The sequence below is a fragment of the Miniopterus schreibersii genome, assembly GCF_964146895.1.
Source record: "Miniopterus schreibersii genome assembly, chromosome: 19".
Classification (NCBI taxonomy): domain Eukaryota; kingdom Metazoa; phylum Chordata; class Mammalia; order Chiroptera; family Miniopteridae; genus Miniopterus; species Miniopterus schreibersii.
Window position 1 is genome coordinate 29,211,462 of NC_138119.1, and position 208,087 is coordinate 29,419,548.

Below are 208,087 nucleotides of genomic sequence, written 5' to 3' on the forward strand. Positions count from 1 at the left end.
GCATGGTGACTATATTTAGTAATACTGTATTGTATATTGGCAAGTTGCTAAGCGAACAGATCTTAAAAATTCTGATCACGGGGAAGAAAAAATATTTTTTGTTACTATGTGAAGTGATGAATGTTAATTAAATTTATTGTGGTAGTTATTTCACAATATACACATTATCAAATCATTAGGCTGTATATATTAAATTTATACAATGATATGTAGCAATCATATCTCAATAAAAATTAGAAGAAAAATTCACAAAGGTAAGCTCTAGTTTACTATCATGAATGCAAGTGTAAAGACATAATGCTACCATTTCAATGTTGCTTGAATGTAGTCACCATCCTATGATCCTTCTTTGAAATGGGTATGAGTTTGGGTGTGAACATCTTGCCTGTTTTTCTTTAAATAACATTTGCAGTTATAGGGCAAGTCAACACAATATTACTGGTAATATTAAGGTGGGTAAGTGATTTTTAAGCAAAATTTCCCAATTTAAAGAAATGTAGTACAAAATGAAAGTACATTTTATTTGTACAGAAAGTGATTTTGAAATCTTTTTTGTTCAAAGATGAATGCCAACTCTTAAGGTTAATTCTTTCAACAACTCTAAAATGTGTTTTAAATATTGTTTACTGTAAAAAATTTTTACGCATATGTGTATAGTACTTCAGCCATCAAACTAAAAGAAGAACATTGAAAATTGGGAATCTACACAAATTTGATTCCTTAACTAAAATATTATTGAAACATAGTCATACAGTAAATAGGGTAAAATTCCATTTTAAAAAATTACTTGTAACTTCTTGGTGATTTAGAGAAGCCGTCAAGTTAGTGTCTAAGAGTCCATGGCTATTTGGAGTGGGTTGCATACTTCTGTAAAAGGTTAGAAGGCGCTAACACGCCTAACAGCGCCGGCTCGGTGCAGAGTGAACACTGTGGCTTGTAGTTTTCTTAGGGAGAATCCCCCTCTTTGGGAGACAGAATCCACTGTGAACTCTGGCCTGGGGGTTCCCTCCCTGCTGGAACAGAAAGCTCTCACTCAAACAAGTCACCTGACGGTAGGCGGTTTTGTAGGAAGTCAATTCATCAGGTAGCTCCAAGTGGTATCAGAATTAGTCTGCGGGGGTCTCCCCTCACCTGCTAAAAGGCAAGGTAACCGCTAAGCCACGTATTTCAGAAAAGGCAGCTTAACTTTGTGTGGGTGGGTGGCCCCGTGAAGGGAGGAAAAATCAGCTCAGGGAGCACTGCATGCTCAGGTGGAGCAGGTCCCTCCCGCTCGGAGTCCCTGCAGCTGGCAGGGCCTCTTCCAAATGAGCAAGCGGGCACAAGAGGGGCTGCCGCTCTCATTTATTCTTAAAGGTTTGGGGTTTTTACACTTTTATTTTTAGTAGCACAAATTGGGCTGAAGAAATGTTGCCCTGAGAAGGACGTTTGGAAGATCAGAGTGAACCAGAGTAAATACTGTTTTACTCTGGAAAGCGTTCCTTCCCTTTGCAATCTCTGGCGAGGGGCATTAGGAGGATGAGTTTGAATAAACTGGAATTCTGAGTTAAATATAGAGTTGAAGTTATAATCACTTATTTTCACATATTTATTTTCAAGAATGTAGCACTGGCTTAGAAGTAAGGACTGCCATACTCTTTATTTTCTTAAAGCCTAACAGGTATTTTCAACCAAAGTTTGTTATGCTAACCACATTTTTCACACTAACTCTGAAATCTAGTGTGTATTTTACACTTACAGCATATCTTATATTGGACTAGCCATTTTGAAGTCCTCAGTAGGATTATTAACTATTAAATTGGAACTATTAACTACCAATAACTAACTATTAAGTTGGAAAATGCAGTTGTAGTTCCTGTCTGGGCGAACTGACCACAGCATACAGACTAAAGCGGAACTTGCCCAGCCGGCTTTCCAGAATGCTCGGCACTGCCATCCCTTCAGGGGCTCCTACCCAGTGAGTGCCAGAGCTACAGGTTAGATCTGCAACTTGAGTAGTTCTCTTGGTGGGAGCCCACCACCGCGAGCCACCACTGTTACCGGACGGCTTGTGACAGAGCAACTTCCTGCGGACTATTGTGGGTAGTGAGGCAATGCTTAGGCCTGTCGCTGAATTTCCCAACACAGCTTTAGTTTTCTGTTTCAAAATCAACTCATTTTATTTTCTGCAGTAGTAGAATCAATTTATTCAAATACATTTAAAAATAGAAATCCAATATATAAAGAGAGATAAATAAGCATTAATATAAATTTAAAGAAACATTTATTTGATAAAATAGCGAAGGTATTTGCAGGCAATGAAAATCTAAACTTGAATTTCTACTTATAGTTATTTTATATTAACTTCAACATTAAGTTAACTGAGCATTTCAGACACCTTGAAGCCTACAACAATCTGAAAACTAATTGGTTTTAGCCTCAAGCAATCCTAAGAGACCAAGAAGAGAGAGGGGGCTGGGAGGCCCTGGCTGCCCTTCTAGTAGGAATGTTTGTCTTCCCCTTGGCCCGGGGATCAAAGACACCACTTTCCTTTTATCAAGAAATTGACCCTTTCCATCGGCCTTTCTTGAATCTACTCCCAAACTCTTGATTGTAACTTAGAGTAAGTAGCTCCCCACATTATAAGTGGTGGAATATATATCTCTTACCTTATGGCCATTTTTAATCAAGTAACTTAAATATGTTTAATAATTTTAAAAATGAGCACTTGTGCTATTTTTCTATTTTAGTATGAAGATTATAGAAGGGTAATTGTATTCTAAATCTTCATAAGTACAAGTTTACATCAATACATTTGGTACCGAGTTTTAACAGCAACGTTTGATTATCTGTGCCTGGTACCCTGCTTCCAGAGTTACCCCTAGAAATAGAGAAGTACCTGCATACATTTTAGTCTCGTAAATTAGTTTCTAAGGCAATGGCAGCCAATTTTTTTTTGGAAGGGAGATTATAGACATCAAACAGTGCAAAGAATGTAATAAAAATCTTTACTTTCCCTAAAAGAAAGCAGGTAAAGCGAAGTGTTACCCCACATCCTTTCTAGAGCATATACATAAGATGAGGAGGAGTCTTTAAAAAAATCCAAATAGCTAGCCTGGCCTGTGTGGCTCAGTGGTTGAGCATCAACCCATGAACCAAGAGATGGCTGGTTCCATTCCCAGTCAGGGCACATGCCCAGGTTGTGGGCTCGATGCCCAGTAGGGGGCGTGCAGGAGGCAGCGGATAGATGATGTTTCTCTCTCATCCATGTTTCTCTCTCTATCCTTTCTCTTCCTCTCTTTCTAAAATCAATAAAAACATATTTTTTGAAAATCTAATGATCTAAAACAGGAGAAAAATTTGCCCATAAACGTGGTGTTTGTTTATTGAAATTTCAAGAATATAGGCACATCAATCAATAATCGTCTCCACCCTGGCCCCTCACAGTGCAGCCCGGGCCCAGCATCGTGGTCACGTGGAGCCTCAGGTCAGCGGAGGGACTGAACCTTTATTCCAGGGCTACAAGGGAAGACACCTCTTCACTTTTAAAAGACCCACTAAGTGACAGCTAGAGTGTTTGATTCAGACTTGTTTAAGAACCTTTAAGTATTTTGATGTGGCGATGTTTTAAAGAAAGAAAGTGAAGAAACAAAGGTATTTTTGCTTTCTTTAGAAATTATTTCTACGTGAACCATTTGGAATTGTAAAAATATTCCACTGAGAGCATTTCCTACTCAGACTGCTGTGTATTTGTGACTTTATTTTATCTTTAAAAAAATATATTTTGATTGCTTTTTAGACAGAGGAAGGGAGAGGGTATAAAGAGACAGAAACTTCGATGAGAGAAGCATCATCTATCGGCCGCCTCCGCAGGCCCCCGACTGGGGATGGAGCCCAGAGCCCGGCATGTGCCCTGATGGGCACCGAGCCACCACCGCCTGCTTCAAGGTCGACGCCCAGCCGCTGGCCGGGCTGTGTATGTCATTTAAAAATTATACTACAAATAGAGAAATCAAATATGCACATCATGAGTTCTACAATATGATTTAAGGTTCAAATGAAGGCACTGTGGATATTTTTTAAAAGATAACCAATAATATAAAAAAAGTTTGAGCTCTTTATGAGTGAAGGATGTACTCTTAGTACATAGCCCAAACCCAGTAATTAAAATAAAAGGAAAACATATTATGAAACCACAAATACAAAAGATCTTAAAATATTAGTTTGATTTCAAAACTTTCTCTCTCCAAAATGACAGGGGAAAACAAATCACTAAAAATCAAATATTTTAATCTTGGTCTATGCTCAAGGATTTATTCTAAAACTTTCATTACATTGTAAATCATTTCAGTAAAATTTAAATGTGATGTTTACATATAAACCACATTGTCCTTAGAAGATATAATTCCCCCCTTTTCCATTTTTATAGATAAAAAGGCAGATTAAGTTGATGAGGTGCCTTGGTAATTTACCCCTCTCAGCAACTATAGTTTAACCCTAGAGATTTACTGCTACCTAGTAAATTAAGACAATATAAGAAAAGAGTCAGATGATGTTGCTTTTAATTCCCCAGCTTAATATGTATAAATAACAACTCTAATGAAAGGCAAGCAGATTGGGTATTTGAATAAGACATGTGCATAACTTCTTACAACTATTTAAATTATACAGACAGATGGAAACTTTCATCTTAAAAATTACAGTGAACAGAATTGTCAAAGTCTCCACAGTGAACTATCTTAAATTTAGTCCTGGCTACCAATCCACTGTAGGAAACAGGGTGCACCTAGGGTAGGGAAGGCCCTATAATGATCCATGATTTTCTGCAGAACTTAAACCTTATACCACACAGAAATTTTTCTTACATTCATAACAGCTAAAACAAATCTGCAGATTAGTCTGGTTACAATGATATTAAAAGTTCGTGAAAATATTTTTAGTAAGGAAATGCAAGTCTGACAGCACACTCACAAAAAGCACATTTTTTAAAACAAGGCAGCATGCAATACAGAGTGCAAACAAAAGCTGCACAAAATATGTAGAGAGTGAGGAGCACCAATACGTTCAAGCACCATGTTTATTTATTCTCTCTTCCTGATGTGAAGACATTTGTACACACAGGTGTCAACTATTGCAACGCCAAGAACTATAAAAAAGCAGAAAACAAATTACATGTAACTCTGAAAACTATTACCAAGGTTCAAAATCTAGCACAAGAAATTACTATTGGTAACATTTCAGTAGGCAGCAATATTATTTTATTTAAGCATATGTACATTCATATTCCATCTGGACTCTTCACTCTCTAAATGCAATTCCATGGAATCACTTAAAGAGTCCACAGTAAGCCAAACAGTCCTTGCTTAATTTAGAATATTACTCAAAGCATATTGGGGATGTTTAGGGTTTGTTACTAAGTGGACATATAGAGTACAAAAGAATATACAATCACGAACACAGGGTAGAATATCATATAAAAGGTCAGGTATTTCTAGACTGGTTTACTTAATTTTAAGCTATAAAAACTGGAGAAACTAGAAAAATCACTTAAAAGTGCCTTCATTCACATTAATATTTTGATTTAAGTGGTATCCAAGTTTGGTACACTCACGTACAATAAGAACAACCACAGCAATAAGACTTCCATCTGAGAAAAAAATAAAACCAGTTCGAAGATAACTGAGCACACGTGGGTCTCCAGGTGGCAATTACATTTTAATTCTGATCAGATCATCTATAAACTACAGCAAAGAAACAGTTTATCAATCCAGTTTAGTGTGACTGCTAGTGAGTCCAGCGCATTTTGATCACAGAACCCTTCTAATTGGATTTCAGGCTTAGGTACTAACTTGTGAAATTTTTAATAACAACCTCACTTATCATTGTTCTGTGCTGTAGTAACCCCGCCAGGTTATAAAAATAGGAATTATTATAAAAATTAGGAGAGGTTATGATAAAACTTAGAATTTACTAGATTAGAGGAGAATTATTTTAAGACATACTGTCCCATGAGAGCTGGTTTAGTTCAGTACTCAGTCTCTCGTTCTTATGATTTTGTTAGGAATTTCATTTCAGTTGTTCCCCAAAAGTGCATCTGTGGAATGTCTTTAATGAAGTTCTTTCAATTGAATAGACATACCTATCTTGCAGTCTAGACAAATAATGAGTTCTCTTATCTATCCTTCCTTATGCACCCCCACCCTCACCCCCAAATTAAGACAATCTCAATTACCTAGAACATTCTAAAAAGGCAAATGAAACACCAGGGCATATGGACAAATTATGCATAGAAACTTAAACATGCATTTTGGGCTGTCCAGAGAGCAAGAAATAATACTACAAAATCTTAAATCTTAGAAACGTTGCTCAGTAGTACCTCTGCTTCCAAACTGCCATTATTTTTATTAAATTTGTATAGGTCAAAATAACCAATGTCATGTTTATCTCAGCTCTTTTTACCTCATAAAAAATTATCAAGTGTTTAATGAGTTAAATGGCTTTGGATTTACTGGTACAGTGACAGTTTGACCACAGTGTTCAGAGGGAAACCATAACAGGCCTAAGGTGCATTTTATAAAAAGACTAACCTTACTAAACTACTCTAACAAAAAGAAAAGGAATACACATTTTTCTTCATTTAGTCAACAAAAATCCTGATATTTCATTTAACTGTCACAACTATACTTGACCCTTTCCTTTAACATGTATCGTGTGAACTATGTGAGCCTACAGAAAGTGTGACGCACAACCTGTTTCAGGAAAAAACAGCCCAACTTAGAGTACATTAAGGCTTGTGTACACAAGGTTTGAATAGAAAGGAAATTTATTTACAAAGTGCCATTACAAAATAATACCATCACATGGAAAGCAAGTTAGGTTTTATATGTTTTAACCTACAAATAAACACATCAAGTTGAGAAAGTTACCTCACCCTACTAGGAATTCAATTTGAGGGACCTCTTAAAAACTGTATTATCTACATGTGTCTCCATATTACTGCTTACATGTGTCATGGTATCTGCACTATTAAAATAAATACAAATGTCAATTATTCCATGACAGGTTGTTTCTCCTCTCACTACAGATAATTGAAATATAGTATTTCCATGTAGAATTCTAAGTTCTCATAATGGAGTGTAATTAATAACCAAAATAATACCTAAATCATTGGCACTATTTGGTGATTCCTTACTGGGAGCAGAACTTCCTACAGGAAAAAATAAGAAAATAATTTTAAAAAGAAATGAAAAATAGTAAAGCTTACAGACTCCTAAATTCATAGGTTTTGATTTTTTCCCTTTATACAATATCTCTTATAATTTTATTTTCCTCATATAAATTATATTAAAGTTTCTCATTTAAAGTAGTATCATTAAACATTATGAATTTATATTCATTGTCATCAGCATTCTTCCTCCTCTCCAGTAACATTTCCTGTGACAATATTCTGTGGTACAGAATGCAAATTTATCATTAGTGTAGCCTCAATATTAGCCTATGGATTCACTGTGATTCTACTTATGATTAAAAGATACAGAAGGGCTTAATAAATGATTTAGAGATTATTCTCTAATGCAGAGATTTTTCAACATAATAAGGCCCATTTATGAAATACCCATAGCTAACGTCATACTCAGTGGTGAAAGACTGAAAGTTTTCCCCTAAGATCAGGAACAAGACAGGATGACCGAGCTTGACTAAAAGTTCTAATTAGAGCAATTAGGCAAGAAAAAAAAGCATTCAAATTGGGAAGGAAGAAAGAAAATTACCTCTGTTTTAGACGACATAATTTTTTAAGTAGAAAACTATAAAAGTTACATAAACATGCATGCACACACACTCACTTGTTTGAACTAATAAATAAATTAGGCAAAGTTGCAGTCTACAAAATCAACAAGTAAAAACGAGTTGCATTTCTATACACTAACAATGGGCAAACCAAAAGGGAAATTAAGAAAACAATTCTACTTATAATAGCATGAAAAAAGAATAAAATACTATCCTGAGCGAGTGTCAGTTGGTTGGAGTGTCGTCCTGTACACCAGAAGTCTGCAGGTTTGATTCCTGGTCAGGGCATAAACCTAGGTTCTGGGTTTGATCCCTGGCAGGCCATGTACAGGAGGCAGCCAATCCATGCTTCTCCCTCGCATCCATGTTTCTCTGCCCCACCCCCTTTCCTATCTCTCTCAAATTATTAAACACATCCTTGGTTGAGAATAAAAAAAAAAGAGCAAAATACTTAAAAAGAATCTTAATCAAGGAGGTGAAAGACTCCTCCACTGGAAACTACAGAACGTTGCTGAAAGAAATAGAAGATGATATAAATAAATGAAAAGACATCCTGTGTTCATGCACTGGAAGACTTGGTATGGTTAAGATGTTGATACTACACAAAGCAACCTACAGGTTGTATGCAGGCCCATCACCATCTTGAATATGCATTTTGCAGAAAGAGAAAAATCCATCATATAACTCATGTGGAACCTCATGGGACTAGGCATAGCCAAGACAATCTTGAAACAGAAGAGCGAAGTTGGGAGAACTCACCTCTATTGTAGCTTCTCGAAAGCTACAGTAATCAAAACACAGTGGTGCAGGCAGAAATTCAGACAGGCCCATGGAACACAGTACGGAGCCTACAAATAAACCTTTGCTTATATGGTCAAATGATTGCATGGAAGGGTGCTAACAACATTTAATTGGGAAAGGGCAATCTTTTCAACAACTGGTTCTTGGAAAACGGAGTTTCTACACACAAAGGAAGAAATTTCACCCTTATCTTACATCATATGCAAAAGTGACTTCAAAGGGGACCAAAAATCTATACATGAGAGCTAAAACCATAAGAGTTATAGACACAAACACAGAGGAAGCTGCATGACGTTGGATATGGCAACGGTTTTTTGGATGTGACACCAAAAGCATAGGCAACAAAAAAGTAGACAAATTTGACTTCAGCAAAATTAAAAATTTTATCAATGGTCATTATCAATAGAGTGAAAAGACAATGCATGGAATAGGAGGAAATATCTGCAAAGAATACATCTGATAAAGGATTAACATCCAAAATATATAATGAACGCCTAAAACTTAGTGACAAAAAAAACACCCCAAGTCAAAATTGTGCAAGGACTTGAAAAGACATTTCCCCAAAAAAGATATATAAAACACCACCAATAAGCACATGAAAATAGGATCACGAATCATTAGGAAATGAAAATAAAAATGACAATGAGATACTACTTCATACACATTAGGATGACTAGTACAAGAACAACAACACAAATAACAAGTATTGGTAAAGAGGTGGAGAAATGGGAACTGTCATGCACCACTGGTGGAAATAAAAAATATGGCATGCACTGTGGAAGATAGTATGGCTGCTCCTCAAAAAGTAAACGCAGAATTACTACATAACAGCAATTCTACTCCAGGGTGTATACCCCCAAATTTGAAAAGAGGCCTCAAACAGTTACTCAAATGCCATTTTTCAGAGAAGCATATTCAGAATACCCAGAAGTTTGAAACAACCCGTGTCTATCATCAGGTGAATGGATAAAATATGTGGTATGTACAAACAGTGGAATGTTATGCAGCCAGGAAAAGGAACAAAGTTCTGGAACATGCTACAGGAGAGATGAACCTTGTAAACGTTATGCTACGTGAGGTAAGCCAGAACACATTTTTCTAAGTGAAATAAGGCAGAAGTGATTCCACTTCTATGAGGTCCCTAAAATAGTCAAATTCAGAGAAAACTGAATAGCAATTGGCAAGGATGGGATGAGGGGGAAGTGGAGAGTTGTTGTTTAATGGGTATAATGTTTCATTTTGAGAGTTAAAAGTTTTAGGTACGAAGAAGCGATTGTTGCACAACAATGTGAATGTACTTAACGCCACTGAAATGTACACTTAAAATGGTTAAAATGGTAAAAATAACATAAAAGTTGATCTACAAAAATTAGCATAGAGAGTGGCTTGAACATTTCTGAAAAGGAAGAGTTCTGCCAGATATTAAAACATATCATTGTACTAGAGTGAAAAGTCAAAGATTTGGTGTTGGGACAGGCATGGACAGAGTTCAAGGGAACAGAGATACAACTATAAAACCCATGAATTTCATGTAAGATAAAAACTGGCACTTCAAAACTTGAAGAGAAGGCTAGATGTATATACCACTATACATTTCAGATGTACCAATCACTTAAGTGCAAAGAATGCAATCAGAATATGGTTGAAATTTTTATGTAATTTCAGCATGGGCAGATCTATAGCTTTTATAATGAAGACACAGCACACATAGACATTGGTGAAAAAAATAATACATCTAGCTACCTACTAATGTAAAACTTCTGCACATATAAATGACCACTGATAAAAAAAATAGTTAAATAAATATGGTATATATTAAAGTCATTAAAAGGGTAGGGCTAAATCTAAATACAACCCCAATCTAAGACAGTAGAATTAACATTATTAAAATGTCCATACTACCCAAAGCAATCTATAGAGTCAATGAACTACCTATTAAAATACCAACAGAAGGTTGTACAGATCTAGAAGAAATACTCCAAAAATTTATATGGAGCCAAAAGAGACCCGGAGCAGCTGTGGCAATCTTGAGAAAGAACAACAAAGTTGGAGGGATCACAATACCAGATATCAAGTTATACTACAAAGCCACTGTAATTAAAACAGCCTGGTACTGGCACAAGAACGGGCATATAGATCAATGGAACAGAACAGAGAACCCAGAAACTGACCCAACCCATTACACTCAGGTAATATTTGACAAAGGAGGCAAGAGCATACAATGGAGTAAAGACAGTCTCTTCAATAAATGGTGTTGTGATAATTGGAAAGGTACATGCAAAAAAATAAAACTAGACCACCAACTTACACCATACACAAGAATAAACTCAAAATGGGTGAAAGACTTTAATGTAAGTTGTGAAACCATGAAAATCGTAGAAGAAACCATAGTCAGCAAAATCTCAGACATCTCTTGTAGCAATATGTTTGCAGATACATCTCCTAGGGCAAGGGAAACAAAGGAGAAAATAAACAAATGGGACTGCATCAAAATAAAGAGCTTTTGCACAGCAAAAGGAACCATCAACAAAACGCAAAGGGAGCCCACTGTATGGGAGAACATATTTGCCAAGGATATGTCTGATAAGGGTTAATTACCAAAATATATCGGGAACTCATACTACTGAACAAAAGGAAGACAAACAATCCAATTAAAAAATGGGCAAAGGACCTAAATAGACACTTCTCCAAGGTGGACATACAGATGGCCAACAGATATGAAAAAAGTGCTGAAAGTGACTAATCATCAGGTGCAAATTAAAACGACAACGAGATATCACCTCACACCTGTCTGAGTGGCTGCCAACAAGAAGTCAATAAATGCCAAGTGCTGGCGAGGGTGTGGAGAAAGGGGAGCCCTTGTACACTGCTGGTGGGAATGCAGACTGGTGCGGCCACTATGGGAAACAGTATGGAGTTTCCTCAAAAGATTAAAGATGGAGCTGCCTTTTGACCCAGTGACCCCACTTCTAGGAATATATCCCAAGAATCCGAAAACACCAATCACAAAGAACTTATGCGCCCCTATGTTCATAGCAGCTCAATTTACAATAGCTAAGACCTGCAAACAGCCCAAGTGCCCACTAGTAGATGACTAGACAAAAAAACTGTGGGACATTTACACCAGGGACTACTACGCAGCTGTAAAGAAGAAGGATTCCTTACCCTTTGGGACAGTATGGAGGGGCCTAGAGAATATTTTGCTAAGCGAAATAAGCCAGGCAGAGAAAGACAGGTATCACATGATCTTACTCATATGTGGAATCTAATGAACAAAATAAACTGATGAACAGAATAAATCCAGAAACATAGATGCATGGAACAGACTGACAAATCTCTGAGTAAAGGTGGGGTAGTGGGTGGGGTATGGAGAGATTAACCAAACACTTACATGCATATATGCATAACGCATGGACACAGACAATAAAGTGCTGCAAGCCTTTGGTGAGGATGTAGGGGCCAGTGGAGGGGACGGGTCAATAGGAAAAAAAGGCAGCATCTGTAATTCTTTCAACAATAAAGATAAAAAAATAAAAAAATATCTAAACAGCATGATTCCAATTCTGGTTAATTACAACAAGAACAAAAACACCCATAAAATATTTATATCTATACATATAAGGATGTTAATGTACAAAAACAGATACAAAGACAGTTAAACTATTAAGTGATTAACTCAGGAAACAAAGTACAGAAACAGGAGACTAATATTCAGTATACTTTTGTAATATTTGAAATTTTACAGCTTTTCATTTGTATACTATTGATATAATTAAAAATTATAAATAGTAATCTCTATCCAACCATTTATCAAATCTTAAAAGAAAACTAGTAAAAATAAGGTGATGAAAAAAATCATAGAAAAAAAAATGTTGACTTCATGTTAAAAGGGCTTTAATTTATAATGAGTTCTGACAAATCAACAAAAAAATTTTTAGAAACCTAATAGAAAAATGAACTAAGAACATGCATGAATAAATAAATGTGGGCCAAAAGGAGTTCAGCTTTGTTTATAATTAAAGAAATGCAAATTAACACATAACAGTATTTTTTACTCATCACTTTATGAAGTTCTTAACAATATGAGTAGGGTAAAGAGTTACCGAACCTGGTTTACTTGTAATTGTAGGTGTGGTTGTAACAGTAGGCTTGACACCTGGAAAAATAAATTTGATTCCATGCACCAGCTCTATCTATACAAAATTAGGGATTTAACTGGATTTATTATTTATTTTTTGTGTGTGTGTGGTTTAATTTATTTTTTAATTTAATTTGCATTCTTTCGTGAAAGTATTATTGAGGAAATCTAGCTACTCTGTTCATCTGGATCATAACATTTTCTCAATAATCGATGCTGTTTTAATCCTCAGACCTTGGTGCGTTTGTTCTTGTGCAAATACAAACTTATTCTTTTGTTGTTGTTTAAAATATTACAGATGTGCCTTTTTCTCCCCAATGACACATTCCACCCCATCCCATCCTCCTCCCCAGTCCCTCTCCCCACCATTGTCCATGTCCTTGGGTTGTGCGTATATGCATATAAATTCTTTGGTTACTCTCTCCCCCTCCACCCACCCACCCGCTTTCCTCCATCCCTCTGACATTCATCAGTCTGATCCATGCTTCCATGTCATTGAATCTGTTCTGTTACCAGTTTATTAAGTCCTTTAGAAAAAATCATAGAAAAAATGTTTGCTTCATATTAAAAGGGCTTTAATTTATAATGAGTCCTCACAAATCAACAAAAAAATTTTTAGAAACCTAACAGAAAAATGAACTAAGAACATGCATGAATAAATAAATGTGGGCCAAAAGGAGATTTGTTTACAATTAAAGAAATGCAAATTAACACATGACATTATTTTTTCCCCATCACTTTATGAAGTTCTTAATAATGTAAGTAGGGTAAAGAGTTATCGAACCTGGTTTACTTGTAATTGTATGTGTGGTTGTAACAGTAGGCTTGACACCTGGAAAAATAAATGATTTCACGTACCAGCTTTATCTATACAAAATTAGGGATTTAATTTAATTTTTGATTTTTTAAAAAAGATTATTTCTCTAAATGAAAAATACACATGCTTTCCTAACTTTTCAATTTTACTTCTGGGAAGTTACCTAAATGTATCTCTATACAAGTACATATGAATTTTGTATAAGAATGTTCACTATAGCTTTGTATTTTAGAATGGATATCGTAGAAATTAACTAATAAAAAATCATAAAAATAATGTATTCCAAATAAGCATATGTATCTTTAAAATATTACCATCCAATTACTATCATACCACATATCTTATCCTTCTGCTTCTCACTTAGTAGCTCACAGATAGTTTTTCAAATTAGAACAATATCTCCCTTATCATCATCATATGTTGCTACTGATTGTTTTTGTATAGTTTTCTGACAGTCCCATGAGGAATTTTGATTTTTGATATTTAAGAAGAGATCCCTGTAGTTTACCTTCTTTCTAAACATTTCTCCACAATCCTCTCTTCTTTGAAACACTGAACAGTATCAGTGTTTAATAAATCCTCGATGAATTCTCATGGTCAGCACTTTTAAAAGAGCATATCAAAAAACATAGTATCCCACAGTCGCTTACCCACCGGGGCCATGTAAGTAAACGTGGGTGGGCTCATGAGCATAAACTTCACACCCAACCTTAACGTATCAGTCCACCAAAAACCATCTCATTCCCTCAAAACCTCATAGCACTCAACCAAGGTACTCAAGGAAGCTACCAGGTTCCAGATAGAAGAATTATAAAAAGGTGTTCTAATTATGTCAACATACATAATTCCCCACAATCCTTTAAACTATTAGGACAACAGGAAATATAGACATTAGAAGCCAGTAACTGAAATTTGCTTGAGTTCAACACTCTTACCTTTAACAGGAAACCACGCCCACAGAAACGATGTTATTGGAATAAGTAGAGCCAAGTTAGTACCTTGTGTGAGGTGGGCCCAGGCTGAAGGTCTTCGCACTATAGCAGTCCCCTCTGGCCTACATGGGATACATTCCAAGACCCCCCAACGCCTGGAAACCTGGGGAGTGCTGAACTCTATTTATACCATGTTGTTAGTGTACATATATAGCTATAATAAATTTAATTTCTAAATAGGCAAGGTAAGAGATGAACAACTACTAACAAAATGGAACAGTTATAACGATATCCTGTAACAAAAGCAATGTGCATGTGGCCCCTCCCTCTCAGAACATCCGATTGCGCTGCGCTACCCCTTCTCCTGGGGCTGGTGTGAGCGGCTGCGGTGCCCGCGTGGAGAAGTGTGGGGAACGCGCCCACCAGGGATGAGTCTCAGCCTGTGGACAGTGGCGGGACAGGGTGCCATTTCAGCTGCTAGTCAGAATGGCAGGGGACTAAAGCTTATTAATTACTTGTTCCTGAAATTTCTACCTAGTATTTTCAGGCCATGGTTGTGGGTCACTGAGACCTCGGAAGGTGAAACCGCTGATAAGTGGTGACTACTGTATTGCTCTTGTCTCCTGTTTATGCTGAAAACAAAGAGAAGCCAGAGATAAAAGCACTAAAATCAGAAAGACAATTTCTTCCATCATATCAAAATAATCTCCCAAGTCTTAAGCCAAGCAGTTATCAGCAGTCCGTGCAAGAAGTCCTCCATTTCATTTCAATAATTAAGGACTTTTCCTGACTTTCAGTTGCTATGAAATTTACCTCTATTGCCAAGTAAAAATGCCCAGTAAAGAGAAAAAGAATGATTATATGAGGCAGGGAGAGGTGGGGGTCTTGTTCTAGAGACAGCAGCAATTTGCCAGTTTAAATGGTACCACACGAAAAGCACAAAACCGGTTGCAGTCTAGGAAATAAAGCATCAACCTGGATCACAAAGATACCCTGTAAAGGCGTCAACAGATCGTTTAAAAAAATAACAAAATAGCAAAGTTGATGACATAGAAAACATACGTATTAAGAAAAAAGCCATGGACCTTCCTTTTCACTAACACTAATTGGAGTGATGCTGTAAGTCAAAAATAAGCTTCCTTTAAGAGCTCCCTATATGCCGGGCATTGTGCTGCTTTAAATACATCCCACTTTAACCTTCCTGTCAACCAGTGAGGAAGGCATTCAATCTTTTTATGTATTAGTAAACACTTTTGAGGCTTACATAACACGCCCACATTTGTTCCAATGTCTGCAGACTGTGGCAAATGGCTTTAGAATCACTAGGTGTAATAACTAGGATGGCGGTAAATATGTTCTTCCTCCTTTCTTTACTGAAAAGGATGGATGAGTGTAAGTGACCAGATATTTAAAGGACTTTTAAAAAATCACCACGCATTTAAAGAATTTTGAAAAACAAAAGCAGAAAGTTACCAAACCTGAGACACTGGAAATTGTAGATTTAGTACTGAGAGGTGTTGACCCTGAAAAAATATAACAAAGACAGGATAAACCACCTGGTAATTATTACTTTTTATCATTCATATGAATTATGCCTTTGGATCTTGAATTTTTTAGGTAAAAATTCCCATGCTTCAATTTTCTCTGAAAAATGATGGCTATACGTTTTTACACATAAGAAATGCCCCAAACCAGAAATTTAGACACCTGTGTGATGTACATAATGTGTTAGGACCCTATGAAAACATAAATTTTATGTCATACATTCGTCATGGAAAGGAATAGAACACCGAGTTAATTACAAAAACTGTTTCTTTTCAATTACTCCATATCATCGATATTTAATGTCAAAGCAATAAAATCTAAACAAAAAAGACACCCTTTGTACCTTTAATACATTTTGGCATCTTAGGCTCCCAAGCACTGTTAGCTCCACAGACAATAGTGCTGTTGCCTTCAAGGTAAAATCCCTTGTTGCATTCAAATGTAACCGCTGCTTTGTACAGAAATTTTTTTTGGATTCCTGACACAATTTGCCCATTCTGGACTACTGGATATTCACATTTGACCACTGAAAAGTGAAAAAGTTCAAGAATTAATGGAAAGCTGTTTTAATATAGGAAAGAAAAACTAGTACAAATTAGCAATTTCCCTTGGGAACAAAGAGGCAAGGAATGGAAGGTAGAATGATAATTTTTAAAAAATATTTTGTGCATTTTAATTCCAGTAAACAGATATAGAGACATCTAATAACCTTTTCCCACCTAGAACAGACTGTCATTATAGATGATTGGTTTCCTGTATGTTTTCCCATTACTGACAGGTTTTGAAAAAGGTCTGACTACCACATACAATTTTCAGGTAAGTTCAAAAGCAACTTTTGATGCTCTTTAGCTCTAGGAATTTTTAAAAATTTCATGCTGACACTGATTAGTATCCTGATCTTTTAGAAAGACAGGAAAGCCTCTTGTATTAAGGTAATACTTGAGCTCAAATGTAAAAAGTTGAAAAGAAGCTAGCCATGTAAACATATGCAGAGAGAAAGTCAGCAGGTATCAGCAACATACGAGAACTGGGATGTGCGAGACATAGAAAGGCCAGGGGAGGCAGGGCTGTGTTTTCCAAATATTTTGGATTAGAACTCAGAGATCAAAACCCACATTTTGTATTGTAATCTCACAGGCCTGAGATAAAGTTAAAACTTAATAATTAGCCTTTGTACCCATGTACTCAGGTATTTCCCATTCTCTTCTGCTTCTTAGAAAGTAAAGTGCTGGGCACGACCCTCTAGCCTGATTTCAGGATCCAGCAGTGGGTTTGGCAGAATTTGGAAAAAATCACAAACAAGCAAACAAAACACTGGGCTGCGCAGTATTTACAAGGGAACATTTTATAAGATTAAATCTGAACACTACATAGGGTTCATAATGCACAGCCTTTTAAATGCATATGACCTGGCTTTCCATCAGGTATCTTTTCCCTTCAGCCTGAAGAACTTTCTTTAGCAATTCTTGTGTTGCACGTAGAGCAGTGACAATTCTTAGCTTTTATGTCAAAATATATATATTTTTAATTCTCACCTGAGGACTTGTTTTTATTGATTTCAGAGAAAGTGGAAGGGAGAGAGAGAGAGAGAGAGAAAGAAACATCAATGTGATAGAAAAACAGTGATAGGTTGCCTCTCCTATCCGCCTCAATAGGGGACTGAACCCACAATCTGGGTATGCTCCCTGACCAGGAATCCAACCAGCCACCATCTGGTGTGTGGGACAACATTCAAACCAACTGAGCAACACCAGCCAGGGCTTAAACTCTTTTTCTTTTTTAAAAATTTTACCTTCAGTTTTAAAAGATTTCTCCTTGACAGATTTCTGTAGCCTGTTTGTTTTTCTTTCAGTACATTACCAGATATTATTGTCTTCTTGTCTCTACAGTTCCTTAAAAGAAGTCAGCTGTCATTTCTACTTAGAGGGGTGGGGCAATGTAACATGTTTGTTTTTTTTTAATTTATTGTCTAAAATACTACAGGTATCACATTTTCCCCCGCAATTGACCCCCTTCATTTCACTCCCACCCCCTCCCCAGGTCTTTACCCCATTATTTACTGTGTCCATGGGTTAACCAAATGTCCATTTGCTTAATCTCTTCCCACCCTCCACCCCCCTTCCCTCTTTCCTCTGAAATATGATTGTCTGTTGAATGCGTCAGTCTCTGGATCTATTTACTTTGTCAGATTCTTTTGTTCATTAGCTTCTTCTTAAAGAAGACCCTTCAACTTTTCCTGTAGTGCTGGTCTGGTGGTGATGAACTCCTTTAGCTTTTGAGAACATTTAGGTATCACATTTGTTGACATGAAGGTGTACATGCTATTCCTTATTGTCCTTGAAATGTCTGTAGGATATTTAGCGATGTTCTCTTTTTCATTCTTGAATCTGGTAATTTGTATCTTCTACTTTTTTTGTCAGACTGGCCATACGTTTATCCATTTTATTGATCTTCTCCAAGAACCAGGTGTTGGTTTCAATGATTCCTTCTACATTTTTTCCAATTTTATTGTTTTCTGTCTTTATTATTTCTTTCTCTTTCTTTGTTCTGTAGTCAACTTGCTCTTCCTTTCTAGTTCCTTAAAATGAAAGCTTAGATTCTTGATCGGAAACTTTTCTCTTGTCCTAATATACGTATTTCATGCTATGAATATCATTCTAAGCAAAGCTTTTACTGTATTCCACAAATTTTGATATTTCAATATGTTGTGGTTTCTTTAAAATTAAATTCAAAACACGTTGCAAATTCCCTTGTGACTCCTCCTTCTATTTATGGGTTAGTTAGAAGTGTCTTCATAGCGTTTAAGTATTTGAGAATTTTCTAGATACCTTTGTTTTGATTTCTACATACATTGCATTGTTAATGTACTGTAAATAATTTCACTTTTGAAAACAAAAAAATGTTAAACATATTGCCTAAAGATTGTTACATATGCACCTGAAAAGAGGAAATATTTTGATGTTTTTCAGTAGTTCTTTTTGTTCAACAGTCAAATACCTTCCATTGTCTCCCCACTTTTGGTCATGCTCAGATGCCTTAGGTATTGTTTTTTAAGCATAGGTAAACCTCTGAGCTATTGCAGGTTTGTTTCAGGCTACAGCAATAAATGAGTATAGAAGTAAAGCAAGTTATAGTTGCTTTGCTGGTTAAGGTATAGACTTCAATTGGCAAAAAATGCAGTATGTGTGAAGTGCAGTAAAGCGAAGCACAATTAAATAAGACATGCCCATATGCTATGTCCACAGTTTATCAATCTTATTCGTGAGATGGTAAGTCTTTTACAATTTATTCTACCATTTCCTCTAGCGAGACAGAACTGTCATACTTCTTGTATTATAAGGTGAAACTTTCTTAAAGCCAGTGTGTATTTTTTAATGATTTCAACTAAAAAAAATTTAATTCATGCACATACATAGTAATTAACACGGCATAAACAGGAATGCCAAGAAAACTAAAGTGAAATTATTTTTTATTCTATTTGACACATATAAAATTAGAAACAAATTTACCAGGGGGAAGATGCACATATGGCTGTTGTTATTGTTTTTTACTTCTTGACCAAAGTATTCAAAAGTTGGTAAAAGTTTCCATGCTATTTACAAATGAAAGGGAAAGAAATGGAAATATTATTACCTTTACACTCAGGAGGGTCACTACTCCATTTGTCATGCCCAGTACAAACAAGCTTGGGCTCCCCAACCAGTGAAAATTCATCTTTTCCACTGGAAGGATTACAAGTATAAGTAACTACTTCATTGTATTCAAATGTATCCTGATGGCTATTGGAGTATTGTCCATTTGGTATTTTTTTAGGTGGTTTACACAAAATCCCTTAAAAAGAGAAAAAAGAGGGCAGGGAAGACAAGAGGAAAAGTAAAAGATTAAGAGAGCATTAGTAACATCCTATGAACTGCCTTCAGTAAATTCATTAACATAGGATATCTACAATCTAGTTGTAAATCCAATATCCCTTTGAAACAAAGTTTCTAAGAAGAACTGTATTATCCCAATTCAAAACATGATTAGAGAAATGAAATTTTAGAATAAAACTCATTTTATTCTAAAAACCCATAGAAGATACCTATATGAAATACTTGTATTTATCTGTAAGGCCATGCTAAGTTTTTTCTAATCACAGGAGATGCTGACAATTTAATGAAAAAATATACTTATGATTTAGGAAAACTCAGTGCTAGCTGAGAAATGCTACATCCATTCCTGAATCAAAGTTCACAGGCATATCAAGATTTTATTCTTTTTTCATTGTCATCCTTAAGAGTGTACAGTGAAACCTTCCAATTGCTTTAGACTGTTTGACAATGCAGCAGAATGGATCTGGAGGTCTTCCTGTAGGCCAGATACTGAAGAGGTGAGAAAAAATGTAAAGATATGACACTTCTCACAGTTTTGGAAGTTTTTGATCTTGCAAAAAAAAAAAGTTGCATTTGTTAACCTGTATTGAGTTTATTATTTTATAAACGAGTTAATAAATAATTTTTTAAAAACTTCTCTGTTTTAATCCCAATATAAAAAATATCAATACCACTAGCCTACCTGCAGAAAATCTCTGTGGGGTCTTTGTTAATTATAAAGCATAAACGGGACCCCAGGCCAAAAGTTTGCAAACTGCTGCTCTAAATTCTAAACAGAATATTCTTACGTTCACAATTTGGGGGGTCATCATTCCATTGCACATTATCTTCAAAAAGTTCACAGTATAGAGTTTTTGGTCCAAGTAAGTAAAAACTAAATGAGAAAAGAAATGACTGTTGTTTTCTTTACCAGTTAAGAAGAATATATAATAATGAAATTTCTATATGGTTGATTTTCTGCATTACAATAGCTTCAGGGAGAAGTTTCTTAAGTGGCATGTATTCAATGTGTTAACTAAATCTGCAATTTAATGAAATAAAGAGATTCTTCATGTGAAGACACATTGGCCTAGGGCAAAGTACCTAAATAAACCTGTCATGCCTGACAGTCTGGGGGTCACTACCTCTGCCAGTCAGATAACACATTCACTTCGATGTCCGTCTCACGCCATTCTGCTCAGTCAGGACAACGACTCAGTAGAGAGACCTGGCCCAAGAGCTTACCTGACTGGATTCGAGTCCCAGCTCCAAGACAGACTTGTTTTTTGAGCTTGGGCAAGGCCCTTAATGTTTCTCTTTCTTAAATTCCTCACCTGCGGAAAGGGTCTATATGTCCTGGGGTTCTTCTGAGTACTAGGTGAATTCGCATCTGGAACACCGTGAGTGCTAGGCAAGTTTTTGGTGTTATGAATATTCTTCAGGTGGCAGTGTCTTCCTGGTGTAGGACAGACCCCTACTCGATGAAATCTCTGATGACTGAAATTCACAGAACTCTCTCCTCCTTCTGGCCTCTCCTTATAATGATCACGAATAAGTCTATTTCTGTGGTACTTCCCATTTACTGTTTTCCTTGTGCTTCTCAATAAGGCTAAAACTTCTTTGAGAATAGTCTGTGCCAGCGACCTTCAACCTTTTTCATCTCATGGCACACAAGCTAATTACTAACACTGCCGCACACCAAAAAATATATTTTTTGCCCATCTAAAAAAAAGGTATAATTTTGATTCACTCACACTGGCTATTATAGTGTTGACTTTTGTCATTTTCTTACTTGACAACCTAAGGGAAAATAGGTCAGTGCCCCTGACTAAATGGTCAGATATTGGATGTTTTAAATATTCTTGCAGGACACCTGTATGCCATGGCACACCAGTTCCCCAGGAATACACCTGCCAGAATATGATGTGCTATAAGTGCTGTGCTTGCCTGCACCTCTCTGCTGTCAACGACCACAAGAAGTTCAGCCATACCAATAACCTGTGACCGAGAAGAAGTTGAAAACAGGTCTCTCCACAGCCTACTCCATTGTATTCAGAGGGGCCCCTGCCAGAGACCCATGTCCCTGGGGCCTCATTAAAATATGAAAAAAAAATCTGCCTTAGGGATACTCAAAGAATTAAAGGAAGAAATGTAAAAAGTAAAGAAAACAGTGTGTGGACAAAATAGAAATATAAATTAGGAGGTAGAAACCCTAAAAATAAAGCAAGAAGAAAACCTGGAGTCCAAAGATAACTAAAATGCAAAATTCACTAGAGGAGTTAAAGGCAGTTTTGAGCAGGAAGAAGGCAGAATCAGTGAATTTGAAGTTAGACAATGGAAATTATTTAGTCTGAAGAACAGAAATAAAAATGACTGAAGTGAACAGAGCCTAAGGGACATGGGACCTGTGGGACACCAATGAGCAAACCAATATATACACACTGTGGATATCCCAGAAGGAAAAGATAAGGGAAAGGGGCCAAGAGAATCTCTGAAGAAATAATGGCTGATAACTTCCCAAGTTTGATAAAAGACATGAATATAAATATCCAAAGAGCTCAACAAACTCCAAGTAAAATGAACTCACAATAAACTCATAATAGTCAAACTTTCAAAAGCCAGCAACAACAAAAAAAAGAGAATTTTGAAAGCTGCAAGAAAGAAATGAATCATCATGTACAAGGGATCCTAAATATGACTATCAGCAGATTTCTCATCAGAAACTTGGGGGCCAGAAGACATTGAACTAAGAGAATCAAAATGATGGCGGGGGGGGGGGGAAGGTCAACCTGAAATCCTCTATACAGCAAAACTGTGCTTCAAAAGTAAGGGAAATAGTAAGCTTTTCCCAGAAATAAGTTAAGAGAATTTGTTAGCACTATACTTCACCTGGAAAAAATGCTCAAGGGTCTCCTAAAAGGTGAAGCTAAAGGACACTAGAGAGTGTTACCTAGACAGGCAGTCTGAGCTCTGCAGAGTCTGCCCCATTAGCCAAGATGGTATTGGGGGAGATTCTTAAACTAAGCAAGCCCACAGCTATACAGATGAATGGACAGGCCCCAGGGGCAAAAGCTAGCAAGATAATTGGATAGAAGTTTTTAAAAAGCTCTCCCCTCCCTATCCATTTAAGAACCTAGGGCTTGAGCAGGAAGGGCTGATGGTGTTTTTTTTATTTTTAAATATATCTTTATTGATTTCAGATAGAGGAAGGGAGAGGGAGAGAGAGAGAAAGAAACATCAATGATGAGATACTTATTGATCAGCTGCCTCCTGCACACCCCGACTAGGGATTGAACCCATAACCCGGACATGTGCCCTGACCGGGAATCAAGCTGAGATCTCCTGGATCCTAGGTCTATGCTCAATTGCTGAGCAACACCTGGCCAGGCAGGGCTGATGGCTTTTGAGCTGGGAGTTCCAGGTCCAGTGACACCTGCACAAAACCTATTTCCTTTTGCACCAGCACCCGACTCACAAGTTTGGCTTTCATTTCAGCAGGCAGCCAAACCCATGTTTTTCAGTTATAGTCAGTCAGTCATGCCATATGGATCAACATCTCACTGAAGGTATATATATGGGCAATTATTAAAGCTAGTATTATTGTAACAATGATTTGTAAGTGCACTTTTATTTTCTATGTGATTTAAGAAACTAATGTTACAATGCAAATAAATAGTGTAGAAGCCAGTATTACAGTTATTATTGTAGGTGGTGGTATGACATTAACAACCCAAAGGGTCGAGGATGGAGCTGATAAGGATCTGTTATTGTAATTTATGTAACTTAAGTTGGTATAAATTCAAATTTTATTTTTATAACTCTAGGATGTTAAATGTAATCCCCATGGGAACCACAGACAAAAAATCACTATAGAATATACACAAGAGAAAATGAGGAAGGAATTCCAACATTTCATTACAAAAATCAACTAACAAAGGAAAACAGGAATGCATGAAAAGAGGGGCAAATAAGCTCTAAGAAAACAAATAGCTCCTTCCTTGTCAGAAAATTCTTTAAATTTGAATGAATTAAATTCTACAATCAAAAGGCAGATATGGGCAGAATGGATAAAAACAAAAGATCCAACTATATGCTGTCTAACGAAGACTCAGTGGAGATGAAAAGAGATGTACAAGTTGAAAGTGAAAGGATGGAAAACATATTCCATGCAAATTGTAACCAAAAGAGGTGGCTATAGTAATTCAGACAAAATAGACTTTGAATCTATTCAAAGGTTATAAGAGACAAGAAGCACATTATATTTTAATAAGTTTTGCATACTGCAAGAAGATATAATAATTATAAACATTTATGCAGCAAATGACAGAGCCTCAAACTAACTGAAGCAAAAGCTGACCAACTGTAGAAACAGACATTTCTATGTAACAGGCATTTCTCCAGTAATAGTCGGACGCTTCAATATCCCGCTCACAATAATGGAGAGCGCACGTAGACTGAAAAGAAGTAAGGCAATAGAGGACTTCAAGAACACAATGAATCAACTAGATCTCACAGACACAGAGCACCGTAGAACAGAATACACATTCTCCTCAAGTGCGCATGGGACATCTTCTAGGATAGACCATACACTGAGCCACAAATTAATATTAACTAATCAATAGGTTTTAAAAAGATAGATAACCTACAAAGTATCTTCTCTGACCACAACGGGGTAAAGTTGTGAAGTTTTTCTGAAGGAACCGGTTTATTGACTAGCCATATGCCAGCCAGAAAAAAAGAAGCAGGTCCTGGGGCATGCAGTCTAAACCAGCAGCAGGGATAGAGGAAGGCAAACATTTCTGCCATCCTGGGTTTCATGGGGTTCTTCTATAGTTTTGAGGAGAAAGATGTAAGTTATTTTGAAGGAATTTACATTGGCTATAGATAACGGGGCAGAAGAAGAAGTGGGGCTAGGGGCATTGCCCGTAGGAAGAAGGGTTTGCTGCTTTCTGATTCTTTGCTGGCAACAGTCTCAAAAGTTCATGTGTAAGCAGGATGCGGTGAAACCTGGTGGTCAGCTACCTCTTATTAACACTATTCTGAAATAGCTCTGGAAGTTGATTCAGAGGTTCAACACACATTTGAGTAGTCTCTGCCCTTTGCTTCTGTTAGCTGATTAACTCCTTGTCTCTCCTTCCCACCCTCTGTCCTATAATAAATTAATTTAGGCCCATGCCACTATGATTACTACATTTTTAATGACTACAATAGGCTTATTATTACTTACAGTACAGTTTTTATACAATTTTTCTTTCCTTCAATTTAAATTTCTTTCCATTCATTACACAAATTTTCAGTCTCCATAAAAAGCCCAGAATTGATTGGCTATAAGTACAACTTGTTACACAGAAAGGAAGATAAAATCAACATTATGGAAATGCTTCAGAAGACAATCAAAGAAAAAAAGGACCTAGTAACATTTACCTTAGTCCTCAAAGGACCAACTTACTTACCCCTCATTACAAGTAAAGTGAGCTTCTGAACCAAACACAGTAGTTCCAGTACTGTATTGTACTTGGCCATTTATGGGTTCTCCTAGCTGTACACATTCTTTTTCTAAAAGAAAATTTTCAAATTTGTTGTTTTATACAATGTCAAAACAGATTTGAATCAAAATAAAAATTATACATTGCTCTACTAAATTCATGAAAAGATTTTTTAAAATTTGTTTTTATTAAATTTATTGGGTTGACATTGGTTAATAAATTTATATATGTTTCAAGTGTACAATTCTATGATACATGATCTGTATATTGCATTGTATGCCCACCACCCAAAGTCAAATCATTTTCTGTCACATATATTTGGTCCCCTTTTCCCTTTACCCCACCCCGACTTCCCTCTGGTAACCACCAAACTTGTCTGTGTCTGTGAGTTTCAGTTTTACATCTCACATATGAGTGAAATCATATGGTTCTTAGCTTTTTCTGACTTATTTTGCTTAGCATAATATACTCAAGGTCTATCCACGTTGTCACTAATGGCCAAACTTAAGATTCACATTGCCCCAGAGAATCAATAACCAAATAAAAAATTTCCTGGAGATTTTCAAAGCCTAAAAAAATATGTTACTATCTAAAATCTACATCCACCCTTATAACAGTGGAATGTGCAGTTAAAATGTATGAAAATCTTTAGAGCAATAAAAATAAAGTTTAGTGTACTTACTTGTACAAGCCTCCTTGAGAGCTGTCCATGAGTTATTAGGATGACAAACAGCAGTTACGGGAAGAAAAGGAATAATACGCCTGTATCCTAGGCGACACTCATATTGTACTTTGTACCCAGTATTATAAGGGCGTGCAGGAATACCCTTGGTTTTCATAGAATTGTATCTCGGCAAGTCACCACAGTCACCTGGGCATAACAGAATAAGAACATGAAAGTAAATTATTTTCTATTTCACCAGCCCCAGAATAACGCCTGAGAGCAGGCAGGGAGTACAGAATGAATGGAAAGGTCCTTGGCAAGATTTGCAGTGATTGTGCCAGGCTTCTACTGGACAATGTGCTGTGTCTGCTTCAAGTAACATTCTATTAGCTTTTGCTTTCTTTGGGAATAAGCTGAATATTCTTTCAACAGTAAACTGGAGAGACAGCAGCAATACATTTGGCTTTAAAATATATTTATAGGTATGCATCCTTCCCATTTTTTCTGAGTTCATTTCCCACTCCCCTTTCCCCTAAGACTTTCTAGCCCTCGACCAGATTGCTCTTCCACAGTTTGAAAGGCAAACTGATGATGACTTGTCACTTCAGACTCAGTCTCTTCTCAGAAGGGAAGTTCCTAGAGATCGAGGATCATGTGCCTCCTTTGTCCACTACACTCTGTACCCAGTGGTGCTCAAGGAATGCTATGGTAAGCGCTGACTATTACACAAGCATCGTTGATTTCATAGATCAAAATAAATATGGACTAAACTATTTCAAAATATAAGATTACATGTCATATGTTTCATATCAGTGAACGGAGCATTTTCTAAGTGAATAGATGTCAAATATCAAAGTTTATAAATTTAACATCATTTAAAATATAATTTATTCTTCCTTCACCAATGAATGGATCATGCTTGGCCTCAAAAATTCTCTGACGTAGCTGTTTTGAGCTGAATTACTATATTGCTATGCTATTAGAATTTTTTATTTCTGGATATTTTTGTAAATTTATTTCTTCTTAGAATAGTGTAATTTCTACTTCATCCACTCCTCTTCTTTGAAATTATCTATGGGCTTGAAAAGCTAACAAATCTGAAAGAATTATTATGTAAAATAATGTGAAAGAGAAACCTCTCTTTTCTTATTTCCTGGATTGGTCTTATACCAGATTGATGTTAAACTTTAAAAATATATATATTTGTACTTCTATCAAATAACAAAAATTATGTGAGTCTTTAAATTTATTGGGGTAACATTGGTTAATAACATTATGTAAATTTCAAGTGTACAATGTTATAATAGGACATCTGCGTGATCTGTTGTGAAGTTTAGTCTCCTTCCCTCAACTCTCTTTAATGTGTTCATCTTCTCCCCACCACCCTTCCCTTCTGACAACCACCATTTGGTTGTCTGAAACCAGGAGGTTTTTTGTTTGTTTGCCTTTGTACATATGTTGCTTTTTTTATATCCCACATGAGTGAAATCATGGTTTTAGTCCTTTCATGACTGACTTCCTTCCTTAGCATAATCATCTCAAGATCTGTCCATATTGTTGGAAATGGCAATACTTAATCTTTTTTATGTCGGAGTAGACTTCCATTGTATATATGTACCACATCTTCTTTTCTTAAAAATTGATTCATTGCATTTTATTTTATTTTAATTTTTTCCTTTTTTTTAAAAAAATTTGTTCAAAATATTACAGATGTCCCTTTTTCTCCCCATTGACCACTTCCACCCAGGCCCATCCGCCTCCCCAGTCCGTCACCACATCATTGTCTCTGTCCTTGGATTATGAATATATGTATATAAATTCTTTGGTTAATCTCTCCCCTACACCCACCCCCTTCCATTCCTCTGAGATTCCTCAGTCTGATCCATGCTTCCATGTCATTGAATCATTTCTGTCCATCAGTTTATTAAGTTCTTTAGATTCCACATATAAATGAGATGTGATGTTTGTCTTTCTCTGCCGGGCTTATTTCACTTAGCATAATATTCTCCAGGTCCCTCCATGCTGTCCCAAATGGTACTGGATCCTTCTTCTTTACAGCTGCATAGTATTCCATGGTGTAAATGTACCACAGCTTTTTTATTCACTCATCTACTGATGGGCACTTGGGCTGTTTCCAGATCTTAGCTATTGTAAACTGCACTGCTATGAACATAGGGGTGAATATATTCTTTCTGATTAGTGTTTCAGGATTCTTAGGGTATATTCCTAGAAGTAGGATCACTGGGTCAAAAGGCAGTTCCATTTTTAATTTTTTGAGAAAACTCCATACTGTTTTCCATAGTGGCTGCATCAGTCTGCATTCCCATCAGCAGTGTACTAGGGCTCCCTTTTCTCCACACCCTCGCCAGCAGGAGTTGTTTGTTGATTTGTTGATGGGAGCCATTCTTACAGGTGTGAAGTGATACCTCATTGTGGTTTTAATTTGCATCTCTCTGATGATTAGTGATGTTGAGCATTTTCTCATGTGTCTCTTGGCCATCTGTATGTCATCTTTGGAGAAATGTCGATTCAGGTTCTTTCCCCATTTTTTAATTGGATTGTTTCTCTTCCTCTTGCTGAGTAGTATGAGTTCTTTGTACAGTTTGGAAATTAGCCCCTTATCAGATACATCCTTGACAAATATGTTTTCCCAGACCGTGGGGTTCCTTTGTATTTTGAGGCTGTTTTCTTTTGTTGTGCAGAAGCTTTTTAGTTGGATGGAGTCCCATATGTTTATTTTTTCTTTTGTTTCTCTTGCCCTAGGAGATGTATCAGTGAAAATTCCATTATTTGAGATGTCTGTAACTATACTGCCTGTTTTCTTCCAGGATTTTTATAGTTTTGTCACTTACATTTAAGTCTTTTATCCATTTTGAGTTTATTTTTGTGTATGGTGTTGGTGGTCGTTTCATTTTTTTGCACATACCTGTCCAATTTTCCCAGCACCACTTATTGAAGAGACTGTCTTTACACCATTGTATGCCTTTGCCCCTCTTCTCAAATATTAATTCACCATAATAGCATGCGCCGATTTCTGGGTTCTCTGTTCTGTTCCATTGATCTATATGTATGTCTGTTGTTGTACCAATACCATGCTGTTTTGATTAAAATGGCTTTGTAGTATAGATTGATATCTAGTATAGTGATACCTCCAACTCAGTTCTTCTTTCTCAAAATTGCTGTGGCTATTGAGCATCTTTTTTAGTTCCATAAAAACATCTGGAATATTTGTTCTAATTATGTGAAATATGCTGTTGGTATTTTAATAGCAATTGCATTGAACCTATAGATTGCTTTGGGTAATATGGACATTTTAATGATGTTAATTCTTCCAACCCATGAACATAGTATATTCTTTCACTCGTTTGTGTCTTTCTCTATTTCTTTTTTCAGTTTCCTGTAGTTTTTCAAGTACAGGTATTCATATCCTTGATTAAATTTATTCTTTGGTGTCTTATATTTTTAAGTTGCAATGGTAAATGGTACTGTTTTTTTAGTTTCTCTTTCAGAGAGTTCATTTTTGGTGTATAAGAATGCCATCAATTTCCAGATGTTAATTTTGTATCCACCTATCTTGCGGAATTGATTTATCAAATCTAGTAGTACTTTGACTGAGTCTTTAGGGTTTTCTATGTACAATATCATGTCATCTGTGAATAATAAGAGTTTTATTTCCTCCTTTCCAATTTGGATACCTTTTATGTTTTTTCCTGTCTGATGGCTCTGGTAAGGACTTCCAATACTATGTTGAATAAAAGTGGTGAAAATGATCATCCCTGTCTTGTTCCTGTTTTTAAGGGAAATGGTTTCAGTTTTTGACCATTGAATATGATGTTGGCTGTAGACTGGTCATATATGGCCTTTATTATGTTGAAGCATGATACCTCTATTCCTACTTTGCTGTTTTTATCAGAAATGGGTGCTGGATTTTGTTGAATGCTCTTTCTGCATCTATTGATATGATCATATGATTTTTGTCCTTCATTTTATGTTATGTATCACATTTATTGATTTGCAGATGTTACACCAGTCTTGCATCCCTGGAACAAATCCCACCTGGTCATGGTGTATGATCTTTTTAATGTACTGCTGGATCTGGTTTGCTAGTATTTTAATGAGGATTTTAGCATCTGTGTTCATCAGGGATATTGGCCTGTAATTTTCTTTCTTTGTAGTGTCTTTATCTGGTTTTGGGATTAGGATGATGCAGGCCTCATAAAACGAGTTTGGGAGTTTTCCCTCCTCTTATAGTTTGAGTATAATAGCTGTTCATTCTTCTTTGAATGTTTGGTAAAAGTCACCTGTAAATCCATCTGGTCCAGGACTTTTGTTTGTTGGGAATTTTTTGATTACTGCTTCAATTTCATTAGTTGTTATCGGCCTATTCAGGTTTTCTGACTCTTCCCGATTCAGCTTTGGAAGATTTTATGCTTCTAGGGATTTGTCCATTTCACCCATGTTTGGTATGTAGTTTTTTGGCATATAGTTGCTCGTATTCTTTTCTTACAATCCTTTGTATTTCTGTTGGGTTGGTTGTTATATTGCCTCTTTCATTTCTGATTTTATTTATTTCAGTCCTCTCTCTTTGTTTCTTAGTGAGTCTGGCTAAAGGTGCATCAATCTTATTAATCTTTTCAAAGAACTCTTCAAAGAATCTTCGAAGGAGGGAAATAATAAAGATCAGAGCATAGTCTCTATGTCATTAATTTCTGCTCTGATCTTTATTATTTCCCTCCTTCTACTTCCTCGGGGCTTTTCTTGCTGTTCTTGTTGTAGTTCTTTTAGTTGTTGTGTTAGATGGTTCATTAGAGCTTTTTCTTGTTTCTTGAGATAGGCCTCTACTGCTATGAACTTTCCTCTCAGGACTGCTTTTGCTGTGTCTGATAGATTTTGGGTTGTTTTCTGTTCATTTTTGTTTTTTCCCAAAAAGTGTTTGATTTCTTCCTTGATCTCATTGGTAACCCAGTCATTGTTTAATAACATGCTATTTAGCCTCCATGTGCTTGAATATTTTTAAGTTTTTTTATAGTGGTTGGTTTCTAGTTTCATGGCATTTTGATCTGAGAAGATGCTTGATATGATTTCAATCCTCTTGAATTTGTAGAGACTTGTCTTGTGCCCTAACATATGGTCTATTTTTGAGAATGTTCCATGTGCACTTGAGAAGAATGTGTATCCTGTTGCTTTGGGATGAAATGTTCTGTAAATGTCAATTAAATCCATTAGATCTAGTGTGTCATATAAGGTCTGTGTTTCCCTCTTGACTTTTTGTCTTGATGACCTGTCCAGTGCACAGTGGGGTCTTAAAATCCCCCACTATGATTGTGTTGCTGTCAATCTCCCCCTTAAAATCCACCCAGAAATTTTTTATATATTTAGGGGCTCCTATATTGGGCGCATATATATTTATAAGGGTTATGTCCTCCTGTTGGATTGATCCCTTTAGTATAATGTAGTGACCATTTTTGTGTCTTGTTATGGTCTTTACTTTGAAGTATGTTTTGTCAGAAATAAGTATTGCTACTCCAGCTTTTTTTTCCTTCCCATTTGCATGGAATATTTTATTCTATCCCTTCATCTTTAGCCTGTGTGAATCTTTTGTTCTCAGGTGGGTCTCTTGTAGACAGCATATATTTGGGTCCTCTTTTCTTATTCATTCAGCTACCCTATGTCTTTTGATTGGACCACTTATTCTGTTTACATTTAAGGTTACTATTGATATATACTTATTTAATGCCACTTTCCCCCTTTATGTATCTTTCTCTCACTACTTCTTCGTTTTCTTAGAGCAGTACTTTTAGCATTTCATGCACTGCTAGTTTGGTGGTGCTGAACTTCTTTAGCCTTTTTTTGTCTGGGAAGCTCTTTATTTCACCTTCAACTTTAAATGATAGCCTTGCTGTATAGAGCAGTCTTGGTTGCAGGTTCTTGCTTTTCATTACTTTGAGAACTTCATGGCACTCCCTTCTGGCCTAAAGAGTTTCTGTTGACAGATCTGATGTCAGCCTTATGGTGGTTCCCTTGTAGGTCACTGCTTGTCTCTCTCTTGCAGCCCTTAATATTCTCTTTGTCCTTGACGTTTGCCATTTTAATTATGATGTGTCTTGGAGTGGGTCTCTTTGGGTTCCTCTTGTTGGGACCTCTCTGTGCTTCCTGAACTTGTGTGGCTTTCTCCCTCACCAGTGCAGGGGAGTTTTCTGTCATTATTTCTTCCATCAAGTTCTCTATCCTTTGCTCTCTTTCCTCCCCCTCTGGCTCTGCTATGATGCGAATGTTGTTTCACTTCATGTTGTCCCAAAGCTCCCTTAGACTGTCCTCATGCTTTTTAAGTGTTTTTTCTTTTTGCTGCTCTAATTGTTGTTTTCTACCTTATCTTCTAAGTTACTTATTCTATCCCCTGCTTCAGTGAGCATGCTTTTAATTTCTTCCAGTGTATTCTTGATATCAGATATAGTATTCTTCATTTCTGCCTGGTTCTCATTTACGATATTTATCTCTTTTTTCATGTTTTCACTAAGTTCCTTGACCTTACCATTAAGTATCTTGTGGTTCTCATTAATTTCCTTTAGCATCTTTGTAACCATTACCCTGAACTCTGTTTCTGATAACTTGCTTAACTCCATCTCATCAAGATCTTTTTCTGGCGATTTTTCCTATTCTTTAATTGGGTGTTTGTTTCTTTGTCCCCTCATTTTGGTGGCTCTTAGTGTTTGTATGTATATATCAGACATATTTGCTGTCTTCTAGTCTTGTGGGGTGGGATTTTGTAGTGTATGTTCAGTGGAGCCCAGAGATGTGTTTTCTTTATACTTCTGAGCTCTTTGCTCTAAGCATGTCCCTTTTGTGGGTGTTCCTTTTGTGGGTCCTTTGGGCTCTCCTGTTGTGATTGGGTCTAGATTGTTGTTGACCCATCCTTGGGAGGACTCTCCTCTCAGGTTGGCTAAATGTGTGTCTCAGCCCCAACCACATCATGTGAGCTGTTGTACAGGTGCTGGCAACGCAGTACAATACACAACTAAACTGCCAGGAAACAAAGGGTATCTTATAAAATATCTTGATAATCACAGTGAAAACAACCCAAGTGAAAATAGAACTGGAAGAGTGAATTGAGAACACAAATGTTAAAGCAAAAAAGAAAAAAAAGGGAAAAAAAGAGAAAGAAAATAAATGAAGATAGAGAAAAGGACATTATTCCTAATAGTAATGAAAAAATTTTTAAAAATTAATAAACTAAAATCAAATGTAAAAAATAGACAAGCTACTGGGAGATAAAAGGGGCAAAGAAAATATTCTGAAAGAAGGGAGAGCATAAAATTAAGGGTAGATCATAGGAAGAGGATAATAGTTGAAAATGAAAAAATAAAAATACAATAAAGATACAAACAAACTAACGGTCAAACAAAAAGACAGGAAGACAGAAGGGAGAAAAAGAAAAGAAAGAGAAAAAAAGTTATGTCAATGGATTGAGAAGAGAAAGAGAGAGATAAGTCAAGGGTAGGGAGGGAGTCCAATAAGACGTATAGGAGAAACTACACAAAAAAGCAGTAAGCTTATTGGTTATAACGATAATGTCCCAGCAGTTAAGCAGAGAATATCAAGAAAATCTTTATAGTAGAACAAAAGATAAAACAAAACAAAGCACAAAAACACAACAAAAAACAAGCAAAGCAAAACAAAAGTCTTTTTTAAAAAATTAAAAAAAAATTTTTTTTCCTTTCTCTTTTTCCCAAAGAAAAAATAAGTCAATCAGGTGAGTTGCATCTGGGCACCTTATGTTGTCTGGGGCTTACTGTTTTGTATGCTGATTTCAGTTCTCCTTGGAGGTATTTGTGTATCAGACAATGTCAGGAGCTGCCTAGGTTTGGCTCTGGTGTCCTCAGGCAGTTGGTTGATCTGAGGGTTTCTGTGGACCACCTCCACTTGTCAGCTATTTTGCCTCCCCATTGTGGTTGCCTGGTCTTACTCAAGTCTTCTGTAGAGTCTTTAGGGTGCAGGATGGCCAGTGTAGCTCAGGATATTGCTCCCCTTACATAGAGGTTTTGCTGACAAGCACTCACTGAGAGGAAGTTAGTCCCTGCTGCACAGCCAGCTCCTCAGTCTCTACCCTATCCTCCGATTCTAGTTCCCTATACACTGGCCTGCTGCAGTTTCAGATTGACTTCAGTGCCCATTGCCTTTTTTGGACAGGCGGTTTCAGCATCCTGGGCTTAGTGGGTTGGATTAAAAAACATTCTGGGGAGCATTTTGCCTGCCTATCAGGGGATTTAAAGTTTGTCCTACAGTTCCCAAATAATAGTCCCTGAGAGTCTTATTTTTGTAATGTGGTCCTGTAAGATGTTCCTCAGGACTGCTCCCTTCCCCCTCAGGACTGTGCCCTGCAGGGGATGTCTGGGGCTTCAGTGAGCTGAACCAGCCCCTTTCCTGTTGGGGGTGGTGCTCCTAGCCTGCAGGAACAGTTGGTGTGCTCCACCTCTCCTTTCCCAGATCTGGTTGCTGGTTGAGTGCAAATTTCAAACTCTCCACAGTGCAGACATAAATCCCAGTTTTCGCTGGTCTGTCTGCTCAATGCATGCGAGGAAGCTGGAAGCCAGTTCAGCAATCAAATCCTCAAAATCACACAAAGCAATACACAAGCAGAGAATCTATCCTGTAAGGTCCCACCACCCCCATGCCAAGGCACCCAGCAGGAGGGGACACAAAGTCAACCCCATGCAGGTCCCCCGCACCGCTGATCTCAGTAAAGCTGGGGCAGCTCCTTGTGCACTATCCCAGCACCCCTCAGGGCAGGTAAAAAATCCCAGAATCAGCCCACTGGGAGCTCAGGCAGCTGGAGGAAAACTCCGTCCCACAGGTAGCTCCAGTCCCTCTCTCTCCACAGACGGGCTCTCTTCCCCTTCCCCATGCCACACAGATTAAATGCTTTCTGGAATTCTACACAATGCCTTACAGGAAGACAGAGGGTTCTTGTATGCGGCTGCTCAGTGCAGACCTCTGGCCTCTTTTGATTCGGGGGACACACACTGCTGGACTGCCTTTCCTATGGTTCGCACCTGGTGTGGAAGATGCCTGTCACACATACCATTAGAAGCTTCGTTTCTCTAGGAAGGCATGGTCCCCTCCTCACAGGCCCACTGATCCCCTGGGTCCCTCTGCCTTCCACATGGGACACACCTTCCTCTCTCCTCGGCTCCAGGTTTGAGATGCCCGCTTTTGGATGCCAGTCCACACTCCCAAGGGAAGGAAACATTGCAGCCTCTAAGCCTCAGGGTTCAGAGCCCAGCACAGGCTTCAGGGAGGACTCCCCCTTTCTACAATCCCCTCTCTGTTACCAGATTCTATGATGTTTCTTCAGTGCTACCTACTTGAAATATGTCCACTCAGGTATATTTCTCTCGTTTTACCAAGCTGGTTACACAGTATTTTAGCAGTAAATCAAGTCCGTGGCTGGGAGCAGGGGTGCTCTGCTTCTTCTCACAGTGCTGCCGTCTTCCCCCTCCCACGTCTTCTTTATCGAATCATCTATTGAAGGACATTTAGGTTGTCTTAGCTATTGTGAATAATGCTGCAATGAATATAGGGTTCCATATATCTTGATAAGTATTCTCATTTTTTTTCTGGTAGATACCCAGAAGGATTGCTGGTTCATGTGTTAGCACTATTCTTAATTTTTCTGATGAACCTCCATACTGTTTTCCATAGTGGCTGCATTAATTTACATTCCCACCAGCAGAGCATGAGGGTTCCCTTTTCTCCACATTCTCTTCCACATTGGTTATTTCTTGTCTTATTGATAATAGACATTTTAACAGGTGTGAGGTCGTATCTCATTGTGGTTTTGATTTGCATTTCCATTATAGCTAGTGACGTTGAGCATCTTTTAATATATTGGAAGGCCGTCTGTATGTCTCCCTAGGGTAATTGTCTCTTCAGGTCCTATGCCCATTTTCCAATGAGACGTTTTTTGTTGTTGTTCAGCTATATGAGTTCTTTATATATTTTGGAAATTAGCCCCTTATCAAAGAAGTCCTTTTTCATGCATCCCCCATCCACACACCTGGGCATTCAAGAGCAAGCCCTCACCTCAGCACCCAGCCAGTGCTTCCCATCTTGTTTTTCTAATTGTTGACAGTACTACAGTTGTCCCCCATCCCTCCACCCCTTTGCTCTCACCCACCCAGCCCTCACCACACCCCAGGCCTTCCCCACACTCCTGTCTGTGTCCACGGGTTATGCACATATGCATATATGTTCTCTGGTCAATCTCTAATCATCTTGATTAGCTCAGTCCCCAAACTCCTGCAAGCTTTTGCTAGGGACACAGCTTGGCCCTAGGCAAACACTGACTGCATCCAGAGCTCAGCAAGGCTCAGAGCTGACCTCCAACAACCCTCACCGCGGCACCTGTGGGGCCCCACCGTCCTGCATCCATCACAGCTCAACCCAGAGTATCTGTGGCCACCTCCTCAACCTGCTCTAGTTCGCTCCCAGGGCTGACACCCTTGCCGGTCCCCTACCTGAGCAAATTGGCAGTAGGAGCGCTAGGGCCGCAGAAAGGATCCCAAGGAAGCCCCAAGGAAAGGGCCTCTCGAGGCGGCGGGGAGATGCCCTGAGCGGCTCGTAAGACGCCTTCATTTCTCAGGGTACCAGCGGGAAACCTGAGGGCCCGTGAGCACTTACCTTTTTGAGAGCGGGCGCCAGACGCAACAATCCGCTGACTCAAAGTGTCAGGTGCGTGGCCGCCGGTGGGCGTGGTCCGGGCCCGGCCATCCGGGTCTCGCGGGGCCCAGGACCGGATGCAAGGCGGGGCCTGGGCGCGGGGCGGAGCTTCGGGGCCGGAGGGGCGTGGCGTGGGCCGGGCCGGGCCGGGTCCCACCCGCCGGGGTCAGAGGGCAGCTCGGCTCCGCCCGCGCCCGCCCCGGGGACCCTTCGGCCACCTGCGGGGCGGGGTGGCCTAGGTTTGCGGGCCGGGATGGCCCCCGCCGCATCCCTAAGCGGGCAGCTGCCCCCGACTCGGGAAGGGCGGAGAGGGAACGAGGGCTGCCGCGGTCACCGTCGCGCCTCCCCGGATCCCTGGCCGGAAGAGGAAAGCGCACCGACCCGGAAAGAGACGCCCGAGCCCGACACTGGGTCGCCTGGGGCCAGCGCCCCTCAGGGCTCCCTTTTGTCCTGGGGCCTCCAGACGGTCGGTGGTGCCAGGGCCCTCGCCCAACACTTGGCAGCAGGCAGGCATCACTAGGGACAGGGCCTGAGGGTCCCGCGGCTGCAGGCCTGCTAGGCTTCAGAAGCGCCAGGGCGGTTTGGCCACTGCGCCGGACCCCAGAGTACAGGACTCTGCCCCGAGGGGACCCCTGGGGAGGTAAGCTCGTGAAACACTGCCGTTAAGCATCTGGGGCGCAACCTATGGGCCCCTTGCCCCTTTAGGAACGAAGTGTGTTGAAGATGAAATACACATGCTGGAAGAGGTCAGGAGGGGGTGTATCAGGTGCCGAGCTCTGGGTGCGATTCATGCCGCGCTGGGGGGTGAGAGCTGACGAGAGGGGGAACTTCTGTGGTGGAACAAGCTCCATTCCGGGACCCTGAGCGTGAGCAACAGTCATTTGTAGAGTTGTGAGGTTGTAAGTAAATTTTAAAAAGGAACGTGAGGGCTATTAAAGAGCATACGAAAGGAGCTGGCGTTTTGTTGCTTAGTTGGCAAAGAATCAGAATGTCAAAATTGCGAGGAAACATTTTGTGAGTAGCAGCATCCTCAAATTTTTAGTTTGTAATGTAAATTTTTTGTAGGTTAAAAGTTTTTAAGTGGACGTGACTTTTAAACCACCATTTCCCATTAGAGTGTATCCCAAAGAAATCATCAGAGATGTGAGCAAAGATGTAGAATTTTGGCAAAATACAAACCCTAAGGGTCTGGTAATAGTATCAAGGAGTTTATGGGAATTCTATGCAGCATGCATGTAAAAATGTCACTGTGAGGAAGTATAATATAATTGTAAGTGGACAAAGCAGACTCTAAATCAGCCCCTAACTTTTGGCATTTCTTTGTGAAACAGAGTGTACATTGATATATGTAAAAGAGATATTTGGAAATACACCAAAGTTAACTGATACTTGATAGGATTATGCATATTTAATTCTCTTTGTGCCTTTTCAGTTTTCTATGTAGACACAAGTTACATCTGGAATCAGGTAAAGAATAAAAGTGTATTAATCCAATTTCTGTTTCCTCGTCTATGTTGTGTATAGAATGATAGAACCTATATCACACATGAATGAGGAATGAGAGTTTGGTGAGGAAATGGAAGCTCTCAGCACAAAACTCAAATGCATCATTCGGGAATGACAAAACTTTATATATATTTCAATAATTCTGCACCTAAGAGGTGCTAACGACTTTCAGGGTTCAGCATGTCATAGAGTTTCCTCTTCCTCTCAGACCTACACAATGTTTTTATTCTTAGCTAAGCAAGTAAGACACTTAGTGTGGATGCGATGTGTAAAATTGTTGACCATGAGAAAAATATACCTGTCAAAAAGGCCCCCTCCCGGTTAACTGGGGTCAAATCATAACCTGAATCAAGTAGCCATTGTTTACAGAGGCCCTTCTTTCACTCTGCATTGCAGGGAAACCTCACAAACTGGGCTGCCAAGTCTTGTGCACAGTGTTGCTGTCATATGGGTTGATTCTAAGAGAACTCCAATAGGACTGAGGCGTTTTCAGTCTAATTGGATCTGTGCAGCTGGACCCTTATTGCACCTTCACCTGTCAGTCAGAGTGCCCAAATGCTGGCCAATCAAGATACTGTGTTTTGGACCAATCAAACTGTGTGGATTTGGAGACCTCTTTTGCTTGGGAAAATACAAATCAGGGTCCCAGTGAGACATCCTTCTACATAAACCAGCTTCACCTCTATTTTTTTTCTTAACGTATCTCTATTTCACAGAGAGGGAGAGAGCGAGATACAAACATCAATGATGAGAGAGTCACCATTGATTGGACGCCTCCTCCACACCCCCAACTGGGGATCGAGCCCTCAACCCGGGTGTGCGCCCTGACCAGGAATCCATTTACGATCTCCTGGATCTTAGGTCCATGCTCAACCACTGAGCCACGCCCGGCTGGGCTTCACCTGTTTTGATGGAGATCATTTGCAGTTTCCACCCAAGACTTTATTCAGTGAAAACAGCTCAATCCTGGCTGAAGTTGCAACCCCTGATGGCCTTGCCAGGGCCGCCTTTTAGGGCCATCTCACAGTGCTGCTGTTCCACAGTTGTGTTGTTAATAGTCCTGCTGTTTCATGGTTGAACTGTCCCACAGCTGGGCTGTTCCACAGCCATGCTGTTTCAGAATTGAGCTGTTTTCGCTGAATAAAGTCTTTCCCCTCATGACACCCCAAATTGGGAATTCTGTTGGCATTGAATCAGCAATGATGACCTTCTGTCAACAAAACAACACCAAAGTGTCTTTGATAATAAAATTCAAACACTCCATATAACAATTAAAGAAGGTATAATTAAGCAGACTTCAGAAACTCAATGAGGGGGAGTTATTTCTCCTCATTTTTAGTTATAAAGTGATGTAACATAAATGTCTGTGGCTCAGTGTTGGCACTTGTAAAAACAGAATGTAGTGTTCTCTGCAACCATCCTGCACAATGTTACAGATCAATTATATCCCAATAAAGCTGAAAAACTTTCCCATCTATTTCTAGGCTTCAAAGTGAGTTTTGTGTGTTTTCTTCTTGTGAGAAATTTAAAATATAGGGAAAAGATGTGGCTGGTGTTTGGTATCCTAGTTACAGGTACTAGATTAGATTCAACAATTGAGGTTTTGTTGTCTCTTTCAATCAGTGAACTTTCTGCACCCGAGGTTCATTAAGCCATACTTAATATAATTGAAGATTTTCACATTGGTTTTTTTAACTTTGTTTGTTTTGACCCACCTTAGGCTCATTTGATATATACTCAACCTGAGTCTCTATTTTTCTGGACATGCTCACTGGAGAGGGATAGTTTTCTTGCTGTGCCCAGTGCTCAGACAGTTCTAGGTGTGCAGTAGGTACATAATAAAGACATTAAATACTGAATGAAATAAGTGGATGTCACTGTCAACTGCATTTAACATGTCTTTCCCATTCTACCCTAGCTTGGATTTACTAATCCTGGGAAAGTTCTGAGGGATTTTGATTATAATAATAATTAGACACTAGGAACAAAGCTGGATTTGTCTCTGAAAGGAATGATCTACAACTGTCTGCACAGAAAACCCTCCTAAATTAGACAAGCTAGCTGACCTTTGATGTGGCGCAAGCGCCTGTCCCTTAGCTTTGAGATTGCTTTAGCGACTGAGTTCAGAGGAAAATACTGACGGTGAACTTCCGAAGGTCCTCACAGAATAGAACTTAAAAGACTCAAGGCTCTGGGTGAGGCAGGGGAGTAAACACTTGTGGTTCCTCTAACCCCCCTAAGGGTTTTGTCAAACTGCCAAAGAGATTAGAGAATATGTATATTTGTGGACCAGATTTTGCACTGTGTGGTGGATGTCTCTTAAGGCTTTATGAATGGCAGTAGGGTGGAATTAGGCATGTGGGGATGTCACTAAACTAAGTGCAACTTTTTTAAAGTAAAACTTAATGTTAGCTGATTCTTTGCCTCCTAAATTAGTACATTTACATGATGCTTTTCAGAGGGGGGGGTAGCAGCATGAATGGACCTGTGAATACTCTCAGGAAAGGCCTTCCACTGTCCTGGTGAATTCCACACTAGGATTTGTGAAAACCTGAAAGAAAATGGTTAAACAGAGGATAGTGAAGCCATCTTTCTGATGTTAGCCCTGGAAGCTGTGCCTCTCTCTTTGCACCTGGTAAGCACCTGCCAGCCAGCTGACTTTTAGATTTAGCTTTTACCAACAAAAGCAAGACTGGTATGCCGTAACAAACACAGGGATTCTGAAACCAATCAAAGGCATAAAGGAGAACATTTCCCAGCAGTTTTCTTTTCTCTTGGCTCTTCTTGGCTTTAAAAAGAAAATGTGTTACAAACCAGATTCCATAAGTAGATTTGAAAGATTAAAAAAAAGTCTTTTATTTATTATAATGGTGGAGACAGAATTTCATTTAAACGTCGTAGACTTAAAATCACTTACGTTTGATTCTTGTGTACAAAAAGGCAAACAAAACAAAACAAAGTTGGAAGGTTAATATTAACCAATGTCACCCCAATAAATTTAATTTTTTTAAAAAAGGAATAGCTTTGAACAGCAATTGGTTCAGCCCTTAATTTTCAAATGAAAAATGTAAAGCCCCAGGTTAAGAGAATTTCATAATAAAACAAGCTAATGTAGACAACTGGTATTTTACCATAGTTAACATATGTGTATACTATATTCCATTATCGTAGATAACATTATATACAAAAAAAATCTCATGGATTTCTTGCAATAAAAAAATCACAGGGATCACATATTTGTTAATCATATTGCTCACTGATGTACTTAATTCTAGAAGAAAAAGGACTTTTTTTCTTGTGATGGAGAATTTTAGTTCTAAAAAAGGTCAATTACCAAGCCTTTAATTTATAGCCCCTCTTTAAAGTTACTTCTTTAGACCCCCCCCCAAATGCTAGAGATTTGCTAAAGTTTGAACTAGGGACAAGTATTGAACATCTTTTCATACATTTGTGGGCTACTTGCCTTTACTTTTCCTGACCTGGCGCTATGTCATCTGCCCATTTTTGGGAGGAAGTAAGGCAAGATTGGCCTCTGAATTTTTAACTCTTTCAGTAAGCCAATTACCCTTTTCTGTAATATAAGATGCATTTTTTGCCCCTCCCAGTTTGTCAGTTGACTTTGCTCACGCAGGGCCTTTATGTTTTTTCTATCTTACATGAATTAAATTGAAATTAAGTTGATATCCAGCTCACTGTTTTATATTTATCCAGGTAAATGTGGCAGAATATACTCTAAAAACTCTTAGACCTAGAATTACACAGAAGTTTACATTGTGCACATTACATACCTTTGAGTTGGCTCCAAATCTTGTAGACACTATGAATGAGTAACAATGTCCACAATGTCCAGTCCTCAGCAGCCCTGCTCACCTCCTGGGGAGTCCTACCTATGGCTTCTTTTATGGAGTCAATCCCTCTGTGTTTGGTCTTTCTCTTTTCCTGCTGCCTTCTACTTTTCCCAGCATTATTGTCTTTTCTAAAGAACCCTGCCTTCTTATGTGAACAGATTCTATAGTTATTTGCCACCAGGCTAAAAAATCCCCCCACTTTTAGAATTACAGCCGCTAGAAGGTAGAGGGCAAGGGAACATTACTCTGCTGAGCCGCCCTGAGCCAAAGCCCGTCAGTCCACATTAGTTTACATTGAAACTGGAATGGTATAAAATTCGGTAACTTAGCCAAGGAAACTGGAATCTAAGTGTCCTCTTTGATGTTTGCTGTCATACCTTAGTTGAGGTTACTAACATCTACATATTCACTGAACATTTCTAAAAGAAAGGACAGCTGAAAAGAAACCCAGGAAGCAGATACCTTTTAGTGATAAAAGGAAACCTTTCTCTCATCTCTTCTTCTCATAGAGAAAGGAACTTTACTTCTTTGTGGCTCTCACCAGTTAGGTAGGTGCTGAACAGAGGAAGGGAAAGGGGCTGAATAAAATAGTGACAACAAACCAAAAGGAAGTGTGTGTGGCGTAATCCCTGGGATGAAATCAATGACAGGGCAGGATGGGAGGAAAGCTGTCAGCTGGGCTCAGACATTATGACTTTTCTGATTCTAGGAACTGGAAAGAGGAATGTTGTGCAAGAGGCGACTTTAAGTTCGAATCTTATAGATCATCCAGCAGGTAGATGAGTGGATTCTGAATTCCTGTGCAATCTGTTCATCTCGGAAACATTTAGCCTCAAGTCAATCATGCAAAGTCTTTCACAGAATAACAGATCGGGGGGGAGAAATGGCCCTGGTCTCCAGCACCTAAGACTGAGGGGAGACACAGAGCGTGTATATTTAATGCATGTAATGCTGCCTTAGAAATCCGCTGTATGACAAGTCGCACATTTGCAGATGCATCCTGACGTCTGCACTGAGGGAAGATCTCTGTAAAACTGGTTATAAGACCTCCCGTTTTCCTGGGATGGGTCTAAATCTTGTCAGGTGTGCTCTCTCCACTAACTACAAAATCTTTGTTTCTTTGTAGATTTCTATTTAAAACATTTGAAGAGTTTGTTGAATGCTCCAGAATTTGAGAACCAACTAGAAAAATGTTCAAGTTTCTTTGATCCTGCTGTTTTTTCAGTCCCATGTCACTATACTGCCAACCACCTGACATGGCCATTACAGACAGTAAATCCAAAAAGCTTTGTGACATTCATTTAAGTAGGCAACTTAAAATTACAAAGTTATTATTATTATTTAATATTTAATGTAATATTAAAAGTAGGTTTATATTAAATATAAATTTAATATTTATAATTATTGTATGTGTTTTGATGTAATTGTAAATGCAATTATTTTCTTAATTTCTTCTGAAATTAAGAAAATGAATTAAATATGCATTAAATATATTAATTTGTTAGTGTTGTATAGAAAAGCAACAGATATCTGTACATTGGTTTTGTATCCTGCAATTTTACTCAATTTATTTATTTATTTATTAATTAAAATATACCTTTATTGATTTCAGAGAGAGGAAAGAAGAGGGAGAGAGAGAGACAGAAAGATCTATGATGAGAGAGTCATTGGGGATGGAGCCCACAGCCCCGGCATGTGCCCTGACCGGGAATCGAACCTCGATCCCCTGGATCCTAGGTCGATGCTCAATCGCTGAGCCACGCCTGGCCAGGCTGAATTCATTTATTAGTAATGATATTTTTTTGTTGGAATGTGTAGGGTTTTCCATACATATAGCATCATATGATGTGTAAATAGAATTTTACTTCTCCGTTTCCAATTTGGATGCTTTCTATTTCTTCTTCTTGTCTGATTGCTGTGGCCAGGACTTCCAATAATATGCTGAATAGAAGTGCTGATAGGGGGCATTCTTATTCTGATCTTAGAGAAAAAGCTTCCAAGTTTTCACCATTAAGTATGATATTTTTGTTATACATAGCCTTTATTATGTTGAGATATGTTCCTTCTATACTAACTTTTGTTGAGAGTTTTTATCACAGAAGGATGTTGAATTTTGTGGATTACTTTTTAGTTTTCTATTGAGATGATAATATGATTTTTATTTTTATGTATTATGTTGATTGATTTACAGAAGTTGAACCATCCTTGCAACCCTGGGATAAATCCCACTTGATCATGGTGAACAATCCTTGAAATTTATTGTTGATTCTGGTTTGCTGATAACTTTTTGACAATTTTTGAATCTATGTTAATCAACATTATTGGCCTGTAATTTCCTTTTCTTGTATATCTTAGTCTAGGTTTGGTATCAGGGTAATGATGGCCTTGTAGAATGAGTTTGGCAACATTTCTTACATTTCTTCCTCTTTGATGATTTTTTTTTTTTTAAAGAGTTTAAGAAGGATGGGTATTAATTCATCCTTAAATGGAAGAATTCACCCATGAAGTGGTCTCATCCTGGACTTCTATTAGTTGAGAGTTTTTTTTACTACTGCTTCAATTTTATTGCTAGTAATTGGTCCATTTAGATTTCCTGGTTTAGGCTTTGAAGGTTATATGCATGTAGAAATGTACTTATTTCTTTTAGATTGTGGAATTTGTTGGCAAATAATTGTTCGTAGAATTTTTTAATGATTCTTTGTATTTCTGTGGTGTCGATTGTAACTTCTTTTTTATTTATAATTTTTTTATTTGAGTTCTCTCTTTTTCCTTGATGACTTTGGGTAAAGATTTGTCTGTTTTCTTTATCTTTTCATGAATCAACTTTTAGTTTCACTGATCTTTTCTATTGTCTTTTAAAAAATTTCTATTTCATTTATTTCATTCTGATCTTTACTATTTCCTTTCTTTTGTTTACATTGGGTTTTGTCTGTTCCTTTTTTATAGCTCCTTTAGGTGTAAAGTTAGATTGTTTATTTGATAATTTTCTTGGTTCTTGAGGTAGGCCTCTATGGCTATGAATTTTCCCTCTTAGAACTGCTTTTGCTCCACCCCATACATTTTGAAAAGTTGTATTTCCATTTTATTTTTTTCAAGGTACTTTTTTCTTTTTGATCCATTGGTGGTTTAGTAGAATGTTGCTTGGTCATATATTTATGTTCATTTTGAGTTTTCTTTCTGTAGTTGATTTCTAGTTTTAGGCTATTGTAGTCAGAAAAAGTGCTTTATATGAGTTCAATCTTGTTGGATTTATTGAGGCTTGTGTGTTGGCCTAATATGTGGTATATCATGGAGAATGTTCCATAAGTACTTTAAAAAGTATATATTCTTTTTGTTAAGTTGTATGAGTTCCTTATATATTTTGGATATTAACCCCTTATTAGATGTATCATTTGCAAATATGTTGTCCCATACAGTGGGCTCCCTCTGCACTTTGTTGATGGTTTCTTTTGCTGTGCAGAAGCTTTTTAATTTGATGCAGTCCCATTTGTTTATTTTCTCCTTTGATTCTCTTGCCCTAGGAGATTTATAAGCAAACATATTGCTTCGAGAGATGTCCGAGATTTTTCTGCCTATGGTTTCTTCTAGGATTTTTATGGTTTGATGACTTATATTTAAGTCTTTTGTCCAGTTTGAGTTTATTCTTGTGTATGGTGTAAGTTGGTGGTCTGGTTTCATTTTTTTGCATGTACCTGTCCAATTTTCCCAACACCATTCATTGAAGAGACTGTCTTTACTCCATTGCATGCTCTTGCCTCCTTTGTCAAATATATATTTTTAATTTATCTTTATTGTTGAAAGTATTATAAAGCGCCCCCCCCCCCCCATTGATTCCCTCCACCCTGTACCCCTCCGCCCAGGCCTTCACCACGCTATTGTCGGTGTCCATGGGTCAGGCATATATACATATAGGTTTTTAGGTTAATTTCTCCTCACCCACCCACCCCTGCCTTCCCTCTGAGATCAGCAGTGTGTTTCATGCTTCTATGTCTAGAACTATTTTTTTGATCAGTTTATATTGTTCATTAGATTCTACATATGAGTAAGATTATGTGACACTTGTCTTTGTCTGACTGACTTATTTCACTTAGCATAATACTCTCCAGGTCCCACCATGTTGTATCAAAGGGTAAAGGATCCTTCATTTTTACAGCTGCATAGTATTACATGGTGTAAATGTCCAAGAAGATGCTTGATATGATTTCAATCTTCTTGAACTTGTAGAGGCTTGTTTTGTGTCCTAACATGTGGTCTATCTTTGAGAATGTCCCATGTGCACTTGGGGAGAATGCCTATTCTGCAGCTTTGGGGTAAAATGTTCCGTAAATGTCAATTAAATCCATCTGATCTATTGTGTCATTTTGATCAACTATTTCCCTGTTGATTTTTTGTCTGGAAGATCTATCCAGTAAAGTCAGTGGGATGTTAAAGTCCCCAACTGTGACTCTGTTGCTGCTGATCTCTCCTTAAAAGTCCTCCAGAAGTTTGTGTGTGTGTGTGTGTCTATGTTTTCATCCTCTGTGAGTCTTTTGTTTTGAGGTGGGTCTATCCTAGACAGCATATATTTGGGTCTTGTTTTCTTATCCATTCAGCTACCCTATATCCTGTGATTGGAGCATTTAACTTATTTATAGTTAAGGTTATTATTTAGGTACTTATCTATTGCCATTTTATTTCTTTATGCTTATGTTTCTCATTCTCTCTATTTCAACTTCTTATTATAGCAGTCCCTTTAACATTTTTTGCAATGCTGGTTTGGTGGTGATAAACTACTTTAGCCTTTTTTTTTTTTTTTTTGCCTGGGACACTCTTTATTTCACCATCTGTTATGAATGATAGCCTTGCTGGATAGAGTGTTCTTGGTTTCAGATTCTTGTTTTGCATTACCTTGATGGGAGGGGAGATTCCAAGATGGCTGTGGATTCAGTGGAAACTACACTGACACTCTCCCAGGACCAAACTGGAATTACAACTAAAATATAGAAAAACCACCCTGAATAATCAACTGCAACTGAAAACTAGCTGGAGACCCTCATAACTAAGGATGAAAAGTGGAGACCACATAGAGACTGGTAGGAAGTGTGGAGGTGCAAGAGGGCTGGCTGGACTCCCACAGGCAACAGCTGAAGGTCTGGAGGGATACCTCAGCTGTGGGGGTTTCCACCTGAGAACTCTGGGGTGTAAACCCCAACCTGAGCTTTCCAGCCCAGAGCACCAGAACTGAGAAAGGTACCCACATAACATGTGGTGAAAAGCAACAGGGTTTCTTTCTGCAAGGGAGTGGTGGCTGGAAATGCAGGCACCCTCAAAGGGCCAATACACAAAGTTTCATGTGCAGCCACTCACCTGGACTCTGGGAAAGGAAGTGAAGAGTACATTAGATCTGTGTGAGGAAAGTCTGGCATTGCTGGCTCAGGAGAGTAGAGCTCCAAGGGCACCCTTGTGGATTCCTGTGCTGAGTCATTCCTCCATATGGCAGAGGACAACTTTCTCAGGCAGACATTTACCTTCCGAGCAGCTTTTAACTGGAGGTTGGATGGGGGGAAGCAATTGCCCCATCCTGCTGGAAAAACCTCTCCCCCCACCCTGTGGAGTTTCTACAGCCTGAGGCTCCTTAAGAGGCTGAGAACAATCAGCTGCCCCACCCTGTGTAGTTTCTACAGCCTGACGCTCATTAAGAGACTGAATAACAGCCTCTGGGTGCTTTGAGTCTTTGCCTGACTTGGTTCTGGACCCAGGGCTTGGAAAAGTAGACTTTGGTGCATATCTTGATCCTGTCCAAACACACCCAGCCCCAGTAAAGGAAGCCATCAGCTGTGGAATTCAGAAAACTTCAAAAAGAGTACTCAAGGCTAGTCACAAACAGCATTTGACATTGACCTGCACCAGAGGCCATCCAAAAGACTGGGAGTCCTAGAAGATCTACCTAATACATAGAAACAAATCCAAACAGGCAGCCAAAATGGGAAGACCAAAAAAAAAGCCCCAAATGAAAGAACAAAAGAATTCTCCAGAAGAAGAGCCAAATGAAATGGAGATAAGCAATTTATCAGATATAGAGTTCAGAACACTGATCATAAGGGATCATAAGGATGCTCAATAGCATGAGAAAAGAAATGGAAACTATGAAGGAAATTAAGAATAACATAGTAGAAATTAAAAAGAAAAAAAATTTGGAAGGAATAAACAGCAGATTAGAGGGAGCTGAGGATCAGATTAGCAAATTAGAAGACAGGGTAGAACAAAATCACTCAATCGGAGAACCAAAAAGAAAAAACAATTAAAAAACGGGAGGACAATTAAAGGGAGCTATGGGACAACATGAAATGTAACAATATTCACATCATAGAAGTGGCAGAAGATGTAGAAAGTAAGCAAGGGTTAGAGAACCTGTTTGAAGAAATAATGGTAGAAAACTTCCCTACCTAGTGAAGGAAAAAGTCACACAAGTTCAGGAGGCACAGAGAGTCCCAAGCAAGAAGAACCAAAAGAGGCCCACACCCAGACACCTCATAATTAAAATGCCCCAAATTCAAGACAGACAGAGAATCTTAAAGGCAGCAAGAAAAAAGCAATCTGTTACCTACAAAGGAGCTCCCATAAGGCTGTCAGCTGATTTCTCATATCAGAAACTTTACAGGACAGAATAGAATAGTATGAAGTGTCCTTTGTCAAATACTAATTGAGCATAATGGCTCGGGTGGACTTCTGGGTTCTCTGTTCTGTTCCATTGATCTATAAGCCTGTTCTTGTGCGAGTACCAGGCTGTTTTGATTACAGGTATCAAGTATAACTTAATACAGGTATACTTGATTATCAAGTATAACTTGATATCTGGTATTAAGATCGCTCCAACTTTGTTTTTCTTTCTCTAAGATTCTGTGCATATTTGTAGTCTTTTTTTGGTTCCATATAAATTTTTGGAGTATTTGTTCTAGATCTGTGAAATAGGCCATTGGTAATTTAATAGGAATTGCACTGAATCTATAGATTGCTTTGGGTAGTATGGGCATTTTAATGATATTACTCCTACCAATTCATGAACATGGTATATTCTTCCACTTATTTATATCTTCCTCTACCTTTTTTTTCAACGTCCTGTAGTTTCTGGAATATAGGTTTTTTTTACCTCCTTAATTAAGTTTATTCTTAAGTATCTAAATTTTTTTGTTGCAATGGTAAATGGAATTATTTTTTTGGTTCCTCTTTCTGCAAATTCATTATTGGTGTATAAAAATACCATAGATTTATGGGTATTAATTTTGTATCCTGCTTCATTTTCCAAATTCATTTATTAAATCTAATAGTTTTTGGTGGGGTCTTTAGGGTCTTCTATGTACAATATCCTATCATCTGTAAATAATGACAGTTTTACTTCCTCTTTTCTAATTTGAATGCCTTAGGCAAAGGACCTAAATAGATACTTCTCCAAAGAGGACATACAAATGGCCAAGAGACATATGAAAAAATGCTCAGTCACTAATCATCAGAGAGATGCAAATTAAAATGACAATATTACCTCACAGCTGTCAGACTGGCTACCATCAACAAATCAACAAATGACATGTGCTGGTGAGGATGTGGAGAAAAGGGAACCCTAGCACACTGCTGATGGGAATGCAGACTGGTGCAGCCACTATGGAAAACAGTATGTAGTTTCCTCAAAAAATTAAAAATGGAACTGCCATTTAGCCCAGTGATTCCACTTCTACGAATATATCCTAAGAATCCCCAAACACCAACCAGAAAGAATTTATGCATCCCTGTGTTCATAGCAGTGCAATTTACAATAGATAATATCTGGAAATGGTCCAAGTGCCCATCAGTAGATGAGTGGATAAAAAAATCTGTGGTAAACACACACCATGGAATACTATGCAGCTGTAAAAAAGAAAGATCTCTTACCCTTTGGGACAGTATGGGTGGACCTGGAGAATATTATGCCAAGCAAAATAAGCCAGGCAGAGAGAGATAAGTATAACTGTGATCTCACTCATATGAAGAATCTAATGAACAAAATAAACTGATGAACAAAATAGATCTAGAGACATAGAAGAATGGAATAGACAAAGCTCAGAGGGAAGGTGGGGGTTTTGGGTGGGTGGGCAGAGATTAACTAAAGAACTTATTATGCATATATGTATGACCCATAGCCACAGACAATAATGTGCTGATGCCCTACAGCAGGTGGAGTGGGAGGAAGAAGGGTTGAATGGGAGAAAAAGAGGACATCTGTAATACTTTCAACAATAAAGATAGATTTTTTTCAAAGAGAATTCAAGATTAAGTAAATAAATATAAATAAATAAATAAACTATCTATTCTGCAGTTTATGGATGAAATGTTCTATGAATATCTATTAAATTAATATGGTCTAATGTGATATTTAAGGGCATTTCCTTACTAATTCTCTGGATGATGTATCCGTTGATGTGAATGGGGTATTAAGATCCTGATACTATGAATATATTGCTGTGAGTTTCTCCCTTTATGTCCATTAATATTTGCTTTATATGTTTAGAGGTTTCTATGTTGGGTGCATAAGTATTTACAATTGTTATATCCTCTTCAGCATTAAAATTGTGTATTTATGCAATATCCTTTTTTGTATCTCTTTACATTCTTTGTTTTAAATTATTTTTTGTCTGAGTATTACTGTGTCAGCTTTATTTTGTTTCTATTTTAATGCAATGTTTTCCAATCCCTTTACTTTCAATCTGTATCAGTCTTTCATGTGAAGTGGGTGTTTTGTAAGCAGCATATATATTTGGGTAATGTTTTTAAATCAATTCAACCACTCTATAATGCTTTATTGGAGCATTTAATCCATTTACATTTAAAGTTATCAATAAGGGTGTACTAATTTTAATTTTGTTAATTTTTTTGGTTTTTGTAGTTCTCTGTTTTTTCATTCTTTTATTCGCTTCCCTTGTAGTTTGCTGGTTTTCTTTATTGTTTTATTTGGGTTATTTTCTCTTTATACTTTGTGTATCTTTTATAGGTTTTTTTGGTTTGTGACTGTTATGAGGTTCATGTATATCACTATAGATCTACAATGGTTTTCTTTATGTGTATGTATATATATATGTGTATACACACACACACACACACACACACACACACACACACATACACACATATATAATGTTTTTATTGATTTCAGAGAGAGGAGCAGAGAGGGAGAGAAACATCAATGATGAGTGAGAGTCATTGATCAGCTGCCTTCTGCACACCCCCTACTGGGGATTGAACACACAACCTGGGCATGTGCCCTGACTGGGAATGGAACTGTGAACTCCTGGTTCATAGCCTGTCATCGCTCAACCACTGAGCCATGCTCGCCTGGCTATAGCAGCAATTTTCAACCTTTTTCACCTCATGGCACATATAAACTAATTACTGAAATTCTGGAGCACAACCGAAATATATGTTATATTTTTTGGTGACCTGACAAAATATTAGGTAGAATTTTGATTCATTTACTCCAAATGGTTATTGTTCTGTTGGGTGTTGTCATTTATTTATTTGACAATCTAAGGGAAACAGGTCAATGCTTGACCAAATAGTCAGGTATTGCATGTTGAAAAAATTCTTGTGGTACAGTAGTTGAAAATCACCGATCTATACCAATCTATTTTAAACTGCTAAGCATTTACATTTCAATATATGCTAAAAAAGACTACACTTTTACTACTATGTCTGTGCTTTATGTTTTTTGTTTGTTTGCTTATTTTTGTTTAAAATATTACAGCTGTCCCCTTTTCTCCCCAGTGACCCACTCCACCCTGTCCCATCCCCTTGCCCAGTCCATCTCCACACCATTGTCCATGTCCTTGGGTTGTGCATATATGCATATAAATTCTTTGGTCAATATCTCCCCCTCCACCCACCCACCCTCCTCCATCCCTCTGACATTCATCAGTCTGATCCATGCTTCCATGTCATTGAATCTATTCTGTTCATCAGTTTATTGAGGTCTTTAGATTCAACATATAAGTGAGATCATGTGATGTTTGTCATTCTCTGCCTGGCTTATTTCTCTTAGCATAATATTCTCCACGTCCATCCACACTGTCCCAAAAGGTATGAGGCCCTTCTTCTTTACAGCTGCATAGTATTCCATGGTGTATATGTTCCACAGCTTTTTTATCCACTCATCTACAGATGGGCACTTGGGCTGTTTCCAGATCTTAGCTATTGTAAACTGCGCTGCTATGAACATAGGGGTGCATATATTCTTTCTGATTAGTGTTTCAGTGTTCTTAGGGTATATTCCTAGAAGTGGGATCACTGGGTCAAATGGCAGTTCCATTTTTAATTTTTTGAGGATCCTCCATACTGTTTTCCATAGTGGCTGCACCAGTCTGCATTCCCACCAGCAGTGTACTAGGGCTCCCCTTTCTCCATATCCTCTCCAGCAGGAGTCGTTAGTTGATTTGTTGATGGGAGCCATTCTTACAGGTGTGAAGTGATACCTCATTATGGACTTAATTTGCATCTTTCTCATGATTAGTGACGTTGAGCATTTTCTCATGTGTCTCTTGGCCATCTGTATGTCCTCTTTGGAGAAGTGTCTATTCAGGTCCTTTGCCCATTTCTTAATTGGGTTGTTTCTCTTCCTCTTGCTGAGTCGTATGAGTTCTTGGTACACTTTGGAAATTAGCCCCTTATCAGATACATCCTTGGCAAATATGTTTTCCCAGACCGTGGAGTTCCTTTGTATTTTGAATCTGTTTTCTTTTGCTGTGCAAAAGCTTTTTAGTTGGATGGAGTCCCATATGTTTATTTTTTCTTTTGTTTCTCTTGCCCTAGGAGATGTATCAGTGAAAATTCCACTATGTGGGATGCCTGTGACTTTACTGCCTATGTTTTCTTCCAGGAGTTTTATGGTTTTGCGACTTACATTTGAGTCTTTTATCCATCTTGAGTTTATTTTTGTATATGGTGAAAGTTGATGGTCTAGTTTAATTTTTTTTGCATGTATCTGTCCAATTTTCCCAGCACCACATATTGAAGAGACTGCTTTTACTCCATTGTATGCTCTTGCCTCCTTTGTCAAATATTAACTGACCATAATGGCATTGGTCTATTTCTGGGGTCCCTGTTCTATTCCATTGATCTATATGTCTGTTGTTGTAGAAATACCAGGCCGTTTTGATTACAATGGCTTTGTAGTACAGTTTGATATCTGGTAAAGTGATCCCTCCCATTCTGTTCTTTTTTCTCAAGATGGCTGCAGTTATTCGGGGTCTTTTTATGTTCAATATAAATTTTTGAAATGTTTATTCTATATCTGTGAAATATGTTGTTGGTATTTTAATAGGAATTGCATTGAATTTATAAATTGCTTTGGGTAGTATGGACATTTTAATGACATTAATTCTTCCAATTCATGAGCATGGTATATTCTTCCACTGTTTATATTGTCCTCTATTTCTTTTTTCAGTGTCCTCTAGTTTTCCAAATACAGGTCTTTTACATCCTTGGTTAAGTTTATTCCTAGGTATCTTATATTTTTAGTTGCAATGATAAATGGTATTGTTTTTTTAGTTCCTCTCTCTGAGAGTTCATTGTTGGTGTATAAGAATGCCATTGATTTCGATATTGATTTTGTATCCAGCTTTCTTGCCAAATTTGTTTATCAAATCTAGTAGTTCTTTGATGGAGTCTTTAGGGTTTTCTATGTACAGTATCATGTCATCTGCAAATAATGACAGTTTTACTTCCTCCTTTCCAATTTGGATACCTTTTATGTTTTCTTCCTGTCTGATGGCTGTGGCAAGGACTTCCAGTACTATGTTGAATAAGAGTGATGAAAGTGGACATCCCTGTCTTGTTCCTATTTTTAAGGGAAGTGGTTTTAGTTTTTGACCATTAGTATGATGTTGGCTGTAGACTGGTCATATATGGCCTTTATTATGTTGAAGTATGATACCTCTATTCCTACTTTGCTGTTTTGATCAGAAATGGGTGCTGGATTTTGTTGAATGCTCTTTCTGCATCTATTGATATGATCATATGATTTTTGTCTTTCATTTTGTTTATGTGATGTATCACATTTATTGATTTCCGTATGTTATACCAGCCTTGCATCCCCGGAATAAATCCCACGAGGTCGTGGTGTATGATCTTTTTAATGTATTGCTGGATCCAGTTTGCTAGTATTTTACTGAGGATTTTAGCATCTATGTTCATCAGGAATATTGGCCTGTAATTTTCTTTCTTTGTAGTGTCTTTATCTAGTTTTGGGATTAGGATGATGCAGGCTTCATAAAAAGAGTTTGGGAGTTTTCCCTCCTCTTATAGCTTGAGTATAATAGGTGTTAATCCTTCTTTGAATGTTTGGTAAAAGTCACCTGTAAATCCATCTGGTCCAGGACATTTGTTTGTTGGGAGTTTTTTGATCACTGCTTCAATTTCATTAGTTGTTATCTGCCTATTCAGGTTTTCTGACTCTTCTTGATTCAGCTTTGGAAGGTTCTATGCTTTTAAAAATTTGTCCATTTCATCTGTGTTGTCCAGTTTGTTGGCGTATAGTTGCTCGTAGTATTTTCTTACAATCCTTTGTATTTCTATTGGGTTGGTTGTTATATTGCCTCTTTCATTTCTGATTTTATTTATTTCAGTCCTCTCTCTCTGTTTCTTAGTGAGTCTGGCTAAAGATTCATCAATCTTATTTATCTTTTCAAAGAACCAGCTCTTGGTTTCATTGATTTTTTTGTATATATATTTTTTAGTTTCTATGTCATGAATTTCTGCTCTGATCTTTATTATTTCCCTCCTTCTACTCCCTCAGAGCTTTTCTTGCTGTTCTTGTTGTAGTTCTTTAGGTTGTTGTGTTAGATGGTTCATTAGAGCTATTTCTTGTTTCTTGAGATAGGCCTCCACTGCTAAGAACTTTCCTCTCAGGACTGCTAAGAACTTTCCTTTCAGGACTGCTTTTGCTGTGTCCCATAGATTCTGGGTTGTTGTCTGTTCATTTTTGTATTTTCCCAAAAAGTGTCTGATTTCTTCCTTGATCTCATTGGTAACCCAGTTATTGTTTAATAACATGCTATTTAGCCTCCATGTGCTTGAATATTTTTAAGTTTTTTTATAGTGGTTGATTTCTAGTTTCATGGCATTGTGACCTGAGAAGATGCTTGATATGATTTCAATCCTCTTGAATTTGTCTTGTGCCCTAACACGTGGTCTATTTTTGAGAATGTTCCATGTGCACTTGAGAAGAATGTGTATTCTGCTGCTTTGGGATAAAATGTTCTGTAAATGTCAATTAAATCCATTAGATCTAGTGTCATATAAGGTCTGTGTTTCCCTCTTGACTTTTTGTCTTGATGACCTGTCCAATGCTGACAGTGGGGTGTTAAAATCCCCCACTATGATTGTGTTGCTGTCAGTCTCCCCCTTAAAATCCACCTAGAAATTTTTTATATATTTAGGGGTTCCTATATTGGGTGCATATATATTTTAAGGGTTATGTCCGTCTGTTGGATTGATCCCTTTAGTATAATGTAGTGACCATCTTTGTCTCTTGTTATGGTCTTTACTTTGAAGTATGTTTTGTCAGAAATAAGTATTGCTACTCCAGCTTTTTTTCCCTTCCCATTTGCACAGAATATTTTATTCTATCCCTTCACTTTTAGCCTGTGTGAATCTTTTGCTCTCAGGTGGGTCTCTTGTAGACAGCATATATTTGGGTCCCGTTTTTATTCATTCAGCTACCCTATGTCTTTTGATTGGACCATTCTGTTTATATTTAAGGTTACTGTTGATATATACTTATTTAATGCTATTTTCCCCCTTTATGCTGATGTACCTTTCTCGCACTATTCCTTCTTTTTCTTAGAGCAGTCCTTTTTGCATTTCTTGCAATGCGGGTTTAGTGGTACTGAACTCTTTCAGCCTTTGTCTGAGAAGCTCTTTATTTCACCTTCAATTTTAAATGACAGCCGTGCTGTATAGAGCAGTCTTATTTGCAGGTTTTTGCTTTTCATTACTTTGGGAACTTCATGGCACTCCCTTCTGGCCTAGAGTTTCTGTTGACAGATCTGATGTCAGCCTTATGGTGGTTCCCTTGTAGGTCACTGCTTGTCTCTCTCTTGCAGCCCTTAATATTCTCTCTGTCCTTGACATTTGCCATTTTAATTGTGATGTGTCTTGGAGTGGGTCTCTTTGGGTCCCTCTTGTTTGGAACCCTCTGCGCTTCCTGAACTTGTGTGGCTTTCTCCCTCACCAGCATAGGAAAGTTTTCTGTCAGTATTTCCTCCACCAAGTTCTCTATCCCTTGCTGTCTTTCCTCCCCCCGTTACTCCTATAATGCGAATGTTGTTTCACTTCATGTTGTCCCAAAGGTCCCGTAGACTGTCCCCATGCTTTTTAAATGTTTTTTCTTTTTCCTGCTCTGATTGATTTTTTTGTATCTTGTCTTCTAAGTCACTTATTCTATCCTCTGCCTCATTGGGCCTCCTTTTTATACCTTTCAGTGTATTCTTGATATCAGATACAGCATTCTTTATTTCTGTCTGATTTTTATGTTATGTTTCTGTTTTTCATGTTTTCACCAAGTTCCTCGATCTTACCATCTAGTGCCTTGTTTTTCTCATTAATTTCCTTGAACATCTTTATAATCAATACTCTGAACTCTGTTTCTGATAACTTGTTTAACTCCATCTTATCAAAGTCTTTTTCTGGCGACTTTTCCTTTTCTTTAATTTGGTTTTTTTGTCTCCCCATTTTTGTAAGTCTTAGTATTTGTATCTATATATTAAGATATATTTGTTGTCCCCCAGTCTTGTGCAGTGGGATTTTGTATTGTGAGTCCAGTGAAGCCCAGAGGTGTGTTTTCCTTATACTTCTGAGCTCTTTGCTCTAGGCGTGTTCCTTTTGTGGGTGTCTCTTTTGTGGGTTCTTTGGGTTTTCCTGTTGTGGTTGAGTCTAGATTGTTGTTGACCAGTCCTTGGGTGGATTCTCCTCTCAGGTTGGCTAACTGTGTCTCAGCCCCAACTTCATCGTGTAAGCTGCTGTACGTGTGCTGGCAAGGCAGGACAATATACAACTAAACTTCCAGGAAACAAGGGGTATCTTACAAAATATCTTGACAGTCACAGTGTAAACAACCCAAGTTAAAACAGAACTGGGAGAGTGAACAGAGAACACAAATTCTAGAGAAAAAAACCCCAACAAATCCAAAAGGTTAACAAAAGAGAAAGAAAAATAATGCTTAGAGAGAGAAAAGTATATTGTTGTTAATAGTGATGAAAATCTAGAAAATAATAATAAAGTAAAATATAAAAAATAGAGAAACTACTGGGAAATAATACAGGCAGAGAAAAGATTTTGAAGGAAGGGCCAGCAAAAAATTAAGGGAGAGAATAGGAATAGGATAGTAGTTTAAAATGAAAAAATAAAAATACAATAAAGAGAATAAGAGAAACTAACATTTGAACAATAAGACAGGAAGACAGAAGGGAGGAGAAAATAAATAAATAAATAAGTAAGTAAGTAAATAAATAAATAAGTGAATGAGTGAATGAAGGAAGGAAGGAAGGAAAGAAGGAAAGAAAAAGTTACGCCAATGGATCGAGAGGAGAGAGAGAGAGAGAGAGAAAGCCGAGGCAGGGAGGGAGCCCAGTAAGAGATTTGGGGGAAACTATGGAGGAGAGCAGTAAACTTGGTTATACTGATAAAGTCCCAGCAATTACGCAAGAAATGTCAAGAATGTCTTGATAGTAGGAAAAAGGATAAAACAAAAGAAAACAAATAAACTAAACAAAACAGGTTAACAATAGAAAAAACAAGCTAAGCAAAACAAAATTTTTTTTAAAAAAAGAAAAATTAAACACGTTTTAAAAATTTTAAAAATTATAAAATTTAAAAAGAAAAAAATATTTTTTCCCCTTTTTCTTATTCCTAAGGGAAAAAGAGAAAAAACAAACAAATGAAAAAACAGAAAGAAAAAAAGTTAATCAGGTGAGTTTCATCTGGGCAGCTTATGTTGTCTGAGGGTCACTGTTTTGTATGCTGATTTCCATCCTCCTGGGAGGTGCTTGTGTATCAGCCAACGTGAGGAGAAGTCTAGGTTTGGCTCTGGTGTCCTTAGGTAGATGGTTGATCTGAGGCTCTCCGTGGGCCACCTCCTCTTGTCAGCTATTTTGCAACCTTGTAGTGGCCTTGTCTTACTCCAGAGTCTTCTGTAGAGTTAGCAGGGTACAGGGTGGCTAGTGTAGCCCAGGGTATCACTCCCCTTAGAGGTGTCGCTGTCAGGCACTCACTCTGTGGGACTTAGTCTCTGCTCCACAGCCAGCTCCTCAGTCCCTACCCTGTCCTCTGGTTCTAGTTCCCCAGGCTCTGTCCTGCTGCAGCTTCAGACTGATTTCAGCCTGTTGCCTTTTTTGTCTGGGCCGTTTCAGCAGCCTGGGCTCAGTGGGTTCAATTAAAGAACATTCTGGTGAGCCCTTTGCCTGCCCAGTCCCAGCAGGGGTTTTTAGCGTTTCCTCCAGTTCCCAAACAAGAGCCCCTGAGAGTCTTATTCTGGTAATGTCCTCCTGTCAGCTGCTCTCCCTTCCCCCTCAGGACTGTGCCCTGCGGGGGTGTCTGGGGCCTCAGTGAGTGGGACCCCCGCCTTTCCTGTTGGGGGCGGTGCTCCTGGATGCAGGAGAGGCCGGCGGGCTCCGCCCCTCCCTGCTCAGCTCTGGTTGGCTGGTCACACCCGGCCCGCCCCTCAATCCCTCTACTGCCCAGGCCCCAATCCCAGCCTCCGCTGGTCTGTCTGCGCAGTGCGAGCCAGGAAGGTGGGAGCCAGTTCCGGGGTCAAACTTGCAAAGGCACAAAGCAACACACAGGCAGTCAGCCCTGCAAGGTCCCACTGCCCTCCTCCAAGGCCCCCAGCGGGAGGGGACCCAAAGTCAGCTCCCCGCAACTCCCAGCACCGCTGCTCTCAGCAAAGCTGGGGCAGCTTCACGGGCCACCACGGCACCCCTCAGGACTGGTCACACATCCCAGCCTCTCAGCACCGGGAGCTCAGGGCAGGAGGGCTCCTCCCCTCCCCTATGCCACGAAGATTCAGTGCTTTCTGGGGCTCAACACAGTGCCCCACAGGGAGGCAGAGGGTCCCTGTGTGTGGCTGCTCAGTGCAGACCTCTCGTCTCTCACTACTCGGGTGCCACACACTGTGGGACAGCCTTTCCTATGGTTGGCACCCTGAGCATTAGATGAGGGTTGCAGCCGCCATTAGAAGCCTTGTCTCGCTAGGAAGGCGCCATCCCCTTATGGTGAGCACCCCACTCCCCTGGGTCCCCCTGCCCTTCATGCGGGGCACTACTTCCCCTCTCCTCCGCTCTGGGTGTAAGATCCCCGCTTTTGGAGGTCAGTCCGCACTCCCAAGGGGAGGGAGCCCTGCAGCCTCCAAGCCTCGGGGCTCGGCGCCCAGCACAGGCTTCAGGGGGGCCTCCCTCTTTCTACGCCCCCCTCTCTTACCGGACTCTGATGTTTCTTCAGTGCTCCCTCCTCGCACCCCGTCCACTCAGGTATATTTCTCTGTTTTTTCCAAGCTGCTACATAGGATTTTGGGAGGAAATCGAGTCCATGGCTGGGAGCAAGGTGCTCTGCTGCTGCTCACAGTGCTGCCATCTTCCTTCCTCTATGCTTTATGTTTTTAATGTCTTATTTTAGATCTTCATTTTGTGTATCTCCTAACTACTCTTTGAAATTTGAGGTGAGTTTGGTACTTTTGTCCTTGGACCTTTTGAACTCTAAATGTCTGATTTGCTGCTTTTATTAAATATTTTTCATTACCTGTGATTTTTTATTTGTCCTATTTTCTTACTTCTGGTTATGGCCTTTCCTTTCCTGCTTAAAGAACACCCTTTAACATTTCTCGTAAAGCTGCTTTAATGGTGATGAACTCCTTTAGTTTTTGCTTGTCCAGGAAACTCTTTATCTTTCTTTCAATTCTGAATGGTAACCTTGGCTGTTAAATCATTCTAGGTTGTCGGTTCCATAATGATCCATGATTCTCTGCAGAACTTAAACCTCCAACCCCACAGGAATTTTTCTCACAGTCCCAACAGCTAAAGCAGTTCTGCTCAGATTACTCTTGTTACAATGATATTAGAAGAAGCTGAAAATATTTTTAGCAAAAAATGCAATTCTGATAGCACACTAATGTAGACACATTTTTAAAAAAGGCAGCATGCAATACAGAGTGCAAATAAAAGCTGTACAAAGTACGTAAAGAGTGAGGAGCACCAATATGTTCAAGGAGCATGTTTATTTACGCTTTCTTCGTAGACTGAAGAGCTGCGTACACACTAACGCCACCTAGTGCAATGCTAAGAACTAAAAGAAAGCAGAAAACAAATGATATGTAACTCTAAAAACTATTACCAAAGTTCAAAATCTAGCACAAGAAATTAATGTTGGCTACATTTCAGTGGGCAGCAATATTATTTTATTTAAGCACATGTACATTCATATTCCATCTGGACTCTTCACTGTCTAAATGCAATTCCATGGACTCACTTAAACAGTCCACGGTAAGTCAGAGAAGAGTCCTTTCCTAATTTAGAAAAATATCCAAAGCATATTTGGGATGAAAACTCATATGACTAGACATATTGAAAACATATGTGTTACTTAGGGTTTGTTATTAAATGAAAATATGGAATATAGAAGAATACACAATCATGAACATAAGTAATATGTCATACAAAAGGAGGCTTTTTGTAGACTGTTTACTTAATTTAAGCTATAAAAACTGTACAAGCTGAGAAATCATTAAAAAATCATGCACTTTTCCACAGTAATATTTTAAGTGGTATCTAAGTTTGAGACACTTACTAACTATAAGAATAATCAGAAACATGAGAAGTCCGACACCTGAGAAAAAAATAAAACCAGTTTGAAGATAACTGAGCGCATGTGGGTCTCCAGGTGGCAATTACATTTTAATTCTGATCAGATCATCTATAAACTACTTGTCAATCTAGTTTAGTGTGACTGCTAGTGCGTCCAGCGCATTTTGATCACAGAACCCTTCTAATCGAATTCCAGGCTTAGGGTCTAACTTGTGAAACTCCTAATAGGAACCTCACTTGTGATTGTTCTGTGCTGTAGCAACCCTGCCAGGTTATAGAAATAGGAATTATTATAAAAATTAGGAGAGATTATGATAAGAATTAGAATTTACTAGATCAGAGGAGAATTATTTTAAGACGTACTGTCCCATGAGAGCTGGTTTAGTTCAGTATTCAGTCTCTTGTTCTTATGATTTTGTTAGGAATTTCATTTCGGTTGTTCCCCAAAAGTGTATCTGTGGAATGTCTTTAATGAAGTTCTATCAATTGAATAGACAGACCTATCTTGCAGTCTAGACAAATAATGTGTTCTCTATCCTTCCTCATGTACCTCCACCCACACCCCCAAATTAAGACACAATCTTAATTGCCAAGAACATTCTAAGAATGCAAATGAAACACCAGGACATATGGACAAATTATGCATAGAAACTTAAACATGCGTTTTGGGCTGCCCAGAGAGCAAGAAATAATACTACAAAATCTTAAATCTTAGAAACCTTGTTCAGAAGTATCTCTGCTTCCAAACTGCCATTATTTTTATTAAATTTGTATAGATCAAAATAACCAATGTCATGTTTATCTCAGCTCTTTTTATCTCATAAAAAATTATCAAGTGTTTAATGAATTAAATGGCTTTGGATTTACTGGTACAGTGACAGTTTGACCACAGTGTTCAGAGGGAAACCATAACAGGCCTAAGGTGCATTTTATAAAAAGACTAACCTTACTAAACTACTCTAACAAAAAGAAAAGGAATACACATTTTTCTTCATTTAGTCAACAAAAATCCTGATATTTCATTTAACTGTCACCACTATACTTGACCCTTTCCTTTAACATGTATTGTGTGAACTATGTGAGCCTACATAAAGTGTGATGCACAGCCTGTTTTAGGAAAAAATAGCCCAACTTAGAGTACATTAAGGCTTGTGTACACAAGGTTTGAATAGAAAGGAAATTTATTTACAAAGTGCCATTACAAAATAATACCATCACATGGAAAGCAAGTTAGGTTTTATATGTTTTAACCTACAAATAAACACATCAAGTTGAGAAAGTTACCTCACCCTACTAGGAATTCAATTTGAGGGACCTCTTAAAAACTGTATTATCTACATGTGTCTCCATATTACTGCTTACATGTGTCATGGTATCTGCACTATTAAAATAAATACAAATGTCAATTATTCCATGACAGGTTGTTTCTCCTCTCACTACAGATAATTGAAATATAGTATTTCCATGTAGAACTCTAAGTTCTCATAATGGAGTGTTATTAATAACCAAAATAATACCTGCTTCACTGCCCTTAGATTGTACTTTTTCCTTGCTTACGGGACATGCTAGAAGAAGAAAAGGGGAAATAATTTTAAAAAGAAGTGAAAAATATTAAAGCTTACAGACTCCTAAATTCATAGGTTTTGATTTTTTGCCTTTATACATCTCTTATAATTTTATTTTCCTCATATGAAAAATATTAATATTTCTCATTTAAAGTAGTATCATTAAACATTATGAATTTATATTCATTGTCACCAGCATTCTTCCTCCTCTCCAGTAACATTTCCTGTGACAATATTCTGTGGTACAGAATGCAAATTTATTATTAGTGTAGCCTCAATATTAGCCTATGGATTCAATGTGATTCTACTTACAATTAAAACATACAGAAGGGCTTAATAAATGATTTAGAGGTTATTCTCTAATGCAGAGATTTTTCAACATAATAAGGCCCATTTATGAAATACCCATAGCTAACATCATACTCAGTGGTGAAAGACTGAAAGTTTTCCCCTAAGATCAGGAACAAGACAGGATGACCGAGCTTGACTAAAAGTTCTAATCAGAGCAATTAGGCAAGAAAAAAAAGCATTCAAATTGGGAAGGAAGAAAGAAAATTACCTCTGTTTTAGACGACATAATTTTTTAAGTAGAAAACTATAAAAGTTACATAAACATGCATGCACACACACTCACTTGTTTGAACTAATAAATAAATTAGGCAAAGTTGCAGTCTACAAAATCAACAAGTAAAAACGAGTTGCATTTCTATACACTAACAATGGGCAAACCAAAAGGGAAATTAAGAAAACAATTCTACTTATAATAGCATGAAAAAAGAATAAAATACTATCCTGAGCGAGTGTCAGTTGGTTGGAGTGTCGTCCTGTACACCAGAAGTCTGCAGGTTTGATTCCTGGTCAGGGCATAAACCTAGGTTCTGGGTTTGATCCCTGGCAGGCCATGTACAGGAGGCAGCCAATCCATGCTTCTCCCTCGCATCCATGTTTCTCTGCCCCACCCCCTTTCCTATCTCTCTCAAATTATTAAACACATCCTTGGTTGAGAATAAAAAAAAAAGAGCAAAATACTTAAAAAGAATCTTAATCAAGGAGGTGAAAGACTCCTCCACTGGAAACTACAGAACGTTGCTGAAAGAAATAGAAGATGATATAAATAAATGAAAAGACATCCTGTGTTCATGCACTGGAAGACTTGGTATGGTTAAGATGTTGATACTACACAAAGCAACCTACAGGTTGTATGCAGGCCCATCACCATCTTGAATATGCATTTTGCAGAAAGAGAAAAATCCATCATATAACTCATGTGGAACCTCATGGGACTAGGCATAGCCAAGACAATCTTGAAACAGAAGAGCGAAGTTGGGAGAACTCACCTCTATTGTAGCTTCTCGAAAGCTACAGTAATCAAAACACAGTGGTGCAGGCAGAAATTCAGACAGGCCCATGGAACACAGTACGGAGCCTACAAATAAACCTTTGCTTATATGGTCAAATGATTGCATGGAAGGGTGCTAACAACATTTAATTGGGAAAGGGCAATCTTTTCAACAACTGGTTCTTGGAAAACGGAGTTTCTACACACAAAGGAAGAAATTTCACCCTTATCTTACATCATATGCAAAAGTGACTTCAAAGGGGACCAAAAATCTATACATGAGAGCTAAAACCATAAGAGTTATAGACACAAACACAGAGGAAGCTGCATGACGTTGGATATGGCAACGGTTTTTTGGATGTGACACCAAAAGCATAGGCAACAAAAAAGTAGACAAATTTGACTTCAGCAAAATTAAAAATTTTATCAATGGTCATTATCAATAGAGTGAAAAGACAATGCATGGAATAGGAGGAAATATCTGCAAAGAATACATCTGATAAAGGATTAACATCCAAAATATATAATGAACGCCTAAAACTTAGTGACAAAAAAAACACCCCAAGTCAAAATTGTGCAAGGACTTGAAAAGACATTTCCCCAAAAAAGATATATAAAACACCACCAATAAGCACATGAAAATAGGATCACGAATCATTAGGAAATGAAAATAAAAATGACAATGAGATACTACTTCATACACATTAGGATGACTAGTACAAGAACAACAACACAAATAACAAGTATTGGTAAAGAGGTGGAGAAATGGGAACTGTCATGCACCACTGGTGGAAATAAAAAATATGGCATGCACTGTGGAAGATAGTATGGCTGCTCCTCAAAAAGTAAACGCAGAATTACTACATAACAGCAATTCTACTCCAGGGTGTATACCCCCAAATTTGAAAAGAGGCCTCAAACAGTTACTCAAATGCCATTTTTCAGAGAAGCATATTCAGAATACCCAGAAGTTTGAAACAACCCGTGTCTATCATCAGGTGAATGGATAAAATATGTGGTATGTACAAACAGTGGAATGTTATGCAGCCAGGAAAAGGAACAAAGTTCTGGAACATGCTACAGGAGAGATGAACCTTGTAAACGTTATGCTACGTGAGGTAAGCCAGAACACATTTTTCTAAGTGAAATAAGGCAGAAGTGATTCCACTTCTATGAGGTCCCTAAAATAGTCAAATTCAGAGAAAACTGAATAGCAATTGGCAAGGATGGGATGAGGGGGAAGTGGAGAGTTGTTGTTTAATGGGTATAATGTTTCATTTTGAGAGTTAAAAGTTTTAGGTACGAAGAAGCGATTGTTGCACAACAATGTGAATGTACTTAACGCCACTGAAATGTACACTTAAAATGGTTAAAATGGTAAAAATAACATAAAAGTTGATCTACAAAAATTAGCATAGAGAGTGGCTTGAACATTTCTGAAAAGGAAGAGTTCTGCCAGATATTAAAACATATCATTGTACTAGAGTGAAAAGTCAAAGATTTGGTGTTGGGACAGGCATGGACAGAGTTCAAGGGAACAGAGATACAACTATAAAACCCATGAATTTCATGTAAGATAAAAACTGGCACTTCAAAACTTGAAGAGAAGGCTAGATGTATATACCACTATACATTTCAGATGTACCAATCACTTAAGTGCAAAGAATGCAATCAGAATATGGTTGAAATTTTTATGTAATTTCAGCATGGGCAGATCTATAGCTTTTATAATGAAGACACAGCACACATAGACATTGGTGAAAAAAATAATACATCTAGCTACCTACTAATGTAAAACTTCTGCACATATAAATGACCACTGATAAAAAAAATAGTTAAATAAATATGGTATATATTAAAGTCATTAAAAGGGTAGGGCTAAATCTAAATACAACCCCAATCTAAGACAGTAGAATTAACATTATTAAAATGTCCATACTACCCAAAGCAATCTATAGAGTCAATGAACTACCTATTAAAATACCAACAGAAGGTTGTACAGATCTAGAAGAAATACTCCAAAAATTTATATGGAGCCAAAAGAGACCCGGAGCAGCTGTGGCAATCTTGAGAAAGAACAACAAAGTTGGAGGGATCACAATACCAGATATCAAGTTATACTACAAAGCCACTGTAATTAAAACAGCCTGGTACTGGCACAAGAACGGGCATATAGATCAATGGAACAGAACAGAGAACCCAGAAACTGACCCAACCCATTACACTCAGGTAATATTTGACAAAGGAGGCAAGAGCATACAATGGAGTAAAGACAGTCTCTTCAATAAATGGTGTTGTGATAATTGGAAAGGTACATGCAAAAAAATAAAACTAGACCACCAACTTACACCATACACAAGAATAAACTCAAAATGGGTGAAAGACTTTAATGTAAGTTGTGAAACCATGAAAATCGTAGAAGAAACCATAGTCAGCAAAATCTCAGACATCTCTTGTAGCAATATGTTTGCAGATACATCTCCTAGGGCAAGGGAAACAAAGGAGAAAATAAACAAATGGGACTGCATCAAAATAAAGAGCTTTTGCACAGCAAAAGGAACCATCAACAAAACGCAAAGGGAGCCCACTGTATGGGAGAACATATTTGCCAAGGATATGTCTGATAAGGGTTAATTACCAAAATATATCGGGAACTCATACTACTGAACAAAAGGAAGACAAACAATCCAATTAAAAAATGGGCAAAGGACCTAAATAGACACTTCTCCAAGGTGGACATACAGATGGCCAACAGATATGAAAAAAGTGCTGAAAGTGACTAATCATCAGGTGCAAATTAAAACGACAACGAGATATCACCTCACACCTGTCTGAGTGGCTGCCAACAAGAAGTCAATAAATGCCAAGTGCTGGCGAGGGTGTGGAGAAAGGGGAGCCCTTGTACACTGCTGGTGGGAATGCAGACTGGTGCGGCCACTATGGGAAACAGTATGGAGGTTCCTCAAAAGATTAAAGATGGAGCTGCCTTTTGACCCAGTGACCCCACTTCTAGGAATATATCCCAAGAATCCGAAAACACCAATCACAAAGAACTTATGCGCCCCTATGTTCATAGCAGCTCAATTTACAATAGCTAAGACCTGCAAACAGCCCAAGTGCCCACTAGTAGATGACTAGACAAAAAAACTGTGGGACATTTACACCAGGGACTACTACGCAGCTGTAAAGAAGAAGGATTCCTTACCCTTTGGGACAGTATGGAGGGGCCTAGAGAATATTTTGCTAAGCGAAATAAGCCAGGCAGAGAAAGACAGGTATCACATGATCTTACTCATATGTGGAATCTAATGAACAAAATAAACTGATGAACAGAATAAATCCAGAAACATAGATGCATGGAACAGACTGACAAATCTCTGAGTAAAGGTGGGGTAGTGGGTGGGGTATGGAGAGATTAACCAAACACTTACATGCATATATGCATAACGCATGGACACAGACAATAAAGTGCTGCAAGCCTTTGGTGAGGATGTAGGGGCCAGTGGAGGGGACGGGTCAATAGGAAAAAAAGGCAGCATCTGTAATTCTTTCAACAATAAAGATAAAAAAATAAAAAAATATCTAAACAGCATGATTCCAATTCTGGTTAATTACAACAAGAACAAAAACACCCATAAAATATTTATATCTATACATATAAGGATGTTAATGTACAAAAACATACAAAGACAGTTAAACTATTAAGTGATTAACTCAGGAAACAAAGTACAGAAACAGGAGACTAATATTCAGTATACTTTTGTAATATTTGAAATTTTACAGCTTTTCATTTGTATACTACTGATATAATTAAAAATTATAAATAGTAATCTCTATCCAACCATTTATCAAATCTTAAAAGAAAACTAGTAAAAATAAGGTGATGAAAAAAATCATAGAAAAAAAAATGTTGACTTCATGTTAAAAGGGCTTTAATTTATAATGAGTTCTGACAAATCAACAAAAAAATTTTTAGCAACCTAACAGAAATATGAGCAAAGAATATAAATATATAAATGAGGCCCAAAAGAAGCTCAGCTTTGTTTATAATCAAAGAAATGCAAATTAACACATAACATTATTTTTTATGCATCACCTTATGAAGTTCTTATTTATGTAAGTAGGGAAAAGAGTTACCGAACCTTGTGTTACTTGTGAACGTGTGGTTTGAACCTGAGTAGTCACAATAGTAGTAGTAGTAGTAGTAGTAGTAGTAGTATTTCCAGGTGTAGTCACAGTAGTAGGCGCAGGAGTAGTAGTCGTGACTTCTGGAAAAATAAATTTGATTCCATTCACCAGCTTTATCTATATAAAATTAGGGATTTAATTTGATTCTAGATTTTTTTTTTTTAATTTTTTTTTTTTTTTTAAATATATCTTAGAGGAAAGGAGAGGGAGAGAGAGATAGAAACATCAATGATGAGAGAGTCATTGATCGGCTGCAGCCCGCAACCCGGGCACGTGCCCTGACCGGGAATCGAACCCTGATCACCTGGATCCTAGGTCGACGCTTAACCGCTGAGCCACGCCTGGCCGGGCTTGATTTTTTTTTTTTAAAAAGATGATTTCTCTAAATGAAAACTACGCATACTTTCCTAACTTTTCAATTTTACTTCTGGGAAGTTACCTAAATGTATCTCTACGCAAGTACATATGAATTTTGTATAAGAATGTTCACTATAGCTTTGTATTTTAGAATGGATATCCTAGAAATTAACTAATAAAAAATCATAAAAATAATGTATTCCAAATAAGCATATGTATCTTTAAAATATTACCCTCCAATTACTATCATACCACACAATTCTTATCCTTTTGCTTCTCACTTAGTAGCTCACAGATATTTTTTCAAATTAGAACAATATCTCCCTTATCATCATCATATGTTGCTACTGATTGTTTTTGTATAGTTTTCTGACAGTCCCATGAGGAATTTTGATTTTTGATATTTAAGAAGAGATCCCTGTAGTTTACCTTCTTTCTAAACATTTCTCCACAATCCTCTCTTCTTTGAAACACTGAACAGTATCAGTGTTTAATAAATCCTCGATGAATTCTCATGGTCAGCACTTTTAAAAGAGCATATCAAAAAACATAGTATCCCACAGTCGCTTACCCACCGGGGCCATGTAAGTAAACGTGGGTGGGCTCATGAGCATAAACTTCACACCCAACCTTAACGTATCAGTCCACCAAAAACCATCTCATTCCCTCAAAACCTCATAGCACTCAACCAAGGTACTCAAGGAAGCTACCAGGTTCCAGATAGAAGAATTATAAAAAGGTGTTCTAATTATGTCAACATACATAATTCCCCACAATCCTTTAAACTATTAGGACAACAGGAAATATAGACATTAGAAGCCAGTAACTGAAATTTGCTTGAGTTCAACACTCTTACCTTTAACAGGAAACCACGCCCACAGAAATGATGTTATTGGAATAAGTAGAGCCAAGTTAGTACCTTGTGTGAGGTGGGCCCAGGCTGAAGGTCTTCGCACTATAGCAGTCCCCTCTGGCCTACATGGGATACATTCCAAGACCCCCCAACGCCTGGAAACCTGGGGAGTGCTGAACTCTATTTATACCATGTTGTTAGTGTACATATATAGCTATAATAAATTTAATTTCTAAATAGGCAAGGTAAGAGATGAACAACTACTAACAAAATGGAACAGTTATAACGATATCCTGTAACAAAAGCAATGTGCATGTGGCCCCTCCCTCTCAGAACATCCGATTGCGCTGCGCTACCCCTTCTCCTGGGGCTGGTGTGAGCGGCTGCGGTGCCCGCGTGGAGAAGTGTGGGGAACGCGCCCACCAGGGATGAGTCTCAGCCTGTGGACAGTGGCGGGACAGGGTGCCATTTCAGCTGCTAGTCAGAATGGCAGGGGACTAAAGCTTATTAATTACTTGTTCCTGAAATTTCTACCTAGTATTTTCAGGCCATGGTTGTGGGTCACTGAGACCTCGGAAGGTGAAACCGCTGATAAGTGGTGACTACTGTATTGCTCTTGTCTCCTGTTTATGCTGAAAACAAAGAGAAGCCAGAGATAAAAGCACTAAAATCAGAAAGACAATTTCTTCCATCATATCAAAATAATCTCCCAAGTCTTAAGCCAAGCAGTTATCAGCAGTCCGTGCAAGAAGTCCTCCATTTCATTTCAATAATTAAGGACTTTTCCTGACTTTCAGTTGCTATGAAATTTACCTCTATTGCCAAGTAAAAATGCCCAGTAAAGAGAAAAAGAATGATTATATGAGGCAGGGAGAGGTGGGGGTCTTGTTCTAGAGACAGCAGCAATTTGCCAGTTTAAATGGTACCACACGAAAAGCACAAAACCGGTTGCAGTCTAGGAAATAAAGCATCAACCTGGATCACAAAGATACCCTGTAAAGGCGTCAACAGATCGTTTAAAAAAATAACAAAATAGCAAAGTTGATGACATAGAAAACATACGTATTAAGAAAAAAGCCATGGACCTTCCTTTTCACTAACACTAATTGGAGTGATGCTGTAAGTCAAAAATAAGCTTCCTTTAAGAGCTCCCTATATGCCGGGCATTGTGCTGCTTTAAATACATCCCACTTTAACCTTCCTGTCAACCAGTGAGGAAGGCATTCAATCTTTTTATGTATTAGTAAACACTTTTGAGGCTTACATAACACGCCCACATTTGTTCCAATGTCTGCAGACTGTGGCAAATGGCTTTAGAATCACTAGGTGTAATAACTAGGATGGCGGTAAATATGTTCTTCCTCCTTTCTTTACTGAAAAGGATGGATGAGTGTAAGTGACCAGATATTTAAAGGACTTTTAAAAAATCACCACGCATTTAAAGAATTTTGAAAAACGAAAGCAGAAAGTTTCTAAATCTGAGACATTGGAAAGTGTAGATTTAAAAATGAGAGGTGTTGACCCTGAAAAAATACAACAAAGACAGGATCAACCACCTGGTAATTATTACTTTTTTATCATTCATATGAATTATGCCTTTGGATCTTGAATTTTTTAGGTAAAAACTCCCATGCTTCAATTTACTCCAAAAAATGATGGCTATACGTTTTTACACATAAGAAATGCCCCAAACCAGAAATTTAGACACCTGTGTGATGTACATAATGTGTTAGGACCCTATGAAAACATAAATTTTATGTCGTACATTCGTCATGGAAAGGAATACAACACCGAGTTAATTACAAAAACTGTTTCAATTACTCCGTATCATCGATATTTAATGTCAAAGCAATAAAATCTAAACATAAAAGAAAAAAGATATCCTTTGTACCTTCAACACATTTTGGCAATGCAGGCTCCCAAGTACTGTTAGCTTCACAGAAAACAGTGCTGTTGCCTTCAAGGTTAAATCCCTTGTTGCATTCAATTTTAACCTCATCTTTGTACTTGTATGTTTTTTTACCAGCTCCCGAGACAAGTACCCCATTCTGGACTTCTGGAGGGTTGCATTTGACCACTGAAAAGTGAAAAAGTTCAAGAATTAATGAAAAGCTGCTTTAACGTGGGAAAGAAAAACTAGTGCAAATTAGCAATTTCCCGTGGGAACAAAGAGGCAAGGAATGCAAGGCAGAATGATAATTTTTAAATAATACTTTGTATGTGCATATTAATTCCAGGTAAACAGATATAGAGACATCTAATAACCTTTTCCTACCTAGAAAAGTGTCATTATTTTTAAAAAAAATTTTTTTTATTTTTTAATTTTTTTAAATTTTTATTTTTGTTTAAAGTACTACAGCTGTCCCCTTTTCTCCCCAATGACCCATTCCACCCTGTCCCATCCCCCTCCCCAGTCCCTCTCCCCACCATTGTCCATGTCCTTGGGTTGTGCATATATATGCATATAAATTCTTTGGTCAATATCTCCCCCTCACCCACTCACCCTCCTCCATCCCTCTGACATTCGTCAGTCTGATCCATGCTTCCATGTCATTGAATCTATTCTGTTCATCAGTTTATTAAGTTCTTTAGATTCCACACATAAGCGAGATCATGTGATGTTTGTCTTTCTCTGCCTGGCTTATTTCACTTAGCATAATACTCTCCAGGTCCATCCATGATGTCCCAAAGGGTACGAGATCCTTCTTCTTTACAGCTGCATAGTATTCCCTGGTGTAAATGTCCCACAGCTTTTTTATCCACTCATCTACTGATGGGCACTTGGGCTGTTTCCAGATCTTAGCTATTGTAAACTGCACTGCTATGAACATAGGGGTGCATATATTCTTTCTGATTAGTGTTTCAGGATTCTAAGGATATATTCCTAGAAATGGGATCACTGAGTCAAATGGCAGCTCCATTTTTAATTTTTTGAGAATCCTCTATACTGTTTTCCATAGTGGCTGTACCAGTCTGCATTCCCACCAGCAGTGTACTAGGGCTCCCCTTTCTCCACACCCTCGCCAGCAGGAGTTGTTTGTTGATTTGTTGATGGAGCCATTCTTACAGGTGTGAAGTGAAACCTCACTGTGGATTTAATTTGCATCTCTGATGATTAGTGACGTTGAGCATTTTCTCATGTGTCTCTTGGCCATCTGTATGTTGTCTTTGGAGAAGTGTCTATTCGGGTCCTTTGCCCATTTCTTAATTGGGTTGTTTCTCTTCCTCTTGCTGAGTCGTATGAGTTCTTGGTACACTTTGGAAATTAGCCCCTTATCAGATACATCCTTGGCAAATATGTTTTCCCAGACCGTGGGGTTCTTTTGTATTTTGAGGCTGTTTTCTTTTGCTGTGCAAAAGCTTTTTAGTTGGATGGAGTCCCATATGTTTATTTTTTCTTTTGTTTCTCTTGCCCTAGGAGATGTATCAGTGAAAATTCCACTATGTGGGATGTCTGTGACTTTACTGCCTATGTTTTCTTCCAGGAGTTTTATGGTTTTGCGACTTACATTTGAGTCTTTTATCCATTTTGAGTTTATTTTTGTGTACGGTAAAAGTTGATGGTCTAGTTTCATTTTTTTTGCATGTATCTGTCCAGTTTTCCCAGCACCGCTTATTGAAGAGACTGCTTTTACTCCATTGTATGCTCTTGCCTCCTCTGTAAAATATTAACTGACCATAATGGCATTGGTCTATTTCTGGGGTCTCAAACAGAGTGTCATTCTGATTACTGGTTTCCTATATGTTTTCCCATTACTGACAGGTTTTGAAAAAGGTCTGACTACCACATACAATTTTCAGGTAAGTTCAAAAGCAACTTTTGATGCTCTTTAGCTCTAGGAATTTTTAAAAATTTCATGCTGACACTGATTAGTACCCTGATCTTTTAGAAAGACAGGAAAGCCTCTTGTATTAAGGTAATACTTGAGCTCAAATGTAAAAAGTTGAAAAGAAGCTAGCCATGTAAACATATGCAGAGAGAAAGTCAGCAGGTATCAGCAACATACGAGAACTGGGATGTGCGAGAAATAGAAAGGCCAGGGGAGGTAGGGCTGTGTTTTCCAAATATTTTGGATTAGAACTCAGAGATCAAAACCCACATTTTATATTGTAATCTCACAGGCCTGAGATAAAGTTAAAACTTAATAATTAGCCTTTGTACCCATGTACTCAGGCATTTCCCATTCTCTTCTACTTCTTTGAAAGTAAAGTGCTGGGCACGACCCTCTAGCCTGATTTCAGGATCCAGCAGTGGGTTTGGCAGAATTTGGAAAAAATCACAAACAAGCAAACAAAACACTGGGCTGGGCAGTATTTGCAAGGGAACATCTTATAAGATTAAATCTGAACACTACATAGGGTTCATAATGCACAGCCTTTTAAAGCAGAAGAGTACTCTTCCTCTTTGCATATGACCTGACTTTCCATCAGGTATCTTTTCCCTTCAGCCTGAAGAACTTTCTTTAGCAATTCTTGTGTTGCATGTAGAGCAGTGACAATTCTTAGCTTTTATGTCAATATATATATTTTTTTAATTCTCACCTGAGGACTTGTTTTTATTGATTTCAGAGAAAGTGGGAGAGAGAGAGAAAGAAACATCAATGTGATAGAGAAACAGTGATAGGTTGCCTCTCCTACCAGCCTCAACAGGGGATTAAACCCACAACCTGGGTATGTTCCCTGACCAGGAATCCAACCAGCCACCATCTGGTGTGTGGGACAACATTCAAACCAACTGAGCAACACCAGCCAGGGCTTAAACTCTTTTTCTTTTTAAAAAATTTTACCTTCAGTTTTAAAAGATTTCTCCTTGACAGATTTCTGCAGCCTGTTTTATTTTTCTTTCAGTACATTATCTGATATTATTGTCTTCTTGTCTCTACAGTTCCTTAAAAGAAGTCAGCTGTCATTCCTACTTATAGTGGTGGGGCAATGTAACATGTTCCTTTTGTCTCACTGGCTGCTTTTCTTTTTATCTTTTGTCTTGAGAAATTTAACCATGATGTATTTGGTTTAATGGGGGTTTCCTGGTAAATTTTTAACAATTTATTTATCCTACTATGGTCACTGAATTTCCTGGACTTGTGGGTTGTCGTTTTGGGTCAAATGTGGATACTTTTTGGACATTATTTGTTCATATCAATCTATATTGTTGTTTCTGCTCGCTTTCTGAAACTGTTAACATGCATATTTGACTGCTTGCTGCTCTTCCCCAGGTTGTACATTTTTCTCTCTTAAAATTTTTTTTTCTTATTTCAAATCATGTTGGGTTTCTATTGTTTTGACTTCAGGTTTAGTGATCTATGTTGTGCAAAACTGCTGTTACAGTCATGATTTTAAGTTAGGTCTACTGGATATAATTTACATAGAGTAAAACTCACCATTTTAAGTGTAGATCTTGTATGTGGTTCAATAAATGTAAACACTAATCATGTAATTACCACCACTGTAGACATAGAAGAGTTGCAGTATTCTCCAACATTTCCTCATGCCACTTTGTAATCAACTTTCCCCACAACACCTCCAACCGCCTTCCCCAACTAGCCAACCATTGATCTGTTCTGAATCACTGCAGTGTTTCTTTCCCAGAGAGTGATAATGGGATCACAGCCTCTGAGTATGGCTTATTTCACTTAGCACAATGCATTTGATATTCATTTCTGTCATCGTGTGGATTAGAAGCTTATTCCTTTTACTGAGGTGAGTTATCCCATTATATGGATGTACCATGGTTGTTCAGTCCTTCAACATCTTAAAAATAAGTGGATATTTCTAATGTGGGTGATTATAACTAAGGCTGTTATGAATATTCTCAAATAGGTTTCTATATGAAGATGTTCTAATTTCCTTGGATTGCTGATTTGTATGGAAGGTATATGTTTAACGTTATAAGAAATTGCCAAACAGTGCTCAAAAATGGACATACCACTTTGCATTCTTAATGGCTATATATGAGAGTTTCCATTGCTCCATATCCTCGCCAGTATATATGATACTGTTAAGTTTTTTTCTTGTTTTCATTCTCCGCCATTTTAGTAGGTGTTTAGTGGCATCTTACTGTGGTTTTTCTTTCTTTTTTTTTTTAATCCTCACCTGAGGACATGCTTAGAGAGAGGGAGGAAGAAAGGGGGAGAGGGAAGAGAAACATCAATGTGAGAGAGAAACATTGATCAGTTGCCTTCCATATGTGCTCCAAATGGGAATCAAACCCAAAACCCAGGTATGTGTCCTGACCAGGAATCAAACCAGCAACATTTTGGAGCACACGATGATGCTCAAACAAGTGAGCCATTCTGGCTGGGCATGTCATTGTAGTTTTAAATTATATTTCTGAATTTATTAACCACATAGAGCAACTTTTCATGTACATTTTGCCATCCATATATTTACTTGGATGAAATAGATCTATTCAAATCTTTTGCCCATTTTTCTAAAATTGGGTTATTTTCTAATTATTATGTTTTGAGAGTTCTTTATATATCTTAGATGCAAGTCCATTATCAGATATGTGCTTTGGAAATATTTTCTCCTAGTCTTTGACTCACTTAAAATATCTTTACCTGAGCATATGTTTTTATTGATTTTAGAGAGGGAGGGAGGGAGGGAGGGAAGGGGAGCAGAGAGAGAGAGAGAGACAAACATCTATTGGTTGCCTCCCATATTCACCATGACAGGGTATCAAACCAGCAACCTAGGCATGTGCCCTGACTGGGAAGAGAACCCTCGACCCTTCAGTGCATGAGATGATGCTCCAAACAGCAGAGCCACACTGGCCAAGGCTTTGGCTCATTTTTTAAAATTCCTATAACCATGTCTTTTGAAAGCAGAAGCTCTGAGTTTTTAAGAAGTCAAAATTATTAAATTTTTTCTTTAAAGGACCATGCTTTTGTATTTAAGAAATCTTTGGCCAAGCCATGAGTATGTTCTATATTTTTAAGTAAAGGTGTTATAATTTTGAATTTAAGTCTAAGATATGACTTTAGTAAATGTTTGAATATGGTACTAACATGGGTTGTGGTTCCCTTTTATGGCATATGGATGTTCACTTGTGCCTGTACTTTTACCATTTCCCACTGAATTGTTTGTACATGTGTGATAAAATCAATTGGACACATTTGAAAGGCTGTATCCTAGACCCTTTATTTTTTTCCATTGTTTTCTTTGGCCGTCCTTTTACCAATATCACTGTCTTGGTTATACATTTTATAGTATGTTTTCTATTAAGTCCTGACACAGGATTGAATGAGTCCTCTAATTTTTTTCAAAATTATTTTGACTATTGTTATTCTTTTGTCTTCCCATATACACTTTAGATTCAACCTGTCAATTTCTGTAAAAGTTCTGGAGAATTTTTATTGGCATTATACTCAATTTATATATCAGTTATAGAGAGTTGAAATCTTTATTATATTGAGTCTTGAAATCCATGAACAATGAATTTCTCCCTACTTATTACTGCCTTTAATTTCTTAAAAGTGTTTAGTTACTTTAACCATGCAATTATTGCACATGTTGTTAGATTCATTTTCAAATATTTGCGTAGTTTGGAATTGTAAACAGTACTTTGAAAATTTAAATTTCTAATTGTTTATTGCTAGTATATAGACATAACATTGATTCCTGTACATTGAGCTTGTGTCTTGCAACCTTGGTAAGACTTCAGTCTTTCATATTTTCTACACAGACAATCATGTCTTAATTGAACAAAGTCCATTTTATTTCTTCCTTTCCTGTATGCCTACTTCTATATTTTGCCTTATTGTACTGAATAGGACCTTCAATATGATGAAGAATAGAGTGGGAGGAACAGACATCCTTGTCTCATTGCTACCTCAATGGAAATAAATATTTTATCATTAAGTATAATGTTAGCTATGTGATTCTTGTAGGTACCTTTTATCAGGTGGAAATAGGTTCCGTCTATTCCTTGTTTGCTAAGTTTTCAGTCAAATGCATTGTTTTTGGCATCTATTGAGATGATCATGTGTTTTTTCTTCTTTATAGTCTGTTCATATGGTAAATTACATTGATTAATTTTTTAACAAAATAGATTCAGTGACATAGAAGTATGGAACAGACTGATGAATCTCAGAGGAAAGGTGGGGGGTTGTGGGTGGGTAGGTGGGGAGAGATGAATCAAAGAATTTATATGCATATATACATAACCCATGGACACAGACAATAGTGGGGTAAAGGCCTGGGGTGGGGAGTCGGTGGGGGTAGAAGGGGTTAATGGGTAAAAAGGGGACATCTGAAATATTTTCCACAATAAAGATAAAATAAATAAAATAAAATAAAATGAAATGAAACAACCTTGCATTGTGAAAAATATCCTACTTGATTAAGATATAGTATTCGCCCGGCTGGGTGTGGCTCAGCGGTTGAGCGTCTACCTAGGATCCAGGCGATTGGGGTTCGATTCCCGGTCAGGGCACCTGCCCGGTTGCAGGCTTATCAATAACTCTCTCATCATTGATGTTTCTATCTCTCTCTCTCCCTCTCCTGTCCTCTCTCTGAAATCAATAAAGATATATTTTTTAAAAAAGGACAGTATTCTTATTTTTATAGTATGACAGGATTTTATTTGTTAATGTTTTGCTTAATAGTTTTGTTAGAGTGGGCAGCTAGAATGAGATAAGCTGGGAAAGGCAGTTGGGGCTTGGAGGGGATCCACCCAAGATATGACAAACCAAAAATAGACAATGGAAGCAGCAGACCTGTGTGAGGAGAGAAAATTTAGAGCCTCTCAAGATGTAGTCTAACCAGTGGCATAACACCTGGTTGAAGAAGCCTTATAGTTTGAAGATACACTTTTTTGAATCATGAGGGAGGAGATGACTTGCTCCTTGTCTAGGGGGTGTCCCAGGCAAGGGACATACATGTGTTGAACCCTGAAATATCCAGTCACATGGTTTGATTTAGGCTGGCTAAGTTGCCTGCTTAGGTTCCTAGTTTATTCCTTTTTCTGCAAATAAATTCTCTCCTGCTTTTGCTACTATTCGTTGTCTCCTGTTTGAATTCATCCCTACAAGCAAGACAAGAACTGGGGGCACAGAGCACTGTCTCTGGCCACAGGCTATCTCCTGCCAGAGACAACCTAGACCATCGCTGACAGTTTTGGTTTTATGTTTATAGTGGATATTGTTTTTAATTTCCCTGCAGTGTTTTGTCTGATTTTGGTGTCAGGGTAATGCTGTCCTCATGAGATGAGGGGAGAAGTATTCCCTCCTACTGTATTGAAGTTTGTCCAGAGCTGCTATTGTTTATTCCTTTAACATCAGGGACAATTCCTGGTGATGACATGGGGCCTGCAGTTCCCTTTGTGAGAACATTTAGGTATCACATTTGTTGACATGAAGGTGTACATGCTATTCCTTATTGTCCTTGAAATGTCTGTAGGATATTTAGCGATGTTCTCTTTTTCATTCTTGAATCTGGTAATTTGTATCTTCTACTTTTTTTGTCAGACTGGCCATACGTTTATCCATTTTATTGATCTTCTCCAAGAACCAGGTGTTGGTTTCAATGATTCCTTCTACATTTTTTCCAATTTTATTGTTTTCTGTCTTTATTATTTCTTTCTCTTTCTTTGTTCTGTAGTCAACTTGCTCTTCCTTTCTAGTTCCTTAAAATGAAAGCTTAGATTCTTGATCGGAAACTTTTCTCTTGTCCTAATATACGTATTTCATGCTATGAATATCCTTCTAAGCAAAACTTTTACTGTATTCCACAAATTTTGATATTTCAATATATTGTGGTTTTTAAAAAATTCAATTCAAAACACGTTCCAAATTCCCTTGTGACTCCTCCTTTTATTTATGGTTTAGTTAGAAGTATATTCATAACTTTTAAATATTTGAGGATTTTACAGATATCTTTGTTTTGATTTCTAAATACATTGCATTGTTAATGTACTGTAAATAATTTCACTTTTGAAAACAAAAAAATGTTAAACATATTGCCTAAAGATTGTTACATATGCACCTGAAAAGAAGAAATATTCTGATGTTTTTCAGTAGTTCTTTTTGTTCAACAGTCAAATACCTTCCATTGTCTCCCCACTTTTGGTCATGCTCAGATGCCTTAGGTATTGTTTTTTAAGCATAGGTAAACCTCTGAGCTATTGCAGGTTTGTTTCAGGCTACAGCAATAAATGAGTATAGAAGTAAAGCAAGTTATAGTTGCTTTGCTGGTTAAGGTATAGACTTCAATTGGCAAAAAATGCAGTATGTGTGAAGTGCAGTAAAGCGAAGCACAATTAAACAAGACATGCCCGTATGCTATGTCCACAGTTTATCAATCTTATTTGTGAGATGGTAAGTCTTTTACAATTTATTCTACCATTTCCTCTAGCGAGACAGAACTGTCATACTTCTTGTATTATAAGGTGAAACTTTCTTAAAGCCAGTGTGTGTTTTTTGATGCTTTCAAGCCAAGAAAATTTAATTCATGCACATACGTAGTAATTAACATGGCATAAACAGGAATGCCAAGAACATGTGTAGTAAAGAGTGGAAAACTAAAGTGGAATTACTTTTTATTCTATTTGACACATATAAAATTAGAAACAAATTTACCTGGGGGAAGATGCACACATGGCTGTTGTTACTGTTTTTTACTTCTTGGCCAAAGTATTTAAAAGTTGGTAAAAGTTTCCATGCTATTTACAAATGAGAGGGAAAGAAATGGAAATATTATTACCTTTACACTCAGGAGGGTCACTACTCCATTTGTTATGCCCAGTACAAACAAGCTTGGGCTCCCCAACCAGTGAAAATTCATCTGTATTATTCGTAGTATCACAAGTATAAGTAACTTCTTCCTTATACTCAAATGAATCCTTGTCACTTTTGGTGTATTTTCCATTTTCTATTTTTTTAGGTGGTTTACACGTAATCTCTTAAAAAGAGAAAAAAGAGGGCAAGGAAGGCAAGAGGAAAAGTAAAAGATTAAGAGAGCATTAGTAACATCCTATGAACTGCCTTCAGTAAATTCATTAACATAGGATATCTACAATCTAGTTGTAAATCCAATATCCCTTTGAAACAAAGTTTCTAAGAAGAACTGTATTTTCTCAATTCAAACCATGATTAGAGAAATGAAATTTTAGAATAAAACTCATTTTATTCTAAAAACCCATAGAAGATACCTATATGAAATACTTGTATTTATCTGTAAGGCTATGCTAAGTTTTTTCTAATCACAGGAGATGCTGACAATTTAATGAAAAAATATACTTATGATTTAGGAAAACTCAGTGCTAGCTGAGAAATGCTATATCCATTCCTGAATCAAAGTTCACAGGCATATCAAGATTTTATTATTTTTTCACTGTCATCCTTAAGAGTGTACAGTGAAACCTTCCGATTGCTTTAGACTGTTTGACAATGCAGCAGAATGGATCTGGAGGTCTTCCTGTAGGCCAGATACTGAAGAGGTGAGAAAAAAATGTAAAGATATGACACTTCTCACAGTTTTGGAAGTTTTTGATCTTGCAAAAAAAAAAGTCACATTTTTTAACATGTATTGAGCTTATTGTTTTAAAAAATGAGTTAACAAATAATTATTTTAAAGCTTCTCTGTTTTAATGCCAATATAAAGGATATCAATAGCACTAGCCTACCTGCAGAAAATCTCTGTGGGGTCTTTGTTAATTATAAAGCATAAATGGGACCCCAGGCCAAAAGTTTGAGAACTGCTGCTCTGAATTCTAAACAGAGAATATACTTACTTAAACAACGTGGGGGTTGATCACTCCATTGTACATCATCTCCATAAAGTAGACAACATAAAACTTTTGGTCCAAGTAAGTAAAAACTAAATGAGAAAAGAAATGACTATTGTTTTCTTTACCAGTTAAGAAGAATATATAATAATGAAATTTCTATATGGTTGATTTTCTGCATTACAATAGCTTCAGGGAGAAGTTTCTTAAGTGGCATGTATTCAATGTGTTAACTAAATCTGCAATTTAATGAAATAAAGAGATTCTTCATGTGAAGACACATTGGCCTAGGGCAAAGTGCCTAAATAAACCTGTCATGCCTGACAGTCTGGGGGTCACTACCTCTGCCAGTCAGATAACACATTCACTTCGATGTCCGTCTCACGCCATTCTGCTCAGTCAGGACAACGACTCAGTAGAGAGACCTGGCCCAAGAGCTTACCTGACTGGATTCAAGTCCCAGCTCCAAGATGGACTTGTTTTTTGAGCTTGGGCAAGGCCCTTAATGTTTCTCTTTCTTAAATTCCTCACCTGCGGAAAGGGTCTATATGTCCTGGGGTTCTTCTGAGTACTAGGTGAATTCGCATCTGGAACACAGTGAGTGCTAGGCAAGTTTTTGGTGTTATGAATATTCTTCAGGTGGCAGTGTCTTCCTGGTGTAGGACAGACCCCTACTCGATGAAATCTCTGATGACTGAAATTCACAGAACTCTCTCCTCCTTCTGGCCTCTCCTTATAATGATCACGAATAAGTCTATTTCTGTGGTACTTCCCATTTACTGTTTTCCTTGGGCATCTCTCGGTATATATTGTGCTTCTCAATAAGGCTAAAACTTCTTTGAGAATAGTCTGTGCCAGCGACCTTCAACCTTTTTCATCTCATGGCACACACAAGCTAATTACTAACACTGCCGCACACCAAAAAATATATTTTTTGCCCATCTAAAAAAAATAGGTATAATTTTGATTCACTCACACTGGCTATTGTAGTGTTGACTGTTGTCATTTTCTTACTTGACAACCTAAGGGAAAATAGGTCAGTGTCCCTCACTAACTGGTCAGATATTGGATGTTTTAAAAATTCTTGTGGCACACCTGTATGCCATGGCACACCAGTTGAAAATCGCTGGTCTGTGTCTTAACCTTTTGGTATTCCACAAGGTGCCTAGCAGACTATAATTATTTACTGGAAATTCATACATGATCAAATTAAAAAGTAGTCAGTAAAACTGCCTGTACATGATTCCAGCTAACTTTTCCCCCAAGGCTCATGCGTTGATTCTGTATTATAATGTATTAGGAGAGAATTCTGGAATGATGGCAGGGTAGGAAGCACTAAAAATTTGTCTCCCCAACTAGACAATTTCACTGCTAGAATCAGCCTGCTGTAACTGTTTGGGAACTCTGGATTCTGCTGTACGCTTGCAGCTCTCAGGAAAGACCTGGACAGGTAAACTGCACTCATATTGGTCAATTTCAGCTGTCAGCACAGCGGCAGTTACTCATCACACTCCCACAGCAGACAGCTGTGTATGAATTCTTGGGGCAGTTTACAAGCAGCCTGGGGGATCCAGGGTGTGCAAAAAAGACCAATGCCTTGGGAATGTGTGTTCTTATAACTGACTGTTGTTTCTGATCACAGAGAAGTAGACAGAGAAGTTGGCAGCCATTGTTGTCACACCTCCCCCAAACTTGCAAGACGCATCCTTCCAGGGGATTGACAGATCTAGCCATCATTGATCCATCCTTCATTTTTCACTTGTCCTCTTTCAGGACACAGACATTAAAAACTGCGACATTTAAAAACAACTGCATATATGGGGACAATTAGAGTAAGTGTGCATGCCAGGAAAAAGGCTCAGTCAGGCTGATCCTCAGCATACAGACACTCTTCACTCATGAAAAACAAAAACAATAACATAAAAAAACAAACCCTAGGAAATGGTGAGAATTTGATATTCAGAGTTACCTTATTATTAGATTCAAATGTCCAGTTCAACGAAACACTACCAGGCATTCAAAGAAACAGGAAGTATGGTCCATTCAAAGGAAAAAACAAATCCACAAAAATTATTCCTGAAAAAGACCTAAGGAGATACATACTAGACAAAAGACTTTAAAATAGTCAGTGAAACTGCATGTACATCTTTTGCAGGCCTGCTTGGTGACAAATCTGCAGTTTCCGGTTCCATAGGTCTCCTTTGCTTCAAGAGGCAGCTGAGTGGCAGTTGCAGAGATGTAGGTATTTGTACCCACATGGGCAAGACCATCACTCTCCAGGTTAAGCCTAGTGATACCACTGACAGTGCCAAAGCCAATCTCCAAGACAAGGAGTGCATCCCTCCTGACCAACAGGATCTGATGTTTGCATACAAACATATGTAGGAGCGAAACACTCTGTCAGACTACACTATCCAGAAATAGTCCGCCCTGCACATGGAGCCTCACCTATGGGGTAGCATAAGTGAGCTTTTCCTTTGCCAGCTCCCCAGGAATACACCTATCAGAAGATGATGTGCTACAAGTGCTGTGCTTGCCTGCACCTCTCTGCTGTCAACGACCACAAGAAGTTCGGCCATACCAATAATTTGTGACTGAGAAGAACTTGAAAACAGGCCTCTCCACAGCCTACTCCATTATATTCAGAGGGGCCCCCTGCCAGAGACCCATGTCCCTGGGGCCTCATTAAAATATGAAAAAAAAATCTGCCTTAGGGATACTCAAAGAATTAAAGGAAGAAATGTAAAAAGTGAAGAAAACAGTGTGTGGACAAAATATAAATATAAGTTAGGAGGTAGAAAGCCTAAAAATAAAGCAAGAAGAAAACGAAACCCTGGAGTCCAAAGACAACTAAAATGCAAAATTCACTAGAGGAGTTAAAGGCAGTTTTGAGCAGGAAGAAGGCAGAATCAGTGAATCTGAAGTTAGACAATGGAAATTATTTAGTCTGAAGAACAGAAATAAAAATGACTGAAGTGAACAGAGCCTAAGGGACATGGGACCTGTGGGACACCAATGAGCAAACCAATATATACACACTGTGGATATCCCAGAAGGAAAAGATAAGGGAAAGGGGCCAAGAGAATCTCTGAAGAAATAGTGGCTGATAACTTCCCAAGTTTGATAAAAGACATGAATATAAATATCCAAAGAGCTCAACAAACTCCAAGTAAAATGAACTCACAATAAGACTCATAATAATCAAACTTTCAAAAGCCAGCAACAAAAAAAAAAAAGAGAATTTTGAAAGCTGCAAGAAAGAAGTGAATCATCATGTACAAGGGATCCTAAATATGACTATCAGCAGATTTCTTATCAGAAACTTGGGGGCCAGAAGACAATGAACTAAGAGAATCAAAGTGATCGGGGGAAAATGGTCAACTTCAAATCCTCTATAGAGTAAAACTGTGCTTCAAAAGTAAGGGAAACAGTAAGCCTTTCCTAGAAATAAGAGAATTTGTTAGCACTGTAACTGACCTGGAAAAAATGCTCAAGGATCTCCTAAAAGGTGAAGCTAAAGGACACTAGAGAGTGTTACCTAGACAGGCAGTCTGAGCTCTGCAGAGTCTGCCCCATTAGCCAAGATGGTATTGGGGGAGATTCTTAAACTAAGCAAGCCCACAGCTATACAGATGAATGGACAGGCCCCAGGGGCAAAAGCTAGCAAGATAATTGGATAGAAGTTTTTAAAAAGCTCTCCTCTCCCTATCCATTTAAGAACCTAGGGCTTGAGCAGGAAGGGCTGATGGTTTTTTTGTTGTTGTTTTTTAAATATATCTTTATTGATTTCAGAGGAAGGGAGAGGGAGAGAGAGAGAAACATCAATGATGAGAGACTCATTGATCGGCTGCCTCCTGCACGCCCTGACTGGGGATCGAGCCCATAACCCGGACATGTGCCCTGACCGGGAATCCAGCTGAGATCTCCTGGATCCTAGGTCTATGCTCAACTGTTTAGCAACGCCCGGCCGGGCAGGGCTGATGGCTTTTGAGCTGGGAGTTCCAGGTCCAGTGACACCTGCACAAAACCTATTTCCTTTTGCACCAGCACCCGACTCACAAGTTTGGCTTTCATTTCAGCAGGCAGCCAAACCCATGTTTTTCAGTTATAGTCAGTCAGTCATGCCATATGGATCAACATCTCACTGAAGGTATATATATGGGCAATTATTAAAGCTAGTATTATTGTAACAATGATTTGTAAGTGCATTTTTATTTTCTATGTGATTTAAGAAACTAATGTTACAATGCAAATAAATAGTGTAGAAGCCAGTATTACAGTTATTATTGTAGGTGGTGGTATGACATTAACAACCCAAAGGGTCGAGGATGGAGCTGATAAGGATCTGTTATTGTAATTTATGTAACTTAAGTTGGTATAAATTCAAATTTTATAACTCTAGGATGTTAAATGTAATCCCCATGGGAACCACAGACAAAAAATCACTATAGAATATACACAAGAGAAAATGAGGAAGGAATTCCAACATTTCATTACAAAAATCAACTAACAAAGGAAAACAGGAATGCATGAAAAGAGGGGCAAATAAGCTCTAAGAAAACAAATAGCTCCTTCCTTGTCAGAAAATTCTTTAAATTTGAATGAATTAAATTCTACAATCAAAAGGCAGATATGGGCAGAATGGATAAAAACAAAAGATCCAACTATATGCTGTCTAACGAAGACTCAGTGGAGATGAAAAGAGATGTACCAGTGAAAGTGAAAGGATGGAAAACATATTCCATGCAAATTGTAACCAAAAGAGGTGGCTATAGTAATTCAGACAAAATAGACTTTGAATCTATTCAAAGGTTATAAGAGACAAGAAGCACATTATATTTTAATAAGTTTTGCATACTGCAAGAAGATATAATAATTATAAACATTTATGCAGCAAATGACAGAGCTTCAAACTAACTGAAGCAAAAGCTGACCAACTGTAGAAACAGACATTTCTATGTAACAGGCATTTCTCCAGTAATAGTCGGACGCTTCAATATCCCGCTCACAATAATGGAGAGCGCACGTAGACTGAAAAGAAGTAAGGCAATAGAGGACTTCAAGAACACAATGAATCAGCTAGATCTGACAGACACAGAGCACCGTAGAACAGAATACACATTCTCCTCAAGTGCGCATGGGACATCTTCTAGGATAGACCATACATTGAGCCACAAATTAATATTAACTAATCAATAGGTTTTAAAAAGATAGATAACCTACAAAGTATCTTCTCTGACCACAACGGGGTAAAGTTGTGAAGTTTTTCTGAAGGAACCGGTTTATTGACTAGCCATATGCCAGCCAGAAAAAAAGAAGCAGGTCCTGGGGCATGCAGTCTAAACCAGCAGCAGGGATAGAGGAAGGCAAACATTTCTGCCATCCTGGGTTTCATGGGGTTCTTCTATAGTTTTGAGGAGAAAGATGTAAGTTATTTTGAAGGAATTTACATTGGCTATAGATAACGGGGCAGAAGAAGTGGGGCTAGGGGCATTGCCCGTAGGAAGAAGGGTTTGCTGTTTTCTGATTCTTTGCTGGCAACAGTCTGAAAAGTTCATGTGTAAGCAGGATGCGGTGAAACCTGGTGGTCAGCTACCTCTTATTAACACTATTCTGAAATAGCTCTGGAAGTTGATTCAGAGGTTCAACACACATTTGAGTAGTATCTGCCCTTTGCTTCTGTTAACTGATTAACTCCTTGTCTCTCCTTCCCACCCTCTGTCCTATAATAAATTAATTTAGGACCATGCCACTATGAGTACTACATTTTTAATGACTATAATAGGCTTATTATTACTTACAGTACAGTTTTTATACAATTTTTCTTTCCTTCAATTTAAATTTCTTTCTATTTATTACATAAGTTTTCAGTCTCCATATAAAGCCCAAGAGTTGATTGCCTATAAGTACAACTTGTTACACAGAAAGGAAGATAAAATCAACATTATGGAAATACTTCAGAAGAGAATCAAAGAAAAAAAGGACCTAGTAACATTTACCTTAGTTCTCAAAGGACCAACTTACTTACCCGTCAAAACAAACATACTGAGCTCGTGTACCATACTCGTTAGTTCCATCAGAGAAGATTATTTGGCCATTTACGAGTATACCTAGTTTTTGACATGTTTTTTCTAAAAGAAAATTTTCAAATTTGTCGTTTTATACAATGTCAAAACAGATTTGAATCAAAATAAAAATTATACATTGCTCTATTAAATTCATGGAAATATTTTCTTATTTATTTTTATTAAGTTTATTGGATTCACACTGGTTAATAAATATATATATGTTTCAAGTGTACAAGTCTATGATATAAGATCTGTAATTTGCATTGTGTCCCCACAACCCAATGTCAGATCATTTTTTGTCACATATATTTGGTTCCTTTTACTCTTTTCCCCAAGCCCACTTTCCTCTGGTAACCAGCAAACTTGTCTAATAGTTTCAGTTTTATATCTCACATATGAGTGAAATCATATGGTTCTTAGCTTTTTCTGACTTATTTTGCTCAGCATAATATTCTCTAAGTCCATCCATGTTGTCACTAATGGCCAAACTTAAGATTCACATTGCCCCAGAGAATCAATAGTCAAATAAAAAATTTCCTGGAGAATTTCAAAGCCTGAAAAAATACATTGCTATCTAAAAATCTACATCCACCTGAGAAAACCCATCATTGTAACAATGCAACATGCACTGTAAAATGTGTGAAAATCTTTAGAGTAATAAAAATAAAAAGTTTTGGGTACTTACTTTTACAAGCCTCCATGATCTCTGTCCAGGTAGCATTCCTCTGACAAACAATACGGGTCGGAAGATGAACATCCTTAGGCTCGTGTCCTGGGCGACACTCATAGTCTATTTCAACCCCAAAATTATAAGGGGGTGTAACATTACCCTTGGGTCTCATAAAATGGAAGTTCGGTGGGTCGTCACATACATCTGGGCATAACAGAATAAGAACATGAAAGTAAATTATTTTCTCTTTTTCAACAGCCCCAGAATAAGGCCTGAGAGCAGGCAGGGAGTAGAGAATGAATGGAAAGGTCCTTGGTAAGATTGGAAGTGACTGTGGCGGGGTTTTACTGAACAATGTGCTGTGCTTGCCTCTAGCAACTATTAGCTTTTGCTTTCTTCGGGAATAAGCAGAATATTCCTTCAACAGTAATTTGAAGAGACAGCAGAAATACTTTTGGCTTTAAACTATATTTATAGGTATGCATCCTTCCCATTTTTTCTGAATTCATTTCCCATGCACCTCTCCCCTAAGAACACTTGACAACCCTTCATCAGATTACTCTTCCACAGTTTGAAATGCAAACTGATGATGACTTCTCACTTCAGGCTCAGTCTCCTCTCAGGAGGCAAGTTCCTAGATATCGGGGATCATTTGCCTCCTTTGTCCACTACACTCTGTACCCAGTGGTGCTCAAGGAATGCTATGGTAAGCGCTGACTATTACAAAAGCGTCAGGATTTGACAGATCAGAAAAAATATGGACTAAACTGTTTCAAAATATAAGATTGGGGTAGTTTAAAAGTAGTGGCCTTCTAAGAAGAGGCTGAGTGCCCCTGCTCTCAGCCGTGGACTAGATTTATAGCTAAACTATTGCATAGGCAACTTGTAAAAACAATGGAAATATAACTGATTGGATATACTTTGAATACAAAGCCCTGAAGAAATATTGTAGAGACTGGTAAGAGAGGGGCAGGTGTGGAATGAGGCAGCGTCCCCCCTCACCCCCCCCCGAAGTTCATGTTTGGCTGGGAGGCCTGAGGGTTAGAGGCTGCAAAGCTCCCTCCCCTTGGTAGTGTGGACTTGTTGGGGGCATAGATCTTGCTCATGCTCTGTTGACAGTGGTTGTGAAAGAAGGGAAGGCACCTAACAGGAATAGGACCATAGTTGTTTAATGAGTATTCACCGTACTAACTATGGATCAGAAGTTTTCCTTCAGAACCTGGGAAACTGGAGGATGTGCCGCAAGAAGAAAAACAGAGCTGTAAGAAGATAAGAGAAACGATGGGACCTGGGTGGGTCCATTGCTCACAACAGAAAATGTATTTTGAGAACAGACAAAGGACACGACGCACTTTGATTTGGTTGCTGTGCCTGAAGACTGACCCTTCTAGGAATTTGCCTCTGGAATACTGACCATTCCAAGGTCCCAGGAACTGGCAGAGCTAATTTTTAACCCCACTGAAAATTAATTACTTTTTTTTTTTTTTTTACTTCAACATCCTGGAAGGAAAAACAACAATCTAGACCCAATCACAATAGGAGAGCCCCAAGAACTCACAAAGGGACACGCCTAGAGCATATAGCTGAGAAGTATAAGAGAAACACACCTCTGGGTCCCATTGGATATTCACTACAAAAGCCCACACCACAAGACCCGGGGAGACAGCAAATATATGTAAATCACCGATACAACCTCAAAGAGACAACTGAAACAGAGAGACAAAGAAACATCGCCCAAACGAAAGAAAACCAAACACTGCCAGAAAAAGACCTTGATGAGATGGAGGTAAGCAAGTTATCAGAAATAAGAGTTCAGAGAAATGGTTATAAACATGTTCAAGGAAATTAGTGAGAGCCACAAGACACTTAATGGAAACGTCCAGGAACTTAGTGGGAAATACAAAGAACTTAGGGAAAGCTACATCAGCATGAAAAAACATATAGATATTAGGAGTAAGAACCAGGCAGAAATGAAGAATACTATATCTAACATCAAGAATGCCCAGGAAGGAATTAAAACCAGGCTCAATGAAGCAGAGGATTGAATAAATGAATTAGAAGATAAGGTAGGAAAACAACTCAACCAGAGCAGCAAGCAGGAAAATACTTAAAAAACATGAGGACAGTTTAAGGGAACTGAGGGACAACATGAAACAAAACAAAATGTGCACAATAGGGGTGCCAGAGGGGGAGGGAAGGAGGCAAGGGAGAGAGAACCTGTTGGAAGAAATAACGGCAGAAAACTTTTCTAAGCTGGCGAAGGAGAAAGCCTACCAAGTTCAGAAAGCACAGAGGGCACCAAACAAGAGGAACCCAAAGAGACCCACTCCAAGACACACCACAATCAAAATGGCAAATGTTAAGGACAAAGAGAGAATATTAAGGGCTCCAGGAGAGACAATCAGTGACCAACAAGAGATGCCTATAAGGTTGTCAGAAGATTTCTCAACAGAAACACCTCAGGCCAGAAGGGATTAGCATGAAGTTTTCAAAGTAATGAAAAGCAAGAACCTGCAACCAAGACTGCCCTATACAGCAAGGCTCTCATTTAAAATTGAAGGTTAGCCCGGCCGGGCGTGGCTCAGCGGTTGAGCGTGGACCTAGGATCCAGGTGATAGGGGTTCGATTCCTGGTCAGGGCACATGCCCAGGTTGCGGGCTCAAGGCAGCCAATCAATGACACTCTCATCATTGATGTTTCTATCTCTCTCTCCCTCTCCTTTCCTCTCTCTGGAATCAATAAAGATATATTTAAAAAAATTTTTAAATAAAAAAGTAAAAAATAAAAACAATAAAATTGAAGACGAAATAAAGAGCTTCCCAGACTAAAGAAGGATAAAGGAGCTCAGTACCACCAACCCAGCACACAAGAAATGCTAAAAGGACTGCTCTAAGAAAAAAAATATATTGATAGAAAGGTACATAAGCATAAAGGGGAAAAATGGAGTAAAATAAATATATATCAATAAAAACCTTAAATATAAATGGAATAAATACACCACTCAAAAGTCACAGGGTGGCTGAGTGGATAAGAAATATGACTCATATATATATATACTGTCTACCAGAGACCCATCTCAGAGCAAAGGATTCACACAGGCTGAAAATGAAGGGATGGAAACAAATATTCCACGAGAAATTGAAATAAAACAAACAAACCAAAAAGATGGGGTAGCAATACTTGTTTCTAACAAAACAGACTTCAAAATAAAGAACATAACAAGAGACAAAGAAGGTCACTACATAATACCAAAGGCATTGATCCAGCAGAAGGATATAACCCATATAAACATATTAGCCAGTAATATAGGAGCACCTAAATATATAAAAGTCTTGGTGGACTGTAAGGGGGATATTAACAACAATACAACCATAGAAGGGGACTTAAACACCCCACTATTCCCACTGGATACATCATTTAGACAAAAATCAACAAGGAAACAAAGACCTTAAAAGACACAATAGATCTAATGCATTTAATTGATATTTCAGAACATTTCATCCCAAAGCAGCAGAATATACATTCTTCTCAAGTGCACATGGAACGTTCTCAAAAATACACCACATAATAGGGCACAAAAAAAGTCTCTACAAGTTTATGAAGAATGAAATCATAGTGAGCATATTCTTAAATCACAATGGCAGAGAATAAGAAATCAATCACTTTGTAAAAAACTCAAAAATATTCAAACACATGGAGTCTAAATAGCATGTTACTAAACAATGAATGGGTTGCCAAAGAGATCAAGAAAGAAATAAAAAAATTCCTAGTTAAAAACGAAAATGAACAGACAACAACCCCAAGTCTATGGGACACAGCAAAAGCAATCCTGAGAAGAAAATTCATAGCATCACAGGCATACCTCAAGAAACAAGAAAAAGCTGAAATAAACTATCTATAATACTACAACTAAAAGAATTAGAAAGAGAACACCAAGAAAAGTCCAGAGGAAGTAGAAGAGGTAAATAACATTGATCAGAGCAGAAATAAATGCCACAGAAACTAAACAAAAAAAATACAAAAAAATTACAAATAATCAATGAAACCAAGAGTTGTTGCTTTTGGGGGGGGGGGGGGAAGATCAATGAACCTTTAGCCAGGCTCACCGAGAAAAAAAAAGAGAAAGGACCCAAATAAATAAAATCAAAAATGAAAGGCTGAAGTAACAACAGACATCACAGGAATAGAAAGGATTGTAAGAAAACACCAGAAGAATCTATATGCCAACAAACTGGACAACGTGGGTGAAATAGATAAATTCTTAGAAAAAGACAATCTTCAAAACTCAATCAGTAAGGATCAGAAAACCTGAATACGCCAATAACAACTGAGGAAATCAAAGCAGGAATCAAAAAACTCCCAGCAAACAGAAGTCTGGAAACAGACAGATTTACAGGTGAGTTTTACCAAACATTGAAACATGAATTAACACCTAATCTTCTTAAACTATTCCTAAAATTCAAGAGGAGGGAAGACTTCCAACCTCGTTTTATGAGGCCAGTATTATCCTAATTCCAAAACCAGATCAAGAAACTACCAAAAAGAGAATTAAGACCAATATATCCGATAAATATACACGCTAAATTCCTCAACCAAATATTAGCAAATCAGATCCAGCAATACATTACAAAGTTCATACAACATGACCAAGTGAGATTTATCCCAGGGATGCAAGGCTGATATAATATTCCCAAATTAATACATGTAATATTTCACATTAACAAAATGAAGGACAAAAATCATGATCATATCAATAGATGCAGAAAAAGCATTTGACAAAAATCTAGTGTCAATTTATGGTAAAAACTCTCAGCAAAGTAGGAATAGAGAGAGCATACATTAACATAATAAAGGCCACATATGACAAGCCTACAGCCAACATTGTACTCAATGGCCAAAAATGAAAACCATTTCCCTTAAACACAAGAACATGACAGGGTTGTCTGCTTTCACCACTGTTATTCAACATAGTACTGGAAGTCTTTGCCACAGTGATCAGACAGGAAGAAAACATAAAAGGCATCCAAATTGGAAAGGAGGAAGGAAAACTGTCATTATATGCAGATGACATGATATTGTAAAAAGAAAACACTAGACTCCACCAAAAACTTCCAAGGTTTAATAAATGAATTAGGCAATGGAGCAGGATATGAAATTAATATCCAAAAAGCAAAAACATTTTTATACATCAATAATGAAGTCTCAGAAAGAGAAACTAAACAATACCACTCACCACTGCAACTAAAAAAATAAGACCAAAGAATAAGCTTAATCAAGGACATAAAGACCTGTACTTGAAAAAAGATATAGAGAAAGATACAAAGAGGTGAAAGAATATACTATGTTCATGGATTGGAAGAATTAAAATCATTAAAATGTCCATATTACCCAAGGCAATCAATAGATTCATTGCAATTCCTACTGAAATACCAACAGCCTATTTCACATAATAAGAACAAATATTCCGAATGTGTTTACGGAACAAAAAGACCCTCAATAACCACAAGAATTTTGAGAAAAAAGAACTAAGTTGGATGGATCACTATACAAGATATCAATCTATATTACAAAGCCATTTTAATTAAAACAGCATGGTATTAGTACACAACAGATATACATATAGATCAATGGAACAGAACAGAGAACCCAGAAATTAACCCATTATGGTCAATTAATAATTGATAAGAGAGGAAAAGGCATAGAATGGGGTAAAGACATTCTCTTCAATAAATGGTGTTGAGAAAATTGGACAGGTACATGAAAAAAATTGAAACTAGACCACCAACTTATGCCATACACAAGAATAAATTCAAAATGGATAAAAAATTGAATGTAAGTCATGAAACCATAAAAATCCCGGAAAAAAACAGGCACTAAAATCAGACATATGTCACATAGCAGAATTTTCACCAATACATCTAATAGGACAAGAGTGACAAAATAAAAATAAACCAATGGGACTACATCAAACTGAAAAACTTCTGTACAGAAAAAGAAATCATCCTCAAAATACAAAGGGAATCACACAGTATGGAAAAATATACTTGCAAAGGATACATCTGATAAAGGGTTAATTTCCAAAATATACAAAGAACTCATACACTCAACAAGAGAGAGACAAACCACCTGATTAAAAAATGGGCAAAGGACCTGAAAGATACTTCTACAAAGAGGACATACAGATCGCCCAGAGATACATGAAAAAATGCCCAAAGTTACTAATCATCAGAGAGATGCAAATTAAAACCACAATGAAGTATCACTTCACACATGTCAGAATGGCTCTCATCAACAAACCATCAAATGAGAAGTACTGACGAACAGGTAAAGTAAGGAGAACCCTAGTACACTGCTGGTGAGAATGAAGACTGGTGCAGACACTATGGAAAACAGTATGGAGGTTCCTCAAAAAATAAAAAATTAAAAATGGAACTGCCACTTCTAGGAATATAGCCTAAGAATCTTGAAACACCAATCAGAAAGAATATATGCACCCCTAAGTTCATAGCAGCACTACTGACAGTAGCTAGGACCTGGAAACAGCAGAAGTCCCCATCAGTAGATGAGTGGATAAAAAAACTGTGGGACATTTACACCACAGAATACTATGCAGCTTTATAAAAGAAGGATCTCTTACCCTTTGAGACAGCTCGGATCGACCTGGAGAATATTATGCTAAGCAAAATAAGCCAGTCAGAAAAAGACAAATATCACATGATGCCACTCATAGGTAGAATCAAAGGAACAAAATAAATTGACAAACAAGATTGGACCACAAGACACGGAAGCATGAAACAGTACGACAGAAATCAGAGGGAAGGCGGGAAGGAGGGAAGGAAGAAATTAACCAAAGAATTTATAAGCATATATGCACAGTCCATGGACACAGACAAAAGACAGGTTAAGGCCGGGGGTGGGTGGCATTTGGGTGGAAAGGGAGAAAGGGGGGAAAATGAGGGACATCTGTAATACTGTCAACAATAAAATAAACTTTAAAAATATATAAGACTTCATGTCATATATTTTATATCAGTGAACTGAGCATTTAATAAGTTAATAGATGTCAATTATATATCAAAATTTATAACTTTAACATTATTTAAAATAGAATTTATTACTGCTTCACTAATCAATGAATCATGCTTAGCAAAAAAATATCTCTGACCTAGCTGTTTCAGCTAAATTTCTATATTGCTATGCTATTAGAATTTTTATTTCTGGATTTTCTTTTGGTTAGCTTTTATTCTTCCTAGAATAGTGTAATTTCTACTTCATCCACTCCTCTTCCTTGAAATTATCTGTGGGCTTGAAAGCCTAACGAATATGAAAGAACTGTTATGTAAAATAATATCATGGAGACACATCAGGTAAAGCACTAAAGGCTAAAAGAATGCAGAGGCCTCTCCTATAAGGTTAAGGATGGAAGAAAGGAGATAGATCTACTTTATCCCCAAAAACCTCTCTTTTCTTACTCCCTGGATTGGTCTTATATCAGATTGATGTTAAATTTTAAATATACATATTTTTATAATTCTATCAAATAATAAAAATTATATGACTCTTTTGAAATTAAAATTATTGGGGTAAGTGGTTAATAACACTATGTAAATTTCAAGTGCACAACGTTATAATAGGACATCTGCCTGCTCTACTGTGAAGTTTAGTCTCCTTCCCTCGCCTGCCTTTAACCTCTTCATCTTCTCCCCACCACCTTTCCCTTCTGGTAACCACCATTTGGTTGTCTGGAACTGGGAGGTGGGGTTTTTTGCTGGTTTCCTTCTGTCCATGTGTTGCTTTTTGCTTTATATCCCACATGAGTGAAATCATAGTTTTAGTCCTTTCCTGGCTGACTTACTTCCTTAGCATAATCCTCTCAAGATCCGTCCATACTGTTGCAAGTGGCAATAATTAATCTTTTTATGTCTGAGTACTATTCCACTGTATATACATACCAAGTCTTTATCCAATCATCTGTTGAAGGACACTTAGGTTGTCTCCATGTCTTTAGCTAGTGTAAATAATGCTGCAGTGAATACAGAGTGTCATATATCTTGGAAAGTGTTTTCAATTTTTTCTGGTAGATACCCAGAAGAAGGGTTGCTGGTTCATGTGTTACCTCTATTCTTAATTTTTCTGATGACCCGTCATACTGTTTTCCATAGTGGCTGGCTGCACCAATTTACATTCCCACCAGCAGAGCATGAGGGTTCCCTCTTCTCCATATTCTCTTCAATACTTGTTATTTCTTGTCTTTTTGATAATAGACATTTTATCAGGTGTGAGGTCGTATCTCATTGTGGTTTTGATTTGCATTTCCCTAATAACTAGTGATGTTGAGAATCTTTTAATACATTGGAAGGCCATCTGTATGTCTTCTTTGGGTGACTGTCTATTCAGGTCTTCTGCCCATATTCTAATCACATTTTATTGCTGTTGTTGAGCTGTAAGAGTTCTCTATATATTTTGGAAATTAGGCCCTTATCAGAGGTATCCTCTGCAAATACTTATTCCCATTCAGTTGATTGCCTTTTTTGTTGTCTTGTTAATCCGTTTTGGAGGATATTTTGCCCATTCATTTTTAGAGAGAGTGGGAAGGATGGAAGGTGGGAGGGAGGGAGAGAGAGAAACATCAACGTCAGAGAGACACATCTATTGGTTGCCTCCTGCATATGTCTGAACTGGGGCCAGAGACTGAAACTGCAACACAGGTACCTGCCCTTGACTGGGAATCAAATCCACAACCCTACAGTGTGAGGGATGATGCTCTAACCATTGAGCAATGTTGGCCAGGGCAGTTGCCTTTTTGTTCTTTTGACAGTTTCTTTTGCTGTGCAGAAGCTTTTAAATTTGATGTAGTGCCATTTATTTATTTCTTTTTTCAGTTCCTGTGCCTTGGGGGTCAAGTTCACAGAAACCCCGCTGAGACCACGGTGTATAAGTTTAATAATTATATATTCTCCTATGTATTTTATTGTTACAGGTTTTATATTCAAGTCTTTAATCCATTTTGAGTTAATTTTTGTTTATGGTATCACATAGAAGTCTAAGTTTTTTCTTTTGCATGCGGCTTTCCAGTTCTCCCAGTACCATTTATTGAGGAGACTTTTCTTTTGTCATTGTCTCTTTTTGGCTCTGTTGTCAAAAATTAGTTGTTCATTATGTGTGTGATTATTTCTGTGCTCTCAGTTCTGTCCAATTAGCTGTGAGACTGTTTTCCTGCCAATGCCACACTTTTATTGTAGCTTTGTAGCATAGTTTGAAGTCAGGAGGTGTAATACTGAAACTGGAACCAAGTTTCCACAGAAACCAAACTCATGAGACAGACGCCTGCTGCCACAGACACCAAACTCATGAGACAGATGCTGGTAAAAAGAAAACAAGTTTATTTAAGTGCCTGTAACCTGAGAAGATGGGGGATTCATCTCAAAGCCATCTTGACATCTCAGTGCAGGCATCGGTTCTTAAAGGGAGGGAGAGGGACATAATTGATGTTCATTGAGGGAAAGCAGAACAAAGAGATCAGGAGGAGGGGCTGTGAACCTGCCTCCAAGCAGTCCTTGCTGTTCCCAGAAGGGATCATTTCAAAAAAAGGTTTTTTTCTTGAATTTTAGAGAGAGAGGAAGGGAGAGGGAAAGAGAGAAACATGGATGGGAGAGTGAAACATTCTGCACGCCCCCTACCTGGGATCAAGCCTGCAACCCTTGCATGTGCCATCTTCAGAATAGAACAGTCAACCTTTTGGTACATGGGATAGTACCCAACCAACTGAGTCACACCTGACAGGGCCATATGAATCTTTGTTGTCAGCATACTGGATCTGGTCAGTGCTAGCTAAATTCCTGCTGTTAGGGGACCCTGCATCCACTGAAGTCCTGGCCAAGGCCGGATCTTGTACAAGCAGAAATTGGAACTGCTAATGCGTGTAATATGCTCATAAGGAAACTGTTAATATGTGAATTCCTTTTATCAGTTTGTCTGTACATTTTATTCTAATTCCATTTCATGGTTAGTCAGTGTACTATAAAGTTTTTATTCACTGTTACAATATCTTTAGCTTTTTCTTTTTTCTCAGGATTGCTTTGGCTATTCAGAGTCTTTTGTAGGCCCATAAAATTACATAAAATTTTGTTTTATTTCTTTGAAAAATGCCATTCGGATTCTGATGAGCATTGCATTAAATTTGTATATTGCTTCACACATATGGTCATTTTAACACTGTTAAATCTTCTGATCCATTAACATGAAATATCTTTCCATTTATTGGTCTTCTTAAATTTCTTTCAGCAATGGACTTTTCAGTATAAAGTTCCTTCACATCCTTTGTTGATTCCTTTGTATTTTATCCTGATTGTTCCAATGTAAATAGGATTGTTTTCTTTATTTCTCTTTCTGATATTTTGTTGTTAATATGTAAGAACAGCCCAGCAGGGTGTGGCTCAGCAGCTGAGCACTGACCTAGGATCCAGGAGATTGCTGTAGGGCATATGCCTGGGTTGAGGGGTTGATCCCCAGTTGGGGGTGTGCAGGAGGTAGCTGATCAACGACTCTCTCATCACTGATGTTTATCTCTCTCTCTCTCTCTCTCTCTCTCCCTTCCTCTCTCTGAAATCAATGAAGACATATTTTAAAAAAACATATTAAATTTAAAAATATACGTAAGAATATAATGGACTTTTGTACACTAATATTGTATCCTGCAACTTACAGTATTTGTTCATTTTCTCTAAAAGTCTTTTGGTGGCGTCTTTAGGATTTATTATATAGAGAATTTTGTCATATGCAAATAATGACAGCCTCACTTCTTCCATCCCAATTTAGATGCCGTTTAGTTCATTTTCTTGCCTATTTTCTCTGACTAGGAATTCCAGTACTCTGATGAATAACAGTGGTGAGAGTGAGCATCCTTGTCTTGTTCCTGATTTTACAGGAAAAGCTTTCAGTTTTTCACCACTGACTATGACATTAGCTGAGTGTCACAGCATGCCTTTATTATGTTGAGATATTTGGCTTCTCTACCCATTTTACTGTGTTTTAGTCATAAGTAGCTGTTGTATGTTGTCAAATGCCTTTCTTGAACTGATCACATGATTTTTTATCTCTTTTTTTCTTAATGTGGTGCATCACACTGATTGATTTGTGAGTGTTTAATCATCCTTCCACCCCTGGAATGAACCTCACTTGATCATGATATGTGATACTTTTAATGTATAGTTGTATTTGATTTACCAGTCTTTTGTTTATAATTTTTGCATTGATGCTCACCAAAGATACTGGCCTGTACATTTCTTTTGTGTGTATATCCTTCACTGGTTTTGTTATAAGGAAAAGGTTGGCATCATGAAATGAGTTTGAAAGTATTCCCTCTGCTTGAATTTTTGGAACAGTTTGAGAAGGATTGGTATTTAATCTTCTTTGAATGCTTTGCAGAATTAAACAATGAATCCATCTGGGCCTGGACTTGTGTTTAAGGGGAAGTATTTGATTACTGCTTAAATTTCCTTACTAGTGATCCTCTACTTAGGTTTTCCAATTCTTTTTTTTTTTAATTTCAGTATGGTTGGTATATAATATTTTATCATTTGTATTAGTTTTAAGTATACAATATAGTGATTTGAAAATGTTATACCTTACCATGAGATCATCCAACTAATTCTACCATCAACTGCGATGGTGAAAATTAATCATAAAAATATTTCCCTTCACCTTTTTCATGAATCACCCCATCCACCTCCCATCTGACAACCATTCCTTTACTCACTGTTTCTTTAAGTCTGTTCTTGTTTTGTTTCTTTGTTTTCTCTGTTTATTTAGATTCCACATATCAGTGAAATCATATGTATTTGTTTTTCTCTTTTATACTTATTTAACGTAGCATAATACCTAGATCCATCTATGTTTTTGCATATGGCAAGATTTCATTCTTTGTTTATATTAGTGCAATATTCCTGTGTGTGTGTGTGTGTGTGTGTGTATATAAATTCTTTATCTATTCATGTAATTATGAACACTCACTTTGCTTTCATATCCTGGGTATTATAAGTAATGCAGCAAGGAACATATGTGTCCATGTATGTTTCTTAATTAATTGGATAAATACACAGAATTAGAGTTGTTAGGTTGTATTATAGATCTATTTTTAGTTTTTTAAGGAATATCCAGAGAGTACCCTATAGTGGTTGCACCAATTTGCAATCCCACCAACAGTGCACAAGGCTTCTATTGTCTCCACATCCTTGCCAACACATGGTGTTTGTTTGTTGGACTTTTGAATACAGCCATCCTGACTGGGGTGATGTGGGATCTCAAAATTGTTCTGATTTTCACTGTCCTGGTGATTAATTATATTGAACATCTTTTCATATGTCTGTTGCCATAAGTATGTCTTCTTTGAGATACATCTTTTCATGTCCTTTGACCATTTTCTAATCAGTTGATTAATATTTTTACTGTTGACATAATTAAAGGTGTCCCCCATTTCCCCCATTTTTGACCCCATTCACCAAGTCCCAGCCCTACCCACTACCGCTCTAGCCCTAACCACATTGTTGTCTGTGTCCATGGGATATGCATATATGCTCTTTGGCTATTCTCCTAACCTCCTTTCATCCTGTCTGCTCCACCCACCTCCCAATTTGTTGTTTTATACAAAGTCAAAAGAGATTTGAATGAAAATAAAAATTATATATTGCTCTACTATATTCATGGAAATATTTTTTTCTCATTTATTTTCACTTAATTTATTGGATTCACATTGGTTAATAAATTTATATATATTTCAAATATACATGTCTATGATACATGATCTGTATATTGCATTGTGTACCCACCACCCAAAGTCAGTTCATTTTCTGTCACATATATTTGGTTCCCTTTACTCATTTCCCCACCCCCACTTCCCTCTGGTAACCAACAAACTTGTCTCTGTCTACAAGTTTCAGTTTTATATCTCACATATGAGTGAAATCATATTGTTCTTAGCTTTTTCTGACTTATTTTGCTCAGCATAATATTCTCTAAGTCCATCCATGTTGTCTCTAATGGCCAAAGTTAAGATTCACATTGCTCCAGAAAATCAACAGTCAAGTAAAAAATTACCTGGAGAATTTCAAAGCCTGAAAAAATACATTGCTATCTAAAAACCTACATCCACCTGAGAAAACTATCATTGAAATAGTGCAATGTAGACTCTAAAATGTGTGAAAATCTTTAGAGATATAAAAAGAAGAAGTTTTCTGTACTTACTTGTACAAGCCTCTGTGATATTTGTCCAGGTAGCAGTGTTCTCACAAACAATTTTGGTGGGACGAGGAGGATACCTAGGCACATATCCTAGGATACACTGGTAGTCTATTTCAACCCCAATATTATAAGGGGGTGAATGATTAGTCTTGGATACCATAGTACGGAACTTCGGTGGGTCACCACAGTAACCATCTGGAAATAACAAAATAAGAACATGAAAGTAAATTATTTTCTTTTTTACAACAGCCCCAGAATAAGGCTTGGCAGCAGGCAGGGAGTACAGAATGAATGGAAAGGTCCTTGACAACATCTGAAGTGATTGTGCCAGGGTTTTACCCGGCGATGTTCTGTGTCTGCTTCAAATAACATTCTATTAGCTTTTGCTTACTTTGGGAATAAGCTGAATATTCTTGCAACAGTAAGTTAAAGAGACAGCAGAAATACTTTTGGCTTTAAAATATATTTATAGGTATGCAACCTTCCCATTTTTTCTGAGTTCATTTCCCATGCACCTCTCCTCTAAGAAGACTTGATAGCCCTTCATCAGATTACTCTTCCACAGTTTGAAAGGCAAACTAATGACGACTTCTCACTTCAGGCTCAGTCTCCTATCAGGAGGCAAGTTCCTAAGATCAAGGATCATATGCCTCCTTTATACACTACACTCTGTACCCAATGGTGCTCAAGGAATGCTATGGAAAGAGGTGACTATTAAACAAGCGCCATGGATTTCATAGATCAAAATAAATATGGACTAAACTATTTTACAATATAGGACTGGAGTAGTTAAAAAATTGTGGCACTCTAACAAGAGGCTGAGTGCCCCTGCTCCCAGCCATGGACTAGATTTACAGCTAAAATACTGCATAGGCAGCTTCTAAAAACAAGGGAAATATAGCTGATTGGGTATATTTTGACTAAGAAGCACTGAAGAAACATTGTAGAGACTGGTAAGAGAGGGGGAGGTGTGGAAGGGGCAGTGCCCCCGTCCCCCCCGAAGCCCATGCTTGACTGGGAGGCCTGAGGGTTAGAGGATGCAAAGCTTCCTCCCCTTGGTAGTGTGGACTTGTTGGGGGCATAGATGTTGATCATGCTCTGTTGACAGTGGTTGTGAAAGGGGGAAAGGGACCTAATAGGAATAGGACCATAGTTGTTTAATGAGTATTCACCATACTAACTATGGATCAGAAGTTTTCCTTCAGAACCTGGGAAACTGGAGGATGTGCTGCAAGAAGAAAAACAGGGCTGTAAGAAGATAAGACACGATGGGACCTGGGTGGGTCCATTGCTCACAACAGAAAATGCATTTTGAGAACAGACAAAGGACAATAAGCACGTTGACTTGGTTGCTGTGCCTGGAGACTGAACCTCCTCTGGGAATTTGCCTCTGTAATGCTGATCATTCTCAGGTCCTAAGGAAGTGGTGAAGCTGGGTTCTAAACACATTGAAAATTAATTACTTTTTTATCTGACTTCAAGATCATGGAGGGGACTCCAGGACTACAGACTCTGTAGCCATCCTCCCCCCCTCCGCCCTTGCATGCAGCCTTTCTTCTTTATCTCTAGATAATCAGCTATCTAGTAAGGAGAGAGCAGGGCAGATGTGGGGTAGACAAATCCTGTTGCTCTCTCCCATGCTGCCAGCAGTATTGGAATAAACACTCATATATGATTCAACCCTGTCTCTGCTTAATTGGCCCAAGTGGTGACAGGCAGCCCAGACGCACTGTGTCCAGTTTCAGACTGGCATCCAAAAGCAGGGATCTCAAATCCTCAGCAGTGGAGAAGGGAAGGAGAGCCCATGCACATCGGGCAGAGAGAGCCAGGAGAGCTGTCTGCCTTTGAGGTGGGGTCCGAAACTTCCCAGTGAAAGAACACGCCTAATGGCAGCAGCTTTGGCAGGACATATTCACTCCCGGTACTGACTGCAGGAAAGCCTGTCCTGCAGTGTGTGGCTTCAGAATAGAAAGGGGCCTGTGGGTTGCCCCCAGCAGTGAACCAAAGGGACCCTCTGCTTTCCTGTAAAGCACTGTATGAGCTCCAGAAAGCATTTTAACTGTGTGGCACAGGGAAGGGGATGCGAGACTTCTCGCCACCAGACTCTGGAGCTGCCTATGAGGCAGAGTGGGGATTTTTGACCTGTTCTGAAGAAAGCCCGATAGGGAACAGAGCTGGGAATCATGGCCCCAGCTTTACTGAGATCACCTCTGTGGGAGACCTGCATGGGGCTAAATATGTAATCCCTTCTGCTTGGACCTGTGGTGCAATGGTGCCAGATCCTCAAAAAGCAGGTTTTCTGCCTGTTTGTTACTTTATATGTATTTTATTACTGCTTGGCACCCCATGGCATCCACCTTCCTGGCTTATATTGGGGAGGCAGGCCAGCCAAAGCTGGGTTTTGTGTTTGCATTGTTCAGCCAGCAAGAACGGGGGAAAGGAGGAACGGAGCATGGCTGCCTCTCCTGCAGGATAGGAGTACCACCTCCACCAGAAAAGGGGCTGGTCTAGCTCACTGAAGCCTGTGATACCCCTGCAGGGCACAGGTTGATGGGGGAAGGGACAACAGCTCACAGAAGGACCTTTCAAGACTACGACTCTCAGGGAGTTTTGTTTGGGAACCAGAAGAAATGCTTAAAACCCTGTCTGGGGGCTGGGCAGGTAACGTGCTCACCAGAGTCTCTTTTGATCAATCCCACGGAGCCAAGGCCACCTAAAACTGCCCATACAGAAAAGGCAAACAGGCTCAATTCAATCTGAACATTCACCAGGTTACTTTAGGGGTAACTAGAGCTGGAGAATATGGTAGAGACTGAGGAGTTGGCTTTGAAGCAGAGATTAATTTCCCCACAGAGAATGCCTGACGCAGAAATCTGTAAGAGGCCCAAGAGCGATAGGTACACAAATTGGCCTGCACCGTAAAGACTCTCTTCAGAAGATGCTGGAGTAAGACTAGTCAACCAGAAGAAGAAGGAAAAGTAAATGACAGGTAGCGGTGGTCTGTAGAGAGCTTCAGATCAACCAGCTATATAAATAAACCAAGGGACAAACCCACACAGGTCCTGACATTGCCTGACCCTAAAGTACCACCTAAGAGGCCCCAAATAAGCATATAAAACAGTGAACTTCAGATAAAATAAGCTGCCCACAAAAATTCACTTGGTTGGCTTTTAAAAAAATTACTACTATTATCATCATCATTACGATTATTATTGGATGTGATGTCTTGCTTTGTTTTTTTTGTTGTTTTTGTTTTGTTCTTCTTTTTAAGATTTCCTTCATATTCTCTGCTTTATTGTTTGGATATTCTTATTGTAATTATTAAGTTTATTGCTTTTCTCTACTATTTTTTCCATATCTCTTATTAACCTCCTCCTGTGCCCTTGCTTGACCTTTCTCTCTCCTTGTTCCCTTTGCATAACTTCTTTTCCCTTTTCTTTCTCCATCTTCCTGTCTTTTTAAAACCATTTTCCTATCCCTACTGTCTGCCTTTATTTTTTCCTTTCTTCTTTCATTTCACAATCTTTTTCTCTGACTCCTTTAACTCCTAGTAGCTTCTTTATTTTTTATTTTTTTACTATTAGCAATAGTATCCATTTCTCTTTCCTTTTTTGCTTTAGCATTTGTGTTTTCTCGTTGCTTTCCTAAATCTACTTTCTCTTGGGTTGTTTTCATACTGATTGTCGGCTATGTTGTAAGTTCCTGTGTGTTTTACTTTCCCCTGTCAGCACCTGTAGAACAGCTCACATGACATGGTAGAGGCTGAGCTTCACAGTTAGGCAGCCTGACAGGAGAGTCCTCACACCAACAGGTCAACAACGATCTAGACCCAACCACAACAGGAGACCCCAAAGAACTTACAAAGGGACACGCCCAAAATATACTGCTCAGAAGTATAAGAGAAATACACCTCTGGGTCCTACCGGATATTCACTACAAAAGCCCACACCACAAACACGGACACAGAAAATATATCTAAATCACAGATACAAACTGAAAGAGACAACTAAAATGGCGAGACAAAGAAAAAAACTGCAAACTAAAGAAAAGGAAAAACTGCCAGAAAAAGACCTTGATGAGATGGAGGTAAGCAAGTTATCAGAAATAAGAGATGAGAATAATGGTTATCAAGATGTTCAAAAAAATTAGTGAGAATCACAAGACACTTAATGGGAACTTCCAGGAATTTAGAGGGAAATACAAAGAACTTAGTGAAAGCTACATCAGCATGAAAAAATATAGATATTAGGAGTAAGAACCAGGCAGAAATGAAGAGGAATTAAAAGCAGGCTCAATGAAGCAGAGGACTGAATAAGTGAATTTGAAGATAAGGTAGGAAAACAACTCAACCAGAGCAGCAAGCAGGAAAATACTTAAAAAGCATGAGGACAGTTTAAGGGAACTGAGGGACAACATGAAACAAAACAAAATGTGCACAATAGGGGTGCCAGAGGGGGAGGGAAGGAGGCAAGGGAGAGAGAACCTGTTGGAAGAAATAACGGCAGAAAACTTCTCTAAGCTGGCGAAGGAGAAAGCCTACCAAGTTCAGAAAGCACAGAGGGCACCAAACAAGAGGAACCCAAAGAGACCCACTCCAAGACACACCACAATTAAAATGACAAATGTTAAGGACAAAGAGAATATTAAGGGCTCCAGGAGAGACAATCAGTGACCAACAAGAGATGCCCCATAAGGTTGTCAGTAGATTTCTCAACAGAAACACCTCAGGCCAGAAGGGATTAGCATGAAGTTTTCAAAGTAATGAAAAGCAAGAACCTGCAACCAAGACTGCCCTATACAGCAAGGCTCTCATTTAAAATGGAAGGGGAAATAAAGAGCTTCCCAGACAGAAGAAGGATAAAGGAGCTCAGTACCACCAACCCAGCACTGCAAGAAATGCTAAAAGGACTGCTCTAAGAAGAAAAATATATTCACAGAAAAGTACATAGGCATAAAGGGGAAAATTGGAGTAAACTAATATGTATCAATAAAAATCTTAAATATAAATGGAATAAATACACCAATCAAAAGTCATAGGGTAGCTGAGTGGATAAGAAATATGACCCATGTATATACTGTCTACCAGAGACCCACCTCAGAGCAAAGGATTCACACAGGCTGAAAATGAAGGGATGGAAACAAATATTCCATGAAAAAATGCAACAAACCAAACAAACTAAAAAGATGGGGTAGCAATACTTATTTCTAACAAAACAGACTTCAAAATAAAGACCTAACAAGAGACAAAAAAGGTCACTATATAATACTAAAGGCATTGATCCAGCAGAAGGTTATAACCCACATAAACATATATGCCTATAATATAGGAGCACCGAAATATACAAAAATCTTGGTTGACTGTAAGGGGGATATTAACAGCAATACAACCATAGAGGGGAACTTTAACACCCCATTGTCTTCACTGGATACATCATTCAGACAAAAATCAACAAGGAAACAAAGACCTTAAAAGACACAATAGATCTAATGAATTTAATTGATATTTACAGAACATTTCATCCCAAAGCAGCAGAACATACATTCTTCTAAAGTGCACTTAGAACATTCTCAAAAATAGACCACATATTAGGGCACAAAAGAAGTCTCTACAAGTTCATGAAGAATGAAATGATATTAAGCATATTTTTAAATCACAATGGCATGGAACTAGAAATCAATCACTTTAAAAAAAACTCAAAGCCCTGCCGGGCGTGGCTCAGTGGTTGAGGGTCAACCTAGCATCCAGGCGATCGGGGTTCGATTCCCCGTCAGGGCACAATGCCCGGGTTGTGGGCTCGATCAATGACTCTCATGTCGTTGATGTTTCTGTCTCTCTCTCTCCTTCTCCTTTCCTCTCTCTGAAATCAATAAAGATATTTAAAAAAACCCTCAAAAATATTCAAACACATGGAGTCTAAATAGCATGTTATTAAGTAAGGAATGGGTTGTCAAAGAGACCAAGAAATAAATAAAATACTTCCTGGACAAAAATGAAAACGAACAGACAACAACCCCAAGTCTATGGGACACAGCAAAAGCAATCTTGAGAGGAAAGTTCATAGCATTATAGGCATACCTCAAGAAACAAGAGAAAGCTGAAATAAACTATCAAATACTACAACTAAAAGAATTAGAAAGAGAACACCAAGAAAAGTCCAGAGGAAGTAGAAGAGGTAAATAACATAGATCAGAGCAGAAATAAATGCCATAGAAACTAAAAATAAAAATACCAAAAAAACAAAACAAATGATCAATGAAACCAAGAGTTGTTCCTTTCGGGGGGGGGGGGGGAGGAGAAAGATTAATGAACCTTTAGCCAGGCTCACCGAGAAAAAAAAGAGAAAGGACCCAAATAAATAAAATCAAAAATGAAAGGCTGAAGTAACAACAGACACCACAGGAATAGAAAGGATTGTAAGAAACGACCAGAAGAATCTATATGCCAACAAACTGGACAACGTGGATGAAATAGATAAATTCATAGAAAAAGACAATCTTCAAAACTCAATCAGGAAGAATCAGAAAACCTGAATACGCCAATAACAACTGAGGAAATCAAAAAACTCCCAGCAAACAGAAGTCTGGAAACAGACAGATTTACAGGTGAGTTTTACCAAACATTGAAACATGAATTAACACCTAATCTTCTTAAACTATTCCTAAAATTCAAGAGGAGGGAAGACTTCCAACCTCGTTTTATGAGGCCAGTATTATCCTAATTCCAAAACCAGATCAAGAAACTACCAAAAAGAGAATTAAGACCAATATACCCTATAAATATACACGCTAAATTCCTCAACCAAATATTAGCAAATCAGATCCAGCAATACATTACAAAGTTCATACAACATGACCAAGTGAGATTTATCCCAGGGATGCAAGGCTGATATAATATTCCCAAATTAATACATGTAATATTTCACATTAACAAAATGAAGGACAAAAATCATGATCATATCAATAGATGCAGAAAAAGCATTTGACAAAATCTAGTGTCAATTTATGATAAAAACTCTCAGCAAAGTAGGAATAGAGAGAGCATACATTAACATAATAAAGGCCACATATGACAAGCCTACAGCCAACATTGTACTCAATGGCCAAAAATGAAAACCATTTCCCTTAAACACAAGAACATGACAGGGTTGTCTGCTTTCACCAGTATTATTCAACATAGTACTGGAAGTCTTTGCCACAGTGATCAGACAGGAAGAAAACAAAAGGCATCCAAATTGGAAAGGAGGAAGGAAAACTGTCATTATATGCAGATGACATGATATTGTAGAAAGAAAATACTAGACTCCACCAAAAACTTCTAAGGTTTAATAAATGAATTAGGCAATGGAGCAGGATATGAAATTAACATGCAAAAAGCAAAAATATTTTTATACATCAATAATGAAGTCTCAGAAAGAGAAACTAAACAATACCACTCACCACTGCAACTAAAAAAATAAGACCAAAGAATAAGCTTAATCAAGGACATAAAGACCTGTACTTGAAAAAAGATATAGAGAAAGATACAAAGAGGTGAAAGAATATACTATGTTCACGGATTAGAAGAATTAAAATCATTAAAATGTCCATATTACTCAAGGCAATCAATAGATTCATTGCAATTCCTATTGAAATACCAACAGCCTATTTCACATAATTAGAACAAATATTCCGAATGTATTTATGGAACTAAAAAAGACGCTCAATAACCACAAGAATTTTGAGAAAAAAGATCTGAGTTGGAGGGATCACTACAACAGATATCAATCTATATTACAAAGCCATTTTAATTAAAACAGCATGGTATTGGTACACAACAGATATACATATAGATCAGTGGAACAGAACAGAGAACCCAGAAATTAACCCATTATGGTCAATTAATATTTGACAAGAGAGGCAAAGGCATACAATGGGGTAAAGACATTCTCTTCAATAAATGGTGTTGAGAAAATTGGACAGGTACATGAAAAAAAATGATACTAGACCACCAACTTATTACATACACAAGAATAAATTCAAAATGGATAAAAAATTGAATGTAAGTCATGAAACCATAAAAATCCCGGAAAAAAACATAGGCACTAAAATCACACATATGTCACATAGCAGAATGTTCACCAATACATTTAATAGGACAAGAGGGACAAAATAAAAATAAACCAATGGGACTACATCAAACTGAAAAACTTCTGTACAGAAAAAGAAATCATCCTCAAAATACAAAGGGAATCACACAGTATGGAAAAATATACTTGCAAAGGATACATCTGATAAAGGGTTAATTTCCAAAATATACAAAGAACTCATACACTCAACAAGAGAGAGACAAACCACCTGATTAAAAAATGGGCAAAGGACCTGAAAGATACTTCTACAAAGAGGACATACAGATCGCCCAGAGATACATGAAAAAATGCCCAAAGTTACTAATCATCAGAGAGATGCAAATTAAAACCACAATGAAGTATCACTTCACACATGTCAGAATGGCTCTCATCAACAAACCATCAAATGAGAAGTACTGGCGAACAGGTAAAGAAAGGAGAACCCTAGTACACTGCTGGTGAGAATGCAGACCGGTGCAGATACTATGGAAAACAGTATCGAGGTTTCTCAAAAAATAAAAAATTAGAAATGGAACTGCCAGTTCTAAGAATATATCCTAAGAATCCTGAAACGCCAATCAGAAAGAATATATGCACCCCTAAGTTCATAGCAGCACTACTGACAGTAGCTAGGACCTGGAAACAGCAGAAGTCCCCATCAGTAGATGAGTGGATAAAAAATCTGTAGGACATTTATACCACGGAATACTATGCAGCTTTATAAAAGAAGGATCTCTTACCCTTTGAGACAGCTCGGATTGACCTGGAGAATATTATGCTAAGCAAAATAAGCCAGTCAGAAAAAAGACAAATATCACATGATGCCACTCATAGGTAGAATCAAAGGAACAAAATAAATTGACAAACAAGATTGGACCACAAGACACGGAAGCATGAAACAGTACGACAGAAATCAGAGGGAAGGCGGGAAGGAGGGAAGGAAGAAATTAACCAAAGAATTTATAAGCATATATGCACAGTCCATGGACACAGACAAAAGACAGGTTAAGGCCGGGGGTGGGTGGCATTTGGGTGGAAAGGGAGAAAGGGGGGAAAATGAGGGACATCTGTAATACTGTCAACAATAAAATAAACTTTAAAAATATATAAGACTTCATGTCATATATTTTATATCAGTGAACTGAGCATTTAATAAGTTAATAGATGTCAATTATATATCAAAATTTATAACTTTAACATTATTTAAAATAGAATTTATTACTGCTTCACTAATCAATGAATCATGCTTAGCAAAAAAATATCTCTGACCTAGCTGTTTCAGCTAAATTTCTATATTGCTATGCTATTAGAATTTTTATTTCTGGATTTTCTTTTGGTTAGCTTTTATTCTTCCTAGAATAGTGTAATTTCTACTTCATCCACTCCTCTTCCTTGAAATTATCTGTGGGCTTGAAAGCCTAACGAATATGAAAGAACTGTTATGTAAAATAATATCATGGAGACACATCAGGTAAAGCACTAAAGGCTAAAAGAATGCAGAGGCCTCTCCTATAAGGTTAAGGATGGAAGAAAGGAGATAGATCTACTTTATCCCCAAAAACCTCTCTTTTCTTACTCCCTGGATTGGTCTTATATCAGATTGATGTTAAATTTTAAATATACATATTTTTATAATTCTATCAAATAATAAAAATTATATGACTCTTTTGAAATTAAAATTATTGGGGTAAGTGGTTAATAACACTATGTAAATTTCAAGTGCACAACGTTATAATAGGACATCTGCCTGCTCTACTGTGAAGTTTAGTCTCCTTCCCTCGCCTGCCTTTAACCTCTTCATCTTCTCCCCACCACCTTTCCCTTCTGGTAACCACCATTTGGTTGTCTGGAACTGGGAGGTGGGGTTTTTTGCTGGTTTCCTTCTGTCCATGTGTTGCTTTTTGCTTTATATCCCACATGAGTGAAATCATAGTTTTAGTCCTTTCCTGGCTGACTTACTTCCTTAGCATAATCCTCTCAAGATCCGTCCATACTGTTGCAAGTGGCAATAATTAATCTTTTTATGTCTGAGTACTATTCCACTGTATATACATACCAAGTCTTTATCCAATCATCTGTTGAAGGACACTTAGGTTGTCTCCATGTCTTTAGCTAGTGTAAATAATGCTGCAGTGAATACAGAGTGTCATATATCTTGGAAAGTGTTTTCAATTTTTTCTGGTAGATACCCAGAAGAAGGGTTGCTGGTTCATGTGTTACCTCTATTCTTAATTTTTCTGATGACCCGTCATACTGTTTTCCATAGTGGCTGGCTGCACCAATTTACATTCCCACCAGCAGAGCATGAGGGTTCCCTCTTCTCCATATTCTCTTCAATACTTGTTATTTCTTGTCTTTTTGATAATAGACATTTTATCAGGTGTGAGGTCGTATCTCATTGTGGTTTTGATTTGCATTTCCCTAATAACTAGTGATGTTGAGAATCTTTTAATACATTGGAAGGCCATCTGTATGTCTTCTTTGGGTGACTGTCTATTCAGGTCTTCTGCCCATATTCTAATCACATTTTATTGCTGTTGTTGAGCTGTAAGAGTTCTCTATATATTTTGGAAATTAGGCCCTTATCAGAGGTATCCTCTGCAAATACTTATTCCCATTCAGTTGATTGCCTTTTTTGTTGTCTTGTTAATCCGTTTTGGAGGATATTTTGCCCATTCATTTTTAGAGAGAGTGGGAAGGATGGAAGGTGGGAGGGAGGGAGAGAGAGAAACATCAACGTCAGAGAGACACATCTATTGGTTGCCTCCTGCATATGTCTGAACTGGGGCCAGAGACTGAAACTGCAACACAGGTACCTGCCCTTGACTGGGAATCAAATCCACAACCCTACAGTGTGAGGGATGATGCTCTAACCATTGAGCAATGTTGGCCAGGGCAGTTGCCTTTTTGTTCTTTTGACAGTTTCTTTTGCTGTGCAGAAGCTTTTAAATTTGATGTAGTGCCATTTATTTATTTCTTTTTTCAGTTCCTGTGCCTTGGGGGTCAAGTTCACAGAAACCCCGCTGAGACCACGGTGTATAAGTTTAATAATTATATATTCTCCTATGTATTTTATTGTTACAGGTTTTATATTCAAGTCTTTAATCCATTTTGAGTTAATTTTTGTTTATGGTATCACATAGAAGTCTAAGTTTTTTCTTTTGCATGCGGCTTTCCAGTTCTCCCAGTACCATTTATTGAGGAGACTTTTCTTTTGTCATTGTCTCTTTTTGGCTCTGTTGTCAAAAATTAGTTGTTCATTATGTGTGTGATTATTTCTGTGCTCTCAGTTCTGTCCAATTAGCTGTGAGACTGTTTTCCTGCCAATGCCACACTTTTATTGTAGCTTTGTAGCATAGTTTGAAGTCAGGAGGTGTAATACTGAAACTGGAACCAAGTTTCCACAGAAACCAAACTCATGAGACAGACGCCTGCTGCCACAGACACCAAACTCATGAGACAGATGCTGGTAAAAAGAAAACAAGTTTATTTAAGTGCCTGTAACCTGAGAAGATGGGGGATTCATCTCAAAGCCATCTTGACATCTCAGTGCAGGCATCGGTTCTTAAAGGGAGGGAGAGGGACATAATTGATGTTCATTGAGGGAAAGCAGAACAAAGAGATCAGGAGGAGGGGCTGTGAACCTGCCTCCAAGCAGTCCTTGCTGTTCCCAGAAGGGATCATTTAAAAAAAACTTTTTTTCTTGAATTTTAGAGAGAGAGGAAGGGAGAGGGAAAGAGAGAAACATGGATGGGAGAGTGAAACATTGAACGGCTGCCTGCAGCATTTCCCCTTCCAGGCATCAAGCTTGCAACCCTGGCATGTGCCATCTCCAGAATAGAACAGGCAACCCTTTGGTACATGGGAGAGTGCCCAACGAACTGAGCCACACCCGACAGGGTCATATGGATCTTTGATGTCAGCATACTGGATCTGGTCAGTGCTAGCTAAATTCCTGCAGTTGGGCAACCTTGCATCAGCCATGAAGTCTTGGCCAAGGCCGAATCTTCTACAAGCAGAAATTGGGACTGCTAATGCCTGTAATACTCATAAGGAAACTGATATTATGTGAATTCCTTTTATCAGTTTATCAGTACATTTTATTCTAATTCCATTTCATGGTTAGTCAGTGTACTATAAAGTTTTTATTCACTGTTATAATATCTTTAGCTTTGTTCTTTTTTCTCAGGATTGCTTTGGCCATTCAGAGACTTTTGTAGGTCCATAAAATTATATAAAATTTGTTTTATTTCTTTGAAAAATGCCATTCGGATTTTGATGGGGATTGCATTAAATTTGTATATTGTTTCACATATATGCCCATTTTAAAAATGCTAAATCATCTAATCCATTAACATGAAATATCTTTCCATTTATTGGTCTTCTTAAATTTCTTTCAGCAATGTACTTTTCAGTATAAAGTTCCTTCACATCCTTTGTTGATTCCTTTGTATTTTATTCTGATTGTTCCAATGTAAATAGGATACTTTTCTTTATTTCTCTTTCTGATATTTTGTTGTTAATATGTAAGAACAGCCCAACAGGGTGTGGCTCAGCAGTTGAGCATTAACCTAGGATCCAGGAGATTGCAGTTTGATTCCTGGTCAGGGCACATGCCTGGGTTGAGGGGTTGATCCCCAGTTGGGGGTGTGCAGAAGGCAGCCGATCAATGACTCTCTCATCATTTATGTTTCTCTCTCTCTCTCTCTCTTCCTCTCTCTGAAATCAGTGAAGACATATTTTTAAAAAACAACAACATATTAAATTTAAAACTATATTTAAGAACACAATGGATTTTTGTACACTGATATTGTATCCTGCAACTTACTGTATTTGTTCATTTTCTTTAAAATTCTTTTGGTGGAGTCTTTAGGGTTTACTATATAGAGAATTTTGTCATATGCAAATAGTGACAGCTTCACTTCTTCCATCTAATTTAGATGCCTTTTAGTTCATTTTCTTGCCTATTTTCTCTGGCTAGGAATTCCAGGAATCTGTTGAATAATAGTAGTGAGAGCGGGCATCCTTGTCTTGTTCCTGATTTTACAGGAAAAGCTTTCAGTATACTGCTTTACATATATGGCCATTTTAACAATGCTAAATCTTCTAATCCATTAACTAGCTAATGAAATATCTTTCCATTGATTATGACATTAGCTAAGTGTCACAGCATGTCTTTATTATGTTGAGATACTTTCTTCTCTACTTAATTTATTGTGTTTTAGTCATAAGTAGCTGTTGTATCTTGTCAAATGCCTTTTGTGCATCTTAAAGTGGTCATGTGATTTTCATCTCTTGTTTTGTTAATGTGGTGCATCACATTGATTGATTTGTGAATGTTTAATCATCCTTCCATCCCAGGAATGAACCTCACTTGATCATGATATGTGATACTTTTAATGTATAGTTGTATTTGATTTACCAGTATTTTGTTTACAATTTTTGCATTGATGCTCATCAAAGATATTGGCCTGTGTATTTCTTTTGTGTGTGTGTCTGTGACTGGTTTTGTTATCAGGGAAAAGTTGGCCTCATGAAATGAGTTTGGAAGTATTCCCTCCGCTTGAATTTTTGGAACAGTTTGAGAAGGATTGGTATTTAATCTTCTTTGAATGCGTTGCAGTATTAAACAATGAGCCATCTGGGTCTGAACTTTCGTTTAAGGGGAAGTATTTGATTACTGCTTAAATTTCCTTACTAGTGATCCTTTACTTAGGTTTTTCAATTCTTTCGTTAAAAATTTCAGTATAGTTGGTATATAATATTTTATCAATTGTATTAGTTTTAGGTATACAATATAGATTTGAAAATGTTATACCTTACCATGAGATCATCCAACTAATTCTACCATCAACTGTCATGGTGAACATTTATCACCATAATATTTCCCTTCAGCTTTTTCATGCATCCCCCATCCACCTCCCCTCTGGAAACCATCCCTTTATTCACTGCTTCTATGAGTCTGTTCTTGTGTTGTTTGTTTCTTTGTTTTATGTGTTTATTTAGATTCCACATATAAGTGAAATTATATGGTATTTGTTTTTCCCTTTTATACTTATTTAACATAGCACAATACACCCTAAGGCCATGTATGTTTCTGCAAATGGCAAGATTTCATTCTTTTTTATATTAGTGCAATATTCCAGTGCGTGTGTGTGCCTGTGTGTGTATAAATTTTTTAACCATTCATGTAATTATGAACACTCACTTTGCTTTCATATCCTGGGTATTATAAGTAATGCAGCAAGGAACATATGTGTCCATGTATTTTTTTAATTAATTGGATAAATACCCAGAATTGTAGTTTGGGGGTTGTACTCTAGACCTATTTTTTGTTTTTTAAGGAATATCCACTCTGTTCTTAATTTACTACTAAATCCGCCTTCAGTACTTATTTTCATTAGTACGTTCGTTTGGGAAAGTGTGCCCTGAGATAGGGAATGTAGCCCATTTCTTTCCAACCCATAAGCTACACCTTGACCTAACGTCTTTATATATTTATGATTGTGCTTACTGTCTAGCCTTTTTAGGGTTTGCTGGAGATGGCGGTATATAGGCTGATTTAGCAAGAGTTGGTGAGGTTTAACGGGGTTTATCGATTATAGAACAGGCTCCTCTAGAGGGGTGTGAAGCACCGCCAAGTCCTTTGAGTTTTAAGCTTTTGCTAGTAGTTCTCTGGCAAATAGTTTTGTTGCATAAAATTTTTAAGGTTTATAGCTAAGCATAGTGGGGTATCTAATCCCAGTTTGGGTCTTAGCTGTCGTGTAGTCAGAATTTTAAAAGTCACTTTCGTTGTTTATTTTACAATGGCTGGGGCTTTTTACAGCTTAGCCAAAGTTTAACTTTATTTTCTACTTTTTCTTTAACACACTTTACGCCGAAGGTCTATTAATTTGGGTTAATCGTATGACCGCGGTAGCTGGCACGAGATTTACCAACCCTATGATAATTAGCATAACTTAGTCAAACTTTCGTTCATAGCTTAATTTTTATTACTGCTGTTTCCCGTGGGGGTGTGGTTGAGCAAGGTGTAGTGGGCTACTGTAGAGTGTGCCTGATACCCGCTCCTTTTTATCGGCAGATCGATTTAGAGGGCATTCTCACTGGTATGGGGATACTTGCATGTATAAATTTACTAAAAACTAATAGAAGGGCCAGGACCAAACCTTTATGTTTATGGAGCCCGGTAGGCTCATCTAGGCATTTTCAGTGCCTTGCTTTAAATTGTTAAGCTACATTAACTGAGACTTGGAGTAGAGGCCATTAAAATGCGCCACGGATCTAGAGGCATAGCTGTCTAAGGAAAGTTGTCTCATTAAAGTGATACGATTCTATCACGAAGACAGTATTACATTTTAATGGGGTAGAGAGTTAAGCATACAGACCTATCGGGGATAGTCTTGTTTTTGGGGTTTGGCAGGACTCAAACTGTATAAGTTCGGCTTAACGGGGGGTGGGGGGGGTTTGTTAAGCAAGGGTAGTCTGGGTAACGTGAGCGGGTGCGTGCACAGGTGCATGATCCCATATGTCCTGAAACCATGAAAACTATGTCCTCTGTTTAGGCTGCCGCGAGTATACCACCCCACATGTAGAAACTAACCATCTTATGTACCTGCATCATTAATCAAATGTCAAATTCACATTCAATTTCCCGATCCATTGAACTCCTGTCCCGGTTCCTCATTATGTGTACTATGAAGGTACATGCTGGGTCCGTCTAGACTTACAGTCCTGTGACGGGGCCAGGCGGCCATAGTTGAGTCCAAGCATCCCCAAAATAAAAAGATACCAAGGGCACTTCAAACCACCCGTTGCCGAGATAAGAGGGTGATAGACCCGTCATCCATCGTGATGTCTTATTTAAGAGGAACGTATGGGCGATCTTCTCCTAAATGGTCCTGAAGTAAGAACCAGATGCCGTTTACGACCCATTGTAGCTACCCCCACAGTCAATGGGCCCAGGGCGAGAAGAGGGACACGTTTGTGGGTGGGTTGCTGGTTTCACGGAGGATGGTAGATCAATAAACCAACAATACCTGCGGGATAGCCATGTTGACTGGGATTTATCACACTAAATGGTTTATGTACGATAAATAATATAATGTGCTCATGTAATATAAGATCATAAATGTACATGCTACATATTCATGGGGAAATAAAGTTAATGCACGATGTACACAGTATCACCATGGGGTATGTGTTTGACATATATAGCCTGCAAGGAGTAGTTTAAGTAGAATTTCAGCTTTGGGTGCTGACGGTAGGGCTTATGCTCTTTCCTTGAGTCTTTGGAGGAACTATTATTCCTCGTCTCTGGTTTACAAGACCAGTGTAATGGGTATACTACATAGACTCTTCACTTGAGTAGATGATTTTCTATAATGCTGATAAGTGGTATGAGAACGAGAATGATCATAAAGTAAAGAATAGATGCTAGTTGGCCAATAATAATATAGGGATGTTCTACTGGTTGGCCTCCAATTCAAGTTAGGGTCAGTAGATTGGCTACCAGCAATCAGAACAGGCATTGACTGATTGGGCGGAAAGTCATGCTTCGTTGTTTGGACGTGTGAAGAAGTGGAACAATAGCTAAGACCAAGACAGAAAGAACTAGGGCTAAGACTCCGCCTAGTTTGTTAGGGATTGAACGTAGGATTGCATAGGCAAATAGGAAATATCATTCTGGCTTAATATGTGGTGGAGTGTTTAGTGGGTTAGCTGGGGTGTAGTTGTCGGGATCTCCTAGAAGGTCTGGAGAAAATAGTACTAAGGTTAGTAGTGCCATGATTATGATTAGGAATCCTAAGGCATCTTTGATTGTATAGTAAGGGTGGAATGGGATAGCGTCTATATCTGATGGGATGCCAGTGGGATTATTAGATCCTGTCTCATGTAGAAATAGCAGGTGGACTATTACTATAGCTGCAATAATGAATGGAAGGAGAAAATGGAAGGCAAAGAATCGGGTAAGGGTTGCCTTGTCGACCGAGAAGCCCCCTCAGATTCATTCTACTAGGTCTGTGCCGATATAGGGGATTGCTGATAAAAGATTTGTAATGACTGTTGCTCCTCAGAAAGATATTTGTCCTCAGGGTAGTACGTAGCCTATAAATGCTGTTGCTATTACAGCGAAGAGCAGGAGAATGCCAATATTTCAGGTTTCAGTGAGGGTGTAAGATCCGTAGTAAAGTCCTCGGCCTACGTGGAGATATAGGCAAATAAAGAACATAGAGGCTCCATTGGCGTGGAGGTAGCGGAGGATTCAACCATAGTTGACGTCTCGGCAGATATGGGTGACTGAGTTGAAGGCTGTTGCTGTGTCTGCTGTGTAGTGTATGGCTAGGAATAGTCCGGTTAAGATTTGAATGGCTAGGCATACTCCTAGCAGGGAGCCAAAGTTTCATCAGGATGAAATATTTGAAGGGGCCGGAAGGTCTACTAGAGAGCTGTTGACAATTTTGATAAGAGGGTGGGATTTTCGGATGTTGGTCATTATCATTCTTGTAGTTAAAATACAACAGTGGTTTTTCATGTCACAGGTCATGGTTTGAATCCATGCGAGAATAATGTTTACTTACATTGTGTTTATTTTGAGTATCATCTTTGTGATTGGTTTTGTAGGGTTTTCCTCAAAGCCTTCGCCAATTTATGGGGGTCTTGGTCTTATTGTAAGTGGGGGAGTAGGGTGTGGGATTGTAATTAGTTTTGGCGGGTCCTTTTTAGGTTTAATAGTGTTTTTGATTTATTTAGGAGGGATACTTGTCGTTTTTGGTTATACTACTGCTATAGCCACGGAGCAATATCCTGAGGTGTGAGTTTCTAATGTAGTGGTATTAGGGTCACCAATTTGCAATCCCACCAACAGCTCACAAGGCTTCCATTGTTTCCACATTCTTGCCAACACATGCTGTTTGTTTGTTGGACTTTTGAACATAGCCATCCTGACTGGTGTGATGTGCGATCTCATAGTGGTTCTGATTTTCACTGTCTTGGTCATTAGTGATATTGAGCATCTTTTCAAATGTCTGTTGGCCATAAATATGTCTTCTTGGAGATATGTCTTTTCATATCCTCTGTCCATTTTCTGTTTAATTTTATTGTTGTTAACATTATTACAGATGTCCCCCATTTTATCCATTTTTACCCCGTCCAGCCAGATGCAGCCCTACCCCCCTACCATCCTGGTCCTAACCACATTGCTGTCTGTGTCCATGGGATATGCACATATGCTCTTTGGCTATTTTCTTCACTTTCTTTTATCCTTTTTGCCATAGCCACCTCACAATTTGTTTTTTTATAAAATGCCAAAAGAGATTTGAATCAAAGTAAAAGTTATAGATTGCTCTACTAAATTCATGGAAATGTGTTTTTTTTTCTTATTTATTTTCACTAAGTTTATTGGATTCACATTGGCTAATAAGTTTATATATGTTTCAAGTGTACAATTCTATGATACGTGATCTGTATATTGCATTGTGTACCCACAACCCAAAGTCAGTTCATTTTCTGTCACATATATTTGGATCCATTTATCATTTCCCCACCCACACTTCCCTCTGGTAACCACCAAACTTGTCTATGTCTACGAGTTTCAATGTTATATCTCACATATGAGTGAAATCAAATGGTTCTTAGCTCTTTCTCACTTATTTTGCTCAGCATAATAAGGTCCATCCATGTTGTCACTAATGGCCAAACTTAAGATTAAAATTACCCCAGAGAATCAATAGCCAAACAAAAAATTACCTGGAGAATTTCAAAGCCTGAAAAAATACATGGCTATCTAAAAATCTACATCGTCCTGAGAAAACCATCATTGTAACAGTGCAATATGCACTGTAAAATGTGTGAAAAACTTTAGAGCAATAAAAATAAAGTTTTGGGCACTTACGTTTACAGGCCTCCATGATCTTTGTCCAGGTAGCATTCTTGCCACAAACAATACGGATCGGAAGAAGAGGATCCTTAGGCACATATCCTGGGATACACTCATAGTCTATTTCAACCCCAATATTATAAGGGGGTGTAATATTACCCTTGGGTACCATAGAATGGAATTTCGGTGGGTCTTCACATTCATCTGGGAATAACAGAATAAGAACATGAAAGTAAATTATTTTCTCTTTTTCACAAGCCCCAGAATAAGGCCTGAGAGCAGGCAGGGAGTACAGAATGAATGGAAAGGTTGTTGGTAAGATTGGAAGTGATTGTGCCAGGATTTTACCAAACTATGTGTTGTGCTTGCTTCAAATAATATTCTATTAGATTTTGCTTACTTTGGGAATAAGCTGAATATTCATTCAACAGTAAATTGAACAGGCAGCAGAAATACTTTTGGCTTTAAAATATATTTATGGGTATGTATCCTTCCCATTTTTTCTGAGTTCATTTCACAATTCCCTTTCCCCTAAGAATACTTGATAACCCTTGATAAGATTACTCTTCCACAGTTTGAAAGGCAAACTGATGACTTCTCACTTAAGGTTCAGTCTCCTCACAGAAGGCAAGTTCCTAGAGATCAAGGATCATGTGCCTCCTTTTCCACTACACTCTGTGCCCAGTGGTGCTCAAGGAATGCTATGGTAAGCGCTATTATACAACCATCATGAATTTCATAGATCAAAATAAATTTGGACTAAACTAGTTCACAATAATAAGATTAGAATAGTTCAAAAATTGTGGCACTCTAACAAGAGGCTGAGTGCCCCTGCTCCCAGCCATGCCTGGATTTACAGCTAAAATACTGCATAGGGAGCTTCTAAAAACAAGGGAAATATAGCTGATTGGATATATTTTGACTAGAGTACCGAAGAAACATTGTAGAGACTGGTAAGAGAGGGGGAGGTGTGGAACGGGGCAGTGCCCCCTTCCACCCAGAGACCATGCTTGGCTGGGAGGCCTGAGGGTTAAAGGATACAAAGCTCCCTCCCCTTGGTAGAGTGGACTTGTTGGGGGCATAGATCTTGATCATGCTCTGTTGACAGTGGTTGTGAAAGGAGGGAAGGCACCTAATAGGAATAGGACCATAGTTGTTTAATGATTATTCACCATACTAACTATAGATCAGAAGTTTTAATTCAAAACCTGGGAAAATGGAGGATGTGCTGCATGAAGAAAAACAGAGGTGTAAGAAGATAAGAGACACAATGGAACCTGGGTGGGTCCATTGCTCACAAAAGAAAATGTACTTTGAGAACAAAGGACACGATGCACTTTGATTTGGTTGCTGTGCCTGGAGCCTGATACCTCTGGGAATCTGCCTCTGTAATGCTGACCATTCTCAGGTTCTAGGAAATGGTGGAGCTGGTTTTGAACCCCATTGAAAATGAATTACTTTTTTTTTTTTTTTTACTTCAAGATCCTGACAGGAGAAACAAACTACAGACTATGTAGCCATCCACCCACCCCTTCCCCCCTTGCATGCAGTCTTTCTTCTTTATCCCAATATAATCAGCCAGCTAGTAAGGGAGAGTAGAACAGATTTTATGTGGACAAATCCTGCTGCTCTCTCCCATACTGCCAACAGTATTGGAATAAACACTTTATATGATTCAACCCTGTCTCTGCTTAATTGGCCCAAGTGGTGACAGGCAGCTCAGACCCATTGTGTCCAGTTTCAGACTGGCATCAAAAGCAGGGATCTCAAACCCTCAGCAGTCAAGCGAAGCAGTGTACATCGGGCAGGGAGAGCCAGGAGAGCTGTCTGCCTTTGAGGTGCGGTCTGACCCTTCCCAGTGAAAGAACACGCCTAATGGCAGCAGCTTTGGAAGGACATATTCACTCCTGGTGCTGACTCCAGCAAAGGCTGTCCTGCAGTGTGTGGCTTCAGAATAGAATGGGGCCTGTGGGCTGCCCCCAGCAGTGAACCAAAGGGACCCTCTTCTTTCCTGTAAAGCATTGTATAGAGCTCCAGAAATCATTTTAACTGTGTGGCGCAGGGAAAAGGAAGTGAGACTTCTCGTCACCAGAGAGAGACTGGAGATCCCTGCGAGGCAGAGTGGGGATTTTTGACCTGCTCTGAAAGAGCCTGGATAGTGAGCAGATCTGGGAATCATGGTCCCAGCTTTACTGAGATCAGATGTGGGAGACCTGCATGGAGCTAACTTTGTAACCCCTCCTGCTTGGACATGAGGTGCAAGGGTGCCACATCCTTAAAAAGCAGGTTTTCTGCCTGTTTGTTAGTTTATATATTTTTATTATTGGTGGCACCCCAAGGCATCCACCTTCCTGTCTAATATTGCTGAGGCAAACCAGCAAAAGCCTGGTTTTGTGTTTGCATTGTTCAGCCAACCAGATCTGGGAAAGGAGGAGTGGAACATGCCTACCTATACTGTAAGCTAGGAGCACCACCTCCACCAGAAGAGGGGCTGGTCCACCTCACTGAAGCCCCTGATACCCCCCGCTGGGCACAGTTTGATGGGGGCAGGGACAACAGCTCACAGAAAGACATTTCAAGACTACGACTCTCAGGGAGTTTTGTTTGGGAACCAGAAGAAATGCTTAAAACCCTGTCTGGGGGCTGGGCAGGTAACGTGCTCATGAGAGTCTCTTTTGATCAATCCCACGGAGCCAAGGCCACCTAAAACTGTCCATACAGAAAAGGCAACAGGCTTAATTCAATCTGAACATTCACCAGGTTACTTTAGGGGTAACTAGAGCTGGAGAATATGGTAGAGACTGAGGAGTTGGCTTTGAAGCACAGATTCATTTCCTCGTAGTGAGTGTTAGACACTGAAATCTCTTAGTAAGAGACCCAATAGCGAAAGGTACACAAACTGGCCTGCACCCTAAAGACTGTCTTCAGAAGATGCTAGAGTAAGACCAGGCAACCAGAAGGGGGAGGCAAAGTACATGACAGGTAGAGGTGGTCCATAGAAAGCCTTAGACCAACCAGCTACATAAAGAAACCAGGAGACAAACCTACACAGCTCCTGACATTGGCTGCACTAAAGTACCTCCCAGGAGGCCCCAAATCAGATTACAATAGTGAGCCTCAGACAAAATAAGCTGCCCAGACAAAATTCACTTGGCTGGCTTTTAAAAAACAATTAACATTATTATCATCATCACTACTGTTATTATTGGATGTATTTTGTATTGCTTTGATTTTTTGTTTTTGTTATGTTCTTTTCAAGATTTCCTTGATATACTTGCTTTATTGCTTGGATATTGTTACTGTAATTATTAAGTTTATTGCTTTTCTCTATTTTTTCTTCCATATCTCTTATTAGCCTCCTTCTGTGCTCTTGCTTGACCTTTCTCTCTCTCCTTGTTCCCTTTGCATAACATTTTCCCCCTTTATTTCTACGTCTTCCTGTCTTTTCAAAACCATTTATCTATTCCTGCTATCTACCCTTATTTTTTGCTATCCCTTCTTTCATTTCACAATATTTTTCCCTTCCCCCTTTATCTCCCAGTAGCTTCTTTATTTTTTATTCTTTTACTGTTAGCAATAGTATCCATTTCTCTCTTTCTTTTTTCCTTTAGCATTTGTGTTTTCTCTTTGCTTTCCTAAATCTACTTTCTCTTGGGTTGTTTTCATTGTGATTGTGGGTTATGTTATAAGTTCTTGTGTGTTGTGTGTCAGTTTGGTTGTGTTTTATTAACCCGTCAGCACCTATAGAACAGGTGACATGACATGGTAGTGGCTGAGCCTCACAGTGAGGAAGCCTGACAGGAGAGTCCTCCTACGAACAGGTCAACAACAATCTAGACCCGACCACAAGAGGACAGCCCAAAGAACAAACAAAGGAGCACACCTAGAGTATACTGCTCAGAAATATAAGAGAAACACACCTCTGGGTCCCATTGGATATTCACTACAAAAGCCCATACCACAAGACGGGGAGACAGCAAATATATGTAAATCACCGATACAACCTCAAAGAGACAACTAAAATAAGGAGACAAAGAAACATCACCCAAACGAAAGAAAACCAAACACTGCCAGAAAAAGACCTTGATGAGATGGAGGTAAGCAAGTTATCAGAAATAAGAGTTCAGAGAAATGGTTATAAACATGTTCAAGGAAATTAGTGAGAGCCACAAGACACTTAATGGAAACGTCCAGGAACTTAGTGGGAAATACAAAGAACTTAGGGAAAGCTACATCAGCATGAAAAAACATAGATATTAGGAGTAAGAACCAGGCAGAAATGAAGAATACTATATCTAACATCAAGAATACCCTGGAAGGAATTAAAAGCAGGCTCAATGAAGCAGAGGACTGAATAAGTGAATTAGAAGATAAGGTAGGAAAACAACTCAACCAGAGCAGCAAGCAGGAAAATACTAAAAAAGCATGAGGACAGTTTAAGGGAACTGAGGGACAACATGAAACAAAACAAAATGTGCACAATAGGGATGCCAGAGGGGGAGGGAAGGAGGCAAGGGAGAGAGAACCTGTTGGAAGAAATAACGGCAGAAAACTTTTTTAAGCTGGCGAAGGAGAAAGCCTACCAAGTTCAGAAAGCACAGAGGGCACCAAACAAGAGGAACCCAAAGAGACCCACTCCAAGACACCACAATCAAAATGGCAAATGTTAAGGACAAAGAGAATATTAAGGGCTCTTAGAAGGACAAAAGTGACCAACAAGAGATGCCTATAAGGTTGTCAGAAGATTTCTCAACAGAAACACCTCAGGCCAGAAGGGATTAGCATGAAGTTTTCAAAGTAATGAAAAGCAAGAACCTGAAACCAAGACTGCTCTATACAGCAAGGCTCTCATTTAAAATGGAAGGGGAAATGAGCTTCCCAGACAAAAGAAGGATAAAGGAGCTCAGTACCACCAACCCAGCACTGCAAAAAATGCTAAAAGGACTGCTCTAAGAAGAAAAATATATTGACAGAAAGGTACATAGGCATAAAGGGGAAAAATGGAGTAAAATAAATATATATCAATAAAAACCTTAAATATAAATGGAATAAATACACCACTCAAAAGTCATAGGGTAGCTGAGTGGATAAGAAATATGACTCATATATATACTGTCTACCAGAGACCCATCTCAGAGCAAAGGATTCACACAGGCTGAAAATGAAGGGATGGAAACAAATATTCCATGAGAAATTGAAACAAAACAAACAAACCAAAAAGATGGGGTAGCAATACTTATTTCTAACAAAACAGACTTCAAAATAAAGAACATAACAAGAAACAAAGAAGGTCACTATATAATACCAAAGGCATTGATCCAGCAGAAGGATATAACCCATATAAACATATATGCCTATAATATAGGAGCACCTAAATATATAAAAATCTTGGCGGGCTATAAGACAGATATTGACAGCAATACAACCATAGAGGGGGACTTTAACATCCACTGACATCACTGGATAGATCATTCACACACAAAATCAACAAGGAAACAAAGACCTTAAAAGACACAATAGATCTAATGCATTTAATTGATATTTACAGAACATTTCAACCCAAAGCAGCAGAATATACATTCTTCTCAGGTGCACATAGAACATCCTCAAAAATAAACCACATATTAGGCCACAAAAGAAGTCTCTACAAGTCCATGAAGACTGAAATCATATCAAGCATCTTCTCAGATCACAATGGCATGGAACTAGAAATCAATCACTATTAAAAACCTAAAAAATATTCAAACACATGGAGGCTAAGTAGCATGCTATGAAACAATGAATGGTTTGCCAAAGAGATCAAGAAAGAAATAAGAAACTTCCTGAAAACAAACGAAAATAAACGGACAACAACCCAAAATCTATGGGACACAGCAAAAGCAATCCTGAGAGGAAAGTTCATAGCGTTACAAGCATATCTCAAGGAACAAGAAAAAGCTCAAACTATCTAGCACTACAACTAAAAGAATTAGAAAGAGAACAGCAAGAAAAGCCAATTGAAACTAGAATGAAGGAAATAATATAGATTAGAGCAGAAATTAATGACACAGAAACTAAAAAAAAAAAATACAAAAGATCAATGAAATCAAGGGCTTTTCCTTTGAAAAGAAAAATAAGACTGATGAACCTTTAGCCAGACTCACTCAGAAACAAAAAGAGAGGAACGAAATAAATAAAATAAAAAATGAAAATAGTGAAGCAACAAAGGACACAACAGAAATAGAAAAAAAATCCTAAGAAAACACCATGAGAAACTACATGCCAACACACTGGACAACCTGAGTGAAATGGATAAATTCCTAGAAAAATAGAACCTTCCAAAACTCAATCAGGACGAATCAGAAAATGTGAATATGCGAATAACAACTAAGGAAATTGAAGCAGTAATCAAAAAACTCCCAGCAAAAAAAATCTGGGACCAGATGGATTTACAGGAGAGTTTTACCAACCATTGAAAGAATTAACACCTAATCTACTTAAACTATTCCCTAAAATTGAAGAGGAGGGAAGACTTCCAACCTCTTTTTATGAGGCCAGTATTATCATAATTCCAAAACCAAATCAAGAAACTAAAAAAAAAAAAAAAAAAAAAATTACCAACCAATATACCTGATAAACATACATGCTAAATTCCTCAACAAAATATTAACAAATCAGATCCAGCAATACATTACAAAGTTCATACAACATGACTAAGTGAAATTTATCCCAGGGATGCAAGACTGATATAATATTCTCAAATTAACACATGTAATACTTCACATTAACAAAATGAAGGACAAAAATCATGATCACATCGATAGATGCAGAAAAAGCATTTGACAAAATCTAGTATCAATTTATGGTAAAAAATCTCAGCAAAGTGGGAATAGAGAGATCATACATCAACACAGTAAAGGTCATATAAGAAAAGCCTACAACCAACATCGTACTCAATGGACAAAAATGAAAAACATTTCCCTTTAACACAAGAATACGACAGGGTTGTCTGCTTTCACCAGTATTATTCAACACAGTACTGGAAGTCTTTGCCACAGTGATCAGACAGGAAGAAAACATAAAAGGCATCCAAATTCGAAAGGAGGAAGGAAAACTGTCATTATATGCAGATGACATGATTTTGTATATAGAAAACAATAGGATCTACCAGAAACCTACACGGTTTAATAAATGAATTTGGAAATGTAGTAGGATATGAAATTAACATCCAAAAAGCAAAAACATTATTATACATCAATAATGAAGTCTCAGAAAGAGAAACTAAAAAAAAATACCATTCGCCATTGCAACTCAAAAAAATAAGAACCAAAAAATAAACTTAATCAAGGACATGAAGACCTGGACTTCAAAAACTACAGGACATTGAAAAAATTAATAGAAAAAGATACAAAGGGGTGAAAGAATATACTATGTTCATGGATTGGAAGAATGAATATCATTAAAATGTCAACATTACCCAAAGCAATCTATAGATTCAATGCAATTCCTATTAAAATACCAATAGCATATGTCACATAATTAGAATAAATATTCCAAAGCTTTTTATGGAACTAAAACGCACACTCAGTAGCCAAAGCAATTATGAGAAAAATGAACAGAGTTGGAGGAATCACTATACCAGATATCAATCTATATTACAAAGCCATTTTAATCAAAACAGCATGGTATTGGTACAACAATAGACATATATATAGATGGAAAAGAACAGAGAACCCAGATATCAACCCATGCCATTATAGTCAGTTAATATTTCACAAGAGAGGCAAAGGCATACAATGGTGTAAAGTCAGTCTCTTCAATAAATGATGCTGGGAAAATTGGGCAGGTACATGCAAAAAAATGAAACCAGACCACCAACTTACTCCATACACAAGAATAAATTCAAAATGGATAAAAAACTAAATGTAAGTCATGAAACCATAAAAATTCTGCAAAAAATCATAGGAAGTAAAATCACAGACATGTCACATAGCGGAATTTTCATAGGATTATAGGCACAAAATAAAAATGAAAAGCTTCTGCACAGAAAAAGAAATCATTGTCAAAAGACAAAGAAACCCCAAGGTATAGAAGAACATATTTGCAAAGGATACAGATGATAAAGGGTTAATTTCCAAAATATACAAAGAACTCATACACTCAACAAGAGAGAGACAAACCACCTGATTAAAAAATGGGCAAAGGACCTGAAAGATACTTCTACAAAGAGGACATACAGATCGCCCAGAGATACATGAAAAAATGCCCAAAGTTACTAATCATCAGAGAGATGCAAATTAAAACCACAATGAAGTATCACTTCACACATGTCAGAATGGCTCTCATCAACAAACCATCAAATGAGAGAGTACTGGCAAACAGGTAAAGAAAGAAGAACCCTAGTACACTGCTGGTGAGAATGCAGACCGGTGCAGACACAATGGAAAACAGTATGGAGGTTCCTCAGAAAATTTAAAATGGAACTGCCATTTCTAGGAATATATCCAAAGAATCTTGAAACACCAATCAGAAAGAATATATGCACCCCTAAGTTCATCGCAGCACTATTTACAATAGCTAGGACCTGGAAACAGCAGAAGTCCCCATCAGTAGATGAGTGGATAAAAAAAATGTGGGACATTTATACCATGGAAAACTATGCATCTTTAAAAATGAAGGATCTCTTACCCTTTGGGACAGCACGGATCGACCTGGAGAATATTATGCTAAGCAAAATAAGCCAGTCAGAAAAAGACAAATATCACATGATGCCACTCATAGGTAGAATCAAAAGAACAGAATAAATTGACAAACAAGATTGGACCACAAGACATGGAAGCATGAAACAGTATGACAGAAACCAGAGGGAAGGCGGGAAGGAGGGAAGGAAGAAATTAACCAAAGAATTTATAAGTATATATGCACAGTCCATGGACACAGACAAAAGACAGGTTAAGGACTGGGGTGGGTGGCATTTGGGTGGAAAGGGAGAAAGGGGGGAAAATGAGGGACATCTGTAATACTGTCAACAATAAAATAAACTTTAAAAATATATAAGACTTCATGTCATATATTTTATATCAGTGAACTGAGCATTTAATAAGTTAATAGATGTCAATTATATATCAAAATTTATAACTTTAACATTATTTAAAATAGAATTTATTCTTGTTTCACTAATCAATGAATCATGCTTGGCAACAAAAGTTCTCTGACCTAGCTGTTTCAGCTGAATTACTATATTGCTATGCTATTAGAATTTCTGGATTTTTTTGGGTTAGCTTTTATTCTTCCTAGAATAGTGTAATTTCTACTTCATCCACTCCTCTTCCTTGAAATTATCTGTGGGCTTGAAAGCCTAACGAATATGAAAGAACTATTATGTAAAATAATATCATGGAGACACATCAGGTAAAGCACTAAAGGCTAAAAGAATGCAGAGGCCTCTCCTATAAGGTTAAGGATGGAAGAAAGGAGATAGATCTACTTTATCCCCAAAAACCTCTCTTTACTTACTCCCTGGATTGGTCTTATATCAGATTGATGTTAAATTTTAAATATATATATTTTTATAATTCTATCAAATAATAAAAATTATATGACTCTTTTGAAATTAAAATTATTGGGGTAAGTGGTTAATAACACTATGTAAATTTCAAGTGCACAACGTTATAATAGGACATCTGCCTGCTCTACTGTGAAGTTTAGTCTCCTTCCCTCGCCTGCCTTTAACCTCTTCATCTTCTCCCCACCACCCTTCCCTTCTGGTAACCACCATTTGGTTGTCTGGAACTGGGAGGTGGGGTTTTTTGCTGGTTTCCTTGTGTCCATGTGTTGCTTTTTGCTTTATATCCCACATGAGTGAAATCATAGCTTTAGTCCTTTCCTGGCTGACTTACTTCCTTAGCATAATCCTCTCAAGATCCGTCCATACTGTTGCAAGTGGCAATAATTAATCTTTTTAGGTCTGAGTACTATTCCACTGTATATACATACCAAGTCTTCTTTATCCAATCATCTGTTGAAGGACACTTAGGTTGTTTCCATGTCTTAGCTATTGTGAATAATGCTGCAATGAACATAGGGTTCCCTATATCTTGATAAGTGTTTTCAATTTTTTCTGGTAGATACCCAGAAGAAGGGTTGCTGGTTCATGTGTTACCTCTGTTCTTAATTTTTTCTGATGACCCTCCATACTGTTTTCCATAGTGGCTGCACCAATCTACATTCCCACCAACAGAGCATGAGGGTTCTCTCTTCTCCATATTCTCAACACTTGTTATTTCTTGTCTTTTTGATAACAGACATTTTATCAGGTGTGAAGTCGTATCTCATTGTGGTTTTGATTTGCATTTCCCTAATAACTAGTGATGTTGAGAATCTTTTAATATATTGGAAGGCCATCTGTATGTCTCCCTTGGGTAATTGTCTATTCAGGTCTTCTGCCCCTATTCTAATCAGATTTTGTTGTTGTTGAACTGTAAGAGTTCTTTATATATTTTGGAAATTAGCCCCTATCAGAGGTATCCTCTGCAAATACTTATTCCCATTCAGTTGATTGCCTGTTTTGTTGTTCTTCTTAATCCATTTTCAAGGATATTTTTTCCATTAATTTTTAGTGGGAGTGGGAAGGAGGGAGGGAGGAAGGAAGGAAGGGAGAGAGAGAAACATCAATGTGAGAGAGACACAACCACTGGTTGCCTCCTGCACACACCTGAACTGGGACCAGAGATTGAAGCTGCCACACAGGTACCTGCCCTTGACCTGGAATCAAACTCACAACCCTTCAGTGTGAGGACTGATGCTCTAACCATTGAGCCATGCTGGCCAGGGCAGTTGCCTTTTTGTCTTTTGACAGTTTCTTTTGCTGTGCAGAAGGGAGAGGGAAAGGGAGAAACATGGATGGGAGAGTGAAACATTGAACAACCGGTTGCTTGCAGCACTCCCCCTACCAGAGATCAAGCCAGCAACCCTGTCATGTGCCATCTCCAGAATAGAATAGGCAACCCTTTGGTACATGGGAGAGTGCCCAACGAACTGAGCCACACCTGACAGGGCCATATGGATCTTTGATATCAGCATACTGGATCTGGTCAGTGCTAGCTAAATTCCTGCAGTTGGGCAACCTTGCATCAGCCATGAAGTCTTGGCCAAGGCCGAATCTTCTACAAGCAGAAACTGGGACTGCTAATGCCTGTAATATGCTCATAAGGAAACTGTTAGTGTGTGAATTCCTTTTATCAGTTTGTCTGTACATTTTATTCTAATTCCATTTCATGGTTAGTCAGTGTACTATAAAGTTTTTATTCACTCTTACAATATCTTTAGCTTTTTCTTTCTTCTCAGGATTGCTTTGGCTATTCAGAGTCTTTTGTAGGCCCATAAAATTAGATAAAATTTTGTTTTATTTCTCTGAAAAATGCCATTGGAATTTTGATGGGGATTGCATTAAGTTTGTATAGTGCTTCACATATATGGCCATTTTAACAATGCTAAATCTCCTAATCCATTAACATGAAAGATAAATGAAATATCTTTCCATTTATTGGTTTTCTTCAATTTCTTTCAACAATGTACTTTTCAGTATAAAGTTCCTTCACATCCTTTGTTGACTCCTATGTATTTTATTTTGATTGTTCCAATGTAAATAGGATACTTTGCTTTATTTCTCTTTGTGATATTTTGTTGTTAATATGTAAGAATAGCCCAGGCGGGTGTGGCTCAGCAGTTGAGCATTGACCTCGGATCCAGGAGATTGCAGTTTGATTCCTGGTCAGGGCACATGCCTGGGTTGAGGGGTTGATCCCCAGTTGGGGGTGTGCAGGAAGCAGCCGATCAATGACTCTCTCATCATTGATGTCTCTCTCTCTCTCTCCATCTCTCTCCCTCTCTCTGAAATCAATGAAGACATATTTTAAAAAACCCAACATATTAAATTTTAAAAAATATATAAGAATATGATGGATTTTTGTTCACTGATATTGTATCCTGCAACTAACTGTATTTTTTCATTTTCTCTAAAAGTCTTTTGGTGGAGTCTTTAGGGTTTCCTATATAGAGAATTTTGTCATACGCAAATAGTGACAGCTTCCCTTCTTCCATCTAATTTAGATGCCTTTTAGTTCATTTTCTTGCCTATTTTCTCTGGCTAGGTATTCGAGGAATCTTTTGAATAACAGTGGTGAGAGCGGGCATCCTTGTCTTGTTCCTGATTTTACAGGAAAAGCTTTCAGTATACTGTTTCACATATACGGCCATTTTAACAATGCTAAATCTTCTAATCCATTAACATGAAATATCTTTCCATTGACTATGACATTAGCTGAGTGTCACAGCATGCCTTTATTATGTTGTGATATTTGGCTTCTCTACCCATTTTATTGTGTTTTAGTCATAAGTAGCTGTTGTATGTTGTCAAATGCCTTTTCTGCATCTTGAAGTGATCATGTGATTTTCATCTCTTGTTTTGTTAATGTGGTGCATCACATTGATTGATTTTTGAGTGTTTAATCATCCTTCCATCCTTGAAATGAACTTCACTTCATCATGATACGTGATACTTTTAATGTATAGTTGTATTTGATTTACCAGTATTTTGTTTACAATTTTTGTATTGATTCTCATTAAGGATATTGGCCTGTATATTTCTTTTTTGTGTGTTGTCCTTGACTGGTTTTGTTATGAGGAAAAAGTTGGCCTCATGAAATAAGTTTGAAAGTATTCTCTCCTCTTGAATTTTTTTTCTTTTTTTTATATTTTATTGAAATGCAAACCGAGACATTTATTTATGTCTAACATTAGGAATGGAAAGGAGGAGGGAGTGGAAAATAAAAGTACAAGTATGTATAAGCACAAGTTTAGCATTTAAGTCTCCCTGCATCTCATTTCAGAGACATTTCCCAGCAGCGGAAACAAGCCGCAGATCAGAAGATGCTGCCGGTAGTAAATTCTCTCCCTCTTTGTGGTCAAATCCAGGCGATGAAATTTTGCTTTGCCTTTTCCAAAGCAATGACCAATTAAGATGATCATTTTTCAGCATTACCCCCATCATTATTTAAAAAAACACAAAACCACAACACTCATTGATGTCCTCTGTATGGGCCTCTGGAGTTCCTGCGATGAGAAAATAATAAAATATCTTTTTCATGTCCTTGGCCTGTAGTCTCAGTTCACCGTGGTCATAGTAAACTTCCAGGCACTCGTCGTTTCCTTGCCGTGGGATCTGTAGGCTTCATGTATGGTGTGCCCTGATTATCTGCAATTCTGTGTTGTGAGCTGCACAGGGGACTCTGGTCCCCATTTGCACATTCAATTGGAACCCCTGGTGTGTTGACAAAGGAGAAGCAGGACACGGTGTGGGTGGCAGCCTTCTTTGTCTTTCTCAGGAGAGAAGGGAGCTGAGGAGTCAGAGACTCTTTCTTCTGCCTGATGCTCATGTATTGCTGTTCAGTTGCCTCTGGAATCAAGGATCGCATTCTGTCAAAGGTCGCTTCCAATCCAGTGTCCTGGATCAATCCCACCATTCAAAACCAAAATGGGATTCCCATGGTAGCAAGATGACAGTCATAACCGGAAATACGGTGCCTGGCAGGCTAGGATGGCTTGTTATCAACAGAGCTGTTCTATAGATTGCTCATTGTTTCATCAGCACAGGTACAACGATGGAACGGATTCTTTTGTTCTACACTTTTGTGTCTCCCAGAGCCTTGAATTCACTGGTGGAAGAGGTCATCCCAAACATTTATTATCCTTGTGCACGGGGCGCCCCTTCACCCAACTGCTGTTTGTTCTTGGCTGGTCCATGGTGTGGTTCAGAGTGACCTCTTCTCATTGAAAATAGCCTGTATTTGCACAGACCTGACACTGCAATCCTAAGATTTTTGGCCAGTGTCCAGTCAAGTCAATGTCAAATTATGTTTTTCTTGCAAGAGTGATCGTTGAAAAGACAGTTTTCCACTTCAAGCATTCAAATGTTTTCAAATAATAAAGTGCCTTTTCACTTATTTAGTTAGGGCCAAATGGTGACCTTTCAAAGTAACAAACATGAATATTAAAAACTGAGGTCAGCTTATGCTTAGTTATTAGTTTTGGGTGATTATGCCATTTGGAGCACATCCATCTTCTGTTTTTGTTAATGTCATAGTGGGCTTGTAGTGCCAGGCTTCATAAAAATGTCACTGGTGAGCTGTTTCTATTATAGAGGTCTTCTTGTGGTTTCAGAATCCACTTCTTGATGTCCAGGATGTTTTCCTCCAAATCAGGCCGAGGTACCAATGAGGCTCTTTGGATACATCAGCACAGCATGGTCCTCTCGATCTCTGCAGAGCTCTTTTGCACCCCACTCGGGCAAAACAGCATAATTTGAATTACTGCATTGGACTCTTCTCTAATCTTTCTGCACATGCTTTTGCCTCTAACCCATTCACCACCACGCTGTCTGTCCAGTTGCCTTGGTGAAAGGTATGCCACTGTCTTCTTAAGCATTGGTCTCGTCTCCAGACCAACCCAACCAACTTGGCACTATCTTTCTTCTGCCTGGAAATCCCTTTCTTTGGTTCTCTGTTAGGCTTGTTGTAGGCATCGGGAACAGGACCCAGGACTGGGTGTTTGACCTGTGGGGTCAGACCGGACCAGGTTCAGCAACCTTGGTACTTGGAGGTCTGGCCAGGAAAGAATTCAGAGCCAAGGCTCGAACCGTAAGAGACCATTTATTTCGTTTATCACAGAGGTAGAAAAGGTAATGCCTAGAAGAAATGAGCTTAGGAAACAAGTTATAGAAGCAAAGGAAGGGCACGTGGAAGCCAATGGCTAACAGGCCTGGGGCGGGGGGAGGAGAAGGGACAGGCATGAGAGTGCTCCCAGGAGGGACAGCTCTGGGTCCTACGTCCTGATGGTTTCACCTTAGGCCCTCTTGAATATTTTGGAAGAGTTTGAGGAGGATTGGTATTTAATCTTCTTTGAATGTGTTGCAGAATTAAACAATGAAGCCATCTGGGCCTGGACTTGTGTTTAAGGGGAAGTATTTCATTACTGCTTAAATTTCCTTACTAGTGATCCTCTACTTAGGTTTTTCAATTCTTTTATTTTTAGTTTCAGTATAGTTGGTATATAATATTTTATCGATTGTATTAGTTTTAGGTATACAATATAGATTTGAAAATGTTATACCTTACCATGAGATCATCCAACTAATTCTACCATCAACTGTCAAGGTGAAAATTTATCACAATAATATTTCCCTTCACCTTTTTCATGCATCCCCCATCCACCTCCCCTCTGGAAACCATCCCTTTATTCACTGCTTCTATGAGTCTGTTCTTGTGTTGTTTGTTTCTTTGTTTTATGTGTTTATTTAGATTCCAGATATAAGTGAAATCATGTGGTATTTGTTTTTCTCTTTTATACTTATTGAACATAACACAATACACCCTAAGTCCCTGTATGTTGTTGCAAATGGCAAGATTTCATTCTTTTTTATATTACCACAATATTCCAGTGTGTGTGTGTGTGTGTCTATATAAATTTTTTAATCATTCACGTAATTATAAACACTTACTTTGCTTTCTTATCCTGGGTATTATAAGTAATGCAGCAAGGAACATATGTGTCCATGTATTTTTTCAATTAATTGGATAAATACCCAGAATTGTAGTTTTTGGGTTGTATTGTAGACTTATTTTTACTTTTAAAGCAATATCCACAGAGTAGCCTATAATGGTGGCACCAATTTGCAATCCCACCAACAGTTCCATTGTTTCCACATCCTTGCCAACACATGCTGTTTGTTTGTTGGACTTTTGAACACAGCCATCCTTACTGGTATAATGTGGGATCTCATAGAGGTTCTGATTTTCACTGTCTTGGTCATTAGTGATATTGAGCATCTTTTCAAATGTCTGTTGGCCATAAGTATGTCTTCTTGGAGATATGTCTTTTCATGCCCTCTGCCCATTTTCTCATGAGTTGTTTAATTTTTTATTGTTAGCATTATTACACATGTTTCCCATTTTCCCCATTTAGAACCCATCTATCCAGACCCAGCCCTAAACCCCTACCACTCTGGCCCTAACCACACTGATGTCTGTGTCCATGGGATAAGCATATATGCTCTTTGGCTATTCTCTTCACCTTCTTTCATCCTGTCTGCCCCACCCACTTCCGAATTTGTTATTGTATACAATGTCAAAAGAGATTTGAATAAAATAAAAGTTATACATTGCTCTACTAAATTCATGGAAATATTTTTTTTCTTCATTTTTATTTAGTTTATTGGATTCACATTGGTTAATAAATGTATACATGTTTCAAGTGTACAAATCTATGATACATGATCTGTTTATTGCATTGTATACCCACCACCCAAAGTCAGTTCATTTTCTGTCACATATATTAGGTCCCCTTTTCCCTTTACCCCACCCCCACATCCCTCTGATAACCACCAAACTTGTCTATGTCTACGAGTTTCAGTTTTGTATCTCACATATGAGTGAAATCATATGGTTCTTAGCTTTTTCTGACTTATTTTGCTCAGCATACTATTCTAACGGTCCATCCATGTTGTCACTAATGGCCAAACTTAAGATTCACATTGCACAGAATATCAATAGTCTTAATAAAAAATTTCCTGGAGAATTTCAAAGCCTGAAAAAATACACTGGTATATAAAAATCTATATCCACCTGAGAAAATCATCACTGTAACAGTGCAATGTTCACTGTAAAATGTGTGAAAATCTTTAGAACAATAAAAATAAAAGTTTTGGGTACTTACGTGTACAGGCCTCCATGATCTTTGTCCAGGTAGCATTCTTCTGACACACAATATTGGTCGGAAGAGGAGGATCCTTAGGCACATATCCTGGGAGACACTCATGGTCTATTTCAACCCCAATATTATAAGGGGGTGTAGCATTACGCTTGGGTACCATAGAATGAAATTTCGGTGGGTCTTCACATTCATCTGGGCATAACAGAATAAGAACATGAAAGTAAATTATTTTCTTGTTTTCAACAGCCCCAGAATAAGGCCTGAGAGCAGGCAGGGAGTAGAGAATGAATGGAAAAGTCCTTGGTAAGATTGGAAGTGATTGTGCCAGGATTTTACCAAACTGTGTGCTATGCTTGTTTTAAACATCATCTCTTAGCTTTTGCTTATTTTGGGAATAAACTGAATATTCATTCAACAGTAAATTGAAGAGACAGCAGAAATACTTTTGGCTTTAAAATATATTTATAGGTATGCATCCTTTCCATTTTTTCTGAGTTCATTTCTCACTGCCCTCTCCCCTAAAAAGACTATATAGCTCTCGATCAGATTGCTCTTCCACAGTCTGAAAGGCAAACTGATGATGATTTGTCACTTCAGGCTCAGTCTCCTCTCAGGAGACAAGATCCTAAAGATCAAGGATCACGTACGTGCCTCTTTTTTCACTACACTCTGGCCAGTGGTGCTCAAGGAATGCTATGGTAAGTGCTGACTATTACACAAGCATCGTGAATTTAAGAGATCAAAATAAACATGGACTAAACTAGCTTACAATATAAAATTGGAGTAGTTAAAAAATGGTGTCACTCTAACAAGAAGCTGAGTGCCCCTGCTCCCAAGCATGGACTGCATTTTCAGCTAAAATACTGCATAGGCAGCTAGTAAAAACAAGGGAAATATAGCTGATTGGATATATTTTGACGAAGGAGCACTGAAGAAACATTGTAGAGACCGGTAGGACAGGGGAAGGTTTGGAACGAGAGAGTCCCCCCACAAAGCCCACGCTTGGTTCCAAGGCCTGACGGTTAGAGGCTGCAAAGGTCCCTCCCCTTGGTAGGGGGGACTTGTTGGGGGCATAGATATTGATCATGCTCTGTTGACAGTGGTTGTGAAAGGGGGGGAAGTCACCTAATAGGAATAGGACCATAGTTGTTTAATGATTATTCACAGTACTAACTATAGATCAGAAGTTTTACTTCCGAACCTGGGAAACTGGAGGATGTGCTGCAAGAAGAAAAACAGGGCTATAAAAAGATAAAACAAGATGAAACATGGGTGGGTCCATTGCTCACAAAAGAAAATGCAATTTGAGAACAGACAAAAAACAGAATGCACTTCGATTTTGTTGCTGTGCCTGGAGACTAACCCCTCTAGGAATTTTCCTCTGGAATACTGGCCATTCTCAGGTCCCAGGAACTGGCAGAGCTGGGTTTTAACCCCATTGAAAGTTAACTTCTTTTTTATCTGACTTTAAGATCCTGGAAAGAAACACAAGAACCACAGGCTCTGTAGCCATCCTCTCACCCCTTCTCCCCTTGAATGCAGACTTTCTTCTTTATCCCTATATAATCAGCCAGCTAGTAAGGAGAGAGCAGAGCAGATTTCATGTGCTCAAATCCTGCTGCTCTCTCCCATACTGCCAGCATTATTGGAATAAACACACATCTATGATTCAACTCTGTCTCTGCTTAATTGGCCCAAGTGGAGACAGGCAGCCCAGACCCATTGTGTCCAGTATCAGACTGGCATCAAAAGCATGGATCTCAAACCCTCAGGAGTGGAGAAGGGAAGGAGAGCCCATGCACATCGAGCAGAGGGAGCCAGGAGAGCTGTCTGCCTTTGAGGTGGGGTCCAAACCTTCCCAGTGGAAGAACACACCTAATGGCAGCAGCTTGAGCAGGAGATATTCAATCCTGGTGCTGACTGCAAGAAAGGCTGTCCCACAGTGTGTGCTTTGGAATAAAAAGGGGTCTGTGAGCTTCCCTCAGCAGTGCACTATAGGGACCACCTGCTTTCCTGTACAGCATTGTATAGAGCCCCAGAAAGCATTTTAACTGTGTGGCGCAAGGAAAGGGAAGAGAGACTTCTCACCACCAGAGAGAGACTGAAGCTGCCTGCGAGGAACAGCAGGGGTTTTGATCTGCTCTCAAGAGAGTCCGGATATTGAACAGAGATGGGAATCATGGCCCCATCTTTACTGAGATCAGCTGTGTGAGAGATCTGCATGGGGTTAACTTTGTAATCCCTTCTGCTAGGACCTGTGGTGCAAGGGTGCCACATCCTAAAGAAGCTGGTTTTCTGCCTGTTTGTTACTTTATATGTTTTATTATTGGTTGGCACCCCATGGCATCTACCTTCCTGGCTTATATTGGGGGGGCAGACCAGCAAAAGACCGGTTTTGTGTCTGCATTGTTCAGACAACAAAAACTGGGAAAGAACAGGTAGAACACGCCTACCTATACTGCAGGATAGAGCACCACCTCCACCAGAAAAAGGGTGGCCCAGCTCACTGAAGCCCCTAATACCCACTGCTGGGCACAGTTTGATGGGGAAAGGGAGAACAGCTCAAAGGGGAATATTTCAAGAGTAAGATTCTCAAGGACTATAGTCTGGGAACCAGAAGAAGTACTTAAAACCCTTTCTGGGGCCTGGGCAAGTAACGTGCTCATGAGAGTCTCTTTTGATCCATTGCACAGAGCCAAGGACACCTAAAACTGCCCATACAGAAAAGACAACAGTCTCAATTCAATCTGAACCTGCACCAGGTCATTTTAGAGGAAACTAAAACTGGAGAATATGGTAGGGACTGAGGAGTTGGCTTTGAAGCAGAGATTAATTTCCCCACAGTGAGTGCCTGACACTGAAGTCTCTTAGTAAGAGGTCCAATAGCAATAGCTATACAAGCTGACCTGCACCGTAAAAACTCTCTTCAGAAGATGCTGGAGTAAGACCAGGCAACCAGAAGGGGGAGGCAAAGTAGATGACAGGTAGAAGTGGTCCACAGAGAGCCTCAGACCAACCAGCTACATAAAGAAACCAGGAGACAAACCTACATAACTCCTGATATTGGCTCCACAAAAGTACCTCCCAGGAGGCCCCAAATCAGCATACAAAATCGTAAGCCAGAGACAAAATAATCTGCCCAGACAAAATTCACTTGGCTGGCTTTTAAAAAACAATTACCATTATTATCATCATCATTATCATTATTACTGGATGTGTTCAAGGAAATTAGTGAGAGCCACAAGACACTTAATGGAAACGTCCAGGAACTTAGTGGGAAATACAAAGAACTTAGCGAAAGCTACATCAGCATGAAAAAGCATATAGAAATAAGGAGTATGAACCAGACAGAAATGAAGAATACTATATCTAACATCAAGAATACCCTGGAAGGAATTAAAAGCAGGCTCAATGAAGCAGAGGACTGAATAAGTGAATTAGAAGATAAGGTAGGAAAACAACTCAACCAGAGCAGCAAGCAGGAAAATACTTAAAAAGCATGAGGACAGTTTAAGGCAACTGTGGGACAACATGAAACAGAACAAAATGTGCACAATAGGGATGCCAGAGGGGGAGGGAAGGAGGCAAGGGAGAGAGAACCTGTTGGAAGAAATAATGGCAGAAAACTTTTCTAAGCTGGCGAAGGAGAAAGCCTACCAAGTTCAGAAAGCACAGAGGGCACCAAACAAGAGGAACCCAAAGAGACCCACTCCAAGACACACCACAATCAAAATGGCAAATGTTAAGGACAAAGAGAGAATATTAAGGGCTCCAGGAGAGACAATCAGTGACCAATGAGATACCCCATAAGGTTGTCAGAAGATTCCTCAACATAAACACTTCAGGCCAGAAGGGATTAGCATGAAGTTTTCAAAGTAATGAAAAGCAAGAACCTGAAACCAAGACTGCTCTATACAGCAAGGCTCTCATTTAAAATGGAAGGGGAAATAAAGAGCTTCCCAGACAAAAGAAGGATAAAGGAGCTCAGTACTACTAACCCAGGACTGCAAGAAATGCTAAAAGGACTGCTCTAAGAAGAAAAATATATTGACAGAAAGGTACATAGGCATAAAGGGGGAAAATGGAGTAACATAAATAGATATCAATAAAAACCTTAAATATAAATGGAATAAATACACCAATCAAAAGTCATAGGGTAGCTGAGTGGATAAGAAAATATGACCCATATATATGCTGTCTACGAGAGACCCACCTCAGAGCAAAGGATTCACACAGGCTGAAAATGAAGGGATAGATACAAATATTCCATGAGAAATTGAAACAAAACAAACAAACAAACAAACAAAAAAGCTGGGGTAGCAATACTGATTTCTAACAAAACAGACTTCAAAATAAAGAACATAACAAGAGACAAAGAAGGTCACTATATAATACTAAAGGCATTGATCCAGCAGAAGGATATAACCCATATAAACATATATGCCTATAATATAGGAGCACCTAAATATAAAAATCTTGGTGGACTGTAAGGGGGATATTGACAGCAATACAACCATAGAGGGGGACTTTAACACCCACTGACATCACTGATGTTGTCACACACAAAATCAAGAAGGAAACAAAGACCTTAAAAGACACAATAGATCTAATGTATTTAATTGATGTTTACAGAACATTTCAACCCAAAGCAGCAGAATATGATTTCTTCTCAAGTGCACACAGAATATTCTCAAAAATAAACCACATATTAGGGCACAAACACAAGTCTCTACAAGTTCATGAAGATTGAAATCATATCAAACATCTTCTCAGATACAACAGCATGGAACTAGAAATCAATCGCTTTAAAAAAGCCTAAAAAATATTCAAACACATGGAGGCTATGTAGCATGCTATTAAACAATGAATGGTTTGCCAAAGAGATCAAGAAAGAAATAAAAAACTTCCTGTAAACAAACAAAAATAAACAGACAACAACCCCAAATCTATGGGACACAGCAAAAGCAATCCTGAGAGGAATGTTCATAACATTACAGGCATACCTCAAGAAACAAGGAAAAGCTCCCATAAATTATCTAGCACTACAACTAAAAGAATTAGAAAGAGAAAAACAAAAAAAGCCAATTCGAAGTAGAAGGAAGGAAATAATATAGATCACAGCAGAAATAAATGACACAGAAACAAAAAACAAAATACAAAAGATCAATGAAACCAAGAGCTTTTTCTTTGAACAGAAAAATAAGATTGATGTAACGTTAGCCAGACTCACTGATAAAGAAAAAGAGGGAGGACCCAAGTAAATAAGATCAGAAATGAAAGAGGCCCAGCCGGGCTTGGCTGAGCTGTTGAGCGTCGACCTAGGATCCAGGCGATCGGGTTCGATTTCAGGTCAGGGCACATACCCGGGTTGCGGGCTCAATCAATGACTCTCTTATAATTGATGTTTCTATCTATCTTTCCCCCTATCCTTTTCCCTCTCTGAAATCAATAAATATATTAAAAAAAAAAAAAGAAATGAAAGAGGCGAACTAACAATGGACACCACAGAAATAGAAAGAATCCAAAGAAAACACCATGAGAATGACAGGAGAAACTATATGCTAACAAACTGGATGACCTGAGTAAAACGGATAATTTCCTATAAAAAGACAATCTTCCAAAACTCAATTACGAAGAATCAGAAAACCTGAATATATCAATAATAACTGAGGAAATTGAAGCAGTAATCAAAAAACTCCCAGTAAAAAAAATCTGGGACCAGATGGATTTACAGGCGAGTTTTACCAAACATTGAAAGGAGAATTAACACCTAATGAACTTAAACTATTCCCGAAAATTCAATAGGAGGGAAGACTTCCAACCTCCTTTTATGATGCCAGTATTATCCTAATTCCAAAACCAGATCAAGAAACTAAAAAAAAAAAAAAAAAAATTACAGACCAATATATCCGATAAACATACTTGCTAAATTCCTGAACAAAGTATAACAAATCAGATCCAGCAATACATTACAAAGTTCATACAATATGACCAAGTGGGATTTATCCCGAGGATGCAAGGCTGATATAATATACCCAAATTAATAATGTGATACATCACACAAACAAAATGAAGGACAAAAATCATGATCATATCAATAGATGAAGAAAAAGCATTTGACAAACTCTAGTGTCAATTTATGGTAAAACTCCCAGCAAAGTGGGAATAGAGAGATCATACATCAACATAATAAAGGTCATAAATGACAAGCCTACAGCCAACATCATACTCAATGGCCAAAGATGAAAACCATTTCCATTAAACACTAGAACATGACAGGGTTGTCAGCTTTCACCAGTATTATTCAACATAGTACTGGAAGTCTTTGCCACAGTGATCAGACAGGAAGAAAACATAAAAGGCATCCAAATTGGAAAGGAGGAAGGAAAACTGTCATTATATGCAGATGACATGATATTGTAGAAAGAAAACACTAGACTCCACCAAAAACTTCCAAGGTTTAATAAATGAATTTGGCAATGGAGCAGGATATGAAATTAACATCCAAAAAGCAAAAACATTTTTATACATCAATAATGAAGTCTCAGAAAGAGAAACTAAAAAAAAAACACCATTTACCATTGCAACTAAAAAAATAAGACCTAAGAATAAACTTAATCAAGGACATAAAGACCTATACTTGAAAAAAGAAATAGAAAGATACAAAGAGGTGAACGAATATACTATGTTCATGGATTGGAAGAATTAACATTATTAAAATGTCCATATTACCCAAAGCAATCTATAGATTCAATGCAATTCCCATTAAAATACCAACAGCATATTTCACATAATTAGAACAAATATTCCAAATGCGTTTATGGAACTAAATAAGACGCTTAATAGCCACAGCAATTTTGAGAAAGAAAAATGGAGTTGGAGGAATCACTATAACAGATATCAATCTGCATTACAAAGCCATTTTAATCAAAACAGCATGGTATTGGTACAACAGACATACACATATATCAATGGAAAAGAACAGAAAACCCAGAAATTAACCCATGACATTATGGTCAATTAATATTTCACAAGAGAGGCAAAGGCATACAATGGTGTAAAGTCAGTCTCTTCATTGGGCAGGTACACGCAAAAAAATGAAACCAGACCACCAACTTACTCCATACACAAGAATAAATTCAAAATGGATAAAAAACTAAATGTAAGTCATGAAATCATAAAAATCCTGCAAAAAAAAACATAGGCAGTAAAATCAGAGATATGTCACACAGCGGAATTTTCAAAGATACATCCAATTAGAGAAGAGGGGGAAAATAAAAATAAACCAATGGGACTACATCAAAATGAAAAGCTTCTGCACAGAAAAAGAAATCATCCTCAAAATACAAAGGGACTCCACGGTATGGAAAAACATACTTGCAAAGGCTACATCTGATACAGGGTTAATTTCCAAAATATACAAAGAACTCATACACTCAACAAGAGAGAGACAAACCACCTGAATAAAAAATGGGCAAAGGACCTGAAAGATACTTCTCCAAAGAGGACATACAGATCGCCCAGAGATACTTGAAAAAATGCCCAAAGTTACTAATCATCAGAGAGATGCAAATTAAAACCACAATGAAGTATCACTTCACACATGTCAGAATGGCTCTCATCAACAAACCATCAAATGAGAGAGTACTGGCAAACAGGTAAAGAAAGAAGAACCCTAGTACACTGCTGGTGAGAATGCAGACCGGTGCAGACACAATGGAAAACAGTATGGAGGTTCCTCAGAAAATTTAAAATGGAACTGCCATTTCTAGGAATATATCCAAAGAATCTTGAAACACCAATCAGAAAGAATATATGCACCCCTAAGTTCATCGCAGCACTATTTACAATAGCTAGGACCTGGAAACAGCAGAAGTCCCCATCAGTAGATGAGTGGATAAAAAAAATGTGGGACATTTATACCATGGAAAACTATGCATCTTTAAAAATGAAGGATCTCTTACCCTTTGGGACAGCACGGATCGACCTGGAGAATATTATGCTAAGCAAAATAAGCCAGTCAGAAAAAGACAAATATCACATGATGCCACTCATAGGTAGAATCAAAAGAACAGAATAAATTGACAAACAAGATTGGACCACAAGACATGGAAGCATGAAACAGTATGACAGAAACCAGAGGGAAGGCGGGAAGGAGGGAAGGAAGAAATTAACCAAAGAATTTATAAGTATATATGCACAGTCCATGGACACAGACAAAAGACAGGTTAAGGACTGGGGTGGGTGGCATTTGGGTGGAAAGGGAGAAATGGGGGAAAATGAGGGACATCTGTAATACTGTCAACAATAAAATAAACTTTAAAAATATATAAGACTTCATGTCATATATTTTGTATCAGTGAACTGAGCATTTAATAAGTTAATAGATGTCAATTATATATCAAAATTTATAACTTTAACATTATTTAAAATAGAATTTATTCTTGTTTCACTAATCAATGAATCATGCTTGGCAACAAAAGTTCTCTGACCTAGCTGTTTCAGCTGAATTACTATATTGCTATGCTATTAGAATTTCTGGATTTTTTTGGGTTAGCTTTTATTCTTCCTAGAATAGTGTAATTTCTACTTCATCCACTCCTCTTCCTTGAAATTATCTGTGGGCTTGAAAGCCTAACGAATATGAAAGAACTATTATGTAAAATAATATCATGGAGACACATCAGGTAAAGCACTAAAGGCTAAAAGAATGCAGAGGCCTCTCCTATAAGGTTAAGGATGGAAGAAAGGAGATAGATCTACTTTATCCCCAAAAACCTCTCTTTACTTACTCCCTGGATTGGTCTTATATCAGATTGATGTTAAATTTTAAATATATATATTTTTATAATTCTATCAAATAATAAAAATTATATGACTCTTTTGAAATTAAAATTATTGGGGTAAGTGGTTAATAACACTATGTAAATTTCAAGTGCACAACGTTATAATAGGACATCTGCCTGCTCTACTGTGAAGTTTAGTCTCCTTCCCTCGCCTGCCTTTAACCTCTTCATCTTCTCCCCACCACCTTTCCCTTCTGGTAACCACCATTTGGTTGTCTGGAACTGGGAGGTGGGGTTTTTTGCTGGTTTCCTTGTGTCCATGTGTTGCTTTTTGCTTTATATCCCACATGAGTGAAATCATAGCTTTAGTCCTTTCCTGGCTGACTTACTTCCTTAGCATAATCCTCTCAAGATCCGTCCATACTGTTGCAAGTGGCAATAATTAATCTTTTTAGGTCTGAGTACTATTCCACTGTATATACATACCAAGTCTTCTTTATCCAATCATCTGTTGAAGGACACTTAGGTTGTTTCCATGTCTTAGCTATTGTGAATAATGCTGCAATGAACATAGGGTTCCCTATATCTTGATAAGTGTTTTCAATTTTTTCTGGTAGATACCCAGAAGAAGGGTTGCTGGTTCATGTGTTACCTCTGTTCTTAATTTTTTCTGATGACCCTCCATACTGTTTTCCATAGTGGCTGCACCAATCTACATTCCCACCAACAGAGCATGAGGGTTCTCTCTTCTCCATATTCTCAACACTTGTTATTTCTTGTCTTTTTGATAACAGACATTTTATCAGGTGTGAAGTCGTATCTCATTGTGGTTTTGATTTGCATTTCCCTAATAACTAGTGATGTTGAGAATCTTTTAATATATTGGAAGGCCATCTGTATGTCTCCCTTGGGTAATTGTCTATTCAGGTCTTCTGCCCCTATTCTAATCAGATTTTGTTGTTGTTGAACTGTAAGAGTTCTTTATATATTTTGGAAATTAGCCCCTATCAGAGGTATCCTCTGCAAATACTTATTCCCATTCAGTTGATTGCCTGTTTTGTTGTTCTTCTTAATCCATTTTCAAGGATATTTTTTCCATTAATTTTTAGTGGGAGTGGGAAGGAGGGAGGGAGGAAGGAAGGAAGGGAGAGAGAGAAACATCAATGTGAGAGAGACACAACCACTGGTTGCCTCCTGCACACACCTGAACTGGGACCAGAGATTGAAGCTGCCACACAGGTACCTGCCCTTGACCTGGAATCAAACTCACAACCCTTCAGTGTGAGGACTGATGCTCTAACCATTGAGCCATGCTGGCCAGGGCAGTTGCCTTTTTGTCTTTTGACAGTTTCTTTTGCTGTGCAGAAGGGAGAGGGAAAGGGAGAAACATGGATGGGAGAGTGAAACATTGAACAACCGGTTGCTTGCAGCACTCCCCCTACCAGAGATCAAGCCAGCAACCCTGTCATGTGCCATCTCCAGAATAGAATAGGCAACCCTTTGGTACATGGGAGAGTGCCCAACGAACTGAGCCACACCTGACAGGGCCATATGGATCTTTGATATCAGCATACTGGATCTGGTCAGTGCTAGCTAAATTCCTGCAGTTGGGCAACCTTGCATCAGCCATGAAGTCTTGGCCAAGGCCGAATCTTCTACAAGCAGAAACTGGGACTGCTAATGCCTGTAATATGCTCATAAGGAAACTGTTAGTGTGTGAATTCCTTTTATCAGTTTGTCTGTACATTTTATTCTAATTCCATTTCATGGTTAGTCAGTGTACTATAAAGTTTTTATTCACTCTTACAATATCTTTAGCTTTTTCTTTCTTCTCAGGATTGCTTTGGCTATTCAGAGTCTTTTGTAGGCCCATAAAATTAGATAAAATTTTGTTTTATTTCTCTGAAAAATGCCATTGGAATTTTGATGGGGATTGCATTAAGTTTGTATAGTGCTTCACATATATGGCCATTTTAACAATGCTAAATCTCCTAATCCATTAACATGAAAGATAAATGAAATATCTTTCCATTTATTGGTTTTCTTCAATTTCTTTCAACAATGTACTTTTCAGTATAAAGTTCCTTCACATCCTTTGTTGACTCCTATGTATTTTATTTTGATTGTTCCAATGTAAATAGGATACTTTGCTTTATTTCTCTTTGTGATATTTTGTTGTTAATATGTAAGAATAGCCCAGGCGGGTGTGGCTCAGCAGTTGAGCATTGACCTCGGATCCAGGAGATTGCAGTTTGATTCCTGGTCAGGGCACATGCCTGGGTTGAGGGGTTGATCCCCAGTTGGGGGTGTGCAGGAAGCAGCCGATCAATGACTCTCTCATCATTGATGTCTCTCTTTCTCTCTCCATCTCTCTCCCTCTCTCTATCTCTCTCTGAAAGCAATGAAGACATATTTTTAAAAACCCAATATAGGAAATTTTTCAAAATATGTAACAACACGATGAATTCTTGTACACTGATATTGTATCCTGCAACTAACTTTATTTGTGTATTTTCTTTAAAAGTTTTTTGGTGGAGTCTTTAGGGTTTCCTATATAGAGAATTTTGTCATATGCAAATAGTGACAGCTTCCCTTCTTCCATCTAATTTAGATGCCTTTTAGTTCATTTTCTTGCCTATTTTCTCTGGCTAGGAATTCCAGTACTCTGTCGAATAACAGTGGTGCGAATGGGCATCCTTGTCTTGTTCCTGATTTTACAGGAAAAGATTTCAGTATACTGTTTCACATATATGGCCATTTTAACAATGCTAAATCTTCTAATCCATTAACATGAAATATCTTTCCATTGACTATGACATTAGCTGAGTGTCACAGCATGCGTTTATTATGTTGAGATACTTTCTTCTCTACCTAATTTATTGTGTTTTAGTCATAAGTAGCTGTTGTATGTTGTCAAATGTCTTTTTTGCATCTTGAAGTGATCATGTGATTTTCATCTCTTATTTGTTAATGTGGTGCATCACACCGATTGATTTGTGAGTGTTTAATCATCCTTCCATCCTTGAAATGAACTTCACTTCATCATGATATGTGATACTTTTAATGTATAGTTGTATTTGATTTACCAGTATTTTGTTTACAATTTTTGTATTGATACTCATTAAGGATATTGGCCTGTATATTTCTTTTGTGTGTGTTGTCCTTGACTGGCTTTGTTATCAGGGAAAAGTTGGCCTCATGAAATGAGTTTGGAAGTATTCCCTCCTTTTGAATTTTTGGAAGAGTTTGAGAAGGATTGGTATTTAATCCTCTTTGAATGTGTTGCAGTATTAAACAATGAAGCCATCTGGGCCTGGACTTGTGTTTAAGGGGAAGTATTTGATTACTGCTTAAATTTCCTTACTAGTGATCCTTTACTTAGGTTTTTCAATTCTTATATTTTTAATTTCAGTATAGTTGGTATATAATATTTTATCAATTGTATTAGTTTTATGTATATAATATAGATTTGAAAATGTTATACCTTACCATGAGATCATCCAACTAATTCTACCATCAACTGTCATGGTGAAAATTTATAACAATAGTATTTCCCTTCACCTTTTTCATGCATCCCCGCATCCACCTCCCCTCTGGAAACCATCCCTTTATTCACTGCTTCTATGAGTTTGTTCTTGTGTTGTTTAGTTTTGTGTGTTTATTTAGATTTCACATATAAGTGAAATTATATCGTATTTGTTTTTCTCTTTTATACTTATTTAACATAGCACAATACACCCTAAGGCCATGTATGTTTTTGCAAATGGCAAGATTTCATTCTTTTTTATATTAGCGCAATATTCCAGTACGTGTGTGTGTGTGTGTGTGTGTGTGTGTATATACATAAATTCTTTAACCATTCATGTAATTATGAACTCCAAGTTTGCTTTCACATCCTGGGTATTATAAGTAATGCAGCAAGGAACATATGTGTCCATGTATTTTTTTAATTAATTGGATAAATACCCAGAATTGCAGTTTTTGGGTTGTATTGTAGACCTATTTTTACTTCTTTAAGCAATATCAATAGAGTACCCTACAGTGGTAGCACCAATTTGCAGTCCCACCAACAGCTCACAAGGCTTCCATTGTTTCCACATCCTTGCCAACCCATGCTGTTTGTTTGTTGGACTTTTGAACACAGCCATCTTTATTGGTATAATGTGGGATCTCATAGTGGTTCTGATTTTCACTGTCTTGGTCATTAGTGATATTGAGCATCTTTTCAAATGTCTGTTAGCCATAAGTATGTCTTCTTGGAGATATGTCTTTTCATTTCTTCTGCCCATTTTCTGATGAGTTGTTTAATTTTTTTACTGTTAGCATTATTACACATGTTCCCCATTTTTCACATTTAGAACCCATCTACCTAGACCCAGCCCTACCCCCCTACCACTCTGGCCCTAACCACATTGATGTCTGTGTCCATGGGATAAGCATATATGCTCTTTGGCTATTCTCTTCACCTTCTTTCATCCTGTCTGCCCCACCCACTTCCGAATTTGTTATTGTATACAATATCAAAAGAGATTTGAATAAAATAAAAGCTATACATTGCTCTACTAAATTCATGGAAATACTTTTTTCTTCTTTATTTTTATTTAGTTTATTGGATTCACATTGGTTAATAAATGTATACATGTTTCAAATGTACAAATCTATGATACACGATCTGTTTATTGCATTGTACCCACCACCCAAAGTCAGTTCATTTTCTGTCACATATATTAGGTCCCCTTTTCCCTTTACCCCACCCCCACATCCCTCTGATAACCACCAAACCTGTCTATGTCTACGAGTTTCAGTTTTGTATCTCACATATGAGTCACATCATATGGTTCTTAGCTTTTTCTGACTTATTTTGCTGAGCATGCTACTCTCAAGGGCCATCCATGTTGTCACTAATGGCCAAACTTAAGATTCACATTGCCCCAGAATAACAATAGTCTAATAAAAAATTTCCTGGAGAATTTCAAAGCCTGAAAAAATACATGGCTATTAAAAATCTACATGCACCTGAGGAAACCATCACTGTAACAGTGCAATCTACATTGTACAATGTGTGAAAAACTTTAGAGTAATAAAAATAAAAGTTTTGGGTACTTACTTGTGCATGCCTCCATGATCTTTGTCCAGGCAGCATTCTTGTCACAAACAATACGGGTCGGAAGAGGAGGATCCTTAGGCACATATCCTGGGAGACACTCATAGTCTATTTCAACCCCAATATTATAAGGGGGTGTAATATTACCCTTGGGTAGCATAGAATGGAATTTCGGTGGGTCTTCACATACATCTGGGCATAACAGAATAAGAACATGAAAGTAAATTATTTTCTCTTTTTCACAAACCCCAGATTAAGGCCTGAGAGCAGGCAAGGAGTACAGAATGAATGGAAAGGTCCTTGGGAAAACTGGAAGTGATTGTGCCAGGATTTTACCAAACTGTAAGCGATGCTTGTTTTAAATAAGATCTATTAGCTTTTGCTTACTTTGGGAATAAACTGAATATTCATTCAACAGTAAACTGAAGAGACAGGAGAAATAATTTTGGCTTTAAAATATATTTATAGGTATGCACCCTTCCCATTTTTTCTGAGTTCATTTCTCACTCCCTTCTCCCCTAGGAAGACTTTATAGCCCTCGATCAGATTGCTCTTCCACAGTCTGAAAGGCAAACTGATGATGACTTGTCACTTCAGGCTCAGTCTCCTCTCAGGAGACAAGATCCTAAAGATCAAGGATCACGTGCCTCCTTTTTCACTGCACTCTGGCCAGTGGTACTCAAGGAATGCTATGGTAAGCGCTGACTATTACACAAGAGTCGTGAATTAATCGATCAAAATAAATATGGACTAAACTAGTTGACAATATAAAATTGGAGTAGTTCAAAAATGGTGGCACTCTAACAAGAGGCTGAGTGTCCCTGCTCCCAAGCATGGACTGGATTTACAGCTAAAATACTGCATAGGCAGCTAGTAAAAACAAGGGAAATATAGCTGATTGGATATATTTTGATGAAGGAGCACTGAAGAAACATTGTAGAGACTGGTAGGACAGGGGAAGGGGTGGAACAGGAGAGTCCCCCCACAAAGGCCATGCTTGGCTCAAAGACCTGAGGGTTAGAGGCTGCAAAGGTCCCTCCCCTTGGTAGGCGGGACTTGTTGGGGGCATAGATGTTGATCATGCTCTACTGACAGTGATTGTGAAAGGGGGGAAGGCACCTAAAAGGAATAGGACCATAGTTGTTTAATGATTATTCACCGTACTAACTATAGATCAGGAGGTTTTCTTCAGAACCTGGGAAACTGGAGGATGTGCTGCAAGAAGAAAAACAGGGCTGTAAAAAGATAAGACACGATGGGACCTGGAGGAGTCCTTTGCTCACGAAAGAAAATGTATTTTGATACGAGACAAAGCACAGAATGCACTTTGATTTGGTTGCTGTGCCTGGAGACAGACCCCTCTAGAAATTTGCCTCTGGAATACTGACCATTCTCAGGTCCCAGGAACTGGCAGAGCTGGGTTTTAACCCCATTGAAAGTTAACTTCTTTTTTATCTGACTTTAAGATCCTTGAAAGAGACACAGGAATGATAGGCTCTGTAGCCATCCTCTCACCCCTTCCCCCCTTGCATGCAGTCTTTCTTCTTTATCCCTATATAATCAGCCAGCTAGTAAGGAGAGAGCAGAGCAGATTTTATGTGCTCAAATCCTGCTGCTCTCTCCCATACTGCCAGCATTATTGGAATAAACACACATCTATGATTCAACTCTGTCTCTGCTTAATTGGCCCAAGTGGAGACAGGCAGCCCAGACCCATTGTGTCCAGTTTCAGACTGGCATCCAGAAGCAGAGATCTCAAAGCCTCAGCAATGGAGAAGGGAAGGAGAGCCCATGCACATCGAGCAGAGGGAGCCAGGAGAGCTATCTGCCTTTGAGGTGGGGTCTGAACCTTCCCAGTGGAAGAACACGCCTAATGGCAGCAGCTTCAGCAGGAGATATTCAATCCTGGTGCTGACTGCAAGAAAGGCTGTCGCACAGTGTGTGGCCTCAGAATAGAAAGGGGCCTGTGGGCTGCCCTAGCAGTAAACTAAAGGGACCACCTGCTTTCCTGTACAGCATTGTATAGAGCCCCAGAAAGCATTTGAACTGTATGGTGCAAGAAAGTGGAAGTGAGACTTCTCACCACCAGAGAGAGACTGAAGCTGCCTGCAAGGCACAGTAGGGATTTTGATCTGCTCTGAAGACAGCCGGGATGCTGAGCAGAGCAGGAAATCATGGCCACATCTTTACTGAGATCACCTGTGTGAGCGAACCTGCATGGGGCTAACTTTGTAATCCCTTCTGCTAGGACCTGTGGTGCAAGGATGCCACATCCTAAAGAAGCTGGTTTTCTGCCTGTTTGTTACTTTATGTTTTTATTATTGGTTGGCACCCCATGGCATCTACCTTCCTGGCTTATATTGGGGAGGCAGATCAGCAAAAGCCCGGTTTTGTGTTTGCTTTGTTCAGCCAACAAGAGCTGGGAAAGTGCCGGTAGAACACGCCTACCTATACTGCAGGTTAGAGCACCACCTCCACCAGAAAAGGGGTGGTCCAGCTCACTGAAGCCCCTGATACCCACTGCTGGGCACAGTTTGATGGGGGAAGAGAGAACAGCTCAAAGGGGAATATTTCTTTTTTTTTATCTTCAAATTTAAATTTATTAAGACATTCAGCTATGTCTGTCACTCTACATCCAAATTTGCTACTAAAAATAAAATAAAGTCACATCCTACATTAGGAATACCGAGTCTGAAAAACACTTCTGGAGCCAAAACTATTGTATAAATAAATGACTAGTTTCTTTTCATATCAAAATTCGATAAAAAATTACATTCCCCCCTCCCCAGTTCTACCTGTAGCCATAACAAATGTAAAAATTTAAATATGACACATCCTTGCCAAAGAAAAGGTGCAAAGTCTATTAACAGCTTTAAAAGTGGCATTTGCAGAGAGTGATCATACAGTTATGTACTCATTCACCAGTGCAAATATTGCCATAATTTAACACTGTAGATTCGGTTGCCAGAACTAAACATTACACAGGACTGAAAAGTACACGAGTGCTTTTATCAGTGCCCTAAAGCCCTTCCCACTTTGGTCTCCCACCCACACTAACATGGACTCCAAAGTGTTCATTAGAGTTTTAGTTTACTTCACACAGCCAACACAGTGTACAATATATTAACAAAGTTTCATATACACAAAATATCGAAGACTCCATCAGAAAGTTCAAGAGTCTTGGATTACATGAATGTAACCCCAAGGCCCAAGTGCCCCACCCCCCTCGAAGCACATACCAAATATGAGCGTGTTTTGATCTCTGGATACAATCAATGCTCTTATATCTTTGAATTCAATCAGTGCTGTACAAAACTCAATATTATCACCAGACTGAGTTCCAATTAGCTGAGGGGAAAGGGGGTGGAGAAAGGGGCTGGTAACTACTCATATTCTGCTGCAAGAATGATCCTGTCCCATAGAAGGTGAAATGTCAGTTCCACTTCTGCCTGCCTCTTCCCAGACTGTCCTTATGTTCTTTGTCTTCCTTTCAGACACACAAATCTGATTTTTTTTTATCCCTTACAAATCAGGGGCAGCTTCTGAAGTTGTTGAGGTTGAATTTCCTTGGCAAACCTCTACAAAACATCAGCATATGATATATAAATATATTTTGATTAGCATACATTGCAAAATTTATCTCAAAGGGGAATATTTCAAGAGTAAGATTCTCAAGGACTATAGTTTGGGAACCAGAAGAAGTACTTAAAACCCCTTCTGGGGCCTGGGCAGGTAACGTGCTCATGAGAGTCTCTTTTGATCCATTGCACAGAGCCAAGGACACCTAAAACTGCCCATACAGAAAAGAAAACAGTCTCAATTCAATCTGAACCTGTACCAGGTCATTTTAGAGGAAACTAGAGCTGGAGAATATGGTAGGGACTGAGGAGTTCGCTTTGAAGCAGAGATTAATTTCCCCACAGTGAGTGCCTGACACTGAAGTCTCTCAGTAAGAGGTCCAATGGAAATAGCTATACAGTTGGCCTGCACCCTAAAGACTGTCTTCAGAAGATGCTGGAGTAAGACCAGGCAACCAGAAGGGGGAGGCAAAGTAGATGACAGGTAGAAGTGGTCCACAAAGAGCCTCAGACCAACCAGCTACATAAAGAATCCAGGAGACAAACCTACATAACTCCTGATATTGGCTGCACTAAAGTGCCTCCCGGGAGGCCCCAAATCAGCATACAAAATCGTAAGTCTGAGAAAAAATAATCTGCCCAGACAAAATTCACTTGGCTGGCTTTTAAAAAACAATTACCATTATTATCATCATCCTTACTATTATTACTGGATGTGTTCTAGGAAATTAGTGAGAGCCACAAGATACTTAAAGGGAACTTCCAGGAACTTAGTGGGAAATACAAAGAACTTAGCGAAAGCTACATCAGCATGAAAAAGCATATAGATATTAGGAGTAAGAACCAGGCAGAAATGAAGAATACTATATCTAACATCAAGAATACCCTGGAAGGAATTAAAAGCAGGCTCAATGAAGCAGAGGACTGAATAAGTGAATTAGAAGATAAGGTAGGAAAACAACTCAACCAGAGCAGCAAGCAGGAAAGTACTTAAAAAGCATGAGGAGAGTTTAAGGGAACTGAGGGACAACATGAAACAGAACAAAATGTGCACAATGGGGGTGCCAGAGAGGGAGGGAAGGAGGCAAGGGAGAGAGAACCTGTTGGAAGAAATAACGGCAGAAAACTTTTCTAAGCTGGCGAAGGAGAAAGCCTACCAAGTTCAGAAAGCACAGAGGGCACCAAACAAGAGGAACCCAAAGAGACCCACTCCAAGACACACCACAATCAAAATGACAAATGTTAAGGACAAAGAGAGAATATTAAGGGCTCCTAGAAGGACAAACAGTGACCAACAAGAGATGCCTATAAGGTTGTCAGAAGATTTCTCAACAGAAACACCTCAGGCCAGAAGGGATTAGCATGAAGTTTTCAAAGTAATGAAAAGCAAGAACCTGAAACCAAGACTGCTCTATACAGCAAGGCTCTCATTTAAAATGGAAGGGGAAATAAAGAGCTTCCCAGACAAAAGAAGGATAAAGGAGCTCAGTACTACCAACCCAGGACTGCAAGAAATGCTAAAAGGACTGCTCTAAGAAGAAAAATATATTGACGGAAAGGTACATAGGCATAAAGGGGGAAAATGGAGTAAAATAAATATTTATCATTAAAAATCTTAAATATAAATGGAATAAATACACCACTCAAAAGTCATAGGGTAGCTGAGTGGATAAGAAAATATGACCCATATATATGCTGTCTACGAGAGACCCACCTCAGAGCAAAGGATTCACACAGGCTGAAAATGAAGGGATGGAATCAAATATTCCATGAGAAATTGAAACAAAACAAAGAAACAAACAAAAAAGCTGGGGTAGCAATACTGATTTCTAACAAAACAGACTTCAAAATAAAGAACATAACAAGAGACAAAGAAGGTCACTATATAATACTAAAGGCATTGATCCAGCAGAAGGATATAACCCATATAAACATATATGTCTATAATATAGGAGCACCTAAATATATAAAAATCTTGGCGGGCTATAAGACAGATATTGACAGCAATACAACCATAGAGGGGGACTTTAACACCCACTGACATCACTGGATAGATCATTCACACACAAAATCAACAAGGAAACAAAGACCTTAAAAGACACAATAGATCTAATGCATTTAATTGATATTTACAGAACATTTCAACCCAAAGCAGCAGAATATACATTCTCCTCAAGTGCAGGTAGAACATTCTCAAAAATAAACCACATATTAGGGCACAAACACAAGTGTTTACAAGTTCATGAAGACTAAAATCATATCAAGCATCTTCTCAGATCACAACGGCATGGAACTAGAAATCAATTGCTTTAAAGAAAACCTAAAAAATATTCAAACACATGGAGGCTATGTAGCATGCTATTAAACAATGAATGGTTTGCCAAAGAGATCCTGAAAGAAATAAAAAACTTCCTGTAAACAAACAAAAATAAATAGACAACAACCCCAAATCTATGGGACACAGCAAAAGCAATCCTGAGAGGAAAGTTCATAGCATTACAGGCATACCTCAAGAAACAAGGAAAAGCTCCCATAAATTATCTAGCACTACAACTAAAAGAATTAGAAAGAGAACAGCAAAAAAAGCCAACTGGAAGTAGAACTAAGGAAATAATATAGATCAGAGCCGAAATAAATGACACAGAAACTAAAAACGAAATACAAAAGATCAATGAAACCAAGAGCTTTTTCTTTGAACAGGAAAGTAAGATTGATGTAACGGTCCGGCCAGGCGTGGCTCAGCAGTTGAGCGTTGACCTGGGATCCAGGCGATCAGGGTTCGATTCCTGGTCAGGGCACATGTCCAGGTTGAGGGCTTGATCAATGATTCTCTCATCATTGATGTTTCTATCTCTCTCTCTCCCTCTCCTTTCCTCTCTCTGAAATCAATAAAGATATATTAAAATACAAAACAAAAAGATTGATGTAACGTTAGCCAGACTCACTGATAAAGAAAAAGAGGGAGGACCCAAATAAATAAGATCAGAAATGAAAGAGGTGAAGTAACAACAGACACCACAGAAATAGAAAGAATCCAAAGAAAACACCACGAGAATGCCAGGAGAAACTATATGCCAACAAACTGGACAACCTGGGTGAAATGGATAAATTCCTAGGAAAAGACAATCGTCCAAAACTCAATCAGGAAGAATCAGAAAACCTGAATATGTCAATAACAACTGAGGAAATTGAAGCAGCAATCAAAAAACTCCCAGTAAAGAAAATCTGGGACCAGATGGATTTACAGAAGAGTTTTACCAAACACTGAAAGAATTAACCCCTAATCTACTTAAACTATTCCCGAAAATTCAAGAGGAGGGAAGACTTCCAACCTCCTTTTATGAGGCCAGTATTACCCTAATTCCAAAACCAAATCAAGAAACTAAAAAATAAAAATAAAAAAATTACAGACCAATATACCCGATAAACATACTTGCTAAATTCCTCAACAAAATATTAACAAATCAGATCCAGCAATACATTACAAAGTTCATACAACATGACCAAGTGGAATTTATCCCAGGGATGCAAGGCTGAGATAATATTCCCAAATTAATAAATGTGATACATCATATAAACAAAATGAAGGACAAAAATCATGATCATATCAATAGATGCAGAAAAAGCATTTGACAAAATCTAGTGTCAATTTATGGTAAAAACTCTCAGCAAAGTGGGAATAGAGAGATCATACATCAACATAATAAAGGTCATAAATGACAAGCCTACAGCCAACATCATATCCTGCAACTTACTGTATTTGTTCATTTTCTCTAAAAGTCTTTTGGTGGAGTCTTTAGGGTTTACTATATAGAGAATTTTGTCATATGCAAATAGTGATAGCTTCCCTTCTTCCATCCCAATTTGGATGCCTTTTTGTTCATTTTCTTGCCTATTTTCTCTGGCTAGGAATTCCAGTGTTCTGTTGAATAACAGTGGTGAGAATGGGCATCCTTGTCTTGTTCCTGATTTTACAGGAAAAGATTTCAGTATACTGCTTTACATATATGGCCATTTTAACAATGCTAAATCTTCTAACCTATTAACATGAAATATCTTTCCACTGACTATGACATTAGCTGAGTGTCACAGCATGCCTTTATTATGTTGAGATATTTGGCTTCTCTACCCATTTTATTGTGTTTTAGTCATAAGTAGCTGTTGTATGTTGTCAAATGCCTTTTCTGCATCTTGAAGTGATCATGTGATTTTCATCTCTTGTTTTGTTAATGTGGTGCATCACACTGATTGATTTGTGAGTATTTAATCATCCTTCCATCCTTGAAATGAACTTCACTTCATCATGATATGCGATACTTTTAATGTATAGTTGTATTTGATTTACCAGTATTTTGTTTACAATGTTTGCATTGATGCTCATCAAAGATATTGGCCTATATATTTCTTTTTTGTGTGTTGTCCTTGACTGGTTTTGTTATGAGGAAAAAGTTGGCCTCATGAAATAAGTTTGAAAGTACTCCGTCCTGCCCGGCCAGGCGTGGCTCAGAAGTTGAGCATCGACCTAGGATCCAGGAGATCAGGGTTCGATTCCCGGTCAGGGCACATGCCCAGGTTGTGGGCTCGATCAATGACTCTCTCATCATTGATGTTTCTGTCTCTCTCTCTCCCTCTCCTTTCCTCTCTCTGAAATCAATAAAGATATATTTTTTAAAAAAAAGAAAGTACTCCGTCCTATTGAAATTTTTGGAAGAGTTTGAGAAGGATTGGTATTTAATCTTCTTTGAATGTGTTGCAGAATTAAACAATGAAGCCATCTGAGCCTGGACTTGTTTTTAAGGGGAAGTATTTGATTACTGCTTAAATTTCCTTACTAGTGATCCTCTACTTAGGTTTTCCAATTCTTTTTTTTTAATTTCACTATAGTTGGTATATAACATTTTATCGATTGTATTAGTTTTAGGTATACAATATAGTGATTTGAAAATTTTATGCTTTACCATGAGATCATCCAACTCACTCTACCATCAACTGTCATGGTGAAAATTTATCACAATAATATTTCCCTTCACCTTTTTCATGCATCCCCCCATCCACCTCCCCTCTGGCAACCATATCTTTATTCACTGTTTCTATGAGTCTGTTCTTGTGTTGTTTCTTTGTTTTGTGTGTTTATTTAGACTCCACTTATAAGTGAAATCATGTGGTGTTTGTTTTTCTCTTTTATACTTACTTAGCATAGCATAATACACCCTAAATCCATCTATGTTGTTGCAACTGGCAAAATTTCACTTTTTATATTAGTGCATATTCCAGTGTGCGTGTGTGTGTGTGTATGTGTGTGTGTGTGTGTGTGTGTGTGTGTGTGTGTACATATATATATATATATATATATGTACACACACACATATATAATTTATCCATTCATGTAATTATGAACACCTAGTTTGCTTTCATATCTGGCTATTATAAGTAAAGCAGCAGCAATATATGTGTGCATGTATCTTTTTAAATTAATTGGATAAATACCCAGAATTAGAGTTGCTGGGTTATATTGTAGATCTATTTCTAGTTTTTTAAGGAATATCTATATAGTTCCCTATAGTGGCTGCACAAATTTGCAGTCCCACCAACAGCTCACAAGGCTTCCATTGTCTCCACATCCATGCCCACACATGCTGTTTGTTTGTTGGACTTTTGAACATAGGCATCCTGACTGGTGTGATGTGGGATCTTATAGTGGTTCTGATTTTCACTGTCTTGGTCATTAGTGATATTGAGCATCTTTTCAAATGTCTGTTGGCCATAAGTATGTCTTCTTGGAGATATGTCTTTTCATGTCCTCTGCCCATTTTCTGATCAGTTCTTTAATATTTTTATGGATGACATTATTAGAGATGTCTTCTCGTTTCCTCAACTTTGACCCCATCCACCCAGACCAAGCCATATCCCCCTACTGCCCTAGCCCGAACAACACTTTTGTCTGTGTCAATGGGATATGCATATATGCTCTTTGGCTATTCTCTTCGCCTTCTTTCATCCTATCAGGCCCACCCACCTCCCAATTTGTTTTTTTATACAATGTCAAAAGAGATTTGACAAAATAGAAATTAAACATTGCTCTACTAAATTCATAGAAATATTTTCTTTAGTATTTATTTTTATTAAGTTTATTGGGTTCACATTGGTTAATTAGTTTATATATGTTTCAAGTGTAGAATTCTATGATACATGATCTGTATATTGAATATACTGTATTCAATACACCCAAAAGTCAGTTCACCCAAAGTCAGTTCACCCAAAGTCAGACCACCCAAAGTCAGTTCATTTTCTGTCACATATATTTGGTTCACTTTACTCATTTCCCTACCCCCACTTCCCTCTGGTAACCAACAAATTTGTTTGTATCTATGAGTTTCAGTTTTATATCTCACATATGAGTGAAATCATATGGTTCTTAGCTTTTTCTGACTTATTTTGCTCAGCATAATATTCTCAAGGTACATCCATATTGTCACTATGGCCAAAGTCAAGATTCACATTACTCCAGAAAATCAATAGCCAAATAAAAAATTTCCTGGAGAATTTCAAAGCCTGAAAAAAGACATTGCTATCTAAAAATTGACATTCACCTGAGAAAACCATCATTGTAATAGTGCAATATGCACTGTAAAATGTGAGAAATCTTTAGAGTAATAAAAATAAAAGCTTTTGTGTACTTACTTGTTGTACAAGCTTCCATGATGTGTGTCCAGGTGGAATTCTTCTGACAAACAACATTGGTGGGAAGAGGAGGATCCTTAGGCACATATCCTGGGAGACACTCATAGTCTATTTCAACCCCAATATTATAAGGGGGTGCAGGTGTCCCCTTGGGTTTCATAGAATGGAATTTCGGTGGATCTTGACATTGACCTGGGCATAACAGAGTAAGAACATGAAAGTAAATTATTTTCTCTTTTTCACCAGCCCCAGAATAAGGCCTGGCAGCAGACAGGGTGTACAGAATGAATGGAAAGGTCCTTGGCAAGACTGGAATCGATTGTGCCAGGCCTTTACCAGATAATGCGCTGTGCTTCCTTCAAGTAACATTCTATTACCTTTTGCTTTCTTTGGGAATAAGCTGAATATTCTTTCAACAATAAATTGAAGACACAGCAGAAATACTTTTGGCTTTAAACTATATTTATAGGTATGCATCCTTCCCATTTTTTCTGAGTTCATTTCCCACTCTCCTCTTCCCTAAGAAGACTTGATAGCCCTCGATCAGACTGCTCTTCCACAGTTTGAAATGCAAACTGATGATGACTTCTCACTTCAGGCTCAGTCTCCTCTCAGGAGGCAAGTTCCTAGAGATCGAGGATCATGTACCATCTTTGTCCACTACACTCTGTACCCAGTGGTGCTCAAGGAATGCTATGGTAAGCGCTGACTATTACACAAGCGTCAGGATTTCACAGATCAGAAAAAATATGGACTAAACTGTTTCAAAATATAAGACTGGGGTAGTTCAAAAATAGTGGCCTTCTAAGAAGGGGGTGAGTGCCCCTGCTCTCAGCCATGGAGTAGATTTACAGCTAAAATATTGCATAGTCAGCTTGTAAAAACAAGGGAAATATAGCTGATTGGGTATATTTTGACTAAGGAGTACTGAAGAAACATTGTAGAGACTGGTAAGAGAGGGGGAGGTGTGGAAGGGGCAGTGCCCCCGTCCCCCCTGAAGCCTATGCTTGACTGGGAGGCCTGAGGGTTAGAGGCTGCAAAGCTCCCTCCTCTTGGTAGTGTGGACTTGTTGGGGGCATAGATGTTGATCATGCTCTGTTGACAGTGGTTGTGAAAGGAGGGAAGGCACCTAATAGGAATAGGACCATAGTTGTTTAATGATTATTCACCATACTAACTATGGATCAGAAGTTTTCCTTCAGAACCTGGGAAACTGGAGGATGTGCTGCAAGAAGAAAAACAGGGCTGTAAGAAGATAAGAGACACAATGGGACCTGGGTGGGTGCTTTGCTCACAACAGAAAATGCATTTTGAGAACAGACAAAGGACACAACGCACTTTGATTTGGTTGCTGTGCCTGGAGACTGAACCTCCTCTGGGAATTTTCCTCTGGAATACTGACCATTCTCAGGTCCCAGGATCTGGTGGAGCTGGGTTTTAACCCCACTGAAAGTTAATTACCTTTTTTATCTGACTTCAAGATCCTGGAAAGGGACACCGGGACTACAGACTCTGTAGCCATCCTCCCCCTCCTTCCCCCCTTGCATGCAGCCTTTCTTCTTTATCCCTATACAATCAGCCAGCTAGTAAGGAGAGAGCAGAGCAGATTTTATGTGGACAAATCCTGCTGCTCTCTCCCATACTGCCAGCATTATTGGAATAAACACTTATATATGACTCAAACCTGTTTCTGCTTAATTGGCCCAAGTGGTGACAGGCAGCTCAGACCCATTGTGTCCAGTTTCAGACTGGCATCAAAATCAGGGATCTCAAACCCTCAGCAGTGGAGAAGGGAAGGAGAGGCCATGCACATCGGGAAGAGGGAGCCAGGAGAGCTGTCTGCCTTTGAAGTGGGGTCTGAACCTTCCCAGTGAAAGAGCACGCCTAATGCCAGCACCTTGATATTCACCCCCGGTGCTGACTGCAGAAAAGTCTGTCCTTTAGTGTGTGCTTCAGAATAGAAAGGAGTCTGTGAGCTTCCCTCAGCAGTGCACTGAAGGGACCCTCTGCTTTCCTGTAAAGCATTGTATAGAACTCCAGAAAGCATTTTAACTGTGTGGTGCAATGAAGGGGAAGCTAGACTTCTCACCACCAGAGAATGGAGCTGCGTGCGAGGCACAGTGGGGATTTTTCACCTGCTCATAAGAGAGCCCAGATAGCGAGCAGAACTGGGAATCAGGGCCCAGCTTTACTGAGATCACCTCTGTTGGAGACCTGTGTGGGGCTAACTTTGTAACCCCTTCTGCTTGGACATGAGTTGCAAGGGTGCCAGACCCTAAAAAAAGCAGGTTTTCTGCCTGTTTGTCATTGTGTATGATTTTTATTATTGGTTGGAACCCCATAGCATCTACATTCATGGCTTATATTGGGGAGCCAGACCAGCAAAATCCTGCTTTTGTGTTTGCATTGTAAAGCCAACCAGAACTGGGAAAGGAGGGGTGGAGCACGGCTGCCTCTCCTGCAGGCTAGGAGCTCCATATCCACCAGGAAAGGGGCTGGTCCAGCTCACTGAAGCCCCTGATACCCACCGCTGGGCACAGTTTGATGAGGAAAGGGACAACAACCCAAAGGAGGATATTTCAAGAGTAAGATTCTCAAGGACTATAGTTTGGGAACCAGAAGCAATGCTTAAAATCACTTCTGGGGCTGGGCAGGTATCGTGCTCACTAGAGTCTCTTTTGATCAATCCCACTGAACAAGCCCAGCTAAAACTGCCAATACAGAAAAGGCAACAGGCTCAATTCAATCTGAACCTGCACCAGGTCATTTTAGGGGGAACTAGAGCTGGAGAATATAGTAGAGACTGAGGAGTTGCCTTTGAAGCACAGATTAATTTCCCCACAGTGAGTGCCTGACGCTGAAATCTCTAAGTAAGAGGCCAAATAGCGATAGGTACACAAGCTGAGCTGTACCCTAAAGACTCTCTTCGGAAGATGCTGGAGTAAGACCAGGCAACCAGAAGGAGGAGGCAAAGTACAGGACAGGTACAGGTGGTCTATAGTGAGCCTCAGAAAAACCAGCTACATAAAGAAACCAAGAGACAAACCTACACAACTCCTGACATTGGCTGACACTAAAGTACCTCCCAAGGTCCCCAAATCAGCATACAAAATAGTAAGCCTCAGACGAAATAAGCTACCCAGACAAAATTCACATGTTGGCTTTAAAAAAAATATTACTACTATTCTCATCATCACTATTATTATTATTAAATGTGTTTTGTCTTGCTTTGCTGTTTTGTTGTTGTTTTTGTTTTGTCCTTTTCAAGATTTCCTTGATATTCTCTACTTTATTGCTTTAATATTGTTATTGTAATTATTAATTTTGTTGCTTTTCTCTATTTTTTCTTCCATATCTCTTATTAGCCTCCTTCTGTGCCCTTGCTTGACCTTACTCTCTCTCCTTGTTCCCTTTGCATAACTTCTTTTCCCTTTTCTTTCTCCATCTTCCTGTCTTTTTTAAACCATTTTCCTATTCCTACTCTCTACACTTATTTTTTTGCTATACCTTCTTTCCTTTCACAATCTTTTTCTCTGTCCCCTTTATCTCCCAGTAGCTTCTTTATTTTTCATTCTTTTACTATTAGCAGTAGTACCCTTTTCTCTCTTTCTTTTTTGCTTTAGCATTTGTGTTCTCTCTTTGCTTTCCTAAATCTACTTTCTGTTGCGTTGTTTTCATTGTAATTGTCGGATATGTTGTAAGTTCCTGTGTGTTTCGTGTCAGTTTGGTTGTGTTTTATTTCCCCCTGTCAGCACCTGTAGAACAGCTCACATGACACGATAGTGGCTGAGCCTCACAGTTAGCCAGCCTGACAGAAGATCCTCCCATGAACAGGTCAACAACAATCTAGACCCAACCACAACAGGAGAGCCCAAAGAACTCACGAAGGGACACACCTAGAGCATACAGCTGAGAAGTAGAAGAGAAACACACCTCTGGGTCCCACTGGATATTCACTACAAGAGCCTACACCACAAGACGGGGAGACAGCAAATGTATCTAAATCAAAGATACAAAGTCAAAGACACAACTAAAATAGGGAGACAAAGAAACAACCCCTAAACTAAAGAAAAGGAAAAACTGCCAGAAAAAGACCTTGATGAGATGGAGATAAGCAAGTTATCAGAAATAAGAGTTCAGAGAAATGGTTATAAAGATGTTCAAGGAAATTAGTGAGAGCCACAAGACACTTAATGGGAAATACAAAGAACTTAGCGAAAGCTAAATCAGCATGAAAAAGCATATAGATATTAGGAGTAAGAACCAGGCAGATGAAGAATACTATATCTAACATCAAGAATACCCTGGAAGGAATTAAAAGCAGGCTCAATGAAGCAGAGGACTGAATAAGTGAATTAGAAGATAAGGTAGGAAAACAACTCAACCAGAGCAGCAAGCAGGAAAGTACTTAAAAAGCATGAGGACAGTTTAAGGGAACTGAGGGACAACATGAAACAGAACAAAATGTGCACAGTAGGGGTGCCAGAGGGGGAGGGAAGGAGGCAAGGGAGAGAGAACCTGTTGGAAGAAATAACGGCAGAAAACTTTTCTAAGCTGGCGAAGGAGAAAGCCTACCAAGTTCAGAAAGCACAGAGGGCACCAAACAAGAGGAACCCAAAGAGACCCACTCCAAGACACACCACAATCAAAATGACAAATGTTAAGGACAAAGAGAGAATATTAAGGGCTCCTAGAAGGACAAACAGTGACCAACAAGAGATGCCCCATAAGGTTGTCAGTAGATTTCTCAACAGAAACACCTCAGGCCAGAAGGGATTAGCATGAAGTTTTCAAAGTAATGAAAAGCAAGAACCTGAAACCAAGACTGCTCTATACAGCAAGGCTCTCATTTAAAATGGAAGGGGAAATAAAGAGCTTCCCAGACAAAAGAAGGATAAAGGAGCTCAGTACTACCAACCCAGGACTGCAAGAAATGCTAAAAGGACTGCTCTAAGAAGAAAAATATATTGACAGAAAGGTACATAGGCATAAAGGGGGAAAATGGAGTAAAATAAATATTTATCATTAAAAATCTTAAATATAAATGGAATAAATACACCACTCAAAAGTCATAGGGTAGCTGAGTGGATAAGAAAATATGACCCATATATATGCTGTCTACGAGAGACCCACCTCAGAGCAAAGGATTCACGCAGGCTGAAAATGAAGGGATGGAATCAAATATTCCATGAGAAATTGAAACAAAACAAAGAAACAAACAAAAAAGCTGGGGTAGCAATACTGATTTCTAACAAAACAGACTTCAAAATAAAGAACATAACAAGAGACAAAGAAGGTCACTATATAATACTAAAGGCATTGATCCAGCAGAAGGATATAACCCATATAAACATATATGTCTATAATATAGGAGCACCTAAATATATAAAAATCTTGGCGGGCTATAAGACAGATATTGACAGCAATACAACCATAGAGGGGGACTTTAACACCCACTGACATCACTGGATAGATCATTCACACACAAAATCAACAAGGAAACAAAGACCTTAAAAGACACAATAGATCTAATGCATTTAATTGATATTTACAGAACATTTCAACCCAAAGCAGCAGAATATACATTCTCCTCAAGTGCAGGTAGAACATTCTCAAAAATAAACCACATATTAGGGCACAAACACAAGTGTTTACAAGTTCATGAAGACTAAAATCATATCAAGCATCTTCTCAGATCACAACGGCATGGAACTAGAAATCAATTGCTTTAAAGAAAACCTAAAAAATATTCAAACACATGGAGGCTATGTAGCATGCTATTAAACAATGAATGGTTTGCCAAAGAGATCCTGAAAGAAATAAAAAACTTCCTGTAAACAAACAAAAATAAATAGACAACAACCCCAAATCTATGGGACACAGCAAAAGCAATCCTGAGAGGAAAGTTCATAGCATTACAGGCATACCTCAAGAAACAAGGAAAAGCTCCCATAAATTATCTAGCACTACAACTAAAAGAATTAGAAAGAGAACAGCAAAAAAAGCCAACTGGAAGTAGAACTAAGGAAATAATATAGATCAGAGCCGAAATAAATGACACAGAAACTAAAAACGAAATACAAAAGATCAATGAAACCAAGAGCTTTTTCTTTGAACAGGAAAGTAAGATTGATGTAACGGTCCGGCCAGGCGTGGCTCAGCAGTTGAGCGTTGACCTGGGATCCAGGCGATCAGGGTTCGATTCCTGGTCAGGGCACATGTCCAGGTTGAGGGCTTGATCAATGATTCTCTCATCATTGATGTTTCTATCTCTCTCTCTCCCTCTCCTTTCCTCTCTCTGAAATCAATAAAGATATATTAAAATACAAAACAAAAAGATTGATGTAACGTTAGCCAGACTCACTGATAAAGAAAAAGAGGGAGGACCCAAATAAATAAGATCAGAAATGAAAGAGGTGAAGTAACAACAGACACCACAGAAATAGAAAGAATCCAAAGAAAACACCACGAGAATGCCAGGAGAAACTATATGCCAACAAACTGGACAACCTGGGTGAAATGGATAAATTCCTAGGAAAAGACAATCGTCCAAAACTCAATCAGGAAGAATCAGAAAACCTGAATATGTCAATAACAACTGAGGAAATTGAAGCAGCAATCAAAAAACTCCCAGTAAAGAAAATCTGGGACCAGATGGATTTACAGAAGAGTTTTACCAAACACTGAAAGAATTAACCCCTAATCTACTTAAACTATTCCCGAAAATTCAAGAGGAGGGAAGACTTCCAACCTCCTTTTATGAGGCCAGTATTACCCTAATTCCAAAACCAAATCAAGAAACTAAAAAATAAAAATAAAAAAATTACAGACCAATATACCCGATAAACATACTTGCTAAATTCCTCAACAAAATATTAACAAATCAGATCCAGCAATACATTACAAAGTTCATACAACATGACCAAGTGGAATTTATCCCAGGGATGCAAGGCTGAGATAATATTCCCAAATTAATAAATGTGATACATCATATAAACAAAATGAAGGACAAAAATCATGATCATATCAATAGATGCAGAAAAAGCATTTGACAAAATCTAGTGTCAATTTATGGTAAAAACTCTCAGCAAAGTGGGAATAGAGAGATCATACATCAACATAATAAAGGTCATAAATGACAAGCCTACAGCCAACATCATATCCTGCAACTTACTGTATTTGTTCATTTTCTCTAAAAGTCTTTTGGTGGAGTCTTTAGGGTTTACTATATAGAGAATTTTGTCATATGCAAATAGTGATAGCTTCCCTTCTTCCATCCCAATTTGGATGCCTTTTTGTTCATTTTCTTGCCTATTTTCTCTGGCTAGGAATTCCAGTGTTCTGTTGAATAACAGTGGTGAGAATGGGCATCCTTGTCTTGTTCCTGATTTTACAGGAAAAGATTTCAGTATACTGCTTTACATATATGGCCATTTTAACAATGCTAAATCTTCTAACCTATTAACATGAAATATCTTTCCACTGACTATGACATTAGCTGAGTGTCACAGCATGCCTTTATTATGTTGAGATATTTGGCTTCTCTACCCATTTTATTGTGTTTTAGTCATAAGTAGCTGTTGTATGTTGTCAAATGCCTTTTCTGCATCTTGAAGTGATCATGTGATTTTCATCTCTTGTTTTGTTAATGTGGTGCATCACACTGATTGATTTGTGAGTATTTAATCATCCTTCCATCCTTGAAATGAACTTCACTTCATCATGATATGCGATACTTTTAATGTATAGTTGTATTTGATTTACCAGTATTTTGTTTACAATGTTTGCATTGATGCTCATCAAAGATATTGGCCTATATATTTCTTTTTTGTGTGTTGTCCTTGACTGGTTTTGTTATGAGGAAAAAGTTGGCCTCATGAAATAAGTTTGAAAGTACTCCGTCCTGCCCGGCCAGGCGTGGCTCAGAAGTTGAGCATCGACCTAGGATCCAGGAGATCAGGGTTCGATTCCCGGTCAGGGCACATGCCCAGGTTGTGGGCTCGATCAATGACTCTCTCATCATTGATGTTTCTGTCTCTCTCTCTCCCTCTCCTTTCCTCTCTCTGAAATCAATAAAGATATATTTTTTAAAAAAAAGAAAGTACTCCGTCCTATTGAAATTTTTGGAAGAGTTTGAGAAGGATTGGTATTTAATCTTCTTTGAATGTGTTGCAGAATTAAACAATGAAGCCATCTGAGCCTGGACTTGTTTTTAAGGGGAAGTATTTGATTACTGCTTAAATTTCCTTACTAGTGATCCTCTACTTAGGTTTTCCAATTCTTTTTTTTTAATTTCACTATAGTTGGTATATAACATTTTATCGATTGTATTAGTTTTAGGTATACAATATAGTGATTTGAAAATTTTATGCTTTACCATGAGATCATCCAACTCACTCTACCATCAACTGTCATGGTGAAAATTTATCACAATAATATTTCCCTTCACCTTTTTCATGCATCCCCCCATCCACCTCCCCTCTGGCAACCATATCTTTATTCACTGTTTCTATGAGTCTGTTCTTGTGTTGTTTCTTTGTTTTGTGTGTTTATTTAGACTCCACTTATAAGTGAAATCATGTGGTGTTTGTTTTTCTCTTTTATACTTACTTAGCATAGCATAATACACCCTAAATCCATCTATGTTGTTGCAACTGGCAAAATTTCACTTTTTATATTAGTGCATATTCCAGTGTGCGTGTGTGTGTGTGTATGTGTGTGTGTGTGTGTGTGTGTGTGTGTGTGTGTATATATATATATATATATATATATGTACACACACACATATATAATTTATCCATTCATGTAATTATGAACACCTAGTTTGCTTTCATATCTGGCTATTATAAGTAAAGCAGCAGCAATATATGTGTGCATGTATCTTTTTAAATTAATTGGATAAATACCCAGAATTAGAGTTGCTGGGTTATATTGTAGATCTATTTCTAGTTTTTTAAGGAATATCTATATAGTTCCCTATAGTGGCTGCACAAATTTGCAGTCCCACCAACAGCTCACAAGGCTTCCATTGTCTCCACATCCATGCCCACACATGCTGTTTGTTTGTTGGACTTTTGAACATAGGCATCCTGACTGGTGTGATGTGGGATCTTATAGTGGTTCTGATTTTCACTGTCTTGGTCATTAGTGATATTGAGCATCTTTTCAAATGTCTGTTGGCCATAAGTATGTCTTCTTGGAGATATGTCTTTTCATGTCCTCTGCCCATTTTCTGATCAGTTCTTTAATATTTTTATGGATGACATTATTAGAGATGTCTTCTCGTTTCCTCAACTTTGACCCCATCCACCCAGACCAAGCCATATCCCCCTACTGCCCTAGCCCGAACAACACTTTTGTCTGTGTCAATGGGATATGCATATATGCTCTTTGGCTATTCTCTTCGCCTTCTTTCATCCTATCAGGCCCACTCACCTCCCAATTTGTTTTTTTATACAATGTCAAAAGAGATTTGACAAAATAGAAATTAAACATTGCTCTACTAAATTCATAGAAATATTTTCTTTAGTATTTATTTTTATTAAGTTTATTGGGTTCACATTGGTTAATTAGTTTATATATGTTTCAAGTGTAGAATTCTATGATACATGATCTGTATATTGAATATACTGTATTCAATACACCCAAAAGTCAGTTCACCCAAAGTCAGTTCACCCAAAGTCAGACCACCCAAAGTCAGTTCATTTTCTGTCACATATATTTGGTTCACTTTACTCATTTCCCTACCCCCACTTCCCTCTGGTAACCAACAAATTTGTTTGTATCTATGAGTTTCAGTTTTATATCTCACATATGAGTGAAATCATATGGTTCTTAGCTTTTTCTGACTTATTTTGCTCAGCATAATATTCTCAAGGTACATCCATATTGTCACTATGGCCAAAGTCAAGATTCACATTACTCCAGAAAATCAATAGCCAAATAAAAAATTTCCTGGAGAATTTCAAAGCCTGAAAAAAGACATTGCTATCTAAAAATTGACATTCACCTGAGAAAACCATCATTGTAATAGTGCAATATGCACTGTAAAATGTGAGAAATCTTTAGAGTAATAAAAATAAAAGCTTTTGTGTACTTACTTGTTGTACAAGCTTCCATGATGTGTGTCCAGGTGGAATTCTTCTGACAAACAACATTGGTGGGAAGAGGAGGATCCTTAGGCACATATCCTGGGAGACACTCATAGTCTATTTCAACCCCAATATTATAAGGGGGTGCAGGTGTCCCCTTGGGTTTCATAGAATGGAATTTCGGTGGATCTTGACATTGACCTGGGCATAACAGAGTAAGAACATGAAAGTAAATTATTTTCTCTTTTTCACCAGCCCCAGAATAAGGCCTGGCAGCAGACAGGGTGTACAGAATGAATGGAAAGGTCCTTGGCAAGACTGGAATCGATTGTGCCAGGCCTTTACCAGATAATGTGCTGTGCTTCCTTCAAGTAACATTCTATTACCTTTTGCTTTCTTTGGGAATAAGCTGAATATTCTTTCAACAATAAATTGAAGACACAGCAGAAATACTTTTGGCTTTAAACTATATTTATAGGTATGCATCCTTCCCATTTTTTCTGAGTTCATTTCCCACTCTCCTCTTCCCTAAGAAGACTTGATAGCCCTCGATCAGACTGCTCTTCCACAGTTTGAAATGCAAACTGATGATGACTTCTCACTTCAGGCTCAGTCTCCTCTCAGGAGGCAAGTTCCTAGAGATCGAGGATCATGTACCATCTTTGTCCACTACACTCTGTACCCAGTGGTGCTCAAGGAATGCTATGGTAAGCGCTGACTATTACACAAGCGTCAGGATTTCACAGATCAGAAAAAATATGGACTAAACTGTTTCAAAATATAAGACTGGGGTAGTTCAAAAATAGTGGCCTTCTAAGAAGGGGGTGAGTGCCCCTGCTCTCAGCCATGGAGTAGATTTACAGCTAAAATATTGCATAGTCAGCTTGTAAAAACAAGGGAAATATAGCTGATTGGGTATATTTTGACTAAGGAGTACTGAAGAAACATTGTAGAGACTGGTAAGAGAGGGGGAGGTGTGGAAGGGGCAGTGCCCCCGTCCCCCCTGAAGCCTATGCTTGACTGGGAGGCCTGAGGGTTAGAGGCTGCAAAGCTCCCTCCTCTTGGTAGTGTGGACTTGTTGGGGGCATAGATGTTGATCATGCTCTGTTGACAGTGGTTGTGAAAGGAGGGAAGGCACCTAATAGGAATAGGACCATAGTTGTTTAATGATTATTCACCATACTAACTATGGATCAGAAGTTTTCCTTCAGAACCTGGGAAACTGGAGGATGTGCTGCAAGAAGAAAAACAGGGCTGTAAGAAGATAAGAGACACAATGGGACCTGGGTGGGTGCTTTGCTCACAACAGAAAATGCATTTTGAGAACAGACAAAGGACACAACGCACTTTGATTTGGTTGCTGTGCCTGGAGACTGAACCTCCTCTGGGAATTTTCCTCTGGAATACTGACCATTCTCAGGTCCCAGGATCTGGTGGAGCTGGGTTTTAACCCCACTGAAAGTTAATTACCTTTTTTATCTGACTTCAAGATCCTGGAAAGGGACACCGGGACTACAGACTCTGTAGCCATCCTCCCCCTCCTTCCCCCCTTGCATGCAGCCTTTCTTCTTTATCCCTATACAATCAGCCAGCTAGTAAGGAGAGAGCAGAGCAGATTTTATGTGGACAAATCCTGCTGCTCTCTCCCATACTGCCAGCATTATTGGAATAAACACTTATATATGACTCAAACCTGTTTCTGCTTAATTGGCCCAAGTGGTGACAGGCAGCTCAGACCCATTGTGTCCAGTTTCAGACTGGCATCAAAATCAGGGATCTCAAACCCTCAGCAGTGGAGAAGGGAAGGAGAGGCCATGCACATCGGGAAGAGGGAGCCAGGAGAGCTGTCTGCCTTTGAAGTGGGGTCTGAACCTTCCCAGTGAAAGAGCACGCCTAATGCCAGCACCTTGATATTCACCCCCGGTGCTGACTGCAGAAAAGTCTGTCCTTTAGTGTGTGCTTCAGAATAGAAAGGAGTCTGTGAGCTTCCCTCAGCAGTGCACTGAAGGGACCCTCTGCTTTCCTGTAAAGCATTGTATAGAACTCCAGAAAGCATTTTAACTGTGTGGTGCAATGAAGGGGAAGCTAGACTTCTCACCACCAGAGAATGGAGCTGCGTGCGAGGCACAGTGGGGATTTTTCACCTGCTCATAAGAGAGCCCAGATAGCGAGCAGAACTGGGAATCAGGGCCCAGCTTTACTGAGATCACCTCTGTTGGAGACCTGTGTGGGGCTAACTTTGTAACCCCTTCTGCTTGGACATGAGTTGCAAGGGTGCCAGACCCTAAAAAAAGCAGGTTTTCTGCCTGTTTGTCATTGTGTATGATTTTTATTATTGGTTGGAACCCCATAGCATCTACATTCATGGCTTATATTGGGGAGCCAGACCAGCAAAATCCTGCTTTTGTGTTTGCATTGTAAAGCCAACCAGAACTGGGAAAGGAGGGGTGGAGCACGGCTGCCTCTCCTGCAGGCTAGGAGCTCCATATCCACCAGGAAAGGGGCTGGTCCAGCTCACTGAAGCCCCTGATACCCACCGCTGGGCACAGTTTGATGAGGAAAGGGACAACAACCCAAAGGAGGATATTTCAAGAGTAAGATTCTCAAGGACTATAGTTTGGGAACCAGAAGCAATGCTTAAAATCACTTCTGGGGCTGGGCAGGTATCGTGCTCACTAGAGTCTCTTTTGATCAATCCCACTGAACAAGCCCAGCTAAAACTGCCAATACAGAAAAGGCAACAGGCTCAATTCAATCTGAACCTGCACCAGGTCATTTTAGGGGGAACTAGAGCTGGAGAATATAGTAGAGACTGAGGAGTTGCCTTTGAAGCACAGATTAATTTCCCCACAGTGAGTGCCTGACGCTGAAATCTCTAAGTAAGAGGCCAAATAGCGATAGGTACACAAGCTGAGCTGTACCCTAAAGACTCTCTTCGGAAGATGCTGGAGTAAGACCAGGCAACCAGAAGGAGGAGGCAAAGTACAAGACAGGTACAGGTGGTCTATAGTGAGCCTCAGAAAAACCAGCTACATAAAGAAACCAAGAGACAAACCTACACAACTCCTGACATTGGCTGACACTAAAGTACCTCCCAAGGTCCCCAAATCAGCATACAAAATAGTAAGCCTCAGACGAAATAAGCTACCCAGACAAAATTCACATGTTGGCTTTAAAAAAAATATTACTACTATTCTCATCATCACTATTATTATTATTAAATGTGTTTTGTCTTGCTTTGCTGTTTTGTTGTTGTTTTTGTTTTGTCCTTTTCAAGATTTCCTTGATATTCTCTACTTTATTGCTTTAATATTGTTATTGTAATTATTAATTTTGTTGCTTTTCTCTATTTTTTCTTCCATATCTCTTATTAGCCTCCTTCTGTGCCCTTGCTTGACCTTACTCTCTCTCCTTGTTCCCTTTGCATAACTTCTTTTCCCTTTTCTTTCTCCATCTTCCTGTCTTTTTTAAACCATTTTCCTATTCCTACTCTCTACACTTATTTTTTTGCTATACCTTCTTTCCTTTCACAATCTTTTTCTCTGTCCCCTTTATCTCCCAGTAGCTTCTTTATTTTTCATTCTTTTACTATTAGCAGTAGTACCCTTTTCTCTCTTTCTTTTTTGCTTTAGCATTTGTGTTCTCTCTTTGCTTTCCTAAATCTACTTTCTGTTGCGTTGTTTTCATTGTAATTGTCGGATATGTTGTAAGTTCCTGTGTGTTTCGTGTCAGTTTGGTTGTGTTTTATTTCCCCCTGTCAGCACCTGTAGAACAGCTCACATGACACGATAGTGGCTGAGCCTCACAGTTAGCCAGCCTGACAGAAGATCCTCCCATGAACAGGTCAACAACAATCTAGACCCAACCACAACAGGAGAGCCCAAAGAACTCACGAAGGGACACACCTAGAGCATACAGCTGAGAAGTAGAAGAGAAACACACCTCTGGGTCCCACTGGATATTCACTACAAGAGCCTACACCACAAGACGGGGAGACAGCAAATGTATCTAAATCAAAGATACAAAGTCAAAGACACAACTAAAATAGGGAGACAAAGAAACAACCCCTAAACTAAAGAAAAGGAAAAACTGCCAGAAAAAGACCTTGATGAGATGGAGATAAGCAAGTTATCAGAAATAAGAGTTCAGAGAAATGGTTATAAAGATGTTCAAGGAAATTAGTGAGAGCCACAAGACACTTAATGGGAAATACAAAGAACTTAGCGAAAGCTAAATCAGCATGAAAAAGCATATAGATATTAGGAGTAAGAACCAGGCAGATGAAGAATACTATATCTAACATCAAGAATACCCTGGAAGGAATTAAAAGCAGGCTCAATGAAGCAGAGGACTGAATAAGTGAATTAGAAGATAAGGTAGGAAAACAACTCAACCAGAGCAGCAAGCAGGAGAGTACTTAAAAAGCATGAGGACAGTTTAAGGGAACTGAGGGACAACATGAAACAGAACAAAATGTGCACAGTAGGGGTGCCAGAGGGGGAGGGAAGGAGGCAAGGGAGAGAGAACCTGTTGGAAGAAATAACGGCAGAAAACTTTTCTAAGCTGGCGAAGGAGAAAGCCTACCAAGTTCAGAAAGCACAGAGGGCACCAAACAAGAGGAACCCAAAGAGACCCACTCCAAGACACACCACAATCAAAATGACAAATGTTAAGGACAAAGAGAGAATATTAAGGGCTCCTAGAAGGACAAACAGTGACCAACAAGAGATGCCCCATAAGGTTGTCAGTAGATTTCTCAACAGAAACACCTCAGGCCAGAAGGGATTAGCATGAAGTTTTCAAAGTAATGAAAAGCAAGAACCTGAAACCAAGACTGCTCTATACAGCAAGGCTCTCATTTAAAATGGAAGGGGAAATAAAGAGCTTCCCAGACAAAAGAAGGATAAAGGAGCTCAGTACTACCAACCCAGGACTGCAAGAAATGCTAAAAGGACTGCTCTAAGAAGAAAAATATATTGACGGAAAGGTACATAGGCATAAAGGGGGAAAATGGAGTAAAATAAATATTTATCATTAAAAATCTTAAATATAAATGGAATAAATACACCACTCAAAAGTCATAGGGTAGCTGAGTGGATAAGAAAATATGACCCATATATATGCTGTCTACGAGAGACCCACCTCAGAGCAAAGGATTCACGCAGGCTGAAAATGAAGGGATGGAATCAAATATTCCATGAGAAATTGAAACAAAACAAAGAAACAAACAAAAAAGCTGGGGTAGCAATACTGATTTCTAACAAAACAGACTTCAAAATAAAGAACATAACAAGAGACAAAGAAGGTCACTATATAATACTAAAGGCATTGATCCAGCAGAAGGATATAACCCATATAAACATATATGTCTATAATATAGGAGCACCTAAATATATAAAAATCTTGGCGGGCTATAAGACAGATATTGACAGCAATACAACCATAGAGGGGGACTTTAACACCCACTGACATCACTGGATAGATCATTCACACACAAAATCAACAAGGAAACAAAGACCTTAAAAGACACAATAGATCTAATGCATTTAATTGATATTTACAGAACATTTCAACCCAAAGCAGCAGAATATACATTCTCCTCAAGTGCAGGTAGAACATTCTCAAAAATAAACCACATATTAGGGCACAAACACAAGTGTTTACAAGTTCATGAAGACTAAAATCATATCAAGCATCTTCTCAGATCACAACGGCATGGAACTAGAAATCAATTGCTTTAAAGAAAACCTAAAAAATATTCAAACACATGGAGGCTATGTAGCATGCTATTAAACAATGAATGGTTTGCCAAAGAGATCCTGAAAGAAATAAAAAACTTCCTGTAAACAAACAAAAATAAATAGACAACAACCCCAAATCTATGGGACACAGCAAAAGCAATCCTGAGAGGAAAGTTCATAGCATTACAGGCATACCTCAAGAAACAAGGAAAAGCTCCCATAAATTATCTAGCACTACAACTAAAAGAATTAGAAAGAGAACAGCAAAAAAAGCCAACTGGAAGTAGAACTAAGGAAATAATATAGATCAGAGCCGAAATAAATGACACAGAAACTAAAAACGAAATACAAAAGATCAATGAAACCAAGAGCTTTTTCTTTGAACAGGAAAGTAAGATTGATGTAACGGTCCGGCCAGGCGTGGCTCAGCAGTTGAGCGTTGACCTGGGATCCAGGCGATCAGGGTTCGATTCCTGGTCAGGGCACATGTCCAGGTTGAGGGCTTGATCAATGATTCTCTCATCATTGATGTTTCTATCTCTCTCTCTCCCTCTCCTTTCCTCTCTCTGAAATCAATAAAGATATATTAAAATACAAAACAAAAAGATTGATGTAACGTTAGCCAGACTCACTGATAAAGAAAAAGAGGGAGGACCCAAATAAATAAGATCAGAAATGAAAGAGGTGAAGTAACAACAGACACCACAGAAATAGAAAGAATCCAAAGAAAACACCACGAGAATGCCAGGAGAAACTATATGCCAACAAACTGGACAACCTGGGTGAAATGGATAAATTCCTAGGAAAAGACAATCGTCCAAAACTCAATCAGGAAGAATCAGAAAACCTGAATATGTCAATAACAACTGAGGAAATTGAAGCAGCAATCAAAAAACTCCCAGTAAAGAAAATCTGGGACCAGATGGATTTACAGAAGAGTTTTACCAAACACTGAAAGAATTAACCCCTAATCTACTTAAACTATTCCCGAAAATTCAAGAGGAGGGAAGACTTCCAACCTCCTTTTATGAGGCCAGTATTACCCTAATTCCAAAACCAAATCAAGAAACTAAAAAATAAAAATAAAAAAATTACAGACCAATATACCCGATAAACATACTTGCTAAATTCCTCAACAAAATATTAACAAATCAGATCCAGCAATACATTACAAAGTTCATACAACATGACCAAGTGGAATTTATCCCAGGGATGCAAGGCTGAGATAATATTCCCAAATTAATAAATGTGATACATCATATAAACAAAATGAAGGACAAAAATCATGATCATATCAATAGATGCAGAAAAAGCATTTGACAAAATCTAGTGTCAATTTATGGTAAAAACTCTCAGCAAAGTGGGAATAGAGAGATCATACATCAACATAATAAAGGTCATAAATGACAAGCCTACAGCCAACATCATATCCTGCAACTTACTGTATTTGTTCATTTTCTCTAAAAGTCTTTTGGTGGAGTCTTTAGGGTTTACTATATAGAGAATTTTGTCATATGCAAATAGTGATAGCTTCCCTTCTTCCATCCCAATTTGGATGCCTTTTTGTTCATTTTCTTGCCTATTTTCTCTGGCTAGGAATTCCAGTGTTCTGTTGAATAACAGTGGTGAGAATGGGCATCCTTGTCTTGTTCCTGATTTTACAGGAAAAGATTTCAGTATACTGCTTTACATATATGGCCATTTTAACAATGCTAAATCTTCTAACCTATTAACATGAAATATCTTTCCACTGACTATGACATTAGCTGAGTGTCACAGCATGCCTTTATTATGTTGAGATATTTGGCTTCTCTACCCATTTTATTGTGTTTTAGTCATAAGTAGCTGTTGTATGTTGTCAAATGCCTTTTCTGCATCTTGAAGTGATCATGTGATTTTCATCTCTTGTTTTGTTAATGTGGTGCATCACACTGATTGATTTGTGAGTATTTAATCATCCTTCCATCCTTGAAATGAACTTCACTTCATCATGATATGCGATACTTTTAATGTATAGTTGTATTTGATTTACCAGTATTTTGTTTACAATGTTTGCATTGATGCTCATCAAAGATATTGGCCTATATATTTCTTTTTTGTGTGTTGTCCTTGACTGGTTTTGTTATGAGGAAAAAGTTGGCCTCATGAAATAAGTTTGAAAGTACTCCGTCCTGCCCGGCCAGGCGTGGCTCAGAAGTTGAGCATCGACCTAGGATCCAGGAGATCAGGGTTCGATTCCCGGTCAGGGCACATGCCCAGGTTGTGGGCTCGATCAATGACTCTCTCATCATTGATGTTTCTGTCTCTCTCTCTCCCTCTCCTTTCCTCTCTCTGAAATCAATAAAGATATATTTTTTTAAAAAAAGAAAGTACTCCGTCCTATTGAAATTTTTGGAAGAGTTTGAGAAGGATTGGTATTTAATCTTCTTTGAATGTGTTGCAGAATTAAACAATGAAGCCATCTGAGCCTGGACTTGTTTTTAAGGGGAAGTATTTGATTACTGCTTAAATTTCCTTACTAGTGATCCTCTACTTAGGTTTTCCAATTCTTTTTTTTTAATTTCACTATAGTTGGTATATAACATTTTATCGATTGTATTAGTTTTAGGTATACAATATAGTGATTTGAAAATTTTATGCTTTACCATGAGATCATCCAACTCACTCTACCATCAACTGTCATGGTGAAAATTTATCACAATAATATTTCCCTTCACCTTTTTCATGCATCCCCCCATCCACCTCCCCTCTGGCAACCATATCTTTATTCACTGTTTCTATGAGTCTGTTCTTGTGTTGTTTCTTTGTTTTGTGTGTTTATTTAGACTCCACTTATAAGTGAAATCATGTGGTGTTTGTTTTTCTCTTTTATACTTACTTAGCATAGCATAATACACCCTAAATCCATCTATGTTGTTGCAACTGGCAAAATTTCACTTTTTATATTAGTGCATATTCCAGTGTGCGTGTGTGTGTGTGTATGTGTGTGTGTGTGTGTGTGTGTGTGTGTGTGTGTATATATATATATATATATATATATATGTACACACACACATATATAATTTATCCATTCATGTAATTATGAACACCTAGTTTGCTTTCATATCTGGCTATTATAAGTAAAGCAGCAGCAATATATGTGTGCATGTATCTTTTTAAATTAATTGGATAAATACCCAGAATTAGAGTTGCTGGGTTATATTGTAGATCTATTTCTAGTTTTTTAAGGAATATCTATATAGTTCCCTATAGTGGCTGCACAAATTTGCAGTCCCACCAACAGCTCACAAGGCTTCCATTGTCTCCACATCCATGCCCACACATGCTGTTTGTTTGTTGGACTTTTGAACATAGGCATCCTGACTGGTGTGATGTGGGATCTTATAGTGGTTCTGATTTTCACTGTCTTGGTCATTAGTGATATTGAGCATCTTTTCAAATGTCTGTTGGCCATAAGTATGTCTTCTTGGAGATATGTCTTTTCATGTCCTCTGCCCATTTTCTGATCAGTTCTTTAATATTTTTATGGATGACATTATTAGAGATGTCTTCTCGTTTCCTCAACTTTGACCCCATCCACCCAGACCAAGCCATATCCCCCTACTGCCCTAGCCCGAACAACACTTTTGTCTGTGTCAATGGGATATGCATATATGCTCTTTGGCTATTCTCTTCGCCTTCTTTCATCCTATCAGGCCCACTCACCTCCCAATTTGTTTTTTTATACAATGTCAAAAGAGATTTGACAAAATAGAAATTAAACATTGCTCTACTAAATTCATAGAAATATTTTCTTTAGTATTTATTTTTATTAAGTTTATTGGGTTCACATTGGTTAATTAGTTTATATATGTTTCAAGTGTAGAATTCTATGATACATGATCTGTATATTGAATATACTGTATTCAATACACCCAAAAGTCAGTTCACCCAAAGTCAGTTCACCCAAAGTCAGACCACCCAAAGTCAGTTCATTTTCTGTCACATATATTTGGTTCACTTTACTCATTTCCCTACCCCCACTTCCCTCTGGTAACCAACAAATTTGTTTGTATCTATGAGTTTCAGTTTTATATCTCACATATGAGTGAAATCATATGGTTCTTAGCTTTTTCTGACTTATTTTGCTCAGCATAATATTCTCAAGGTACATCCATATTGTCACTATGGCCAAAGTCAAGATTCACATTACTCCAGAAAATCAATAGCCAAATAAAAAATTTCCTGGAGAATTTCAAAGCCTGAAAAAAGACATTGCTATCTAAAAATTGACATTCACCTGAGAAAACCATCATTGTAATAGTGCAATATGCACTGTAAAATGTGAGAAATCTTTAGAGTAATAAAAATAAAAGCTTTTGTGTACTTACTTGTTGTACAAGCTTCCATGATGTGTGTCCAGGTGGAATTCTTCTGACAAACAACATTGGTGGGAAGAGGAGGATCCTTAGGCACATATCCTGGGAGACACTCATAGTCTATTTCAACCCCAATATTATAAGGGGGTGCAGGTGTCCCCTTGGGTTTCATAGAATGGAATTTCGGTGGATCTTGACATTGACCTGGGCATAACAGAGTAAGAACATGAAAGTAAATTATTTTCTCTTTTTCACCAGCCCCAGAATAAGGCCTGGCAGCAGACAGGGTGTACAGAATGAATGGAAAGGTCCTTGGCAAGACTGGAATCGATTGTGCCAGGCCTTTACCAGATAATGTGCTGTGCTTCCTTCAAGTAACATTCTATTACCTTTTGCTTTCTTTGGGAATAAGCTGAATATTCTTTCAACAATAAATTGAAGACACAGCAGAAATACTTTTGGCTTTAAACTATATTTATAGGTATGCATCCTTCCCATTTTTTCTGAGTTCATTTCCCACTCTCCTCTTCCCTAAGAAGACTTGATAGCCCTCGATCAGACTGCTCTTCCACAGTTTGAAATGCAAACTGATGATGACTTCTCACTTCAGGCTCAGTCTCCTCTCAGGAGGCAAGTTCCTAGAGATCGAGGATCATGTACCATCTTTGTCCACTACACTCTGTACCCAGTGGTGCTCAAGGAATGCTATGGTAAGCGCTGACTATTACACAAGCGTCAGGATTTCACAGATCAGAAAAAATATGGACTAAACTGTTTCAAAATATAAGACTGGGGTAGTTCAAAAATAGTGGCCTTCTAAGAAGGGGGTGAGTGCCCCTGCTCTCAGCCATGGAGTAGATTTACAGCTAAAATATTGCATAGTCAGCTTGTAAAAACAAGGGAAATATAGCTGATTGGGTATATTTTGACTAAGGAGTACTGAAGAAACATTGTAGAGACTGGTAAGAGAGGGGGAGGTGTGGAAGGGGCAGTGCCCCCGTCCCCCCTGAAGCCTATGCTTGACTGGGAGGCCTGAGGGTTAGAGGCTGCAAAGCTCCCTCCTCTTGGTAGTGTGGACTTGTTGGGGGCATAGATGTTGATCATGCTCTGTTGACAGTGGTTGTGAAAGGAGGGAAGGCACCTAATAGGAATAGGACCATAGTTGTTTAATGATTATTCACCATACTAACTATGGATCAGAAGTTTTCCTTCAGAACCTGGGAAACTGGAGGATGTGCTGCAAGAAGAAAAACAGGGCTGTAAGAAGATAAGAGACACAATGGGACCTGGGTGGGTGCTTTGCTCACAACAGAAAATGCATTTTGAGAACAGACAAAGGACACAACGCACTTTGATTTGGTTGCTGTGCCTGGAGACTGAACCTCCTCTGGGAATTTTCCTCTGGAATACTGACCATTCTCAGGTCCCAGGATCTGGTGGAGCTGGGTTTTAACCCCACTGAAAGTTAATTACCTTTTTTATCTGACTTCAAGATCCTGGAAAGGGACACCGGGACTACAGACTCTGTAGCCATCCTCCCCCTCCTTCCCCCCTTGCATGCAGCCTTTCTTCTTTATCCCTATACAATCAGCCAGCTAGTAAGGAGAGAGCAGAGCAGATTTTATGTGGACAAATCCTGCTGCTCTCTCCCATACTGCCAGCATTATTGGAATAAACACTTATATATGACTCAAACCTGTTTCTGCTTAATTGGCCCAAGTGGTGACAGGCAGCTCAGACCCATTGTGTCCAGTTTCAGACTGGCATCAAAATCAGGGATCTCAAACCCTCAGCAGTGGAGAAGGGAAGGAGAGGCCATGCACATCGGGAAGAGGGAGCCAGGAGAGCTGTCTGCCTTTGAAGTGGGGTCTGAACCTTCCCAGTGAAAGAGCACGCCTAATGCCAGCACCTTGATATTCACCCCCGGTGCTGACTGCAGAAAAGTCTGTCCTTTAGTGTGTGCTTCAGAATAGAAAGGAGTCTGTGAGCTTCCCTCAGCAGTGCACTGAAGGGACCCTCTGCTTTCCTGTAAAGCATTGTATAGAACTCCAGAAAGCATTTTAACTGTGTGGTGCAATGAAGGGGAAGCTAGACTTCTCACCACCAGAGAATGGAGCTGCGTGCGAGGCACAGTGGGGATTTTTCACCTGCTCATAAGAGAGCCCAGATAGCGAGCAGAACTGGGAATCAGGGCCCAGCTTTACTGAGATCACCTCTGTTGGAGACCTGTGTGGGGCTAACTTTGTAACCCCTTCTGCTTGGACATGAGTTGCAAGGGTGCCAGACCCTAAAAAAAGCAGGTTTTCTGCCTGTTTGTCATTGTGTATGATTTTTATTATTGGTTGGAACCCCATAGCATCTACATTCATGGCTTATATTGGGGAGCCAGACCAGCAAAATCCTGCTTTTGTGTTTGCATTGTAAAGCCAACCAGAACTGGGAAAGGAGGGGTGGAGCACGGCTGCCTCTCCTGCAGGCTAGGAGCTCCATATCCACCAGGAAAGGGGCTGGTCCAGCTCACTGAAGCCCCTGATACCCACCGCTGGGCACAGTTTGATGAGGAAAGGGACAACAACCCAAAGGAGGATATTTCAAGAGTAAGATTCTCAAGGACTATAGTTTGGGAACCAGAAGCAATGCTTAAAATCACTTCTGGGGCTGGGCAGGTATCGTGCTCACTAGAGTCTCTTTTGATCAATCCCACTGAACAAGCCCAGCTAAAACTGCCAATACAGAAAAGGCAACAGGCTCAATTCAATCTGAACCTGCACCAGGTCATTTTAGGGGGAACTAGAGCTGGAGAATATAGTAGAGACTGAGGAGTTGCCTTTGAAGCACAGATTAATTTCCCCACAGTGAGTGCCTGACGCTGAAATCTCTAAGTAAGAGGCCAAATAGCGATAGGTACACAAGCTGAGCTGTACCCTAAAGACTCTCTTCGGAAGATGCTGGAGTAAGACCAGGCAACCAGAAGGAGGAGGCAAAGTACAGGACAGGTACAGGTGGTCTATAGTGAGCCTCAGAAAAACCAGCTACATAAAGAAACCAAGAGACAAACCTACACAACTCCTGACATTGGCTGACACTAAAGTACCTCCCAAGGTCCCCAAATCAGCATACAAAATAGTAAGCCTCAGACGAAATAAGCTACCCAGACAAAATTCACATGTTGGCTTTAAAAAAAATATTACTACTATTCTCATCATCACTATTATTATTATTAAATGTGTTTTGTCTTGCTTTGCTGTTTTGTTGTTGTTTTTGTTTTGTCCTTTTCAAGATTTCCTTGATATTCTCTACTTTATTGCTTTAATATTGTTATTGTAATTATTAATTTTGTTGCTTTTCTCTATTTTTTCTTCCATATCTCTTATTAGCCTCCTTCTGTGCCCTTGCTTGACCTTACTCTCTCTCCTTGTTCCCTTTGCATAACTTCTTTTCCCTTTTCTTTCTCCATCTTCCTGTCTTTTTTAAACCATTTTCCTATTCCTACTCTCTACACTTATTTTTTTGCTATACCTTCTTTCCTTTCACAATCTTTTTCTCTGTCCCCTTTATCTCCCAGTAGCTTCTTTATTTTTCATTCTTTTACTATTAGCAGTAGTACCCTTTTCTCTCTTTCTTTTTTGCTTTAGCATTTGTGTTCTCTCTTTGCTTTCCTAAATCTACTTTCTGTTGCGTTGTTTTCATTGTAATTGTCGGATATGTTGTAAGTTCCTGTGTGTTTCGTGTCAGTTTGGTTGTGTTTTATTTCCCCCTGTCAGCACCTGTAGAACAGCTCACATGACACGATAGTGGCTGAGCCTCACAGTTAGCCAGCCTGACAGAAGATCCTCCCATGAACAGGTCAACAACAATCTAGACCCAACCACAACAGGAGAGCCCAAAGAACTCACGAAGGGACACACCTAGAGCATACAGCTGAGAAGTAGAAGAGAAACACACCTCTGGGTCCCACTGGATATTCACTACAAGAGCCTACACCACAAGACGGGGAGACAGCAAATGTATCTAAATCAAAGATACAAAGTCAAAGACACAACTAAAATAGGGAGACAAAGAAACAACCCCTAAACTAAAGAAAAGGAAAAACTGCCAGAAAAAGACCTTGATGAGATGGAGATAAGCAAGTTATCAGAAATAAGAGTTCAGAGAAATGGTTATAAAGATGTTCAAGGAAATTAGTGAGAGCCACAAGACACTTAATGGGAAATACAAAGAACTTAGCGAAAGCTAAATCAGCATGAAAAAGCATATAGATATTAGGAGTAAGAACCAGGCAGATGAAGAATACTATATCTAACATCAAGAATACCCTGGAAGGAATTAAAAGTAGGCTCAATGAAGCAGAGGACTGAATAAGTGAATTAGAAGATAAGGTAGGAAAACAACTCAACCAGAGCAGCAAGCAGGAAAGTACTTAAAAAGCATGAGGACAGTTTAAGGGAACTGAGGGACAACATGAAACAGAACAAAATGTGCACAGTAGGGGTGCCAGAGGGGGAGGGAAGGAGGCAAGGGAGAGAGAACCTGTTGGAAGAAATAACGGCAGAAAACTTTTCTAAGCTGGCGAAGGAGAAAGCCTACCAAGTTCAGAAAGCACAGAGGGCACCAAACAAGAGGAACCCAAAGAGACCCACTCCAAGACACACCACAATCAAAATGGCAAATGTTAAGGACAAAGAGAGAATATTAAGGGCTCCTAGAAGGACAAACAGTGACCAACAAGAGATGCCCCATAAGGTTGTCAGTAGATTTCTCAACAGAAACACCTCAGGCCAGAAGGGATTAGCATGAAGTTTTCAAAGTAATGAAAAGCAAGAACCTGAAACCAAGACTGCTCTATACAGCAAGGCTCTCATTTAAAATGGAAGGGGAAATAAAGAGCTTCCCAGACAAAAGAAGGATAAAGGAGCTCAGTACTACCAACCCAGGACTGCAAGAAATGCTAAAAGGACTGCTCTAAGAAGAAAAATATATTGACAGAAAGGTACATAGGCATAAAGGGGGAAAATGGAGTAAAATAAATATTTATCATTAAAAGTCTTAAATATAAATGGAATAAATACACCACTCAAAAGTCATAGGGTAGCTGAGTGGATAAGAAATATGACCCATATATATGCTGTCTACGAAGGACCCACCTCAGAGCAAAAGATTCACGCAGGCTGAAAATGAAGGGATGGAAACAAATATTCCATGAGAAATTGAAACAAAACAAAGAAACAAACAAAAAAGCTGGGGTAGCAATACTGATTTCTAACAAAACAGACTTCAAAATAAAGAACATAACAAGAGACAAAGAAGGTCACTATATAATACTAAAGGCATTGATCCAGCAGAAGGATATAACCCATATAAACATATATGTCTATAATATAGGAGCACCTAAATATATAAAAATCTTGGCGGGCTGTAAGACAGATATTGACAGCAATACAACCATAGAGGGGGACTTTAACACCCACTGACATCACTGGATAGATCATTCACACACAAAATCAACAAGGAAACAAAGACCTTAAAAGACACAATAGATCTAATGCATTTAATTGATATTTACAGAACATTTCAACCCAAAGCAGCAGAATATACATTCTCCTCAAGTGCAGGTAGAACATTCTCAAAAATAAACCACATATTAGGGCACAAACACAAGTCTCTACAAGTTCATGAAGACTAAAATCATATCAAGCATCTTCTCAGATCACAACGGCATGGAACTAGAAATCAATTGCTTTAAAAAAAAACCTAAAAAATATTCAAACACATGGAGGCTATGTAGCATGCTATTAAACAATGAATGGTTTGCCAAAGAGATCCTGAAAGAAATAAAAAACTTCCTGTAAACAAACAAAAATAAACAGACAACAACCCCAAATCTCTGGGACACAGCAAAAGCAATCCTGAGAAGAAAGTTCATAGCATTACAGGCATACCTTAAGAAACAAGAAAAAGCTCCCATAAATTATCTAGCACTACAACTAGAAGAATTAGAAAGAGAACAGCAAAAAAACCCCACAAGAAGAAAAAGGAAGGAAATAATATAGATCAGAGCAGAAATAAATGACACACAAACAAAAACAAAAAAAAACACAAAAAATTATTAAAGCCAAGAGTTGTTCATTTGAAAGAAAAAGATTGATGAACCTTTAGCCAGACTCACTGAGAAACAAAAAGAGATGACCCAAATAAATAAAATAAAAAATGAAAATAGTGAAGCAACAACGGACACCACAGAAATAGAAAGAATCCAAAGAAAATGTCAGAAGAAAGTATATGCCAACAAACTGGACAACCTGGGTGAAATGGATAAATTCCTAGAAAAAGACAGTCTTCCAAAACTCAATCAGGAAGAATCAGGAACCTGACTATGCCAATAACAACTGAGGAAATTGAAGCAGTAATCAAAAAACTCCCAGCAAAGAAAATCTGGGACCAGATGGATTTACAGGCGAGTTTTACCAAACATTGAAAGAATTAACACCTAATCTACTTAAACTATTCCCTAAAATTGAAGAGGAGGGAAGACTTCCAAACCTCTTTTTATGAGGCTAGTATTATCTTTATTCCAAACCAGATCAAGAAACTAAAAAAAAAGAGAATTACAGACCAATATGCCTGATAAACATATATGGTAAATTCCTCAACAAAGTATTCACAAATCAGATCCAGCAATACATTACAAAGTTCATACAACATGACCAAGTGGAATTTATCCCAGGATGCAAGGCTGATATAATATTCCCAAATTAATAAATGTAATACTTCACATAAACAAAATGAAGGACAAAAATCAAGATCATATCAATAGATGCAGAAAAAGCATTTGACAAAATCTAGTATCAATTTATGGTAAAAACTCTCAACAAAGTGGGAATAGAGAGATCATACATCAACATAATAAAGGTCATATATGACAAGCCTACAGCCAACATCGTACTCAATGGCCAAAAATGAAAACCATTTCCCTTTAACACAAGAACATGAGAGAGCTGTCTGCTTTCAGCACTCTTATTCAGCATAGTACTGGAAGTCTTTGCCACAGTGATTGGACAGGAAGAAAATATAAAAGGCATCCAAATTGGAAAGGAGGAAGGAAAAATGTCATTATATGCAGATGACATGATACTACACATATAAATCACTAGACTCCACCAGAACCTAAAAGTTTAATAAATGAATTTGCTAATGTAGCAGGACATGAAATTAACATCCAAAAAACAAAAACATTTTTATACATCAATAATGAAGTCTCAGAAAGAGAAACTAAAAAAAAAATACCATTTACCATTGCAACTAAAAGTCTTTTGGTGGAGTCTTTAGGGTTTACTATATAGAGAATTTTGTCATATGCAAATAGTGACAGCTTCCCTTCTTCCATCCCAATTTGGATGCCTTTAAGTTCATTTTCTTGCCTATTTTCTCTGGCTAGGAATTCCAGTGTTCTGTTGAATAACAGTGGTGAGAATGGGCATCCTTGTCTTGTTCCTGATTTTACAGGAAAAGATTTCAGTATACTGCTTTACATATATTGCCATTTTAACAATGCTAAATCTTCTAATCCATTAACTAGCTAAAGAAATATCTTTCCATTGACTATGACATTAGCTGAGTGTCACAGCATGTCTTTATTATGTTGAGGTATATGGCTTCTCTACCCATTTTATTGTGTTTTAGTCATAAGTAGCTGTTGTATGTTGTCAAATGCCTCTTCTGCATTTTGAAGTGATCATGTGATTTTCATCTCTTTTTTTGTTAATGTGGTGCATCACATTGATTGATTTGTGAGTGTTTAATCATCCTTCCATGTCTAGAATGAAACCCAGTTGACTGTTATATATGCTTCTTTTAATGTATAGTTGTATTTGATTTACCAGTATTTTGTTTACAATTTTTGCATTGATGCTCATCAAAGATATTGGCCTGTATATTTCTTTTGTGTATGTGTCCTTGACTGGTTTAGTTATCAGGGAAAAGTTGGCCTCATGCAATGAGTTTGGAAGTATTCCCTCCGCTTGAATTTTTGGAAGAGTTTGAGAACGATTGGTATTTAATCTTCTTTGAATGTGTTGTAGAATTAAACAATGAAGCCATCTGAGCCTGGACTTGTGTTTAAGGGGAAGTATTTGATTACTGCTTAAATTTCCTTATTAGTGATCCTCTACTTAAGTTTTCCAATTTTTTTTTTAACTTCAGTGTACTTTTTATATAATATTTTATGGATTGTATTGATTTTACGTATACAGTATAGTGATTTGAAAATTTTGTACCTTACAATGAGATCATCCAACTAACTCTACCATCAAATGTAATGGTGAAATTTTATCACAATATTTCCCTTCACTTTTTTCATGCATCCCCCCATCTACCTCCCCTTTGGCAACCATCCCTTTATTCACTGTTTCTATGAGTCTGTTCTTGTGTTGTTTGTTTCTCTGTTTTATGTGTTTATTTAGATTCCACATATAAGTGAAATCATATGGTATGTGTTTTTCCCATTTATAATTATTTAAAATAGCATAATACCCTCTTAGTTCATGTATGTTGTTGCAAATGGCAAAATTTCATTCTTTTTTATATTAGCGCAATATTCGTGTGTGTGTGTGTGTGTGTGTGTATAAATTCTTTATCCATACATGTAATTACAAACACCTAGTTTGCTTTCATATCCTGGCTATTATAAGTAAGGTGGCAAAGAACATATGTGTGCATGTATCTTTTTTATATAATTGGATAAATACCCAGAATTGGAGTTGCTGGGTTATATTGCAGATCTATTTCTAGTTTTTTAAGAAATATCTATCTAGTTCCCTATAGTGGATGCAGAAATTTACAGTCCCACCAACAGTGCACAAGGCTTCCATTGTCTCCACATCCATGCCCACACATGCTGTTTGTTTGTTGGACTTTTGAACATAGGCATCCTGACTGGTGTGATGTGGGATCTCAGTGTTTTGATTTTCATTGTCCTGGTGATTAGTGATATTGAGGATCTTTTCATATGTCTGTTGGCTGTAAGTACATCTTCTTGGAGATATGTCTTTTCATGTCCTCTGCGCATTTCTGACCAGTTCTTTTTTTATTGTTGACATTATTACAGATGTCCCCCATTTTCCCCATCTGTGACTCCATCCACCCAGACCCAGCCCTACCCCCCTACCGCTCTGGCCCTAACCACATTGATGTCTGTGTCTACGGGATATGCATATATGCTCTTTGGCTATTCTCTTCACCTTCTTTCACCCTGCCCGCCCCACCCACATCCCCTCTGACATCTCTCAGATTGTATCATGTATCCATGACCTTGGTTCTATTTTGTTCATCAGTTTATTTTGTTTATTAGATTCCACGTGTAAGTGAGATCCTATGGTATTTTTCTTCCTCTAGCTGGCTTATTTCATTTAGTATAATAATCTCCAGGTCCATCCATGCTGTCACAAAGTGTAAGAGATCCTTCTTTTATCCAGCTGCATAGTATTCTATTGTGTAACTGCAGCATGATAACTCCAACTTTGTTGTTCTTCATCAATAGTGCTTTGGCTATTCAGGGTGTTTTGTGCTTCCATATCAGTTAGGATTATTTCTTGTAGTTCTGAGAAGAATGTCAGGTATTTTAACAAGGATTGCATTGACTCTGCAGATTGCTTTAGGTAGTATAGTCATTTTTATGATATTAATCCTTCCAATCAATAGGCATGTTATATGCTTCCATTTATTTGTGTCCTATTCAATTTCTTCATTCAGTGTCTTATAGTTTCCAAGTACAGGACTTTCTTCTCTTTGATTAAATTTATTTCTAGGTATTTCATTCTTTTAAATGTAATTGTAAATGGGATTGTTTTCTTAATTTCTCCTTCTGATTTTTTGTATTTGTGTACAGGAACATGATGGATTTCTGTATATTAGTTTTGTATCCTGCTACCTCACTGCATTCCTTTATTAATATTTTTAAGTGGTTTAGTGGATTCTTTAGGGATTTCTATACGTAATATCATGTCATTTCCAAATACTGACAGTTTTAAATCTTCCTTTCCAATTTAGATGCCTTTTATTTCTCTTTCTTGTTTGATTGCTGTAGCTAGGAGTTCCAATACTATATTGAAAAATAGCATTAAGAGTGGGCATTCTTTTCTTGTCCCTGAATGCTATTGACCATTTTAGCTGTGGGCTTGTTATATATGGCCTGATAAAGTTGAAGTAAGTTCCTTCTATGCCACTTTGTTGAGAGTTTTCATAAACAGATGTTAAAGTATGTCAAATGTTTTTTCTGCATCTATTGAGATAATCACATGATTTTTTATTATTTCTTTTATTGATGTGATGAATCACATTAATTGTTTTGCAGATGTTGAACCATCCTTGCATCCCTGGTATAAATCCCACTTAATAATGGCATATAATCCTTTTAATGTATGTTGAATTTAGTTTGCTGAAATTTTGTTGAGAATTTTGGTATCTATGTTCATCAGGGATATTGGCTTCTAATTCTCTTTTTGGTAGTGTCCTTGTCTGGTTATGCTTATGAGACTAATGCTGGCCTCATAGTTGAAATTTGGAAGTGTTCCTTCCTCTTCAATATTTAGAAATAGTTGCAGAAGGATAGGTAATAATTCTTTAAATATTGGGTAGAATTTACCAGTGAAGCTGTCTGGTCCTGGGTTTCAGTGTGTTGTTAATTGTATTACTGCTTCAATTTCATTGCTAGTAATTGGTCACATTCTCTGTTTCTTCCAGGTTTAGTCTTGGAAACTTGTATGTTCCTAGAAATTTATCCATTTTTCTAGATTATCTAATTTGTAGGCATAGTACTGTTCACAGTATTCTTTAGTGACCCATTGTATTTCTCTGTTGTCCATGTCTTCTCTTTCATGTTCAATTTTATTTTGTATCCTCTCCTTTTTGAATTATGATTCTTGCTAAAGGTTTGTCAATGTTATTTATCCTTTCAAAGAACCACCTCTTAGTTTCACTAATCTTTTCTATTATGTCACTATTTTCTATTTCATTTATTTCCACTGTAATCTTTATTATTTTCTTCCTTCTATCTTTGGGCTTTGTTTGTTGTCTTTTTCAAGTTTCTTTAGGTGTAAATCAGATTGTTTATTTGGGGTCATTCCTGCTTCTTGATGAAGGCTGGTATAGCTGCAAACTTTCCTCCTATAACTACTTTTGCTGTATTCCATAAATTTTGTATGGTTTAATTTTTGTTTTCATTTTTTTCAGGGTAGTTTCTGTTTTCCTGTTTGATTTTAACTTCTACTGGGCTCTTAGCCCCCACTGAATCTTGTAACTAATTTTTCTGTCATTTACTAGTTATAAAAGAGTGGTGATGTGAAAGCCAAAAAAACCCTGGGCATTTGCAAACACAGTGGAACAAGTCAGAAAGAATCTCTGCATTCTAGTAGAGATAGATCAGAATAGATAGTTTTGGAAGAGTGACTACAAGTAAGGGGGAATTTCAGCTGGAGTGTGTGGGTCTCCCTGAGATAGTTTGCTCAGAGAAAGTCCCTGAGGGGATAACATCACAACTAAGTTTGAAGGATAAGGAGCCAATTATTCAAGAGAAAGGAAGAAAATGTTCGCAGACTGGGGGACAGCAAGTGCAGAAGCCCAAAGAGACAGAGTATGACCTGTCTCATGAAAAGAAGAATCGTTCCTTCCTCCAGTCATTTGTTAAATGCTGTAGGAGAATCACACTCCTTCCCTCCACAGCACCTCTCCTGGGTTAAAATACTAGTATTATGGTGTGGTTCCTGTTGGCCAGTCCCAATAAATTTCAGAAAATATTTATTGATTGCCTACTATGTGCCTGGCACTGGAGATCTAACAGTGAGCAAAACACAGTGGCTGTTGATATTTTTGTGTGTGCAGATGCAAACAGAAAAAGAGTGAAGTAAGGATCATGAAAATAGGAATGGTTTGCTATGGCTCACCAGTGTATCCCCAGAACCAGAACAGGACCTGGCACATACAGGGCAAATATTTACTGAATGAATTCTCCTAAGGAGAGAATGCAGCATACAAACTGTATGTATGATAGGATCCTAAAAATAACTTGGGTACATTAACACACATACATATAATAAAGACAGCTGGAAATATACCAAAGTATTCAATGGTTGTCCTTTGATTATATACAGTTTATACAATAAGCATATATATATATATATATATATATATATATATATATGTGTGTGTGTGTGTATGTGTATGTATGTATATATATACACTCATTCTATTCTATGAAACATGACTCAAACTTAGTGGATGGCCTGCAGGTTTAGTTTATCAGCTATAGGGGAATAGCCTACGATATTATTTATCATTCATTTCTTACTACTTATTTTTTAGGTTGCTTCGAATCTCCCCTAAAATGGGACCCAATCTAATGAAAGAAGAAAAAACACTGCCCAAAAGACATTCGGAAATAGCATAGGATAATATCTATATTGCATGGGAAAAGGAACGTGACTCCATGGTTAAAAAAGAAAAGAAACATGCAAACCAATACTAATACGATTGGGGGGCAACAAGAAGCCTATCACCTTTTTGTACAACAACCACTGTGTGCCCTTTCAACCCTTCTAAATCCCAGGCCCTAGAGCTGGCTCTCACTTAAGGGCTCTGTGCACAACATGTGCTTCCCAGGTCCCTTACAAATCAAGCAGGGAGCTTCCCTGTATGGCTGTCTGGGACGCTTCTGTAAAGCATACACCGAGTAACACCTGGCGTGGGACCCCCAGTCCAACCCAGAGGGGCACAACACCCTACACCAGGATGTCACTGTGCCCAGGGAACACAGCAAAGCCTCCCCACGGGCACAACAGGGACCACAGCAACAAACCCACACACCTGGGCATTCAAGAGCAAGCCCTCACCTCAGCACCCAGTCAGTGCTTCCCATCTTGTTTTTCTAATTGTTGACAGTACTACAGTTGTCCCCCATCCCCCCACCCCTTTGCTCTCACCCACCTAGCCCTCATCACACCCCAGGCCTTCCCCACACTCCTGTCTGTGTCCACGGGTTATGCACATATGCATATATGTTCTCTGGTCAATCTCTAATCATCTTGATTAGCTCAGTCCCCAAACTCCTGCAAGCTTTTGCTAGGGACACAGCTTGGCCCTAGGCAAACACTGACTGCATCCAGAGCTCAGCAAGGCTCAGAGCTGACCTCCAACAACCCTCACCGCGGCACCTGTGGGGCCCCACCGTCCTGCATCCATCACAGCTCAACCCAGAGTATCTGTGGCCACCTCCTCAACCTGCTCTAGTTCGCTCCCAGGGCTGACACCCTTGCCGGTCCCCTACCTGAGCAAATTGGCAGTAGGAGCGCTAGGGCCGCAGAAAGGATCCCAAGGAAGCCCCAAGGAAAGGGCCTCTCGAGGCGGCGGGGAGATGCCCTGAGCGGCTCGTAAGACGCCTTCATTTCTCAGGGTACCAGCGGGAAACCTGAGGGCCCGTGAGCACTTACCTTTTTGAGAGCGGGCGCCAGACGCAACAATCCGCTGACTCAAAGTGTCAGGTGCGTGGCCGCCGGTGGGCGTGGTCCGGGCCCGGCCATCCGGGTCTCGCGGGGCCCAGGACCGGATGCAAGGCGGGGCCTGGGCGCGGGGCGGAGCTTCGGGGCCGGAGGGGCGTGGCGTGGGCCGGGCCGGGCCGGGTCCCACCCGCCGGGGTCAGAGGGCAGCTCGGCTCCGCCCGCGCCCGCCCAGGGACCCTTCGGCCACCTGCGGGGCGGGGCGGCCTAGGTTTGCGGGGCGGGGTGGCCCCCGCCGCGTCCCGAAGCGGGCAGCTGCCCCCGACTCGGGAAGGGCGGAGAGGGAACGAGGGCTGCCGCGGTCACCGTCGCGCCTCCCCGGATCCCTGGCCGGAAGAGGAAAGCGCACCGACCCGGAAAGAGACGCCCGAGCCCGACACTGGGTCGCCTGGGGCCAGCGCCCCTCAGGGCTCCCTTTTGTCCTGGGGCCTCCAGACGGTCGGTGGTGCCAGGGCCCTCGCCCAACACTTGGCAGCAGGCAGGCATCACTAGGGACAGGGCCTGAGGGTCCCGCGGCTGCAGGCCTGCTAGGCTTCAGAAGCGCCAGGGCGGTTTGGCCACTGCGCCGGACCCCAGAGTACAGGACTCTGCCCCGAGGGGACCCCTGGGGAGGTAAGCTCGTGAAACACTGCCGTTAAGCATCTGGGGCGCAACCTATGGGCCCCTTGCCCCTTTAGGAACGAAGTGTGTTGAAGATGAAATACACATGCTGGAAGAGGTCAGGAGGGGGTGTATCAGGTGCCGAGCTCTGGGTGCGATTCATGCCGCGCTGGGGGGTGAGAGCTGACGAGAGGGGGAACTTCTGTGGTGGAACAAGCTCCATTCCGGGACCCTGAGCGTGAGCAACAGTCATTTGTAGAGTTGTGAGGTTGTAAGTAAATTTTAAAAAGGAACGTGAGGGCTATTAAAGAGCATACGAAAGGAGCTGGCGTTTTGTTGCTTAGTTGGCAAAGAATCAGAATGTCAAAATTGCGAGGAAACATTTTGTGAGTAGCAGCATCCTCAAATTTTTAGTTTGTAATGTAAATTTTTTGTAGGTTTAAAGTTTTTAAGTGGACGTGACTTTTAAACCACTATTTCCCATTAGAGTTTATACCAAAGAAATCATCAGAGATGTGAGCAAAGATGTAGAATTTTGGCAAAATACAAACCCTAAGGGTCTGGTAATAGTATTAAGGAGTTTATGGGAATTCTATGCAGCATGCATGTAAAAATGTCACTGTGAGGAAGTATAATATAATTGTAAGTGGACAAAGCAGACTCTAAATCAGCCCCTGACTTTTGGCATTTCTTTGTGAAACAGAGTGTACATTGATATATGTAAAAGAGATATTTGGAAATACACCAAAGTTAACTGATACTTGATAGGATTATGCATATTTAATTCTCTTTGTGCCTTTTCAGTTTTCTATGTAGACACAAGTTACATCTGGAATCAGGTAAAGAATAAAAGTGTATTAATCCAATTTCTGTTTCCTCGTCTATGTTGTGTATAGAATGATAGAACCTATATCACACATGAATGAGGAATGAGAGTTTGGTGAGGAAATGGAAGCTCTCAGCACAAAACTCAAATGCATCATTCGGGAATGACAAAACTTTATATATATTTCAACAATTCTGCACCTAAGAGGTGCTAACGACTTTCAGGGTTCAGCATGTCATGGAGTTTCCTCTTCCTCTCAGACCTACACAATGTTTTGATTCTTAGCTAAGCACGTAAGACACTTAGTGTGGACGCGATGTGTGAAATCGTTGACCATGAGAAAAATATACCTGTCAAAAAGGCCCCCTCCCGGTTAACTGGGGTCAAATCATAACCTGAATCAAGTAGCCATTGTTTACATAGGTCCCTCTTTCACTCTGCATTGCAGGGAAACCTCACACATGGGGCTGCCAAGCCTCCTGCACAGTGTTGCTGTCATATGAGTTGACTGATAAGAGAACTCCAGTAGGACTGAGGTGTTTTCAGTCTAATTGGATCTGTGCAGCTGGACCCTTATTGCACCTTCACCTGTCAGTCAGAGTGCCCAAATGCTGGCCAATCAAGATAGTGTGTTTTGGACCAATCAAACTGTGTGGATTTGGAGACCTCTTTTGCTTGGGAACATACAAATCAGGGTCCCATTGAGACATCCTTCTACATAAACCTGCCTCACCTCTATTTTTTTTTTCTTCTTAATATATCTTTCTTGATTTCACAGAGAGGGAGAGAGGGAGATACAAATATCAATGATGAGTCATCATTGATCGGGTGCCTCTTGCACTCCCCCAACTGGGGATGGAGCCCTCAACCTGAGGGTGCGCCCTGACTGGGAATCCAACTACCATCTCTTGGATCCTAGGTCAATGCTTAACCACTGAGCCACGCCCAGCTGGGCTTCACCTGTTTTGATGGAGATCATTTGCAGTTTCCACCCAAGACTTTGTTACCCTGGCTGGAACTGCAACCCCTGATGGCCTTGCCAGGGCCGCCTTTTAGGGCCATCTCACAGTGCTGCTGTTCCACAGTTGTGTTGTTAATAGTCCTGCTGTTTCATGATTGAACTGTCCCACAGCTGGGCTGTTCCACAGCCATGCTGTTTCAGAATTGAGCTGTTTTCGCTGAATAAAGTCTTTCCCCTCATGACACCCCAAATTGGGAATTCTGTTGGCATTGAATCAGCAATGATGACCTTCTGTCAACAAAACAACACCAAAGTGTCTTTGATAATAAAATTCAAACACTCCATATAACAAATAAGGTATAATTAAGCAGACTTCAGAAACTCAGTGAGGGGGAGTTATTTCTCCTCATTTTTAGTTATAAAGTGATGTAACATAAATGTCTGTGGCTCAATGTTGGCACTTACTTGTAAAAACAGAATGTAGTGTTCTCTGCAAACATCCTGCACAATGTTATAAATCAATTATATCCCAATAAAGCTGAAAAACTTTCCCATCTATTTCTAGGCTTCAAAGTGAGTTTTGTGTGTTTTCTTCTTGTGAGAAATTTAAAATATAGGGAAAAGATGTGGCTGGTGTTTGGTATCCTAGTTACAGGTACTAGATTAGATTCAACAATTGAGGTTTTTTGTCTCTTTCAATCAGTGAACTTTCTGCACCCGAGGTTCATTAAGCCATACTTAATATAATTGAAGATTTTCACATTGGTTTTTTTAACTTTGTTTGTTTTGACCCACCTTAGGCTCCATTTGATATATCCTGTACCTGAGTCTCTATTTTTCTGGACATGCTCACCGGAGAGGGATAGTTTTCTTGCTGTGCCCAGTGCTCAGACAGTTCTAGGTGTGCAGTAGGTACATAATAAAGACATTAAATACTGAATGAAATAAGTGGATGTCACTGTCAACTGCATTTAACATGTCTTTCCCATTCTACCCTAGCTTGGATTTACTAATCCTGGGAAAGTTCTGAGGGATTTTGATTATAATAATAATTAGACACTAGGAACAAAGCTGGATTTGTCTCTGAAAGGAATGATCTACAACTGTCTGCACAGAAAACCCTCCTAAATTAGACAAGCTAGCCGACCTTTGATGTGGCGCAAGCACCTGTCCCTTAGCTTTGAGATTGCTTTAGCGACTGAGTTCAGAGGAGAGTACTGACGGTGAACTTCCGAAGGTCCTCACAGAATAGAACTTAAAAGACTCAAGGCTCTGGGTGAAGCAGGGGAGTAAACACTTGTGGTTCCTTTAACCCCCCTAAGGGTTTTGTCAAACTGCCAAAGAGATTAGAGAATATGTATATTTGTGGACCAGATTTTGCACTGTGTGGTGGATGTCTCTTAAGGCTTTATGAATGGCAGTAGGGTGGAATTAGGCATGTGGGGATGTCACTAAACTAAGTGCAACTTTTTAAAAGTAAAACTTAATGTTAGCTGATTCTTTGGCTCCTAAATTAGTACATTTACATGATGCTTTTCAGAGGGGGGGTAGCAGCATGAATGGACCTGTGAATACTCTCACGAAAGGCCTTCCACTGTCCTGGTGAATTCCACACTAGGATTTGTGAAAACCTGAAAGAAAATGGTTAAACAGAGGATAGTGAAGCCATCTTTCTGATGTTAGCCCTGGAAGCTGTGCCTCTCTCTTTGCACCTGGTAAGCACCTGCCAGCCAGTTGACTTTTAGATTTAGCTTTTACCAACAAAAGCAAGACTGGTATGCCGTAACAAACGCAGGGATTCTGAAACCAATCAAAGGCATAAAGGAGAACATTTCCCAGCAGTTTTCTTTTCTCTTGGCTCTTCTTGGCTTTAAAAAGAAAATGTGTTACAAACCAGATTCCATAAGTAGATTTGAAAGATTAAAAAAAAGTCTTTTATTTCTTATTATAATGGTGGAGACAGAATTTCATTTAAACGTCGTAGACTTAAAATCACTTAACGTTTGATTCTTGTGTACAAAAAGGCAAACAAAACAAAACAAAGTTGGAAGGTTAATATTAACCAATGTCAGCCCAATAAATTTAAATTTTTAAAAAAGGAATAGCTTTGAACAATTGGTTCAGCCCTTAATTTTCAAATGAAAAATGTAAAGCCCCAGGTTAAGAGAATTTCATAATAAAACAAGCTAATGTAGGCAATTGGTATTTTACCATAGTTAACATATGTGTATAGTATATTCCATTATCGTAGATAACATTATATACAAAAAAAATCTCATGGATTTCTTGCAATAAAAAAATCACAGGGATCACATATTTGTTAATCATATTGCTCACTGACGTACTTAATTCTAGAAGAAAAAGGACAACTTTTTTTCTTGTGATGGAGAATTTATAGCCCCTCTTTAAAGTTACTTCTTTAGACCCCCCCCAAATGCTAGAGATTTGCTAAAGTTTGAACTAGGGACAAGTATTGAACATCTTTTCATACATTTGTGGGCTACTTGCCTTTACTTTTCCTGACCTGGCGCTATGTCATCTGCCCATTTTTGGGAGGAAGTAAGGCAAGATTGGCCTCTGAATTTTTAACTCTTTCAGTAAGCCAATTACCCTTTTCTGTAATATAAGATGCATTTTTTGCCCCTCCCAGTTTGTCAGTTGACTTTGCTCACGCAGGGCCTTTATGTTTTTTCTATCTTACATGAATTAAATTGAAATTCAAGTTGATATCCAGCTCACTGTTTTATATTTATCCAGGTAAATGTGGCAGAATATACTCTAAAAACTCTTAGACCTAGAATTACACAGAAGTTTACAGTGTGCACGTTACATACCTTTGAGTTGGCTCCAAATCTTGTAGACACTATGAATGAGTAACAATGTCCACAATGTCCAGTCCTCAGCAGCCCTGCTCACCTCCTGGGGAGTCCTACCTATGGCTTCTTTTATGGAGTCAATCCCCCTGTGTTTGGTCTTTCTCTTTTCCTGCTGCCTTCTACTTTTCCCAGCATTATTGTCTTTTCTAAAGAACCCTGCCTTCTTATGTGAACAGATTCTATGGTTATTTGCCACCAGGCTAAAAAATCCCCCCACTTTTAGAATTACAGCCGCTAGAAGGTAGAGGGCAAGGGAACATTACTCTGCTGAGCCGCCCTGAGCCAAAGCCCGTCAGTCCACATTAGTTTACCTTAAAACGGGAATGGCATAAAATTCGGTAACTTAGCCAAGGAAACTGGAATCTAAGTGTCCTCTTTGATGTTTGCTGTCATATCTTAGTTGAGGTTACTAACATCTACATATTCACTGAACATTTTTAAAAGAAAGGACAGCTGAAAAGAAACCCAGGAAGCAGATACCTTTTAGTGATAAAAGCAAACCTTTCTCTCATCTCTTCTTCTCATAGAGAAAGGAACTTTACTTCTTTGTGGCTCTCACCAGTTAGGTAGGTGCTGAACAGAGGAAGGGAAAGGGGCTGAATAAAATAGTGACAACAAACCAAAAGGAAGTGTGTGTGGCGTAATCCCTGGGATGAAATCAATGACAGGGCAGGATGGGAGGAAAGCTGTCAGCTGGGCTCAGATATTATGACTTTTCTGATTCTAGGAACTGGAAAGAGGAATGTTGTGCAAGAGGCGACTTTTAAGTTCGAATCTTATAGATCATCCAGCAGGTAGATGAGTGGATTCTGAATTCCTGTGCAATCTGTTCATCTCGGAAACATTTAGCCTCAAGTCAATCATGCAAAGTCTTTCACAGAATAACAGATCGGGGGGGAGAAATGGCCCTGGTCTCCAGCACCTAAGACTGAGGGGAGACACAGAGCGTGTATATTTAATGCATGTAATGCTGCCTTAGAAATCCGCTGTATGACAAGTCGCACATTTGCAGATGCATCCTGACGTCTGCACTGAGGGAAGATCTCTGTAAAACTGGTTATAAGACCTCCGGTTTTCCTGGGATGGGTCTAAATCTCGTCAGGTGTGCTCTCTCCACTAACTACAAAATCTTTGTTTCTTAGTAGATTTCTGTTTAAAACATTTGAAGAGTTTGTTGAATGCTCCAGAATTTGAGAACCAACTAGAAAAATGTTCAAGTTCATTTGATCCTGCTTTTTCGGTCTGATTTTTATTTAAACAATTTTTATTTTTAATAATTTAAAACAATTTTCATTTAGAGTTGGCATTCAATATTAGTTTCAGGTGTACAGCATAGTGGTTAGACAGTTATATAACTTACAAAGTGATCCCCTGATAAGTCTAGTATAGGGTCTCTTTTAAAAGGGTGTTAATCCTATTCCTGAGGTCTCACCCTCATGATCTAATCACCCTCAGAGCCCCCACCTTTTATTTTTGATTGAATGTATTGGGGTGACATTGGTTAATAAAATTGTATAGATTTCATGTGTACAATTCTATAATTTATCATCTTTATATTTTCTTGTATGTTCACCACCCCTAGTCAAGTCTTCCATCACCATTTATCCCCTCTATTCCCTCTTCTCCCTCTCCCTCCCCCCTCCCCCTGTGGAGATCACTCTGTGATTTGACATTTGAAATGATATTTGAGATGTAGCTTGAGAGCACAGGTAGGATTTAGACAGCTGAAGAGGGTGAGAAATGTCCTTCAGGTACAGAGAGTAGGCACTCGGCCTGGAGGCAAGAGAGATGAAGACCGGAGAGACCAGAGCATACGCCCCTCAGATGCCTGTGAGTAAGGGGACAGGGCAGGGAAACAGAAAACAGTCCATGGAGGGGACAAGACAGAGGAGAAAAGGAACCAACCACAGAGTGGTCAGAGCAGAGGAGACAGGGGGCCCATAATGGGAAGACAGGGCAGGGGGGATGGATCTGTGGGAAGGGGCAGGGCAGGGGGAAAGGGGACCCTCCATCGGGGGCAGTGTCCACTGTCACCTCTTCCTCCTCTCGTCCCCCTGCCCCCTACCTCCTCCATGGAGAGTCCCCTGTTCTCCATGCCCTGTCCCCTCTATGCATGGTCCCCTATCACCCTACCCTGCCCCCACCACGGAGGGCCCCTGTCCCACCACCCTGTACCCTACATGGAAGATGCCGTCCCCCCTGCCCTGTACCCTCTATTGAGGGTCCCTTTCCCTCCTTCCCTGCCCCTCAAATGGGGGTCCCTGTCCTACCTGCCCTGTACCCTCCATGGAGGGTTCCCTTCCCCCATGCCCCCTCCAGGAGGGTCGCCTGTCCCCCTGTACTGGTCCTTCCATGGAGGATCCTCTGTCCCCCTGCCCTGTAACCTCCATGGGGGTTCCCTGTCCCCTGCCTCCTCTGCCCTGTACCTACCATGGAGGGTCCCCTGTCCTCCCTGCCCTCTCACTTCCATGGAAAGTCCCCTGTCCCTCTGTCCTGGTCTTTCCATGGAGGGCCCCTGTCCCCCTGTCCTGGTCTTTCCATGGAGGGCCCCTGTACCCTCTTACCTGGACCCTCCATGGAGGTTCCCCTATCCCCCTGCCCTCTCACTTCCTTGGACTGTCCCCTGTCACCTTGCCCTCTCACCTCCATAGAGGGTTCCCTGTCCCCCTGCCCTGCCCCCTCCATGGAGGTTCCTCTGTCTCCTCTGCTTGGTCCATCCATGGAGGTTCCCCTATCCCCCCTGCACTGTTCCCTCAAAGGGGGGTTCCCTGTCCTCCCTGCCCTGCCCCCTCCATGGAGGGTCCCCTGTTCCCCTGCCTTGCCCCCTCCGTGGAGGTTCCTCTGTTCCCCATGCCCTGGTTCTTCCATGGAGGGTCCCCTGTCTTCCCTACCCTCACCTCCATGAAGGGTGTCCTGTCCCTGCTGCCCTGGTCCCATCCATGGAGGTCCCCCATGCCTCCTGCCCATCCCATCCATGGACATCTTCTGTTTCCCTGCCCTGTGCCATCACTCACTGGCCCTGAGGGGTGTGGGCTCCGGTCTCGTGTTCATCTGTCCTGCCTCCAGGCCGTTTCCACTTTCTGTACCTGAAGCACATCTCACCGTCTTCATCTGCCTAAATCCTACCCTCTCAAATATCATTTCAAATGCCAAATCATGAGTGGTCTTTAAAAAATATAAATCAGATCATGCCATTCTCCTGCTGCATTTTCAACCCACCCAGGGCCCTTTGTCAGCCCACTGTCTCCTGTACCCAGCCAGCCTGTCCCTGCCTTGGGAGCTCTTGCTGTCCCTTTGGCGGTGGCTTCCCCAGTTCTCCATGTGGCCAGCTCTGTCTCAACCACCAAGTCTGTTTAAATATGGCAAGATCTTGGGGACCCCTTCCCTGAGCCTGCTGGAGAGTCACACTGCAGAGGCCCAACCCAGCCCTGTGGGGTATCATGTGGCAACAGGTCACAGAACTAAAATGGGTCACAATGGTAAGATGGGTCATAGGGGTAACCTGGCAACCATTCAAGGTCAGCCAGGTGGGCCAAGGTAGCCAGGTGTTCCTTGTGTGTGTGGGGGGGGTTGTTTGTTTTTCCTTTCTAAATATATCTCTGTTGATTTCAGAGAGAGGAAAGAAGAGAGAGACAGAAATATCAATGATGAGAGAGTCATCGATCGGCCGCCCACCGCACGCAACCGAGGCTTGTGCCCTTGACCCGGGATCAAACCTCAATCTTCCGAATCCTAGGTCGATGCTCAACTGCTGAGCCATGCCCAGCTGGGCTGTTTTTTGTTTTTGTGGGTTTCATTTTTTTAAATCAGCAAATGAACATTTATTGAGCACCAACAAACCCCAGACCCTCTACCGAACTCACAGAAGGTGCAGCCCCACCTTGAGGTCCTGGCCCTCAGTAACCAGGTGGTCTTGAACATGGCATATGGTCAGGAGAGTGGGTCAGAGATGCCATGGGAGCGACTCCACCCGAGTTTCTGGCTTTGAGGATGGAGGAAGGGGCTATGGGTCAGGGTTTTCGGGAGGCCCCTGGAAGCTGTGAATGGCTTTGGCAGGGACATGGAAGGAAACTGTCCCACAAGGCGGGGATTCTGCCAGCACCCCATGAGCAAGGACAGGGTCCCCCGGAGCCTCCGGGGAGGAGCGAAGCCCAATGAACCTGCCTCAGGTTTCTGACCCCAGCACCTGTGATCACACGCTTCTGGGCGTGGGCAGCAGTACAGTCCCTGTCCCTCCCTAGTCACATCACCTGAGTCTGTTTTCTTCATGGCTCTTACTACCTTCTGAAGTCAAGTGTTGTTCCTGTCCACCTGCCCGTCTCCCAGCCCCTCTCAGCGCCTGAAAGGTCACCTGCGAAGGCCTCGCCCCCAGGCGCAGGTGTGGGGGGCGCCCCAGAGGAGCACACGGCACATGCGTGTGGAATGAGCTTCAAAGTGAAGGACTCTTTTGATTTCATAACATTTTATTTTTGTAATAAAACTGACTCATTATCATATAAATACATATGATTTCTTTTTTCCTTTTTTCTTTAATATATCTTTATTGATTTCAGAGAGAGGAATGGGGAGGGAGAGAGAAAGATAGAAACATCAATGATGAGTCATTGGTCGAACCCGCAACCCGGGCGTGTGCCCTGACCGGGAATCGAACCCCGATCGCCCGGATCCTAGGTTGACGCTCAACCGCTGAGCCACGCTCGGCCGGGCACATACGATTTCTTAAACCTCTTTAGGACACCCCAAATAAACTCACTAGTGAAAAAAATCTTTTTATATTTTTGTCACAATCGGTGTGTCAGTTTTTGGTTCAGAAATGCAGTTGCCCCATTGTGCGCTGCCACAAGGAGGGAGAGTGCCCTGCCTGCAGACCAGGCTCGCACTGGGATTTGTTGCCTGTGCCTCAGCCCCAAGTGCCATACCTGTGGCCTCCGGTGGCCAGTTGACCTGTGGCGCCCGACACCTCCTCTCATGTTCACTCACCCGGTGTTGCTTCCAGTGGGGCGGGGGCCTCCCATCCTGGAGCTGTGATGGCCTGGCAGCCACGCAGGATAACCTGGCTTCTGGTTTCTTTCTGTGGCTCACGGCTCAACACTCTGAAGGCTTTTGCCTCAGTGAAGCTGTCATTCTGCTTAACTGGTAAAACACACGATTGGATCCCAACTAATGTGGGCCCGCATCTTCCTCTGAGAAGGTCAGAGGCCAACTAGTTAATGATTCATTTGAACTGACCTGCTTTTCAGACGTCACTGTACTGCTCCAAGTAAGTTCTGATAGTGTGTTTTAAATACACACACACACACACACACACACACACACACTGATTTAGAGAGAGAGAAACGTCAATGATGAGAGAGTCATTGATCAGCTGCCTCCTGCACGCCCCCTGCTGGGAACCGAGCCTGCAACCCGGGCATGTGCCCTGACCGGGAATCGAACTGCAATCTCCTGGATCACAGGTTTATGCTCAACCGCTGAGCCACGCTAGCTGGGCAACATGGGCTGTTTTGAGGTGCAAATGAAGTTGAGTCAATTCAGGAAGATGTCAGGAACTACTCGTCTTTCTTGTACCGGCACTGACGTGCCAGCCTGAGTTTGCTACGGTGACACTGCACGTGGGTGAGCTGTCAGAAGCCTGGTCCTACATCTCAGTCTCACAGCACTGACCCGGAGCATTAAGTCTGTTTATATTTAAAGTAGTTATTGAGAGCCTGGCTGGGAGCTCAGTTGGTTAGAGAGTCGTCCTGAACGCCAAGGTTGCAGGTTCCATCTCCAGTCAGGACATTACAAGCAACCAATAAATGCATACATAAGTGGCACAACAAATGGATGTTTCTCTCTCCTCCTCCTCTATCTAAAATCAATAAATAGTTATTGATAGGTATATCTTTATTGCCATTTTTTGTTTTATAATTGTTTTTGTAGTTCTGTTCCTTCCTTATTCTCATGCTCTTATTTTGCTGGCTTTCTATAGTGTTGCGGTTGAATTCCTTTTTTTCTGGTATCTCTTTTTTAAAGTATGTTTTTTTATTTTTTTATTGATTTCAGAGAGAGGAGGAGAGAGGGGGAGAGACAAACATTGATGAGAGAGAAACATCAATCAGCTGCCTCCTGCAGGTCTCCCACTGGGGATTGAGCCCGCAACCCGGACATGTGCCCTAACTGGGAATTGAACCAGTGACCTCCTGGTGCATGGGCTGACACTCAACCAAGTGAGCCACACTGGCCGGCTGGTATATCTCTTATATACCAAATTTTTGGTTTGGGATAAGCATGTATTTCACATATACCTAGCTTGGTTTATAGCAGTCTATTTTAAGTTGATGGACACTTAAATTTGAATACATTTTAAACTCAATACAATTTTTACTCACAGCTCCCGTTTGTTTTTGTTGGGTTTTTTTGTTTTTTGTTTTTTTGTTTTACCTCTTTGTGTGTGTTTGTGAATGTCCCTTAATTTATTGTTGTAGTTACACATGCTCATTTTTACTTTTCTTTTATCCTTTGTACTAGCTTTATAATTTGTTGATCCATTCCTTTTACAGTGAGCTATTTGTCAGTGAGACATTTTTCTCTGTATTTTCTTTTTATTTTTGATTTCTACTCTTAAAAGTTCTTTTAATATTTCTTGTGTTGCTGGTTTAGTGGTGATGAAGTCCTTTTGCTTTTTCATCTCTGGGATGAACATAGCACTTGTACTCTACTGATAGAGAAGCTAAATTAAGAGCTTGATTTTATGGTACTAGAGATAAGCTCTGAGCCCAGCCACCACTTTTGCTCACATTGTGGCCACTTAATTCCAACTATATTCCAAGCCATGCATTGCCACCATTTATGCAAGACTTGGGGCCACCTCAAGGGAGTTAAAACGCAAGTTGAGATAAAATCGCCACTTGTTTGGGCTTGGAGCAGCCTGGCAATAGAGATGAGCACACTGAGGCCTACCACTGCTTGTTTGGGGTTTGTGGAAATTTGAGAGATATTAGGAAAGTTCACACCACAAGTGGAGGTAGACCACTTGTGTGGAACAGCTACTACTGGGAGAGGCTTGGACTAGTGTGTGTGTGGGGTGGTACAGGGAATCACCAGGGCATGGTGAAGTGATACTCAGGTTAATAGAGCGCTCAGATTTGGTGTCTGTCTGCAACTGGCTGGCTGTTTGAGAAGAGTTCAACAAAAGAACAATGGCATCTGCCAGCATTTCTGTCCCTGAGACTGCTTCCCTGACCCATGTCCTGTCCTGTCCTTACCCTGAAACTGGTTAATTTAGTTCCTTCCTATTTTCCTTGGCACTTCTGAGCTGATGCTCCTGTACTGAGATCCTGAGCCAGTGAGGTTTTGAGCAAGTGCATCTCTATATGGTCCCTTTAATACCTGCAGTGCCTAGGTCTCCTGCAGCCCTCATCTCAGTGGCATGTCATAATCCCAACCAGCTGTTATGGGGACTCCCCTTCCTGGTATTGGTGCCCCAGACTTAAGCACCTGGTGTGGGGTTGAGACTCCTCAATTCTTAGGGCAGAACTCCAGGGCTAAAATATCCCTCTCGATTGTCTGTGAGTGTGGGACCTGCCAGTTCAGCATCTCTGCCCATTCTACCAGTCTTGAAATGGCTTCTTCTTTATATCCTTTATGTACTTTTTTTTTTTTCCAGATTTTTATTGATTTTTTTTGAGACAGACAGGGAGGGAGGGGGGAAAGAGAGAGAGAGAAAGAAAGAGAAAGAGAGAGAGAGAGAGAGAGGAGAAACATCAATGTGAGGGTGAAACTATTGCCTGCCCTTGCATGCCCCCTACCAGGGATTGAGCTCACAACCCAGGCATGTGCCCTGACTGGGAATTGAACCAGCAATCTTTTGGTGCACAGGACAATACCCAACCAACCGAGCCACACAGACCAGGGCATTGTACTCTCTTGAGGGTGGTTATATCCTTTATAGAAATATAGGAATTCTGTTCAGCTAGTTTTCAGGTGGTTCTCAAGGATGGCTATTGTATAATTTAATTGTAATTTTGGTGTGATCATGGCAGGAGGTGAGCAGAGTTTACCTATTCTACCATCTTGACTGGAAGTCAGGTTGAAGCTTTTAAAATAGGTAAATACATCCCTTTCACAAAGACTTGTGTTTTATTCAGCTTCGTCTGCACTGTGCCCGAGGGGAGTAGCCACAGCCAGCTGGCTGAGACTTTTAAGAACTATATCTCAGTTCCCTATAGCCTTATGAATCTCATGGACATAAGCCCCACTGCTTTCAAAGCTAGATGTTTAGGGGCCCCATCTCTCAGGTGCAGGAC

General features: G+C 38.8%; 2 protein-coding genes and 1 long non-coding RNA gene across 3 annotated transcripts; all 3 read right to left on the minus strand.

Annotated features, from left to right (window-relative positions):
- Nucleotides 1-2,146: 2,146 nt before the first annotated feature.
- Nucleotides 2,147-37,565, minus strand: LOC308549361 (membrane cofactor protein-like; the record flags this gene model as incomplete). The annotated part of the gene is made up of 10 exons (XM_081121897.1): nucleotides 2,147-5,122; nucleotides 15,931-15,975; nucleotides 16,341-16,523; nucleotides 19,631-19,828; nucleotides 20,658-20,743; nucleotides 25,302-25,404; nucleotides 26,017-26,205; nucleotides 36,676-36,771; nucleotides 36,872-37,346; nucleotides 37,449-37,565. The coding sequence occupies 10 exons, from the start codon at nucleotides 37,563-37,565 to the stop codon at nucleotides 5,058-5,060; spliced, it is 1,557 nt and encodes a 518-aa protein (XP_080978023.1). The 3' UTR covers nucleotides 2,147-5,057.
- LOC308548710 lies at nucleotides 6,757-12,004 on the minus strand. The gene is made up of 3 exons (XR_013997651.1): nucleotides 11,957-12,004; nucleotides 8,588-11,007; nucleotides 6,757-8,523 (listed from the first exon to the last, which is right to left on the minus strand). It is a non-coding gene; the product is annotated as an uncharacterized lncRNA (long non-coding RNA).
- A 22,753-nt stretch (nucleotides 37,566-60,318) lies between the features above and the next one.
- LOC308548711 (complement receptor type 1-like) lies at nucleotides 60,319-194,584 on the minus strand. Its single transcript, XM_081120666.1, has 17 exons — nucleotides 194,471-194,584; nucleotides 181,005-181,196; nucleotides 170,903-171,094; nucleotides 160,803-160,994; nucleotides 150,547-150,735; nucleotides 136,657-136,845; nucleotides 119,923-120,111; nucleotides 100,930-101,121; nucleotides 87,703-87,891; nucleotides 86,978-87,080; nucleotides 80,956-81,041; nucleotides 79,926-80,123; nucleotides 71,116-71,301; nucleotides 67,969-68,094; nucleotides 62,440-62,487; nucleotides 60,906-60,944; nucleotides 60,319-60,404 (listed from the first exon to the last, which is right to left on the minus strand). Exons 2-17 carry the CDS (start codon nucleotides 181,162-181,164, stop codon nucleotides 60,340-60,342), a joined length of 2,343 nt encoding a protein of 780 aa, XP_080976792.1. The 5' UTR covers nucleotides 181,165-181,196; nucleotides 194,471-194,584; the 3' UTR covers nucleotides 60,319-60,339.
- Nucleotides 194,585-208,087: the final 13,503 nt, after the last annotated feature.

Excerpts from the sequence above, each read along its gene's own strand:
- LOC308548711 (XM_081120666.1), bottom strand. The coding sequence starts at position 181,164 with ATGAAACCCAAGGGGACACCTGCACCCCCTTATAATATTGGGGTTGAA. Across the intron at positions 160,995-170,902 it reads CATGGAAGCTTGTACAACAA|GTCAATGTCAAGATCCACCG; the intron begins GTAAGTACACAA and ends TGTTATGCCCAG. Across the intron at positions 81,042-86,977 it reads CAGTATGTTTGTTTTGACGG|TTTTTACTTACTTGGACCAA; the intron begins GTAAGTAAGTTG and ends TTTCTCATTTAG.